At 39.2% G+C, this 211,313-nt stretch overlaps 8 protein-coding genes and 1 non-coding gene across 12 annotated transcripts; 5 read left to right on the forward strand and 4 right to left on the reverse strand.

Annotated features, from left to right (window-relative positions):
* The first annotated feature begins 12,935 nt into the window (after positions 1-12,935).
* Positions 12,936-17,254, forward strand: hsd17b10 (hydroxysteroid (17-beta) dehydrogenase 10). Its single transcript, XM_084720286.1, has 6 exons — positions 12,936-12,997; positions 14,093-14,257; positions 15,920-16,084; positions 16,177-16,305; positions 16,401-16,509; positions 16,698-17,254. The coding sequence occupies exons 1-6, from the start codon at positions 12,974-12,976 to the stop codon at positions 16,886-16,888; spliced, it is 783 nt and encodes a 260-aa protein (XP_084576412.1). The 5' UTR covers positions 12,936-12,973; the 3' UTR covers positions 16,889-17,254.
* Positions 17,255-20,400: 3,146 nt separating this feature from the next.
* ccnt1 (cyclin T1) lies at positions 20,401-29,183 on the forward strand. Of its 2 annotated transcripts, none has more exons than XM_084720288.1 (9): positions 20,401-20,735; positions 21,403-21,484; positions 22,946-23,074; positions 24,165-24,225; positions 24,939-25,000; positions 25,116-25,171; positions 25,370-25,533; positions 25,801-25,871; positions 25,987-29,183. In XM_084720288.1, exons 1-9 carry the CDS (start codon positions 20,563-20,565, stop codon positions 27,271-27,273), a joined length of 2,085 nt encoding a protein of 694 aa, XP_084576414.1. In that variant the 5' UTR covers positions 20,401-20,562; the 3' UTR covers positions 27,274-29,183. The 2 variants fall into 2 exon arrangements, with proteins under 2 accessions (XP_084576414.1, XP_084576415.1); XM_084720289.1 differs by having other exon boundaries at positions 20,403-20,735; positions 24,939-25,001; positions 25,126-25,171.
* A 1,266-nt stretch (positions 29,184-30,449) lies between these two features.
* Positions 30,450-41,862, forward strand: kansl2 (KAT8 regulatory NSL complex subunit 2). The gene is made up of 10 exons (XM_084720290.1): positions 30,450-30,575; positions 33,061-33,314; positions 33,449-33,621; positions 34,472-34,586; positions 35,713-35,876; positions 36,023-36,186; positions 37,365-37,461; positions 38,639-38,892; positions 39,736-39,942; positions 41,381-41,862. The coding sequence occupies exons 2-10, from the start codon at positions 33,064-33,066 to the stop codon at positions 41,468-41,470; spliced, it is 1,515 nt and encodes a 504-aa protein (XP_084576416.1). The 5' UTR covers positions 30,450-30,575; positions 33,061-33,063; the 3' UTR covers positions 41,471-41,862.
* On the forward strand, positions 37,660-37,793 carry LOC146324684 (small nucleolar RNA SNORA2/SNORA34 family). Its single transcript, XR_014771161.1, has one exon. It is a non-coding gene; the product is annotated as a small nucleolar RNA SNORA2/SNORA34 family (small nucleolar RNA).
* Positions 41,863-48,088: 6,226 nt separating the features above from the next.
* nckap5l (NCK-associated protein 5-like) lies at positions 48,089-106,504 on the forward strand. Of its 2 annotated transcripts, XM_084720292.1 has the most exons (14): positions 48,089-48,278; positions 79,207-79,292; positions 86,348-86,488; positions 88,713-88,781; positions 88,897-88,935; positions 89,028-89,147; positions 90,159-90,251; positions 92,842-93,938; positions 94,706-96,469; positions 100,249-100,378; positions 100,599-100,671; positions 102,305-102,583; positions 103,136-103,287; positions 105,284-106,504. In XM_084720292.1, exons 3-14 carry the CDS (start codon positions 86,348-86,350, stop codon positions 105,542-105,544), a joined length of 4,218 nt encoding a protein of 1,405 aa, XP_084576418.1. In that variant the 5' UTR covers positions 48,089-48,278; positions 79,207-79,292; the 3' UTR covers positions 105,545-106,504. The 2 variants fall into 2 exon arrangements, with proteins under 2 accessions (XP_084576418.1, XP_084576417.1); XM_084720291.1 differs by lacking the exons at positions 48,089-48,278; positions 102,305-102,583; positions 103,136-103,287; positions 105,284-106,504 and adding an exon at positions 72,406-72,801 and having other exon boundaries at positions 100,599-100,732.
* A 3,388-nt stretch (positions 106,505-109,892) lies between these two features.
* tmbim6 (transmembrane BAX inhibitor motif containing 6) lies at positions 109,893-119,597 on the reverse strand. Its single transcript, XM_084720293.1, has 9 exons — positions 119,443-119,597; positions 119,248-119,356; positions 117,351-117,471; positions 117,180-117,228; positions 116,860-116,957; positions 115,736-115,815; positions 115,524-115,624; positions 113,981-114,056; positions 109,893-110,867 (listed from the first exon to the last, which is right to left on the reverse strand). Exons 1-9 carry the CDS (start codon positions 119,496-119,498, stop codon positions 110,844-110,846), a joined length of 714 nt encoding a protein of 237 aa, XP_084576419.1. The 5' UTR covers positions 119,499-119,597; the 3' UTR covers positions 109,893-110,843.
* A 3,315-nt stretch (positions 119,598-122,912) lies between these two features.
* ctdsp2 (CTD (carboxy-terminal domain, RNA polymerase II, polypeptide A) small phosphatase 2) lies at positions 122,913-140,345 on the reverse strand. 2 transcript variants are annotated; one of them, XM_084720295.1, is made up of 8 exons: positions 139,649-140,345; positions 138,914-138,956; positions 133,215-133,378; positions 131,811-131,912; positions 129,764-129,820; positions 128,978-129,070; positions 126,163-126,348; positions 122,913-124,613 (listed from the first exon to the last, which is right to left on the reverse strand). In XM_084720295.1, exons 1-8 carry the CDS (start codon positions 139,772-139,774, stop codon positions 124,488-124,490), a joined length of 897 nt encoding a protein of 298 aa, XP_084576421.1. In that variant the 5' UTR covers positions 139,775-140,345; the 3' UTR covers positions 122,913-124,487. The 2 variants fall into 2 exon arrangements, with proteins under 2 accessions (XP_084576421.1, XP_084576420.1); XM_084720294.1 differs by lacking the exon at positions 138,914-138,956 and having other exon boundaries at positions 139,649-140,339.
* A 13,112-nt stretch (positions 140,346-153,457) lies between these two features.
* Positions 153,458-174,395, reverse strand: LOC146324688 (natural resistance-associated macrophage protein 2-like). Its single transcript, XM_084720297.1, has 16 exons — positions 174,365-174,395; positions 173,066-173,167; positions 171,475-171,623; positions 170,034-170,156; positions 165,569-165,688; positions 162,783-162,889; positions 161,458-161,528; positions 161,275-161,342; positions 160,161-160,316; positions 159,919-160,077; positions 159,740-159,826; positions 159,239-159,358; positions 157,604-157,753; positions 156,635-156,708; positions 156,381-156,534; positions 153,458-154,442 (listed from the first exon to the last, which is right to left on the reverse strand). The coding sequence occupies exons 1-16, from the start codon at positions 174,384-174,386 to the stop codon at positions 154,335-154,337; spliced, it is 1,770 nt and encodes a 589-aa protein (XP_084576423.1). The 5' UTR covers positions 174,387-174,395; the 3' UTR covers positions 153,458-154,334.
* Positions 174,396-178,681: 4,286 nt separating this feature from the next.
* On the reverse strand, positions 178,682-201,119 carry marchf9 (membrane-associated ring finger (C3HC4) 9). Its single transcript, XM_084720298.1, has 4 exons — positions 199,310-201,119; positions 185,935-186,090; positions 182,347-182,539; positions 178,682-180,045 (listed from the first exon to the last, which is right to left on the reverse strand). Exons 1-4 carry the CDS (start codon positions 199,649-199,651, stop codon positions 179,714-179,716), a joined length of 1,023 nt encoding a protein of 340 aa, XP_084576424.1. The 5' UTR covers positions 199,652-201,119; the 3' UTR covers positions 178,682-179,713.
* Between the last annotated feature and the right edge of the window lie 10,194 nt (positions 201,120-211,313).

Consider the following 211,313-nt stretch of genomic DNA (forward strand, 5'->3'; position numbering starts at 1 on the left):
CACATGTCAGAGGTGTCAGGTAGGCACGCAAATGACCATCTATACACACACACACACACACACACACACACACACACACACACACACAGATACATAGATGTTAAACCCTGAGTTACACAGTAGCTAGTATGGAAAAAAAAAAGTCAACACAATACATGATGTAGTGTCCCTCTCTTGTCCTTGTCTGTTTTAGTTCGATAGATATTTGATCAGTGATTTTTATGCTTGTTATCCTAACCCCGCCCCCTTCCCCCCTCCGCTATGACACTTTCTCTCACCTCCCCCTCCTCTCTTACACTTCTTTTCTCTGCCCTCCAATCTTTCCTCATAGAGCACGCCACACACATGCACACACACACACACCTTCTCATTTAAAGCAGCCACACACAAACACACTCAATATTTTACACACAGGTTAACCCCACTCCCACCCCCAGAACCCCCGTATTTCAGTTCTTCTCTTTCACTCTTAACCACCTCCCTCTCTGCCTCTCCTCCTTTAGCCCTTAGGACCGTTTCTATTGGCCGTTTTCTCTTTGGGCTGCCCCGCCCCTTAATCAACCCGACTAACAGTAAAGGTTATATTAACGTTGATAATCAGTTTCTGTATGTATCTAGCCAGAGTCTGGAAAAAAAAATCAGAAAAAAAAAAATCAAAACGGTTTTATTCAATTGTGCAAATGTGTTTTTCTTACTATTTTTAATGTTATTACATCTTCTAATCTAATCCTTCTACCATTGCTTCAGTTAGTACTGAAATACGCTTAGCCAACCTAGAGATTTGAACTGTAATGATTGCGATTTTCCTTACCTGTATTTTATATGGCATCTTTAGACCACCGTTTATTATGTACGTAAGTAAATATTGCCCGTTTTTCGAATTGAAAATCGTCGTCTGCACTATGTATTATGATTCTCATAATATCCCGATAACAAGTTTGTGGTCGACTCATTTATTATCAATCTAAGCTGAACTCTGCGCCCTTGCACAAAGCAGCGAAACATCTCTTGTAAACACCTGAGAACCAAAGTACACCTAGCATCCCCCTCGATCCCCTATAAAACCCCTATAGCCCCCAGCCCGAACCCCCCCGACGTCGATGGTTTGCCCCCCTCTCCCCCCCGAGTAACAAGTTTTCTGATGAGTATGATTATATATATTATGACATTACAGCACGTGTGATTTATCTGACAAGTCTGTGAGGTAACGGTGTTTTTTATTTTTATTTTTATTTTTATTTTTTAAGAACACTGTGGTTGTCGTGGAGACGCAGACAGACAGGGAAGATGGAAGGAAGTGTGTTTGTGTGGACATGGAGTGAGCAAGCGAGCGAGTTGGCAGGTTTAGACCAAGTGTTAAGGCATCGTGGGTAAAAATTCACCACTCCCCGTTGCTCGCTCGCACTCCGTTGTAGGTTCTTCGCTGACCGAATTCAGATTCAGTTCTGCACTGATGCACAGAAAGGAACGACACCCGACAAATATGCTTTCAGGCGTGCTGGGGTTTTTGGCGCCCTCTTTTGCATTTTTCTCACATGTAATTAACGTGCTCTCTCAAACTTGCCTTTAACTTCCCAGATTCAGATTGATAGAGCAACTTATTACTATACTGAGTCTCTTCTTAATGTGGGCATGGAGGCTGTTCAGATAGGCTGAATTTTCCTCAAAAACACAAATCTGAGATTCGCTGGCCTCCACGTACGTCATACAGCACCGATTCCAAGAAAGTTGGGACGCTGTGAAAATCTTAAGATCAAGATGCAATGATTTTCAAATCCTTTTCAACCTATCTTTTATTGAATATAGTACAAAGACGAGATATTTGAAGTTCAAACTGATGAACTTTATTGTCTCTTGTGAATATACACTCATTCTGAGTTTGACACCTGCATCACTTTCCTTTACAGCGTCTAAACTTTGTTGGTATCAGGGTTGAAATATGTTGATTGCAAGCAAGAAATAATTGACTTAAAGACTTTACATGACATGAAAGCACTAAGAAATAATTGACTCAAGGAGAGGAAGCTCTTTAGTCGGCTGCATGTCTTATAGAGCTGCAACGATTAGTCGACTAAATGATTAGTTGATTGACAAAAAATAAGTCGAGAAGAATAATCATTTTACTCATTTGCTGGTTCCTGCTTTCGAAATGTAAACGTGTTTTTCTTTGGGTTTTGAACAGTTGGTTGAATAAAACAATTTCAAATAGAGCTGCAACAAATAATCAATTAGTTAAGTATTGAATTAATTGCCAACTTTATAGATAATCAATTTGTTTTAATATTTTTTTTAAGAAAAAGTGTCAAAGGTCTCTGATTCCTGATACTTAAATGTGAATATTATCTGCTTTCATTACAATTTATGACAATGAGGATGTCATCTTTTCACCATTAATCACCAAAATAATTAACAAATTAATCGACAATGAAAATAAAAGTTAGCTGCAGCCATAATTTGGATTTGTCGCACTGCCCTTCAGGAAATTGAGGGCATTTTTCTCTATTTTCTGACACTGTTATTGAATTATCGCTAATGAAAATTATGATTAGTTGATTCCCCAGTGTCTTATGTGACTGTGAATCTATAGGCATTGGTCTGTCTTGTATACAAAACAAGTTATTTAAATGTCACCTTGGGATGCAGAAATGTGATGGAAATCATTGCAGCTCTAAAAGAGTTATTACTGTGGCTTTGTCAGCAAATTACAATTCATATGGTAAAGCATTCTTTCATAATCCTTAAAAAGTACTTTAAGATTAATTTCCAGTTTTTGGAGGAAGGCATAAAAGCAAAAAAAAAAAAATCTCAGCTGAGCCTGTCATGAGGAAAATTCACCCTCTCTGTGACTGATGAAATGATAAGAACCTCCTGGCTCACTGCATACGCGAATGGGAGCGTTTCTGAAGAGCTCGACAATGTAAAGAGAACCAAAAGTCCCGGATTTAAAAATGTACTATGTAGTCTTGTAGACGTTAAACAGTGTTATTGTCTGTCATACAGAATGTGGAAAGGAATCATCAGTTGTGTTGTACCTGTTCTGATCTACTTGCAGGATTCTCACAGCATTTTGTCCAGTTTGAATAAAGGTCCCTATTCTGTCTGTCTCTCTCTACACTGCCACTCCCCCCCTCAAAAGCCCCCCCCCAAGCTCCAGTATAATCCCCCAGCCCCCCATGGTTGAGTCCCAGTGAGGGGCTCAAGTTGATCTTTGTGGGCCATTTCTCGTCAAGTTGGTCAATCGCGCCCTCAGCCACAAGTGTACCAATGCATGTACTTCTGTACCCAGGGCCACCCAAAACTACCTGTGCAGCGAAAAGGGTTAAAATTTATCCATAATATTATTGTTATAGAAATATTATCATCATCATTATTGCTGTTATAATTATGGTTGGTATAATTTGTCATCATTGTTAGCATTATGGAAGCACCAGACTGTTTGTGGAAAGACAAGAAAAAGAAAGCTTTTTTTTTTTTAATTGTCTGGCTGTTGGTGGTCTGATCTCACAGAGGGAGGGGAGGAATGGTTCAGAAAGAGACAAAGATGGCAGTCATGTTTGTACTGGTTGGGAAATGACTTACAGTGCTGAAATAAAATTTATTCTTTTAGTAAAAAAAGTATTTTTTGTGTCCGGTGTCTTGATTTCTAGGTATACCTTTGCTTTTATTTTGAAAAGTAAGTGAATAATTATGAAAGCAGAGCAACGCCACAATAATTTGAATTTCACAAGTAACTAAAAAAAAATAGTTACAAATTTTAATCACTTTTAAATACTTAATGTGGAAACTTAAAAGACAAGATGCCACTCATCTGTCCAATAAATATAAAGCTGCAGCTGCTTAGCTTGGCATAAAGACTGGAAACTGCTAACTTTGCTTTGTTGAAAGGGCTTTTCACACTGGCACATGCAAGAGTGGGCTAACCCTGACTTCAGTGTAGGGCTTGCCAGCGTTCCAAAGTGGGCTAACCCTGACTCTAGCCTAAGCTAGACTCTGACCCTGCTCCAGAGCAGGGTTAGCCCTGTGTTTGTGTGCTTATCCCCTGATAATCAACTAAACCCAGGGCTAAAAGATTGACAGAAGAAAATAATCGGACAGGTTAACGGAAAACACCTATGTGGGTCTAGGGAGGCTTTAACCCAGAGCTAGCGGAAGGACAGTGTGAATTATATAGCCCTGGGCTTTACGTAACCTTGGGTTAACAATGTGTGTGTGTGTGGAAAATGGCTAAGTTATCCCAGGGTTAACTCTTAGTCCAGGTAGCCCAAGGCTAGGAATATGCAGTGTGAAAAGCCCTTGGATGGTAAATTTCACACTGCAAACTCTGGACTACGTCTGCTCCAGAGCAGGGCCAGCAAGCCATAGACTAAAAGTTGGGGTTAGCCCACTTTTGAATAGTCCAGGATTTAGCTTTCTTAGCCCCGAGCCTAGAGCTCTTTTAGCCCGGGGCCAAGGGCTGTGTGAACAGCCATGTGTAGGCCTTTTCACACTGCACTGCTCTAGAAAATCAACTAAACACAGGACTAAGAGGTGTCACTATTAAAGAGTAGTCCTACAGCATTCAAGAGTGTCCACAACAGTTTACCGTTTCAACAGACATTTAACCCAGAAAAAGATTATCAGCCAAGTTAACAGAAAACACCTTTGTGGGTGTACAGATGGCTAACCCAGGGCAAGTAAGAAGTGTGAATAGTATATCTCAGGGTTACGCTTACCTATGGGTTAACAATGTGTGTGTGAAAAGGGGCTTAACTATCCTGGGGTAAACTCTTAGCCCAGGGCTAAGAGCAAGCAGTGTGAAAAGTCCTTATGAGTTGTTGAAAATTGTTTTTAAGTATTTGATACAGTCAAAATGGCGACATCTGCTGGCTAAACCGTTCGTTGTATATTGTGTGCATTAAATCTGAGACCACAATGAAACAATCAGAATCAATGAATATGAGTGTTTTTTACTGATTTTATTATTAGTACATGGTTCAATAAAGCTTATATTATAAGGTAGATTACTTTTAAACAGTCTTCAGCTCTGTTTTTAAACACTGATACAGACTAACAAAAACATATCCCACATTCAAGGTCGTGTCAAGGGAACCTCAGACCCGTGAAAGATCTCGCGAGAGTGAACATTTTAACCCTAACCAAGATCTTTCTCTAATGCTAACCAAGTGTTTTCTGTCCCTCAACTTATTCAGATCTTAACCATGAGGTTGTCACGTTATAAAATATCATTAATTTGTGCAACGTGCACAATAAAGCAATAGATAAAACAATGGGTAAAAATCTCGCGAGAGCTTCGCAAATCAAGGGTTTCCTTCTGCACACAACGTTTCGAAACGTGTGATACATTTAAAATGGCGACATCTGCTGGCCAAACCGTTGGTCCTGTAACTCGATGGAAGAAAAAGTCAGAATATAAGTGGGTTTAATGCTTTTATCACTGTAGTTTTGTTCAGCTGAGCTTGTATTTCAAATCGCACCACGTTTTAAAAGTCTACAACGCTGCTTTAAGACAGACTAACAAGATTATCGATGCAGAGTCAAGGTCGTGTCTAGAAGGGAACCCAGACGCACGACAAATCTCGCGAGATTAAACGTTTTTTTTTTACCCAAACCATGATCTTTCTCCAACCTAAAAAAAAACATTTTCTGTCCCCAGTGCTAGACCGTTCATAACAGCAAGTTTCTCACGTTATAAAACACAGCTACCTTGTGTAACGTGCACAACGATTACAAATCTCGCGAGAATTATGCAAATCAAGGGTTCCCTTCTACACATGACCAGCATTCAAAACTAGCGCGACACCTCTGTGATACGAGCGTGACGTATAGCGGGGCCTCGGTCGGGGGGGTGGTCACGTGATTTTTGGCGTGGTGAAGCGAGGCATCGAAACATCTTGCTGCTGCGATACTTTTGCTTTGAAAGGTCGATACGAGTAGTACGAGCAGTCGGCTTCGACCGTAACATCGGCACCGTCAGCGACGGAGGCGGCCGGGACAGCAGCGGGCTCGTGAGGACTTGCGGGGCCGGAGGATGTGACAGCAGCCGGACTGAGAGGTCGAGAACCGCCAATTCCAGCTAGCTGTCAGCTAGCTTGTTAACACTATTGGCTAGCTGGCTAGCAGACTTCCCAGGCAGGCTGCTGGTGCTGCTGCAGTGAAAAGCTAAATTAACCAACAGCAGCTAGTTTCCGTGCTTTCTCGTATAATAAATATCGTAGTAATGTCAGCAAGCGCTTATTCAGCTAAACTTAGCAGCTAATGATAACTAGCTTGAAAGGCTGAGATGGTACTCAGGTTAGCCTGTTAGCCTTACCTGATTTAGGATACAAGCTATCATCAGGGATCAGTATTTCAAAACCTTGAATTTGGATCAGAATGATCCGGATAGGACTAAATCTCAAATTTTGGTGTTTCAAAACCAGAACACGAGATCCCGATCATACGAAACTGAGATACGGATTTGATAATCAACCCTACCCAGAATCCAGATCAAATGGGTATTTCAAAACTTGAAGATGGGAATTAGATTGTTTTTAATGCTAAAATCAGGATTATCCCTGTCCCACTGGGAAACTGGATTCAGCAGGGACTCGAGGTGGACGTAGAGACATGTAGGGCACATGGGATGTATTTTATCATTCATTTATTAATTTCTTGCATGTTAAAGTAACACAGAGCAAAACAATACCCATTCTAAATATTTTTAATTAAAACACTAAAGAAACTCAAAAATTGGTAGGTGTTAAAACAAGAATTTCACACGTCTTCTACTGAAAGTGCAGTGTGCAACACAATTCTCACCTGCATCGTGCTTTATAATATTACTAAAGGAAGCAAGGTTTCCCACCATGTTGACTGCCCCAAGTAGATGACTTTGACCAACAACTGGCAGCACTGCAACTAATATGACATCCTAATTTGACCGACAGATGGAGGCCGATTCGTAGACTGCAAATCTAGAATTTGCAACCCTGATCTTGTGGTATCTGGATCAGAATGATTCTGTTCTGAAAATTCCTTGGAAAAACCCACAACAAAACCTAAGAGGTCAGTTTTATCTGGGATAGAGAAAAAGGTATTCTAAAGTCTGGATAACTCTGATCTAGATTAAAAGTTTTGAAATACTGACCCCAGTGGATGTTAGTGGGCACTCAGTGTTTGCTGTTTGATATGTGTTTATGTGAACTGTTGCTTTTTATAGTTTTTTTTTTTGTGTGTGTGTGTGTGTTGTTTCTCAGGTGCTCGTTTTTCTCTGGAGATGCTCCTCAAGGACAGGAACCCCCTTGAGAAGTAGGTTCAGGGTTGCCAGGTCTGTGTGTCCTAACCAGCCAAATCCCAGAACTCCAAATACACCCCCTGCCAAACAATAGCAACAACGCTGCTTTTAAAGTCCCAACTGAGTTGTTATTATTGGCAAATATATTGCAGTACAGTGGAAACTATTTATATTGATCTCAGTTACAGTGATATTTATTTTAAAATAACATTAAAATAATTAGTTTAAGTAATAATTGTGAGTGGGCTGAATATATTGTTATACTGTATATTTAACTCATCTGCTAAAGTAACTGCTATTGATGAGCAATTACAATCTAAAAATGTAACATTAACCAAAACTGGAGATCAAATTTGACTAAACATTAAGGTCACAGCTATATACATAGATACTCCTTGTCTCTTCCAGTCTGCTCTGCCTCTGTGTCTGAATGAATTTCTCTACTCTTCCCTTCTTTTCTGTTGTAGCTTCAGATTCTCTTTCTCGTGGTGTTTTGTTAAATGTTCAAACAAATTTGTAGCTAACAGCCTTCCTACTGCACACATTTTCATTCACAGCTGTGAAATGACTCAAAATGAAGCTTCTCTTTCTTTCAGCTGCCGTAATGCATCAGATTGCATGTGCATGACGTGTGTGTTGTTTGAATGCAGAGAACAGACAACAGTAGTGGAGGAGCAAAGAGCCCGTGCGCTAAGATTCGTTCACGACGAACACTGGTGCACAGTCAGTTAGGCTGTTTGATCAGTAGCATGTAGACGAGAGAAACTGAGAATGATCCCCCTTTTTGGTGTTGACCCTATTGGCGCAAGAATCGATCTTCAAAAATGAGTTGTAGCATCGATCAATAATTTGGGATGGCTCCACCCACCTCTGCTGTGTGCACATCGAAATCATGACAGCAAAAACAGCAATTTTCTCTCCACAAGAATTGCAGTCTCCTCAGAGCTTCTGACAACTGCTAGAATTGAGAAATGGAAAAAAATAACTTAGGGCAAGTAGATTTCTGACCCACTTGCCCAACTAGAAACATGGGGAAAAAAATAAATAAAAAAAAAATAACTTTGAACCCTGAGCGGTGAGCTACAGTCAGCTGTATTTTGTATGCAGAACTGCAGTATTGTTTTTAGTGTGTTTGAATTATATGCAGTAAAGTAGTTTAGTTTGTATAGTAATTTGAAGTGTTTGAAACGGGCAAAAAAATTCACCAAATGACAAAGCAAACAATCGCTTGAGTCAGTTCACCAGTAGCAGGTTTGCTAGTGGCCATCCCCACGCTAAACATTAACGAATCGCCTACTGAGTGACTCTCATAAGTAAATTATACCTCTGTGATCGTGAAGAACAGTTCAGTGACACACAAACTAACCTCTTGTTTCTTTTCACTTTCTGCGCCCTCTCTGCTCTTCTCTTCCTCCTTGCCTGAACACTGTGTTTGTGTGTGTGGTGTGTCCCACCTTCATGTGAGTCTGTGCTAATCTGGAGTCAGTTTGATAGGATTTGGTTATAAATAAATTATTTAAATTAAAATATGGGTTTTAGATGATTACTTTCTAGATATTCATGTAATTTGCATGCAAAATAGTTGCACCCAACCAGCGGGAAAAAAAAAAATCTTGGCTTCGGCTGGGTGTCGTGGCTTATGTGAAGTGTTTATTTGTGAGCTATGCTGCAATTTACATTTTCATTAGCTTTCAAATAACAGTATAAATTCTCAGACTAGCCTTCAGTATATAAAGTAGTTAAAAGAGCTCAACCTTAAACATTTGCAGCAATAAGATGTAACAAACACATTAATGCAGCTGAAATATTAATCCAAGAATCAATCACACTAACATATTTCTTTTTTTTTTATTTTACCTTAGTGAGGTTTAGGATGCAGAATGTTTACTTGCAAAGTGTTGATACTGGGTGTGTCACAATTTCAATATTTAATCAAAAATCGACTGAAATGAGCTTTCAGTGTCTATAATTTAATCGAAAGGCAAAATCTGCAATTCTCCCAGTCTTTTATTTCTGAAGTGAATCAAATTGTGACCTTAAAGGTACAGTTCACCCCAAAACAAAAAATGCATATTTTTTTTCCTCTGGCCTGTTGATCCATCTAGATAGTTTTGATGTCTGCCTTCTCTTTAATATAGTGACTAAATGACACTTGGTCAGAAATCATCACCGGGTTATTCAGGATAATTCACAGATCTTGGTGTGTGCAGTTTCATGTATTTTCTTTCTGCAGTAGAATCTACCAGAACTACTTTTGTTTTCCCACCAGAAAGAGAGTAGTTCTGACATGAAACTGCTCACAACGAGGTCTGTGGATTATCTTGACTAACTGGGTCGTTTCCAGGCCAGTGTGTGCAGGGGCAAGTAACAATTCATAAGGGCAAGTAGATTGACTGACTGAAGTGGGGAAAAACGTTCACTGTTCATGTGTGTATTCATGTGTGTATTTCCCAACACTTCCTGGCAACATTGACTCGGCTACACAGCTGTCTGAGGATCACCTTTTCTCTTCTCTCACATCTTATTTTTTCACTGCTGTCCTCGTGAGACGTGTGTCACCAGAAACTTAATACAAACAGGTGAAACGCTGTTGAGGAGCGAGGTTTTAAATGTAGAAGAAGAAGTGGGGGGGGGCTGTGGGATGAGGTAGTAGTTTGTATAGTTTTAGGATCACACCAGATCTGGGAGATAACTATACAGCCTACTGTCTTTCTCACGGCAACCGAACCATCACCTGCATGACGGAGACTGCCAGCCTATCCTACATCTTGTGTTCAGTTGCCACGGTGACTGAAGCCTCTGTTGCCATTGGTGACCAACAGTGCTCCAAAATTACATCATGAACGTTGGATTCATTTTGCTGGTTTTAATCCTCAGTGTTGCCGCCCTGGTGTGTCCCTGACAAACTGGACGCCTGACTCATCAATGATCTAATATCTTTTTTTTTTTAAATTATTATTATTACTTGAGCTTTACTTTTTTTTTGCATAAAATAAACTGATAAATTGTGCATGTTTAAAATTAAGATCCAAACTCAGTGTAGGATGCAACAGATTTAGATGACTTGTGTTTTTACAGTGTGTCAGTGCAGATGTGTGTGTAGCTGTGCTGTGGTGAGGTAGTAAGTTGTGTTGTTGTGGGGTGTGGGATATTGCAGCCCCTATTTTGGAGATACAACTATACAACTTACTGCCTTCCACAGTGTGGCAGCAAAATGCTCTGTGTTCCAGCTTCTGCAGAGTGTGTGCAGACATGTACACCCCTTCCCTTTGAGACGGTCCTCATAAGTGTCGAATAAGATCGTCAACGTTAAGATTTTTTGTGGAATTAGTGTATTGCATGATTAGCTTTTTGTAATATTTGAAACGGTTTATATGTTCTGTTCTATTTAACTAAATCAGAGTTGCAGCGATTATGAAATTCATTGCCAGCTATTTTGATAATTTAATCTGAGAGATTTAAGTTAAAAAAAGAGTCTAAATTATCCAATTTTAGCCTCTTAAATGTGAATATTTTCTGGTTTCTTAAGTCATTTATGATAGTAAACTAAATATCTTTGGGTTGTGGACAAAACAAGACTTTTGAGGACGTCCTCTTCGGCTCAAATCGATTAACTGATTAGTTAATCCTGTCACAATCTGTGTGCTCCAAATCTTTGTACCTTTTTTCCCCCCTAGTCTTTGCAGTAACGATTCTTTTCATGACAAATTAATCTATTGATCATTTTCTCCACTAATTGGTTAGACGTTTAATCCAGAAAATGCTGGAAAAATGTCGATCACTGTTTCCCAAAACTCAAGAAGACGTCCTCAAATGTTTTGTCCAAAACCCAAAAATATTCGGTGTACTGGCAGAGAGGAATGTAAAAGATTATTAAAGATTATTGATTATCAAAATAGTTGCCAATGAATTTAAAAATCGATTAACTGTTGCAGTGTTACGATCAATTATCAGTTTTCTGTTGTGACAACTAATATTTGCTTCAGGTTTTGGACGGCTGGTTTGACCAAAAGATAAACTGCTTCATCAAGACAGTAAATAATTATGAGGAAAATTAATAGCAATAATAATATTGATAATAATGAAGTGCAGCTCTGTATTTCCACCCTCCAGTCACCTTGACACTCGGTGAAGTTTTGCCTGAAATCCTGATTAATTTTTATTGTAATCTGGTGTTGTCATAGACTCTTAATTTGACAGTAAAAATATCAGATTGGATATATTTTAATGCTGTTGTTGCATCCAATTTAAAATAAAATATATATCTCTAACAATTGTAAAAAAAAGTGTCTGTTTTTTACTATATGACAAATTTGGAGATTTATTTTGTAATTGTTCTGTATGTTAGTTAATTTTTTTTTTTTTTTTTATCTGTGTGCCAAACTACAGACCATTTATTTTCTAAACAGTACAAAGACTGATTCACACCTTTAAACTCTGAGTTTCATTGAATAAACTGTCCTTTTAAAACCTCCTGAAGCATCAGTTGGTCACCTGAACTGACCTCGGTGAGCTGCAGAGCTGCTCTGATTGGATGACGCCCCTCATGTATTATTCTGCAAATCAGTAACTGGCCGGAGGGGGGCGTTCCCTGAGACGCACACCGATTGGTCAAATCAGAACGAAGTGGCCTGGACTCGGATGCTGCGACCAAAGAGATTAAAACATGAAAGAGCTCTCACACGGTCTGTATTTCAGAACCTGTGCATCGACCATGTAACAAAGAAAGATTTTACAGCGTTAAACCGCCGTGAAAGGTGTGGTTTGATCAAGGTTTTCTACCCAAATGAAGCAAGTCAGGGTTTAGATTAGATTAAACAGCGCAGAGCAGAATGAATGCACTAAGGCAGTGGTTCAACCAATTTCTTTCATGTCAAAGACCTCCATAATACTTAAGTAATTGCTTCAGAATATTTTTTAGTGTTAGATTTGAAGGTAAAATAAAAAAAAAGGTGTTTAGTTAGTAAAAAATGATTGCAAAGATCCTAGTTTCCCTGTTTACAGATTTTTTAAAAATATCAACACGTTTTATGTCTAGATTGTAAGTAGGCTCAGTATTCTGACATAATGTTATTCAGTCCGTTTCATTTCTCGCTCTTTCTATTCAGAGATGGAGAGATGACATATTTACAGATGTAGGTGTGGTTTGGGATGATGGGAAAGCCTTTTCGTGTATGTACTTGTTAATAAGACTATGTTGATCATTTTGTGTTGTTGGATGATTTATTTCTATAATTTAAGGGTTTAAACCCACTATTAAAATTTTGTATGAAAAAAATAATCTATAAAATTTGTTTAATTATTTGAAAAACAAGGAACCTGATTGATTTACCTTTAAATTCATTTATTATTAATTATAAATTTCTTTATTTCTGTTTGTTTGTTAGCGGCTTTGACACAGTTAATAAACTCAATAAACTCAAACTCGCAAATAACCTCTGTGCATCATTTTGATTTTTTTTTTTCTTGAAACGTCAAGAGGATTTATTCATTTTTTTAAATTCACACAATAGAATTTACAACAGGTTTGCCATTCCAGCATAATACGTAATACATAAATAAAAAATAATGCTTCTCAAAAACATTAGCAAATAAAATTAATAATAATAAAAATAAAGACGTAGAAGAAGACGTCACAGTGACTCATCTGTCAAACAGACGATCTCTGTTGCGACGTCACGGCCGGTCGTCGGATCCAACATGGCGAACATTCGGTGTGTCAAGGTGAGGATCGAGAAATAAAAACCTTTTGGGGCCGCACTCTGCATCACTTACATGATTTACTGTTAGAGATTATGACGCGTTATGACGTGCGCGTCATGCCGTTTGGAGAGTTTTTCGTCCCGTCGGTTTGTTTTTTCTCCGTAGTTCAGAAGTTTCATTGTGCAGCTAACAGTTAACACGCTGAGAACCAGTGAGTCTCCACGCGCACACACACACACACACACACACACAGCGTCCTCAGCACAGTGTTTGCTAACCTCTGGTCTCTCGGTTACACTGGTGACATTGAACACTTCAAGAAAAGAGATTTAGGACAAAAGGATTAGTTCACCAAACCCACTCTTGTGTTTTGTCTCTTATATTTGGTGGCATCTGGCAGATAGTTTTGGTTTTATTCACGCGCTTCTCTAAAATCTTCACTGGAGATCAATGGAAGCTCTGTTGCAGAGCTCTTAGCTTTAAAAAGGCCCTGCAAACTAGAGATGCACCATAAATATTAGGGCTTATAAATGTCGATATCGGCATATGTTAGCTGATTAATATCGGCTATACTGTTGGTTCCCAATCTGGGGTCTGCGCCCCCCATAGTAGGGCGCCAGAAATCACAGACAGACAAAACTGTCTATTCTAAAATCACAAATTCAAGCACTTTTTAAGCATTTTCAAGCTTTTCTAGCACCTTACAGCTGTGGTAAATGACATATATAAATACAAAATGATAATTTCTCCTCCTCATCGCATTAAATCAGATGTTATTGTGCTTTTATCAACCAAAATTAGGTTTTGTGACAGAATTCTACAGATGAGTCACAAAGTGATTCCCACTGGGCTTGAAAGATGACAACAAACGTGTGCAAATACACACTTTTCTTGATTAATTGATTAATAGTTGTTTGCCTATGAAACATATCAAATATGGCAATAATTTTTCATCTAATCAATTAGTTGTTTGGTCCATAAAATAATGAAAATCGATGTTTAATGTTTTATCCATCTTTTCTCAGTGACCCGTGTTTTTTCCTGTGTTTTTACATTCATGTCTTTTCTACCTCCTGTACCTCCCCCCGTCCCTGTCCGTGTGTCCATGGTATGTAGGGTATGGTTGGCCTGGTGACGGGCGGTGCGTCTGGTTTGGGCCGGGCCACCGTGGAGCGTCTGGTGCAGAACGGAGCGTCCGCTGTGATCCTGGACCTGCCCTCCTCCGACGGACCGGCTCTGGCAGCCAGTCTGGGGGACCGTTGCGCCTTCGCTCCCGCAGACGTGAGTCCAAAACCCACCCGACACTGTAGACTTGGACACGTTCACTCACACAAAATCAATATGTGTGTATTTTTCCAAGTGAACAGATGATTCGCTTCAGTTAATGCAGAGATTTCATGCATTATCGGCACCGACAGTTTCTTCACTCTTGTGTGACTTAAAAACTCAGAAGCTGCTGGAGAGCTCCTGTGTTCTGTGAGGTATAATTACTGTTTTTGTCCTGTGTAACTGCAGTTTCTCATCAGGAGAGGCTGTCTGACAGCAACATAAAGCGGTGGACATATTCTAAATATAACCAGTGTTGGGCAAGTTGCTCAAACTAAAAACTTACTTGCACTGTGAGGTCAAATCCATGATCAATAACCGTTCTGCTTCTGTTTCTACCTGTTGAATGTTTTTAGTATCTCGTATTTCGTCAACAGTTTTATATGCGTGTTTTAAGTCTTCCCCTTTACCTTTCTTACCTGTCTTTTTATGTTTTATATTGTATCTTCTAAAGCTTTGGTTCCCAACCTGGGGTCTGGACCCCCTGCGGGAGACGCCAGAAATCACAGAGGGTCCCCCAAGACCTCCTCAAAATCAGATTTGCACATGTTAACAAAAACAACAATTTCAGGGTTTGTGCACCTTTTCCAAAGTCAAATTCAAACACTTTTCAAGCATTTTCAAGTTTTTCCAGCACCTTACAGCTGTGATAAATGACATATTTAAATACAAAATGATAATTTCTCCTCTTCATTGCATTAAATCAGATGTTATTGTTTATGTTTTAATTATGTTTTGCTATAGAATTGTACAGACTGGTGACAAATTTAAAAGAAAATTAAGTTTCATGTTTCAAAATGTGTCTGTAAGTAAATTTGGCTTCCTATAATTAGGGTTGCAACATTTTGTGCATTGTCCTTAACTGATAGTTGATAATGCTAACAACTGAGTAATTGATTAATCATCAATAATTAATAAGATGTAAAACACAGTTTTCTTCTCCTTTTTAGTCATTTTCATTTCTTGTTTTTTCTCTTTTTTCTTGGTTAAATTTCTTAGTTAAGTTCTTATTCTAATTTAAGTTTAATTTTAAGTTTTCTCATCCTTAAATTCTTATTTGGCAATTAACTGATAAATGATTAATTATTAACTTCCCATCTATATATGTGTCTTTGTCCTGTGGGGGCTCAGCTTTCCCTGGGTACAAGTAGGGGGGCTCTAAGGAAAAAAGGTTAGGAACCACTGTTCTAAAGCATTTTAAACATTGTATTTATTGAGGTCTGTACCAAACAAACATGTTTTCTTTCAGGTCATCTCTGCAGAACTACAGCACCTCATTACCTCAGTATAAAGCTGTTTTCTCACACATTTTTAAAAAGTTGCGTTCTGGTTCTGCGATTGAGATATTGCGCTTGGCTATATTGCAGTTTTACTGCAATTGTGATTAATTGTGCAGCCCTAATATGTGGTTATATGAGGTATTTAACAGTGAAGATAATTCCCATGATCCCACACTACTTCATCACCGCATCAAACACCTTGCATATTAAAGTGAAGGATTTAAATACTACATCCACTGCTTGTGTGCAAAATGAACCAAAAGAAATGGTTTCTTCGTTGTATCTTTGGTGCATTTACACATGTATGCGTGGTTTTGTTGGTCTGGTCATTTCCCAGGTGACATCGGAAGCGGACGTGCAGTCGGCGGTGTCTCTGGCCAGAGAGAAGTTTGGGAAGCTGGACCTGGCGGTTAACTGTGCCGGAATCGCCGTCGCTGTCAAAACCTACAACTTTAAGAAGGACGTCCCTCACAGCCTGGAGGACTTCCAGCGTGTCATCAATGTAAGACGGACAGACGGATGCAGACGCACGCAGTAACAGAGAAAGAAATCCCTGTCACGGGTTGGTGACTCTTGTTTGTGTGATTTCTGCAGGTGAACATCGCAGGAACCTTTAATGTGATCCGCCTCGCTGTGGGTGAGATGGGGAAGAACGAGCCTGATGCAGACGGACACAGAGGCTGCATCATTAACACGGCCAGCGTGGCAGCCTTTGACGGACAGGTACATTTGAAACATGCACGAACATAAAAGAAATAACTCAGCGGTCGCACCGTTTCTCACATTTATTCTCCACCCACGTCTTTTTTTTCCTCCAGGTCGGCCAGGCAGCGTATTCGGCTTCTAAAGGCGGCATCGTTGGAATGACCCTCCCCATCGCACGAGATCTGGCACCCATGGGCATCAGGGTCATCACCATAGCACCCGGTTAGTTAAAACAATGTGATATTAAAGGGAAAATTCAACACTTTTTGCATGAATGGCTCAAGATCATTTACATACAAACACGTCACGTCAGAGGCAAATTGTTAATTAATTAATTGCATGAAAAAAAAAAAACACGTCTAGTGTGAAAAGACCTTAAATCTGAATATTTTTTCTGTGTCTTCCTGCAGGTCTGTTCTCCACTCCCCTACTGGCTGGTCTTCCAGAGAAGGTGCGCTCCTTTCTCGCCCGCCAAGTGCCCTTCCCCTCACGCCTGGGAGACCCCGCTGAGTTTGCCCACCTGGTGACATCACTGGCTGAGAACCCCATGATTAACGGAGAGGTCATCAGGCTGGATGGAGCCATTCGCATGCAGCCCTGAGACAGATGTGTGTGTGTGTGTGTTTGTGTGAGCGTGTGTGTGTGTGAGGCACGTTAATAAAAGGCGCTGATCATCTAACTAAGAGAACATTCTTTTTATGTTCATGTCATGAGTGTTCACGTGTGTGTGTGTGTGTGTGTGCGTGCGTGTGTGTGGCTGCCTGCTGTATTTATGTCGTAGAAAGCTGCATACAATAAATGTACACTGTTATGAATCACAAACAATTTTATCAAGTGTGTGTGTGTGAGAAGGAAAATGTAAAAACGAAGCTGTACCTCATGCAGAGCATTGCAGTACTTTATCATCACCACTTTGGTTGTTTTGTAAACTAATCAGGATTATAATAAACTTCAGTCTGATTATCTACTCCATGAGAGTTTTTTTTCTTGAAAGTGAGTGTTTCATGTGCTCAGTCTTTCAAATCATTCTGATTACACAAGTTATATTTTATTAAAATGAAAAAAAAAAGTCCACATACAGTTTTTTTTTTTTTTTTTTGTAAGGTGGGCTCTCTCTTCCAAACCTGCGCTCATATTACTGAGCTGCAAATTTTAATGCTATCTCCTTGTGGCTGAAGGATTGGAATGGTACAGCCCCCGCGTGGTTGCAGATTGAAATGTTTACATGTAGTTCAAACTCACTTCCTGCTTTGCTCTGCGCGTCCTTACCATCGCTAGTTAATAAAATCCACGGAAACATAATTGTAACCCAACCATTGCGTATTGTTAAGCAATTTAAAAAATGCTTTGGTATCCAGAATACCTCCATTTGATCACCTTCAGAAAACAATCACCTTTTTCATCCAACTTTATTGGACAAAGGATTTCAGACCTGCTATGATAAGGGTATACATAGTATTGGGGACATGTATATTGATAAAACCTTTGCCAGCTTTGAACAACTAACCAGGAAATTTGGGCTGACTGGTGGTCACTTTTTTCGGTATTTACAAATCAGGGACTTTGTGCGGAAAAAAATTTCTAACTTCCCGAATATCCCTCCGTTATCCTGCTTGGATTCTTTGTTAGGGGTCAATGTGACAAACAAAGGCAGGGTTTCATTTATATATGCTCAGATTAGGGACAGATATAATCCTTCTATATCCTATATTCGTGAACAATGAGAAAATGATTTAGGGGTCCCACTGTCAGACAAGGAATGGGACATGGCACTTTCTAGGGTTCATTCTTCCTCTTTATGTTCAAGACATGCTTTAATACAGTTTAAAGTTCTACACCGGCTACACTTTTCAAAAGCTAAACTTGCTAAAATATTTTCGAATGTAAGCGATATGTGTGACAGGTGCAAACAGACCCCAGCAACAGTTTGTCACATGCTTTGGTTTTGCCCAAAACTTGCCCCTTTCTGGTCATCCTTTTTCGATACTATTTCAAAAGCATACAGCTGTAATATTATGCCCTCTCCTATTATTGGTATTTTTGGTGTACTCGTAGCTCCACGTGATTTCAGTTTCCCTGTGTACCTGCAGAAGGTTATTGCTTTTTCTTCTCTATTGGCGAGACGTTTAATCTTGTTTAAATGGAAGGATGTTACGCCACCATCACACCATCAGTGGATCGAAGACGTGATGCAGTACGTCAAGTTGGAGAAAATGAGATGCACCCTTTACGGCTCGACCAAAAGATTCTATGAAACCTGGGACCCATTATTAGACTATGTGAATAGCTTATCTGGCTTGGAACAATGAACTCTGGACTGTCCGATCTATGCTTAAATGTACTATGATGCACTAGTTTTGTTTTTGTTTTTTTGTTGTTTCATTTGCTGTCTACCTTCTTGTTGCTTGTTGTCGTTTTGTTTTTGTTTGTTTGTTTGTTTTCTTTTTTCTCTAATGCAAATTTTTTGTCTTGGTTGCTGGCAATTTCCAGTATCCTTTATTTTTTTTGACATATAATTGCAACGTGAGATAACAACATATGTTAATGCCTTAAATGTTAATTGTTAAATGGAAAATCCTTATAAATGTATAAAAAAAACAAAAAAAAAAACAAGCGCACTCCTTTGAGGGTGAGGGAGGGGAGGAAGGAGAGGAGTATTAAAATGAAATCCTGTAAAATGTTCATTTAGAAATTAATTTTAGTTACAAGTTGCTGTTTTTTGATTTTTGTGTTTTAACCTCCTACGACCTGGCGTCCACATATGTGGACCACACATTTTGGATCATCAAGACCACAAAATAATTTTTTCTCTACAAGGGCCTGGTGTCCACATACAAGGACATTATACTGCCACTTAGTGGTGGCAGAAGAGTATAACACACTACAGGTTTGATTCAAGATGGCCGCCAACACACCTGGGAGTTCAGATGGCAACTGTGGCTGTGTGCATGCTGAGCAACACCACTGCTATCGCAGAGGCCTGGGCTCGACTTGACCACAAGTTTGATCTGATGTACGCTAAGCGTGCCTTTGTTCACTGGTATGTGGGTGAGGGTATGGAGGAGGGAGAGTTCTCTGAGGCCAGAGAGGACATGGCAGCTCTGGAGAAGGATTATGAGGAGGTCGGAGTCGACTCCATTGAGGGTGAGGGAGAGGAGGAAGGAGAAGAGTACTGAACAGATGTTTTCCCGTGCATTGATCTGTTTTGTTCTTTCATGGAACTACTGTTACTCTTTAATTCACTCTTATAATATTACTGAACAGCATTTTTAATAGAGCAATGTAAATAGTTTTCTGCAGTTTATCCATTGCACAGAAATGCATGAAAACTCATGGTCATGGAGCTTAAACTCTCATTAAAAGCACACTTGAAACTCCTTGTCCTTGAATTCTTACTTGAGTCTCCCTGTGCTGGCCATTAAGTGCATGTTTTTGAACATGTGGTCATAGGAACCAATGTTTCACCTATTTTTTGTAAAAAAAGAGTAACCCTTTGTGACTAACAACTATAGTATGCTACAGAAATGACTGTATTTTAAGAATTACAAAGAGTCATATCAAATGCTTGTTGCCATTGAATTCCAAACTTAAATTTAAGTGTGCACCAAACTCTGGAGCATAGAATGTTCTATGGTGAAGATAATCTTTTATTAGTCCCATTAACGAGGCAATTTGCAATGTTATAGTGGTGAAATGGATAGCAAAATAGAGCATCATTTGAAAAATGATGCTCTATTTTTTTTGGGGGGGGGGGGGGGGGCAGAAAAAGGAGCATTTGTTTGTGAAAGTTTGAAGCAATAATGTTGAAGAAAATCCACTTACAATTGTCAAAGTAATAGTATAGTAATAGTAGTATGAAGCCCCCAAGGTTTATTGTAGTGACATCTTATAAAACAAACACCAAAAATTCTTAATTGTACCATTTCAGGATGTACAATTGATGAAATATCAAATCAAACATCATACCACATTAAATATCAATTTCAACCACAACAAAGCAATAAAAGAAACACAAAAAACAACATACACAAAAGGATACCATGTTAAAAACAAGAACAAAGCTATTAAACAAATCAATATAAATTCATTATTACAAAACAGTGTATATCTTGTCTGAAAGTTGCACGCACCTTATTAAACGAATGAAATGAAAATGGATTAAATGTGTTTTAGTGACACCTGCTGGTCACCCGCGGAACTACATTGACGTGACCACCCGCTCTGACGTATGTTCCTGTGACGCGCAGAAATTTTAAACTATCGTCCTTCTCAGTGATGGCGGCTTCGTTTCGTTCTCTCTCCGCAAGCTGTAATAACAAATGGTACTACACCCGACAGCAGATCGACAACAGCCCATCTCGGCGAGCTGGACTTGATCCGGACAAGGAGCTGTCCTACAGACAACAGGCGGCCAACCTGCTGCAGGACATGGGACAGCGGCTCAATGTGTATCTTTTGTCGAGGGACGGCTGCGTCTCGGCGAGCCAACAGTAGCCTGTTAGCTAGCTAGCCATGTTTAGCTTCTCATGAAGCCGGTTCGGCCGAGGGCATGGCTGGCGTTTGTTTTTCTGTTTCATTGGAGGGTCTTTTGTTTGATTTAATGTTTCGAATCTGTTTCACGCAGTGGTTTGCGATTTTACCACGTTAATGTTAGCAGGCTAACGGTATCCTAAAGCGGCGCAGTAGCTAGGCTAACCTGAGGCGATGAAGGCCTGTGTGGTCGGCGGGCCTTTAGGACGTTAGCATTAGCTTTCCCCTCTTTCTGGAAATGATAGTGAGGAAAAGGTGAAAAGCAGAACGACCTTATGTAGACTTTGTGTTCTAGTTTGTGTCTGAGTACGTGTTTTACGTATTAAATCTTTAAAGTTATCCCTTGTGTGTGTTATTGTATAATAACTTCTGGCTAACCTCTGACTGATGTGTGAAGCTAGCTGTGGTTTCAACTTTGTTGTTCTGCAACTGATGTGATGATAAGCTGATGTGATATTGAGTTGTGTGTCATCAGGTAAATTAGAGCTCTTTAGTTCGGTTTTTTAACATATAGACCAATGACCCCAGTCATATTCACGATGTACAGTTACTACACGTGTTTTGACCTTAACCATCATTTATCAGGTCCCAGCTCACCATTAATACAGCCATTGTGTACATGCACCGATTCTACATGGTCCAGTCATTCACCAGATTTCACAGAAATGTAAGTATTGTTTGTCATGCTTAAAAATTACGTGGTTTTCCGGATTTCACTGCAGAGTTTCTTACAGATCACATGTGAAACCTGAATATAATTATCTAGATGCGGATTATGTATATACATGGTTTTAAAGTCTAACTGTTAACATGATGCATTCTGACTATTTTTGCAACTTTGATGCCAAATAATTGCCAAAGATTGCAGCTACACACCAAACTTGTCAACACTTTGATATTTTTTAAATATCACATGTAATGTCATAATCTTTGGTAACTGTAATATCAGAGTTAATGAACCTATATAAATAAACGATCTAAGTGCTCATTCAAGACCTCAGTTCATTTCCGTTTTGATTGTCCTGCCTGATATTTGGTTTGCAGTGTAACAAAACCACAGTGTTGTTTAGTGGCTTTTTCTGTGCAAGCACTGTGTGCAGATTGTTGATTAAAAAAGATAAAATATTCTATTTTGTTTGGTCAGGACTTTTTGTTATATCGAAAGATGTATCTAGTGTTGTTGTTTTTGTTTTGTTTTTAATATGTTAATATTATTTCTAAGTTTAAAATTCTGGTATTGTGGAATCTCCTCTGTAGGTCTGACAAATCAACTAACACCAAGCCAGCAAAACCTAGGATAACTTTGCATTTACCCATCATGGTTGTTCATTCCACACTTTTATGTAGAAAGTTGCACAACATTCCCCTGTAAAACATCTCTGCTCAAAGAGGAAATAAACTAATCAGTGCTACTGTACAGGTATTATTTTCTCTTAATGTGTTCCCCCCATATTTTCTGGTGTCTTTTTATAAATAAGAATCAAAAATGAGTTCACAAAAGAATTTTCACAGCATCTGTACATCCTTGTTTATTCACTGTCAGTGGAAACAACAACTAATGCAGCCATAAAGCTATGCTTATGGTTTCCATATGCAAAAAAGATCTATTTACTTCTCTGATGACTACGTTACTGCTTAACTCAAAACTGTTAAGTCAAGCTCAGTGTTTGATTATGTGTGGTCCTATGTGTGTATACAATTCAAAGATATTGCAGCTAATTTAATTGCAGGTGTCTGGATTTGATTCAGCCATAAGACACTTGTTGCAGAGCTTTTTCGCAGGCTGTAATGTACAGGCGTAGAGGCAGCTCTGTGTGTCTGCTTAGTTGCACGTCTTACTTCTTGCCTTGCTTTCGCCAAGGTTAAGGCCTCACACACAGAGGTAAATATTGTGGTTGCTCCATACACCATGAAAAACACTCGGCTTGTATAACAATTTTCTTTTGGGAATTCTAAATCTTGTTTTTGAAAACAATTGGGGCAATAATTTGGAAAATACAAATACCTGGAAATTACTGAAATCAAATTCCATACTTTCTCATACTATGAAGGGACACTGAGTCCCTAATGCAACTTTTGGTTCTTGTGTCAGTCAACTCATGAACTTATTTTCGTTTACCCTCACCAGGTTATTGCTCCTGCCGCACTATTCCTCGCTGCAAAAGTTGAGGAGCAGCCCCGTAAGCTGGAACATGTTATCAAGGTGGCCCATGCATGCCTCAATCCTCAGGAGCCTTCTCCAGATGTACGCAGTGATGTAAGTGTTGACCTGCAGTTGTGCTTCGTCTCCCCCTGCATTTATCCGACAGGGTAGTGATTTCATCTCCGTAATAATAAAGCCCAAAGGGAATTTATAATTTCATCAGTAGAATTCGTGATGATATTTTGTGCTTGTTCAGAAGCATGTTTTTTTTGTTTTTGACACTATCACAATTTCCTTCTCCTAATAACCGCTTCAAAGCTGATGGTTTTACATGTAATGTGTCTTGGTATAAAGTTACACACCCTCTTCTTTATTCTTGCTTTCCAACTTTGAATTTAAACTGGGTATAATTGCTTGATGGTTTTTGTTTGTTTGTTTTTGTTACCTGCTACTTCAGATGTTGGAGCTGCTAGATTAGGGCTGGGCAATATGGCTTGAAAATAATATCAGTTTTTTTAGGCTGTTCTGAGATATATATCTTCAGATACACATTCTCTCTAAAGTAGCGTACCGGAAATAGTACATACAACAACTGCAACATATTACAGATGATCTTACATATGTTGCATTGCTGTATATTAAACTATGTAGCAGTATATGAAGTACTTGCGTTAGCTCAGCCTTAAACATCTACAGCAGTAAAATTCAACATTCTCACTCATGCAGATGTAATATTTATCTAAAAACATCATATGTAATCATAAAGCGCTGACAGGAACCATTTTACAGCACAATTAGTACTTTCAATAAATTTTGCTCTAATATTTACATAGTTTTACCTTAGTAATCATAACTTCTACATGTAGTGGAGTATTTTTAAACACTGAAAACTCATGATAATACAGAAGATATCGCACATTAATTCATACTTGTACATATCAAATATAATTGATATATCGCCCAGTCCTATGCTAGATACACTGGTCGAGAGAGCAAAAGACAAAATGCATCCTGGTATCTGTGTAGGTTTTCAGTCATTCACGTGATGTGAAGTTGAGCAGTTGTAAAAATACGCTATGTGGCTTGAATCATCTCATTACTTCTTATTGAGGCCTCAACAGCTCTGTGTAAAGGTGGGTGTAATATGTCTGACAAAAGGATAGAGGCCTCCCAGTGAGTAACGTGCCTGTCCTCTCAACCTCAGGCCTACCTGCAACAAGCCCAAGACCTGGTCATTCTTGAGAGCATAATACTCCAGACCTTGGGTAAGTTGGGAAGGAAGAGCTGGGTCCCTTGATTTCCCTCCAAAAACACATGTGATCATCAAAGTAGCACTAACTTGTTCTACTTCTGTCCACAGAAAGCCCATACGCGGTTAGCAGCTCTGGAAAAAGACATTTACGCTTCATATTAGCAGCTCTTACCCATTGTTTCCTCTTTTCCAATTATGTCCTTAACTTTTTACATTTCCCTCCTTTTTCTTGGCTTTGTACTTTTTGGCCATTTGATTGAAGACTATGTGATGAATTGCTGCATTATCGTGAACAGTTGCTTTTAGTATGTTCGCTACAACCTGCTTAATCCTTTCCCGTGCTTGAAAGTAGGCAGCTGAAGAAGATGACATTGGCCTGAATTGAAAACACCAAATTGTGTTTTTATTTTTAAACACAATCCTGTGTCATGCCACAAAGCAAGAGTTGGGAAATGGCTTATAATTTAATGTTTTTCATGTCCATCTTTTTATGTTTTCACACCATCCAGGATGTTATTGGAAGACCTCATGCAAAGTGTTATTATGCAACACATAGTTTGTTATAACAGTATTCATTTTCTGGTTTTCAGGGACTTTTCTAAATCTTAACTGCTGAATGGGATAAAATCTTTCACATGGAAGTTGGATTTATGTACTGCATATTATAGTTTGACTTCTGTATTTCATTTATCAAGCCTTGTCTCTTTTTGTCCCTTTTTATTACAGCTTTCGAGATCACCATTGACCATCCGCATACTCATGTTGTCAAGTGCACTCAGCTTGTCAGAGGTGAACACCAACTCTTCTCTTTTGTTAAATTCTGCTTGGATATTTCTTATTGATCATAAGTTTACACATTAATTTGTCAGTTAGCAGGTTTTAAGTGTGTTTTTTTGTTCTATTGTTGTTCCAGCGAGTAAGGATTTGGCTCAAACATCATACTTTATGGCCACCAACAGGTATATTCACAGTTTACTGTACAACATAAACTATTGTTTTTTGTTTTGTTTTTTTAAATATGAGCAGTAACAAAGTGATGCAAAATCTTTTGTTTATAATCCTCAAACTCAATATACTGAATGTCTGCTCTTTCTCCTTCTTTTTCTTTTCTTTTTCTTTTCTTTTTGTTTCTTTCCGGGACATATCCTGCCACGTAGTCTGCACTTGACCACATTCTGCCTGCAGTATAGTCCGCCCGTTGTGGCCTGTGTGTGCATCCACCTTGCCTGCAAATGGTCCAACTGGGAGATCCCGGTGTCTACAGACGGCAAACACTGGTGGGAGTATGTTGATCCCACAGTTACCCTTGAGCTGCTGGATGGTACGTGCTGTAAATGACCTTGCAATTCAGTCCATTCCAAATACAAACAAAAAATGTGTTTGAAAAGGACCTACAACAGGGTGGCTACATGTCCTTAAGAAGTCTCAAAATATCTTGAATTCACATTTACTACTACTACTACTAATCTTTATTCATGTTGCACTTTCAAAACAGTAGTTACAAAGTGCTCCAGCTAATAAAGCAAGTAAATGAAAACAAAAACTCAACAGTAAAAGCAACATATCATTTCCTCACAACTTCTTTCAGAGCTTACGCATGAGTTCCTTCAGATTCTGGAGAAAACTCCCAGCAGGTTGAAACGGATTCGCAACTGGAAGGTACAAAAGTTTGCCACTGCGTCTTTGTGAGCTACAGAACAAAAAGGCGACATCCTGCATTGCGCATTTTTTGCTGACTGGTTTCTCTGTGATCGTCTGTTTTCTTGCTTCCTAGGCTGGAGGTCAGACACCAAAAGCCAAACCAAAAGTCCAGGAGGAAGGTGACCAGAGGGACACCATGATGAGCATGATCTCTATGGCCTCCTCAGAGAGCACTGTTGCTGGCCTGATGAGCCTCTCAGCTCCACCTTCCGCCTCTTCTTCCTCATCCATGGGTGACAAGGACAGGGGTGTGCCTGGCAGCGCTCAGACTTGGAGTGGGAAAGGTCCGGCTGGATCTGAGCAGCAGCAGCAGCCACCTAATGAGGTTCACGCACCAGCTAAGGTGTCCTTGAGTGAGTACCGTGCCAAGAACGCAGACGTCTTGGCTGCCCAGAAGAGGAAACTGGAGAACATGGAGGCCAGTGTGAAGAGGGAGTACGCCAACGCTGCCCAGGCTCTCATTGGTCAGCAACAGAGGAAGGAGAAGCAGCAGCATCATCACCAGCAGTCCAGCTCCTCCTCCTCTGACATGTCCAACCCATCACCCATTATTCTGAAAATCCCACTTGAGAAGGAGAGGCATGACAGGAGCTCTCTGAAAATGCGTTTCCCTCTGGCTGGGGGAGGAAGCAGCGGGCACAGTGGCAGCACCCGAGGACAGGACCAGGACATCAAAGTCAGAATACGAGTGCCTGAGAAGCAAAGGGGGAGTTCAGGAGAGGAGGGCAAGAGCAGGGACAAGCACAGGGAACGGTCAAACCACCACCACCATCATCACCATCACCACCACCATTCCTCCTCTAGCGGTGCCTCGCTCTCCTCTTCACACAAACATTCATCTAGTTCCAGTGGGGCGGTGGGAAGCAGCAAAAAAGTCCCCAGCGACTCTTCTAGAACGAGCTCTTCATCTTCTTCTGCCTCGCGTAAGAGGACGCACTCCCAAGATCCCACAGCAGGCTCTCACCCTGCCTCTAAAGTCAGCAAATCCTCGAGGAATCCCTACCAGCTGCCGTCCCTGTCTTCCTCCTCTGGGCAAACTCTGGGGCACGGTCCGGACATTCTGCCCGCCCTGGGCCTTCCCCACCACCAGGGGAGCTACTCGCACTCCAAAACCGACAAGACGGACACTAATGGGCACGGTGCAGCGGGCGGAGCCCAGTCGAACGAGTACCAGGACACTTTTGAAATGCTGAACTCACTTCTGAGCGCACAGGGGGTCCAGCCATCCCAACCGTCCATGTTTGACTACAGATCCCAGTATGGGGACTACAGGTACAGTGGTGGCTCCAGAGGGAGCAACCCCAGGCCCCCACCTCTGCCTTCAGACCCGCCTCCCCCTCTGCCGCCATTACCCAAATGAGTTCCAGATCAGGGACGCATTATGTACATTTTACTTGACATCACAAACATCCATATTGTTACATTAAGTTTTGTTTTTTTAATGAGATAGTTTCAATTATTAGATGTAGGATTGTATGAGGTACTTATCCACAGTCATTGTGTTAGCTGCAGTCGAAGGAGATCTGCGTATCCCCAAGTTTGGAGTACCAGCACGGAAGCTAAGCAATGTACTGCTTTGGACAAAGTCCAAAAGGTATTTCAGCCACTTAAAAAAAGCTCCACCTTAAAAAAAAAAAATCATCATCTTCAATCAACTGTACTTGCTGCGAGACAGGCTTTATGGATGGGAAACCATTGTTGTTTAAGCAAAATATCGCTCTTGCCAACCAAACTCCATAGGTGAAAACAGTGATTTTACACCTGAGAACTTGGGAGTTGCTGGTCCACCACTGGCTCCATCTGTTAGTTTGTTTGCATTATGTGTGAATCTGCACAGTCCTTTCAAAACACCGAAGTGACATAATAATACAAACTAACAGATTGAAGCAGCAGTAGACCAGCAAGTCCTGTGTTCTGAAAGGTAAAATTACCGATTTCATCTATGGAGTTTGGTTAGTTTGGAGAAAGTGATAAGTGGTTTATATAACAGCATTTTTTCCCATCAGAAAAGGTTGTCTGACAGTAATATAAAGCAGTAAAAATATTCTAAATATAGCACACACTTAAAGGTTCACTTAAAAAAAAAAAAATCAAGTGCCTCGTACAACCTCACATCCAGTGGTCTGAACTATCCCTTCAACTCACCCAGCATTTTTTTTTTCCATATAGGTGTCAGTGTAACAGCAGAGAAATGTGGTGGTGAGATCAATGAGTTTTTAACCCTTTTTCTTTTTACTGTTCACTTGTGGGGCAATAATGAAAGGCTTTAAAAGCTTGCAAAATGTGAGGAAAAAAACTGCAGAAAAGTGTAGATAATATTTTTGGCTCTTCTGTTTAACTCAGATGAAATGTGACGATGGGTCCTGGTGTTTTTACCATCACTGTTTTGGAGGAAGTAATCGTCTTGAAATCATGAGGAAACTAAAAGATTTCCATCACATACCTGTTAGGTCCTCTTACCGACTGTCTTTTTATAATGTTTTTATAGTATGTTATTTATTAATTGAATGCTTTTAAAAAAAAAAAACATAGTCCCCTTTTCTACCTTTTTTAAGGTTTTCCCTCTATGTTCATTTTTGGGCAGAGGGATGTTTCTTCATCAAGACTGTACAGGCTAGTTTGAGAGTGCATGTCTCCAAAGCCATCTTTTCAATATTTTTGTCTTTTTTAAAAATACTTTCTTCTTCGTTTTTTTCTTTTAACAGCCATAACCTAAAAAAAAACTAGGTGAATGCTGCCTGGTGTACTGTTTTATTTCCTGCATTATTTGGTAAACTTGTACAAAGACTGTAAAATGTTCAAAACAAAACATGAAATATTTTTTACATTTTGTTATGAAAATTGCAAAAAAAGATGTAAATTAAGGAAGCTTGTACTTTTTGTTTTTAAAATTTGAGTGTTGCAGTCATTGTTTTAAATGGTTGTAAAATATTCATACTCAGTTCTAATGATTACACTAATGGACAGTTCATACCAAGGATATTCATCTGTGGGTAATCAAAGGGTTCAAAGCAGTCAAACATATCTAACTGATATGGTCACAATGAAGGAATTGCCTACAATTTTTTTTTTATCCTGTGATCTAAGGGTCACCTGTAAATCAGTTTCCTCTGGAGGCTTTTTAAGGCAATCACAGAGAAATGTTAAGTTGATGTACTGAATTTTAATTGTTGAAAAGCGCAGCGCCCACTGTCAGATAAAACCCGATGGTGCTCACTTTGTGGTGACCATATCGAGCACAGTATATAATAAAGTATTCAAAATACACAATATCAGAGTCTAAGTAAACGCCATCTGTCTGGCATCCATCTGTTTGTTATGGTTGTCTTTTATTCATTTATGCATTTCCTTTTGGGGATGCTTTAAATGTGTAAATCACAGTGTACACCTGTTAATCATGCTGGTCTGATCTAATCATGTTGAGGTTATCTTTTGACTCAATAATTTCAAACTACACTGGTTGATATTCAGCTTCAGGTTGTTTAGAATCCATCCACAAGCCATGATTCATTCAAATTGTTTGCATGTGTTCTTGAGTTGTGTAAATCATACGCTGCAAGCAGGTTATCAGCATACCTCCACTACAAGGTCATTAGCATGAAGTATAATACTGGTTAATTGATTTGATTCAATGATGAATTTGTGTTTGAGCAAAATAGAGGAAAAGGTGCCGTTTGTTGGCAAGAGAATCGGGTATCATCTGTACATTTAATTCATACTAAGCTTTATATGGTTTCGATTGTATAGTATTACTGCTCTTTACCTGCTTTCTTTTATCAGTATGTAATCAAAAGCCCAGTTAGGCAGTTCACAGTAATGCAGTACAATAAATCAGCCATACAATTGTAAAATATTTTTGTTCCCTTGATTATATGGAAGATAAGCTGAAAGATTACAGCTCTTTGCTCAGGCAGCAGAGATTTTATTAGTTATTCAACTCATGGTTGTAACAGGGAAACAGTAAATGCACTGAATATTTATCTCAGTAGGTTTGCCTACAATGCAATTGACAAAGTGTTAATGTATAATGGTTAAACTATTAGAATAGATGTCCAATATATCATTGCCATTTAAAAAAAATGTTTTATTTGATCTGGACACATCTTCCAATTTCAGTATTAACTTTATGCTGTGAGAACATACAGAAAAGGACACACATTTCAAAACAAAACCGTATGTGAGAAAAATGGAAGACACTCATGCAACCTAACAATGCAAAATCAACATAGCTACAATAAGTTTCATGTTTTTTCACGTCTTGGTGGTTTTAGTGACACTCAGGTCTGGAAATGAAACGTTTTGGGACTTTTTTTTTTCAGTTAAAAGGTTATATGTGAACACTGTTCTTTTTGATATTATGTGGTTGCTTTATTCTCAATTAAGTCAATAAATATTTTAAGAAAACGTTCATTGCATCACGTTTTTTTTTATTTATGAAGCTCCACTGCTGCAGTATTGTGGGTGTAAAGGAAAATTCAGTTTGGTGCCTATTTGATTGGCAATTAGATTGGCCAATGAAATTCATTGACTCTTGGCCAATCAGAGCTTGGAGTGGGCGGGTTCAGCGCCTGTCTGCAGTGGCTGTGGCAGTTATTGGAGAATGCAGGAAAGTCGACGTAGTGCAACTCGGGAGGTAGACTGGACTGGACGACAGAGGAGGAGGTAAGCAGCACGCAACAAAAAACCAGGATATGTTCATCCTTTGGCACCGAGACGTTTCGATGATATCGAGGAAGACGACCTTGTGTTGCCGTCGGTCAGCAAAACTCGCTTCCTAGCCTCAAATTGTGAAGAGTAGCGGTTAGCTAGTATTAGCAGCTGCTGAACAAAGATGGCGACTCTGTAACTGAAAGAGTGACGCAGTAAAGAGAGGCGGGCTAAAGATCGGCGTGGCGCCTGGTTAGATTCAGTTAAGACAGAGAAATGTACTCCTGCTACATTTGTCGCTATAGTCGATATAGTAAGGACGTTTTCTTCTCTACATTAGTGAGGTTTTAACTGTTTTAAATTCATAACGGTTATATTTGTGCATAATGTGCATTAACTTATAAGAAACTTGATAAGTGTCGAATCTGACAAGCCACCTGACCTGGCACCGCCTCATTTAACGTTATTTAATATGAAGAATAACAACTTTCATCCATATCGGATCAATTGACCTAAATGGGTTGCTCATTAGTGTAGATTCACTCAGTTCTGTATCCATCCTGCATGCACAAAGTCAATATAGCTACATCAACATTTATCACCTTTGGACCCGATGACCAGTTAAAGGGCAAAAGAAGCCACGCGGATCTCTAAAATATGGCCAGATAAATTTAAACTGTTTTTGTATTTATAATGGATGTATCTTTGCATAATGTGTATTAACTCGTAGTAAACTCGCCTAGTCTGACAAGCCACCTGACGTGGCGCCACCTGCTTTAACGTTATGTAATATGAAGAATAACAATTTTCGTCCATACTGGATCAGTTTATCTAAACAGGGTGTAGATTCATATAATTCTGTTTCCATCCTGCATGCATAAAATCAGTGTACATAAACATTTATGACCTTTGGATCTAATGTGTAATTAGATAATACAGAATAAGCCACGTGTATCTCTAAGGGGTCAGTTTCAACTGTTTTTGTATTTATAACGGCTGCATCTGTGCATAATGTATATTAACTTGTAATAAACTCGTCCATTATTGAATCTAACAAGCCATCTGACCTGGCACCACCTGCCTTAAAGTTGTTTCATAGGAATAACAACTGTTGTCCATATTGGATCAACTGAGGTAAACGGGATGCTCATCATTGCAGATTCATATAATTCTTTTTCCATCCTGCATACACAAAATCAAAATACAGAAACATTTGTGCCGTTTGGACCCAATGCACAATTAAAGGGCAAAAGAAGCCACGTGGTTCCCTAAAATATGGGCAGGACAGTTTTAACTTTTTATATTTTATAGCGTTTGGCTCTGTATGTAATGTGTATTCTGATAAACTCAGTCAGTGTTGAATCTGTCAAACCACCTGACCTGGCACCACCTGCTTTAATGCTTTTTAATATAATGAATAACAGCTTTCATCTATATTGGCTCAACTGATGTAAACATGGTGTCTATCATTGTAGATTCATGTAGTTCTGTTTCCATCCTGAATGTATAATTAACACTGCTGAACTTTGGACCCAATGAGCGATTAAATGGCTGTTATTATGACTATTATTGTACCTCCTAGCCTCCACATTCTGTCAGCCAATTGTTCCTTTTGTCTATAAGATACTTGAAAAAAATAATCTAAAAAATATCCCTTGTATTTTCCAGAGCTAACCAATAGGACAAAACCCAAAGATGTAATATTTTTAATACAAGGGCTATATATTACATCTATGTTATATGGATATTATGAGTGCGACTAGATACTCTCAGAGCTTTGATACCGTAATATAACATATAAGTGTTGTCTGTTCCTGGTTTTAAAGGTTGCTTCACAGTAAAGTGATGTAATTTTCCGAACTTACCAGACTGTTCTAGCTGTTTCCTTTACCCACGTAATCATTATGGCCACATTACTGATGATTATTTATTGAAAATGTAATTGTGTTAATATTTTGGGATAGCACCCACAGTCATTCCTACAATCTTGTCAAACATTCATACTAACTAGCCTCTCACCCAAACATCCACCATTTCTGGCTTCAGGAGGTTTTTGGAGTTGATTTGTTAGTCCTCTTGCCTGACCTATTGTCCCCTAGGTAATGGGTTACCGTCTCACACCACATGAGACCAGACAGGTTTTTGGTTACATGTACAAGCTGCCTTGGTGTGTCAAGCCCAGCAATCTCCATCTTCTTTGTAACAAAAGCCATAACCACATTTCAGCAAAATGCAGGTTAGGTTTTAGCATATTGCACCAACAGCACAAGACAGACTGACATTACAAAAAAGATATTCAGGTTACTGTCATACAAGACAGAGAAAAGCAGCAAATCTTCATATTGGGGAAGCTAGAGTAAGAAAGTGTTTTTTTGTTTTTTTTTTTGTTTTTTTTAATGAATAAAATGATAAACCAATCAAAATAGTTTAGTGGGCTATTGTTATATCAGTTAACCAATCAACTAACAAGACAGATTTTTCATCTCTAACTGTTTTGCAGACAATGAACAGGATACGAATCCACGTTTTGCCTTCAAGTCGAAACCGGGTGGCCCAGACACCTCGCCCTCAGGAGCCTCAGGCCTGCTCCTTCACCCAGCGACCATGTTCTCAGCCCCGTCTGGACGGCCTCGAGTTCTGCATCAAACACATTTTGGAGGACAAGAATGCCCCGTACAAGCAGTGCAGCTATGTGTCGGCCAAAAACGGTAAACGCTGCCCCAACGCTTCACCGAAGGTTGAAAGGAAAGATGGGTGAGTGGAAAGTCAAAAGTTGAGACCTCGAAGTTTATTCCCGGGCAGACGGGAGACTAAAACACTAATGCCCTTTTAACAAATACAAACAGTTTTCTGACGTCTCTTCTCCCATGGCTCTTTCTCTTTTTTAGAGTGACATTCTGTGCAGAGCATGCTCGCAGGAATGCCATGGCTCTCCGAGCTCAGATGAGAAAGTCGCTTTCCGGTCCATCCCCAGAGGCACTGTTGTCTCAGCTTAGTGGATACAACCGTGCAGAGACACACGGTGGCGAAGGAGGCCGCTCTGAAGCTAGCCGTATTTTAGGTAAATTTTTTTTTTACACTGGACGATACTCTGGATTTCTTTAAGACAAAGGTGGCAAACACTGCAGAATGTATGGGCCTGTGCAGTGTACACAGTTCTGGCATGCACTTTTAGAACTGAAAAATTCACTATTTCATTTAATGTTAAGATACTTGAGCGCAGATGCAGAAACTGGAGAAAAAAGGACATAAGAGCCCACAGCCTGTTTTTGAAATAAAATCATGAATTTTCCGTAAATATGTTACTAACTTAGTAACTTAGTATTTTTTTGAAGCAATAATTTACGCTAATAAGGACAAGTCAGCACAAAGATATTAAAGGAGAATCTGTAATATATGTACTGTTATAAATCAGGAAATTGCCATGATGTGTCATCTGAGATTGAGGAAACATGCTAAGTAGAAATACTCACTTAACTTGACATGAACCTTAATAATTAATTAATTATCTTGTAGAAGGTGTAAGTGTTTGTTCATATGTTTTTTTAAATGATCTGTTAAGTACTGACACTCAAAAGTGTGTACTGAGATTCACTGTCCAGTCACATTTACTTTTGTGACAATACTTTCATTACAAACTAATTTGTTAACCTGTGTTATTCACTCATTGCCTTCACTCTCGAGTGCTGCACGTAATGTGCGTACGCTTGGTATAAGCACACCAAAGTATTTGCTGAAAAAAGGCACAGTAGATTTGGCACTAAAAAAGCAGTTAACTTTGTCTTTGTCATAATTACAGAGACAGCCCTTTGAGTTAGATAGGAAATGCCCTGATGTGGTAATTTTCTTGAGGTTTATTTTTTATAAGTATGAATATTGTTGTAATGTTTAACTCCACCTTCTCTGGACAGATGAGGACAGTCTGAGTGAGGAGGAGCAGGGTCCCTTGGTACTGGACCAGACATGGAGAGGAGACCCTGACAGTGATGCAGACAGTGTTGACAGTGATCACGAGGATCCTCTGAAGTAAGCTGAATTACCTGACCATTTCATTTTAATGTAAACTCGCATTGTTATGTTACTGGATTCAATCTTACTTTTTAGATGTCTGCTCAGAATGTTTTGTCACAGCATCAGCTATAGCCATGCCATAACTGAAACTACAAACTAGTTCTGAGTATGTGGTGTGGTCCGTGTAGAGAAAGTAACAAAATTGAGTAAAGTCAAAAGTCAGAAAGCAAACTACGAAAAGTGTGCTGTACATGTATGGTACCTTAAAATAAAGGTCCAGTGTGTAAGATTTAGGGGATCTGATTATTATATTTTTATTGGTGTTGGCAACCTCACCACTAGATGCCACTAAATCCTACACGCTGGTCCTTTTAAACTAAAAAAAAACAATCACTGAGGGCAGGTCCTTATTTACTATGATGTTACAGTTACATAGTCTGAATTATTTAAGAGATACAATAATAAACATTACAAGGTGAAGGAAAACAATTGGCATAATTGCATAAACACCAATAATAATAATAAAAAAAACAAGATAAAAGATAAAAAAGCATTTCAAGTGTAACAAGTACAAACACAAGCTGAATGATTTTTGATCATGGTTTTATATTTACTGAGGGTTACCAGAGTATTGATTTTTAGGCTGCTTTGTAAAGAGGTGCAGGTAGTCAAGGCATAGACACTAAAAACAGATCTTCTCAGCTCAGTGAAAACTGGACAGACTTGCAGTGAAAGCCATTCACTGGACTGTTTTTGATATGGTCTGATACAGAGATGATATAAGATGGCAACCTTCCAATAACACTCTTGTAAATAAACAAACACATATGCATACCATGTCTGACAGATAGAGAAGGCCATCCAACTTTTTTTATATATATACAGGATGCAATGCTGAGTGCTGTAAACATCATCAGCAATAAATCCTAGGGCTTAAGAGTGGAGGCAGAGGCATGCCTATAAATCACATCACCATAATCCATAGCAGAGAGAAACGATGTACAGCATTGTCCCACAATGCAGTGTGCAGAGGAAATGCTGCAAAACTGAAAAAAAAAATTAAAAAAACATTAAATCTTCAGGTGAATTTTTTTCTTTCTCTTTGGTATGTAATGTATGTTGTTTTCTTTGTAAATTGCAGACATGCGGGAGTGTACACAGCAGAGGAGGTGGCACTCATCACTCGAGAAAAACTCATTAGGCTCCAGTCCCTCTATATCGACCAGTTCAAACGCCTGCAGCACCTGCTCAAGGAGAAAAAGCGCCGATACCTGCACAACCGCAAAGTGGAGCATGAAACTCTAGGTAAATATTTGACCATCTGATTACTAACTGAACATGTTTTGCTGTGTCTACTTCATACTTCTTTTCCAGAAATCACCCCACACCCTTTCATGTTTATGTGGCTTCAAGCCCTCAGCAGTATCTGTATTTGTTTATGTTGATGTCAGGGAGCAGTCTGCTGACAGGAGCTGAGGGTCTGTCCATGAAGGAGAGGGAGAACCTGAAAAAACTCAAAGCTCTGCGCCGATACCGTCGTCGGTACGGTGTGGAGGCCCTGCTGCACCGTCAGCTGAGGGAGAGGAGGCAGGCTGTGACAGAAGGAGCTCCTCAGGTATGACCCCCAGTCACAGTAAAAATCTGTGTTGCATCCGACATCTTTTTCATTCAGTTTGACTCTTCTTAATTAATGCTTCTTAACAGCCTGAGGCTAAACGGTTTAATAAATGAATCTCTCTGTGCATAATAACCGATATATCCAATCACTGGGCTAATTAGCTTCTCATTTTGGGCTTGAGTGGTGTTTATTTTTTCATACCTTCCTGAAATTTTATTGGGGTATATGGAATTAAAGTGGTATTAATGTAAAAAATGTGAAAAAAGGCTGAACTCGACTCTACAGACTGGCAGCTTCATTGCTCACCTTTTTCTCTGTGCATTCACTGTCACTCTGCCTCTTACCAAAATTACACACTTTATACGCCATACCCCTGTGAACTATCAGTGGTCTGCAGTGTTTGCAGTTTTACTATTGGGACTAAAACCAAAACACTTCTAGGGCAGGGGCATTTTTCTTTTTACTAGTTTGTCCTGTAATTTTAACGCCCAGATGCCATGTTTCTCAGCTCAGCTGTGCAGCCTTGTCCACCAGGAGAGACACTGACCTCTGGTGGTGTGTGCCGTGCAGTACAACACCTACCATACCTACCAAACTACAACACCCTCAATACAGCGTCTCTGTATCAGTTTCACAGAAAGGGGGGGCGTTTGTATTTATGATATTATTAAAAATCATACTGTCTGGATTTCTTAATACCCTGGTAAAGCATAATACCTTTATACCACCCAAGCCTGGTTTATATATATACTCTTTTTTTTTCATATTTATAAATGACCAAAGGGCTGGATTGCGGTTTTTAATGGACTAGACTCAAATCACGGGTCTTCAGTTGAATAGGCCTGCATGAAATGTTGCAGGGAAGTGGTGAGCTGCAGTATACTGATTACTACAGAGAGTGAGGGATAATAACATATTTTCGGTTTGGAGGTTATTCTCAACATATTTGAGTTCAGCAGAATGAAGTTAAGATTTAAAAATCACATGAAGCACATCAGGAAACCCAGAAAATTTCCTTTCATTGTTACAGGCCTTTTCCTCTGACAGTTTTGTGGCATTCAGGAATGATAACAGGATGAGCACAGTTAAAAGAATAAGATTGCATATTAAAGAAATCCTTTTTTGCTGCAGTTTACCGTTTTGACAATATCTAACTCTTCTTTCATCTTTTGCAGCCGCACACAAGAACAGTGTATGAGAAGTGCATTTCCTTTGTGGAGGGAGTCCGATGTACGAACCCCTGCCTGCCTATGACCCGACACTGTGTCTCACGTATCCTCACTGATGTTTCCAGCGTGGGTTTGACCACAGTAGTATGATCTGTTTCCATACAAGAAACCACAGATGTGTTTTCCTGTATGAACTGAAAATGATCGTTAAAACATGGTTTAAATTCATCATATACCACAAACTGACCTTCTCTGGTCATTTCAGCTGTCCTTCATCTGCCTCTTTTGAACCATCTTCATTTTGGCCCCGATCAAGACCAGCAGCTTGAGGTAGCTGCTGGTTTCAAAGGGAGCCTACATAAACTCCTTCCTGTGGTCTGTAGATTTTTCCCAGAGTTATAAAGGGGCTAATCTGTTCAGTTGGAAGGTACAAAATCCCTTCCCACACCTGCCTTCATTTAACCATAATTTCATCTTTTATTTAAGGTACTGTGATACTTTTCAAAAGGATTTACCTCATAGTTTTCTCTATCAGCGATAAAATAGTTTTATTGCAAGTACCCAACTTTGTGATTGAACTTTGTTTCTGATTAGAGATGAAACAGTATGAAATTTCATATCACAACTATAATAACCAAAAAGATCACCGTTATCAGTATTGTTAAAATGTGCTGCAAATGTTCAGAAAACACTAATACACACACTGAAATCATTTTACTAAGTTTTATTTTGAAAACCTCTTCTTGATTTGAAATGGCATCATATCTTTTGATGCCAGTGTTTTTATTAATTTATGCAAAACAAACACATGTTGCTGTTGCGTCTGCTAACGTTTGTTGATGCTGGACGGTGTTTACCGTGAGTTTTTCAAAACGCAGTAATCAAACGTGGTTATAACGACACATAATACAACTGTTGTAACACCAGCATTGCATTGTGAAAAAGCTGACTAACCCTGCAAAGAATTCATTCTCAAACAAAATCACTAACTTGTACAAAACCACTCAGGCATGTCATTAATACAGTCAACATAAGACTGCTTATTCTGTAGTTGCAAAATGCTTGAGAAGTCATTATAACAAGATTATTTCCATTAGAATAACTGTAGTACTTGCAATAATACTAATTTGAGTTTCCCGTTAATCACAATGGCCAGAGGTCAGCCTTTTGATTTTATATTGTTAAGATGGGAGCATTTAGCTTCATCTGTGTGATTGCTGTTGTAATTTCTTTTGTGCGTGGACATCATGTGTCAGCGTCCTTGACAACCAGACATTCAGACATCTACCAGGACAGCAATCAGGTGCTTTTCAAAATGTGTCCGGGCCTGAAAGATGTCCCTTGTGACCGCACCGTGCACATGGGTCAGTCAGACGATCCCCGCTGCCCGCTCCACCTCACCCTGCCTCCCCCCATGTACCAGCCTGAGCAGGAACCTCCACCGCAGGAGCAGCTCACCACCGCGAGCAGAGACATGTATCTGAGTGCAGCAGAGCTTCAGCCCACGGAGAGCCTTCCCCTAGAGTTCAGTGATGTACGTAGAAATGATGTTCCCCTGCCACTCACACCTAATTTATATGCATTGTAACAAAATGTCATGTGCAACACACTGTTAGATGCTCGGTTGCTGGTTTTTTAGGGTGTTTTCACAACATCTGTTGCTTCTTTGGTAAGAGTCAAACTAGGGATGTCCCTGAAACCTTGACGATTTGAGTCATCAGTTCAGAAGTCCCCAAATTTTGCCAGTTGAATCTTTACACTTCTGTTTCTTAGCTGATTCATTCTACATAGAGTAATGTAGGAGCGCTGCAACACTGGCACTGCGCTAAAATGAATTGTGGAGATGTGGCTTTGTGAGACCTAAAGAGGATCGGCAACATGGCAGGCTACAACCTTTACACACGAGTCTCAAAGTGACCACAAAGTACAAAAACAACTGTGAAATGGAAGGACAACGTAAAAACAGAAAGTGGGGCAGGGCAGTGGCTGCTCTGATGCGCTCTTTACTTTCCCTGACCGTGTGAAAATGTCATGTGTTCACGTCAGAGATAATGAAGAAAGGCATTAAAGTATGAGTTGCACTAAAACATTAGATTTACACAGCTCACTATTTTCTGTTCCAGTACTGTTAAATGTTCTGTGAAGAGTAAAGAATGGGTAAAAACAAACGTGACAAAAACTGGATGCTGAAGTAGATGAAGCAGAAAAACCAGAAGCTGCATTGACCTCTGGGAGAACACCAGTTATCCCAAAACAAGAATGTTCCCCCCCAGTGGTATTAATATATATAACATGAATATTCACATAAAGTACTTACTACGTTTCCTGTAAGTTTGAGGATGAGATTTAGATTTTAGAAACATCCTCTGTTATACAGGACCTGGATGTGGAAGGGGACGGTATGCAGGGTCCTCCGTCGCCCCTACAGTTTGACACGGCCCTGGCCCTGGAGGACCAGACCATCAGAGCCATCGCTGAGGCCCCGATGGACATCCTGACCGGAGAAGACCCGGACCAGGTCGACCTGGACGCCTCAGGACAGGAGCTCTCAGAAAGAGATGTGGATGCCATCATGGACGATCAGGTCAGCTCTCACTTTGAGGCTTTCGTCATCTCTTATATCTTGAATCGTTCAGTTGAATGATGGTCCTCAAACACCAACCCTACAGTTTCAGTGTAGGACACATTGTGAGATGGAGTCAAATAAAAACATACTCAAGTCAGATTGTGCAGTGATTGACTGCTGAATGATGATGCTATGATCTAACTAGGAGGAAAAAAACTTTTTTTTTTTGTTTTTTGGACAATAATTCCATTATACTGACTGTTATGGGATCCTTTCCTAACGTGCTTCCCATGTGAATGATGGGAAACAGAATCCTACACAGTCCTTGTTCCTCATCTGAAGTTAATGTGAGACAGTCTTAGTTCAGCAAATCAAGTTGATATCATCCAGGATAATCATGGGGGCTTTAAGTATTAAAAAGGTATTGAATTTTGATTACAAAGTCTTGAGTTTTGCTAACAAAGGTGTTAATAGTTTGTCGTCCTCTCGTAGGATTATGTAAATACCATAACATCATAAATGTCTGTCAAATTCATATTGTTTTGGTGTAATTTATTATCACATTGACATGTTAAATTTGTTTCCATTGAGATTTTATTGAGCTGATATAGTGACTTAACTGTTGATCCCCTAGAAACAACATGTAGTGAAATTTATCATATTAAATTCTAAGCTTGTTCTGAATGTATTCTTTCTCCTATTTTTTAGAGCAGTTGTTTAGTAATGAATAAGAACCTAAATGTGCTGTTTTAAAAATGCCAGAAGAATCCAAAACACAGTTGGCCTAAGCTTTTTCCAGACAATGTGAATGTGAGTATTATGATAAAATGTCCTGGATGTTGCAGCTGCAGTCCAGACAGGCAAAAAAAAATGAATCAACCCTTTGCTAAGCTCCTCCTGCAAACACCAACTGTCTGACTGAGTGACTGTCTCAAAATATGCACTTAATCTGATCACTGTGCTTCCTTTTCCTACATTAATGAGCTTATTTCTGTCATCTGTTGTACACATACACGTTTCATATCTCACCATCCGACCAGTGTTTGCAAGGGTGTAAGCTAAGTTTAGCCTCAGTCTTTTCGTATTAACGTTACATCATATACACAGCTGTGAAGTAACTTTGCATCCCAGTCATATGCAAAGAGTGGATGAGAATTTTGTCAGCATCACAAAGCAATGTCGACTAACTTGCTTAACCAGCTGGGGAAAAAAATTCAAACTGCCTTATGAAAATCAGTGAAACAAGATGTTGCAAAAACAAGCTACTGACAGATGTCAATGAGAAAGCAGTAATTTTTGTTGTGTCCTCATTCTTGTACTGTATGCTGGCATTTCAGCCATGACAGGACACAAATCATCAAAGCATGCTTTGGCTGAAAATTACACCTTTTAGCCAAAACATTTCTTCTCGAGCGGCAGTAAATTCTGTCTCATCATGCTCTGCTCTTTCACGTAGGTGGTGTCAGAGGTTGTGGGAGGTGAAGAAGACACCACTGATAATTCACTCCAGGACATCGACGCCGCCGCAGTCGACGCTCCCAGATGAACAGCCTCTGCGGAATCACCTGAAGAACACGTTTCATCTCCACAAAGACTGATGCAAATCTGACTTTACAGTGGAGGTCACCTTCAGATGACCCACATTTATGGGCCGTTTCCAATAGACCATTAGACTATGAGGCTGTTCAGACCTGTTATTAACATACGTCCTGGGTGATCAATCACAAGCGGACAGCTCTGAGCTCATCAGTTCACACCAGGCATTACAATGTGTCATAAGAGACCACCTGTGACCAGATCTTTCATTTACCTGCCCTGTATGCAAATAAACACCAGGGCTGTTCTGTTACTGGATGTCCACTACTGTCAGTTTGGCTGTTCAGTGCTATTTGTTCCTTTTTTTAGTTCAGGGCCACAATAAACCCCTTTATCAGCCGACATGATCCTCATGTTTTACCTTCACTTTCAGGAGAGGTGCTCTGTGGTGCGCAGGGATTTTATAACTGAACTATGAGCAGGATGCACATTTTGGCCCGATCACAGTGGACTGTCCCACTGTCAGTTCACCAAGTCCATAAGGGATCTCTTGCGGGCTTTTTGAGCACTTTATGCACACTTTCTGTAAGTCCTACAAACTTTGCCTGAGGGAACTACCCACAGTTCATTGCATTGTGACAGGGGAACCACAGAAGCTTAAAAAAAACAATTTGTAACTGATGGTGCTCTACATTAATTTGATTATTCTATATTCCAGTGGTTCCCAAACGTTTTCTGGTATGCCCTTTTTCAGAAGCCACAGAGTTCACGTCACCCCACCCCACAATTATTATCAGTTACTAACAGTGATTGAGGAGGCAACTAGGGCAGCACAGTTAACTAAAATTTCATTTAATCGCAATATGGCTTTCTGTAGTTTTCAGATCACAGGAAGTACAGTATTTGTTGAAGGCAAAATGTATAAAAAAAAGTGAAATGAATGAATATGATGAGGCAGAGACGTCCTGTCCTACACCAATCCTACATAAATAATTTTCATTCAACTTTGTTTCACTGTGTATTTCTCCCCTGGTCATCCAAGCCTCCTCCCCCCTGCAGCGGCTCTGCACCCCCCAGTTTGGGAATCACTGCTAGATGCAGTAAATCACCACCCAAGAATCTCACCTTTTCTTCTTCAACTGAAGTTGTTCCTTAAATCTGTTTATTATTCAACAAGTTGAGTATACACTTTTGAAACATAATGTGTTTTTTCCCCTGAGATATCTGCTTCAATATATATTTTTATGCAATTCTTGAAATATTCTTATTTAATATTCTTCGTATTGTATTTGTGTCACTTTGATGTGGCTCAAAGTTTTGTCCCATTCCTCTGGTGACATCAGCTAAAGCCTCAGGGTTTAGAGGGGGGGGACACTGGAATCAGGAGAAATACAGAATCAGAGGGAGAGAAAGTGTGCAACCTGCTCATAGTTCAGTTATAAAAATCCCAGCACAGAGCAGAGCGTCTCCTGCCTGCTCTTCACAGCAACACGTTTTTTACAATGAAAGAAACAACTTAATGTTTTGCATTTAATGCAGACTTCACAAGAAGGCACAAATTATTAGGAATTTGCAGTAACAGTTTCACTTCCCAGTTCTGTATGCAAATATGTTTTTTTTTTTTAACCAGCAGCTGAGCTGCCGGTGGTGGCCACCATTCAGGGACACAAAGACACAAGTTTTTTTTTTTTTACTTCAGTAAGTCTGGTGATTCTGTGTTTTCTGGTGTGTTGTCAAACATGTTCCTTATCTCTGAAGGTAAAAGAGCACAAACATAATTTACATTACAGTAAACCAAATGATGCTCTTACTGGATGTTGGCCGAGTAGGCGCTGCTTCACTGTGGTCCACGACACGCTGCTGAAAGCAGGTGGTCACACTGGACCCAGAACACCTCAGAACGTGGTCTGAGCCATCGGATCTCAGCGGTTACATTGGTTAAATCTCTGTGTTTACGTCTGTACGACAGCGTGCAGCCTCTTATTGTTCTTTGGCGCCTGTGGGTCACTTCAGGACTGTGACCAGTTCACACTGGAATCTGATACTGGCTGAGGTGACCAGATGAGGATGGGTGAAATTCAGGACAGGAGTTGGTGCCGAGTCTCAAGTAGCAATGATTAAAATGTATAGAAAAAGCAAAGTCCTGAAGGTGGGCCTTGAGAGGTCATGAAAAATTAATAAACAGAACATTTTTAAGTTTAACTTTTATAAGGAAGTTAAGTTTATTTTATCATATTTATTTTGTAAGCCATGGGATTTAAATAACTTGTTATTCTTCGTATTTATCTGACCTAGTTTAGCAGGTGTTGCACCATATTTGGTGACCTGACACATTCACACAGACTCATTCACATCATTGGTACGATTATTCTCATGTTGATCAGAGGTGCGATTAAAGATTTGGATTGGCCTCATATGATTCATCAGACTAACTCTAATAATTTATTATTGTTATTAAGATTAGACTCTGACGATGATATGAATCACTGTCTGTTTACAAGACGCCTACCGTCACACACAGGTGACAGAAGTGTTAGTCATTTTAAGGGGACAGTTCACTCCAGAATCAAAAATTCATATTTTCCTCCTGGCCTGTAGTTCTATTTATCCATGCAGACTGATTTGGTGTGAGTTGCTGAGTTGTGGAGCCCAAATCCGATCAAATGAACAACAGCCAGTTATTCATAATGGCCTCATCAGTGCAATAAACAAGTGAAAACACACCAATAATACTCTGACTTATTTGTAATAAATAAAAGCCTGAATTATAGCCTGCATAATTTATTTGATCAAACTATTTTCACAGATTTAGAGTTGAAAAGAAAAACCAGTTACTGATGTGGACTAATTGATAATTGAATGAAAGGCTTCTCTCCTTTACGGCAGCAGGTTGTTGTGCGAGTTTCCATTATGTTATTAATTATTCATGACGATTAAGTGAAGCAGCGCTCCATGATGCACAACATGTTCAGCTCAGCATTTTTCAATATTACCGTGTCACCATGTCAGGCCTCCTCTGTGTTTTTACCTTCAGGTCTCACAGTCTGAGAGCCAGTCTGAGGGGAATAATGGTGAAAGTGATTTTTGGCACATTAAAATCTCTGGATTCAGAATATATATGATAGCATGATTGCATTAGTCGTAGCTTTATGTGTGCTGTCATGCATTTTACAACTCTAGTCTTGTATAATAGGAGAAATAGGTTTTCAAGTGCCTGGATGGCATTTTTATAACCTGATTTTAGGACCCTAATATTGTCTAGTTAAGAACTGTAGTCATTGCTGAGTTTGCCCTGTGGTGCTTGCTCTGCAGCCATACTGAATTGACGACGACACAGGTGGTGAAAAATACAGATTTTCATAAGTCCTAAATGAATTGACACATAAAAAGCAAATTAAGCCACTTCTTTTATGTAACATTAACACCAGGAGTCATATGGAAATGTCACTGACATGGTACAACCATTCTTTATTAGTGACAAGAACAGGCAAATAACAAATAATAAGGACATGAGTGTAACTTTTGCTTTTTTGTTTTGTAATAGTTTCCAAAAACCAAATGAAACTTTTTTTCTCTTATCATTTGTAAGTGTATTAATTGGATGGGATTAACTGGAAAGAAAGTTATGGCAAAGTCAGAAGTTTTATATTTATCATAATACAACAAGGCAAGATAGTGAGATTTTGACATAATTCCCCTCACCGATTGATTGATTAGATTGGCTGCAGAGATAAAAAAAAAAAAAAAAAAGAAGTAAAAATTATTATTAAATTATATATATGACCTCCTGTCCTGAGCCGTGCACATCCTACGATGCCGGTTTGTAATGTTTCCGGTCAGGATGCTTTTGATTGCTCCTCTGTGGGATTTTTTTTTAAATTTCCTTTAGAAATATATATTTCAGAGGCTTCTTAAGTGGACGTGTGATGTCCATGACAGGTTCTCTGTGATGCTGATTACCAGGAACCTAAAACAAAAGGGTTTTCTCAGTGTCGATGGCTGCAGTCGGCGGTGTACGGCGTGAACAGGAGGGGGCTGAGCACCCTGCCCTGCGAGGAGGTGAGACCACCACTCCAAACTGTCTGCTCCAGAGCAGGATTAGCCCAGAAACTGCTGGGTTTTCCCCTTAAAGTTGTCTAACCGTGGGCCCACAGGAGAAGCAGGATGCAGCTAGTTACTGTGATTAGCTAGCAAAACAGAGGAGAAGCCTGGTGCAGCTACTGAGGGGCTTAGGGGGTGGGGGTTTGGTGTGTGGAGAGGGTGGGGGGAATTTGCATATTCATGATCCATGAATGCTAAATGAAGGCAAGCTGTAGATCTATATGGAGGACATTTTAATAATTTTTTTGAACTTATCTTCTTCTTGCAGAGCAATTTATATTGTTTAAAACATGACTTGAAGTGGACTTTAAAGAGCAGTCAGGTGTTATTGTAGACTGTAAACATCAGGCTTAAACCCAGGGCAGTGAAGCGCAGTGTGAGTCATTTAGCCCTGAGCTTAGTTTAACCCCAGGTCAACAATGTGACAGTGAAAGTGGGCTAAATTATTCCAGGATTAACTCTCAGAAAAAGCAATTTAACAAACCCTCCATGTTTCTCCTTGTGGTGAAAAGGCTTCGGCTCCTGGGACTTCTCAGAGTCTATATAAAGTTATCCTGTGTCTCATACCTATGATTAAATTTTGTAATAATTTATTGTCACTGCCAGCAATATAACACCAACAACTTCTCTAAAAGACATATAGTCTGACCTGTGTTGATTTTCAAAGTGAAAACTCAGAGTCTTAGTTACTTTTATCTATTGATGTTTAATGCATCATCAGCAGAGTTTCTGTTTCTCCAGATCTTCTGTCTGAATTCCTGCAGACTCGTTCTCTGTTCTGCTCTGTGGTCACAGTCACCTCTCAAAACTGGGGCTGCAAATTTTGTGCATTTCCCTTAACTGATAGTTGAAAACACTATCCATTAATCATTTAGAATTTTTAGGATACAAAACGTTTTTTTTTCTCATTTTCAATTTTTTTTTCATCTTTTTTTTTCTCATTTTCAGTTTCCTTATTCAACAAATGGCTCCACCAGACCAAAAAAAAAAGTCAAATAAGTTGCAATTACTGTTATTTCTGGACTATTGGTGAAGTTTTTGTGGCTTCTGAAAGGCACTATGTTAGAAAAGGTTGGGGAATCACTGGTGTAATTCATACTTAAGTACAAGTAAAAGTACAGACTTGAAAAGCTGCTCAGAAAAGTAGTACCTCAAAAAACTCCTTAATTACAGTAATTTGAGTATTTGTAATTAGTTAGTTCCACACCTACATTCCAGTTGGTACAAATGCTTTGTGCTGGCCGTCTCATTGTTTTCCTATAGACAGGGCAGTGGCGCCCGACTAAGCGGCACCGTTACCCTCGGCATGGTGCACCTCTCAGATCTGCCACTGGCCGCTGCAGCTTGTTTGCCGCTGACCTTTCAAAGCACAGCCAATGAGATAACAGCTGTATGTGGCGACGCAGGCTACAGATATGTGGAAGTGACACAAGCAGAGGAGGAGAGACTGATGGTCGAGTCTTGAAGGGAACCCCAGACACAGTAAACGTAAACCCTGGTGAAATGTGAACAGTCAGGTCCGGTTATACATGTATGTATGTTTGTTTTTTTTAATTGGTGCTTTGAGCATCACAAGCTGAGTTCAATCTAGTGCCATTATACTGAAGAGAGGGCAGGCTGGTATCTCCAAAAATCTATAACTCACACCAAAACAATCTAGACGGATAAACAACACTTCAGGCCAGGTGAAAAACAGTTATTTTGAACTTTAATATGTCACACCTGTACTTAAAGTTGTCCACTCGTGATTGGATCACTCAGGACAGATCTTAATACCAGGTGTAAACAGGCCCTACACATTCACTGATACTTCTGTCTGTCATGCGGGTGGATTTATTTGGGTTAAATTGCCTTAAAGGGATAGTTAGCCCAAAAATTAAAATTCAGTCATTATCTACTCACCCTCATGCCGATTGAAGGTCGGGTTTATTTTGTTGGTCCACAAAACACTGCTGGAGTTTCACAGGAAAACAGTGTTGCAGAATCTCCCTTAAAAGTCTCCTAAAGTCCTGACATGATGTTTGCACACCGTCACACCACACACAACCAGTTCAGACAGTGAGCATGTGCACTAAGTAACTTTTTATTTGTCAGAATCTGCTTCACTGTTTTCCTGTGAAACTCCTGAGCTTTGATCGGCATGACGGTGAGCAGATAATGCCTGAATGTTCATTTTCAGGCGAACTATCCCTTTAAAACAGGCAAAAAATAATTCGCATGGGTTTGTTAAATAAAAAGGGACACTCATCTGTCATCATGAAGTAAACTATGGCTGAACTCTCGATCCTGATCTTAATGATCTCCACATCTGAACAGATGCAGAAGTATTTAAAGCGTGCAGGGAATATTTTAAGGCACAGAAAACCGCTGTATTCAGGCAGTTTTTTAAGTATATGGTGAAGTTATGTTTGGCAGCAGCAGCATGGGACAGCCTGTGAAGGAGAGAGAGAGAGAGAGAGAGAGGGAGAGAGAGAGAGAAAAAAAAATTGGGGCGGGTAATGCAATTTCATGCAATGACATCACTTTTCCTCAACCCAAAACAGAGAACACCGAGGCGGCGGAGGAAGAAAGCGGCTGCTGCAGGGAGACGGAGGGAGGACGACACCGCTACAAAATGAGCACAAGATAGACACATTTTAAACACGAAATTAGTAGATTTGTTTCTTTTTCTTCATTCGTCATGGCAGGGCGGCGTCGGCGGCTTCCAGCCAAATGAGGTGAGTTTGGAAAAACGTCGCTGCATGTTGGCTGGGGTCGAGAGATTTGCTGGAATACCGACACACGGAGGGGTTTTGGCATGCTGTTCATTGATTTAACATCACCGCTGAAGTGAAGCTCTGAGCTGGGTTTGAAGGTAAAAACGTGCCCGGATGTGTTTGGCGTGTTATTGGCTGTAAAGGCCGCCGTGTTTTCCATCGTTTTCCATCGTTTGTGGCACAAACGCAAGGGCGTAACAGCTCTGCCCGTGTCGGAGGGGACTCATTTCGGTGCAGGGTTTTTTTAGGGGGTGGGGGGTTGAGGGCCTGTCCCAAGGAAAAAAAAAAGAAAAAGAAAAAAGACAGACAGCGGCATTTTTCTGAGCCCCGGTCTCCTGTAAGCACCAGCAGGTTTGTTGTTTAACTGCGGCGCGTGGTGGATAAAACAGCCCTGTCGCAGTTCGAGCCTCGTTTTCAGGGTCGAAACCTGAAAGGGGAACATGGAAAAGGAACTGACATCTGACTCCTGCCAGCGTTAATAACGGTGCATGTTTGATGTTTGAGCTGGCGGTGATGCAGAGAGGAGAACATGTGTGATCGGTCTCTGCAGACACCGATCCTCTGGGGCTCAGATCACTGTGATAATGCTGCTGAATGAATTAAGGTGTGAATGTGTCTGCAGCAGGGAGGTAGTGTAAATAAATTAATCAGATTTTATCCCTGCATCACTGCTCTGCAGGGTTACCAGCTGGGTTAAAGTCCCCCTTCCACTTAAAAAACATGTTTTGCTCATTTTAGCTCTAAGGCAGAAAGTTTCTCTGAGCTCAGCTTAAATCTGAGTTGAAGTTGTACACGATGATTTTGTGAATCTAAACTAGTTTGGAAGACAATCAGGAGCTGATATGCAGCTTAACTTCCAGTAAACCTAAAGGCATATATGCAACATTAAAAAACAGATAAAGTATAGACATGAGCTGCAATGATTAAAGAGATAGTCCACCTAAATATGATAATTAAGTCAGTATTTACTCACTCTGAATGTTTTCAAACATAAAAATCAAAACCAAAAAAAAAACCATAAAATGCCTCCTTACTGCTCATCTGATGTAATCCAAGTCTTCTAAAGCCCGGACACGCCAAGCTGATTTGAAAGACGTTATTTTCACCACGTTTTTAGTCTGAAGCTTCACTGTAGATCCTCAGCTTGGAGCCACGTTCACATGCACACTGTCTGAACTGGGTGTGTGTGGTGTGACGATGTACAAACGGCATGCTGGGATTTTTGGAAACTTGGATTACACCAGACGAGCAGTATGGAGGCATTTTATTGTTTTTTTTAATGTTTGAAAACTGGTCACCATTCACTTTAACTGTTCAGGAGATTCTGTTTTCCTGTGAAAATCCAGCAGTTTTGTGAACTAAAAAAAAACTAAACCTGACCTTCAATCAGCGTGAGGGAGAGTAGATAATGACAGAATTTACTTTTTTGGGTTATTATCCCTTTAATCGTCAACTGTTTTTATAATCGATCAATTATTTCGTTGTTTTCGCTTCAAGAAAATCAGAGATTTTCAGATCGTCTGGACCAAACAAGTAATCGATTAATCAGCAGAATAACTGGCAGATTAATCGATGATGAAAATAATCGTCAGTTTAGTTGATAATAATGTTGGTAAATGAATTAATATGTTAATATGTCTGTATCAGGGAGGTAGTGAAGGTGGTTTTATGTGATGTGAAGTTAAAGGGTGAAACAAAAAAATTTTTGGTGATTTGGTGAATTTGGTGGCCCAAATGTAAAAACACACTTGTGTTATCCTGTTTCTTTTGTTGCCATTTAGTTTTTACATTGTCCTTCTTTTGTGTTTCTGGTTCGTCTGTAAGGAGTTTGAGGTGGCTCAGTAAACCAGGACTTCAGTAGCCACGACATATCTGTAGATAGCCGACGACGCGTATGGTACTGTTCGCTGTTTTCGTAGAATTTTGAACCGAAAGGAGTCTTGATGTTTGTGTAACGTTGTGTTGGTGAAGACTTTTAGTATGGAGTTAAACTTGGTGGCCATCTACAGGGAATATTTGGTGGCCACAGAGCAACTTTTTGTGGCCATCAGACCACGTTTAATGTCGAACCCTGAGACCTTTACCTTAAAACATGAGCTGCAGAAAAGACAAGTCGCTGGAAATCAGAAATATACTAATTAAGAACAGGAGATGCAACTAATTGGTATTTTTGTTATCGATTAATCTGCCGATTAATTGATTGTTTGATCTATAAAAGAAAATAGTGAAAACTGTATGGCCAAAAACTATTTTCTAAACCTAAGATATTGAAATGACTATCATATCATCAGGATTATTTTAAGTTTTACTAATTACCATCTGATATATTGATTGTTTTATCTGTTTTTTTGTTATATTGTACAATATGACAGGAATGTGATGTAAAAGTGTTAAACAGGCATTTTTCATTTAATCTCGACTTTGGATCGTTGGTGGCTGATTCACTATTATCTGATGAAATCCAGTCCCTGTAATATTAAATAGTATCAGGAAGCAACAGGCACCACAAAGTGAGAGGAAAAGGAAGTGAAAATAGTCAAATAGTCACTAGACAGATTTCTCATCATAATGTGGTGCATGACCATATAACCATAACCAAACTTCCAGAAAATTATTTTGACTTTTCATCCTCTAATGTTACGTGAGATGACACCAGTCAAACTTCTAAAGATTAAAAACAGCGTAGAATTAATTTAAGAAAGTTTACAGATTTGATGTTTAAGTTTTCTGTTATTTTTTTATTTCTTCGGTGCGTGTTAGATGCTTCATGCACGTCACCGTTCATTTCAAGTAAGTCTGTTTCAGTTGCATTTTTCTTTTATTGATATGCCGACTCTTCCTCTTCAGCCGTGGCTAAAATCTTTTTTTGCATTAGACCCTTTTACAGTTTCTAAACAATTAGCACGATGCATGCGCAGCAACAGAAGTATGGCGGACTGCTTTTCAGCGGGCCGCTGTAAACACGAGCAGTTTTGATCACGTCCTCGGCCCAGTCAACATGTTTAACAGTTTGCAGCCAGAGACGCCGCCGATCACGATCCTGTCCGAATTCTGTACAACCTGAGTCAACCGGTGCATGCAACGGCCAGACATTTTGGTGATTTTGGTGCTGGTAAAATGTTTAATTCAACATGTGCAGCTTGATAACTTGTCTGGATGACTGGGGGAGACAAATACTTCTGTTGCAGAATTGCTCGCAGAGAGTTTCTGATTTATTTATTTTTTAAACCGCAAATTTAAAAAAGTGGTCTATCTTGTTGACAGAGTAACATCAAACTAATACAGGGTTTAGGACCACAACTAATGATTTTAGTTGAGAAATCTGTAATATATGTGCAGCAATAAATCATAAAATGACTGTGACATCATCAGAGTTTAAGGAAACATGCTTAGCTGAAATACTCGCTTCTCCAATAACAATACTACAGCCATGGTGTTCCCCTTTTAAATTGGTATTGCAGCCCTTAATGTCTGCTATTGTTTCACTTTAATTAGAGTTCAAATTAATGCTGAAGGTTTGCAGAATGAATAAGTGTCTAATAATCTTTTAGAAGGAGTAGATGTTTATACCGTTTAAAATTGAGCAAAATGTTAATGGAGTTTGGCAGCAGTGAGACAGACAGTCACTGAACTCATCGTCCAGAGTGTGTATTTTCAGAGCAGTGGGCTTTATGATGTTGCGCTTGTCCTGCACTCCTGTGGTGTTTCTGCAGCCTGCCTGCACTTCCTCGAGTCTGGGGGGAAACAACTCAGTTCATCCAAAGATTGTACATTAAATAGGATTTCAACCTATTTAATGTAAAAGTCTCTGGCTCCAGCTCACTATTTGGACTCTTGTACTCATATTTGGATGCGCTACATATCGCTCCTTTAATCATCTGATCTATAAAATGAAAGAAAATATTGAAAAATGTTCAGTCAGTTGACTAATTGACTAATACTTTAAGTTTTAATGAAGTTGCTCTAAAATGTATTTTTCAATCAAAGCAATCGATTGGATCGGCGCCCATTTTGACCAGTGCAGAAACGTCTTCGGAGCAGCGTTGGCAGTGAATACGTGTTATTGGATCATACTTTAACAATGCTCCACTGTGATACCCTCCACATTTTCTGAATGGCAGTCTAGTCACGAGGAGTGGATTGTTTCTTGTTTGTTTTCACATTGTGAAAGATTTTTATTGGCAATAAAACATGTGCCGGTAAGCTTAATAAGTCGTAGGCCTATTTGGAGATTACACGAGATTTAAAACATCTCAGATGAAGCTGTGCAGCTATTACAGAGTCCTTTTGTAGGGAAAAACATCCACGCTTAATGATCTGTGCCTGTTGGTTTGGGGCCAGATATACGCTCATGCTGCTTTCATTGTCTCATCATTTTCTGAACAAAGGCCAAACTTTAGGTCAGAAGAAACGAGGATGGAAGGATTGTTTGAAGCCTTTTGAATTATTGGCTCGCAGAGACGGCCGGCGTTCAGGCTGTAAAATATTTAAGTTTCACTGAAGATCTCCTATGAAATGCTCGATGAATCTTTTAGTGTTTGCAGGCAGCCTTTTTTTCATAATTTTGCTTTGAAAAGATGTGACGTATCTCTCGCGCCCTTTCCAGATTGTCTGTTGATGTAATGTTGCAGCTTGTTGTTTTTGGCAGTTGCAGACAAACACCGTATATCATGTCAGTAATCCCACTGAAACAGTGACCTCATGATGGGAACAAAGTGATGGACTAGTTTCATGAGAAAAGAAGGGAAAAGGTTTGAGACGAGGGGATTTTATCTTGTTTTTAGCATTTTAGTCATTCAGCAGAACTTTGGACGTCCCCTCCAGACTTGTTTTAAAAGAGGACTGCACTGACTTAGCATTGCACTATAACACCGGTGGACTCAGTTTAAAACAAAAAGGCAGATGACATTTTCATCTGGGTTCGAATAGCCAGTGTAGCTATTTGCAGAGTGGTCCACCTGCATGGAAAACTGACAAAGAGGGAAAGAGAGAGAACGCAGTGGTGGTCTAACAAGTAAGAGAGTCTGTAAAGAGAGAGAAAAAGCCTCATTTCCTGTCTGTGTCACGGTTGTTACGTTCTAAGCAAAATAAACTCACCCACATGACTGCACACTGCCACACGCTAATTGATTTGGTCTGAATGCAGCCTCATGCTCGCAGTGGCTAATGTAGCCTCGAGCAGCTAGCTTCAAACTGACAATGACTCAAGCGACTTCACAATTCTTAAGATCGTATTTTAGTCGTTGTTCCTCTTGGACGTATCCAGGATATCTGAATATCCAAACATTTCTTATTTAATTTCATTTTTGGACGAGAGGCTTGTGTTCCTGACAACCTCTCAGCCTCGAGTAGATGCACACTTTCCTTCTGCATGGTGACGCTGTTGGCAGGTTTTATTTCAAACAGAAATAAACTTGTTCTTATATGAAAGTCTGTGGATTAGTTTAAGTTACAAATTCTTGAAAGAAACCTTGGTTTTATTTGTGGTTATTAAATATGAACAAAGACTAAAGTTATTTCTCATTCTCTAAAACCCAAAGACATTCAGTTTAATATGAGAATAAACAAAGAAGAACAGAAAAGCTACATATATTAGAGGCTGAAAATAGCGTCTTCTGTCATTCTGCACGAAAAATTACTTTAACAATTAATTGATAATCAATTCTTTTTTAGCAGTTGCCAGATTTACTCGCCTGACAGGTACGGCTGAAACTAACAGTTATTTCCATAGTCATGTAATTGGTTGATTATTTTCTCAATTAATCAATTAATAGTTGTCTATATGTTGTCTAAATGTTAGAAAATGGTTGAAAATGTTGATCAGTGTTTCCCAAACGTCCTCAAATGTCTTATTCTGCCCACAACCGAAAGAAGTTCAGTTTATTGTCAGAGAGGAGAAAAGAAACCAGAAAATATTCATATTTAAGAAGCTTTTGACTTTTTTTCTTTAAGAATTACTATTATAATCAAAATAGTTGACAGTTAATTTAATAATTGATTAATCATTGCTGCTTTACTGCCTTCTGTGGTTTGGAAATTGCTGGCCATATTGAGAGTTTGATAAAAATTTCAATGAATTGCTCAGACCTACCAGTGAGTCAGACTGGACTTGACACAGTTTCTTCTGGAGGCACAAAAGGCTTTAAATTTTTGCACGTCTGCAGCACGACTTCTCAACAGCTGCAACATATAAAACATATAAACATATAAAATACTCTACTAATATGTTTCTCCACTAAAACAGTTAAAGTTTTAACTCCTGGACACAAGATGTCTCCTGTTTGACTCACACAGTGGCTTTCAGGGGAGCCTTGTTTTGCGTTGCACGCCGCTACTAAGACATGTCACATGCACACACACACATGGAAGTGTGCAGCATCGTGCAATCGCAGGGTTACTGTAAAACACATTCTACTGTTACTACTAGAGACTCTTAATACTGTCAATAATAGAATAGAATAGAATAATCAGAGCAAAAAATCTCATCTCATTCACATCCCTTCAAGAATCACATATCACCTGATAAAACAATAAAGCTAAACTTTGTCTAGTAAACTTGTGGGTTTTTTAAACTACAAGTAAGGAAAATTAAAAAAAAAGAAAATATAAGTAAAGAAAGTCTGTAACACTGTAAATGAACAACGTTTTAGAACTCTACTCTAAATGTCTTGGAATAAACTTTCAGGGGAGCCGAGCTCTGAACTCCGCTCCAAATTCACCGACTTCATTTACAGTCTATCTCAGCGGTCTGCAGCTTTCACTCTCAGAAGAATCGTTTAGGGACAAAAAACCCCAAAAGACTCTGTCTGTAGTCACAATTATTAAGTTCTCTGTTTCTTGGAGACCTTTGTTTTTTTGCACGTGGCGTCCATGGTTAGCTTAGGGTGACGCACGACTAGCAACCAGCAAAATTTCGACAAAAAAGCGTCCATAGACGTAGGCTACGACGCATATTTCAGTTGCTGAAACTTAAAAAAAAAATCAGTGCACAGGCTATACATTTTTACAGTTTGAGAATAAATCAAAATAAAAATGTTAAAACTATATCCGTTATTCCTTTTTATATAATGTTTTGTCAAAGCCACAGAGAGCCACTTCAGAGGGGCTGCAGCAGCTCCAGAGCTACAAGCTGCAGACTCCTGCTCTGTGTGCACTTCAAGTTTCCACATCACACCTGTGTAAATTACAGACCGGACCAGGACTGACTCAGACATAAACATTTTAAAGTCAGATTTAAGGTGAGATCAGAGAAACTTCCTCCCTTTCAGCAGACGGATGTTAAAATAACCTTCTGGTATCAGACTCTGCACGTACATCATTCTGCACACGGAAAACACATTTTTGAGTGGAGTGGAACTTTAAAATCAACCACATGGGCAAACATGCAGCAGGATAAATGTATGGTTTTCCCTGTTGATTGGGTGGAATTGTTGGAATGTTTTCGGTTGATGCATGTAAGTGAAGGAATTTAAACACGAGTCGGGGAGCCTCAGAATAAATGTGTCACGTTTGGAACAATATTTGGTCAAGAACACGAGGACCCGCCGGTGCTGTGAACGTTTCATCCCCGGGAATGACCTCAGAGCTGCAGATAAATGTGGTTCCACTCCGCGCTCGCTAGATCACATTTACGGTCTGCGCGCCCGCGTGTTTGAGCTCGATTGAAGTTTTTGCGAGCGCTCGGTCCCAGTGCAACTTTGAGATTGCATATCCAAGCTGTGCCGCATTACATCATGAAAAGGAGAGCCAGTGACTTATTCGAGTGTAATGGGCAGTATAAGTGCTTGCTCGCTCTGTTCGCCTCTAATTGTTCACAGATGTTCTGCACGCCTTTGTGTCCCACATCTTGTAGCAGGCGGCTCACACAGACGCCACATACGGTGCTCAGACTTTATTATAGAGAGGAAACGTGGCATGGAGTAAGTGTTTAATTTGGCTGTTGGTTCTCCTCGCTGCTTTTGGTTATTAAAATTATTTATTAGGCGTTGCAGCCCTCGAAGAAACATAATAGAGTTGAAATGATAAGTTGAATGTTCAGGCAGAAAATCAGCAACAATTATTAGTATTTACTTACAAGCCTGATGACAAACAGTCGCAGAGGAAGTGAAAGGAGGAAGAGCCTTCGCAGGCAAATTCTTCTGCAGCTCTGTCAACTCAGGAAGTGGATTTTTCTACAGACTGTTCCACATTATGACAACTAACAAATGAAATGCTGAATCAGAGCTGATCAGCAGAAAATAACCAGACAGCTACTTGGATAGTTGGTTGTAATTGGGATAACTGACGACAAGCTTTGCTTTAAAGGGATAGTTTGGACTGTTTGCAGTTTGGTTGTATGAGGTTCTTGTCTATTGTCTTACCGGCAGGAAGGGAAAACAACTAATTAACTAACTCCCAACTAATTCAATTGTCCACAGTTTGTTGGTTACGTCATTGTGTGCTGAACTAAATGTCGTTTTTCTGGAGCTGATGGTAGTAGTGAGTGAGCCATCTTCCCGTTCCTTCCCGTCTCTGCTGAGAGCTGCACATGCGCAATACTGATTACCTGCAGGATTTGTAAGGTGGACCTTGTTTTTCATGGGGGCACACTGGACATGTGAATGATGAGGACTCGGACTCGCCTCAGTAAGAGAGCTTGTTAGCTAGTTTGCAGTTAAAAACCAAGACACCTCTGTCTGTACCTGCATGCAGGAGTCCAGGATCAAGAACAAAAAACATAGCTTGAATGTCAGTGTTTCCCAGACATTAATTAAATAGTTTGTGGCGACCCAACACAATTAAAATACGGGCTGCCACAAATTGATTTTCTGATTTTCTCTCTGTGTTGTGTCTTGGAAGGAACCCTTGATTTCCAACTCTTTCACAAGATTTGTATTAGCTTTGGGCGATATTTTAGAAATTTTCCAACTGACCATCGTCAACTCATCCACTGGCGATTCGTGGTGTCTTCGCCCCCCCCCTTCACTCTGGTTTGGTCATATTAAATCCTTAATTCACTGCATGAAAAGAGTGTAAAGAGTCTAACTGCAGACTGTTTTCCTCTCGCTCTTCATGCAGCGCAGTGCACTCATGGTCCGGCTGTGAGGGTGTGTCCTGTGCCGCTGGATGAGAGTGCAGCGCGGCAGCTGTAACTGACCATTACATTAGTGAAGTAAAATGACAAATATCACCCCAAATATCTGCAAAAAATAAAAATAACTGCCGATGGATTCAGGCCGTCGTTGATGGGCGATACATTCGTCCAATCGCCCAACCCTAATTTTATACCGATCACTCTCGCAATCTTTCACTGTTCTGGGGTTCCTTTCTAGACCCTAATTAATTAGTCATACTTTTTTGATGAATCATTTCGATAATCAATGACCAATTGACTCTGAAAAAAAATCATACTTACACCATTAATGTAACGGCAGTTTCCTGTCAGATGGCGAGGTGGAGTGTTCAGAAGCTACGGCCTTTTTATCAGAGGTATGTTACCATGGTTACCAAGCTCCTTGTGGAGTCATTAAATGGTACAGTTTGTAAATGCGTAGTCGTACCCTTAAAAAAATGTAAATTGTTCATTTTCTTGTGATTTAGTTCTAATTTGAGCCTGAACTGTGTAAGACTTCCTGCTGTGGTCCCATTGTGTTTTCCAATGTCTACATCCCAGCTACAGGCTATCTGTTTCTAAAAAAAAAAAAAAATCAGGTGGAAACGAAGCCCCTCAGATTCAGTTTAGAACAATATTACTTCATGCCAGAAGCACTCAGTGATTCTGACTGTTATGCAAAAACAAAATTAGAATGTTAACTTTTTAAGGACACCAACAGCATGCATGTCCTCCAGATGGTTGAAGAACAGCTTCTAATTTACTTTGGGCATATGATCAACATTTCTGACCATTTTTTGACATTTTATAGACCAAAAAATGAACAGATTAATTGAGAAAATGAGAGAGTAATTGAAAATGAAAGAGTTTGTTGCAGCACTAATTGATTGTCAAAATATTTCCCGATGGTTTCTCTGTTAATCAGTTCTTTCGACTGATTGTTTTCAGCTCCGTGCAGCAGCATCTGCTGTGACACTGACTTTGGCATCTCAAAGGAAAATGTGTCTTTTTATGGAGGAAAAGACCTTACAGACTCTCAAGGTCACAGCGACTGTGAAATATCACTCTGTCAGGTTGTAGTTCACCAGTTTTACAGGGAGGAAAGAGCAGCGGGACAATAATTCAGTCAGTTTGAAGTCTGGTAGGGGTGCGCAGACAGGTCAGAGCCTCCTGCAGTCGGCCTATCTCTACAGTATAACCCCCCCTCCTCCTCGTCTACATAAATGGCCATGCTTTGAAGATAGGCTGGGGCCGGGGACCTCTCCTTATCAGCTATCAGCTCAGGCCTTTATCGCCTCTCTGTCTGATGCATGCAGGTACTGCAGTTACCATGGTTATACACCAAAGGCACTTCTGGAGCCTGCATTAGCATGGCAAAATATTCATCAATTACCCCACAGAGTCAGCGTGATACAACAACAGAGCTCACACACCAGGAGGTAGGACTGACTGAGGGCATCATCATCCTCATCATCATCATCACCATGACTGTTTACACACACACAATGCAGATATTTAGATCAAAGGAATTATCTTCTTCGCTGCTTTGTCTCTCTTGAGCCCAGACATCTCAGCTGTGAGTCTCTGAGTGCTCGTCGCTGAGAATTAGGGCTGCAAGATCTGGTTTAAAAAAAAATTTGTTTTTTTGGTGATTATTTTATGATTCATGACTAGTGGGAATAATCAATTTTGCTGCACAATTTTTCATCCCCAAAAAAACTATTAAATGGATATTTTGGGTTGTTTGAAATTGGGTTGTTTGAGGCACTTATCCAAAGTATCACTGACCCTGAGTTTGGAGAAGCAGCAGGAGGACTGCTGTGGACAGGTTCAGCTGCAAAATGCATTCTAGACACCCCCCCCCCCCCCCCCCCCCACCACCAAAAAAAAAAAATCAACATCAGTTTATGCTATTTTTGGAACAATTTCAGCACTTAACCTTCCCGACAGAAAGCCTTTTCTGATGGGAAACCGCCATTATATGAGCCAAATATCACTCTCTTTTCAAACCAGCCAAACTCCATAGACGAAATCAGTAATTTTACCTCGCAGGACACAGGAGCTGCTGGTCTGCTGCAGCTCGAGCTGTTAGTTTTTGTGGTATTGTTTGACTTTAGCGCTTTAAAGCGCTGCTTTGACATTTCTATTCTGGGCCAGAATGACTGTTTTTGTTTGCTTGTTTCACCTTAATTAAAGTTCAAATTAATGCTGAATGTTCGCTGAATGAGTAAGTGTCTCTTTAAGAGCCGTAAGAAATTATTAATAATCTTTTAGAGGGAGTAGATGTTTATAATGGTTAAATTGAGCAAAATATTAATAGAGTTTGGCAGGCAGTGAGACAGACACTGAACTCCAACTCCAGAGTGTGCCCCTCTCTTCTTCTCCAAATTGACATTAATTAATGGTCAGCTTTATTGACAGTCAATTAATCATTCCAAATTCTCTGATTTTAGCTTCTTCAAGGTGAATATTTTCTGGTTTCTTTAGTCCTCTGTGACAGTAAACTGAATATCTTTGTGTGTTGTGGACAAGACAAGTCATTTTAAGACGTCACAACATGCCATCAACATTTACAATTATTTGATTAACCAAGAAAACACCTGACAGATTAATTAATAATGAAAATAATCATTGCAGCCCTACTATTAAATAATCCAAACTAACCCTTAAAAATCATAATGATGTGACATTTGTTGGGGTCTGCATAAAAAAAACTAAGTTGTCTTACATCTGGAGAACAAGCTCTGTAGTCCAGAGCACCGTGAGATTTGGACATTGGCCAAACTGCGTTTTTGATGATATTTCATTAAATTGTGCAGCCGTAGCGAGAATATCAGCAGAAGAAGCCGCAAATATCTCAGAGCCTCCGCCATGTGTTTTTACGTCGTCACGAAGACGGTGCTGCAGCCTGCTGCGTCTGAAATATGCATGATTGAATGTGTCGGAGGAATCCTGATAGTATGCAAGAGAGCGGAGCGCTTGCGGCGAATGCAGAGGACTCATTCAAAATCCACCCTACAGAGGAATCTGTGGTCATACAAACATTGAATTTGGCCAAACACTGCCTTAGCTGCTGCAGCTGTAACAAACATTCAATTCATCAGTCTGGCCAAAGAAAATATGGCTTGGAATGCAGCTTTAATCAATTCAAGCAAACCGGGTCCCCACCACGTCCTGTTTGGCCAAAAAAGGATTAATTTAAAAGATGAGTTTCTTCAGTTTTCATGCCGACACAATCTATTAGATATTACACTCAGATTTATGCTGTGAGTTATGAGCTGTGATAACTTGGATTAAGACTGTGGAGATAAAGAAAAACAGCGACTGTGGGAGGTTTTGTGCTGTATCCTCTGTGTCGAACAGTCTTCCTCTGTGCACCCCTGCAGTTTATTTTCATTTGTCTTAAAATAAAGTTGTTATTGAGGAGCTTTTTAAGCGCCCTGCACCGTACCCCCACCCCCACCCCTCCAATCCCTAAACCCTCTCCCACAAGGTGCTCAGTGAGCTGCTGGAGCTTCAGTGTTTTCAAATCCTCATGAGCTTCCTGTTTCACAAACCCTCTCCGCCGTCGGCTCGACCCACACGCCTCGAAAAACATCAGCGGCTCTCGCTTCCACGGAGGTTGTGTTTGTCGGCGTGATGGAGAGCAGATTGTTCCGAGGCTCAAACGAGGATCTCCAGATATAACCCTCCATATATTATCTGTGATTCTGTACCATAAATAGGTCTTCCTCTTGGCCAGACCTTGGGAAAAGGAAGTGGATGATGAGTCCTGGTTGACTGTGAGCCGCTGCGGCTGGTGGCCAGATGTGGCCAGATGTGGAGACACTGCCCGTCATCAAACCGCTCACGCTCATCTTACAGCTTCTCCTGTCTGGTGTCGTTCTCTAAATGCCTGGAGCAGAAATATGTCGCATAGTTGAATTTAGTCTGGCTTAGGGATGTTAATTATTGATCAAAAATCAATTAATCACAATAAAAATGTATTAATTGATAGTTCAATGACTGTATAGAAATGTCACTAGAGCCATTTGTTAAATAAGGAAACTTCAACTTAAAATGAAAGCGAGGGGGAAAAACGCGCAGGGCACAACAATAAGAATTTCCTGCTTGCCCAGGGCAAGTAAAATGTTATGTTGGGCTAGTAAAAGAATTAAACTATTAACTATTTTGATAGTTAATTAATTGTTAAACTATTTTTTTCTCTCAAATATTGAGATTCTCTGGTTTTCTCAGTTAATTATCATGTTAAACTAAATATCTTTGGGTTTTAGACAAAACAAGACATGTAAAGATGTCACCTTGGACTTTTTTGACATTTCATAGATGTTGCAGCTTTAGATTAAACATGACAATTAACTTAGGTCTTTGTTGTTTTTTCATAACTGCCAATAAATAAAACAATTTTCAGAGTGGCAAGTTAAAATTGACTTTGGGCAAGTAGGTTTCTGATTCACTTGTTCAACCAGGCAGCGTTGAACTCTGATGTGCCTCTTGTATCTTATGAGTTATTGATGATTAATTGAAAGAAAATGCACAAAATGTTCAACCCTAGTCGGGCTCTTTACAGGACCCCATTTACACCTGGTATTAAATTATGACCTGTATCCAGATAAGGAAAAAAAAACTCATGTTAATGCATTTTATTTTTACTTAGTTGTCATAATGCGATGATTTTGAAATTTCAATCGAGATATGCGATGGAATTAGTGGTGGGTGGTCATTTTTGCATCATAATTTTCATTTTCATCGAAACTATGAAAATCATGATGAAGTGACAGTTGTTGGGGTCCGTCCCATAACAAACATATTGTTTTACGTCTGGAGAACAAGATTTTTAGGACAGGGCATCTCTTTAATACTACAGTACTTCATTATAATGCTGCTTCTTCTCACATTTTTCCTTTATTAAATAATTGCGGTTTTGTTCTGGTTCTGCTATTTGGATACTGCAATTAATTGTGCAGCCGTAAAACTTGACTTGTGTAATGACTGTGTGTCTTTCTATCTCTGCTCCTCTTCGTGATTTTATTGCATACTCAGCTTTTTGTCTGGATAACGACTCCATTTTGTCAGTGAGGTGATTGGTCTGTAGTTGTGTTGTTGACACCCGGTTGCCGTGGTGATCTGCTGCAGTTAAGTGAGCCAGCGTCATACCAGAAAACCTGAGTTGAGTCCAGAGATATCTGGATAATAAGCCACCTTTTGTTTCACAGTGAGCTCAGTCTTGTGCAGCAGCTGCACAGACATATAGACCGTGTGGACATGATGGCTGCCTCTGACCTGGATTAACTCGTCTGGCCTCAGCAGCAGCAGCAGCGTGTCTTGTTCAACTTCCACATATTTTCCAGGCATGTCAGGGTTCAGTAGTTTGGTGTGAATGTGACTCACTGAGGATCAGGTATTGAAGGCGTTTGCTGACACACATGGAAATGTAGTGTGCAGCTGGACAAGATGCAGTTGTTCCTCTGGCAGGCCGTCTGGTTGGCAGGGGACGCCACCTCTCTCTCTGGAGCACTCACACTGGTATGAAACCTGCCTTTATAGGGACCACGACAAATGGTTTTCATTACTGACCGAGCTTTTATGATTGCAGAAATGAACTGGGGAGCATACTTTGAATCTTTTCACATGTGAGCGATTTACTGAGGTCACCACAGCTCTGGAATGAGACACGGACCTCTAAAGTTGTGAACAGAGCTGCAACTAATGATTATTACTGTTATTTTTTAATCATTTGGTCTATAAAATATCAAAATACATAGAAAAATATCTTTCACAGTTTCTGAAAGCTCAAGGTGACCAACAGCTGTTTGGTTTGATATCAGAGAAAGATAAAAGAATCTGTTGAAGTTGGGGGAGGTCATGCATTTCAGAAACATTTTTGGCTGGACCGCAGGGACCAGCCCTATGAGTTGGTGGGCGGTTGAGTCAGTAAGTAAGTATGTAGCTGAGTGATGAAGCTACACCATTGGTCAATCGAGTGTACGACATCGACAACGGCACGTCGCCAGCACACTTGGCTGCGCCCAGTCAGCAGCACACTTCATCTGGAGCTGCAGCTAAAAACACCTCAGTCACCATCACCTAAAAGAGAGAGTTTTGTGTTTTAGACACAATGTGGCTCTTTATAAGCTCTTCACATCAGACATGGCTTGTCAGGACAGAATTTCACGGTGGCCGTGCCCGTTCAGTTCACCCTCATGCCCCTCGCACGACTCATATACCCTGCGGCCACAGCGGGGTCGATGCCCCGCCCTCTCTGAATCATCTGCTGGAAAACCAGCGGACGGTTTTGTTTGATGGCTCCCAGCAGAGAAGACGGGAAAGGCAGCGTGTGAATATGGACAGAGGTGTCGACGTGATATAAACTTTGTTTGATCATGAACCCTGACGTTGCTCTAGAAGTCTGTGCCTGCAGAATGAATGAATCACTATATTCTCAAAACCGCAATGTTGCCAATTTCAATATTCAGTTAGCAGAACCAGAACCAAATTGCAATTTTTTGAAAAAGGAAAAATGTGTGAGAGGATTGTAGTGTTGCACAGATGCCCTGACCTAAAAATCTTGTTCTCCAGATGTAAGAAAACATTTTTGTTTGGTACAGACCCCAACAAATGTCACATCATTGTGATTTATATATATATATATATATATTTTTTTTTTTTTTCAGTAAAAATTAAAATTGTGATGCAAAAATGATCAATCCTGCTTCTCGTGTCACATATCGCAAATGCAATTTCAGTCAAAATAATTGCAATAAGACTTTTTTTTTTTTTTTTACCATATCATGCAGCCCCACTGCAGACTGGAGTCTGTTCAGAGTGCAAACAGGCAGATTTGTGATGTCTCTATGAAACATTTGTATTTCCATGCATGCATCTCCCTGCCTTGTCTCTCTCTATGGAAGCCCATTACTGCCAATGAGATGGAGAAAAAAAAAACATCTTGTAAGTCATTGTAATGAGAAACTTTTGTGAAATAATGAGTTAGAATCTCAACATAATGACCTAAAATGACTAATTGATTATCCAAATAGTTGGCAAATAATTTAATAGTTAATTAATGGTTGATACATTGTTGCAACTGTAAAAAAAAATCTTAATCCAGTGTCAAAATAGTTGACTGTTTTCTCTCAGGTGACTTATCGTCTTGGCTCTGTATGTGGTCGTTTCTGTTGTCGTTGCATACGCTGCACAAGTAGCTCAGCTCACCGAGTCAGACACCGATGACGGCTCGCTGGCTTCAGCTCCCGACTCCCTAACGAGGTCCGACTGAGCCGAGACTTCATGCAAATTAACACGAGAGGGCTCTGCCGTCACCACCGTGGTTTTTACAACCCCAGCTGTAGACCCTGCACATCTCCTCAGGCCTGAGTGTCACGTTTCTTGTCGGTGGATTAGCTCCTCATCCTCGCACGGAGCTGTGCACATTACTGCCCATTAAACTGTCTGCCCCTTAATGGGGGTTTTTACCCCACGAGTCTGATTTACAGCTTCAATTCAGAAGTTCCCTGACAGTTCCCTCGCTTTAGCTGCCATCTGACCAGAAACGGTAATGGTGGACCATCTGCTAACGGATCGCTGCTTTCTCCATCTTTACTACGGCTGCCTGCAACTAATGCCTGTTTTTGTTATCCATTTATCTGACCAGTGTTGGGGCTAGTTACTCAAAAAAGTAATATATTACATATTCCTCTCAAAAATAGTAATGCCTTACTTTACTTTATTACTCCCTGGAGAAAGTAACTAGTTATATTACTAGTTACATTTTTTTACTTAATTACTCTATAATTGCCTGAGATGCATCAGATGAAGGGAGCACAGACAAAGGAGCTATCTTTCGAAAAGACAGCGATTCGACGGTAGAAAGAGGTAACATTTCTTCTACTACATACGAGGCAACAAGCTTATTTATCTCGGATTTTGATGTTGGTAGTACTTTATGTTCAAATGAAAGTTTTTGCTGCTCGTTCATGTCACTCCGTCGCTTCGCAACGAGCTTGATGTGTCTGTGCTGTCGCTCCAGGTGCTTCTTCAAGTTGGAGGTAGAGTTACAAGCGGTGGAGAGCAGCTTTCTCCCCGGGCAGAGTGAGCACTTCACCATCAAGTTATTTTCCTTCCGTTGAACAAATTCAAAATAATGACTGAATCTCCACCCGTCGAAACTCGCTTTTCTGCTGCTGGGAACCTTCCTCTGAAAAAGAGATTGCCGTTGTTGACGCTTCCATTTTTTTCTCATCTGTCTTTGCGGGTGCCGCTCTGCTGCCGGCTGCCGGGTGTCGACCAATCGGTGATGGTAAATGATACCTCGTGCCAAACCCAGACCGATCACTGTTCCGTTCACGCCCCCCTCCCCTCCCCTCCCCTTCTGTTCTCTGTGTTGTGTGTGATGAAGGTGCTACTGGCAAATGTAACGCAAGTAACTAGCTCGGGAAAACTGTAATAATATTACCATTTTCAGACGAGTAATGCCTTACACTACTAGTTACTGAAAAAAGTAATGTTATTACAGTAACGCGTTACACCCAACACTGTATCTGACAGTTGTTTCCCCGATTAATTGATTAGTCTATAAGATATCAGCAGATTTCTCACGGTAAAGTCTTCACATTGCCCGTTTTGTCCAACCGACAATCCAAAACCCAAATATATTCAATTTACTGCAAAATGTGACCAGTAGAATCTTTATATCCTCATCAGAGCGGCAGCAATTATTCAAGTAATCATTTAGTCAATCAAAATTCCCAACTTTTCAAGCAAAGCATTTTCAAGCACAAATGTCAAACATTTGCTGGAAGCAATTTAAAGACGCCACTTTGGAGATTTTTCACATTTTCGTAAGATTTTATAGACTTACATGCAGTTAAGTTTTCAACTATACATCAAAATAAGAGGCGCCTTAAAGAGCAGTTGGAACCAGCACATTATGGTATTTTTTTTTTTCTTAAAATTTTGAAAAAAAAAAGTCAGAACTTGAAGAAAAATGTTTTTCCTAAAACCCAAGAAGAAGTCAGTAAATTGCTGGTTTTGTCTAAAAAGAGATATTGATTCTACTATTTACTACATAAAGGAAAAAAACAGCAAATCCTCATAGTCGAGAAGCTGGAACTTTAACACTTTTGAAAAATAACTTAAACATATTATTCAATTATCAAAAACTTAAGCTCATATAGGAAGATGGCGGCACACGAAAAACTTCATACTCGTCTTATAATTTTTTACACTTTGAATTACTTGTGTTTTGTCGGCTACTTCCTGTATATCACTTAAGCCTTGGTTCCACCGGGCGTCACGTCTGCGGCGCGGTTTTGGTCCGTCCTTCACATGGCTTCATGCCCCACCAGCAGTGTTTGATTTGGTGTCCTTAAATGTCCTGTTTTGCCCACAATCGAGAGATATTCAGTTTACTGTTGGAGAAAAGAAAACCAGTAAAGAAACCAGAAAATATTCACATTTAAGAAGTTGAAATCAGAGATTTTTGACTCAAATCAATTAATCAATTTCAAAATAACTGGCATTTTACTTTTGCATTATTTTTGCGCGACATTTGGGTGGAAAACTGTTTTCCAGAGAAACAGAAAGGTGGTTGTTTTTCTAAAAAAAAAAAAGAAAAGAAGATACTTGATCTGTCTGCAGATATTGCAGTTGTGGTGATTCGTGATACGTGGGAATAATCATTGTTGCATCACAGTTTTTATTTTCACTGAAAAAACTGACGTATCTTTTATTGAAAAATGACTGAAAGCAATTACTCAATTACCAAACTAGTTGGTGATTGATTTTAATGATAAATTAATTCTTGCAGCTCTACAGTAAAGTTCTAAGATTCTAATGTGATTTATTCAAACTGCCTGTTTTCTGACAAACCCAGTGATATTCAGCTCACTCTCATACGTGAAAAAAGGAAAGCATCAAAAACCCAGAGAATATTTGGCCAAAGAATAATTGATTATCAGTCTCCTAGTTGGTTAATTGACTTCTCATTTGAGCTCTAATCTCATTTGTTTGGGTGATGTTGTTGTTTGTTTTCCGGGGTTGAAGGACTTTGTGTAATCAGGACAGGAGAGTGTGAACTGTGTGTTTGATGAGGAGGTGTCGGTCAGCGTGACGACGGTGTGACAGCTCCTGCTTTACATGTTGTTTGCATTGAATTTGAAGTCGGTCACATGTCCTGGTCGAGTGTAAGAAGAACTTCCATTAATACTCAGGCTTTACTGCCTCTTGACGTCGTCGCGCCTCGCTCTCTTTATGTCACTGAGTTTGTCGAGCAGTTAGTGAAGATCCTCACTCGGGGGAAAGTGGATGGCAGAGGGGGGGTGACAATAGGCCTTTTATGTTGAGAGTTATCCTCATTCCCTTGTGTTAGCTCCAGGGGACCATGTGACCGGCTCTCATTCAGGTCATGTCGGCCCGTTCAGCCTTTGACCCTCTTAGGAAGGAAGCGAGTCCCTCAATGTCCCATTCAGTCCATACAGATGTCTGTGTGCGTTAATGTCTGACACAGCAGAGGTATGACAGTCCCCTGACAGGCCTTCATTCACATTTTCTCAACCGATCGGACGAGTTAACTGTTTCTGAGCTGAGCTGCTGCGTGACGAGACAGTTTCCCCCAAAGTGGCCAAGTGCAATATTCAGATCACAGAACCAGAACCAAATCACATTATTTTTTTAAAAAAGTTTGTGAATGATTTTGTTTGTTGCAATGGTATATTTTCCCTGCTAGCTGCCTCAGTGTTGCTCGTGCAGCCGGTGTTTTGTCGGTCTTGGTCGGGCTCGCGCTGAAGTTGCTGCTGCTGAGCCTCCTTTCCTGTCTCTGACTGACGGAGTGGCTTGTTCACGCTGGACGCTTGAGCAGCGCGTGTGCATGTCGTTACCTGCTGGTCCTTGTTTCGGTGGTGAGAGCGGGGGTCTGCAACCTGCAGCTCATTAGCTGCTCTCCAGTGGCTCCCTGTGACTTTGGCAAAAAAATTCTATGGAATTAAATAACTTGCCGAATCTGACAAACTTTCCATTCTCACACTGTATTTATGCAGTTTACAGTGATAACAGTGGCAGTTTTAACATCAACATTGGGAGTAATTGTTGAAACAGAAGTTCTTTGATTCCTCATTTCTAGCTGGCGATGGTGGATTTTGTCGGCTAAAATAATGACTCACAAGGAGATTTCATAAGTGTAGCTGGCTAATGTAAGCTAATGCTAATGCTAACTCGACTTAAATCAACTGAGAAGTCTCCAGCTGATGGTTTAATGTTTCCATCTGACACATTTTAAAACAAGAATACTGTGAAATTGTTTTTGTAAAGTTAGCTAACAGCTGCATACATGATACAACGTTAATGCTAACAGACTGAGGCTAAAGCTAGCTGACACGTCACTGGTTGGATGGTGAAATACAGCAGGTATATCTGCATGATAGATGACAGAAATAGACTCATTAACGTGGGAAAAGGAAGCGCAGGGACTCGATTAGTGCAGCGGACCTTAAGACGGGTCACCCAGCCAGACCAGTCAGATCGCAATCGCGGAAGAGGCTAAGCTAACCCGGCTTAGACCTGAGACAGCGAGCCAGAGTCAGATGCATCATCGTCGGCCCACTTCGATTCTTCATCAGCCCACATCCTCCTCCTCAAACCCCCGCAGAACAAAAGCAGATGCAGTGGGATCTAACAAGTTTGTCTGGAGGTAAAGTTACTGCGACTAGTAAGCTAGTGTTAGTTAGCTGGACATGCTAATGTTCACAGCTTATGTTAGAGCAGATGAAGACAGAGGTTAATCCATTCGCCACACGTGTGCTCTTGTGTTTCATGTTTTTGAGAGACAACGACAAAAAAGACGCCACCATCCAGACTCAGGAAATTCATCTAGTTACGATTGCTAAGCTATGATTGGACAGTTGCTGTTTGAAGGCGGGGCTTAGCGAAGGATCGATTAAAACGCTTGTAAAGTGATTCTTACATTCTCCATCTGTAAAAATATATAATTTTAAATTATTTTGTCAACTAAAATGTGTATCGTAGCTCACATCTATGGTTCATAACATCAAGGTAAATCTCTTGCATATTAGTTCGGTTCAGTTTATTTAATTTATAAAAAGACAGCGTTTGGTGACATCAATCATTTACATGAAATGAAAACATGGTTCCACCAGATTTAGCGAGACACTAATTCTCACAATGACCACCTTTATAGGTGTAAACCTACTTTCCAATAAACCTGATTCTGACTTTCATACTAAAAAGACTTTGATTTTGGAGGGTATCTATTTGATTTGATGAACTCAGGCTGCCGAATCTCAAATGAACTTTAGATAAACTTTGAAATCTTGATATCCAGTGAACAGGAGGAATAATTACAGCATGTAAAACCTGCTTCACTGAACATTTTGGCTCCTGAATAAAGTTTTAAGGCAGAATTATTAACTTGTTTCAAACCCAGTGGTAAATGAAGCAGCTCGTCTCCGTCTCAGCCACTAGGTGGACACAGATTAGAGGCCTGGAGACGAGGACAGACTGGGCAGGACGGCCATATGTGTCACTAATAAGAGGATAAACCCTCACTGGACTCGAGCTCTTTTGATCTGGGTGATTTTTGATGTGAAGCTCAGCGTCTGGTGTGTGTTTTTTTTGTCTTTCTTTGTTGTGGTTAATTCTCGCTGACCTCTGCATTTTTCTTCTTTCAGTCAGGCAGCTCCGAGTTTCCATGTTGGATTTATCAAGTTTCTTTTTGTTGTACTTTTATTTTGAAGCTCTCCGGCTGCAGGCAAACTTAAAATTCGGATGTGAATCTGGGGCATTTGTATACTGGTCAAACTGGCCCGACTGTTTTGGTCAAATCTGAATGACAATGGTTTGAATCAACTGACATTCATGCGAGCACCCTGAGGCGGTAGATTTTGACTATAGGAAGTCTGGTGTGGGGGCAAAGTCGATTCAGGTCAGGCCCCTCGTCTACTCAATTAGGGTCAAATTGAAAAAAGAATCACTCAACTTTTAAATTGGTACATATAGATTTTTTTTAATTATTATTTTTTTAAAGATGTAGTCTCCAGGATGTTTTTTCCTTCCATTATTACTTTATTATATTATCCTCCCACGTTCAAATCATGAAACCCGTGCTGCTGTTGTTGTCGTTGCCTTGGCGCCCAGTCATTTTGTCATCAGACTTGGTTTAGTGTGTCTGGTATGTCTGGGGGGGGTGAATGAGGATGAGGTGGCTTCATTAACAAGAAGAGCGCATGAGTCACACGGGGTGAAAACCTGCAGAGATAAACCACACTGAGACGCTATGCTCGGACATGTTTAAAATAAAATAAAAAAAAAAAGGTTCAATGCTGCTGCTGCTGACCAGTTCAGACACGACACGGACTGTAGAAACACGCTGCGTCTGTAAAACTCACTCAGCAAACGTCACTGGACTGTTCGTGAACGACTGACTGTATCAGAGATGATTCATCTGGAATTATTTTGTCATTGTCAAGGAAAAATGCCAATTATCTGTCAACAGGAATGGTACAAAGACGCAGTGTGAAAACACCCTTAATGCGTTTCTGTTGCGATTGTATATGGAGTATTAGAGCTGCAACTAGTGATAATTTGCATTGTCAGTGAGTCTGCCGACTATTTTCATGATTAATAAATTAAATGTTTAGTCTTTGAAATGTCAAGAAAATTGTGAAAAATGCCCATCACAAATTCAAAAACCCAAAACTTTTAATCTGCTATCATAGACGACAAAGAAAAGAAGGAAATCCTCTCAAAAATAAAAGAAAATATAAGTAAGAAAAAAAGACGAAAACAAGAATAACCAATAAAAGTAACAGCAAACTCAGAATAAACAATTTGAATAAATAGGTCTTGTCCAAAAAGAGGTTGGAAGAAGCAAATACTTATCAAAGTCTACCACCTTTTTTATATTTCATCATTAAACTTTGTTTTTAAATGTTTATTCCAGGTCCCACCCCAGTGTTCAACTAACCATTCAAAACACAGCAAGAGCAACGATACAACATGTAGTAAAATAAAAATAAAAAAGGTTATAAACAAAAATAAAAACTGAAGAAAACAGTGTAACAAAATTAAAAAAATAAATAAATAAATACAACAAAGTGAAACAAAAAAGTAAAAACAAAAAAAAAATCAATAAAAATTGAGTCAATAAAAAACGTAAAAAAATAAAAAAAATAATAAAGCGAATTGAATTTAATAAAATAATAAAAAAAGAAATGGTCGACTAACATAAAACAATTAAAAACAAAAATAAACATGATAACATAAAATAAAAACAAAGATAAAAGAACAGAATGAAACTATAAAAACAAAATAAAACCATAAAACAAAAACAAAAGAGAAAACAAAACAAACAAAAAAAAATGATGACAGACATCATCAACATATAGGTAAACATAAACAAACATCATCATCATCATCATCACTGAGCGTCACATTCTTCCTCCCCTCATCCCTGAACCTGTCAAATACATACTTTTAAAGTACGTGTTCCTCAACTTGAGCTAATTAACTGATTGATCCTGAAAGTAATTGGCAGATAAATCAGAAATTAGCTGCAGCTGCGTTCAGTTTCTCCTGTTGTGATTGACTTTTCTTCCCTGAGCGCGGTCTCACAGGACTCGGTCCAACACTTATCACCAATGACTGAGAAAGACAATCCTCTTAGCACAGAGCCTGTTTTCTTTCTAGGCCACTGAATGGCTGCATGTGTGTGTGTATGTGTGTGTGTGTGTGTGAAGGACTGCTGTCACTTCAGCCCGGCTGTCGGATATCCTCTCTCTGTTACGTTCCTTTGTCCGCCCCGTGGTGGGGTCTCTCTCTTTCTGAAACACAACCCCCCTCTCCACCTCTTTTACGGCCTGAGCCGGCAGCTGCAGGGTTAATGTTTAGCAGCAGCGGCAGCAGCAGCAGAGAGGCAGGAGTTGTAGGAGGAGGAGGAGGAGGAGGAGGAGGAGGGGAGTGGGAGAAGGAGAGCGGCAGAGAGGTGGGGGCTGGTCCACAGCTGTTGTAGTAGGCAGGGTCTATTGGGGTAGGAAGCCTGCCTCACTCGCCCTGGAACAATGGGAGACATGGCAGCCTCTGCAGACAGCACAGGCACACACACACAATGCACATGCCCAAGGACGGGCCTTTTTCTCGCTGTAGCGCTGTAGAGGAAACCGGCTTCCTCCTCGTCACACTCGCAGGGTGACGGCACTCTTCACAGGGAGGAAAATAATCTCCTCTGCAGCCGGAAAACAGAAATGTAAGGTTGTGGCCTTTCTGTCGCTCTCCTCTTTTTTTTTTTTTTTTTGGTTTCTCCTCCTTCTTCTCTTACATTTCATTCTGCTGTGAGGAGACCTTGGATGCTGGCTGGATGACTGAAAAGGCAGCAGGAGTGAGGTGAGCTGACCCAAAATGTGTTCCTGAGGGGGAGGGTTAGTGAATCTGTAAATACTGGTTCAATTTTTACAGCTGACATGGTGTTTTTTTTTTTCTTTTTCCTTTTTTCTGGGCTCCTCGCTGCCTGTTGTGATGCCGTCTCTGTGTCAAAATGTGTGTGACAGTGAGGGGACACATGTTTTGTGAGGTTTTGTGGTGTTGACTTGACATGAATGGACTTGAGGAGACTGTAGGCAGCTCTGATTTGCTCTCTGTGTGTGTGTGTGTGTGTGTGTGTGTGTGTGTGTGTGTGTGTGTGTTTAGGTTAGCAAGGGGCTAGCTTACATTTTAGGGCAGCAGCAGCAACACTGTCGTTTTTATTTTGGCTGAAGCGACACAGAATCACATCGGGCTGCACGACATGGGGAAAAAAAATCATACTGAGATTTTCAGCAAGCCATTCAGTCATTGTTTGTTTTATTTTCATCAAATTGAGATTATTTTGACAGATACTTTGATCGCAATAGAGCTGCAGCTAACTATTCTTTTCATCATCAGTTAATCTGTCGATTATTGTCTCTGTTTGGTCCATAAAATGTCAAAACGTGGTGAAAAATGTACATTACTGGCCAATGTGACGTCCTGAAAATGTGTTGTCTTGTCCACAACCCAAAGATAGTCATTCACTGTCATAGAGGAATAAAGAAACCAGAAAACATTCACATCTGAGAAGCTGGAATCAGAGAATTTGGACTTTTACTGCTAAAAAATGACTCAAAACGATTAATCGATTATCAAAATTGTTGTTGTTTAATTCAGCTGTCGATTAATCAATTAATTGCTGCAGCTCTAGACTGCGATATGATTTGTGATTAGTGGAAATGATGTTATTTGCATCAAAATTCTCATTTTCACTGAAAAAAACTATTGAAATCATGATGATGTGACATTTGTCAGGGTCGGGATGCAATTAACGATTATTTTCACTATTTTCTCGATTAATTGATGAGCTGTTTGGTCCTTAAAATGTCAGAAAATGGTGAAAAATGTCGCTCACGGTTTCCCAAAGCTCAGGAAGACGTTCTCGAATGTTTTACTTTGCCCACAACCCAGAAGATATTCAGTTTACTGTCAGAAAAGAGTAAAGAAACCAGAAAATATTAAGATTTAAGAAGCTGGAATCAGAGATTTTTGACTGAAAGCAATCAGTCGATCAAAATCGTTGGCGTTTTTCTTTTGCATCATTTTGCAAATGTTTGTGCTACATTTGGATGGAAAGCTGTTGTCAAGGGAAACAGAAAGGTGGACTTTTTATCTAAAAAAAAAAAATTTAGAGGATAGTTGATCTGTCTGCAGATATTGCAGTTGTGATGAGTGGGAATGATCATTTTTGCATCACAGTTAGAAAAAACTCATGATTATGTGAAATTTGTTGTGCTGTGTGTCTGTTTTCTTACATCTGGAGAGCAGGATTTGTAGTCCAGAGCATCTCTGCAGCTCTACGCTACTTCATTAAAATGCTGTTTTCTCACACATCCTTCGCTTTATTTTAAAAATCGATTTGGATTTTGCTTTGCCGCGAGAATATTTCGATCAGTTGCGCTCCCGTAGAATCATATAGGATTGTTTCGGTCGCGGCAAACAATGTGTCATAAATCTGCCGAATGTATGCGGCGGTGGAGGACGGCGCTGCTCGTGTTCGAACGTGTGACAAAACACAAACACGGAGTGTGTTGTATCAGAGACGGAGGGCTCGCAGTGCGCGTCTCCTCGCTGGGTGTGGAGGTTGCCTGGCACAGATTTGAGAAGAAGGATCCCTGCGTTCAGTTTGATTGCTCTCAGACATACATGGCGCACATCCAACCTTTCAGGCCTTTTGGGAAGGGAGCTCCCCTCCTCCTCCTCCTCTTCCTCCTCCTCCATCCCCCTCCCCCACCTCCTCTCCTTTCCTCTTTTGCCTCTGCTCCTCATCCCAAATATTGCTCGATTCGTCTCGCTACATATAGCCGAACATCAGACAGGAAACGGCGCAGAGGGACTCCGCCAGCCAGCCTGATTCTGTCTCACCCGCATCTCTCCTCCTCTTTGATATTTATCTGCATCTTTATTAATGATGCAGACAATCATGTGGTAATAGTGCGTCTGCAAAAACAAAAAAACCTCAGACTTTGGCCTACATTTTTTTGGGGGGGATGATTCTTCCCGAGTCTTCCCCAATCTGGTTTAATTCCAGCATGTAAGGATTTAGGTTTTTGTCACATTGTTTACATCTCCCGCCCACACACTTTGCCTACACAGCAAGAACTTCGGTCTGCGCCTCTCCAGATTGGCAGATGGAAAGGGTGGTGTTTGACATATCCTGAGACGGCCTTGCCTTCGCCAAATCCCCAAGAGTGCGACTGACATGATTTAAGAAGCTTTTGTGCATTTCTTCTCTCTGCTTCGGCTCAGTCGCCTTTGAAATTTTCTTCCTTTTTTTTCAGCCTTGCCCTCATTCCATGAATCTCATCTGCAGCATCTCACCGAACCTCTCTGAAAACCTGAGATTGATTCAGCGTTTCATCATTTTTCAGGTATAAAAAAAAAAAAATCAAAGTCCGTCCTCGCTAAATAAATACCGGCGTCGCGCGCTCGTCGAGGTCCCTCGTGCGTTTTATTTCTGAGCTCTCCGTGTGATCTGCCGTCTTTGTGATCTCGCTCCACGACACGGATCACAGATCACGGCCTGTCTTCCTTTCCCAGGACACAGGTGCGGCGAGCAGGACACCGCTCGCACCCGATCATCCGCTCCTGCTCCATTAAAACCCAGATTGAGAGGGCAGATGCTCAACACCTTTAATCCCATTTCAGATTGACAAGATCTAACAGGATCAGGCCCCGTTACCCTATAGACCGCCTTTGGAAATGAAGAGTTAATGCTGCGGCGCCTAAACATATCAGAAGTGATCAGACCAAACGCGGCTGAAGAGACGCTGCGGCAGACGGAGCGTCCCACTTAGGTTTTCGATGAAGCCTCTCTAGAAAGTGAACATAATTAACGGGGGAACTCTGTTAAAGGGATAGTTCAGATTATTTGAGGTGGGGTTGTCTGAGGTTCTTATCAATACTCAGTGTTTAACCTGCAGTAGATGCTGGTCGACATGCTTCACGTTTTCACTCTCCGCCGTATTAAACGATGCTGCAAGGATGTGAAGCTTTAAAGAAAAGAGCTGCATGCCGATTTTTAGGTGTTCATAAGTTTGCTCCTGCTTCAGCTGTTCAGGGGGATATTGGATGGATTCCTGGTTCAGTAAGGTGAAACTGTGAGACGATCAGACTGCGCAATCGTTTGCTTAATATGTCAGAAAACAGGGTCAAAAAGAAGGTTTTTCTTTAGAGTAAATCACACATTTCCTCACTGGCTGAAGAGATTTCTGATATTTTTGAGGAAGATGAGTTGAAATAGCAAACTCGACAGTCATTGTTTCTTTCGTTTTTAAAATATTTAGATTATTTCAGGATTGCAATATGATTCACAAGTCATGGGAATAATAATTTTTGCCACAAACTTAATTTTTCACTGAAAAGATTATTTGAATCATGATGCTGTGACATTTGTTGGAGTGTACACGGAGTTTAAATCACAAGTTTCATCACGATTTGCCTGCTGTGATACAGTTTCTATTTCTATTTAATTCAGGGGTCTGTGATTGATATCAGATATTAATATCATTTGTGCATTTAACACATTTAGATACATTGAAGTCAACTCACAAAAAACGACAAAATTATGATTTAACAACTTAATGACTGAACTCTTCCAGACATTTATGACACAGACTGTGATTTTCAAAATAAAGGTGGATCTTCAAGATGATGATATAGATCAATATTTTTTCTTTGCATCGATAATATTGGATCTTTGAACACTGAATTGATTTTATCCACACAGATCGATGCATCGTTTCACCTCCTAGTCTGCAGTCAGGCTGCAGCTAATGATTATTTTCATTGTTGATTTTTTTAAATTAATAGATTAGTTGTGTTGTGTATAAAATGTCAGAAAATGGTGAAAATAATTGTCTTTTTTGCCTACAACACAAAGATATTCAGTTTACTGTCAGAGAGGAGTAAAGAAACCAGAAAATGTCCACATTTAAGATGCTGAAATTAGGGATTTTTCTACTTTTTTCCTAAAAAAAAAAAAAAGACTCAAACCAATTTTTTGAATATCAAAACAGTTGCTGTTTTCCTTTTGCATAATTTTCCAAACATTTGTGCTACACTTGGATGGAAAGCTGTTGTCCAGGAAACAGAAACGTGGACTTTTTTCTAAAAAAACAAAAGGGAAGATACTCGATCTGTCCACAGATACTGCATTTGTGATGATTCGTGGTTAGTGGGAATGATCGTTTGTGTATCACAGTTTTCAGTTTCACTGAAAAATTCATGTATGTACAGTAATAATTTATCATGCAGCGTGAATGCAATTAGAGGAAAGTTACTTGCTAGATTTAAGGCTAAATGGTCAAATTATATTTTGTTAAAACCGTATTATTTTACAGCAAACTTAACAAGGAGTCGGAGGTCTTTAGTTGCACAGCTGAGAACAAGAATCCTTCCTCTGAACCTTGAAATTGGCTGATTTAAAAAAAAAAAAAAAACTGCCAGAAGGACAGTTGAGAATGAATCACATTCTCTTCTCTATTGTCCTTTTATGGTGAGTTAAGAAAACCTGTATTCAATGTTCAAAACCTGGAAATGCTCTAATGCTTCTTAAGCTCGGAAAACGCAGCAGGTTGGTTTATTTGTTTTGTATTACTTGTAATTTATGTTACTACTCTAGTTTCTTGTAAGCTTGTTTAGGCTGTGCACATTATTTGCACATGACACTGTAATAAAACTCAAAGTAATCAATTGATCAATTATCCATTGCTGTGGACAGGGTCAGCAACAAAACATCAACCAAACTCCATGAGGAAACTCAGTAATTTTACCTCGCAGAACGTGGGAGTTGCTGGGCTACCGCTGCCTTGATCTGCTGGTTTGTTTGTGATATTGTGGTGAATATTTTGTATTATGTGTTTTAAAAGGTTAGTTTGGATTCACCAAAGCTGCGCAGTAACTCAAACAAACTAACAGATTGAGGCAGCAGTAGACAGCAGCTTCTGTGTTCTGCAAGGTAAAATTACTGATTTTCCCTTTGGAGTTTGGTTGATATGGCGAGAGCGATCTTTGGCTACTGTGTTCCGTGTTATTGTGATCAAATTTAAAACTCGATGAGGTAAGACAAAATGATGTGGTCCAGTTGTGTTTTCCAGTTGATAAGTGTCAGTTTCAGGTCACCTGTTTGAACTGCTGTGAACAAGGTCGGCAGCAAAAAGGTATTTTAGCCACTTAACAAAAAGGTCCATGTAAAAAAAAAAAATATCAATGGCTGTTTAAGTCTCTGTTATATTTTGGAAATTTTCAGGGCTTTACTTCACTGTCAGGCAGCTTTTTCTGACAGGAAATCGTTGTTATTTAAGCCAAATATCACTTTCTCCAAAATAACCGAAGTCCATACACAAAATCAGTAATTTTACCTCACAGAACACAGGAGCTGCTGGTCTACCGCTGCCTCAATCTGTAGTTTGTTTGTGTTATTGCGATAACTTTGTGTTATTTTATGGCTTTGATGAATCAGAACTTTTCTTTTAACACATAATAAACTAACAGATCCAAGCATGCGGTAGACCAGCAACCAGTGAAAATACGCTTAAACTGATATTGACTTCTTTAGGTGGACCGTTTTTAAGTGGCTAAAACACCTTTTTATTGCCGACCCTGTCCACAGCAGTACATTGCTTAGCAACCTCACTTCAGATAATCCGAACTGTCCCTTTAACAGGGAGCCCCACATTAGACTGAAAACTGAAATCGCTGTGTGGCACTCAAACGTGTAAAGTCTGCGTGTCCTGCGTTATCAGAAAGACATAAAAGGGGAGTTCTTAAACGCTGTGTCTGCTGAATTATTCATCCATCTTTCTTTCATTACACTTTACAATGACTCAGAGATGAAAGGAAAGACGAGAGGAGGAGAGGCTCAGAGCGAGATAGAGCAGTGGGGGCTTGTGGTCTTGGCATGGCTGGCGTCTGCCGAGCGCTGGTATCTCCCGAGGGCAATGCAGCGCCTTCCTCTCCTCCCGGTTTCCTGTTCACTCACAGATCGGAGGAAAAGCTGCGGCCTTCGCCCGCCACAGCCACGCTGTAACAGAGGTGACATTGGCCTCGAAGCTCCCGACGCCAAACTTTTCAAGATCTCATTACACGAACCGGCAAAATCTTGTGGTCTATGTCTCGTGATTCAGGACAGAGACGTCAGGAGGGTTTTTCCTGCAGTGGAGAAAAGAAGGATGCTGTGAGTTTGTTTATTAAAATGTGTCCTTGTGTTTTTCTGTCGCTCAGCTCCTTGGTTTTGTTGTTGGGAGACAGAGGTGCCTGACAGGAGACGGACTCCTCTTCAAGGATCATAACGAGAGCTGAAACCACAGGTCAGTGTCTTCATTATGACGTCATTTAGAAACAAAATGGGTGCATTTTTTAACATATCAGTTCTCTGAGGCTGCAATTTAAGATTATTTGTAATTCTCGATTAATCTTAGGTTTTTTTTCACCTCACTGATCAGTTATCCAGCATTAACAACAGTCCTAAAACCAAAGATATTCAATATACAAAGACATAAATCAGAGTTAAGCTGCAGACCCTCACATTTAAAAAGCTTGAAGCAGAGTGTTTTTGTGGCATTTTAGCTTGAAAAATGACTGACACAAGTAATTAATTATCAAACTAAGTTTTTTGTTGAACAAGTAACTGATAAATTGAATAATTTAAGCTCTGAATAAGTTGCTTTGTTCGACCAAAGATACATAGATTAAAGGGATAATCACAGTTTTTGAAGTGGGGTTGTATGAGGTACTTTGGCAGCAAAATGTCAGTTCAAATGTAAGCTATATTTAGAATATTTTTACCACTTTACCTAGCTGTCAGGCAGCCTTTTCCATCAGAAAACCACTGTCATATAAATCAAATATCGCTCTCTCCAAAGCAACCAAACTCCATAGACAAAATCAGTGATTTTACCACACGGAATACAGGAGTTGCTGATCTAACGCTGCCTTGATCAGTTAGCTTGTTTGTGTTATTGTGTGACTCTGGTGAATCCAAACTAACCTTTTATAACATAGAAGTCACACAATAACACAAATAAACTAATAGATTGAGGCAGCAATAGAGCAGAAACTTCTGTCCTCTGTGAGGTAAAATTCCTGTTTTTGTCAAAGGACTCTGGTGGCTTTGTAGAGAGCAATGTTTGGCTTATATAACAGCACTTTCCCTTCAATAAAAGCTGTCTGACAGCAAGTTAAAGCATTGAGAATATTCTGAATATAGTGTATACTCACACTGACTGAGGGGACAACTTGCTTGAACCAATAGGATTTCAACCTATTTAATATACAGTCTGTGGCTCCACTTTTCTATTTGGCTTGCAGGGCTCATTTTTGCACATGCAAAGAATGAAGGGTTGACTTGCTTTTGATTTCCTCTGTTTGTCTGCTTGTTTGTCATCAGGCTTGTTGGCAGATTTTATATAAGATAAAAATCACTTTCTGCCTGTAAACGCCCATGAAAAGTTAAACCGAGCTCTGCTGCAGTCGCTGGTGGGTGATTTGGTTTTAAAGGACACCGTGGCTCTGTATTTACAGTAGATGACATGTTAGTTGTCCTCTGGTGTCCAGTTGCAGCTTATTTGTTTGCAGATGAATGCACAGCAGCGTCCCCACAGCTCTCATTCTTCATGTACAGGTATCCATTTGAGTCATTTGAGTAAGAACAAAAAGCACCACATGCTCACTTGGCTCAGAGGCGAACACATGATCCTCTCTGTTTTGTTCAGTGATTTGAACTTTAAGCTGCGAGCGCTCAGCCTCGCTGCACTTTGTTTACACTTGGCAATGTGGCATTTAGTGGCTGAGAAGGGCGGATTTCCAGAAACAAAACAAAAAGCTCTGCGCTGACTTTGACCTCCGCTCCTATCCGTTTGCTTTTGTTTGTCTTCTTTTTTTCCCCCTGTGCAGTATCAGTGACTGCATCACTTCTGTTATCCTCTGCTGTATCTCTTCATTTTTATTCTTCAATGCTAAAGTGCTGCAGGAGTTGGCCATGCATTGCACAAACACTCAGCAACTCCTCCATCACTTCTAACATGAATACCCCTGATGAAAATGGCGAGCTGAGCATTTTCAGTTCTGTCTCTGCTTTTGTCAAACACCAGAGAGTACGCAGTATAAAGTTTTGTTTGTCTCATAACTGATCGTAAATGTCACCTGATAACTTGTTTGTGTTTGGACATAAAATCAGCAGATTGCAACTTGCAGTCCTTCAGGGATGCATTTGCTTTTGTCCTTTATGTTGTTGTTGTTGTCGTCACCACTGCGCTGGATTGTGAGATATTAATGCTAGTACTGGAAACGGTATGCATCTCATGTACTGTTGGTTTTGGACATTTAGCGTAAGAAATAGCGTGTTGGCAGCCAAGGGTCAACAATTCTACATTTCCCATAATGCATCAATTCTTTCCAACTCTGCACCCACAGTTAACACAGACTTTTGGTTAAAAATCTTAAGACTCAAGTCAGAGCAGAAATAAGCCTGATGACATCACCATGACATCATCAGTGTTATTTTGTCAAACCCCCAAAGAGACATAATACAACAGTACATCTTCATGTCCTCTTTAAAGGCATAATATGAAACATTTCCTAAAAAATAATATGAAGATTTATATAAACATAATCCCTTTCTGTCATCACCGGTGGCGTCTCTGCACACTGTCTGTATTACCGTATTTTCTCTGTTATTTTGCTGAGCTCAGGATGTTTCACCAACCGAAACGTCGGTATTTGACGCCCTGGCATCTTTCTTGGAGAAATCCTGCTGATTCTAGCATTAATACTGTATGACTGCAGTCTGTCAGATGTACTAAAATAACTAAAATGTGTGTGTTGTGTGTCTGAGGACGGTCTCTCTAATCAGACCAGTGAGATGTAAATAAAAGCAGAGCCCACGTCGTCTTTATCGAGTGAGACTGAGATTCATTCATCACAGTCTCTCGGTCCTGTCAGAGTAAACAGACGAGGTCATTTGTGTTTTTATGATGGATTGCTCGTAGTAAAGACAACAGATGTCCTCTGAATGTCTCATCGTTTCATAGTGGACAGATAAAGAAACAATTACACTGCTGGCAGTGGCTGAATGTGATGCATAATTATATAACATTTCCATGTTAAGATGTCCAAAAACGACCAGCACTATGTTATGTATTTTGTTGTGTAACTGCATTATCAGATGTTTCCAAACATGTTCAAACTCAGAGAAGTCTGTAATTTAATCATTATCATCATCATCATTATTTATTTCTTCAATTGACGGAATTTATCATCAACACTGACTGGACATCCACGTGAAAAGCGGCGAATGTTCCCTTTAAGTGAAGCCTGTCGCTGCCTCCAGCAGTCAGCGGTGCAGTGTGCAGAGCAGCAACATTAGCTCTCTTTGCATTCCCCTCGCGGCTTCTCTCTGACGGCTCCAGCGGCTGTAAGTCTGCCAGCAGAGCTCTGTGGAAGGAGCTCCCTGGCACCGCGGCCCCGCCGGGACACGTCGACCCCCTCCTCTGCCCCGTCAATGAGCCTCTGTCTCTGTGCAGCGTCTCCAGCCACTCACAGGCTCCGAAACCACCACCATCATGACAATAATGCAGTTTACAAAGGAAGCTGTCTCCTCTCCTCTCCTCTCCTCTCCTCTCCTCTCCTCTCCTCTCCTCTCCTCTCCTCTCCTCTCCTCTCCTCCCACCTCTCAACAAGGTAATTTAAAGTGCTATATATCAGCAATTTAAAAAAAAAGAATTTCTCTCTGCAGTAGAATCTACCAACAGTTTTCTACTAGAAAGCAGATGTCTCTACAGCTGATATCTCCAAAACTCTGCAACTCACACCAAAAAAATCTAGAGTGATAAGTAGCAGTAAAGGGCTGAGGAAAAAAAACTATGTATTTTGAATTTTGGGTGAACTGTCCCTTTAAAGATCAGTTCTTTGACACACAGGAAGTGAGTGCAAAGATCTCAGAAGTGGAGTGATTTGTGATTAATAATGACTGAACCCGTTCACCTTCTTTCACCAGCTGATCGGCTCTTTGATCGGTCGTCAATAGGACTTCAGGCCCATTGGATTCTGGGTAAATGGGACACAACTGGTTTTAAGAGATGCTTCCTTTCTAGTGGCATTTTCAGCGGAGGCCTGTGACGTGAGCTCCACACATCAAAAGAAACCACAGCGGCGGTGGCAGAACCACATTTTCATGTTATATTTAGACGCACTTTTGTTGTCTTTCGGTCCACGCTGTAATTTCCATGCGAATGCAAACACAGAGGAGAGACGTGCGCTTGTTTCTCAGCGCCCGCCGCCTGGAGCTTTAATGTGCATTAGTGAAGAGAAAAGCTGGTATTTATAACCACTCTGTATCCAAGGTCAAACGAATGGCTAATATCTGCTTCCGTTCTTAGATGGGCTGCATTGATCAGCCCTCCATTATACGTGCAGGTTCGGCCGCGTTCAGTCAATCGCGGCTCAATAAGCTCCCTACACTCTGACTGAGGCTGCTCAGGTTTGTCGGTCGGGCTTCGCAGCCGCGCGCAGGCTGTGATGTTCAATAATCTTCCTGTAAACGCTTTGCAAACAGCTCCAGTTACACAAGGCCTGGCAGCTCTCGACTGATTTCTGATGAAACTATTGGAAGCTATCGATCACTTCCCAGTAGTGACTTTTATATGTGTGTGTGTGTGTGTGTGTGTGTGTGTGTGTGTGTGTGTGTGTGTGTGTGTGTGTGTGTTCAGCACATATTGATACAAGAGCCAATACAGAAACCTGAGCATCTGTAACAACGACAGCATGAGGCATTTTGTGACACTCAGGCTGCAACTAACGATTAATTTTATTTTTACTTAAAAAGATGATTATTTTATCGATTAATTGATTGATCTTTCGGTCTATGAAACATCAAACTTTTAGTGTTCTTTCGATTATCCTGGCAATTAATCAAGTAATTGGATAATAAATATTGCATGCTCTGCAATTTTTTCCATTAAATTTATATGAAAAAGTATTGAAGTATTGAATATCCAGCCCAGCTGACAGCCCTGACTGATCACCGGCTGTTCAGCGTCATATGTCTGATTCTGTACCGGTCAGATCCACACACATGCTCAGCACGATGGTCACGTCATGCGTGCAGCGACACAGACCGTAACGTCACAGCCACAACAGCGCTGATCACAGCCACATGCATGAAGTTGGTGTTAGCGATGGATAAAGAGACAATAAGCTTTCAGCTCTTCAGGCTAACGTTAGCCAGCTGCAGGCTGCTGTTCTCAGACTGACAGTTAAACTCTCACCTCCTGTTTTCTCATTCAGACGTGTTTAACTTCTGCTTCTGTTTCTTCTCACTGCAAACGGTTGCATCTCGTCTGTCTCTGGGTCGTTAACGTCTGCGTCCACGAGATTACGTGAAATGACGTTCCCTCTGAGATCTCACAAGATCGCGTTCCTTCTAGTACATAATCTTCATAGGCCTGGCTGTAACCTGAAGCACTGTTGGAGAAAAAGTTATTTAATAGTCAGTGTTTTATTATGAGCGTCCAGTTTGATTTTACATGAAAGAAAAGTTACAAAAAAGTTTGTGTATTCTGTCAGTTACAGTTCTTAAAAGGACAGAAAATCAGAATCTGCAGGTCAGCAGGACTGCAACGAAACGATTATTTTCATAGTCTATTAATCAGTGGATTCATTTCTTGTTTAATTGGTTAGTAGTTGTTTGTTTTAAAATGTCACATTTGTGAAAAATGTCTATCATTGTTTCCCAAAGCCTAAGAAGACGTCCTGAAAGGTGTTCAATTTATTGCCACAAAGGATTTAAAAAACAACAATTTTTTTTTCTTAAAATTACTCTAAAAATTACTCCAACTGATAAATTAATTATCAAAATAGTTGCTGATTCATTTATTAATCGATTAATCGTTGCAGCTGTACAGGTCAGACCCACAAAAAGTTGGAATCGGGCAAGAAGTGCATCTCTACTCTACTGCTTGAATGCTTGTGTATGCATTTACAGACACGCACACACACACACACACACACACACACACACACACACACACACAGCGGTTTGTTTGTGTGTCACCTGTCCAAGTCAGTCAAACAGTAATCTGTGCCAGTTCCTGATTGGCCCGCAGCCACAGAATCAGGCTCGTCTCATCCGCTCTAACGACTCCTTAAGATGTGACAGTTGGATCTGGGTCCACGTCGACACACCTACTTCCCCTCGCAGCCCTTCAACACACACACACACACACACACACACACACACACACACCTGGAGTCATGCCTACTAGACTGGTCCTCGTCCATATGTCCTGCAGCGTAGCGTGCTCACAGACTCGGGCAGCCTGTGCGCTCAGCGTGGTGCTGAGGTTTGATCTGCAGAGGAATATGGACACAAAAGCTTCTCATTTTCCTCAGGCCGTGATGCATCCGACACGGTGCAGGTCGGACGGATTCATGTGTTCGTTCAGTCGTCCTCAGTCTTCAGCAGGTGAAACTCGTCTCAGTCCTGACGATGCCCACGTTCGTGTTGAGACTCTGAAGTGGTGTTGAAGCTAAATGTTGTGTCTGTCAGATAAACGAGGATAAACAGAGCGTAATGTGGTAATAATGTTAACGTCAGCGGAGGAGATGAGAGCAGCGTCTGATGTGAAGCAGACCTCAGTTAAACTGTTTGTTGTGGTTTGTTTAAAGAACCAGACGCGAGGCGTTCACTGCAGCAGGACACTTCAGATTCAGATCAGCTGGACCTGAGAGACAGAAAAGTAATCATCAACAATTTTGATCATCAAACCCATATGACACTCATCAAAGCAATGAGCTTTACTTGAGCTTCACGCATCACGTTTTTATTTTGTTGAGTTTTTTAATTGATTAATGGAGAAAATACTCAACAGATGAATCTAAAATAAAAATGATCGTTAGTTTCAATCAAATATAAAATGAGCTTCACCTCAAACAAACTACATCAGTAACATCTTGCTTTTACATGAATGCATGAGTCATTTAAATGTAATGATATAAAATATAAATATATAACAGTCACAGGGGACATTTAAATGCATTAAATACCTTAATACTTCATGCACACTTTCCTGGTTCATTGCAGGACTTTTACTTTTTAAAGCAGTATTTAAAATGTGGAATAAGTGTTTTTACTCAAAGATCTGAATACAGCGCTGCAGATCCATTCATACAAGCAGGATGCTAGTTTGTGACTGTAGTTGCAACACAGAGCAGCAAAACTAAAAACCTTTCAGGAAGAAATAAGAAATAAAGGACACACTCATCATGTATTTTCCTCCGAGAGCGGCTGGTGTTTGTCGTGTCGCGTCAGGAGCTGCAGAGACGACATGTGACGCCGACAGTTTCAGTGTCTCCCTCTGTGTTTCAGATGAGAACAATGTCTGATGAGACAGAACAGAGAATGTGTGACGAGGACTTCGGTTCAGACGAGGAGGGCGAGGAGGGAGACGTGGAGTCCTACCTGGAGGACAACAGCAGTGAGCTCATGGACCGGCTGAGAGAGCTGGAGGTGAGTGAACAGACGCACAAAACACACTCTGCAGTCACACGTTAAATCTGAAGCACGTTCCTGATTTTAAAACTGGTTAATGAGGTGTGGTTCTTGTGAGACAATGATGGTCAAAATCTGGTAACTCTGTCCCTCCCATCGTCTTTGTCAGTCAAAACTACTGGAAACATAAAGTTTATACAAAAAAAATTCCAAAATTATCCTTTTTTTATACAGATGTATAATTTATGTATTTATAAATCTGCACAATATATGATGAAAAAAATCGTATTGTGGTTATTTCAACAGATGATTCATAATAAGTAGAAATGATAATTTTTGGATCCTATTTAAATTTTCACTGAAAAAAAAAACAATTAATTTTGATGATATGACATTTGTTGAGGTCTGTACCAAACAAACATGTTTTCTTACATCGATTCGTAGGCCAGGACGTCTCTGCAGAACTACACTGCTTTATTATAATCCTGTTTTATCACACATTTTATCTTTATCTTTTATTTTATTTTAAACATGCAGCTTTTGATTAATTGTGCAGCCTTAATCTCTTTTACATGTTCTTATTTATACCGACTCAAACCATCTCTCCCCCCCAAACATCCTCAGAACAATCAAAATAATAAAAAATCTAGAAATCTAAAATGTAAGAAAGTAAACCAGAATAACAGAACTGTTAAGGGAAACAATCATTTGTTCATATAAAAATAAAATATTCAGGGCTCATATAAAGTCTTGAAATTCTGGAAAATGATTTTAACCATTTTCAAGGTTAGAAATATGCTTGAATTTGAATATGCACTCGATTTTCGTGTTTCATCGACACAGTCACTCATGTAAACCAAAAATCTTTATATTAAGGTTTAACTTGATATTTAAAATGATCCAGTCGTCATATTTGTCATCCAGAGTTTGATTTAACTCTTCTGCTGATCCTTCACTCTTAAACAATAATGATGATCAAAACACACAGTCAGCTGGTAAAACATAAAGATAATATACACTGATCGCTGACAGAGTAAAGGAATTTGTAATTACATTTATTTATAGTGGCAGTTCAGATGTGATGATGATGGTTTTGAGTGTTTGGAAAGTTTTTGTTCAGGTACCTTGAAAGTGCTTGAATTTTACTGTAAGACCCTGATATGTCAGAGGTTCTTCATTTTTTTTAATAAGCCAGTTATCCCTTACAAGATAGACAATTCAATACCACTCTAATGTTTGTACTGAAAATTTGAAGCTACAGCCAGGAGCGACTTAGTGTAGCTTAGCATTACTGGGAAGTGTCCACCAAAAAATTTTTTCCTGAGGCCAGCATATGTTTTTTGAATTTTTTAGCACTGTGAGCGCTGCATATTTACTACAGGGGTGGAACAGGAGTGGATCTTCACTCCTTTTCAAAATTCCCGGTAAACAACAGCAACCTGCAACCTGCACGCTGAAAACGGCAAATTAGCACCTGGGATGCTAACGGTTCAAATATAAACGAGCTCACAGCCTTTTCTTTTGCAGTGATGTTGTGGTTTTAATACCAGAGTTCTCCTCCTAATGTTCTAATGTTCCACCAAAATAAGTTCCCCCCTCGGCATAATTTTGCAGCATCACCGTCGCTGCATCCTGGGCTTAGTGTTGGTGATTGCTTTAAAGAAATGCAAACGAGGCAGGGTGTTTTTTCATCCGATAGCAGAGTGTTCACGTGTGGAGTCAGACCTCTCTCCATCGCTGAGCTCTGTGGACGAGAGACGTCTAGTTTGTCCAAAGGTGACAGAATCCACCTGCCTACACCTCTAGATCTCACTGATAAACATGTTGTGTCTTTGTGGTTTCATCTGTGCAAAAACCAAAGTGTAAAAAACAACAATATGCCGTTTTACAGCGGGGTTATGAGCCAGACTATTTATTGACCAGGACCAGTAACTTCCTGAAGTCTCTGCTGGTTGCCTAGCAACTGGCCAAAAAGCGGAACTACTCCTTTAAGGCTTAAGGTTCTTCTTGTCAGATGATCGTAAAAACATGTGAGTTGTGATTTGGAATGGAACCTTTTCTTTTTTTGTGCCTGATTTAATTGAATCGTGATGTTAAATTTAAGAAGTTGCGCTGTGTGTTTCACCCGTGCAGCTCTGTTTTTTTTGGCGTCTCATGGGACGACACAAGATATTACGTAACTGAGTAACGACTGTGTGTTTTTCAGCGACATGTTTTAATGTTATTTTTCTTCCCCTCACAGGCAGAAAACTCTGCTCTGATGCTGGCCAATGAGAGTCAGAGAGAAGCTTATGAGAGATGCTTGGATGAGGTGAGTTCATGCTGCAGAATATAAATAAATTTAGAAACCAGGAATAATTATAAATTCTGCTCAGTCGAGTCTTTCTACAAATGTCAACTCGGTGTGTAACACGTTCTGTTCTCAGGTGGCCAACCACGTGGTCCAGGCTCTGCTGAATCAAAAGGTGCTTCATGCAGCCACATTTATCTATCAGCTGTCATTGATAATTTATAGATTCTATCAGTTGTCTCACTGCTGCTGTGTGTGGTCGAACAGGATCTGAGAGAGGAGTGCATCAAGCTGAAGATGTTGGTGTTTGACCTGGAGAGACAGAACAGAGCGCTCTGTGAGCTTTTTCAGCAGAAACTGCCCAACCACCCCACTGCTCACTACCAGGTAAACTCCTCCGTCAGTGTCTTCAGGTCCTGTACCTGCTGCGAATAAAACAAACCAATAAAAACAATTTGCATTATGTTCTGTTTAAAAATAAAAAGTTTTCGTATCGGTGCATATTGGACGACAAATAAGGCAATATGGCCAATAATATTGGTTGACTGACATATTAGTAGGGCTCTTTACAGAATGCCCCATTTAGAGTCTTATATTACATATTTGATCATTATTAATGTGTGGAGCTCATTTTAACTACTTTAAAGGGATAATTCCAATTATTTGAGGTGGGGTTGAGATGACTACACTTATAAGCTAAATTTCGCTTTCTGCAAACCAGCCAGATTCCTTTGACAAAATCAGTAATTTTACATCACAAAATGTTTCTGGTCTATTGTTGCCTTCATCTGTTAGTTTGTTTGTGTTATTGTGTGATTTTGGTGGTTTCCTGTTGGAAAAATCTGTCTGACAGCAAGATAATGTAGTGATAATATTCTAAATATGTCATATACTCAAATGAGTGATTTTTTTCTTTAGGTGGGCCTAAAAAAGCCAAACCCAAACCTAAACATGATAAAAGATATATTTTGCTGCTGACCCTGTCCATAGCAGGACATTGCGTAGCTTCCTACACCAGTACTCCTGCTGCTTCTCTAAACTGGTCGACCACCATCTACTGTCTACACTGTATCAGAACTCTTCCTTTAACTACCATACAGTAGCATAAAATAGAAATACTCGAGTAAATTAAAAGTACCTCAGAATACATCCGCTTCAGTCAAGTACTTAAGTAAATGTCTTTGATTCTCAGGACCAGACGGAACTGCTGATTTCTTTTTCTCTTCAGCCTCATTCTTTCAGACGCTGGCGAGCCAGTAATGGATCTCAGCCTTTTCACTTGTGCTCTATATTGTTCCAGCAGATGCCAGGACAATATAGCTGCTGCTTGTCTGTGTGTACAATAGCCTGTAGTGTATACAGTGTCATCATAATTGCCTCATGAATCTCCTGTTACAGGTCCAGGCGGGACCACTCCCAGAATACAATGCACAGCTGCACAATGACTCTGCCAAACAGGTGGAGCCTGCACAGACTGAAGCACAAGCCAAGGTGAGTTTCACCAAACATGTTGCACCGATTCAGAGTTAATTAATCTAAGATTAGGGCTAGTCAGAGTTTAGCACAAAGCAGAGCGCTGTTACACGAGACAAATCTTAGTAAATCACAGTTTAGTGATCTAAACCAAGATTGAATACAGTTTCAGCAATATAAAAATGCTTTCTTACCCAAGTTAAAATAAATAAAATAATAAAAAATAGTAAATTCAAGTGTTGTCAGGACTTACTAAGTACATAGTAAGGAGAAAACTGTTAACTTTTAGCCGCTCCATGTTCCTCAGCAAAATGTTACTCTGTTTGTCAGCAGAAAAAAAGTTAAACTAGAATTAATGAATGTTTGCTAGGTTAGCAAAATGTCACACAGTTTTCTAGCTAACTAAAAAGTTAACAAATGTTGCATTTTTTGCCAGCTTGCTTAAAAGTAAAAATAGAATTATAGAGTGTTTGCTAGCTAGCTAAAAAGTTAAGACAATGTTGTGCTGGTTCCTAGCTAGCTAAAAGCTAACAGAGCGTTGCATTGTCTGCTAGCTAGATAAACAGTTATCAAAATGCTGTATTGTTTGCTAACTAGCAAAAAACGTAACAAAACATTGCATTGTTTACTAGCTAGCTAAAAGCTAACAGAGCGTTGCATTGTCTGTTACCTAGATAAACAGTTAACAAAATGTTACAATATTTGCTAGCTTAAAAGCTAACAAAACATAACATTGTTTGTCATCTAGCTAAACATAATGTTGCATTGTTTGCTAGCTAGCTCAAAGATTAGTCAGCTTAGTTAGCCTACTCATGATGGCTCATCAGAGAAACTCTAATTGCTCCTCCTTTGAGAAAAAGCTGTTGGCTAAATGATCTCTTCTGGCACTCGAGGAAGGCGGACGCTTTTTCTCTCGCTCCCTCCCTGCCCTTATCTGCCCTGCTGTTGCTCTCTGTCCTGTGCTGTCTCTGTCTAAACTTTCTCGGAGCCTCTCTCTGTATTTTCCTCCAAAACCAAAATGATGGATCTGGTCAGCTGGTCTCTCAATGCAATCGACCAAATGTTCTCCACAATGAAGATGGGTAAAGGAGAACCCGCCTGCCCCGACGGAACGTTCGCAGACGGTTACATGATGGACTCCCGGGAGAAGTGGAGGATCGTGTGTCTGTCGGTCCTTTCCGTGGAGGATGTTGAAGACGCATACATAATTGGATTTATGATTTCAGGCTTTCTGCTGATTGGTCTTAGCAGCTTCCTGACTTATTGCAAAAATAGGAAGACGCGGGCGGAAATTGACAAGCTGCTCGCCTTGAACGAGGGAATGTGCAGGGCTGCCAGCACTCAGACTCAAGCGATTTGTGAGCTTAGTCACAAACTGGATGCGTTTCCTGAGCTCCTTCGCGAGATGGGTACCAACTTGGAGAAGCTGTCAGCTCGGCTCGGCTGAATCTGGCCACCAATTCGGACATATTGAAGGAAGCCACCGGGAGACTCAGAGAGACTCAAGGGCAGACAGGAAAATTCCAGCGTCGGCCCGTCCCACTCTCCTGGATGTTTCTGCAGACAAGATGCTCCGACCCCCACCTCCTTCTGGGACATTCACCCTTACCCTTAACTCAACGCCTTCCTTGGCCCCTCACCCCCTCCCTCCCCCATGCGGCGTAGTAGGCGAAGGTTGAGGGCAGCGCTCTGTGTAAGAGCTGCAGCCCTCCCGGGGCGACTGCGCTGTGACCCCCCCCCCCCGATTTCCTTCCCCCACACCCACATGTGCAGGTGTCCGAGTCCTGTTATAATGTCTTAACTGTTGCTTGTGCTGAGGTGTTTTTTTATTCCAAATCTCACACTGTGTCCCCCCTCAACAGGTGCATAGTTTGGGATTTGCCTTTTTTTTTCCCTCTTCCTCCTTTCCCGTTTTCATTTGTTTTTCATCCAAGTAAGCGGAGCGCCGGGATCGTCTGCATCGTGGTCCTCCTGTCCCTGTCCTCCCATGTCAATTATTCGTACAGTCTTTGTGCTTCTGTGTCCTCTGGGACGGGTTGTAACCAAAGGTCATTTCGTTGCACTTGTGTAATGACAAATGAAGGTTTCAACTGTAATGAAAAAACAGAAGAGACATTAATCAGTAATTTAACTGGGTCGAGTCTGTGCCTTAACTTTCTCCACAGAACTTGATTGTTTTTCTTAATCTGTCTCAAAAAAGCTGCTATTTCAAAAGTTTGAAGTTAAAAGTTTAAGTTTGATCACATTTTAAATTGGAGTTTAAAGTTTTGATGCAACAGAATTAATCTTAAATTCTAAACTAGTGTGGTGCAACATAATTTAAAGCTAAACCAATCAGGTTTAAAAATAAAGACTTGTTGTTGCATCTGAGCCTGAGAGTGAAACAGTGGGATTATATCATAGCCTCTGAATTAGACTGAAACCGCCACCTGTGTGTGACGTTAAACCTGCTCTGACATTTTTCAACTATTGTGCTTTAAAAAGACGTCTGTCGCTAATCTGCGCTGCACTGGTTTCCTGCACGCACGCGCTCTAAAGGTCTTGATGAAATGAATTGTTTGGTTGTGAATTGTCTTCTGATACAGATCTCTTTTCTTTCTACCCGAAGGGAAACGGCTACCGCACACAACATGCCTCCCCTGGGCCCCGTGGCCCCGCCGCCTCCATGGAGGCCCTGTCTCCCTTCTTCAAGAAGAAAGCACACATCCTGGAGGTCCTTCGCAAGATGGAGGAGACGGACCCCCTGAAGTTCCACCCGTCCACCGCGAGCTTGTCTTTCTGCGACTACAGCCAGGTGCTCATGTCGACGGAGGCCGTTCTGGCCACCGCGGACCCCCTCCCCCCCCTGCAGTGCAAGTCCCACCACACACACTGCCACTGCTCCTGCTCCGACGCTGACACACACCAGCACGTCAACGGCGACGGGGCGGTGAAGTGTGAGGGGGGGAACACCTGCTGTTTACACTGCAAGAGGAGCCCGGACAGTCCTCCGAAGCCATGCAACCACGTCTGTAGTCCGTCGAAAGCCTCCGCCACCCAGAGCCATGTAGTTCCTACAGCTGCTATGAGTGAATGTCACAGTAAGAGCAGAACGGCCGAGTCTGTTCCCTCGTCTAAACAATGCACCAAGAATGAAGCCCACCAGCAACCAGCGGGCGCCGCCGCCCACTCCTCCATCACAGACGCAGGTGATCAGGAGGCGATGGGAGCGGAGCAGGAGCAGGACGGCTCTGAGAGTCGCCTGAGCGCTGCAGAAGAGCTCACTGGTTTCCTGCCCAGCTCTGCGGAGGACGGCACACAGATCTCCCACTGTGACATGGAGGGGAGTGACGGCGTTCACAACGGCTTAGCGCTCCCCTCCATCAACAACGCCATGTCCAATGACCCCTCAGCCGTCCCCGATAAAGACAGCACAGATCAGGAGGCGAGAGCCAGCGCCTCCGTCAGCCCGAGCGCCTCCTGCCTCAGCGACGTCAAAGCCGCCGCCATCAACTCCCCGTCCAAACTGCTCAAGTTCTTGAAGATTCCCTCGATAGGCGAGAAGTCTCAGGCCTCGACCTCCGCCGTCCGTCTGAGCCCCCAGCTCACCCGCAGCTCCAGGATCCCCTGTCGCACCAACAACTACGAGGTCTATCACTCTCCTGTCCCCACGCGCAGAGCCACCACCACGGAGAGGTGCAGGCAGCCGCCGCCGCCGCCCTCCAGGTACGGATGCACCCGATGCATGAATACGTTATTCAGGAAAGCACAAATGATGTGATGGAAGCAGATATTTCTTTGATCTGAAGTTGCTGCTTATTCTGAAAAAGTAGGGATGTACAAAATGGATTTTCTTCAGCTGATAACCAATAATTTCCAGTATTTGTATTTTTAAAAGGTCATATAACCTGTAGTTTATGCAAACTTGAGGGTAAGAAAGGCTCAGATGTAGTGAGCAAAGATGGATGATTCAATATTCCACAGCTTGGATTGAACCAAATCTAACTGACATCACCATGACAACAAAAACAAAGGACAGTTCTGACTCTTCAAAAAAAAACCCTCACAAACATTCTTTGCTTTTTATATTTTTTATTTTGCCTCGAAATTCAAATTAAATTATTTGACAATAGTAAATTACTGGCCCTGATATTTATTTAGACAGTTCTGTGATTAACTCAGCAGAGCTAAAATTAAGGTTTTACCTTAATCAATCACTGATTTAAAGCATCGAGTAAGGACTGCAGTCCAAATAGGGAGTGTGAGCTGTAGACTGTATGTTGTAATCCTATTAAATACACAGTCTATTGATGACATGACTCTGATCCAATCAGATACCGTTTTCCTCCCCGTCTTAAACAGCTAAGTTATTAATAATAGTGCAATAATAATAGTTATTTTCAAACATTTTAAACTAAAATAATACAGATATTTTTGTTGGTTTAACAGATACAGATACAAATAATCAGGTCTCTGTGCTCCTCTTCCTCCAGGTCCGAGTCCTATCCGGCGACACACTCTGCCCCGACTTCGCCTCCGCAGCCAGAAGACGTCTGCTTGCCGCCCGCTAAGGAAATAAGCTACAGCAGCCTTTCTGCACCTAAAGCTGGCTCTAAGATGGCCGCCCCCTCCTCCTCACCCAAAGTATCTCAGAGGGTCCCTCATTACGAGAATGTCTGTAACATGTCGACCACCTCCAGAGAGGAGGAGCCAGCGCAGGGCCTCGAGAAAAGAACCACGCTCCCGTCCCAAACCAAGGCCAACGGCGGCGAGAGGAAGCTCGTTAAATCGCTACCAGAAAGTGTCCTCAACCCGCCTCCTCAGAGGAAGCAGTCGTCCTCGTCCACGTCGGAGTCCACGTCCGACGACGAGGAGGACTCGGACAGCCCGGTGTGGGTGAACCATCACAGCCTGCCCAACTCCGCCCTCGGCAAAGCTCAGAGCAGAGTGAACTACTCGCAAACCAGAGAGAAGCAGGAGGCCGACGTCACTGTGCAGAGCTCCGAGGTCACGCAGCCGCCGCCGCCTCCAACCAGGAGGAGCGACTCCTCCTCCATCCCGAAGAGGCCTGTGGCAGCGGTGGCGGCAGCGGGGGCGAGATCCCAGGCTGATTCCAGTCACCACGCTTTCAAAGACAGGCTGGCTGCGCTGGGGAAACTGAGGAGCTCCGAGGATTTACAGGTCGGTCTCAGGCCGGTCGAGGCTGTGAGTGAAGGTACCTACGCCGAGGAGAGGAGTAAGACGGCGGAGAGGCCGGTGGAGCTCCACAAAGAGGAGCAGAGACATTCAAAATACACAGACTCTCTGGATGGGAAACCGAAAAGTAGCGGTAGCGGTTTGAAGTATCCGGGGTCGTCTCAGCTCTACGACCAGGCGGTAAAATCTCAGCCTTCAAAACAAGAACTGTGCGTCACTAAGGCTGAAGGCTCCAAGAGCAAAATCGGTCTGCCGTCTCCCAACGCCGACGCTCCGCAGGTTCTACGCAACAACATCAAGTGTCCTGGCTCCCTGAATCTGGCCTACAACCTTAAACCAGGTGTCGGTCCTCACAGTAGCAACAGCCCCAACAAAATCCCCCCGAAGTCGCCGTCCAAACCCTGCCAGGGCCCGTCCGTCCACAGAGGGGGGAAGCCCTCAGACGCCCCGCGCTACTCGTCCAAATCAGAGGAGAGGACCAAGATCAGCGGGAAGGGGAAGAAGAATCCGATGTACGGAGACAGCCTGCCGCCTCCTCCGCCCAGACCTCCGACGTCCGAGGGGGAGAAGCCGCTGCAGCCGGCGCCCAGCCCGCAGTCGGCCATCGAGCAGAAGGTGATGAAGGGCATCGAGGAGAACGTGCTGAAGCTGCAGGAGCAGGACCGCGGAGGCCAGAGCGGCGAGGTGAAGCAGAAAGCCTCCAACGGCATCGCCAGCTGGTTCGGCCTGAAAAAGAGCAAGCTGCCCGCGCTGAGCCGCAAGACGGACGCCGCCAAGGCGAAGGACGAGAAGAAGGAGTGGAAGATCAACATCCCGTCGGTGGGCAGGGACTCCGTGAAGATGGCCAGCAGGTGTAAAGAAGGCGTGGAGGGTCTGAACATCTCGACTCTGATGGAGAAGGCGGAGGGGCTGAGGAGGGCCCTGGAGGAGGAGCGGGCGTACGTGGAGAGGTCGGGGAGGGGTCACTCCTGCGAGGTGGTGATGGACCAGGCTCAGGGACAGCTGGCGGTCATGTACAGAGGAGCGCGCTCAGACAACTTCATGCAGCAGCTGCTCAACAGGTGAGAATTCAACAAGGACCAGTGAAGTCTAACGCTGCTATAATAACAAATCACAGCTTTAAAGGGACAGTTCACCCCAAAATTACTTAATAAACTTAAACTTGAGGAGTTTTAACTTTTAAAATAGCTGCAAAACAATCATGTTCCTTGAGGAAAGTTAAGGGTTACAGAGTCAACCCAGCTAAGTTTTATGACTTGTCTCTTTTTCTTTCACTCACAGTTTATAATTCAGCCAACAAGTTTTTCTCGGTGGGCTAAATAACAATACAGTGTTGTGTTAAGGGTTCAGTTCACTCAAAATAAAATGCATTTTCCTCTGTCCTGTAGTGCTGTTTATCCATCTAGATAGTTTTGGTGTGAGTGAGTGAGATATCGACCGTAGAGACGTCTGACTTCTCTACAATATAATGGGACTAAATGGCAGCTTGTGATGCTCAAAGCACCAAAAATACATTTGAGAAGCTCAACAGAAATGTCTTTTTCTGGAAATCATGACCTGGTTACCGAAGGTAATCCACAGACCTTTTTGTGAAAAGTTTCATGAAGGAACTACTTTCTTTCTAGTAGGAAATAAAGAAGTTCCAGAGGACTCTTCTGCAGAAAGAAAACAGTTCTTAGATAAAACGGCTCACAAGGTCTGTGGTTTATCTTTCAGATGAATATTTGGGGCACTTTGAGCTCCACATATCGAGCACAACAACTCAACTCCCAAAGGTTAAATGAGAAGATCAGCGCCACTCTCATATCGATACTGTAATAGTTTAAGTAGCTGTTTAAGCAAAAATGTCCAAACTTCACTGGTTTCAGCTTCTCAGTTAAGAAAAATTGGATTCATTTGTCTTCTGTGACTGTAAATTGAATATTTGGGGGATTTTGAACTAATTGTGCAGCTCTAATTGACAGCAACTTTTCATCATGGGGAAACTTTCAACAGGTCGTTGTGATCATGAAAAAGAGACAGTGGAGCAATTTTTTAATGAATGCAGAAAATAAAAATATACATGAGACAAGAAAGTATCGGATGATTATGAAAAACAGGGTGAGCAGAGGCCAGGCGTAAAAATAGAACAGTCGAGTGTGGAGGAAAGAAAATTTGTTTAAATTTTAAAGAGCGACCGAACCGGTTAGATGACTTTAGAAGAAAAGGACTCTGAGGAAGATTAAATAAAGAAGGAGGCAGAAGTGCAAAGTCATGGAGGGAAACTGCTGTAAAGACATAAAGAAGAAGAAGAAGACAGACCTGCTGAGCTAATGTGGCTCTGTTATTATTTATTGTTTTGTTTATTTGATAGGAACACAGAATACATAAACCAGCTGAAAACAACAGTCTGATGCAGAGATCATGATGTTTACAGTGGATGCTAATTTGTAGGACTCGTTCCTAGAAGGACTTTTATGAAAAATTGATTAAAACATTGAAGGTAAACTGAGGACAGCAAGACAGAATAAAGCAAACACATTTAAAAACTATGAGTGCAGGGTTTTATTCCACACAGCAGGTTTGTTGAAACGTCTGAGCTGTCAGTTCTGAAAAGAGAGAGAACTTAAACTCTGCTTCAGTTACCGTTACGTCTGAGCGATTTTGAAAAGATATCAAACTGTGATGATTTTTTACCGATCTTGCATTTGTGACATGATTTGTAATATTAGAGGGAATTCTGATTTTTCATCATTATTCTTATATTAAAGGTCTGATTTTTGTAGAAATCTGTACCAAACGATGTAGAACTGCAAAGATTCATTGATTAGTTGTCAACCGTTAAATTACTTGGAAACTATTTTGATAATTGATTAAGCAGTGTGGACCACAGAGTTTTATCAAATATTGAACCTCCTGAGATTTGAAAATTGCAGTAGACCCTGTAACTATTTAATTTTTCAGCCCTAGTTACCATGGTAACTGATTAGGGCTGAACAATTACGTGAAATTTCATCGAAATCGCAGTATGGCCTGCGGCAATTTTCAAATCGCAGGAGACACAATGTGGGTTAAATGTGTGTAAAACCGACTCATCATATCTTTAGACTTACAGACAAAAACATCTTTGTTTGGTACAAATCCTTGAAGAAAATCACATCCTAATATGTTTTAAATGAAAATGAGAATAATGATATAAAAATTAGCATTCTCTCTAATATCGCAAATCATATCTCAGTTGCAATATCAGTCAAAATAATCACACTCAGACGTTATTTGAAAACAGTTCAGGCCTGTAAGTGTAACCTGCTCCGTGGTGAATTTTCAGTAACAAACCCTGAGTTTGTCTCCGTCTCCTTCCTCTCACAGAGTCAGACAGTCGGTTTCATTTCCTCGTTCATCCAGTCTGTATCAAAGTGCATTAATGAGACGAGATCCACCGTGTGTCAGAGTCAAACTCCTGGTTGGATCTGAGTTTGTTACTCAGGACTCGGTGCTGTCAGTCATTTCTGTCAGCTCAGATTAAAACCTGTGAGTGGAGGTTCTGTTTTTTTAGTGACAGCTGTAAGTTCGTTAGAGCAGGTCCATTAAAACGTTTATTAAAACATTTATAAATCAAATAAAGTTGGTATGAAGCTGCAGCAGAATCAATGATTGATGATTTCTATCAGTGATGATGTGACTGTTTGCACTGATGGAACATAATTCTTATAATATGGGAGATTATATGTTAATATTTCTGAGTGAGATCGTGATGCTGCTGCAGATAGTTTGAAATTTATGTTTTGTGTTTAATTGGCTGCGTATAGTCTGAATATGTTTTCACAGCATTTCAGTAGGGCTGCACAATTAATCGAAATTTTATCTAAATCACAGTATGGCTCTCTGCAATTTTGAAAATCACAGAAGGCGCAGCATTTGTTCAAGACAAGATGTGTCTTTTAAATGAATGAATGTGTTGAAGCAGAGACGTCACATCAGAAACTACAGACTTAAGAAAACATCTTTGGTTCAGAGTCCCGCAAAAAAATTCAATGTTTTTCAATCAAAACAAAAATAATGATGTAAAAATGATCATCACCTCTAATATTGCCAATCATATCGTAAGATCAGTCAAAATAACTGCAATTAGATATTTTTTTCTAAATTGTTCAGCTCTGCATTTCAGTGAAAATGTTGAAATTAGACACATTTCTTAAAGTAGCTGAAATAAAACCTCTGAAATCTGCTGAGCCAAAGATCCAAAAAATTAAAACTCTGCTGTATTTTAACCTTCACACAGACTGTGAGCTCACAATCATGTTTAAGTCTCTGATCTGAATATTTTGTAAATAAACTGGTGTTTTGTCCTCATTAAAATAAATATGCAAGTCAAGCTGCTCCAACAAATCGCCCCGAGTGGGATTAATAAAGTTGTGTTCAATAAATATTCATTAATTCACTCAACCTTTATCTTAACTTAGAAACACAGCGAGGTAGAGACCTCATTAAAACAATAAAATAAAAGCTCCTAATCACAGAAAACACCAAAGAGAAACTTACAGAAAAGTAAAAAAACAATAAAAGCCACAATAGAATTTTAATAAGAAATAAAAACAGTTAAAATGTTAAAAAATTTCAATTTGGGCGTATGAATCAGCTAAAATAGGAAAACCTGCAAGTAAAATGTGACACAGAAATTTAAATATATTTAAAATGTAAAATGGCAAATTTATGAGCAGCCATCTTTGAATTAAGTGCGTTTCCCAAAATGTTGAACTGTTCCTTTAAATGGGGAAATCCTCGATGAAGGAAAATGCACGAACACTAACTTCTCCTGGACGTCTTAACTGAAACTTAACTTTGTGTTTGATGAATGCAGAGTGGACGGGAAGGACATGATCAGCGTGCCGCAGCGCCGGCTCTCCTTCGACTGTAAGACGTCCAAGCCGGTGTTCAGTCAGCAGAGTGACATCATCAGTCACACGACCAGTCGAGACGACATGGAGAAGGTTTGTTTGTTTCCCAGCAGTCAGACAAAATAAAGTCGCCGGGAGGAAAAACACGACTCGCTTTCCTTTGGCTCTCAGGTTTCAGCTGCGCATCAGTAAAATTTGTTCTCCATCAGATCGACTTTCGGGCCTAAACTTGGCTCCTAATTTGTTGGTTTCCTGCGTGCCGATGCGAAGCGCTGACTCTCCTCCGTCTGCCTCTGTTGTCCTTTTCATGCAGGGATCAGACAGAATCGGAAAGATCACATCAGATGAAAACCTCGCCGACTCAGTCCACTCTCAGCACTTCGCAGGTAAGAAGAAACATCACACGTATTTTAAAGGCTTATGAGATCAAACCAGACTTGTGTGGAAATAGTCATGTGTCTAATTTAAACATAGATCTCAGCAACATGTTGTTAACACTGCAGGAGTCAACATGGTTAATATGAAGCTGCAGCATGAAAGGTGAGGGTTAAACTCTAAATGCACTGAAAGCCTCTGATGCACCTGTTGTCTTAAATGTCCGATGGCGCTCTAAAAGCATCTTGAGGCAGCGTGTCAAACTGCCCCGACGCCTCTACTCTGACCTCGATTCAAATTTGCAGCGTCAACTGAGGACCAAGGTTTGTTTTTTTTTTTCTGCAGCCACACGAACTGTCTAGAGAGCTAAGAGGACTAAAAAACAAAAAGTCACGGACAGGAGAAGTGGGTGCTGACAGAGCTGCAGAGCAAACTTTGTGATCATAAATATTGATGTTAGGGTGCAGATCTGTGGTTTATCAGCGAAGTCTGAAGTCTCTGTTAACAGTTAGAAACAGACAGATCCGTGTTATTTTCGCTTGTTTCGTCAGTGAAACGTCCGTCACCGTGCTGATAAACTATGATGCAGTGTCCAGACGCCGTCTTTACCTCGGTGTGTGTCAGTGTTCATGTTTGCTGTCTGCTGCAGTGTAAAACATGTTCGTAGCAACAAGATGAAGATCGTTGCTGCCAAATACAGAAACCAGGAAGATTGTGCATCATCTGATCACTGACCTGAAAAAAGGCACATTAGGACAATAATTTACTAAATAACAATAATAATACCTTTTACCAAAATACTGCTGGTTCTGTTAACGTTTCATGTTTGATGCCTGCAGCCATAAAATTCATTTGATTTCCATCACTTGAGGCGTGTCAGTTATCGCTTGTATTTCTATTTTAGGTACTTTTTCTACTCCAGAACATTTTAGAGGCAAATATTGAACATCGTGCTTTGTTTCACAACTGTAATTACCACTTAGTTTTTTTAGCTCATATTCTAAAATAATATGATTAACTACTCAGTATTTTAAGTATTCTATATATAATATTATATATAAAGACACTGATCTTTATATCGCCTCCTCAGACTGCAACATTTTTACAAACCTTCATCAAACAACATTTCTAATCCGAGAAGTTGCTGTAAGTGAATATATATTGTAGTTGATATGCTGTGATGTAAATATCTACGTAGAGATTAAAGTGAATCTTCAGGGTGATTTTATTTTATTCAACTCATTTTCATCTAAAGCATCTTTTTATGGAAATTTAAGGGTAACCTTTGCCTAAGTGGTTTAATGCATCTGAGAGGACTTCTTTCTACCAAATCTGCAACAATCCACGAGGGTTTGACTGAAATATATCATTTGCATATCGAAGGAAAATAAATTAGCTGCCACCTTTATTTGCATATCAAAGGGAAGTAAACAAGGCCACGCCCCCGAGGAAATCAAATCAGAGGCTGCAGAAAAAGATCAAATAAATAATGAAGGAATAAGGAATTCATTAATTTGCACATTTTCTTAATTCTTTTCTGCCTTTTTGTTTATTTATTTGTTTCCTGAATTATGCGAGCGTGTCATTTGTTCCTTCATGCATCAGTCGCTCACTGGTTCTCCATCTGTTCTCCTTCCTCTGCAGGTTCTGGTGCTTCCACGTACACCCTGGACAGCGGCATCGGTACGTTCCCCCTGCCTGACTGCAGCAGCGGCGCAGCAGGACGGGGCCTGTCCAAGACGAGGGCCGGGGCCGAGCACCACTCCTCCGGCTCCCCGGGGAGGGCCGGGCGCCGGGCCCGCACCCTGGAGCGGGAGCTGACGTCGCAGGAGGAGTGTTACGCGCCGCACAAACAGCTGATTCCCACCATTCAGTACGGCTCCATGCTGGAGGGGAGGAGCTCCGCCAGCGTCATCCGTGAAGGTAACGACACACTGACACGTCATAGTTAGAGGTCACCGAGTTCCTTCATGTTGTACCAGGCGTGAATCATAAAAGTAGATGAAGACCATGAATCTCTGCATCAAATCACATGATAATCTAACTAATAATTGTCAAGATATTCAACGCAAAACCTTGACATGTCAACCTCATGGTGGCGCTAGAGGAAAAGTCAGAATCACCAAAGTTGTTAGGATTCAGCGTCAGGGGAACTTAAATTTCTGCACAAAAATTTATGGCAATTCATCTAATAATTGTTGAGATATTTCCGCCTGGACATCATGGTGGATTAACACTGACATGAGATGAGAGTGACGTCACAGTGACCGGTACGTTATTCAGTAAAAAAGAAGCAGAAGCAGATTTTTATTTCTGTATTTTTATTTTTTCCCGTTGTATTTCATGGTTATTAGAATGGAAACAACTGTGAAATCAAACCAAACATGAAAGTTCCCTATAGTAAATTAAAAAAATCCCCCAAATGAGAAAATCCACCGGTGGTGCTGAAAACATGTCTTATCACTGTGTCTGCAGACAAAGAGGCTCATGGAGGGAACATGTTCTCCCCTCGCTCGAAGACTTGGACCTTCCCCAACCTGAAGACTCCGGCAGGACCTGCAGAGGTTTACCTGGCAGTGGAGGAGGAAGAGGAGGAGGCGGTCTCCTTCGGATCACCATTCAGAGGGGTGAGGATAGTCGTTGAATCCAGGATTTAGCCGCTTCAAATCAAGCTAAATTAATTAATGAGTTATTTTTGTGGCTGTTACGCTCAAACCTGCAGGGAGAGTGGAGGTGAAGATGTTGTGATAAACTTAGAGATGGTTAAAGACATTAAGAGATGATGTTGTATGAGGTATTTATCCATAGTCAGTGTTTTATCTGCAGTAGATGGTGAACTGCACAACCCCAGTTTGTAGAAGCAGCAGGAGGACCAGTGTTGTCATGTTTTAGCCTCCTAAAATCATTATTGAGTTTACATTATATTTAGAATATTTTCACAGCTTTAACTCTCCATTGGACAGATTTTTACTTGCTGTTGCATAATCCAAATATCACCCTCTGAAAACCAACCAAACTCCTTTGGCAGAATCAGTAATTTTCTTTCTCAGAACATTTGTTGTTGGTCCACTGCTGTGTCGATCTCTTTGTTAGGTGAACCACAACTCACCCTTTAAACACTGACATCATACAGTGACACAAACAAACAGATTCTGTGAAGTAAAATCACTGTTTTTGCCAAAGGAGTTTGGTTGTTTAGCAGAGAGTGATATTTGGCTTGTATAACAGCCGTTTCCTGTCAGAAAAGGGTGTTTGACAGCAAGCGAAAGTGGTGAAAATATTCTAAATAAAGTGTTAAGCGTACACTTAAACTGATGTTGACCCTACATTGCTTAGCTTCCTACACCGGTGCTCCTTACTGCTTCTCTAAACTGGAGGTGTGTCGATCACCATCCTCTGCAGGGAACACGACAACTATGGATGAGTGCCTCATACAACCACACTTCAATTCATTAATCATTAAATTAGTAAAGTCTATTTTGCGGCGATCATGCTCAGATCTTCAGGGGAGATGAAGCTCAACATAACACAAAATTTAAAAATGGCTTCATTTAACAATTTGGAAAATTAGTTTTCTTACAAGTCATTTTTTTTTATACAGCCCAATATCATAAATCGCTCTATGATTGTCACACTCCATTCTTAGACCCTCATAAAGGAAAAACTCCCTGTAAAAGAACGATTTAAAGGAACAGTTCATCCAAAAATCAAAAATCCAGATTTCTCTTCTGGCCTGTAGCTGCAGAGTTCTGCCTTCCACGATATAATGAGACTATATGGAAAAATTAATTTCAAAAATTCAAAACAAGTGTCTCCTTCCAGGATTCATGACCTGGTTACACAAGATGATCTACAAATCCTGTTGTGAGCAGTTTCATGTAGGAACTACTTTCTTTCTACTAGAGAAAACATAGTTCCAACAACAAACTGCTCACAACAAGGTCTGTGGATCATCTTAAGAAACCAGGACATGATTTTTGGAGAATGACATTGCTTTAGAGTTTTTCAAATGTCTATTTTTGGTGCTCTGAGCACCACAGGCCATCTAGTCCCATTATATTGGAGAGAAAGCAGACCTCTGCACAGCAGATATCTCCAAAATCTGCAACTCACACAATACAGGCCCCAGGAAAAATATGGAATTTTGATTCTGAGGTGAACTGTCTCTTTAAAAATATGGAAGAAACCTCAGGAAGAGAAACACAGGAAGGATTCCTCCTCCAGGACAGACAGACCTGCTGTAGATGAAATCAGAATAACAATATTATTGTCGTAACTTTGCAAGTCATTCTTTGTTTTCTCTCCAAATTAATGTGTTCTGCGTTTTCCTGTTGAAAACCTGGTGGGCAGGATTGTGCAGAAAAGAATTATCTGGGTCACTTACAGACTGAAAATACTTTGCAGGCAGTAAAGTAGAGATACATTTTTAAATCTGCACTCACATCTTACATAATGTAAAAACACTGTAGCGCATTCTCCCTTTAGAAATTATTAATTAGCTGAATATTAAAGATTCACAATGTGGTGATTTCTCTAACCCACTTTGGTTTTTTTTGCACCTGAAGCGTTACATAAGATGAAACGTGTGACCTAAAATGTTTCCCACCTCTCTGCATCATTCAGGGCATGAAGGCCGGCGGCCCCTCCTCCAGCCGGGTGGTCGACCCGGGCAGCCTGCCAGTCCCCGCGCAGACGGGGATGAGCCGCAGGGGGAAGACTCGCACTCCCAGCGTCCCCGAGATGAGCCGGGAGGCGGGGCTGGAGCTGCTCAGGGAGCGTCCGGAGGAAGCCCTCTCCCCGAGCCGCCCTCAGGTCCTGGAGACCCCCGAGTCGCTCAGCGATTCTCTGTACGACAGTCTGTCGTCCTGCGGCAGCCAAGGATGATCCGGCCAAGGACGGACGGAGGGAGGAAGGACGGAGACAGACAATGAGAGCCAGCACCGCTCTGATCGCGTGTCCTGGCTGTACTGTGATGCTGCTGCTGACCCGCCGCCGCCACCTTTGAGGAAAAGAAACTGTGCCGCGTTGATGTCCTGATGACGCCGTCTCATCAGCTGATTCTTTGTTGCAACTGGAACGATAGATCGATAGACTTCTCCTCAGGATTTTCAATAAACATGAAGCCAAAAGCCACCCAAATAATCTAGGTTGTTCACTTTTTTCACAATCAGACTTGACTGTGGACACTTCTCTTTGATTCATGTGTACAGGACTACAAAACGCATGGCTAAGCTAATGATTAGCACAAACGTTGTCACTCCTGGTAGTTGTTCAGCAACTTGTCTTTTGTTTTTCTCATCCCGGTAGACGGATCTTTGAAGCGCTGATCAGTTCTGTACTGTATCAATACGTCCGTTCTGTTCGACATCATTTCAACACAATGTATTTGGAGGGAAGAAAACAAAACAAAACATGGAGCTCCTAAAAAAAATGAATGTTCATGTCTGTGATTCTTTATCGCTAAAACTCATCATGCATCACGATTTTAAATGTATAAACGATTTTTATTGATCATGTTGATATTGTTTTACGACCGAGGAAGGTTGTCAGAATATGTCTGTTTTAAATCATAATACATTTAAAGGTAATATATACCAGCAATAATAACATAGATAAGAGAAATGGCTACACTATTCAATGAATATGTATTTCTATTATTTATTTATTTTAAATGTACATCATCTTTTTTTTTGTAATCTTTCTGTGAAAATTGCCGTCTCCTCGCTTAGTAGATTATGTTCATATGTATTTCAACATCTCTGTTGCTGTTCGTTCCCTAGCCAATAGAGGTCCTATGTACCTACTGCCGTTTTTTCAACTTTCTAATTAAAATGTTTTGATTTAGTTCTCTGTGTGAACACGTCATTTTGGACGGTGGCATCAATTACAGACGATAGAGTTACATAAATGCTGTGACTTCTTCTTCCACTTCTGTAACGCTGAATGATGGAATTTAAAGGGACAGGTCACCCCACAATCAAAAATACATACATTTCCTCTTACCTGCAGTGGCATTTATCCATCTAGATTGTTTTGGAGATATCAGCTGTACAGACGTCTGCCTTCTCTCCAGTATGATGGAACTAAATGGCACTCAGCCCCTGGTGCTCAAAGGAAAGAGCAAAAAATACAGAACTAAACAGTAATGTCTCTCTCTCTTCAGAAATCATGACCCAGTTACTCAAAATAATCCACACATCTCGATGTGAGCAGTTTCATGAAGGAACTAATTGTTACCACTTCACAATAAGACAACCCTTATAAAGGCTTTATAATAGGTAATTACTAGGTTGTAAAAACTATAAATCATTAATATAAGTTATAAGTTTTCATACAGCGATATGGGCTATTAAGAAGCACAGTGGTGTAATTATGGGAAGAAGACTGGATTTATATCATGGATTGATTATTTATAGATTAGGGGTAGAGCTAGACAAGCTCGTTGCTTCTTGCTTCCCTTTCAGACATCAAATTATTAGTTTTAAGTTAATTTATGTTTCTCATTGTAAGTCTGCCCATTATTTATTCATTTGGTTTTTTTTCCAACATATATTTTACTTTTTTAAATGTTCAAAATGAATAAGAATCAAATAATAATTTATAGAGCACTTTTCAAAATCCATGTTGCAAATTAAAAAGGGACAAGTCGGACAAATAATACCACTACTTTCATTCTAGAGTCGAATCTCCTGTGTTGTGGACTCACTCGCTCTTAGAAGGTTCCCTGGGTCTCTTTTTCCCAGGGTCACAGCTTATCTAGCAGACAAACTGTCTTCACGCTTTATAGCAGGTCAAAATACATGAGCAAGGCCGACGGATATGTTGAGTTACAGCAAAGAGGTGCACGGCTTCTTGTTTTTCACTTATGTCCAATAGAATTTGTGCGCACATATAGACACATCAGGTCCATACAAGGTAATGAGCAGGATTCCAGGGCATGTCGAGAGATAGTTAAATATCTTCACATGAGAAGTAACCTTCAGAATTGGGTTGGCAGTCACAATAATCGAGCTTCATTAAATACTCCTCTGTAAGTCATCTGGGACTCCTGAACTCTTCTTCAGTGTCTGAGTGAAACATTCTTCAGAATTTCCACTACATGCTGGAACTACTTTCTTTGTACTAGAAAGAAAATAGTTCCTACATGAAACGGCTCACAATAAGGTCTGTGGATTATCTTGATTTACTGGGTCACAATTTTTTGGTGAGAGAGAGTTTTTAATTTTTCAAATGTATTTTTGGTCCCATTTAGTCCCATTATATTAAAGAGAAGGCCGACAACTCTACATCCAAAATCTCCCAAACTCTGCAACTCACACTAAAACTATCAAAGATGATACAGAGAACTAAAGGCCAGAGGAAAAATATGTATTTTATTTTGGGTAAACTGTACCTTTAAGATTTCATTGTTTGCTAGATAACAAAAGTCAGTTAGCCTACTCATGACGGCTGAGCAGAGAAGCTCTAATTTCTACTTTGAGATGCCTGAATTATAAACTGGAGTTAAAGAAAAAAAAAGGCACATGAAACTCAGTTAAGTTTGTCTCTTAACTTTCTTCAAGGAAAGTAATTGTTTTGCTCAATTCATCTTAAAAGGCAGTGAAGTTAAAACTCCTTAAGTTTAAATTTAGTACAGGATCATATGTTAAATTAAAGTTGGACTTTTAGAACAAAAATGAAACTGAGGTTTAAATCTTTGTTAATATAAAGCTAGTTTTAATGTTTGGTGCAACAATTTAAAATTAAACCATGACTTAATCTGGTTTAAAAAGCCTAAAAGTACTTAAATGACACTTTTTGGGCTGCAACTCATAATTTTTTTTTCATTCTCAACTAATCCTGATTATGTTTTCTGTAAATAGTTAAATCTCAAACAGCTAATTTTTAGCCAATCAAAAGTCCAAAACCTGAACATATTCATATGGCAGAGAGTGAGAGGAAGAATGACGCACGTACCTCAGCAGTGTTGTGGACATCAGTGGAGGGATCAGTGAGGTTAGACTGGTGTCTGACAGGCTCAGGAGAGTCTAGAGATCAAAACAACATCACAATCAACACCACAACATGCATCATTAACTCCAACATGAGGCAGACGATGATGTATGGATCAGAGAGAACAACAAAACACACAACAAACAGGCTGCAAACACTCATCAACAGCTGCCTCAGGAGAATACTAAACATCTGGTGGAGAGACAGAGTAAGTAACCCGTGGAAAAGAACCAAACTGGGATCACAGTGACTCAGAAATGTGGAGACGTGTGGAGTTGAATTGCCACAAACATCACCTTCAGGAGAAGAGGTCGACTCAGGAACAGCTGAAGAAGAGGTGTCCAGGCAGAACGGTGTGGGAGTTTGCTCGGCTGGACAGAAGCACCAACAGAGTGAGGAGGACGAGATTTGTCAGCCGACATGGTTGAGACTCATCTGATAGCAATATTCAAGGAGTTTGTCAGGGGTCCTTGGAGTCGACTGCTCTGCATGTTTTAGATGTTTCTCTGCTCCAACACACCTGATTCAAATGTGAAGCTCATCAAGCCTCTGCAGAATCCTGGTAATGACCTGGTCATTTGAATCAGGTGTGTTGGAGCAGGGAAACATCTAAAACACGGAGGGCAGTCCAGACCTGTCTCCATTGAAAATGTTGGTGCATTATGAAGCACAAAATACGACAACAGCACCTTGAGTCGTGTATCAAGCAAGAATGAGAAAGAATTTCACTTTCAAAACTTCAACAATTAGTGTCCTCATGGTTACTTACCAAAATAAAAACAAAAACAATATTTCTCACACATTTGTGTGACACAAAACAAATTTTAAACTGATTTTCTGGGTTTATTTCATGATAGGGACTTGGTTACTGTACATTATCCTGCTTGTTACATGGTTATGCACCATAAAATATCAATAATTTGACACAAAATATTAATATTAATTTTAAAATGATTTTAGTGATTTAACAATGAATGTATTGCTCCTCCAGAGTCTATGATCAGAACTGTGTCCATAGCAACAGTCTGTTGTACAGAAACAACAGACTTAGAATGCTGTAACTGACCAATCAGAATTGAATTTTCAACAAAGCCATGTAATAAACAATGATAAGTTTGTACATCATAATAATGTATAAAACATCTTGTTATATAGCAATAAACTTTTCACAGTATATCAATACGCTGCTGTACAGTCAGAGGATTTCCTACACAGCTGGAGTGACATCAGACGAGATCACTTTGTTTCAATACGTTCAACACATTTATTTGAGCAAATGTATCAAATTATTAGCTTCAATTTTACATCAATAAAATAAATTTTTCACAGTATACACTTTCAAAAAATCGTAAGGTTAACATCATCATCATTTGGCAAACTAATTTCTAGACAACAGATATTTAGAGAGAATTTACACGGGGGAGAGGTCTGAATAACTCGCCTGTCTTTGTGATCCAAGTTGAAAATATGGACAGATGGCACCGACCCCTCCGGCCAGAAGTCCAAAATCCTGACCACCAAGTGGCCACAAACCGGTCTGAATTAGTGAAGATCATCTCGAGCCTGACAGGCTCTCGTGGTTAGTGTCAGTATTACCAGGCTTCACTCAAAATCTTGGTCACAAAACAAAATTTGTGGGAATGAAACAATTACAGGGACATTTTTCAGAGGGGGAGGAATCTGTTGTCAAAATCCTGGGACACCACATCCTGTGACACTCCACTAAAGAGAACTGAGGAAAACTATAAATAAGCAAATCAACGACTGAAATTACATAACTTCAAATAAAACAAAGATCTGTCTCAGAAGCTCACATGACCCACTAAAAAAGGAGCCTATCATGTCTTTAATTTATGGCACTAAATGACAGTAAAGTGAAAATCTTCTGCTCAGCTCCTGGGAATCTTCACAGGGCAACGCTGCCCTCTACAGGCCAAGCATGTTCACTGCAGCATTAGTCTATTCTCCATTCACAGCCATAGTGGGACTAGCATTAGTTTACCATAAACTTACATTCAACCCTTGTTGTAAGTTTAAAAAATAAATCAACAGAAATTTGCAATAATATAATAAGACCACAGAGGAGTTAATTCAATAAATGAAGACAGAAAGTGAGTGAAAGCACCAAGTGCGTTGCAAGTTGTGCCTTGTCTGACAGATTGATTTTAATTTTTAGCCACTCAAACCTTCTTTACTTCTTCTCCTTCTTCTTGTCCTGAAAAACAGACAAATAATCAGAATTATCACTCTTATCCGTTAAATGTTAAGAAATTCAATGAAATGAAATTCAAATATTTTCTCATGTTACTCCAGTGGTATCAAGTCATGCAGACAGATGTGGTTTAAAAGTATGTGCTGACAGTTATGATTTCCCTTTTCCAACACAGTTCAAAAGCAAAGCTGCAACAATTAACTGATTGCTAAATAACTTAAAATAATTGCCAGCTGTGCAATTATCAGGTGTATTATTATTATTATTATTATTATTATTATTATTATTATTATTCTATGCAACATAAATATTATTTTTGTGCAATGACTGTCTGCTTATACTGTATATACTGTTCCTATTTTTGTATTTCTCTTGTTTACACTGTTCATATTTTATATTTTTCCTCTTGCTATATTTATTATATTTAATTTTTAAATTCTTATTGATGCTTCTTTATATTTTTGCTCCACTTTGCTGCTGTAACACTGAAAACCTCCCTGTTGTGGGGCGACTACAGGAATATCTTATTTGGATTATTGATTTATTTTTATTTTTTTAAGCATGTCCAAATTCTCTGATTTCAGCTCCTCAAATATGAATATTTTACGGTTTCTTTTGTCCTTTGTGACAGTAAACTGAGTGTCTTTTGATTATGGACAAAACAAGACATTTGAGGACGTCTTTAGCTTTAAAAAACAGTTTTGTTTTGTTTTTTTTAAAACCATTTCTGACATTTTAGAGAACAAACCACTTATTGATTTATCAATCAACAGATTAATTGCAAATAATTGTTCATTGCAGTCCTACTGGATTGTGATATAAATTTACAATATTTTCTGTAAACCTATTGTCCAAACATTTAATTCTGACAACATGAAAATCAACGTTAACTCCCTCTCATACTCAGTAAATAAGAGATATTCTGTATTTTATTAGACTGGGCTCTCAGTCAGAAGTTAATAAACTTAATGACACTTTCTTCAATACGTCAAAAGGATTATGTTTTTTTAGTGAGCAGTGCTGTGGATTATATCACAGTTTTAAGTCATACAGCTGAATTGATTTAAATATGCACTTGGCTTTGATGTAATAATAATGATAACTATAATATACAATATATTTATACTGTAATACAGTAGAGTATAGCATTAAAAGTATTATTGTTATAAAGTGTATTTTTTCTAGAATTTCTAATTATACATAGTATATTATAATACTCTACTGCACTCTCTAGTGTCGTTCGATGTCCCTCCCACAGCACTATCTGATTGGTTAGATGTCACCAGTAACAGCCAATCAACACTGAAGGCTGTTTCACAGACAGAGAAGATGACAGCAGAAAGCACCAAACTTACAACAAACATCATAAACTTATGATCCATTTCCATGATGAGAGAATGATCTGTTTCACTGTTTCACTGCTGAAAATACACAAAATCTCTTTGAACTTTGCATCTGGATTTAGAGAATCATTACTTTGAAAAGTAACAGTGACATTTAAACTGTATTTCACACTATGATGGTTGAATTTAGTCGGCGGTTTCACATGCGAGCCGAACCGTGGCGGCCGATCTGTACGGACCAATGACGATCTGTCACACAGTTACATATTTGACAGAGTGACAGTTGTTTTAAATTTCTGTTTTGTTTTGTGTGTTCCCTTTTCTTTTCAGTGGATTTTTGTTACGTTCCTCACGTGTGTGTGATTTTTGGTTTCTTTTTTGTTAGGATATTTCCACTTATGTTGTCTGTTGACTTATTAAATATGAGAATATTAGTTTGTTAATACTGATGCATTAATATGTAAGCAGCATTTTACTGTTACAGGCGGGTGATTCATCTTCTTTATGTGGAGTTTTTAGTTTAACTCAGTGGTTGTCAGCCCCCCTTCAGAGAGTCACAAGATAAATCCGAGGGGTTGTGAGAAGATTAATGGGAGTGGAAAAAAAGAAAAAACTAAAGTTCTCCTACACAAACCTGAATTCATCTTTGTTTTTTGTGAAACACTGCATACATTTTCCCCTTTAAGACTTGACATTTAACTAAAACTTTAAGAGAAGTTTAGAGGGGAAATGTCTCTTTAATGGAAGTGATACAAACCCAAAAATAACTTGAAGAGGAGCCTCGGCCACACGCTGATATATTTTAAGACGTCTCAAGCCAAAATGTTGGGAGCCACAAATTTAATCTTTAATAAAACATTGTATTTTAGAGTGTTAGTGGATTTTTTTTAAATGGAAAATCTGAAGCTAACTATTAACTATATCTGTAAATAAATGTGGTGGAGTAGAAGTAGAGAGTAGGTCAGATATCTGTTGATCATGTTGCTGCTGAGTCATTCAAATATCTTTTGTTTCTCAATGTTCTGTGCACCACAAACTGAATTCCCCTCGCCACCATTGTGCTGGGGTGGTGGCACAAGTCTCAGATATCTCAAAACCTCAGAAAATGAAACCAAAAGTATCTGCATGACTACATTCTGCTGAAGCTAAGTGAAAAAATATGTTGTTTTTTGTGATTTGTTCGAGCCAACGGTTTCAAAATGACATTTAAACAACTCTCTCCTGCAGGAATATCAAGTGTTGCATCCTATATTTTGTTATTGTCAAAAAATCCCATGAATCTCACAAAACCAGCCACGTGTTTGTCTGTGTCTCTCACCCCACAACAACTGGTTCCTACTGAGGACATAAATCTTTAAAAACAGCTCACAAATATATACTTTCACTTTTTAAAAGCACCACTCTGACTCTGTAAATTTTAAACAAATATCATTTAAGACAGGAGTAAATGTTGCATTGTTTGGATCCATTTCCAGTCGTGGATTTGGTGAACTGGTGAGTATCTCCAGCAGCAGGACGACGTATGTGGAATCAACTCAAAATAAACTACAGCGTCGATGTTCATCATGATGAAGAACGTGTCACTCAGTGAGACAGTGTGGCTCATTTATGTGTTTTTCATAGTTTACGGACAATAATGGTGCTCTGTGGTACAGGACTAATTATAATTGGTTTTGTTTTTTTCATTAGATTAGTTGACAATAAGAAAAATACAGAATATGAGCAGACTTCTGTGTTAACTTTTAGAAGAGAAGAACTGAATACACTCTGTACCTTATCGTTCATGGCAAGGATGACCATCAGTTTCCTGAAGATGGTGATGAAATCAAGGAACAAGTCGACACAGTGCCTTCAAAAGAAAAGTGAGTGAAGTTTGTTTTAGAATTGTTGCGTGTGAGTTTAGGAAGCAAAACAAAACCATACCAAAACCAAAACAAATACATTTAATTAAGGCTGAAATTAATCTTTGAGAAACTCAAGTAACTTGATTACTAAAAATCATCACTGCAAATTCTTTGCACGTGACAGAGACATGATTTGATGGAACAGATTTAAAATGGAGGCACAGAGAGAAAACAGTGAGGGGTGTAGAGAAGAGACAGACAGAGAAAATGACAGAAAGTGTCCAAAGTTTGGGATCATTTCAAGCTCAACCAAAAGTGAAAGTCTACAACAACACAAAAGGGCTGGGCCGATGGACAATGCCATCGTTCATCACAGACGGTTGACAGTCGTTGACCAACAGGTCCTCTGTCATCTGAACATCGTGATTTAAAAGCCCTCCGTGTTTCAGGTGTTGTGTCCCCTCAGAGTTTCCATAACGCAGGAGTTTTTGGGGAGGTTCTGTTTATACATGTGAGAGAAGATAAAAAGAAGCTGTTGCCGCTGCGTTCATCATTTTCTTATTAAACCTGCCCAGTTAAACGAACCAAAGATGCTCAGTTATGTTTGTGGTAGTGATTTTTGCTATTGGAAGAAGTTAGCCGTCAGGGCATTCTGCCAGAAAGCCTCTCTTTGTTAGTTTTAGGGGGGAAAAAAACACCATGATTTGTGTTAAAGTGGCAAGATTTTTTCACTCTCCCTACAACGACGTAAATGCTTCAGCGTCTCGGCAGAAGAAAGCTTCCAGTCTACAGAGCAGATCAGACGCAAATTAGTGTCATTAGCATTTCACATAAATCACTGGGACTGCTAGTTGACATGAAGGAAAGTTTAAAAAATAGATGTTAATTATGCTATAGGTAATGGCTTGTGAAGAAAATAAATCAATATGGTGGCTAATTACAAAGTCCATGTGTTATCTAAGTTTTGCTCAAGATAACCACAGAAAATAAAATTCTGCAGTCTATTTGTGAAAGCCAGAGCTTCACTCATGTTACGATGAAAGTGTCACACACAGAGCGGCTTCTCTCATGTGCAGAAAATACCCAGGAAAGAAAAATATCAGGAGATGTAAGTAGCAACTACAGCCTAAAATTTACCATTACAATACAACAGCTATATTCACAAGGTTTTATTGCAATTTTGTGGGAGAAATATATAAGATCCTGGTGTATAATAATCTGTAGAATACTTTGTTATCAAAAATAATAATTTTATTTCATTAATTTGGTTGCTAAAGTTAGCCATTCATCATCTGAGCTTCTATAGCACCTCTGAAAATCTCCTTTGAACAAGCCTTTCGATATTTTCAGGAGGTGATGCTGAGCTGTAAACCTCACTGTTGGCTGCTGTATTTGCATGTTGTTTGGTTATGAGCTGTGAGCCGACAGATAAGAGCTCAGGTGGGGTTTGCTCACAGAATAAAAGTCCTCACCAGACATAGTCCTTGTCTCCGTTCTCTGCTTTCTCAATGATGAGCTGAGTGTCGAACAGGACGAAGCCGCACATGATGAGCAGCCCGAGGTACATGTGAGCCTGTCAGAACAGATACGCAAAAGATTATCACACTGAAATGATTTACGCAGCACATTATGAGACACAGCTGAGCAAATGTTTAGTGAGGAACGGTGCCACTTGTCCAGCTACCTTAAACAGCATCACAGATCCAAAGAACATGTTCATCAGAGACATGAGGAACAGCAGGGAGAGGCCTGACATCAGTGTGCCTGAGAGGAAAAATTAGTTCGGTTTAAGGAAACAATCTGTTTGGTTCATTAAACCATGTTTTATTTTATTGTGTTTGTGTTGTAGGTTATTTTATTTGAACCTGATACCAAATTTGACACAGAAAACAGATAAACGCTGGTGTTAAATCATCTTCTGACTTTCTTAGCGTTTTAAGCAAGGTAAAGACATTTCCTTTTACAGACTGCATACATTAATTCCTACCTTTATTTCACATGTTTACATGTTTTTATTCCTAGTATCATCCAAATTTTATTTCTTAAGGATTTCCTTAGATTTTAACTCTCATTTTTCAACTTCAATTGTTATGTGAGTATTGATTTTTTTTTTTTCTTGTCTTTTTTCCCCTCTTGTGCACTTTGAGCTGCATTCTGTTATAAAAAGTAATATATAAATAAAGTTTATTATTATTATTAATAATATTATTTCATCTCACATGGACTATTGCAACGTGCAATAACTTGGAGTCAGACTTCTCTGTCACACTTTCAGTTGGTGCAAAGATTCGGCAGCACGTCTGCTAACAAAATCTAGAAAATCATGCCTTAATATGCCAATTTTTAATGCTGTTGCACTGGTTGTCATAAAATTTAGACTGGAATACAAGATTTTACTTTTGTTTTTAAAGATTTCCATGTGCAAGCTCCAGCTCAACTGAGAGACCTGTCCACCTAGAACACTGCAATCATCAGATAAGCTGTTGTTGTCCATCCCTCAGAGTCGTTTGAGGCGTAAATGTTTAGTTTGTTTTCCTCTTTTTCACATTCAATCTGCCCCAAACATTGAATGTTTCAAATTCAGGCTAAAACGCACTTGATTTCTCTGGCTTTCTTATACATTCTATATATGCCAATATCTGTCTTCGTGTATTCTTTGTTATTGTGTTTTTTTTTTGTTACTGTGTAAAGCATTTTGGTCAACTGCAGGTTGTTTAAACTGTGCTATAAATAAACTAACTTGATTATATTAATAAAAGGTTGAGAAGAGAAGTGCACAGTGTCACAGCGTTAATAAACTGCCTTTACCTCCAAGGAACAGGTATGTCCTGCGTTTGGCGTAGAGAGCGCTGAGAGTGAAGCAGATGAAAATCACTGAGGTTCCCATGAAAGCCGTTACAATGATGCTGAGGGGAAACAAACCACAAAAAACGGTAAGTTGTCAATAAATCTAAACTTTCAATGAGGCGTGTACAGATCCACAGACAGATGGCTATCAATCGTCACACAATACTCTTCTCACTGCCATTTTAAAATCAATGCTTCATGGTTACAAAGTTTAACTCCTATCCAGCTGTCTGTTAGCTGCTTATTCTCAGATGTTTAACACTGAGTAACCTTTTGCATACCTCGGATTGACAGCGATGACAAAGTCCAGTGTGGGGCCAAGGCCAACACCTGGGGAGGAAGGCAAACACCAGATTTAGACTCTGACATGACTTTAAGTGAACAAAGACAGCTCTGATCACATGCACAGAAATAATCATACTTGCGATGTGCCCACAACATCGTCACTTTACCTGTGAGGAAGGCAAATCCAGCGAGGATAGCCAGCCTCTTCTTCTCCGTCTCAGGGTTGTGTGGCGTCATGGCGAGCCAAAACATCAACCCAAGGGAGCCGAGCACAGACAGTATGCCGCCCTGAGAGCAAGGGCAAGAGGTAAAGACGGGGCATAAGAACTGTGACTATCATACTAATGCTGCACTTGACAGATACTGATATTTTCATGTAGTTCAAAATTGTACATATATTCCATCTTCGTTTTAGTCCAGTTATCCAGGTTGAGTAAAGTGCTCAGAGTAAAAACAGTTTCTCCAGCTGCTCTCAGCTTCTTCCTGTAAAGTGAGTAATTACACTACAGTGTGCAATGTAATGTTCCTCTTGTTAAAATGTATTTTATAAAATTTGTATCAAAAAAGTATTGTTTAGAAACAGATATGGAAGCCAAGGTATCATTAGTGGTAGAGAATGTTTTTTAGCAATACCCTGCCCCACCTATTACCATTTTAAAAAATATGTTTGAGCAAAACACTGTTATGTAATATGTGAATTAATAAAAAGGTATCAACCAGAACTACTTTGGTCTGCCATGTTTCTGCATTTATGATGTCAACGACTCAGCAGGTCCTGAATCAAACTGTTGTTCTGACTTGAGGGGATGTTCAGGTGAATTTTCCCAGGAACTATTTTTTCTGATTATCTGACAGCACATGAATGCAGAATAAACACTCATTTATTGCGTTGAGTTCTGTAACATCCCAATCCTGTCTGAAGCTTGAGCACAGAGTTCTTTCTAACATAATTTTCATACGTTTTCCTCCTTTTAAAAAGTGACAGTTTATCACAGCAGCAGGTTGAATAAGATGAGATTAACCTTTAATATTTCTGAATCAGCCTGATCCTCATAAAATGTTAAGACAAAAAAATATCTTCCAGGTGAATCAAGTTCTGTCTTATCTTGAACGTTTTATCGTACAGTGATTTTGATTTAAAGCACAGACCTGTACTTTGACCTGTGGTACTTGTAACATGTTAAATGTCCCAGCAGAGCATATGAACACTGTTTTGGGCATTTGAAGCTCAACAGTTGGTGATTTTGTTGAGGGTTTTTTTTTTTTACACCTTTTGTGGCACTTTTTTACCAAACTTTTTCCAAATCTGATAATCCATGTTGAGGCCATGGAAAGAAGAATTTCATCATCAGCCTTTCATCCATAATACATTCAGTAGTCTTCTACAATTGTAGACTGCACAGTGACAACGGGGATAGCCGGTAGTAACAATGATCTCAAGGTCCAGGTGCAGGATATCCAGCACATGCAGTGTGTTTAACTCAGTGCAACTGTCTTCCACAGGCACAAACACACACTGTTATCACATGAAACATGGATAGAAGTGAATACGAAACAAAGCATAGTCTCAGTGGCTGAGTGGTGACAATGCTCCCTGTAAATAACCAAGGAATTTAAACTTCACAAAAGACAATGATTTCAGGGTTTCCCCCATCTGGTCTAAAACAAAGACTACCACCGGTAAAATCATGACACAAATAAATACTCTTGAGGTGGTTATTGTTTAACTCATCTACTGACTAAAAGAATCATGGAAATGGATGCATTACAATTTGGGCAGCTTGCAACCACTGATGGATAAACACTGAACTTGGATAAAGCTGGGCTTTAAAAGAAGTCATCCACAAAGTTGCCAACATTGCATCATTTTACCACTGCAATAAGTTATATTTTTCCACCTTAAATTGTTTCAGCCAACAGGCTAACTTAATGTAACTTAATGTGCAAATTAAGTTAAATTAGGTAGGATAAGGGTCTCTTGTCTGTGCTTTGCATAAGGGAACCATTTGCATTGATGTAAGGATCAACCTGGACAGATATGTTCAGTTGTATTCTGAGTTTTACCTGAAAGAGGCGTGTGACGACATGGACATAGGAGCCAGCTGCAGCCACAAACATACAAACTGCCAGGCTGGAGTACACATTCTTCAAGTGCACCTGGGTGGAATGAGATCTACAAAAAAAGATTACAGTGAGCAGGGCAGGACAATGGAAACTTGAGTCATGACTGATACACCTATCTTCTGCATGCTTACGTACATCTGGGAGAACTTGAAGAGGGCATCAAAGTTGATGTTGCGGTCAAACACGTTCATGGTGGAACCAAGCAGCCAGATCAGAAGAGATTCTTGAATTGACAATTTCTACTCTGAAAAGACATAAACAGGATTATAATATGATTCCACTTTAACGGTCAGAATCAAAACTATTTAATAACCACCTATTTTTAGCTGCCATTATCTGCATTCTCAGGTACAGGAGCAACCATTTGTGATTGGATGGCAGTGGAAAGCAGCTGAGTACATTTGCCCAAGTAGTCTACTTAAATACAATTTTGAAATACTTAATAAGCATTTCTACTGAACACAACTTTACACTTCTACTCTTCATTTTGGAGAGAACTACAGCACTTTTTTACACCACGCTAAGGCTGAACAATTTAAACAATTTATTTAAATACTATCAAAGTCTCAATATGAGTGTAATATCTAAATCACAGGAGCTGCCATGTTTTGATAAAAGTACATGTCACAGCATATCATTACAAATTAAGGATTGTGGTGCTGGTCTTCAAGTCATATCTTCCAGATGAATGGGAACGTGTTTGTTTGGTATAGATCCCAGCAAAAATCACATTGTTTTTATTTTTATCATTATTATTTTATTTTTTTTGGTTTATTTGTTTTTCCGGTGAACATGAAACACATAAGTTACAATTCCCACTAAAATCTTGATGCAATGTCTGTCTAAATAATCATAAGTTGTTGTTTTTTTTGCTTAAAGTTAAGCCCTATACCATAACTATTTCTTATTTTCTAATCTGGATTCACCAGTAGCACAGGTACAAACACTTGTTAATGATCAGTAGTAGAAAGCAACTAAGTACATTTACTCTAGTACTCTATTTGAAAACGGTTTTGAGGTACCTTTCTTGAGTATTTTTATTAAATACGTTTGTATTCTACACTTCAGATGAGGCACCTCTTACCCAACTCCATTTATTTACACAGTAACAGTTACTTTGCAGATTAAGTTTTTAAGTTTTATTTAAGTTTTCTACATACAAGCCAATGATCAGTCAATAAAATATGATATTCCGTTGTAGACTGCACTACCTAACAGTATGGCATCAACAATCCAATACTTTAATAAAATATCTTATCTTGCATATCTTTACTTTATATTCTTTCTATAATGTTTTTATATTTACGTAACTAGAATTCGAATAGTGGAGTTTTACTTGAAATGTTTTGGTAAAGTGGTATCGATACTTCTACTAAAGTAAGTAATCTGAGTAACGTTACTGCTTCCAATACTCACGATACACACGTCGCAGACCATTAGTGCGTAGTTCTAAATTACACAACAGGTTAGGACGATGTTAAGCCTTGAGTGCCATAACGAGCACCAAATCATGCTTAGCAAGCTAACAAGCCCCTGATAACATGCTATCAATATCGTGTTAACGTATAGTTGTTACCTAGCTGGCAACAAAATCGAAACTCATTCGCTGAATTCATAAATAAATATGTTGCTTAAAATAGGAAAGAGAAGTCCAGCAACGGTGAGACGGCCAAACACTGTGTTTGACGCATGTGACTATCATATTAACAGCTAACGCTGCTAACCAGTAACGTTACAACGAGCAGCCTGGCTAACTGTAAGCTAACGTTTGCTCGTCTGTCAGCACAATTCGACGTCTCGTTCATTCTTAGTAGATAAAGACGTAAATGTTACAGCTAACATTAATACTAAGGTTCACCGAGGACATACGCACTAACATAAGTACCTACCTCTCAGCTTTCCTAGCCTTCTCGTTAGCTTTCTGTTTCACAGCCTTTCTTCTTCCTGCTTTACTTTTTTTTAAATAACAAAACAGTACGTGTCAGTCAGCACACATGATGTCACCATGGAAACGCCCAGAAATTTGTAGTCCCTACTCTATAAGGTAAAATGTGTCGATTGTCCGCGAAGCCAATGAACATAAATAAAGCTCGTTAATTTTCTAATTATTTTACGTCGAAACGAATTTGTTATTGTTTACAGGGAGCCATCATCACGGAAACGTTACATTAAAAAGCACTTCCTGGTGGTGTCACCGAGTAATGTCCCCGGTACACCTAAAATGGCCGCCTCAAAATCTAGTGTCGTGTCTAGAAGGCAACCACAGGTCCGCGAAAGCTGTCGCGAGAGTGAAAATATTAACCTTAATTTTTTGTCTTACCCTATCTCTAACCAAGGGATTTCTGCCCCAGATTTTAACCACAGCTTTGTCACATTATAAAATGTAATGAGTTTTTACAAAGTGCCCGATTAAGAAACAACACATACAGATCTCGCGAGAGTTTCGTAAATCAAGAGTTCCCTTGTAGACACGACCTAGCTGCACCATTATCAAAGAACATACATTCGCAAAACAATATTTTTGCTACCCTGTTCGTCTTAGCGTGCGAAGTTTGGTTAGGACTGTTCCTATGTTCACGAAACAGAACCCCAACTATCCTTACCACAACATGTTTCTGCTTAAAGTGGAATGAATACAAGGCTGATGCAAATTTATACGTAGGAGTGTAAAGGAGTCAGTCATTATGACGCATTGTGCAACAGCACTTAACCTGTTTGGAACGGGCGATACTTTCATAGAAATAACACGTTTTATATAAACATTTCCTTTTATGTGGACTTGTAACGTTGCTTATGAAAATAAATGTATGATAAATCAGTGCCTGTTAGCACACAGATAGTGGTGGAAAGTATCCTTGAGTAAAAGAAGCAAGACCACAATGTAAATATACTCTTAAAACTTATATATATGCTATAATATATAGTATATTTGTCACTGTCACATTTAATTACACCTACAATAATAACTTCATTGAACTACGTTATTAGTTGTAGAGTTGCTGACCCTTACCAGTATTATCTTTGCTCTTTCTTAAAAATGTTAATCTTAAGTGTAAATAAATATAGCTGTCAGATAAATGTAATTTGAGTAAAAAGTATAATAGCTCCCTCTAAAATGTAATGGAGAAGTATATAAAGTGGTGTAAAATGTAAGTATTCAAATTAAATACAGTAGTTAAGTAAATACCACCACTATATTTATGTAAAATATATTTTGAAGAGACAGAAATTTAGATATGTGGAATTAAAAAAAGAAATAACTAAACTTTGTCCTGCATTATGACTTTTAAACTAAAAAGATTTAATGGTTTAAAAAGAAACTTAATGGTTGTATAAGCAGACAAACAGGAAAAATAATTTTATACATTTATACAATGAAGAGACGTGTCCTTTAGTATCACACTGGAGAAAAACACACACACAAAAAAACAGTACAATATAACCAACTTTTATTTTAAAATAAAACTTGGTAGCACCGTATCTTTTAGAGTTTTGGTCAGATCAGGTAGACAAATTTTTGATTCTTTTTTTTTTCTGATACACAAAGACAAATTGTGACTGTCTAAACAAATACTTTTGGTCATCACAACTGGTACAAATTCATTGTTAACATGCAGGCAATAATTGCATCAGACATTAAAACATCATAGAAAAACCATATTACCCAGGAAACAAAACCCCCTAAAAAATATCTGTTGTACTGAGATTAAAATGGAAAAAAGTTTTCTTGCTTGATTGAATCTTGGATTTTATTACATGTATTTGATTATTTGATTTGTTTTGAATTATCCATGGACTTTTGACAGCAAAGTGGATGTTATTTAGGCACAGATAAAACAGTTAAACGCAAGGCCAGCCTCAAAGTAGGCAAATGGATTACGATACAAAATGTTAAGCATCAAGAAGAACTGGACAATACAAGTTTTTGGCCAATAAATATAGAAAAAAAAAAAAAAAACGCTCACACATGCTTAAAAAACATCAAATTTGATATTTTCAAGTGTTGCACTGCAAGTACCAGAGCCACGTGGCATTACACTTGCTCTTGACAGTGTTTTCTCACGCTCAGCATGACACATCAGACTGTGTAGACCTACAAATCTCTTTTCAGGCAGAACACCATTCTCTGTCCGAATTTCAAAAGGCACAGTTTTGATTTTTGTTTTTTTTTTTTTTACTTTCAGCACTGTCAATAAAAAAACAAGTGCAAGTTGTTTGTCATATAGTAATAAAAGAAAAAGAAAAAAAAAAACATAGTAACAAATGAACTATTATTAAACCTTGACTGAAAACTGTGGTATTTATGGTCGTCCTATGTGCCAACATACTCCAGTGTGTCTGCTTTCAACGGACCATCGAACACAAGATTTCACCCTGTTTACTTAACTTATAACCAATATATCAAATATCAATCTGACCATTAATGATGTATATTTGTATGTTTTGTAGAAATTATTTTTTTCATATAGTACAAATAAGTAAAATACACTTTTGTTTTGCTGCTCATTTACAGGTAAGTAAGGCTACAGTAATGTTTGAATGCAATTATTGACTGGCTACTCAGGAGGTACTGTCCATGTCACTACAGAACTGGGTTGCATAGTAGAACCGTGTTCACCGTTTAAAAAATAGATTTCCTTATAAAACAACCTATAAAAAGAAATCAATAAATGTATAAAATCTGTCGGAAATTTCAAAAAAGAGCTGATGGTTTTTTTCGTTGTTGTTGTTCCTTAAAAGGCACAATAATAATAAAAAAAAAAAAAGAAAAATCACAATGTCCAAAAGTCAAGTCAGGGCAGGCAGGCTTCTGCTTTGGCAAAAGAACCACTTTAATATTCATACTAACTGGAGTGATTGTGATGGGACTGCTTTGGTTGTTCTTTCCCGCTCTTTCCAATAGTGGTTGTCAATAATATCAGCGCTGAGGTTCAGAGGAAAAGGCCTCAGATTGCAATCTATAGTTTCACTGAAGACAAACACGTTGTGTTTCTCCGGCTTGGTGTTTCCTTGACCCTGTGATAATACGATTTTCTAAGCAGAGGGTTTTGTGCGGCGGCTAAAGAGAGCAGCCTCTGAAAACTGGAGGATCTGTTCTGGATATACGGTTCTATTGTAGCTGAAGAGGTTTTAGAGCTGGAGCTTCGACAGGACAGCAGCTGAGCAGGTCCACTGAGAGCTTAATGTCCACGGAGCTGGTCCAGCCGGGTGTAAACATTATCAGCTTGACTAAGTTCTTCAAACACAGGCAGAAGGTTGAGCAGCTCGGCGTCGTCCACGTCGTCGAACCATGACGCCACGGGAACCTGACGAAAACAAACGGTCACTCACAAACTGCACCTTACATCAAAATATATAAATAAATAAATAATGGTTTAAACTGGACGACAGGTCAGTCTGTCTACTGGCCTTTTTACTGGGAACTGTGCAACTGTCTGTTCAGTTGATTTTGATTTTGTGAATCTGGATTTTTCTTCTGTTTCCCCAGAGACTACAGTAGCACTTTAATAATGTAATAATTTGCTTTATTTACTTTTATTTGCTCCTATATGTTGCACTGGAAGATGTACACTTTCTAATATCGTGGTGTCTTGTAAAAAACTAACTAACTAACTAACTAACTAACTAACTAACTAACTGACTGACTGACTGACTGACTGACTGACTGACTGACTGACTAACCTACTAACTAAATGGCTAACTAACTTAATAATTAAGTAACTGACTACCTAACCTAGTAATTAACTGATTAACTTACTAACTCAATGACTAACAGATAAACTAACTAGTTGATTAACTAACTAAATGACTGAATTACCAAACAACTAACAGTCAAACAGACAAACTAACTAGCTGTCTAACTGACTAATAATTGACTTACTAACTAAACGACGAGAGATTAACAAAATAGCTGACTAAATGACTATCTAACTTTTTAACTTACTATCTCAATGACTGACAGATTAACTAACTAGTTGACTAATTTACTAACTAACCAACTGACTAACTAACTAACTAACTAACTAACTAACTAACTAACTAACTAACTAACTAACTAACTAACCACACAGTTGGTCAGTTGTGTTCATACAGTTCTGATCCTCGGTGCAGTTTGTATTTAAATGAATATAAATTTAACCAGATGAAACAAGTTAAGTGTTCGTCTCTATGAATCAGGAGAAAAACTGAAACAATTAATCAACGACAGGAAATTAATCTCCAACTATTCTGATTATCGATAAATTGTTTTAGTCAAACACCAGAAATTCTCTGGTTTCCGCTTTGCTGCTTTTCTTTGTCATATATGAGAGTAAACTTGATATCAGATGGGTTTTGGACTATTTTTCACTGATTTGTGCCAAATTTCAACTGCAGATCGCAGATTTATCAAAAAAAAAAAAAACATTAGTTGCAGCTCTAATCAGGACAGAATAATGAAAACATCTCTCAGAACCTCAAGGACTAAAATCTGCTCATTTTAGTAATTCACCAACTACTTCAACTCTATTAGATAATTTGTTTTCATTTTGTGTTATTTATCATTTCGTTTGTCAGACCTCCTTCTCATCAAGCTCTGAGAAAAAAGGATCGAGGCTTTAGTAGGAACAAGTTGTACTTTTAATTTCCTCCCAGTGTCCAGGTCTCTGTGAGTTTGAGAAGAAGGCAGAAGTATTATTCTGATTCTTGTCTTTTTAATCTATTTTAGCTAGTTTTTTTTTTTTTCTATTTTGTTTATTTCACTCTATTATCATCTACTAAGAAGTCTGACCTGCACTAACTCGTCTGAAAGATGTAAAGAAAGTTTGATTCATCAAAGCCGTCTTCAGCAGCTGACGGAGGCGGATCAGAACTCACAGCATTATTAGGGTGGAAGATGTAGGAGGCAGGAGAATTATCCAGGATGAGGGTTTTGTGGAGGTCTCTGCCCAGGCGGCTCAAATCTTTGACATAGCAGCCCTGGTGGAATACGCAAGATTCCCGGAACAACCGGGTCCGGAATACACCACACTGATCCAGCAGGTCCGTCACGGGGTCCGCGTACTGATGGAGGGGAGGAGGAGGAGGAGGAGGAGGAGGAGGAAGGGGGGAGAAGCAGGGTGAGGTTGGACTAATGAAGCACTTTCACTCCTAATGGTGGAAAACTCACTCTAACAGCAAATCAGCATCACACGTCCTAAATGTACTCATCTGCGTTGGTTTGGACCGGATGTTTGTGTTCTCATGTTCTCAGTGTCTGCAGCCTTTATGATCAAAACAGACATTTTTGCCCCAAAACAAAAGTTTAAGAAAAGTTTTCTGACCTATAATCTTTAGTTGAGAGGATTTAATTTTCTTCTTTAGATAAACTTGAATCTTTGAGTTTTAGAAACAAAAAAACTGATCACAGTGAGCCGTGAAACTGATTTATCCTTATTTTGGTGCCTCAGAAGGAATTTTAATGTTCTTGTAACAAAGATTCAAACTTATGTAAAGAAGAAAAATAAATTATCTGAACAAAAGTTTAGTAGTAAAACCTTTTTAAAACTTATGAGTTTGAGTTGGGCTCAAAACTCAAAAATCTATTGCACATTTGAGTTTCCTCAAATTTTTTGCTAAAACAAAATTAAAATGTTAAAAAAAAAAAAAAAAACTATTCAATTCCATATCTTTTTTTTTTTTTGCCAAAGCCAGTGGAGAGGAGCTGAAGGTCCACATCTGGCTCCGGAGCCGCAGGTTGCAGACCCTTGTACTAACAAGTCAAACCAAGGAAACTAACAAAGACAGAAGGGATTCTACTGATGTTTATGGGAGATCAACCAGGAAATAAACAGATGTGCACATTCTGAAATATGACTCAGTTATTAATCTCTGAAGTGTCTCCTTTCATTTTTTTAGAAGCATTTCTGCATCAAAGGTCATGAAATGCAGATATACGTTGGGTTTTAATGTTCTTCTCGGATCTTCCTCTCCAGCTGTTCGATCTCTAAGAAGAGCAGGTGATTTTAACATCCTTTTATTCCAAAGTGAAAGTTTATATCTCTGTACTCTCCAGATTTTAACACCTCAAGGTCTCAATCAAGAGAACGAGAGAAAACATTTCAGTGTCATGATGATATATAAATGTGTTACAGACACTGACAGACATATTTGTAAAAATGCTGGTTTTATTAATACAGAAGGTGTATTTTTACTCTGTTGTGATGTGATCCTGTGAACCTTTACAGGGTTAAATATAAGGTCTGTATGTGATTTTAAGATTTTGCCTTTCTTCACTTTTATTCCTCTTATCTATCATGATAAAAAAAAATTTATTGTATTTTATTTCTATGTTATTTCTTGACTTATGATGCTTTTTGAATGTTTTTGTGCAGTTTGAAGACTCAAAAACACCTGCTGTCAAATCTGAGCGGTTTCCATTGTTCAAGCTTTCTGTTTTTCATGAACCTTTTGTGGAGTAAATCCGCAGGTGTCACCTTTTTTTTTTTCTTTTAGTGTGTTTTCTCCCGAAGGTTTCAACAGAACTGGGACCAAAGTCTGGCACCAAGCAGAGCGTAGAATGATCTGTAGTTCTGTTTTTTTTTTTTTTTCAGTTTCCTTGAGTCAAACTTGTGGTTTACTAAACTGAGCTGCACCAGTAAAACTTAAGGAAGTGACTGTAGCATCCCAAGATCTAACATGACTGCAAAAGATGGCGGTTTTATACTGTTTGATTCATATATGCAGAAGAAATGTGTGTTAGTCGTATTCATGCATATAGAATGAGGAGGAAACTTCAGTGGAGCTATTGAGTCATTATTAGCATAAAATTTGGTCATTTTAAGTCAATTATTTTTGTGTTTTTGTGAATTTAAAATCTTCCAAGTTTACATGATTGTCAAAATTAATTTTTATTAGAACCCGACTGATATAACGATATCAACCAATCACAGCTATACTGGTCTATGTTAGTTCAGTCAGATAAGTAGCAGACTGGCGGCGTCACGATTCTCCAAATCCATGATTCGATTTGACTTCTGATTCTAAGGTCATGGTTCAATTTGACTTTTTTGTTTAAAACCTATTTTTTTATTTTATACTGATGGTTATGCCAGTGTGAGACTATCAGGTTTTGATTTGTAAAGATCAACAGATTATTGATTTTACACGCCAACAACTGACATTCATTCATTCTCAAATTCTTCTTTAAAAAGATAAATGTCTGTACAGTATCAATTGTGACGCCACAGTCAGTAAACTTCGCTGTGTTGACTTTGTAGTGTTGAGTTTTTCTTCAGACATGCGCCGGAAAAAAAAATTCAATCAAATTTTAATTTAATATTGAAATTCTGACAGTCCCAAATAAGGAACAGTACTAGGAAGTTACAGAATGATATAAAAACTAAAAACCTGCCCTTTAATTAGGCCTAAAACTCCACTTACTAATAACTTACATTATAATGAGGCCAAGATGATGGCCTCCAGATGAGCACAGAAACAAACTAAAGCTTTAAAGGTGAGGAGGAGATTCACTAAGGCGACTAACAGCGAGTTAAGCAGCCGCTATCACAGCAAAAAGGAGAACTACAAGGTGAGAGAAGGCAGAACAGCATCTGATAGATCAGAAATGACATCAAACATCAAACAAGAGACGCTGAATAAAATATGAAGATCTATTTCAGGATCTGTTTCAGGATCTGATGATGTGAAGTACCTTAGCGAGACTGGCCGTAAACAGCACACATTCAAACAACTCTCCCATTCTCTGCAGGAACTCGTCCACGTACGGCCTCTTCAGCACATACACCTGCAAAAAAAACAAACAAACACACACACACACACACACACACACACACACACACACACACAGAGTCAGGAAGTAGTCCGACCCGCAGGACTGTCATTTAAACGTCTGTATATTTGTACCATCAACTTGTTATTACTTCCATCCGTTTGCTGCTAATGGCCAGTTCCTGAAACAAGTAATCAAGAATAGGCCGTGCCAGTGTTAACCAGCCTATCCTGGATTACTTGAACCAGGCAGAGGCCCACAGAGGACCGCGTCCCAGCACATGGGGTCCCAGGAATCACATTTCTCAGTTAATTACATTTCCACATGTCCAATAACGAGAGAGGCTCTGCGCCCAAGTTGAGCAAGACGGTCCAGTGCACCGTGCAAGTCGAGCATGTTTTCAGCATCTTCGCAGAGGCGGTAAAACGTTCTGTATCACTTATTAATGAGGTTTTAGACGCGCGGAGCAGAAATGACTCATTTTCATGCTGATGCATCCACTTTCACATGCGACTCCCTGTTCAACATCTGGTCAGTAGAGGGCTCCGTGCGCCCGTCAGAGCACAAACCTGGCTGATCAGTTACAAGACCCATCCCTTTTCAGCTCAGCAACCGCTGCAAACACATCAACATACATACACAAACACAGCCCCCTCCCCTCCACACACACACACACACACACACACACACACACACAGAGTAGTTTACCTGGTGTGTGGTCCCCTCTATCTCCACAGGCACGATGAAGTCTGCATTACTAATAGGCTGGAGGGAGAACACAGAGGGAGATGGTTGGCATGCTCATTCACATGAGCCGCGCGGTGTACATTCACATGGCATTACATAACAAGTGAACAGTGAACACTTAGAACCAGACTGCACACTGCTGCCATAAATCACAGCGCGTAGAGCCTACACAAACACAATGTAATCTACGTGATGTTCCTCGGACACATGGGGCGGCTTTAGAGAAAGAAACGCTAATACAGATTATTAAACTATCACGACGCGCCGCTGCTACGAGCTGCCGGCGTGTTCATATACAATCTGAATAAACATGTGGCCATTTAAAGCTGCAACTAACAATTATTCTCCAGGGCTCGACAATGAGGCTCACCCTCTCGCCTGCGGTGAGTGAAATGCCAAATCTGGCAACTCCCTTGTCTAAACAGGCATGTTGTAAATCGATTAACCTGATTGTTAATGTAATGTTTCATGCAAAAATGGCAGGAAATGCCGTTTCCAGCCTCTCAAATAGACAGATTTCCCAATTTTCTTCATTTATTATCGCATTGAACTGAATATTTTTGTGTTTTAGACAGACAAAATGAGACATTTAAAGACCTTGGGCTGTGATCGAACATTTTTCATTATTTTCTGACACTGCAGCCTTGGATTAAACATGACAATTAACTTTAGTCTTTGTTGTGATTTCATAACTGCCAATTACCTGACCAGGCAAAACATATTAATGTTTTCATTTCTGATTAATCTGTTGGTCATTTTCTCAGGTAATTGATTAGTTGATTGGTCTATGAATTATGAAAAATCTAAATTTTTACCATTTTCTGACTTTTTTCTGGATAAAAAATACTCAACAGATTAATAAACAATAAAAAATAGTCATTAGTTGCAGCCCTAGTTGTAACATCAAATAAGAGCAGTAATGATTAGTTCATTAATTGATTAGTTGTCAAATTTTAAATTAATCATAAATTATTTTGTCATAGAGAAGTAAAGAAACTATTCACAGAAAACATTCACATTTGAGAAGCTGGAATCAGAGAATTTTGATTTGGATTTTTTTATCTTAAAAAATTACTCAAGACGGTTAATCGATTTGGAGCTTCAACAATTAGTTGATGCTAACTTTTAAATTCATCACCAACGATTCACTGATCACTGCTTACTGAGTAATTTTTAAGAAAAAAAGGTCAAATTCTCTGATTTCAGCTTCTTAAATGTGAATATGTTCTGGTTTCTTTACACTTCTCTGACGGTAAACTGAATATTTTTGAGTTTTGGACAAAAAAAAGACACTTGACGACGTCATCTTGGAGCATTTTTCTGACATTTCTGAATCAAACAACAAATCGATTAATCGAGAAAATGATCAATAGGTTTATCAACAGTTGAAACTATCAGTGTTGTAGCCCTAATCAATTATCAAAATAGTGGCTGATTAATTTAATAGTTCAAACTAATCGATTGATCAACTAATCATCTATAATCATTAACTTGAGGGCTGCAACTAACAGTTATCTTCACTGATTATTTTCTCAGTTCATTGATTAGTTGTTTGGTGCATAAAGTGTCAGTTTCTCAAATCAATAAAGCTGTAGCAATTAGCTGATTTATTGATTAATTGATGATTGATAATCGTTTTGAGTGATTTTCTAAGAAAAAATGTCAAAATTGTCTGATTTCAGCTTTTCATGTGTGAGTATTTTTGACATTAATCAACATTTTTCACTGTTTTCTGAAATTTTATGGACCAAACAAGTAATCATTTAATCAGGGAAATAATCCACAGTTTAATTGCTGATGAAAATAATAATAATCGACAGTAAGTAATAGTCATAAACTGATTGTTGCAGCTCTGTAATCATTTCCTTGATGTTAGCTCTGGTGAATGAGAGGAAGCTGTCACTCTGACTGACGTAACGTCACAAGTTTCAGGATCAAACAACAACAATAAACACACTACAGTGAGGCGAACGCTCTCACTGGCATGAGGACAAACAGGTTCTGGTACCTTGAATGAGCTGTGCACCAGGGTCTCATCCAGGTCTATGACCACACAGATCTTCCCTTGGTCCTGGGCGTTCACCTCAGGCAGGAGGTTGGGCTCATGTTGCTGAGGAGGAGACAGATAAAGACTTGTCTTAATGGTACAGTCCAACACACCTCTATCATTTATCTTGCCTGTGCTTCGTTCATAGCTCAGGAGCATGATTAGTCTCGAAAGCGCGTTCGATTTCACCTCTGGGAAATTATCTCAGAGTGAGTTTTGGAGGGGCGTGTGCCGTATGTGTAGATGAGCTTCACTGTTTACTGTAGCGGCTTCTGTCTCCTTAGGATTCGCATATTTATTCGTTCATAAAGCATCTTTACACCAGCAGGGAGAACACATTACCTTCATATGATCTCATTTTTAGATATCCAGTTTTCCCCCTTTATTAATTTTGTTTCACTCCAGCCTCTTTCTCAGCGCAAACTGACATTAATTATTAATATATTACATAACGTACACAGCTTATCCACTGAAGAAGGCAATTTAAGACTGAGAAACACAATATCCACGAGCAACAACATGCGCCTTTCATCAGCTAAACAATAAACCTAACGCAACAGAACCCCGTCGACGCAAACAAACGTTTAATTCAGTTTTTATTTCAGCGGGAGCCTGTCAGACAATAAGCAGGGCCCTGCAGATTCTGCTTCCTGTTTGCTCCTGACGCTGGAGGACACTCCTCAATGTGAACAAACATGGCATCTCATTAAAATGCCCCTTACATGGTACTGAAGCTCTAATCACTATGACAGCGTTCACCAGCGTGGCCGGCCGTGTGCAGCAGGCGCTCAAGGCTTTATTTTTTTTTTTTCCCCCCTTCTTTTCCTCCACCTCAGCAATTACAAGGCACACAATACGCCATTCTCCGGTCGCTCGCGCCGTCTGCCTAAAGGATTGATAGTCGCTCTGTCGTTCTTATCTCCCGTTGGGGATCAAGTGTGAACATCAAAGTGGCTCCATATCCGCAGACAGTTGCGGTGAGCTTTCAAGATGTTCGGAGCAGGTGCAGTGGTGGTTTTAGTGCGCAGTTGTAGAGAAAATAATGCTTGAAGACAATAATAAGCACAATTTTACAACCGAGTGTTTAGTTTATTCCTGCAGATGGCTGAACTGTTCAAACACCTCCTCTTTTATGGCTGCAGAGTGTGTGCGTGTGTGTGTGCGTGTGTAATTGCGTGTTTGTGTGTGTGTGTGTGCGTGTGTGTGTGTGTGTGTGTGTGTGCGTGCGTGTGTGTGTGTGTGCGTGTGTGTGGGCGCGACGAGGAAGTAAAATCTTAAATAAACAAAAATAAAGGCAGGACTGGAGTGAGGTCCTTGAATTGTTTTCAGTGGTGTGAAATGTTGCTGGAATGAGAATAGTGTTACCTTGACAACCGTCCCATTTTCCTGTGACTCCAGCAAGGCCTGCTGGGAAGGTGGCGGTAGTGGCGACGGTGGTTTGGGGCCATCCTGAGCTTGGAGGCAACAGAAGAGCGCTTTGAAGATGTTACAACTCCGGGGCTGTTTCAGGGCAGACCGGCTCACCTGGCCTGTTCAGCACAGAGAAAGAGACACTTTCATGAGTCAAACTGCTTGTTGTCGACATGGAAACACGAAGCGGGGCCTTGAATCACACGCCGACAACTCACGTCACACGTAGAGCTGCGAGCGATTAGTCGATTCGTGAGGACCGATCGATCGTTCAAGTCATTTTTCAAGCAAAAATGTCAGTTTTGTTAGTTTCAGCTTCCTAAATGTAAGAAAATGCTGCTTTTCTTGGTCATTTATGATAAAATGAAGACTCAGGGTTTGACATTAAATATGTCAATATATATTAATCGATTATTAAATTATCGCCAACCATGATAATTGATTACTCGTTTGAGTGATTTTTTAAGAAGAAATGTTAAAATTCTCTGACTCCTGCTTCTTAAATGGTAATATTTTCTGGTTTCTTTAGTCTTCTGTATCAATAATTTGAAAATCTATAGTTTGTGGACAAAACAAGACATTTGAGGACATCATCTTGGGCTTTGGGAAACACTGATCAACAACAATTATTAACTAATTAATCAAGAAAAGAATCGACTGATTAATTAAATATGAAAATAATCAGTTGCAGGTCTACTCCAACTTTACAGTTAATAATAGTTCATAACAGGACTGCACAATTAATCACAATATTACTGAAATCACAATATGGCCAAGTGCAAAATCCAAATCACAGAACCAAAACACAATTTTTTGAGGAAAAATGTAGAAAATAGTATTAAAATAAAATACTGTAGTGCTGCAGAGACGACATGAACTAAAATTCTTGTTCAACTATTGCAATCGCAATTTCAGTCAAAATAATCACAATATGACTTTTTTTAAGCATACTGTGCAGCCCTAGATAATAATAAGAAGATTTTTTACTAATAAATTGCTCTTCTTGATATTAAAAGACACTTTACGCAGGTTAGAGGATAGAAGAAGCAAACATCCAGCTTCCTTCATGCCTTTTAGTTCAAGATTCTCTAAAAACAGCAAACATTACTCGTCCTCAGCCAGTTATAGACGGAGTGTCGGAGCCGCTGAAGTTTAGGTTTACTGAGCCGACTCAAACTGCTAACATGATCCTCACAGAAAAAAACAAAACAACAACAAAAACCGAGGAGCGAGTTTAAGTGGCGAGAATCTAAGGAGGTAACATGCTGCAGCGTGTCGTCAGTTTCATCAGTTAACTGAGAACCTCACAGTTCGTGGGAAAAGTGTCACAAATGTCAAGAGATGCAACAATTATTTGACTACTGACCAATTATTAAATTTATCGCCAACTATTTTGATGATCGATTTATCATTTCGAGTCATTTTTATGAGAAGAAAAATCTGAATTCACTGATTTCAGCTTCTCACATGTGAATATTTTCTGTTTCCTCTACTTCAGTAAACTGAACATATTTGGGTTGTAGACAAAACAAGACGTTTCAGGAACTCGCTCAGGTTCTGGAAAAAACAGTGACCAAACATTTTCAGCATGTTCTGACATTTTATGGACCAAACAATTAATCAATTCATTAAGGAAATGATCGACAGATTGATCGATAATGGAAATAATCATTAGTTGCAGCTATATCGGTGTCACAGTTAAGGAAGGCTGTGTTAAGTTGTATTAAACTGCCTATTCTGTATTCTTTTTATGTAAATTTGCATTTGGGCCACTAAACATTTACTTTGGCCACCAAATTTATGAGTTTAGTGGCTCGTGAGGCCAGTGCTTAAAAATATCAGTGTCCATCCCTGAGAGGTTTTGGGTTTTGGACCGTTTGTTGGACAAAAGACACAATCTGAAGCCGTCTGTTTGGTCTGTAAAATGTCAGCAAACCCTCAAATGTCTCGTTTAGTCCACAACTCAAAAACATACAGTTTAATATTAGAAACCAGCAAATAAAACAGAAAATGTTCACATTTGAGAAGCTAGAATCAGAGAATTCTGACTTCTTTTTCTTAAAAAAAAATTACTCAAACTGATTAATCACTTATCAAAATTATTGCTGATTAATTTAACTAACTGTTAAATCATTGCAGCTCTGCATTTAGCACTTCTTTGAAATTTTACAAAGAATTTATAAAGGATTAATTGATATTAAAATAATAATTAGCTGCAGCCTTGGTCCGATACATATAATATAATCTTTTTTATTCAACACACAACACAAATCTTGATACAGAAATGAAAATAAAATATTAAAACTGATCACATATATTGGTTTATAAAGGTAATTCCGTATAATTAGGTATGAGCTGCCTGTAACATATAGAGTGATTCTCTCCTCTGCTAAAGGCACCATCCATCTGTCCACAGGGATGGCACAGCCCGCACATGAAATCTGTTTTTAATGCCTCTGCCTCTGCCTCTGCCTGTGCCGCTGCTGCTGCTGCTGCTGCTGCTGCTGCTGGAAATGGCTGGTACATGTTATATAATCACAGAGGGCGGGAAAACCCACACTTTTCAGCAGTACCTTCAACAGAAAACACAGACAGAAAACATTCCAACCATTTTAAACTCCAAGACATCTCAGGGCTGCCTGGAGCTACAGCCAGAGCAGACAGACAGGCAGGCAGACAGACAGGCAGGCAGACAGACAGGCAGTGAGCTGGACATGCAGTCACACCTCAGCGCTCTGTGCAGGTCTTTGATCGGCCTCTGAAACCATGAGTGTCCCAGCCCCATACGAGACTTGTGCCGTGGTGAAAGAAAGAAAGAAAGAAAGGAAAGGGAGGAAAACATTCCTGCGAGTCTCCTCCGGTGTGTTTCGTGTGAGGACTTGCAAACAGATGCAGACATTTATGGCCATCAATACGGTGCCACCATCACAGAACGTAAACACGCTTCACGGGAAAGAGGAACTGTTGATCAACAGCCAGAAGTGTGCCAGCCAACTGTACGGTCAGGGGTTTATACTTTTTTTTTCTCTTTTTCTTTTTCACACTGACCCTCTGAAGAAGACGCGATGCAGACAACACCGGTTACACAACAGCATGTTTAAGAAACAAAAGGACACATCAAGATGTCCTTCATTTACTCCAGGAGACTTTTCTTTCTGAAAATATTAAGATACAATAATCAATACAACCCACGTGACCCGTGAATCCCGTCAGTGTAAGTCAGCCTATTGATTTCCCACAGGAAGGCAGCATCGGCCATGTATGACATAACACATACATTAGATCAGTCCTGCATGTGGAAGACAGCAGAGGATTAATCCTGCACACAAATCCTGGATGTAACAGATCACCAGGGCTGCAACTCATGGTTATTTTCATTGTTGAATATTTTCCAGATTAATCCATTAGTTGTTTGATCTATAAAATGGTAGAAAACGGCAGAAAATGTTGACCGGTGTTTCCTGTTTTGCCCACAACTCAAAAATATTCAGAAAATTACGGGTTTTATTTCAGATTTCTATTTAATATGTTGTGATTGGCTGCTACCTTGGCCAGGTCTCTCTTGTTAAAGAGATTTTGAATCTCAATGGGACATCCTGGTTAAATAAAGGTAAAATAAAATAAAAAATATCCATATTTGTTCAACTAGCTGGGATCAGAGATTTTAGATCATTGCAGCCCTAAATATATCGTTCTGCAACAATTATTTGATTTATCAAGTAGTTGTCAACAGTTTTGATACTCAATTAAACATTTTGAGTCACTTTTTAAAGAAAAAATGGCCAAATTCTCTGATTTCAGCTTCTCAAATGTGAATACTTCCTGGTTTATTTCCTCTTCTGTAACAATAAACTGTTTATTTTGTAGTTGTGGACAAAACCAGACATTTGATTGACATTTTCCAACATTTTCTGACAATTTATAGACCAAACAACTAATCTAGTTGCTAAAAAAATGTGAATACTTTCTCATTTCTTTAGTCCTGTCTGAGATATAAAAACAAAAAGAATATGTCAATCACTGTTCTCTAAAGTCCAAGATGACGTCCTCAAATGTCTTGGTTTGTCCACACCCCAAAAATATTCAGTTTATTGTCACAGAGGAGTAAAGAAACCAGAAAATATTCACATTTAAGAAGCTGAAATCACAGTTTGGACTTTTTTCTTAAATAATCATAACTGATTGATTGATCAATCGTAGCCCTAAATATATCTCTAGAACTACAATGATTATTCAATTTATTGATTTGTTTAATCAACCGCAACAATTTTAATAACTGATTAATCTTTCTGAGTCATGTTTAAGGGAAAAAAAGTCCCAATTCTCTGATTTCAGCTTCTCAAATGTAAATATTTTCTGATTTATTTGCTCGTCTAAACTGAATATTTTAGTGTTGAGGACAAAACAAGACATTTGTGGACATCATCTTGGGGGTTTTAGAAACACTGAAAGACACTTTTCACCTTTTTCTGACATTTTATGGATCAAAAAAAGGATGTTTTCTGATTCACTTAGTCCTCTGTGACAGTAAACAAAACCAGACATTTCAGAACGTCATCTTGTTTGTTTGATTGTTTTAATTGTTAGTAGCAGCCTGAGATTAATTGATTAGTTGTCATTTGTTAAATTAATTGCAATTCTGATGTCTGATTGATCATTTGAGACATTTTTTAAAAGGAAACAATTGTCCAAATCCTCTGATTTCATCTTCTCAAATGTGAATATTTTCTGATTTTCTGATGACTGTTAACTGATTATCTTTCTGTTCTGGCAAAATAAGACATTTGAAGGCATCAGAAACATGGAACAAAATTTATCACCATTTTCTTACAATTTATAAAACAAAACACTAATCAGTTCATCAAAAAAAAACTATGAATATTTTCTGATTTCTTTCATCCTCTTTAACAGTAAATTTGATATTTTTTTATTTGTGGACAAAACAAGATGGAAGATACTGATTTTTCACCATTTTATGGACCAAATAACTAAACTGTTAATCAAGAAAATGATCGGCAGGTTAAAGTGACACATAGAGCCACACAGAGATGGTTTTCATCATCATTTAACCCTCTGAATCTAACAAAACATACAAGGTAAAAAAAAAATACACTGAATTATTTTCTGCACCCAAAACATGACCTGAGTCCAAACGCACCGCATCAGTACCTGCAATAATACAATATGCAGGATATTAACAGCCAAGTAGTGAAGCAGAATCAATGAGCAAAGCCTCTTTCAAGCCCAAGGAGAGCGTGCAAACAACGAAATCTTTGAAACGGCGCTACAATGGGCGTGTGCAGAGAGGGGTGTGTTTGTGCATTCCGCTGTCAACACCGCGGCACCTGGTATTTCTATACACCCCCACCTCCTGTTAATCCACAGCCACTCCGGACCCCTTTACACCCCCCAGCCTGTGATATGCATCATGATTTAGCACCGAACCCGGAGCCGTTTGTCCGTCTCATCAAATAACAGCAAAGAAAGGAGCAGTGCAGCCTTTAATGGCACTGCTGCGCACTCATCTGTGACCACTGACCACCTCCACAAACGTGATCAAAACACTATGGATTATAGATTATAACGCACACCGCCCGGTTCCCACTGTACCGTAGTGGCTGCCTGTGGTGACAGACGAGCTCCTCATGCTGTACCTGGTAGTAGTAGGATATGGGATGGTGCCAAACAAGCTGGAACCTGATCGACATAAATACACGGCAGCGAGCTCGCTTTGGAGACCGCTGAGAAGAACCGAGCGATAATCTCAACAACACATGTTAAGAAGCGACACAGATTTGCACAATAAAAGCAGCCGCTGCGAAATAAAAGAGACAAAAACAGGATCAACAATAGCTTTAAGCTCTGGACGGCGGTGCGTAATGGAGACTGTGAACTTATACTTGACCTTATATTCAAAACATAAGCACAACTCAGCTGTGGTGAAGCGGACAGAATAATATTTCCTCTGATATAAAAGCAGAGCAGGCTGTTTTTCAGTTTTATTGTAACAGTTGTGTGTGTGTGTGTGTGTGTGTGTGTGTTTTTAAGATCTGCAGGTGATCTCTGGAGGAAAACAAGTAAGGGTGCAGCTTCTGAGCGAAAAATCTTTAGCAGACGAGCACATTATGATTTTGTGACACCACAGGGACGCGTTTGATCCGATTAGATCTAAATATTACGCATTTTCTTGGCAGATGTAAAGAAAAAAAAAAGGGGGGGCAATGCGCCTCAACCCGCGCGTCCGCAGCGCTCAACTGTCAAATGGGCGCACTACAGGCTTTCCTAATAACACACTCATAAATATTCAGAAAATAATCAAATAATTCCGCATCAGATGAGGCAGGTACGATAATACTTGAGATACACGCGCAGCAGAGGGTTCTCCTCACCTGTTTTCGGTGACACTTGAACGTCTTCTTTCTGCACTTGGGTGATAACAGAACTTTCCATCTGACAATCACGGAGCCCTCAAAATCCTCAAATCCTGTCCCCGAGCACTGATGGGCATCCCTCATTGGCCTCTATTGACAAGTGGACTCAATTATTCACCGAGCTAACTTGTCATCCGCCTCAGTTACAATCCTCGATGAGAGTGGGATTTATCTTGTTCCTGGGTTTCTTTCTTTATTCCCCCGCCGCTCTTCTTCTTCTTCTTCTTCTTCTTCTCCTCTCGGAGGTCCGCCTGGGGAGGGGGGGCAAGGCACTTGGAATATGTTTTTTTGGAGGCTATTTGAGACCCTGTCAGCTCCGTCGTCTCGGGTTTACCGCTACTATTACGGGTAATCTCGCCGAGCAGCCCCCCTCTCTGCCGTCGCTGCGAAGTCTTCACTCTTGCACCAACAACATGGAGAATCCAGGCGAGAGAAGGAAAACAACCGAGGAAATGGGGCAAGGGAGGCCGGTTTCAAGCCCCCCCTTACTACAGATAAACAACATCGCCGGAAAGGCCCGAGAGAGCGACGAAAAACACCGAGAATCGGTCGCTACAGCCCGTTTCCACACAAAAAAACGGATTCCAGTTCGCATTTAGACGTAAAATATGAGTTTTGTTGTTATCCGAGGCTTTGTTTTTCTACGGTTGGGACTCCGCGGGCGCCTTGAAACCGTCCCTGCCCCCTGATTGGACGCCCGGGAGGAGGGGGGCGTGACCAAGGCATTCCTCCCCAGTCCTGCACGCTCCGCACCGAACACATTCCAGCGCTGCACTCACACAAATGAGATCACATTGTTTGTAAATTATCAAAAAATAAACAAACAAATGCAAATTTCTGCAATTTAATTAACATATAAATGAAGCTAGACAGCGAGTTATGCATTCTATCTCTTAAACTGGACGCTAGGACGTCATTTTGTAGTTTAATACCTTTGTTTTCTTTTCTTTCTTTATATTTTTTTTCTACAGAGACCGGGGGCAAATATAACATTTTTTACATTTTCATTCATAACTCACAGATTACTTGAAATACGCTAGTCATCTTTTGATATTAGAAACATAAATGTGCACTAATTAATAATTCAATTGATATATTTTCACTAATAAGGACAAGACTATAATATTCAAATTAATGCAAAGAGTCAGAATTACAGTCACCCCCTTGAAGGAGACAATGAAAAACTGAAAAATAAGTGACATTAATCCACTGTATTTCAAATAAAAGTGCACCTCAAAGTAATCACATTACTGTTGTATGTAATCTTGTTAAGTTTTTTCTGTATGTTTCAGATTTTGTTAGATGTCAGGCATTGTATGCATCACACCAAAGATTTGTTTCTATGTTTTGCAGAAATATATTCTAGAGTTAACTAGATTTTAATTCTTTGAATTTAGTTTGAAGTAATTTTCTATTTAAATTGAGTGAAATATATTTATTTTTTTGACAACGCAGACAAACAAGGTGCTTACATTGAATCATATTCCCCTAATCTTATGGCCATGATAAAATCTCATATGCTAGCTAGCCACACCCATATTAGCATAGTTTGTTCATGTTAATTTTTAATCAATAACCTAGAGATAAAAATTAATCTAGACATCGTGGAGAAAAATAAATACTGAGTATCCAAAAAGTAACTTTTGTACCTCAATTTTTGCTCCTCGGAGAGAATACCACTGAGCATGTGCAGAGTACATGTCATCACACTAGCTTGTTGCTGATTGGAGGAATTGAGGGTCACAATTGGCCCTTGTTACACTTGCCCCTAGTCTCCCCTATATTTATTAATTTGTTTACAATCTGCATTTTTTGTGCTTTCAACTGATATTTAACTTTAAAATATATACCAGATGAGTTCTAGATGAAAATATTATTAATTATAAGCCAAAATAATGCAGTTATTTAAAATAGTCTTTTCCTGTAATGTTTGATATTTACATTATTGTCCAGATTATCTCTGTTTTACGTTCTTCTCTTAAAATGGGGTCAGTGTTTATTTTACAGGCCCCCGAAGTTCACCTTTTTTATGTGTGAATCGCAACATAAAGTCTTAATATGGTAACCAACAACAGTGCAGACTCGTATTCAGCTAAACAAATCATATTAAAATATAAATGCAGTCAACTTGCAGTATCTGTATAGTGGTATCAATGTTTCTAATACTCATAATGAAACTGTAAATATAGTTTTACGTTACCTGTAATGGATGAAACAGTCTAGTCTGGGCTTTTCTTCAGCCCCACTGTCTCCACTTCTCCATGTCAGAGGAGGTTTGTTGACTCTGTGCAGGACTAACATGGTAACTGTCCCTCAGTAGTACTTTTTATATGAGGGTAACAGAGGGCAGAGTGAAACCAATGACCCAAGCTCCTTTCATTTTCTCTCTCCCTCTGCTTCCCTTTACTGACACAACAACGGTAAACTGAAACTAACTTGTTTTGCCTGAAAACCTCTGTGGGATTTCACTGAGTTGTGGAAATCACTGAACATTTGTCTGTGATGCAGTAATTTCACCATGACACTGCTTCTCATAAACACCTACAGGATGTACAAGGATCATATCAGCTCTGTTAAGACTTATTTCGGTCTAAATCCAGTCATTACTTACAAAATAACCCACATAAACAGTTGCCATTTCTTTTGTTTTGAATTAAAATAAGTTTTACTCAGCTGTAGACAAATCCAGAGTATTTTATAATAATTTTTCACTTTCCTTCATGTGGTGATTTTCTGAGCAACCAGAACTAAAACCGGAGGAGGCAGAAGTACAAACATCCTGTAATGAAGTAAAAGTAGGTTACAGATATTTGTGTAACAAAGGACTCTGGCTCAAATAAAAGTACAAATTCAACTTCAGTACTGCAATAAAAGTGAAAAAGTTCAGGCTCTGAATGTAAACAAAGTAAAAATGAGAAAAGTCGCCCTCTGATGGACGTTTTTACTGGCTGGTTCTGTACAAAGTTAACTGAACCCCTCCTTCTCTCCCTCTGTCTGTTTCATCTTGTTACATCTTGTATGAAGTTTTTCGTATTGATTTTCATATCTGTTTTTGTCTTGCTATGTCTTTTGCGTTGTTTTTAGTTGTTACATCTTTTATATATATATATTTATCTTGATATGTCGTTTATGTAGTTTTTAGCATGATGTCTTTTTGTCTTGTTAGTTTTTCATCTTGTTTCGTATTTTAAATAATTTTTCATCTATCTTTTACATTGTTTTTCACCTTGTTGTGTCTTTGTACATTGTATTTAGTTCTGTTACACCTTTTATGTCGTTTTTCATCTTCTATCTCTTTTATGTTGTCTTTCATCTAGTTATGTATTTTACTTTATTTTTTGTCTTGTTACATCTTTTTCATCGTGTTAGTTTTTCATCTAGTGACATCTTTTCATCTTGTTATGTCTGTGTGAAATTGTCTTGTGAAATCACTCTTGATTTTCCCAACAAAACCTTAAAAATGAAACTGACAAGCCTGTTTTGAAAATCCAAGGAGTAGAAAGTACAGATATTTGTCTTTAAGTGTAGGGAGTAAAAGTAAAAAGTTGTCAGAAAAGGAAATACTCAAGTAAAGTACACAGATACCTGGAAAAGTATTTTTTAAAAGTATTTCTACTTAGTTACTTCCCACCTCTGACTAAAAGACATCTATTTTAACCTTGTTCCCATAAACAGAAGTGTGTTTGACATCTTGTTAGGCGATGTGGTCGACTGAGGGGTCCTCAGATATTTATATTTACAGCACAGAGCCTCTGCAGCGCCTGAGAGTGAAGAAACCTCGGAGAAAATCACTGTGATCGTCTTGCTGCAACGTACGCTGAGCAATTGTGAGGTCAAATTTAGCAACAGCAGAGTTTTGCTAGATTTAAAGGGACAGTTCACCCCAAAATCAAAAATACACATTTCTCCTCCGGCCTGTAGTGCTTTTTATTTGTCTAGATTTTCTTGTTGTAAGTTGCAGAAGTTTGGAGATTTCAGCTGTACAAATGTCTGACTTCTTTACAATACAACAGGACTAGATGACACTGGGATTGTGGTGCTAAAAGCATTTAAAAACCCCTAAAATCATGACCCAGCAACTCAAGACAATCCACAGACCTTGTCGTGAGCAGCATCATGTAGGAACTACTTTGTTTATGCGGCAGCATCTACTAGAACTACTTTAGAATCTACTGGAACTACTTTCTTTTCTTTCTTAGTCTTCTTTTATCAGTACAAATGACAGAGGCAAACAATATTCTCCGTCACCCCTCCCTGCTGTCCCAGACTCTTTCCAATAGCACAAAAACAAAACACTAACTAACCAACAAAAGATTAATGCATGACATGAACACAAAAAAACACAAAAGTACTGAAATAAATACAAACAAACAAACAAACAAAAAAGGAAACATTACATGAAAATTATTAGAGTAGGCAGTACTCTCAATGTCATTCTTGTCTCTATGGTGATTATATACAACTTTCTCTGAGGAAGTATGACATGTTCGCCTTACATCAGGGTATTTCTAATGCTTGCATTTTTGAGGAATGTAATAAAAGGTTTCACTTCACTTTTTTTCCCCCACTTTTTGTCTGTTTTTCAATATGTTACAAGTTACTTTCTCTTTTGTCTGTTCTTTGATACTTGATCTATTTGTTTTCTTCCAATAAACAGCAATAAGCTGTTTGGCTTCGAAGATGCACACGTCTATAAGAATGTATTATTTCTTCATTCTTTCTTTCTTTAGTTTTATGTTTGAGGGGTACAAATCAAGATGAAAATCTTAAGGGGAAACTCTACAGAGGGAATTCTGTTTACCACGTTTTACGTCTTTCGAAAAGTCCACCGACCTACTTCTTTCTAACAGAAAGAAAGTAGTTCCTACATGAAACTGCTCACAACAAGGTCTGTGCATTACCTTGAGTAACTGAAAGAGAAACTGTTTTTTGGCACTTTGACCACCATTTAGTCCCTTTACATTTTAATTTTGGGTTGAACTGTCCCTTTAAGAACCAATATGAATGATGTAGAGAACACAAACAGAAGATAGATCCATCCATAAAACTGATTATCTGGTGAAAACAGACAGAGACACTAAAATAAACGTGTTAATAAAGGAATAAGTGCAGAGCTGAAATAAGTCAGTCCACCCGTTCCAAACGCATGTGGGCCCATTACACCACGAGCTCAGCCAGTGCCCACAGCCGCCACAACGCAAGACATAAACAAGAATGTTAGCATTCCTGGTGTCGGACATTTTAAGGCAGCACTGACAGATCTGTGTAAAAATATATACAAAATAAGTATGGACCGCACAGCTGGAAAATGTCGTGTGGTTTACAGCTGATGCCACTGTTTACTAAATCATCTTGAAATTCGTTATCTTTGTCTGCTCTCTCTGCCCTCTTCTTCTTCTTCTTCTTCTCCTGGTGGTAACATTGAATGTGCATTCCTCTGAGAAGACAGACAGACAGACAGACAGACAGACAGACAGACAGACAGAGGGGCCAACTGGTGTTGAGGCCCTCTGTGAGTGCTGCAGTTGAACCTCTGGAAAAAATCTGTCCAAAACATGTGACTTCAAACTTCAGATACAAGTTAAAGCTGCGTGCGTCTCTCATCAGACGACCAAACTGATGCAGAAGAGAAATAAATCAGAGGTGAAGCACATTTCAAACCAAAGATTTATCATCGTTAAATCACAGAGAGTGAAAGGAAAAGATATGAAAACAAGACACAATGCAAACAAATGTGATTATTCTTAAATAATCCTGACAGACACTTCCTGTAATACCATGTTCTGGTTTATTGTGTTTGTTTACAATTCAATGACACGTGAAATTATTTTTATATCAGATTAAATCAGTCAGGTCTGGTCAGCTCAAAACAATATGCTGCTCTGTGATATTTTTAACAAATGCATAAAGGATATCTTATGCAAAAGTAAATCAGTGACAAAGGCTACATTCACACTGCAAGCTCCAGTGCTCTGATTTATCACTTAGATCTGATTTTGTTTTGTTTTGTTTTGTTTTGTTTGGGTGTTTGCATTATTTTTTAAATGTGGCACAATTCCAGTGAACTGTTCAGAGTCCTGAAACGACCCACGAGTGCAAAAGAACAATAGCAAAGACGTCACACGCGGTAAGGCAGTGAACACGGAGGCCATTAAAGTCAGCGTTTATGAGTTGAGGTCTGATTTATAAGTTGATGTGCAGCAGAAGCCAGTAAATTCATGAGCAGGTGAGAACGAGGAGACAGAAACACAAAATTTTAATTATGGGTTTTTGTGGCGAAACGGCTGCTTACATCTGTCTGGAGGTGTGTGTGGGATCGTGACGTGATTTAATCCAAGATTTCAGGATTTTCAGCAGCTACTTTTAACTTCATTTGACAGGTGAGTGAGTGACGTAAAAGTCGCATGAATTGACCCTTCTGAAGTCCCGCCCCTTTTTGGAACCTTGGCCCATTTCCTCCTTTCCTGTTTCCTGTATTTATCTGCTACCTTGTTCAGGTTGTAAACAAGAAAAAAATACCTTGATGGTTAAAAGATGTTGGTAGAGGACCTGTAAAAGCGACATTTTTATATAGATAGGATAAAAAGATGAGAATGGGTCAGAAGAATAATTTGTTATTAATATTAAGAAGATCAAACAGTCTGTAAGGATGACATGTTGATAATCCAATCAGAGCAACTGACATGTAAAAATAGATCAATAATACTCATACATAGTCAACAAAAATGAACAGGACAATTTTAATAACTAAAAGCAGGAATTAACGCCTACACAACTGATTTGATCAGAATATTTTCACAAATTCACATTTGTTCAAATGATCTGTTCCTACAACAGTCAGTGTTTGGGACAACTACTTGTAATTAGGGACGATCCCCAAATTTTTCAGGCCATCTGGTCACCCTAAACATACAGTCACATCTTAAGTTAGCTAATGTTAGCAAAAAGCTGGCTAATTAGCTAGCTAATTTAGGCTTACTTCAAGTGACAACTAGATGGTTATTTAGCGTTTTGTTCTGCAGCAAAATGCAAATGCAAAAAGCTAGCCATTTATATGTGACAACTAATGTTAACAAAACACTACCTAGCTAGCTAGCTAGCTAATGTAGGCCAACATCACTACTTAGCTATCTAGTTAGCTAGCATTTTGCTAACATTAGCTAAAGATGTGACTATATGTTGCTTTTACAAGTGACCCAGCAACATCTTTTAACTATCTTCAAAATTTAGTTGTCTTTTCAACACAGACGAGCCGAACACGGAACACGTCTGAGAACAGGAAACAGGAAATAAGAAAGTTGACCGAGGTTCCACCGGGTACCAACAGAAGTCAACAGCAAGAAACAAATATTTTTTTTGGTCGTTTGAATTGTGTCACTAATGACCAGGGTTGGGAGGGTTACTTTAGAAATGTACTCTGATTACGTATTAAAACATGCAATTCAAGTATCATAATTTTAAAGTAATGTAACTTGATTACTTTTTTGTCCTTTTGGATTACCTCAGTACCAAACAGTGTCATTGTTTGGCCTAATATGATGATTTAGATTACTAACGATAGTTACATTTAAATGCACTTTACACTCAAACTTCAAGTAACTGACATAAAGTGATTCAGGTCTGAAGCTTCTGTTTTTACATTATCATCTACAGTCCCACGATATTATTCAGTAGTCATATCGACAGGTTAGCTAACTGTTAACTAACACTTTCCGTGTTGCTAACATTAGCAGTGGTTCTGACCTGTACATGTTATTTTCAGTTAGCTGGTGAGGTTCTGGATGATGACAGTATTTGCTGTAGGCAGCTGAAGGAAGAACTGTCACTGTACTGTGATGTTGTTCCTCTTTTCTAAATTTAAAGACAAAATAATGTCGAAATTTCCACCCCGTGAAGCATTTTGTCACTCGAAGCCATGACAATAAACTGACTGTCAGATCAGCTGGTTTCACTGAGACCAGTGTGGTTGTGTACTGTGTGCACTCTGCACATGGTAGTTTATTATTCTTTATTTTAAATGAACTTTCAAATTATAATTCTGCTAATTAATCCCCATTGTCACTAAACTGTAACTATAATCAGATTGGGTTTTTTTTTCTGTAACTGTAATGGAATAGTTACCTTGTTTTTGTATCTCGATTACATAATCCTGTTACATGTAGTCAGGCTTCAAAATGTATCAGTATTAGTGATTACCGTGATATTTAAAATATATATATATATAAATATGTAAATAATACAGCATGTCTTGCACTTTTTATACCATTTTGCAGCGTTATGGTCACAGACTCTCTCTTCACCTTCCTACACTCGTTCTTTGTGTGATTCATTTGCCAGAAAAAAAAAAGACAAAACACGAGGTAAAGAGGTAATGATTTTTCTATAAATATCATTATAACATATTGTTATTGTGAATTCTTTTAGCCACGATAATCATGTAGTAAAACTCTGATAGTGTGACAGCTCTAACAGTATAGTACAATGAGCAGTTTCACACAAAATTAAACTACGACAAACTTATGACAAATTGCTACTTTCTTGTCTTGCAAAATCATATTTTAAATTGACAATCGACACGTGTTATTAATGGCACAATTCAAATGGGAACAACAACATTTGTGTCTCTCGCCGTGGACCATCTCTCCAAAATAAGGTCACATGGGGCACAAGCAAGGGGTGGGACTCTGCCTCTCTCTTGGAACAAAATGGGGCGGGGCTTAGGAAAGTTCATTCTGTCTGTTCACACTGAGTTTACATTTAAAAAAAAATCTGATTCAGAACCAGAAATGAACGTGGCTGAAATCAGAATTAAAAAAAAAAAAAAAAGCTCTGTGGCTGGTTTTACACAAACAGAAGACTTCGACTGTGGCAGATAGTTATAAACCTCAGACAGACGTCTAAAGTCATCTGCTGCACAAAACACTTAAGTTCTTGGCATCTTAAGAGGGACTTTGGCACAATGAATTGTGGGTAAATTAAGACTTTTGTCAAAATTAAAAAAAAAGGTCAACAAAGTGACTGCATCCAGCTGCTCAGCTCTGTTTAAAATATGTGTCTTTAGAAGGAATTCAACAGTTGCAAGAACATTTTACTTGGAAAGTTTAGTGACAAATGAAACAAAACAAAATAATTGTGATATGGATAAAACTGCAGTGCTGGTAAACAGAAATAATCCCACAGCTGAGAGGAGCAGATGTTCAAAAAAAATTTAAAAATATGGTGCAAGATGCAAAGAAATGATTGTTCTCTCCAAAACAATGAGCAAACAATTATGAGCCATGATTTCCTGTGTTTTTTGTTGTTGTTGGGTGCTACTGATCAGCTGCTGGCATTGATTGTTACCGTGGTAACATGGGGGAGGTTTTTTTTTGTGAAATGGTCTAATTTGGAACAGACTGATCTATGAAAAATAAGACAAGTCTGACGATACAGACGAGTCCAGGGGTCTGCAACCTGCGGCTCTTCAGCTCCTCTCCACTGACTTTGACAAAAAAATTAAATGGAAATGAACATTTTTTTCTTTAACATTTTCATTTTAATTTATCATTGTTGCAGATCTATGAAAACTATGAAAAGTTTTGAGCCTAAGTCAAACTCAAGTTTTGAAAAAGTTTTACCAACTACTGGTCTTTTTTTTTTATTTATTCTTTTTGAGTTTTAGAAACCTCCCAAAAATGTTTTTAAACAATTCAAGTGATTCAAGTGAAGATGAATGATGGATACAATTTTAATATTTTCAATTAAAACTATTTAATTTTCAGGCACCAAAATAATCAGGTTCACTGCGACCAAATTTTGAAATACAATTTTTTGGGGTTTCTAAAACTCAAAGATCCTTGAAGATTTATTTATTATTTTAGATTATTTTTTAAATATTTTATTTTTATTTTAGATTATTTTAATTATTTTGATTATTTTAGATTTATTTATCATTAATTTAGATATATTTATTTTATCCTCAAAGATCTGGTTATTATTTTAGATTTTTTTAAAATATTATTTTATTTAATTTTAGATTATTTTTATTATTTAGATTTTCTTTTAGATTTATTATTATTTTAGATATATTTATTTTATCCTCAAAGATTTATCTGAAGAAGAAAAGTAAATTATCTCAACTAAAGATTATAGGTCAGCAAAACTTTATAAAGTTTATTTCAAAATAAAAGTTTGAGTTGGGCTCAAACCTCAAATCTATTGCAGGACGTTGCCTTGAAATTTTGAGTCGTCTCTGCTATTTTTTTTTTTTTTTTTTTTTTTTACAGTGTATAGTGATTCTTACATTTGCCAAAAAAAAAAAAAAGTCTGCTTGAGTCTCCATAAACTCAATATGGATGCCAAATCAATAAAAAGTCTTCATTTAATAGTTTTTATTTTTGTTGGCTGAAAATGGATCGTAAAGGTTTCAGACCCCTGGACTAGTTTAAAAAAATTCAAATTCCATGTCACTTGTGCTGTTCACATTGTCGAGAAAGAAAACTTAAAAAAAAAATCAGATTTGGGTGACTTCCTCCTGCAGTGTGAATGTAACAAAAACACAAACAAACACAAATAAAAACACTGTTAAATAGATCAGACACTGACCTCCAACAGCAGATTCAGAAATATTCTGTACAACACGTCATTAAATTATACTGCAGAGTAAGAATTTGTTGTAATGGCAACAAACATTAACCTCTTACACACAAACAAAGACACACACTCAGAGTCAGTCAGTCCATCAGGCGTTGTGTGTTTCTATTTCTACTTTTCACACCTGGGAGTCCACAGCCTCATCAGCTACATCCCATCATGCTGATGACAAACTGGCTGTTGAAATGCGCTCGCAGCATCTGAGCCTCATGTAAGGGCTGGGACTGGAGGGTCTACAATCATGTGATTTGCTGGAAGACCCCCCCACCCCACCACCACCTCTCTCCCTCCCCTCCCCTCCCCTCCCGGCTCGCAGGCCTGCCCCTGAGTGGCCTCTGCTAGGCTATGTTTCCAGGAAAGGGGCCTACTGGACAGGCTGTGAGGCCTAGGCAGGGAGACATTGGCTCATTGAGAAAAACAAAAACAGAGAGGGGCGGTGGGAAGACTCTCCCCTCTTACATAACTCTCCCTCCATGACAGGGAGAGAGAGAGAGAAAAAAAAAGTTCCCTGCCACAATGCAAAGAAAAACCTGTCCATCCGCCTCTCCTCGCCTCGCAGAAAGGCTGAAGCACTTCAGGACTGGAATTCGAGCAACACTGAAACCAGCAGTGCTCGCTTGCAGTTACACAATAGTTGCAACTCTTGAGACACACCACCACCACCACCACCGCCGCCGCCGCCGCCGCCACAGGCCCGTCAGCCACATGTGAGCATACGTACACACTCAGATACTTCAGTCAGCTGCTGCTCAGCCTGTTTCAAACGACGACGGCGTTTCTGTGCAGCCGTAACAACGCATAAAACATGATGTAACACACTGTGGCATTTAAACGTGTTGTGCTGTGTTGCTCTGGTGGTGAGACGTTTACTGTATCTGAGGAGTTTCCTCTGTGGGCTGCGCTGCCTCCCTGTGGCCTTAAGAGGAACTGCAGCGAGAGAGAGAGCGGATAACCTGCAAAAACAGGCCTCAGAGGGAGAGCTGGGTAATATTTAAATATATCATATCGATATCATGACATGAGACGAGATATCTTAGATTTTAGATATCATTATATACTCTGATATGTCATTAAGTGTTGTCTTTTCCTGGTTTTAAAGGCTGCATGAAAGTAAAAGTGATGTAATTTTATAAATTCATTAATAAATTACTGATGATTATTTATCAAAAATTACTGTGTTACTGTTTTGGAGTTGACATCTATATTTAATAAAAAATGTAATCAATAAGAGGTTGGCCCGTTATAAGGTTTTTTCAGACTCAAACTTCCAGATTTTAGATATCGTTATATCATGATGTGTCTAAAGTGTTGTCTTTCCTGGGTTTAAAGGTTGCATTACAGTAAAGTGAAGTAATTTTTCCAAACATACCAGACTATTATTTACATTTAGCCACTAACTTATTATACACACAAATAAACATCAATTTATTTATCAGAAATCTCATTGTGTTTGTGAAGCACCTGCAGTCATCCCTCAACAATTCTTGAGAATTGGGACAAATTTGTCCCAACAAAGAAAAACTTTAAAAATTATTAATACAAACACTCGTCTTCACTAAGAATTTTCGTATATTATTGTATAAATATAAGCATCTTCTAAAATGTTTTGGTTTGCTTTAATTATTTTTTTCTTTAATCTCTAAACTTGCTCTTTGTCAGAAAACACTCTTGTCCCAGACAAGAATTCACAGCATCACACAATTTAAAAAAGCACCTTCAAAATCAAAAACTAACAATATCTACTGATAACACAGGTGTAAAAATGTGCTATTATATCATCTTTGTTTTAAAAATGATTTTTCATGAAAATGTGTCCTAGATTTCCATCAACTCTGTCACGTATTCACAAAACATGATTTAATCAAGTATAAAAAGGGTTAACTATATCCTAAGGACCCCTGTCTCACTTCCTGGTTTAAAATAGAGCTCAAACACTGGTAAACTTTCTATTTTTTCAGACAAATTCATTAAATAATATTTCTATCAGATGTGTCTCAACCATAAGATGTCGACTCTTTAGCCCTTCTAAATCAAAGATAAATAAGAATCATGGTTTAAAAATGTGTATTTTGATTAACATTTAGAGAACTCACTACGACCCTGCTGTGAAATGAAAAATATTAACATTTTGTCGACTCTGTAAGACGTCAGCTCCGTTAGATCTTCCACCTCACAGAGCCGACGTCTACATTTAATTAAAAATTTAACGTTTAATAACTGAGAGTTTGATGTTTTAAAATATATTCACCCATTTTTTAAAGTTGCTGAGAGTCCTCTTCTTCTTCTGTCAGGGTTCCTGCACATTTTTTTCATTTCAAAATTACAAACTTTTCCAGACTGCTCAGTAGATTTTTCTTTTCTGAATCTTCAGCCAATTAGACTTTTTATTTGGGATTATCAAACCTGCCCGTGAAAAAAAGTTGCATTCACCCACAGCGACTGTTGTGTGGGGTCAAACTCCCCCAGAGAAACGTTTTGGCCGTAAAATCCCAAATTTGGTGACATTTTAATGTCACTCCTCCGTCACATCCATGGATCCTAATTATTGACTGTGAACATGCAGTGTGTACAATTATTGTAAAGCAGAATCGTCTTCTTGTGTGTTTCAGCGCGCACAGTCTGTAATAAGGTAAAACCTTGACTCTTCCTTCTGACTAAGAATCATTAAAATGTGATTAAGAACATCTGACATCAGTTTGCAGAATTGGTAAACTGGTTGAAAAATACAAAAGTGTAATTTTAAACTGTAAAATGACAGTGTGAGGCTGAAGCAGAACCGGCATGTTACTCACATGATAATCGCCTGTTACTTTAACATTTCCTGCACTCAATCAGTTTATTTCCAGAAATCCTGAATATTATGTTTTTGAAAACAGAATAGGGGCAATAGTGCCGCAACACAAACATTTTTCATGTTCTCTTTTCTTTTTTCCAAACTTAGCAGGACCTGGAAAAACCAAATTGCTTACTTTCCACACTTTACTGTGTAGGAACCCTGTTCTGCAGAGGTTTAAAGGCACTCAGCTTCTAATATTTGTATATTGTTAGTGGATTTAAACGTGAATTCATCTGGATTATCTTTTGGAGATTTTCTGTAAATCCAGTTAAAAGTTGAGACACATTTGGACAGCATACTGTGTAATATTCTGCCTCATCTCAGCTGCTGGAAACGCACCTGAGACATTTATGTCCACCTGAGTTCAAGGTTCAAATGTCAAGAAAAAACAGAAAAAAAGATCTTGGCTGTCTAGACTTTACAAAAACTGTGCAGGTTCTTTTGTTAAAGCTTTCACACCAACATGAAACCCACCCTGTTCCAGTTAAAGCAGGTAACTTTGAACCATTCTGAGCATTTCAAGCAAAAAGAAACCCGAAAAGCTGGAAATGGAACCAAAACACAGCAGGTTTTCACTGGGAACCAAAACAGGCGTGTCAGGTCATGTTCTACAGGTTGTGGCGTGTCGTGCAGCGCCCTCTGTTGGTGACATCCTTCATTACAGTGGTTCCTCTCAAAAACTGGTGGAAAATTTGGGCCGGTTCACCAGAAAACACCGAGGTTCTGAGGATCAGTTCAAGAACCAGGTGGAAAACGACCCTGAGAACAAACTTCTTGCTTTCTGAAGTGAGATGAAGACCGTTTGGTGCCAACAACGGAGCATAAAACGAGCAGAAAAGGACATTTAAATCGTTAATCGCAATTATTTGCATGATCACCAACTAACATTTGATAACTGTGACATCCATAGAAACAGATATTAAATTGGATTCTTTGTGGTTTTAAAAAAAGTTTTAAGTCTAACTTGGTTTCCCTGCAGGAACACTGACTGTTTTTGTGTCAGTCTGTGAAATTCACTTATAAAAACTTCATTCACGCCTGTAAACCTCTCAGCAGAGTTAACCTCTTGTTCTGTATAATGAGCACGTTAAATAAAAAACAAAAAATAAAAAGGTCAGTCAGGCTTCTCACAGCTGCACCTCTGAAATGAAACGCTCACTCGGACACACGTCTGATTCAGGTGTCAAACTCCGGCTGCGGCTCGATCAGGACGGTCGTGTCGTTCCCTCTCCTGGTGGACGGATCCAGGCAGGAAACTCCCAGAGCGATCAGACACAACCACGCCTGCAGCACAGACACACACAGACGCACAGATTAACAGTCAGTCTATTGATTTCTGTATCAGACGACGATCACATATTCACCGATAAACTTTCTACTCAGCAACGCTGTCAAGGTCAAAGCCATATTTTGAGGAGATTTTCACTCTTTAATTATTCTGCTATTAAACCTTGTAACGGTCCAACCTCCTCTGTCTTTAAATGTTGACGTCAGCTCTGTCGAATCTGCTCAGAAACATTTAACTATAAAAGTGAAGGGGACAGAAATTACTAGTGAGCAGAGAAAAATATATTATAAAAGGTGTCCACGTTTCTCTAAAATAAAATGGTGCTATGAGTTGCAGAGTTTTGGAGAAACCAGCTGTAGAGATGTCTGTCCTCTCTCAAATATAACAGGACTAAATGGCGCTCAGATTGTGGTGCTCAAAGAACGGTCCCTTTAATGTACAATCCCTGATATCAATAAATTTAACAAACTTAACCATTTAATTTTAATCGAGCATCGTAAAAATGGGTTGGCATCTCTGGTTCTGTTTGGTGCTGCCTGGTTTTATTCATATCTACAAAACAGGACTTTTAGTTTTGTTATTAGTTGTTGCAGATCTTCTGTAGAACCTTTGTGTCATGGGGAACCTCAGGGGTCCGTCCTCGGCCCCCCAGCTTTTCTCCATCTCCAGCTGACAGAAATCTTGAGGATCAGTATTAATAATCTAAATTTCAATCATCTTGTGAAAACAGTCAGTCAATAATTACAGGAATTTATGTACATAAATGAGATATATTATATATAAGTATGTTATTATTATTATCAATCAACGTAAACCAATAATCTATATGTTCCCGTTACTTTAGAAATAGCCACTTATAGTTACATACTGTCGGGTCGCCTTACGGAGATCATCATCCTGCGCCGTCTACGGCAGCGCAGAGCGGACAAACTGTCTTGGGAAGGCCATGGCGACCTTACGTAGACGCCGCAGCATAAACACGGAAGTAGACGGGGAGGATAGACGCGGGTGATTGCTGGCAGACCATTTAGCGTTGTGAACCTTGACTGGCACAGTTTTGACAAATGGAGGATCATACAAACACTGTACCAGAACAAAAAGCAGCGGACAGTGAATCCCCGTCATCCAAGAAGCAGAGACGCGAAGAAAGTAAACGCAAACATGACAGGAAACGGCAAAAACACGAATCAACATCGGCATAGTGTTTACACGATGGAAACCGCTGATGGAGGACAAACGTTTTCACAGTGACGCCGAGGTTGCCTGTTTTCTGCTGGACAGGTAATTCATCCTACACACATAATTGTAGTTTGTTGTGAGAAAGCTTTCGCTCGCCATTTTGTCCGTTGATGGCCACCGTACTCATGGTGAGAGAGGGGTGGTGTCGGGGTAAATCCTCTTAGTTGCAATCTAAGGTTTGAACGTTAGATGCCACTGGAAATCACACACTTCTCCTTTAAGGCGCGGACGGGACTGGATCTTGAGTATATCAGCGACTGGTCAACTCATGTTGAGCCTGAGATTCTCCAGTTGGTCCATTTTAGAGATCCCAAGATCCAGATTAACCAAAGAACTACAGGGCTTTTACTATCAGGACCCCGATGCTCTGGAACGACCTGCTGGAGGAGATCATGCACGCCACATCTTTGTCCTTTTTTTAAATCTCTTTTTAAATTCCTTGCTGTGCATGTATATATTTAATTAGATTCTGTTTTTATTCTGCTGTTGTGAAGCATTTTGTAACCATGTTTTGAAAGGTGTTATACAAGTAAAATTCAGTATTGTGCTTATTATTATTAGATATTATTAATATTATTCTATTAACTGCCTGTGGATTTGAAGGAGTTCGTGGAGGACATTTCATGTTTTTCATGTTCACAGTGGAACAAAGTTGAACCACAGTAGAATCTGTGCTGCGGCGTGATGTTACCTACCAAATATCCCACAAATGACAGGTATGCTATCGAGAGGAACGCCGCCAGCACGTAGAGCCACACGCTGTGCAGCGCCGACACGTAGACCACGACGAAGTACATGTTGATGGCACACACGATCAGGATGACCAGCCCTCCTCCGATCTTAAACAGTCTGCAGGAGGAAAAAAAAAAGAGAGAATTAAGTTTGTTTAAAGGAGCAAATATTCTGGATTATCAAAAGTCTCAGTGTCTTATGATCCAGTTTAACTTACAGCCCATTAGCAAACTCATCCATCAAAGACGGCAAACTGGTGAAAGTGAGGATGGGAATGAGGGCAAACGGCAACTGTGACGGAGAGGAAAAAGATTAAAGATGTGTTTTTACTGCAATGCAGTTTATAAAATTTACTGAGATACCAGATATGAGAAGATATTTCAAATCCAGGCAGAAAAGATAATTCTTCCTCTGTACACAAAGTATTTGTTAAAATATAAAAGTTTAAAAGGTAAATAGTTTGTTCAGACTACCATAGGATAAAAGAAGGACTAGAGAATATTTTTTATATTACATTAATATCAAGATATTAGATTAGATATCATCCCAAAGGTTAAATACCGTTATATGTCATAAATGTTCTATTTTCCTGATTTTAAACCTGACATGAGAGTTAAGTGAAGTAATTTTCTGAACGCTGTTCTATTATTTGCCTTTTCCTATTTAGTCATTAAATCCACAATTACAGGTTTATTTATCAAAAATCTAAATGTGTTAATATTCCTACAATATTATTTCATTAAAAATACTGTGACTTTGCGCAGCCTCACATGATCATTTATGGTGTTTAATTTAGAGAAAATGCGTACATCGAGATATATATCATGGAATAACCTAAAAATATAATTTTTATGCATTATGTATTATTTAAAAGCCATGTCACCCTGAAAAGAAGCTGTTTGAAGACGTCACTTTGTGTTCTGGGAAACTGTGATGAGCATTTTACAGTTTTTAGACATTTTATTAATTGTGAAAATAATCCTCAGATTAATCAATAATGATTGGGCCTCTATATTAATGTGCTCCTTTTGTCCTGCAGGATATAAGAATGAATTGAAAAACCCTCCACAGTCGAGGTGCAGTAATATAAAGGTGATTTAAGAGGTGATAAAACAGGCAGAGGAGGAGAGATGTCAGCGAACGGTCGGATGGAGCCGCAGTGAACCGTCTGTCGCCGCCGCCTGACCTGCATGCTCTGCAGCACGTTGAGGAAGTCGTTCATGCCTGTCAGGTGCTGGATGTCCTGGAAGATGGCGACCAGCAGGGTGGGAGTGATGGCGAGGGAGCGGGTCAACAACACTCGCGCAAAACGCGACCAGCGCAGGTTCAGGAAACCCTGAGGGCGGGAGAACACGTCAGTCTGTGACAAGGACGCCGCACGTCTTCAGTGAAGCAAAGAGCTGCATGTAATGACCTCGCTCACATACAGGAAATAAAACCTGATTCTACTCAGAATATTTTAGTGTAAAACTCATGATGTGTGATTGTGATGAAGGTGAAGAACATGGATCACAGTCAGCAGTGAAATTTAACTAAAATAAAATTAAAATACATTTATTCAAATACTGTACTTAAAGGTAGAAGCAGTAGGAAAGATGGCAGGACATTAAATACAAACATTTTTAGATGGTAAAATGTCCTGAGCACAAAACAAATAATGAAAAAAAGGGAATTATAGGCAGAGCGCTGCAGATAAAGACACCAGCAAACACCTCCAGTGGGTGTGAGAAGAAAATGTTGCATATTACACCTTTAAGTACAAATCTGAAGTACTTGTACTTTACTGGAGTCTATTCTTTATATAAAAATATATAAATATTATATAAACTCTTTACTTTACCACATTTATCTGACAGCTTTAGTTACAGCTGCACTTTTTTTTTCATGTAAATTAAACTACGCAACAATTTAAACAAGTGTAGCTGAAAACAATTAGTTAATAATTAAAAATATTTTCTGGTTCCAGTTTCTCAGATGTGAAAATGTTCTGCTTTTCCTTCAAATAATTTTAATAATTGTAATAATTTTGAGGTTTGGACTGTCGACAAACCAAACAAACATCAGTGACGGCATTTCTCACTATTGTCAGAATTTTTACAAACCAAAAAATAAATTGATTTAACTAGAAAATAATCAGCAGATTAAGTAATAATTGTTTATTGATGTTTGTTTTGTTTTTTTTGCTTTTTATACATGGTTGAGTCCAGTGTTTGTTTGTTTGGTTCTGCTGTTTTGTTTGTCAGTGTGAAAAATTACAAATAGTTAATTCAACTTAAAGTAGTTAATTGTTATTTTACTTTTAACAAAACCGTCAAATAATGTTTATATGTTCTTTATAAACTCTTTATTTAGCAACTGTAAAGTTTTCTGAGCATCATCTGTATCTTTATAATAGACATCCAAATAATGTTTATAGATGCACTTCACAGGATTTATTACCCATTTACAAAATTTTTCAAACATAAGTTGCAACAGATCGGATTCTCGTTGAAATCAGATGAAACAATTTTCTTCATGCAGACTGAAGAGTCTGTAGTGAACTGCATTAATGAGCTGAAAAGAAGCTAGAGAAGAATTTTATGTAGATAATTGTGTTTTTGATGTTATATTTTGTGGTTGAAACAGCAGATCTTTTGTTCACAGTGGCCGCCAAAATCAACACAACAAACAAAAGCTCCTTTTCGTAGCTTTAAGTAAAGGATCTGAATACGTCCTTGACCTCTGCTGACATTTCCACTGTTTGTCTAAGTGGCGTGCGTGTGTGTGTGTGTGTTTTGTGTGTGTGTTTTGTTCACGGCTGAGTCCTCCTTCCTCCACTGACCTCCATGACAAACTGACCGGAGTACGTCCCCGTCATGGTGGAGCTCTGTCCGGCTGCGAGGATCCCCACAGCCCAGATGTAGAGAGCCGCAGGGCCGAAGAAGCAGCCCAGAACCACACCCTGCAACGCAGAGGGACTGTTGAGTACAGGCCTCAAAACATAGTTTAAACAATTATCCCTGTTTCATACAATCCAATATATCACATTTAAAGAGTAACCAAACCTCCAAACCACTTTTTTTCAGTTAGCAGGGTTGACTGATTGATGACATTTTAGTACAAAGTATTTGGATTCTGCGTATTGTTTTACAAACATACATCATGACGCCCTCTACTGGTTGAAACCCGGCTAATTTGGCTGATGTGGAGGCAGGTGATGTTCGGTGGTAGCTTTTGTCACCGATCAGAGAAAGTGCAGCCAAAATTTCCCCACACTAACACCATTTAATCCTTAAATGGGCAAGTACATATAAAAAAATAAAATAAAATAAAATAAACGTACCCCTCTGTAAATGTCCACCTGCAGAGTTTCATTGTCCACAGGGAACAGATCTGAATGAGGACTTCCTGTTTGATTGCAGACAGTGTGCTAAAAGAAAAACACATCTGTAGCACAGCAGCCAAAGACTAAAACACCCACTTCTGTTGTTAAGTTAAAAGAGCATCTGCAGAGATACTCACCACCTCTTTGTTCGTGCGTCCGTAGAAAGCCTCGGCGAAAACAGACACCACAAACACGTTGATGAGGAAAGAGACAAACAGGGCGATGGTCGCCTCGATGAAGAAGTACTTGTTGGCTTCTTTCACTTCCTTCTTGTTCGAGCGATCGACTTCTCGAGACTGAGAGAACATTCAGACGTTCAGTGATCACACAGCTGATTAAAAACGGGAGGAGTGTCGTATCTGTCGGCAGGTGTTCGCACCTTGACGAGAGCAGAGTGGAGGTAAATGTTGTGAGGCATGATGACGGCTCCCACGATGCCGACGGCCTGACCCAGCTGAACGGGCCCGCAGCCCGCACAGTACGGCACGAACATCCCCTTCAGCACCTCGCCTTGGTCTGGACTCACCGTCACATACTGACAGAGAGGACGCAGGGGACACAGTTATGATGCAGAAACAACACAACGCAGGACAAAATAAACCCAAAACAACACAAGAAAACCACAGGTGGGAAGTAACTAAGTACACATACTTAGTTACTGTACTTCAGTTGTTGTCAGGCATCTGTACTTCACTTGAGTACTGATTTTTCTGACAACTTTTTACTTGTACTTCCCACATTTTAACATAAATATTTTCAAAAATCATTTGATACCTAGATGCATTTGAGAGGAATTATTGATTATTTTTATTTTGCTCAACATCAAGACTGATTTCAACCTAAATAGATGGAACAATAACAAAGATAAAGACGAGCTGTTGGTGTATCCATCCTAACCCTATCATGCTCAAACAGATGTAAATATGAAAACAATGTAGAAGATGAAAAACAACATGAAGGATGTAACAAGATGACAAAAACACAAGACAAAAAAGACGCAACGAGACAAAAAATTACGTGAAAGACACAACAAGATGAAAAAACATAAGACAAAAAATAACAAAAGACATAACAAGACGAAAAAGAGTAATGAGACAAGAAAAACATAAGACGAAAAACAATATAAAAGACGTACCAAAACAAAAAAGTTGTAAAAACACACACACACAAAAAAACTTGGTCTGTTAAGAAGGAGTTTGGAAGAGGCGAAAGTATTTGTGCAAACTGAAATAGCTGCTAATGAACAAATGCAAAGATATTCTCATTATTTTGTCTCTCTTGAAATGCAAACTGAAAAAAACAAACAAACAATTATCTCCTCTTCTCTTCTCATTTCTTTTTTCTTTGACTTGGCCCTCGATACCCTGATACTCTTCTGTACTGAATTAATCAACACCGGTGACGGTTAAGTTAAAGATGAATAAGGAAGGACGGAGGGAGAAACCCGTTTTACACTCAGTCACTCATGTACAAAGAAATGTAAATGTTTGTACCTCGTATCCAAAAGTGAGGGCCATGATGGTGATGAGCAAACCGAAGAAGGCTTCCAGCTTCCTCAGACCTGCAGAGAAACAAACAAGGATGCTTCATTTATTTATTTATTTATTGTCGTTTTAGTGACAGATTTCACCGTAATTTGAAGATGATGTAAAACTCCCGAGGAGAAGACAACCTACCGTACTTGTCTAAGAAGAGGAAGACAAACGTGTCGATGATGGTGATGAGGACGCCGCCCCACAGGGGGATCCTGTCAGGAGAGAGACACACACACACACACACACACACACACACACACACACACACACACACACACAGAATCAACACCACAGAAGTAAAGTGTCGATTTTAAAGCACTGATCATCAAACTGTTACAAATTAAACTGCAGCTGACAGAAAATTAATTGGTAACTACTTTGATAATGGTTTGATCATTTTTCTTGTGAAACGTTTCGTGTTTCCAGCTTCACAAATGTGACGATTTGCTGCATTTCCTTTGAATTATTTTAATATATTTGTAATAATGCTGAGGTTTTCACAAACCAAACAATCGCTAAATTAAAGTGAAAATTCATCACTTTTCATGCAGTGTTGATGGTAAAATCTCAACACATTGACACAATTGAGTTCTTCTGCTCCAAAATTTGTTCTTCTTCCTGCATCCAGTGATGTCACAGTGATGTCACAGAGTATTTCAGCTTGGATTTCTAGTCTCCAGGTAGTCAGGGGGCCATGCTAGATGAGTAGTTTTTGTCACCTAACAATATGATTTGGCCGACAAACTAACAGCTAGAGGCTAGCGTGGTGCTAACGTGGCAACATGGGCATGAATGAAATGCATTCTGGGACATGTAGGCACTGCCGGCACAGCTGAGCAGGAGAACTCAGCTTTTTTTTTTTTTTGTGAAAAAACACTGAGGAATTTATTGCTTCAACTGACTAAATTTATCTTCAACAACCTGACTGAACAGCTACATGAAAACTGGTGAATTTTCCCTTTAATAAAAAAAATAATCAGCAAATTAATTCATAATGAAAAAATCATTAATTGCAGCCCAATAAAAAAAATGTTCAAATGAACTACAGCAGTAAAATCCTGTTTTCTTTTTTTTTACATTAAAGCATGATTCATTATCATACAGTTATATCATATATAGAAGAGATAACAGTTGCAGTATTTTCACCTTTAACACTTAAAAGTACATTTTCCTGATTGCACTTAACTACTTTTACTTTTATACTTTTAAAGTTACTAGAAGGAACTTTCATATTTTGCTGATTTTGGAGTCCCCTGTGGAAAAAAGTTAATGTTTCCACCTTAATATCCGTTTCATATCCTAGTAAAAAACTTCCTGTAGCGGCTTTAAGTAATATTTTCAATGCAGGACACTCACTTATTAACAGAGTATTTTTACAGTGTAGTATAAGTGAACGATCTAAATATTTTCTCCACCACTGTCCAGCATGAATTAAATTAAACGTATGTCGTGTCTGTTCACTCCACCTGCCAGACGAGAGCAGGTTGAAGGCGATGGCACAGCCGATGACCTCCTGCATGTCTGAGCCGATGATCGCCAACTCCACCATCAACCACAGGATGATACGAGGCACCTGGACGCACGACACACGTGTTAACGGTCACACATACACACACATAAAAAATTACAACATGATGCTGCATTATGGAAGTAAAGGTGAACGATGATCATTTGTATTTTAAAAGCAAACAAACATGTATTTAGAAATAACAGGATTTAAAAAGCACTGTGGTTGAATTTGCCTCTTTGTAATTTGCAGAGGGAAGAGGTGGGAGTAAGTCACACGTGTGCAAGTCTCAAGTCTTAAGTCTTAACCTTCAAGTCCCAAGTTACTAACCATAACCCTAACCTCCCGTAGGCAGGCACCAGAAATCACAGGGGGTCGCCAAGACTTTGTCTCTGCTCTTAAATCCTCAAAATCAGATTTGCACATCATGTCAACTAGAATCACAACTTGAGGAGGGAAAAAGTTTGGGAATCACTGCAGTAAAGCACCAAAGTCACACAATAACACAAACAAACTAACAGATGAAGGCAGTGACAGACCAGAAACTCCTGTGTTTTGTGAGGTAAAATTACTAATTTTACCTTTGAAGTTTGGCTGGTTTGCAGAGAGTCATATTCGGCTTGTTTAACAGCAGTTTCCCACCAGAAAAGTCTGTCTGACAGCAAAGTAAAGTGGTGAAAATATTCTAAATACACTGATATTGATTTGTTTAGGTGCCTAAAATACATGTTGCTGCTGATCCTGTCCACAGCAGAACATTCCTACACCAGTTCTCCTGCTGCTTCTCCAAACTAGGTGCGCGTCGACTGCCATCTACCGCAGGTGACTGACTGTTGATAAATAACTCATTAAATCCCTCTTGAAAAAATACTAACTATCCCTTTAATGGACTGTTACATTCATGCATCTCCCTGCAGATTTCTCTCACACACATCGCAGCCTCTTTAAATGTGTCGAGCAGAAACAGACTCATTAAAGAGAACAAAAAGAAAGAGAACTAAAGTACAAAAACTGTGCATTTAAACAGATTTTCTCACAGTTGTTAATTATTCTCACAGCTCACAGTTACATTTTTGGATCATATAATCTGAGGATTACAGCGACTGTAACAACAGAGCTCAGTGCTCGTTATGCAACGAGGCAGTTACAGTGAACCGGGACCGCTCCTGCTCACAACCTCTGGATTAGATCATTTCTCCACTGCAGCTCAAACAAACTTACTGGAACTCTGTTATTTGGGAAGAGAGAGTGACAGTGTCAGCAGGTGCTGTAGATCACTGGTTCCCAACCTGGGGTCTGGGCCCTCCTTACGGAGGCGCCAGAAATCACAGGAGGTCCCCAAGACTTCGTCTGTTCTGAGGTCCTCAAAATCAGATTTGCACGTCAGCTGAAATCACAATTTCCTACACCTTTTCCAGAGTCAAATCCAAGCCCTTTTCAAGCATTTTCAAGCTTGACCTGCACCTCTTCATTGCATTAAATCAAATGTTACTGTGCGCTTATCGACCAAAATTATGTTTTATGATATAATTCTACAGACGGGTGACACATCACTTTGTGCACTTTCCTTAACCAATAGTTGAAAATAGGGATGTTCCCGGTGACTAATTTCCCTGTCCATTAAATGTAAATTTTAATTGACTAGTCAGCTAGTTTAACAGTAAGAAAACACTCAGAAAGCAGCTAAAACTGAACACAATTTATTAACTGATAATGTTAAATACTGTCCAAAAAAATACTGTGTATATTACAAGCCATTTGAAGCCGTTAATCACAGTCTACAATCACCAAATTGTATTTTAAATGATGCGTGTGGCACTGTGCAATAAAAACATTACACATCAACCTAAAAAACATGACAACAACTCACTAAAAGTTTCCCCTTTTCAGACCAAAATCGCGTGGGACTAAACAACATCCTTTACCTGGAGCTGACGTTAGCTGCCAGCCTGCTACACAGTGTGACTAACACTTGCAGGTTAATGTCCGTGTCCGTGCTGAATGTGGTCACATGTTGCTCTAGTCGAGTGATAGCAGTTTATTCTGTCACAGCCTACATTTAACCTTATTTTTTTATTTTCTATATCAAAGCACTGCCTAATTTTATGAGCTGTCAACTGTCCGACTTTGCTGATAACAACATCTGGCGTTCGGAGGGCCACCGGGGCGAGAGGGGCTGCTGTCTGATGCGGCTGCAGCCGTGACTAGTGGCAGGCGGCTGCATAACACCTTAGAGGAAACACTTAACATTAATTGGCATTGTGCATGAATAAAATATTGATAAACAGTTTAACCGACTAGTATTTCTGTTCCCAACTAGCGAAAGTGGTCATTTTTAATCGTGCAGTCGACTAATTGCGCACATCCACAATTAAAAATGTTAGTAATTGATTATTTATCAGGCAGCAATTTATTATTAAAGTAATGTGATTACAATTTCAAGTAGTTTCAAGAATTTTATCCAAAATCAAAGTACTTTTCAAACCTTGAAAACATTAACATTCAAGTGTTTTCAAGGAAGTACAAACCGGCAATTTATACAAAAGTCTGTAAACAAAACTATTTCAAAAGAAACATTTCTATGCTCTCAGTTAAAAATAGGTTACTTTGTAGATTTAGTCCTCGAGCTCTCCAGAAAGGAGACATTTAAAGGTTCTAAGAATGGAAACAACTTAAGACATGTTTATTTTGCTGCGGATTATTCATGCAAAAGTGACGTCATCAGCAGCAGAGATGATCTCTCACCGTGTGGTACTGGCGGTTGCAGACTTCAGCCAGGTGCATCCCGGTGACCACGCCCAGCCGAGCCGCCAGCCGCTGCAGCAGCAGACCGATGATGGTGGCTCCCAGCAGCACCCAGAGCAACTGACGAGGACAACAACAGACAGAGGCATCATCTGCCTTATTATGAGCTCAAATGAGAGACGAATCATTCTTTAAACTTGTGAAAAAACTGGCTGAGATAATAAATTCAAGTCTGTGAATCAAGAAGAATCAAGAATCAAGGTCATTTATTATCACTGCACAGCAAATGGTGGTTCAACTAAATTACAACACAACAAAATGGGATTTTTGATAAATAAATATCAGTAATGTGCATAAAATGAATAAGTGAGTAAGGATAAATAATAGAACAGCGAGAACAGTCTGGTAAGGTGCAGTTTTGTTGTTTGCAAACTCAAAAGTGGGTGAAGAAGAAGAGATGTCGACAGATCTGCACAAAAACTACCTGGACACAAATCGTCTTCACACAAAAACTGTGATTTAAAAATGAAACGGCTTATTGAGTGTTTGTGAAAACCTGACCGTTGATATAATTTGTGCAAAATGTTCTTTACACGTTCCCAAACTTTTTGCTGTAAACACAAATCTCCTCCTCACATTCACCAACATGAATATTTCACACAGAGATTCTTCGCAGGTTCACAAAGGGCGACTTACAATCACAGACGCTGCTTTTGTTTGTGATCATTTCACAAACTCAAACTCTTCCAGGACCTGTACTGAAGCCAAACCATCTGCATCCACTTCCACTTTTGCAACATACTTCTTAGTTTGTTTTTTTTTATGGAAAATCTAAAAATGAAAAAAGGAAGTGTAGTTTTGCTCTTATATCATGCTGCCAGGGAGGTTAGGCTTTCACCCACGTGTGTCTCCCTGTTTGTCTGTTGAGCTGGAGGACGCATCAATATCATATTTATATCTCAACAGAAAACATTGTGTGGTGCAGTTTTCTTCTGTTAAACTCTAAAGTGAGAATCTTAATTTTTCAGCAGGATGTGTAACTCAAAAACTCAAAAAGACTGACAACGTTGGATTGATAATCAGAGCCCTATCTAACGCTGATCTAAATTGCAAGTTGAAAGTGCAACGTGCAATGGATTTAATTCATTCAAGATGTGTCTAAATCCGTCTTTGCAGCAGCAACGTACGGACATCCTGCCCTGTCCCACAGTGGGATACACCTATCAGCTGTGCACAAGTGTCCTGATGAATTCATGGGTGAGCACCAGGAGCACAAAGAGAAAAAAATCTGTAAGCGAGGAGACACATCTCCTGTTTCAAGAAGTGAAAGCATGAAGGCGCTCAATAATTTGAGAGAGCACCAAAGCAGCTTCAAGTGTAAATAGTTTATTTACTTTAATGTCTGCACAAAGTAATACAATAAATGAACTGTAAACGTGATGCAGATATCTAACTGGTCATGTTTTACACTGAAGCACCTTGAATTCTCTTGTATTTTGTAATTCATTATTGTCATTATTTTGCAGGTCTGCTGGCTGAGGAGTCAGAGAGAGATGGTGCGATCGAGGCGAGCCGACCCAGACTGGCCATGAAGCTGCATCTCAATCCAGCTGAACACCCACCTGATCCAGATCATCCAGATTTTAGTTTGAAAATATCAAACAAATATGAAAATTATCGGGATGCCCCAGATGAGTCTAGGAGCAGTTTGTGGGGTTTAAGATCGGATCTGTAAACCTGTCACATTGCCAGATAATCTGGGCCGAACATCGGTACTGACCGAGGTACATCTCACATTTCCTCTCAAGTTCTCAGGAGGACTGAATCTGAGCAAAATTAGTCCAAATGCCTGCAGTGTGGAACCAGCATCAGGATATTCTTTAGGTAGGATGTTCTGTAAAAGCTAAAAAGTCCTACTCTAATATAGGACAGGAGATGCAGTTAATGCAACATGTTTCTGTAATACCAAAAATCTGTAATGGAGACAACTGAGCAAATTACTGCAGCCGTCAGTTGGCAGAAAGGGCTGCAGTATAACCCTAAAGGGCAATTGTGAACAGATAAGTTTTTTTTTACCACTGACAGGCTCAGATTGTTATTGTAAGTGTTTGACAACATTTTAGAAAGGATCCCTAAAGAGATGGAACTTTTTGTTGAAGAGTTTTCTCTTTAAACAACAACAGTTGTTTCTCTTACCAAAGCCACCAGACTCCATTTAAAAAAACAGTAATTTTATCATTGTAAAAACACTCGACAGAAATTTAATAAAAGTCACCAAAAACTTAATTTGTCTTTCCACTGTTCCAACAGTCACCATCTGTGTTTCTTGGCCAGAAATAAATCCTTAATATCACTGTGTTAGATGTGAAAATATTCTGGCTCTCTGGTTTCTCTTCCCTGCTTCTCTGAGATTTTGACCTTCTTCTCACTCCTCTCCTCATATTTTCACATCTAACGCAGTGAATACAGGGTTTATTTCAATCAAACCAGCATCGGTGATTGTTGGAGCGACGGAGAGAAGAACAAAGACGTTCTTGGTGAGTTTCATTTTGTTTTTGTCAAGTTTGAATGAGGTGCGTTTTACCAAGATAAAATTACTGTTTCAGTAAATGGAGTCTGGTGTGTTTGGTGAGAATGATAAATTGTCTGTCTCTGGTCAAACAAAAAGGATTTCACTCTTTAAAGGTATAATTAGTAGGATGTGTATGAACTGTTGTAAACGCACCAGAAAGATAACAGGACATCAAACACCAATGATTTGGGCTGGTTGGAAAAGTAAGGAAACACATGCAGAGAGCTGCAGGTTCTCTGCAGACTCAGACACCATCACACACTTCTACAGGATCAGACAGGGATTATTTTTATATGAGAAAGTGTTGCATGTTATACCTTTAACAAAAAGTTTCTGTCGCTGCAGGAATTCTACCCATAGTGTTATCAGACACTTAGAACAACAATCTGAGCCTGTCAGTGGGACTTTTAGTGGACGTACTGGACCGTCATCATGGAAAAATCAGGCTCCAGGTGGAAAAATACCGACCTTACCCTTTAATGCTCAGGGCTCTGTTACTCTCTGTTAATGAATATTCACTCAACTTCTCATTCACTTCATTTAAAGCATTTAAAGAATTCAAGACTGTGTTTCCGTTTTCCAGATCAGAGTTCACCTTTGTTAAACTTTGACTTGCAGCACCTGCAGTAACTGCAGATTTACTACAAAACAAACAGCAGAGTGAGATGGAAGTGGCACAGCTGGAAGTGGGTGCAAGCCGGAGATTATGCAAGTGTATAATTTTTCAGATATTGCAACTTTTACTTTACTTTTTTTTTTCTTTTCTTTGTCTCATATGATCATAAACTGAATCTCTTGGTTCTGGACAAAACAATCAATTTGAAACACAAAACACTGCAGTTTTATTAAGTATGGCACTAACAAAAGAAAAAGAAGCTATACTCCAAAGAGAAGTCTGTACTCATCTTTGAGTTGTGGCTCAGGGAACTGAGCAATGTGTTACACCTGGAACAATTCAGATATGATTTAAACAAAAGGCCGATGTTGTTTGTAAAACTTTGGCAGTCGATTAAAAACTTTATGGGTAATGTCAGGCAATCTTGATATTCACCAAGAAGCCTTATTGTATAGAAACACTTTATTTTTTCTTTTCTTTCTATTGCGCTCCGCGTGCCTCGACTATCCTGAGCTGTTTGTCATGTGTTATCTGATGCAACGCCATATCTGACATCTGAAGTTCAAAGCATTTTTCATAAGAGAAAGCCAAGTCTTTTTCATTCTACAAGGAATTAGCTTCCCCAACTGAAGAGATAGCCGACTGTTTTCTTTTTTGCCTTGTGGTTTGTTCTCTTTTCCTGTTTTTTTAATTTAACAGTTTGTCTGGCATAATGAGAAATTGTTTTAGACCACTAAGTACATTGAGTCAGTGCTGTTATTATAAGAGCATTATCATTCTCAGTTTTAAATCAACGTATAGACGAATCCGGCGAAGAACCAGAAGTTAACAAGCCGACATTGCTGCGGTGGCGTCTCCCTACAGTATGAGTGTGAGTGAATGACAGCCGTCACAGGAAGTTTAGAATTTTCTGCTTTTACACTCATTTTTTTATGTAACATTACTTTTGACAACAATGTCTAGGAAGTTGGGAAGAAGCTGCGCAGTTCAGCTGCTCCAAAAGTTCGGACATGACGTGCCACTGCAGCAATGGCGGCGCCGCAAGTTGGCGGAACACACAAACTGATCCCCGGATTTGTCTATAATTACTTGACAACTTCATGAGAGGAATGTTTGTCACATGGATTTATTTGAACAACAAACTGTTAAAGCAAATTAATGTACGACCTGGCTGTGAAAACTAAAATAAACAGTCAGTTTGAAGGAAAACTGACGTTGTGGACCAAACAATCAATTAATTAAATGAGAAAGTGATCAATAATGAAAATAATCATTACCTTAAAGCCAGCTTTAGCACCAGACTGCAGGTCAGACTCGATGTTACCTGGGTCCAGGTAGGCGATGCTCATGAGAAAGCCCGGCCCGGTGAAGGCCCACAGCTTACGGAGACTGATCCCCCGCTACAGAAGAGACAAACACGAGCTGTAAGACTCATGATGTCACACTTCACAGACTGTTACTGCTGCTGATGGTCACCAGTTCAACAAAAGACAAAACAGTAATATCTGTGTAATATATAATTTTATATCAAAATGTTGATTAACAAAAAAGTTGGGACGTAAATAAAAACAGAATTCAATGATTTGCAAAACCTTTTACACCTATATTCAATTGAATACAGTACAAAAACAAGATATTTAATGTTCAAACGGAGAAATGTTATTGTTTGTTTGCAAATATAGGCTCATTCTGTGGAAAATAGTGTTGCAGAATCTCCCAAGCAATGTAAGTGAATGGTGACGATTTCAAATGTAATGAAATAACGGACAAAATCCAAGTGTAATCCAAGTCTCCTAAAGTTAAAAACTGGTCACCATTCACTTCCACTCTGCAACACTGTTTTCCTGTGAAACTCCAGCAGTGTTTTGTGGACTAAAAAAACTAAACCTGACCTTCAATCAGTATGAGGGTAATTAAATAAATACTGAATTTTCATTTTTAGGTGAACTATCCCTTTACCTCTGTACAAATACGATGTGCAGGCCAGGACATTTCTGCAGCACGATGATATTTAATTTAAAATGGTAGTTTGAGACACATTTTGCATTTAATGCATATTGCGCGTCCTGCAATATTGTGATTTTGATAAAAAATTTCGATTAATTGTTCATCCCTACTGCAAAGCCACGTTGTTGGAACACGTGCACACTGTGTCTTGGCATCGTCTCGCTGAAATAAGCAGGGATGTCTCTAAAAAAAGACGTCGTCTTGATGGCAGCATATGTCGCCCCAAAACCTGCATGCACCTTCCAGCATTAATGGGACCTTCACAGTCTTTTGCAGCTCCTGTCCCAACTTTATGAAACAAGTTGAAGTTTTTGCAAAATCATTCATCCTGATTTTATTTATGTTTTACACAATTCTGCAACTTTTGTAGAATTGGGGTTGTATATCATGATATAGTAAAAAAGTTAAACTGTTTATTAATGAAATGACCAGACAAGAATTAAACGAATGTGTTTATTCAGCTTCCTCGCAAGAGTTAGATGAAAGGACTGATACCTCTCTCTGTCTGTATGATAAATAAAAGAATGGCTTAGCTTAGCATTAAGACTACACACAGAAGGAAGCAGCTTTGAGAAGCTATAGTGTAAATAAACAGTGTGAAAGAACCTCTGACACGTTCATACCGTCTGATCTTGGTCTGCAGGATATCATCATACTTTCAGTAAAGTTTTATCCATATGAGACACTTCTTCTCTTGGACTGACAGATTACCTCACTGTCCTCCTCGGGAACCGGGATCCTCTGATCAAAGTAGGTGCTGGAAACAGGATCATTCTCCTGTTTCTGGAGGAAGACGGAGGGGGCGGAGACTCTGTGAGTGTGTGTGGTCTGGATCACTGCCCTGTCCTCCACCACGTCACCTGCTGAAACACAACGCAAACAAGGTGACTGTTTTTAGAAACGACTACAACTATTGACATCAGGAACAAATCATACACCGCAGCAAACACACACACACACACACAGTCCGCAGTAAAATACTGAGAGTAACACACACTGACAGGTAAACATCTGATGACAACAGCTGCATTATAAAGAGAAAGTTAGTGTTCATCAGCAGAACAGAGTGACGATTGGAAAGAATTGTTTTCACATTCAAATCTGATAAATATAATAATTAAAATGTGTGTCTCATGTGCAAGAAAACCTCCTGTCTGAGATGTTGAAATTATTTTTCCCGCACACTTAAACTGACCTGTAAATAGATGCTAAAATCTTGATGTTTAGCAGGTAATCATCTTAGTTTAGTATGACAGTGTATTAGGTCCACTGTAGGTATAAAAAAAAACCTCAGAATTTCCAAGATTAAAGGAGCAATATGTGACTACTGTTGTCCAAATAACAAGTTGGAACGATAGGCTGTGTATTAAATAGGTTTAATCCTTTTTTATTTACAGTCTGTGGTCAGAGTGAGTTGTTTCTCATATAATTCTGAAAATATGCTGTTGTAGTTTAGCCTGGTAACATGCTAAAATTAGCTAATTATCACTTAATATAATGTGTTTGAAGTGTTTGTTGTCTATAAGTTTTTTAGGTGGGATCTAATTAAGTACATTTACTCAAGTACTGCACTTAAGGACAATTTTCAGGTACTTGTACTTTACTTCGGTATGTTAATTCTAAATACTCCACTACATTTTTAAAGCAAATATTCTACTTTTTTATTCTGACTCACAAATTTATGTGAAAAAATGAGTATTATCTGAGATTATAAAGTAATACATTTACAGTGTTTTGTCAAAAAAACACATCACTTCACTTTGCAAAGCTGAATCAACCTGATCTCAGCACAGACACCGCCGCTTGTCGTGTATTATGACTGCAGTAGATCTAAAATCTTGGAAAGTCTGAGTGTGTTCCTGGGATTTTTTTTATTATGTATTATTTTTTATTGTAATCAAACCTATTAGCCTGCTAACATTTCATAATTAGCACTAAATACAAAGTACAGCTGAGGCGTAGTTTTGCAGGTATTTGACATAAACTAAAATATTGCTAATGACGGCTCCAGAGTTTAAAAAAAAATCACATTAACGTCATCAGGATTCATCCTCTGCCACACCGCTAGCAAGATTATACTCCAAATATATCGAGTGACTGTGTTTCATAGACAGAGAGATATAGAAAATCAGCAGTTTGTCCTGGTTTAAGAGAAACAGAAGAGCAAAGGTAACAAGATTTGTCTTGATAACCAGTTTGCACAGATAAGGGTTCGACACAGCGTGACGGAACGAAGGACTTCTTCGTGCAGCTCATAAAACCGTGATGAGGCCCAACAAAACCAAAAAACTGTCTGAAAAGCAAACATCCCCACCTCGTTCTCCAGTTTGTTGTGGCTCCTGATCTGTGGGAACGCTGGGAGGCAGAGAGGAGATGTGGATGTTCTCAGGAGGGGGGTCTCTGACTGGAAGTAAACAGGTAATTAAACTGGGATTACAGTCATTTATATGATCACAGTGCTCACAGAACTAAATCCTCCACACACAGAAAACCATGAGAAAAAAAATAGCACAGATAATCAGCATGTCGTTGGGTCCCCACTCAACCCCTGCATACAAAAACAAATCACCTAGTACGGATATCGAGGTATTCGGTAACAAAAATATCATGATATTTGATTTTATCCATATTACCCAGCCCTGCTGTTCTCATACCACATAACTGGACTTTGAGTTTAGTGACTCTGCAAAACTCCATTAACATTTTGCTCAATTTAACACATATATCAAGAAATCACGGCACCGCGGGCCACCTGGATGACAGCTCAGAATTTGTTTTTTAAACTTTTGGGATTAAAAAACAAATTTATTATAAGTATAACAAAATAAATATTAAAAGTAAAAGTACTAAGTGTGACTGTTATACTCTTGCATATCATATCATCATATCATTAGATTATAAAACATCTTATTTTAACTCTTCAAATTTTGTATGTTCAGTATGAACTCTGTGACTGTAAACCCCCTTTAAAAACCAGCTGAGTTACTCTGAGCATCAAAATGCACTTGAAGTACCAAAACTTTAAACTACACACTACGCAGAATGACCCTGTTCAGAATAACGTTTATTATACTTTTGAATTTTAATCATTGATGCATTAATATGCACATTGCTTTCATGTTAAAGCTGGTGAGAGTGAGGCTTATTTTTCACTTTATATACTGCTGGACAGCTTGTAGGTCAATAAATGACTTCATTCATAATAATACACAATAATTTATTTCTTACCTACATATATACACACACATATACATATATATATATATATATATATATATATGTCTATATATATATATATATATATATATATATATATATATATATACATATATATATACATACACATATACATATATATTTATTTATATATATAAAGTAAAAATTGTAAAAAAGTACAATCTGTCTCTCTGAATTGTAGTATAAAGTAGCAGAAAATGGTAAGTAAAATTCTATTCAAGAGCAGTACTTGAGTAAATGTACTTAGTTACTTTCCGCCACTGGTTAATGTTATAAGTATGTCAGGTGACACATGAGGAAACACGTAAGGGAACATTTGATATTAGGACTGTAAAGATTTACAGTCAGATAAACGAGGACTCACCTGAGCGCAGGAAAGAAAACATCTTGTTCTTCTTCTCTGGTGGTAAAATTCGTCTCTTCAAACCGTGTAAAACTTCTGAAACGTGACACTTAAAGCAGCTGCAGACCTGTGAACTACATTCCGGTGGTATGATTCATTTTGCCTCCCTGTTGTTTCCTGTTTGTAAAGTTTATGGAGAGCAGGAACATCCGGCAGGTTGGACATCGTCCCCCGACTGAAGACTCACCGGACAGGTGAGGGAGGAGGGGGGAGGAGGAGGAGGACAGCCTACCTGAGGAGGACAAAGTCACAAACGCCGACAATGTTCAACAAGTGAACCCGTTGTTCACGCTCACGTGCACTTGTTTCTCCTGTTTCTGTCACGTGACGTGACCCGGTTTACACAGTGAAACGCGTCTGAGGAGGAAACAAGACGTGAATAAAGACACTTTGACACAAAAAAGTGCTTCCTGTAGATATCCATTAGAACTACAGACTAAAAACTACATTTTTCTGTCTGAGCAGAACAAACCGACAACAAAACGTTTAAAATGTGTAAATATATACATTGAAGTAAAAAGAGCACTGTTGCACAATTAAACTTACTCAAATTAAAGATAAATAAATAAAACAAATTTGAGTGCTGTCAGGACCTGCGAGTGGGAGAATCCATTAACTAAGTTGTTTGCTAGCTAGCTAAAAATTAACAAAAGGTTACTTTATTTGCTAGCTAGATGAAAAGTTAATAAACATTCCATTATATGGTACGTAGGATAAAAAAATTTAACAAAACATCACATTATTAGCTAGTTAGCTAAAAAGGTAACAAAACATACATTATTTGCTAACTAGATAAAAAGTTAAAACACTACATTATTTACTAGCTAGCTATAAAATTAACAAAATGTTATAATATTGCTAGCTAGACCTAAGCTGAACTTTAAATCTGTCCTTTTAATTTCTTTGATAAACTTGATTTTGCTCAGTTCATCTTGAAAAGGATGCCATTTTAAAACATATCAAGTTTAAAGTTAATCCTGCATCACAGCTTAAATTGGAGTTTTGGTGCAAGTAAAATAAATTTAATGTATATTTAAAGACTAAGCTGAGGTTCTAGGAGATGATTATGCTACATTTTTCTGAATTTTAAGCTAGTTTATAAGTTTAGTGCAACATAATTTAAAGTTTAACCATGATTTAACTGGGATATTGAAAAAGGGATTGATAGTTTTTTATCTATCTGTGGCAAGACCATTTACACATAAATATATTATTTGATTTTATTTTTTTTTTATATTGTTGAGTATCAAATTTCTCCTACCTTATATCCTATTAAAGGCTAATATAGATATATATAATATATAGAGCTATATTTGCTTTACAGGTTTTGCAATATCCTGCAATATCCAAAATTAAGATAAATTACAAATTTTCTATAGATATCACAACATCTATGGTGAATTCTTTCAGCCACAATTATCTTGTAGTGAAACTCTGATATTGTGACCTCCCTAATTTGCTTTTAATATAAAATCAGATATTTATTTGGCAAAATTCTTTGACAATTTAATCCGTAATCAGGACTACATGGGGTGAAGATACTATTGTTTTGTTCCCTCTGTATGGTCAGAGAGGAGAGATGATAAGAAATACATGAAATATTAAAAAACTCACCAGACATCATTTTGACGCTGCCTCCTGTTGCAGGTGGGCATGTGAGAGATAAAATGGTTTCATATTGAGGTGAAGAGAGCAGAAGCGGCCACCGGGGGGCGACAGATACTGACACACACACACACACACACACACACACACACACACACACAGTCAGGTTTGAAATCAACACCAATACAAACCAAACGCAGCATCTGACCAGTGGTTCCCAGTGACAAACTCTTCATCATCCTCCTCTTCCTCCTCCTCCTGACTCAGTCAGACATTTTGACTTGTCATGGCAGGAAAAGCACAAGTGTTAATGACATTAAGGACGGCTGTGACAGAATGAGCAATACGACAACTCTGAAACTGAAGCAGCTAAATGGAATTCAGCCATCATTACTTTTATTATTTATGCATTTTTGGACCGTGGGACGTAAAAAGAAGCCTGCTGTCATCACTGTGATGTGCACCAGAGGTTGACCCTCACTGTCAGTCAGGACACTTTTTCTTCAGCCAGCATGGCTCTCAGAAGTGTGAAGTAACTAAGTACAAATACTATATTACTGTACTTAGTAGATTTTTTCAGGTATCTGTACTTTATTTGAGTTTTTATTTCTCTGACAATATTTTACTTTTACTCCCTATATTTTAACACAAATGTCTTTACTTTCTACTTCTTACGTTTTCTAAACAGGCTTGTTAGTTTAGTTTTAATGCACTGGAGGGGAATTATTGATTATTTTTATTTTGCATCATTGCACGCCGCCTTCACGGCATCAAGACTGATTTCAACTTAACTGGATGAGACAATAACACACAGAAAAGACAATTCCTTGGTGTGTCCATCAGAGCTTCACGCACAACAGACATAACAGGACAAAAAAGATGTAACAAAAATGAAAAGATGTAACAAGACGAAAAAACATAAAATATGCAAAAGACATAATAAGACATACAAAGACATAACAAAATTAAAAAATATGTTACAAGACAAAAAAGTCATAATGAGGTGGAAGTATGTGACAAGATGAAGCAAACAAGGGGAGACTCAGCCTTGGAGAAAAGGTGAAGTTCAGTTGTCTTTACACAGAAGCTGTCAGTAGAAATGTCTTTTAGAGGACAACTTTTTACTTCTATACTTTGAGGACATCTCAGAGCCTGAACTTTTCACTTCTACTGCAGTAAAGAAGTTGAATCAGTACTTCTACTTCCTTTTCTTTACACAACTATCTGTACTTCTACTTGAGTACAGAATGTGTGTACTGTCACCACCTCTGATGACTCTGTGAATGACACTGGATGGATTTCAGTTCAAGTTTGGAGGCCGCAGACGCTCATAATTCCTCCTAAAGCCCTGACATGCCAAGTTGACTTGACAGACATCATTTGCACCATGTTTTTAGCCTGAATCTTCGCTGTAGATCTTTAGCTTGGAGCCACGTTCATGTGCATGCGCACACCATCTGAACTGGGTGTGTGAGGTATGACGGACAGCATGTCGGGGCTTTAGGAGACTTGGATTACACCAGACAAGCAGTATGGAGGCAGTTAATGTTTTTCGTTTAGTTTTTTTTTTTCTGTTTGAAACACTGGTTGGGCAAATATAGGCCTCAAAACATATATAGTATATCTGTGAATGATTATACCTTATTACATTTGGTAAATATTCAGTTCTGATTGGTCACTTATAACATTCTAAGGTCCGTTATTTCAGTATAACAGACTGTTGCTATGAAGAGCAGACCATTGCTATGGACATAGTTCTGATCACAGACTCCAGAGGAGTAATAAGATGATTTTTAAATCCCTAAAATCATTTTAAAATTAATATTTTCTGTTAATTTGTTGTTGTTTTTTTTTGTTTGTTTTTTTGGTAGGTAACCATGTAATAAGCAGGATAATGTACAGTGAGCAGGTCATTATTGTGAAATAAACCCCAGCAGGTTGATGCAGGACCCCGATGCGACCCCTGAAAGGGTTTATTTCATAATGAGCTGCTAACTGTATGTCCATTATCCCGCTTATTACATGGTTACTTACAAAATAAATAAATAAATAAATAAATAAATAAAAAATTTGGCAGACATTTGTGTCACACAAAACATTAATTGAAATTATTTTATGACTTTATTTCACAATACTGACCTGCTCACTGTACATTATCATGCTTGTTACATGTTTTTTATGAACAAAAAAAAAAGCCAATAATTTGGCACAAATATTAATTTTAAAATGATTTAGTGATTTAACAATGATTTTATTGCTCCTCCAAAGTCTATTATCAGAACTGAGTCTATAGCAACGGTCTGTTATACAGAAATAACAGACCTTAGAATGCTGTAATTGACCAATCAGAATCGAGAATTTAACAAAGTCATTTAAAATAATGCCAATAATAACCTTCTCACTGTACATTATTCCTTATCTATACCCCATCTATGGTATTTTTCATCAGGATCGTATAAAATCATAATTTAAAATATATTTTAAAAAAAGCCCCTCAAAATATAATAAACATGAACAAATAACAACACTGACATCACAGTCTACCAGTCTTTGTCTGCGTACGGCGCCATGTTTGACTGAAGTCACATGACCTGAGTTCTGCCTCTGAAGTGGGCGGATACAGAAACCGTTCAGCTCCACGTGGGGTTAAAGAAGAGACCGAGCGAGACTGAGTAGTAAGAGATCGTCTGATCCCCATTTTTAATCCAATAGTTTACTTATTATCAAATCTGAATCAGCACACAGCAGCAACAATCTGTATTTTAGCTGAAATAGCTGTAACACACTGCCATTTGTCATGTCGACAAAAAGTTGGTGCAATGAAATCAGATGTTTTTAAAGTGTTTATTTTGGCAAGCACCATTCGAAATAGAGCAAATTTGTCATGTGCTTATGTTATGTGATGAAGAATAAAATTATATACCCATGCAAAATTCCCTGTGAAATGTACATACGTATCTTTATTGCAGAAAGGTTAAGTGTCACTGAAATCTTATTGTTTTCTCTTTTTTTCTGTCTTTTTTTCTTTTCTTTTTTTTTTTTTTAAACTTACTTGTAATGACTTATTGTTCAGCTGTCACCTCTGTGTTTCCCCCTTTGTGTTTGTTTGTTTCAGTTTTCGGTCTATTTACCAGCATCGGTTTAGCTTTTGTAGAAATTTTTAAGATCATTATACATAGTCGTCTGGAAATGCTTGGCATGTATGGAGTTACATGATTTCCTCTAAAATCATACATCCGTACAAAATCAAAGTGAGTAAAAAAGAAACCCAAAAGAAAAGAAAAAAAGAAAGAAAGAGATACAAATCAAACCAAGAGGATCAAACCAAAGAAAAATGTCTCTGTGCATCCTGATATTGGAACTGGAAAAAACGTCTCATCTCGGATTAGGTTATAAAGCCTGTTTACACTTTTTTCCCCTCACAGTTCATGTTTGATGTCTTTTAATGTTTTTCGTCCTTATTTTCAGTTCTTTAATTATTGAAAAGGAGCATCTGGCTTCCTTTTGTTGTACGAAACAAGAGGAGAAATCCTCGAGTGTGCGCTCGCTCGCTCGCTCGCTGTCTGTCCGTCCGTCGCTTGGCTCCTCGCGGGCTCCCGTCGCCCACATGAGTCTGTAGTGTTTGATATCAGGTCCGTTAAGTCCGTCCTCTCATTTACATCTGGACACAAAGACGAGGTCTATCCCGCATCAGGCGTGTCCCACTCATACGGTGGTCACCCTCATCACCACCTCCCGGTTGGCGGCGGCGCTGATCCGCGGGTCATTGGGCCGCAGTTGGCTGAGGATGTGCAAGATGGTGTATCCACAGTGGTGGTTCAGAATAGTTCTTAACCTCCTGCTCTGTCGCCCGCCGCTGCTGCTCGCCAGACCGTGAGGGTTGCTGCGAGAGCCACGGGCGCCCGACTTGCTGCTCGAGCTCACCGGGTCGCCCAAGTCCTTTGATTTCTCATAGTTCAGAACTTTCCACTGCTGATTGACAGCCTGCCATCGTTTGAAGATTCGATACACCGACGATCCCTCGTGGATGATGAGGCCTGAGCAGAGAAGAAGAAGAGAAAAAGGAAGAGGCGGGTGAAGGACAGTGCATGAAAGCAAATGAATCGACTCTTAGCTAAGTTACTTCCTTAGTTACTGTTGCTACACCTGTCAAGCTTTCCATTCTTATACTGGCAGATTTAACATCAAAATTGTGAGTAATTGTTGAAACATGAGGTCTTTGAGAAGTAAACAAAAGCAGATTCTCATTTCTAACTGACGACGGTGGATTTTGTCGCGTAAAATATTGACTCACAAGCAGATTTCATAAACGTAGCTAGCTGATGTGAGCTAATGCTAACTCGACATAAGTCGGCTGAGAAGTTTCCAGCTGACGTTTTAATGTTTCCATCTGACACGTTTTAAAACAAGAACCCTGTGAAAGTGAATATGTAAAGTTAGCTAGTTAGCTGCATACATAACATTAATGCTAACAGACTGAGGCTAAAGCTAGCTTACATCTCAGCAAACATTGGTCAGATGGTGAAATACAGCAGGTATATCTACATGAGAGATGACAGAAATACACTCATTAATGTGGGAAAAGGAAGCGCAGGGACTCGATTAGTGCAGCGGACCTTGAGACGGGTCGCCCAGACGGCGATTACAGAACACACCTGGCATAAAAGCTAAGCTAACCCGGCTTAGACCTGAGACAGCGAGCCAGAGAGAGATGCACCATCGTCGACCGACTTTAATTCTTCATCAGCCCACATCCTCCCCCTCAAACCCCCACAGAACAAATGCAGATGCACTTGAGGAGGTTCTATCGGACAGTTGGAACAGACAGATATCTGATGCCATCTGTTCTCAGCGCTGTCGTACACGGGAAACTCACAATTACACAAGAAGAAGAGTCAACCAGGTTCCTGCTTGAGAACAGGATCTCTTGTTCTCCCAGACTTTGCCTTCAGTGTAGCTGTCATCTCGTACCTTTGCACCATCTGCTTCTTTAGTTTGTGTTTAATTCTGTAAGACCTGAAGAACCGACAGAACGTGAACTGAAGATGTGTTTTTATCACCGTGTTAGTTTGTTCTTGTAGAATGTGATCTATGTTTATTTCATATATTGTTGTTCTGTTTCCAGGTTCTCTTCTTTGTTCTATAATACATCCAGTCTGTCACATAAATGTTCTATTACATCCACGTTCTAAAACAACTCAGTTAGAACCATATTTGCCAACACTGAGACTTTAAAAGTTCACATTCAGAAAAAGGTGCAAACTAGAAACATAAGTTCTTCAGCTTGTCCCCATAGGAGAACCCTTTTTGCTTTGTGGTAGAACCTTTTCTAATGGTTCCAGTGGGAACCCTTTCAGAGAGTTCTACCTAGTACCCAACATAAAAAGGGTCATATCTAGAATCATCTATTAAAGGTTCTACCTTGAACCCCCTATGAGAGGTTTTACATTAATGGTGTAACCCTCCTGGAGTGTTCTATCAAGAACCATTTCACCCCATATGGGGGTTCTATTGAGAACTTTTTTATATTCCAATTCCAACCATTTATCTAGAATCCACAGGGGGGTTCTAGCAAAACCCCCTTTTTATTCCAAGGGTTTTATCTAGAGCCTACTCTGGATTCTATCAAAAACCCTTTTAAATTACAAGGGTTTTATCTAGAACCTACTCGGGGTCTGCCGAGAACCCTTTTATATCTCAAGGCCTTCAAGTAGAACCCATGTGGGGAATTCTATTGAGAACTCGTTTTTATTTCAAGGGTTTTATCTAGAGCACACCTGGGGGTTCTATTGAGAACCTTTTTATATCTCAAGGGTTTTATCTGGAGCCCACATGGGGGGGTTCCTATCAAGAACTCTTTTATATCGTAAGTGTTTCATATAGAACCCACATGGGGGGTTCTACCAAGAACTCGTTTATATTCCAAATGTTTTATCTAGAACTCATCCAGGGGGTTCTACTGAGAACGAGATTCTTTAAAGGTCAACAAAATGCAAATGACGTCTATGAAAGTCAATTTTTGTTGTTTTTCTTTTTGACATGTTGTAGGTGGAGGTTGGTGTGTGTGTGTGTAACTGAATTGTTGTCTAAGTAGAAACAGTAGAGTCGTAGGACTTAAACACGCCGTACAGAGAAAGAAACCAGTTGATTATGAAAAAGGGGAAAAAAGTAAGAAAACTTGTCATAAACTGGGAGAAATGTGTGAAAACTGTGACCCCAGGAAGAATCTGGACTGTGCAATAAAAACAGGCGTTAAGACAGTGTGTACGTCTGTAACTGCCTTCATGTGATGTCATGTTTGTACATTCTGGCGTCCATGTAGCCCTCGTGTCCTTTACCTATGCAGACGATGTCCATGAAGCCGTACATGCCGTAGCAGATTTGGAAGAGCAGGTCCTGACGTTGCCACTTGGCCGAGGGGCTGAGGGAGGACCAGATGAGCCAGGAGATGCTGGCGATGAGGAAAAGGGAACCCAGAATAATGGCCGCTATCTGCACCTTCTCTATCACCGTCAGAGAGATGGCCTGCCACTGGAAAACAAGAACAGCACCTGAATCAGAGCTGGAAGACGCGCTCACATCCGTCACTGAGGTACAACTGTCAGTACAACAAACGTAAACTCTGTTACAAACAACCTGCAGTCAGAATCCTGCAGGAAGGTTTTCTTTGCATTCTACACATTTTAACCAGGGCATCGTTTTTCCAGCACAAACTCTGCTACAAACTCATTTTGTTATTTAACAAAGTGCAGTAATAATAATACTAATAATAAAAATACTACTACTACTACTACTACTACTACTACTACTAATAATAATAATAATAATAATAATATAGCACCTTTTAAAGTGCTTTGACAAACAAAGCAAGACAGAGAGTTGGAATGGAAGAAATATAAGACCAGAAGCTAAACAATGAGGCCAAACAAGACCAAATGAAGATAAAGTTAAAACAAAGAAGACAGAAAAGATGCTAATAAAAAACAGGATGCATTATATAACAATATAAATAAAAAGTAATAAAAACAATAAAATTAGGAATAAAATAAAATGAAATAAAATAAAATGGCATTTAAAAAGAGCAACAAAGCAATAAAAAATAGAAAAGATAAGTATAAAGTTGTCAGTAACCCACAAGAAAAAGGACACAGCTGCCTATAAAAATGTACAAATCTTTAGTGCTACTCACAGAATATTATTATGTAACGGTTCAAGGTTGTAAAAAATATTTTTCAATAATAAATCCAAGTAAAATACAGTCTATTTGCATGTAATTTCATTTAAAATGCCGTTGAAAATCACTGAAAATATTTACTGATTGGAGCTTAAGAGATGAAAAATCTGACCATGTTAAATTGTTTTCATTTCACATCATAGTCGTAGTGAGCAGCCATTTTGTTTTTAAAGTGTCTCAGAGTTTCTTAATGTGAATCAAAACACACATTTTTAAACCATAATTCTTATTTAGTTTTGATTTAGAAGGACTTCAGAGTCGACATGTTATGATTGAGACATCTGATATAAATATTATTTAATGAATTTGAAAAGTTTACAGATGTTTGAGCAGTTTTCCCGCCTTTTTTAAAACCAGGAAGTGAGACGGGGGTCCTTCAGGTATAGCTGACCCTTTTTCTGCCTGATTAAATCATGTTTTTGAGAAAAAAATCTGATGACTGACAGAAATCCGGGACACAACTTTAAAGGGCAATTTTAAAACAAAGATTATTACAATAGCATATTTTTATAACTGTGTCATCGGTAGGCATTGTTATGTTTTAGATTTTTAAGGCTTTTAACATAATTTTAAATTGTTTAATTGTTTAAGAGTGTTTTATGGCACAGAGGAAGTTTAGAAATTAATAAAAAATAAAGCAAACCAAAACATTGCATAAGTTACACATATTTCATTGATATAAATCCTTAAATAATAAAATTTCACAAAAAAATTCCAAATTAGAGAAGTTTTTTCTTTTGGTAGGACATGATTTGTCCAAATTCTTAAGAATGGGTGATAAAATGGAATGTAAGTACCTTTGCTACTTCTTCCTTTCTACCACATTATGTCTCATCAGAGAGAGACATCAACACAAGTACATGATGAATACACACATTGACAAATATGTCCGACAAACACACACACACACACACACACACACACACACATACATACATGGCATCCTCTCAATAGATTTTAGATTTTGGCTGCCTCTGAGAAGGGGGGCAGAAGGACAGTGACGCAGAGGGAAAATGTGTCAGCACAATATGGCTAACAGTCCTCACACCACAGCGACGGCCAAAAATTTGTTCTAGGAAAGAGTGTCGGGTCTCATGCTGCAGCGTCTGTATGTCTGCATGTATATGTTATCATGAAACGTCTCTGTCAGCAGCGTGCAACGAGATCTCCCCCGTCTGATTCACTCATGAATTTTAAAAAAACTACACCTCACGGAGCATGACAGCGTCCGTGTTTACCTGCATGTCGAGGAGGACTTTACATATTCACATACTGTCTCTGTCTTGTTTACGAGATGTTTATCCAAAAACCCTGAATCCCAGTCAGAAAGACTGTTGGACGTGGTCTGTGAGGGAAATTGATGAGGCGGCCGAGCCAAAGCAAACTGAAGTGAGCCATGCAGTGCTGGCTGGTTTGTAAGTTGAATCCCGTGTGCAGATTGAGTCAGACTGAGCGGGCACGGTATCAGTGCTGGAGTGGCTCTCAGTTCAAATTCTGCAAATCAAGACGGGAGTTTAAAGCCTTGTTTTCTCCAAATTTAGAAAATAAACCTTTTTTCAGTTTGTTGTGTAATATACTTACTGTAATAAATCATAAAATGACCATATGTCATCAGAAATCAAGGAAAAATGTTACATAGAAACACTCGCTTCTCAGATAACAACACCACAGCTGCGGTGCCCTCTTAAATTTCAGAATTACTGTTTTTTTATGGCTGTTTTATACTAAATAGAGTTGAAATTAATGCTGAATGTTCGTTGAATGAGTAAGTGTCTGTTTATGAGTCATAATAAATCAGTAATAATCTTTTAGAAGGAGGTAGATATTATTAACGGTAAAATTGAGTAAAATGTTAATGGAGTTTTGCAGGCAGTGAGACAGACAGTCACTAAACTCCAGAGTGTGTATTTTCAGAGCAGTGGGCTTCTGTTTCAGGATCACAGGCTTAAGTTTACACTGACAGACAACTGACAGAGTTTTAAACAGTTGGTCAGCTTACAGTGTTATTGTTGGGCACGACTTGTGCTCCTCCTTCAGACGTGCACACAGTCTGAACTGGGTGTGTGTGGTGTGATGGTGTGCAAACGGCATCTCAGGATTTAAGGAGATTTGGATTACACCAGACAAGCGGTATGGAGGCATTTTACTCCTTTATTTTATTTTTTTTTACGTTTGAAAACTGGTCACCATTCACTTCCAATGTCTGGGAGATTCTGCAACACTGTTTTCCTGTGAAACTGGAGCAGAGTTTTGCAGAATAACAAAATAAATCTGACCCTCAATCAGCATGAGGATAAGTAGATAATGGCTGAATTTACATTTTTGGGTGAACTATCCCTTTAATGTGGATGTTGCATTTTACTACTGTAGATGTAGTTTAATCTACAGCAAAGCATCATGGTCTTTAATAGTGTTTCCCAAACTTTTTTCCCTGGGGACTCAGTTTTTTGAAATGACAAACTATCGCGACCCAATCAGCCTTATCAATAAATTTTGCAGTAGTTAATTTGTGCATAAAATAAAGTCCCTCGGTCTATAAGATCATCATATGTTTGCACTGTCTGAGAATTTACAGTAAGTCATTCAAGAGAAATTGTGTATCAAGATATATTGCAGAATAGCCTAAAAATGTGTTAACTCCTGGTTGGTGCAGTTGTTGTGTTATTTTGCTTCAGGTTCCTCTTCATGTTACCTGCAGGGGGTTCTTGGTGCTGATGGCCAGGACCTGGTACTTGAAGTAGCAGAGCTCACAGCTCCAGGATCCTCTCTCGCTGATCCAGCGGATGAGGCAGGGCTGATGGGTGCAGCGCACAGAGCCGTCACAGCGGCAGGGGCTCAACAGCTCACCCTGCAGGACACGCAAGGAAAACACAACATCATCCGTTAAAGAGGAAACAAATATTATTCAAATATCATCAAACAGTGTATTCAGATCTAATTTCTGTTATCCAATACTGCTTTAGAGACAGGGTCAAGTGACTGTGTTTGTTCTAAGGGACTGTATGTAAATGATCAGTCTGTTCCCAATGAGTCAAATACAGCAGCTCAGTCAGCGTCCCTCTGAGTCAAACTCTGATTCTGTAGGAACTGCTGGAGAATTATATTCTGATTTGAATAGTGAGAAAATCCACACATATAAGAAGTGAGCAGCTGTGAGCAGGAACTACTTTCATGTAGGAACTACTTTCTTTCTGTTAGAAAGAACATGAAACTGCTCACAACAAGGTCTGTGGATTATCTTGAGTAACAGGGTCATGAGTTTTGGAAAGAGACACTGGTTTTGAAATTTTCAAATGAAAACTTTTTTGGTGCTTTGAGGACCGAAAGCAGAGTGTCGTCTAGTCCCATTATATTAGAGAGAAGGCAGACATCTTGATTTTTGAGTGAACTGTCCCTTTAAACACCACGTTAGTCCTGGTTTTAAATCCACGGTGATAGTTTGTTTAACTGTGGAAGAACATGAGACTGACTGTGTGAGTTTAAATCAGCTGAAAATGAAGGGAAAGGTCATTCAGTAACATCACAAACTGTAAACAGAAACAAAGACGCAAACTAGAACCATAAAGGGTTCTTGGACTAGTCCTCATAGGAGAACCATTTTTGGTTCCAAGTCGAACCTTTATAAAAAGGCTTGAGCCCTTTCAGAGAGTTCTATGTACAAACCAACATAAAGGGTTATATCTAGAACCATCTGTGACAGGTTGCACCAAGAATCACCTACGGGAGGTTCTACAGAGAACCCTTATTTGGTATAATGGTTCTATCAAGAATCTTTCCACCTTCTAAGGGTGCCAAGAAAAAACATTTTTTTTTCTAGAACACACTGTATTCTATACAGAGCCTTTTTATATTCAAGGGTTATGTTTAGACCACACTCAAGGGTTCTACAGAGAAGGGTTTTATCTAGAATCCTCCAAGAGGGTTCCACAGAGAACCTTTTTATATTCCCAGGGTTTTATGTACAACACTCAGGGGGTTCTATGAAGACCCTTTTTGTACATCAAGGGTTGCATGTGTAGAAGAAACCCAAGGTGGTCTACCGAGAACCTTATTATATTCCAAGGGTTTTATCTACAACAGACTCAGGGGTTCTACTGTGGACCTTTTTATATCCCAAGTGTTTATCTAGAACACAGTAAGGGGTTTCTACAGTAAACCGCCTTATACTCCAAGTATTTCATCTAGAACATACCCAGGGGTTCTCCTGAGAGCCTTCTCATATTCCATGGGTTTTATCAATAACAACCCGAGGGTGCTCTACTGAGAACCTTTTGATATTACAGGGGTTTTATCTAGAACACACTCAGGGGGTTCTACAGTGAACCTTCTGATATTCAAGGGTTTTATATTCCACAGAGAACATTTTTATATTCTAATGATTTTATCTAGAACTCACCCAGCGGGTTCTACCTAGAACTATTTCATATAATGGTATGGATAGCTTCAAGGTTTTAAACAATTCACGAAGAACTCTTTTTAATGGAATGGAACCCTTACAAAGAACCCTTGACAATCCCTTTTTCAAAAAAAGGTTCCTCAGAAGCAAATGGTTCTGGGTAGAACCTCAGCCCTTCAGGAGGAACTCTTTTTGAATCCTTATTTCTAGTTCGAGTGTAATAAATCTCACAAGCTGAAATAAAATATGAAAATATGTGACGTTCTCCTGATAAATTCAGCCCGTCCCCTCCTCGTGGTTCTCCTGGTTGTGTCTTTTGGAACAGATCCACTGTCTCTTCAGCACCGCAGCAGAACCTGAAGCCTGTTGGCATGTTCTCCACATTAAGGATGAGCACATTCAGGCCGTCGCCGCCGCTCAGTGTCAAACATCCATTTTGTCAGAAGCCTTAACATTTGATGGCATGTTTCACATCAGACGTCTGCAACGTTCTCATTTAATGAAAAGATTTAAAAAAAACAAACTGTCCAAGTCTGCATGTCCCCTGACTGAAAGCTTTTAAACCCACAGTGTTCTGGAGGAACATCAGTGTTAATCACTGGTAGATCAATGAAGGGGCGCAGCGTGATGCAGGGGCATGTTGGCACTCTGCAACACCAGCAGCAGGGAGAGGCGGAGCTTCAAGGGCAGGCAGGTGAAGGAGACACGAGCTGCTGAAGCCTGATGGCGACTCACAAAACCTCCTCATTACAAACTTAACATCTCTCAGCCAATCAAACAAACCAAACATACATATTGACTGTCAGGTGGTCAGGTAGTTCACTTCAGCCGAGTTAAATCAACACGTTCTCATTCCAAGCGTTCATTCATGAAAATGAAAAGTTTCACGTGTTGGTTTCAGAGATCCATTAAGACAAGTTTATGGTTTTAACGGCGTCAGCAGTGGAATTAAAAGACCTGCTAAAGCAAAGAAATGGAAAAACTATTGCTGTTAATGGCGTGTTACCTGACGGTTGGACTGTCACTGAAATAAAGAAGAAACGTCTCGATATGAAAATGGCTTCAAAGATAAGAAGAAGAAAAAAGGCCTCGCCACAACAGGGGGGGGAAAGATGACTGCAGGGAGGAGGAGGAGGGTCGGGGGGAAGTTTCTATCACGGAGATAGACAACAGAATAAGTGAGGATGGACAGAGACTCCATAAACCTGCACGTTAAGATACACGGCCAATATACCTGACAGCAGGTAATAATTGATCCTTAAATAAATGATGATATGCTTTATATGTCAATTTACAATTATATTATGATTTGAAATTCAGTCAAACAGGATAATGTCGACATCACTATGAAGTGGAATTTATTTTTCAAACTTATAATGTCTTCAAACGAATGAAATATTCAGTCATTATTGAAAAAATTCAGTTTGGATAACAGCAGACTGAGTGCACATGACTACGACAGGTCTGAACCTCATAAATTGTGTTTGCATCTGAAAGAAAATTCCAAATATCAGAAAATGTGAAGTGAATGTGACAAGTTCTCCTAAATCAGTCGTGCACACCACTTAAGAACAAATCTGTTCATATGAGTGCCTCTTGCATGAGGCCCAATGTTGCCTCAGTGTAAAACTGACAATAATAAGCGACGTTGAGTCCTTCACTGTAAGTTGATCAGCTGTTTATTACCATGTTTATTATCATTTGTCAATGTAAAGTTAAACCTGTTATCCTGAAAACAAAAGCTCACTGCTCTGAAAATACACTCTGGAGTTTAAATTAAGCGACTGCCTGCCAAACTTCATTAACATTTTGCTCAATTTAACCGTTACACACGTCTACTCCTTCTACAAGATTAATAACGATTCCTTATGACTCATAAACAGACACTTTCTCATTCTGCGAACATTCGGCATGAATTTGAACTCTAATTTAAGCGAAACAGGCAAACAAAAACAGATATTCCAGCCTGGAATAGAAATTTCAAAGGAGGACTCAGTGGCTTTAAAGTTATCAGAGAAGTGACAACTTAACATGTTTCCTTAATTTCTGATGACAAATCATGGTCATTTTATTGTTTATTGCAGTAAATATATTACAGATTTCTCCTTTAAGTCTTGTTTTTTTTCTTTGTAGTGATTTATGAAATAATGGAAATCAAGTTTAATAATAAAATAGTGATTAAAATCAGCCGATGTCTATTTTTTTGGTTTTGTGTGGAAATTTCTAAATTAACTGACTCATTAAAATCATTTTACAAACGGTGACTCAGACGTGTGAATCAGAGTACGTTTTACAGTAACTTGCCAGAGAATTACTATCTAATCAATACAGGTTTTATGCAGCAGAAAACTGCGTTGATACAAATAATAATGCCTCACTTTTTTTTTTTTCCTGTCCGTCTGCACTCTGTCGTTCCCCATCTGGCTCGTTTGACCTTCCCACTTATAATAAAAGACTTCGAGTGTCCCACCGCATAAAAAATCGGGTTTGGCAGATGAGCCACATGCCACTCATAAACTTTAAAATAACTTGCCTGCTGACATTATAAAGATAACACGGAGAAGGTCAGACGTATATGAGAAACTAAATAAAAACCATATGAAAGCAAACATTTCTAAAATGTCAAGCCGTCGTGGAGACGTGTGTGTGTGTGTGTGTTAAGATGGAAAATGTTCATGCTCGAGTGTGAATGTTAATGTCATGATCAAGTAGAACAAAATAAAAACAAAGACCTTTAAAAGCTGTAATTATGATTTTAAACCATCACCTCCAACAGAAGCTGTTTAAGCAGAAAACGTGAAGCCTGCAGTGACCAGTAATTTTGTTTAAAATTATAACACGTCTCATCTAAATCTAACATCAAGAGGAGATTTCTTTGGAGCTGCTCCATTAATGATGAATAAGAGACACCATATTTGAGAATCACACAGCACCCAAAGGGATTTTCTCTGCATATGTGTCCAAATATCACTATTATGCCATTAATTTATATGTAATGTTATTTATTTGCGTCCTGAATTTATCTCAAAATCAGGCTCAAGATCCAAACTCAAATATTGATCGTGATGCTCAAGATCACAGGACGAACATGAGTGAATTCAACAAACTGAAGACATTTTTTTTTAATGCAGGAGTCCAATAATGACGGAATTTGTCATCACTTTCAGGTGAAAACTTTCCATCTCCAAAAAACCTTCGGGAAATCAACCTGGATCTGAGCTCGATGCAGCGGAAAATGTTCTGAGGTTCTGAGAGAACCATCAAGAAAAAGACAGTAACACAAGTAATGAGCAGGGGTGGAAGTAACTAATTACAAATGCTCAAGTTATTGTAATCAAGTAGTTTTTTGGTATTGGGTATTTGTACTTTTATGAAAATAGTTTTAAGTCTGTACTTTTACTCATACTCGAGTATTTATTACACTGTGTAATCTACTTTGTTACTTTCAAAATCATAATTGAGTACAATTTAAAATTAATAATAGGTCTTTTCATTTGTATTTTGTAGCCAGTCAGGCTCGGTGCTTGTACTTTTATGTGTGGATTTTCAAGTCTGTACTTTTACTCATACTTAAGTATGCATTACAACATGTAATCTACTTAGTTACTTTTAAAATCATAGTTGAGTACTGAGTATGATTTGTGATCTGATCTGATCTGATCTGATCACAAATGGACCAATGAAAACAAAGATACTTAATCAATAGTCTGGCAGTAAAAATGGCAGTAGTTACACCTCATTTGACGTTGTTTTGTCCAATGGAGCCATTTGCTGAAAAAGGAAACTGAAGCTTAAAGTGAGTAAAAATGATAAAAACAACAAAATAAAAATTAAAAAAACAGAAAAAAATAGACAATAATTGGCAAAACCAGTCTGTAGAGCAGAACAGAGAATGCATTAAAGATCAATGGATAAAAAGTAACTTATACTTTGAGTAATTTTTGAGACAAATACTTCAGTATATTTCTAACACCAATAACAATATTTCAGAAATGTAACAGTACTTGTACTTGAGTACAGATTTTCAGTATTGCTGTATAATTTTTCTTAATGGCTGCCACCAGGTCAGATTCTCCTAAAAATCAAATTAAATGAGTCTGTGTTTATATTTACAGTTGGTAGCACATCAGAAAGGAAGTAAGAGGAGATTTTTTACTTAGACAATTTGATTTTTTGACTTCGGATTTTGTTCTTACAGTGAAAGAAACTAGTGCAGTCCACTGATCCCACCCGTCCGCTCCACCCAGCATTTCTACCATCAGCCTGCAGACTCACAGAGAGTCCCAGCAGCCATAAGGAACGGTTACAGTAAATCCTTTATTCTATCCTTATTAATCACTTGTTTAAATCAGCTCCTTGGAACTGCACCCATTTTAATATTTTCATGTGCATGTATTTATTTATTACTGCTGTGTCTGTGTGTGTGTGTGTGTGTGTGTGTGTGTGTATACTGCTCTCTATATATGGTTGTGATGTCATTTTATCACTGCCTCTCAGTCACTTTCAGACTTATCTCCTCAAGATTTTATTTGTTGAATGTGGAATTATGTATTGACTGTTTTATGTGAATTTAACGGACACTATTCATCTCGATCTGTGTCGGACACCAACCTGTGGACAATACATCCTTGAAGGCCACGTTGGATGTTTGGGAGAAATTTGACTTTATCGGACTGTGAGAATGACGCTGTCAGTGGCTTTACTGCTTGTAAAAATTGCCAAAAAGTATTAGCATTTGCTAGCAGCATGCTAGGCTCATTGTCACTATGGAAACACATTGACGGTTGGAGGAGCACAGGTGCTGCGCCAGCTGAGAACCAGGCTTGGGGAGTAATGGATTACATGATTGCATGATTACATGATCTGAATACCAAAAAAAAAGGTAACAGTATTCCACTACAGTTACAGAAAAAAGATGTAATCAGATTACAGATAAACCGAATACAAATGAGGATTATTAGTAGGATTACAATTTTAAATTAAAATAAAGAACATTATACTACCATGCACAGTGCACACACAGCTGCCAATTCATTATCATGGCCGCTAGTGAAACAATGCTTAACTGGATGGACAATCAATCAATCAAACAATCAATCAATCAATCAATCAACTGTGCACAACAATGGAAGGCACAGCTGGGCAAACTAATAACCCTACATAAACAAACAAAACACTCAGAGCTGCAACGATTGATCTATTATTAATCATTCTGACTCATTTTTTAATAAGAAATAATCAAAAGTCTGATTTCAGCTTCTTAGCTGTGAATATTTCCTGGTTTCTTTTCTCCTCTCTGGCAGTGAACTGAATGTTTTTGAGTTGTGGATGAAACAAAACATTTGAGGACATCGTCTTCAGCTTTGATCAACATTTGTTACTATTTTCTGATTTTTTTTTAATGGACCAAATAACTAATTGATTAGTGGAGAAAATGATCGACAGATTAATCAATAATGAAAATAATCATTACAGGGAAGACTTGGAAAAACAGGTCCAATATTGTGATACTTGGATTACATTACTGACTACATTTTTTAATTAGTAATTTATCAGAATATATTTTCAGAGTAACCCTCCCAACCCTGGCGATCAGGATGCTAACTTCTGTTAGCACTCCAATGGGAATTTCCATTATATGCTAGCACTGAGCTAACGGACCAAGCTAGTTATTTATATACATTAAAAAATCTACTCAGGAATCAGTACTTAAATTGATTAGACAGTATCATGTTATGTTGTCCCTATTCTTATTGTCATGTTTACATTTCTATTTCTGCTTTGCTCTTCATGTTTTAATGGCTACCTCATTGTTTTGGGTTTGTGTCGCCACATTGCCTCCTGGGTATCTGGCTCTTTTGCTCCGTCGTTCAAAACACTGTAAACTGTATTCAAGAGGTGCTACATAAATAAATGTATTATTCTTATTCTTATTTTTTAAAAAGAGAATTGATCATCTTTGTCTGTAAGCAGAATATTTGATTACTATTTAAAAATATATTTAAACAGCATTTTATAGGAATGATTCTCTGCCAAGCTTTTTGATCCAGTTGATCACTGTCACTGTGATCAATATAATCGTCTTCCTCTGTATCAGTCTGTGAAAACACAGATGGTACTTGTCAGTAGAATTAATTCATGGTTGGTTTTTGTTGACTTTTAATCAGATTTGTTGACAATACGAGAAATATACTTATCCTTGAAAAACAATCAGCAGCTCACCAGCAAACATAAAGGCTGCCCACTGCACAAACACACACACACACACACACACACACACACACACACACACACACACACACACACACACACACACACACACACAGACGCAGACACACTCCTCCTGCCTGGCTGGCTGGCTGATCTGGCGTGGGCTCGTCCCTCAAGGCCACTTCACAGAGCATGAAGGTGTTAATTTGGTGTGTCACTTCTCTGACTAAGAAAATGGTGTTCCTCCTCTGTAGCTGTAACCTTTAGACAAAAAAAATAAATAAATAAATAAAAATTCGGCGTGGAAGTGCCCCCTGAGCTCCAGACTGTGTGTCACTGTGGAAACACGCTGTCGGGCACTGCATGTGAAAAGGGCAGGCAGGGGTGATCACCGCCACCTCCACTACCGCTTCCTGCAACGTGAATTTCCATGCAAACCCGACAGCGCGGCCCGGCCCCTCCGGCAGTTCTCTGGCACGACTGCGGCGTCAAGTGGAATCAGAAGCCTGGCTACTGTACGGCGCCGCACACTGACGCCTTTGACAGACAGTTAATAAGGACTCATACTCAATGCAGCCCACAGAGCAAGGTGATTATGTCTGTAGGTAATTGCCCCGCTGACAGCGACATGATCCCGGCCCCTGTTGCGACCCGCTTGAATAATGAAATAACAATAAAATGGCAAACGTGAGCTCCCTCCACCCTGCGCCCAAGGAGGCACGAGCCACTTTTGCTGGAGAACTGAGTGCTGTGGAGGCAAAAAAAAAAAGACAGAGCTGATGTAGTAGTGTAGTCTCAGGGTTTTCCCTCAGTGCTTTGTTTGCTTGCTCTTTGTCTGTAGCTAAAAGAGGCAGCTCAGAGCCATGTTGCACGATGAGTCACCTTGCCGGAGAGCCCAAGCGCCTGAAACATCAACCTTTTTTATTAAAGGAACATGTTTGAGTGGGCAAAGACAGCAACCTGGGGTTGATCCCTGTCTGTAACATCAAACGACTCCAAAACAAGCCTGAAGTGGATTTATACTCTCCAGTTTACTATGTCTCACAATAAAAAAACTCTAAGGCAGATGTCATAAATTAGCACATGGGCTGTAATAACACTATACGCCTATCTTAGGGAAGTGACTAAATGGTAATATCCATCTGTGCTCCTACAGGATTTACAGTGTTTCTAATTATCTCAGACTTCAGGACTACCTGCTGAGCCAGGCGGCACAGGTTTCTGCACATCTGGCGAGATCAACATTTGGCCACAGACCAAAGAAAGATGCACTACTTTTTGTTTTGTTTGGGCCACGGAGAAAAAAATAAATAAAATCAAGCAACGGACGGAGAGAAAAAACAGAAATTAATAATAAAAATAATTTAAAAAAGGATGACAAATTAGTTTAATGTGTCATTTATCGTCACCATTGTCTGCGATCGTCACAGGATCAATAGTTGATCATCCTGTTCTGTGACACATGCAGACGGGGGATAGTTGATTTACATTTACAAAATGATTGTGACTCATGCATATTCAGTCCCTCTCACTCTGTTTGTCATCCTGCAGACCTAATTGGCTAACTTTCTTTGTTGCTATGCTGGCCGGATTTCAGATGTGTGGGAACTGCTGCCTTTCCACCACTGATTAGCTTAGCTATGAAAACAGTGTTATTTAGATAACACTGAGCAATCATCTTTTCAGAGAGAGAAAAGGACAATATTTGCCTCTAAATCGAGGGTGTGAGGACAGAAGGTGTCCCATGCTGTAAAGCCGTGTGAGGCCAACTTGTGATTTGTGATGTTGGGCTGTAAAAATACGGTTGTTTACCGTTTGGATTTTAACTATTCTGATTCTGCTTATTGATTCTTTGAGAGACCTCCTGCCTTCTTCACCGCAAATTTAAATGCTAATCATCCACAGACACATGTTGTCTGAGCTAAGCTAACGTTAGCTGGATAGCCATAATTACAGTGGTCTCTTTTCTAGTTTATTTAGACTACTTTACTCCAAAAAATAGAGGAGAATGCCATCCTTGTAAAGCATTTTGTAGCATATTGTTGAATAAATTCAGGCAATTATTTATTCATTGTTGAGAACTGGGACACAGCTGTATTTTGAGGGGGTTTGATTTTTACTCTTCAGTTATGCTGGAAAATATATTTTAAAATATCAAACTTGGATATTAAACCTTGTAACAAGCCAACCTCCTGGTGATTAAATTTCTTAAATTAAATGTAGTTGTCTTACAGTGTTAATGTTAAATTTTTAAATTTCACAGCATAGTTTCACAGCAGTCATTTTCTTTTTTAAAGTTGCTCAGAGTTCTCTAATTGCTAATCAAAACATATTTTAAAATCATAATTCTTATTTATTTGACATCTTATGGTTGAGGCACATGTGATAGCAATGTTAGTTTTAAAAAATTTGTCAAAAAATAGAAAGTTTACAAGTGCTTGAGCAGTTTTCCCATCTTTTTTGAGCCAGGAAGTGAGACAGGGGTCCTTAGAGTGTAGCTAACCCTTTTTATACCTGATTAAATAATTTATTTGTTAAAATTTGAAAGATGATTATAATATCATATTTTTACACCTGTTATCAGTAAGTATTGTTAGTTTTACATTTTGAAGGCTTTTAAAAAGTTAACGTGACATTCCAAACAAACATTCCATATATTCATATATATAAATCCTTAAAGAACACATTTTCACTAAAAGTGTTGGTATGAATAATTCTTGAATATTTTGGGGTTTGCTGAGGCTACCTTACTGTAACGATAGAGAAGTATCCTGTCTTAAAGTCTTTGTTAGCATAGCATTTGCTAAATTGAAGTGATTTTTCATGAGACTCACACAGTTCCTCGGTCCTGCCCTGTTTGGAACCACGGTCAACATTACTAAACTAGCATTTTGCTAATATTAGCTAACTTAAGCTGTGACTATATACAGTACATGTGTCTTTTGCAGGTCCCAGTAATATTTTTTAACCATCTTCAATTTATTTCTTCCTTTTCTTTTCAACATAGACGAACTTAGCACGGAGCATCTAAGTATGGACAGCAAGAAAGGAAAAAGTTGGCTGAGGAACCAAGTTTGCTGAACTGTTAAGGGAGCACAGAGCAAAAAGGGGAGGGACTTAGGAAGGGTCAATGTGTGCTTTTCACCTGAATGTCAAGCAACTTTGCTACGGATAAGGAGATTAAAATCTCAATATATCAATTCTGTGGCTAGGGATCTGTCAATAAACACAACAACAAAACATGTAGTTTGAATACGTGTAGCATGGGATCATGGGAGTTGTTATCTTCACTGTTCAAACAACCACCATTGCCGATAAAAATCTATCTGACATGACATGCTATTAATATTAAAGTTTTTTTTTAATGTTTCACACTCACTGACTTCTGTCCTTGCTATCTGATGTATATGACATGTATATGACCGTCCTACGATTTCCGGAAAATAGCAACTAGCAACTAGCAACTAGCAAGCAACAGCTAAAAGAAAATGCGCCGTTACCTTGAATAAATAACACATTTCTAAGTAAGTAACTACGCAACTCAAGAAAATATATATGTGTCTAATGTTTTTAGACCTTTAGGTCAATATATGGAAGGTGTTAATTTGCAATACATGGTCTAATTTGAAACCCTGAGCTAAGCTAATGTTAGCTGGATAACTGTAATGATGATGGTCTCTTTTCAGGTTTCTAAAATATTTGGCCGTTTAGTTAGGTCACTTTACTGTAATGAGAGAGAGTGTCCCTTCTATGTGTTTGTTAGCATAACATTTGCTAAATTAAGGTGATTATCACACAATTTATGCTTTCCACCTGCTAATCAATGAACTTAGAAATGGCTGAGCAGGTTAAACGGATGCAGAATATTTAAAATTCTACTATGGGTCTCTCTCATGTTAAAACAATAACAAAAGACATCATTTGATGTCATTGTGAAGTAGCATGGGATCATGTGAGGTATTATCATCCTCATCAGTCCTCAAATCAACTAGCAACTAGCTAGTAATGGCTAACAAGAAAGGCACCATAACTGTGAATAAATTACTTAAAACTCAACAAAAATATATGATATCTAGCGTTTTTGGATATTTCAGTGCAGAAATGTTACATATTATAGCTTTAACTGAGAATAATGCTCAACTCATGACTTAATAAAACAAATGCATTCACCTCACATGACTACAGGCCAGACATGTAGCCAGGTCTATATATGGAAGGTGTTAATTTGCAACACACGGTTTAATTTGAAACAGCTAAGCTAATGTTAGCTAAGTTACCATAACAGTGGTCTCTTTTCTGGTTTCTTGACTATTTTGGGTTTTACTTATGCTACTTTATTGTAATGATAGTCCTTGTTAAGTGTTTGTTAGCATAGCATTTGCTAACAATTTAGGTGATTGTTACAAAATACACAATTTGTGTTTTTTACCTGCAAATCAAACAACTTAGCAACAGATGCGCAGTATTTAAAAATACTACTACGGGTCTCTCTCACATTAAAACAGAAACAAAAGATGTAGTTTGATGAGGTTGGGAAGCACCACAGGATCATGGAACTTGTTATCTTCCTGAATCGATCAGATGTATATGTAGCCTGTGTTTTCCCACAAGTTGTAGCAACTAGCTAGCAACGGCTAGCAAGAAATGCACCCTTACCTTGAATAAATTACATCTGTGTGTTTGAACATTGTTGGGAAATTTAGTTCTGATGTACATACACAGCTTGACAAAATATGTAACATGCCTAGTGTTGTTTTGGATATTTAAATGCAGGAATGTTGTATATTATAGCTTTAACTGAGAATAATGCTAGACTCATGACAAATAAGTCAAATGCATTCAACTTACATGTCTATAGGGGCAGAGCTCAAGTGAAATTTGTGCAAGAATCGATAAACAGAATCAAAATGTTGTAATTTTGGAATCTACTCTTATTTGTAATCAGTTCCTGATGCTCAACCGTGCATATAAATAACAGATCTATCTATTTTTACATGATTAGGCTTCAGCCTAGATTGTTTTGTTTTTTTCAAAGGAGGCAGCTGAGGGGAAGGTGGGTGGGAGAAAGAAAGAGAGAGAAGAGAGAGCGAGAGAGAGGATGTAGGACAGGATGGTTGTAGTAGCTCCACTGAATCAGAGAAACCCTTTGTGATTTGCTGTATAAGAAAAAAAAACAAAAAACAAAATGGCAGATTAATATAGTGTGATTGTTTAACTTCCTAAAAATCCTGCTGACCTGGAACAATTCATGCATGGTGAAATGGCTCCACAGCAGCACCACAAAGGCTCCGTGCAGCAGCAGCAGCAGCAGCAGCAGCACATTTAAAAGCAGAAACGTGAAACAAACAGGCTGTCTGTCTGTCTGTCTGTCTGTCTGTCTGTCTGACTGTCTGTCTGTCTGAGCGTTAATAGGAACCATTCTGTTTTTTTTTTGTTTTTTTTTAAATCTCTTTATGTCTACCTGCTCTGGGCCCTGGAAGCAGATCCGACACTGGGGGGTCCGCAGGCTGCTGGCGGTGCTGGCCAGAGACACGGCGTCCAGGCCCACTTGCAGCTTGGGCTCCTTGTCCTCAAACGCCAGGCTCCGGGGCCGCGGGTCGCTGCCGTAGTACTCCTCTTCGTCGTCCCGGGAATGGCAGTCGACGAACGGCGGCCAGCCGCAGCCGCCCATCCCCAGTCCTCGCATGGTGGTGGTGGTGGTGGACCGTCTATCTGTGTCTGAGCCGGACTGTCTCGAATCGGATCGCATAAACACCAGGACTTTCAGTTCATTAAAAAACATGCGGATCCGATACTTGAACATGTTTGGCTACATACAGAATCCGCCAGACTGGAATAAAAAAATGTTTTTGTCTTATTGTTATTATTCTTATAATTATTATTGTTATTATTATTCATACACCCGATGTGTTCATTCTTATTGTAGTATTTTCAATTAAATACCACAACCAGCCTTTTAATTGTGAATCCAGGGAAATAAAGGCTCTCGCCCCACTGATGGCATGTGTGTCTAAGCCAATGCGGATGAAAGATTTTCCCTTTCAGCTGGCCGACACACTCTTTCAATATTCATTACTCAAACAACTCAGCAAACGCTTGTCTTGTCTAGAAGATGCATCTCCCACCGTCCGCACCCCAAGTCACAAAACATCACGCTTTTTTCTTATTCTTATATATGTATTTTTCTTCTCCTCGGTCCATTTTTGCTTTCAAATATACAGACGACCCCCCCTTTTTTCCCCCCAAGATGCTTGCAGCTAAAAAAAAATAAAAAATAAAAAATAGCCTACATGTTTTTGCTACCCAAAGCAGAAGACTGAGAGAGAGTGGTGGACGAGAGGAAGGGAGAGCAACACCGAGCCAGGAAACAGGAGATGGGATGTAAAACACAACGACATGCCATCCATACAGTCACATCTGGGACTCTTGTCAAGAATCATAATCCAAAAAAAACAGGGGGAAAAAGGATGAAATGGAAGGATGTGATTAGAATATGTCTCTTATATTTTTGTCTTTATTGTCCCTCACTGTAGCATCCCAAGCGTCAGATCCATTTTTTTCTCCTCCTCCTCTCCTCCTCTCTTTTTCTATTTCATCTCCTCTTTGTAAAGCCTCCGGTTGATCCGCGAAGAATCCGCTCCGCTCGCCCCGACAATCCACGTCGAGATCACAAACACAATCCCGTTTTTCATTTGCATTTTATTTTTCTCAGGCGCCTATACTAGCTGCTGGGAACACGGCAACACAAAAACACCCGAAAGCCCCATGTTTCCCAGCTCCTTCGCTCGATGTCCATCAGCATTTTCGTTGCGAGCCAAAATACGGTGCGCCGAAATGTCAAAGCGAGGCGGAATAATAAAGGCACCCTGCGATTTCTCTAATTAGACAGAAAGAAAAAAAAAAAAAAATAACGAGGAAGACGCATGGAGATGTCTTCGCTTCCGAGAGCAATTACACAGCAGTAATGGCATTGATTATTGGATCAGATAGATGGTGGTGATGATACTGCTGGCGCTGATTTTCCTCCTCGAAATGGTCGGCTTGGAGATTGAACCAACGCAGCAGCTACTTCCGGAATAGGGAGAAGAAGAAGCAGCAGAAGCAGGAGAAGAAGAAGAAACAACCCTGACTGTCATCCTGTAAACAAGTCGCTATTTTTTTTTTCCCCCCCCCTCTAGTCATCCATCCGTCTCCGATGGGTGATGGTCCTCTTCCCCCGTGCTCCCAGCAGCCGGGCAGGGACGGAGCTCTGGCTGCTTTATTATTGACCAGCCGCCGCTGTCCAGGGTGCTGAGCTCCCCTCTGCTGACGTGAGCGCTGCGGCCACATGCACGAGGAGCCCGCCAAGTACGAACAGGACGAGTCAAAACACACAAACTTACTTCAGACAAGACAAAAAGAGTCTAAGATCAAAATGATCCCAATACGATGTTACAGAAGCAAATCCCGAGTAATTTTCAGGAAACATGTTACATCTAAGGATAGGAGATCCGGAATACTCAATTCATCAACTTTTATGAGAAAAAAAAAACACCTTTCTCATCGTGCCACTACGAACAACTTTATAACCGTTTACTGAAACATATATTGAAACAGATGCAACATGACTGTAGAATAATCTAAATATTATTCAGCTATTTTATCAATGCTGTGAAAACGAGTAGTGTTACGGATTGAACAAGTTAGCTAACAGTACTGTTAACTAGATACAGCTAACCGGTGCTGGGAAGTAATATATTACAACTAGTAATGCAATTACTTTTGATAAGTAAGTAAAGTAATATAACTTTAATGGAATGATGACTAAAAAGTGACTTATTACATTTCTTTTGTAACTTGTCCAACACTGTAGCTTATACCACTGTTAAACAGTCAGTAAGTTAATGGGAATGTGAAAGAGTAGTTTGACGGTTATCCTAAAGTGTCCTGAGGGGAGATTATTTACCATTTGAGGATAATTTCATATTATACACATATATCCAGCATATACACATTTCCTATCAGGATAGTCCCTTGACTTGGAACTGATCATTTTATGGTTTAAAGTAGAAGTGTGTGATTTCCAGTGGCATCTAGCGTTCAAACCTTAGATTGCAACTAAGAGGACACCGCCTCTCTCACCAAGAGTACGGTGGCCGTCAGCGGACAAAATGGCGAGCGAAAGCTTTCTCACAACAAACTACAATTATGTGTGTAGGATGAATTACCTGTCCAGCAGAAAACAGGCAACCTCGGCGTCACTGTGAAAATGTTTGTCCTCCATCAGCGGTTTCCATCGTGTAAACACTATGCCGATGTTGATTCGTGTTTTTGCCGTTTCCGGTCATGTTTGCGTTTACTTTCTTCGCGTCTCTGCTTCTTGGATGACGGGGATTCACTGTCCGCTGCTTTTTGTTCTGGTACAGTGTTTGTATGATCCTCCATTTGTCAAAACTGTGCCAGTCAAGGTTCACAACGCTAAATGGTCTGCCAGCAATCACCCGCGTCTATCCTCCCCGTCTACTTCCGTGTTTACGCTGCGGCGTCTACGTAAGGTCGCCATGGCCTTCCCAAGACAGTTTGTCCGCTCTGCGCTGCCGTAGACGGCGCAGGATGATGATCTCCGTAAATCGACCCGACCGTATGTAATTATAAATGGCTATTTCTAAAGTAACGGGAACATATAGATTATTGGTTTACGTTGATTGATAATAATAAATAACATACTTATATATAATATATCTCATTTATGTACATAAATTCCTGTAATTATTACACACTGGTCCTTTAAGATAGGACGAGTGAAATATATATATATATATATATATATATATATATATATATATATATATATATATATATATGTATATATTTGACTATTACACACTGGTCCTTTAAGATAGGACGAGTCAAATATATATATATTTGACTCGTCCTATCTTAAAGGACCAGTGTGTAATAATTACAGGAATTTATGTACATAAATGAGATATATTATATATAAGTATGTTATATTTATATATACACATGATTTATAACCTGGATTAAAGCATTGTGACATTTCATTTCAGTGTCACCTGTCTTTTTTTTTTTGCCTGATATCTACATTTCATTGCTCTGTCTTTTATTTGTCTGTTATTGATAAGCTATTTGTGATGTCTGCTTTGAAAGGTGTAAAATAAATAAAAGTACTTACTACTTACCAAACCCAGTGACACTTTATCATACAGCCCACAATCTGCAGTGTAACTGTGTTGAATGAATTCCATTCCATTAAGATACTTACTGGTTCTTGTTGCTACTTAAATGTAAATGCAGAGGAAGAAAACAAGACTGTGGGGAACAGGGGAGCAACAATTGGCCATTTAAGAGGAAAGGATGAATAAATTCCAATATATTTATTTTGTAAATACTCAGTACCCCCACAGTTTTAGTAGCACATTATAACTGTGCATAATTACTGTAAAGGTTTTGCAAAATATCAGACTTTTGTTTTCTGATGCTTTTTCACTTCTCTTTTACTTTAGTTGTTACTCCCTTATTCCCTTTGGTTTTGTTGGTGTTTGATTCATATAATGGAATTACACAGCAAATTGCAGGCTGTATTACAAAGCGTTTAAATTCAATGAATCCTGCCTTCATGCAGGTTATAATGATGTTAAGAGAGGTGTGGATTCAACTATATGATAGTTTTGGAGGCTGCAGTTTGTGGTGCTGTTTGTGTGTTTCTTTTTACTGACCACAGTTTTTATTTTTTATTTTTTGTCTGTATGCAGACATTCCTGCTCTTTATAGCCTATAGCGTCACCAAACATTATTTTAATGGGAAGGATTGGCCTATCAACTGGATGCATTGAAAGTTGGAGTGCGCACTGCATGCAGTTACAAACTGTAAATTTGCAACTAAACTTTATTTATAAAGCACCTTTCAAATCACAGTTAGAAGGTGCTGCACAGTGCAAACATTGAAGGAAAAATTAGAGCCGCATGATTTGGTAAAAAAGCCATAATGCTATTATTTTGACTGAAATTACAATATGATTAGAGGAAACGATCAGTTTTGCATCACAGTTTTAATCTGCAGATCAAGATTTGTAGGTCAGATCTTCCCTGCAGCTCTATGGTACTTTATTATAATGCTGTTTTCTTACACATTTGTCCTTTTTCAAAAAATTGTGACTTGGTTCTGGTTCTGGGATTTGGAAATTGCACTTGTCCATATTGCGATTCTATTGCAATTGCAATTAATTTTTCAGCCCTAGGAAAAATAATAATAAAACAACAATAAAAAAAATACCACAAACACACGTTACGAGAGAAAATACTTACAAAATAGTGACAAGAAACAACAAGACAACAGCAACAATAGATTAAAAAAACAGCAAAACTACCACATTCTACAGAATAAAGCAGCCTACTTACAAAATAATAGCAAAACACCAAAAAAGGCAATTTGAAAAAAGACTGTATATTTATAATTTGGACCATAGAACCTCTAGACTTTTTATATGATAATAATAATTTATTTTATAATAATTTATAATATCACAAGTAATCACAGTTTCTTGTCTTGTCAGCACTGATCTTAGGTAGATGTTAGAGGTCAGCAGGTACATAGATGTGTTACTCTTGTGGAAACGTGCTGATAACTTTGTTTATCGTGTATTTCTTACAGTAAATTGTATTGTGCAGCCTGCACTTTAAATGTTATTTACTGCGTCTACTTGTTATGTGCAGGACTACAGATGAAAATCAGTGTCTGGTGCAACCATGTTTTCATTTGTTGTAAATGATCACTGCACACTGTCCTTTTTAAATCAAACCAACCAAACTAAACTAAATTTTAACCATTTATTGAGTGACTGGAGACGGGATGGTCTTTACTGGGATCCTACTATCGAAGAAACAGGTCATATACAACCACATTCTCCTCATATTAAACAGTTTGTCTTTACTTACATGTTTAGCTTCATCTCACAGATAAGTAACTCCAACACAGTGCATGGTGAGCTTCAAACAATTTGGTGTACTCAGGTAGGTAAATCAAACAGCCCCCAGAACATGATGGTCTGTTAGAAAGTCAAATATACACATTAACTTTATATCATGTCATTGCTCAAAGTATAGAAACAAGAAGCTCAAACAAACTGACTGGAGTGGCAGCAGGGACACAGACTCCCACGTGTTTCATAACCTCCTCCTTCTCTAAACTCCGCCCCTGTGTTCTGACAGGTGAATGTCTCCACCCAATCCAGGGCCCTGGACTCCGAAGCAGGTATCAAGGTGTCTTTAAGTGATGTGGCTCGACTAAACCAAACAAAGGCGACCAATGAGAAGCAGTCACATGAAGCTGGTTATCAACTCAGTCAGTCAACCCGGGGTTTCCCAATGTAGACATGAGCACACTCTCATAAACGGGGCGAGGTTTGCTAACGAGGGTTGGGTTCAGGTTTTAGTTAGCTGCCTACAATATTTCACCTCAGCTAAAATTCTAGCTGGCTACAGTATTTTGACTAAGATAAAATTTTACCCAGCTACCTGCAGTATTTCATCTAAGCTAAGATAAAAATTTTTGTTCTCTTAATTCTTATTTTAATTTTGATACATTTGATGAGCAAGTATTTGTAATTTGTAATAAGATACTTTTTGTGTCCATCTCTGCGCCGCTGCTGCTGAAGTATCAGGGTCTGGGTTGGAGAACCCCTCGTCCTTCAGCCATTACTCGACACCGTTCTGACACTATGGTTCCTGTAATACAGACGGCAGAGCAGCCAAAACCTCTCGTCAAACTTGTACGTGCGCGCCACAGGCGTCGCCATGTCAGATTTTGAAGCTGTAAACAGCAGAGGAGGGAAAACTGTCTCAGTGGCGTTTATCAGGGCGTCGAGAGACGAGGTAATTAGGGACCCATCAGAGGCACCGGTCCAGAGGTCACTTTAATCTGCAGTTTAGTGAGAAGAAGCTGCTTTATTACCTCTCTGTCTCTATTTCTCACAGTCCGCCGTCTCCTCCAGAGCAACACTTCCCACAAAATCCCCTGTCACATCGATCCTGATTGATTTTTCACACTCTGCTTGTTACAGATATGGATTTATTTTGAGCATAACACTTGATTTGAGATGCAGTGCCATACGTTGGCTATCATGCACCATTCTCTTATATATAAATATATATAAACATATAATATTGTATGTATGGGCTGAGCTCAGTCGTATTGATCAAACTGGGGTCATGAGAGCAGCCTAATTGTTTGTGAATAGGTTTTGACCATCATGTCAGCAGGACAATAAATTTAACCTGCAATGAGAATTAATGACATAAAAAAAAAAAAAAACGCTGCAACCGAATTTATCTTTTAACACTAATAAGCATGATTTGACCAACATACATTAACACTGGTACCTACTTTAGGAATAATCTGCTCTGCAAGTGTAGGTAGGCTATATGATAGCATGATGGTACATTGTGTAGGAGGGTTATTTTATGATGATTCTGTGTGGGGAGAGGGTTGGTGGTAAATGCTAATGAGGTGATCGTTTTTTTTGTTTTTGTTTTTTTTTAAGTCTGTATGTATGCTAATGGTGTCTGCATCCTAAAGACTGAACATCCTGCTTTGTTTTCCCAAGATTTATAAGAGGAAGATTTCACGTCTGCTCACCAGGAAGTCATATTTCTGTTTAATGTTCTGTAAATCCTCACCTCATCCTGTCGCCTTCTCCTCTCGTTTCTTTTAACTTATGCTAAAACCCTTTTCCTCATTTGTTTTATCATCTGCTGGTTCCCTTTATGACGCATCCCCTCAGCATGATCGGATGAGCTCAGATATCCCTCATCAGCACTACCAGTCATCCTCTAAATGTGATCTTTTGAATGGATTGAAACCAGGATCTTACTGAACTCTATAAATTATATAAAAGTGAACACTATAACAATTAATACAGTTTAATAAAATTCTCAATATGTAGGTTATGTTGAAGAGGCAGACTTTGAACATTTAAACTGTTTATATGTTAGCCTAGCCTACTTTTAGCTGCAGTATTTCAATTATTTATCAATTAATTTTAGAATTTCAATTGTTTATTTGAATTGTCTATTACTTTAAAATATGTGAACTGCACATCACTTTTTCAACCAAGTTAAAATTTCAATGGTTTAACCATTACTTAAAGATAACATTTTAACTAGCGTTTTACAGTATTTCCCCTAAGCTACCTGTTGTACATCAACTAAGCTAACATTTTACATAGCTACTTACAACATTTTAAGGAAGTGTTGAATATTGAGGTGAGAGGAAAAAGTCAAAAACACCGCCGATGTTCTTTCAATGAATTTATTGAACAAGCATCAGAAACAACTGTCTGCAGTACAGTGGGGAATCTTCAGTCCAATGATGTCCACAGCTGTAAAGAGGAACCCCTGGATAAAAAGTCACAAAGATTCCCAAACCATGGAGATCTGTCTACGGTTTTTAAAGCATTTGTGACAATAAGGCGTTCCCAACCTCATTATTATCCAATAAACATAATTAATATCCAATAAGACTACACAAAGACTATGTGGGACATGAGCTCATCCCATGTCCTCCTGCAATGTAAACATTTCAGACCCTTAAAAGGAGACAGAAGGTACATTGTTTAGATTTCACCTTCTTAAATCTCTACATATCTCCCAACATGGATCGATGCAAAGAACTGTACCTTCATGATACCCAAAAAGGGAAATACATGGCTCTGAGGCCACCGAGGACAAAGAAATGCTGAATTATTAGAGAAGGTTAGAGATTGTATGATCTGTAGGCCCATTCTACACATGAACTCAACCATCTTACCAGTAAAATATACCTCAGAAGCTAAAAGTGTAGCTAACTAACTACAATATTTCACCTAAGCCTAGCCACCTACGTACAGTGTTTCAACTGTTTAAGCTAAAATTTTAACCACCTACTCAAAATACTATTGACTATACTAAATGACTATTTAAGCAAAAACAAACAAACAAACAAAAAAATGCCACATGTTAGTGTTTCAGTTGTTGAAGCTAAAACTTTAACCACCTACTTACAACCACCACCCAAACAGTTAAAGTCACAGAGACTTTTTTGACTGGGTGGCCCGAGTGGGCACTGACTTATATTTATTTATTTAAATTAACTCCATAAGATTGAACATTTGACGGAGATGACTGGGTTTTTTTTTTCATTTCACATCATCAGTGAGCAGCCATTTTGTAAAACAAAGACGATTATAATATTACATTTTTACAAATATGTGATCAGTAGGTATTGTTAGTTTTATATTTCGAAGGCTTCTGAACATTTTTTAATTGTTTGAAGCTGTGAATTTTTGTCTGCGACAAAGGTGTTTTCTGACACAACGCAAGTTAAGAAATTTTAAAATAAAAGTAGATCAAGAGATTTCATAAGTTATATATATTTCATACATGTATAAAATAAATATAATACAATATTTTCCTCTTGAGGTAAATAAAATACCACATAAACACAACATATATGTGTCACACATTTTTCATTATAAAATAGTAGGAATATTTACTTCCTGGTGTGTTTCTTTCCTCAGATGCATTACAAAAAAAAAGAGACCAAACTTTATTAAACTTTGCTGGTTAATTATTAGTCTTTCTGATTGGAGATTCAAATGAGGTAATGTCCGTCATTAATTTTAACAATTCAGCAAATTTAGACTTTTTCTGACTCTCACAATGAAAAAAAAAGATCCTTGACCAGCCAGTGAAAGTCCAAATTCTTGTTTACAAATAGCAGAGACATGTGACACGTTTAAGTCACGTGGAAGTAGTGGTGTGAAAAAATTAAGTGCCATTTTGAAGTAAAGCACCACTTTCAGACTCGAGTGCTCTGATTAACTCTCTACAGAACCTGCGCTGCCCTTCAATCTGACGACTAACAACATGCATCCCTGCTCTGTTTCATTATTGATAGGCCATATTGACCTGTTTGTCTCCCTTCACTGATGAGAATGATTCGCCTTCCTGTTTGTCCTCGCTGAGCTGTGAGAAGAATCTTGATCCACGTTCATACAGACCCATTAAAACCACACCGGTTTGTCCTCCACGGTCCAGTTCAGACCAGTTCCCTCATGTGTCTGAGGAGACTCACACTGCTGATGTAGGAGGCGTTATGGAAAACACATTTTCTGTTTGAGAACTGATGATCAGCACAAATGGAAGCAATCAGCGGAGGAAAGTAATTAAACACATTTAAGTACAGCATTTAAAGGAGAAATCTGTGATATATTCACTGTAATAAACAACGCTACAGCTGTTCTCCTTTGAAATGTTTATTCTGGACCTTAACATGTGTTTTTGTTTGCCTGTTTAACGTCAGTCAGAGTTCAAACTAATGCTGAATGGTCGCTAAATGAATAAATGTCTGTTTCTGAGTTATAATATTACTATAAATAATCTTTTGGAAGGAGCAGATATTTATATGTGTTAAATTGAGGAAAATGTTAATAGGGTTTGGCAGACAGTGAGACTGGAACTCCAGAGTGTGTATTTTCACAGCAGTGGGCTTTTGTTTTTAGAACAACAGGCTAAAGTTTACAGTATATAAATACATTTTTATAGACAATTGACAGTTATAAGCAGCTGATCTCATCGTGGCTTGTTTTTGTCAATTTATATATTGATAATCGTGCAAGATAATTGAACAGAGAATAGTCACAGATTTTTAATATAACGGAGTATTTTTATAGTTAAGTGTTGGTACTTTTACTTCATCTTTTACTGAACACTTCTTTCACTACTTGAAATGGGACTATTATAAGAAACTTGAATTATTTGTCCCCTCTGGCCTGGACGTCTCCTCGTCCTGCCCCTTGCTGACATCTATACATAGTCGTGCCTATAGGAGCGTCTCCATTCATCATGGCGCTGTGATATAACGGACCAAATGTTTTAAGATCCTGCCTTCGTTCGAGTCCATGCTATATCTGTAAGAGGACAGATGGCCGTCCCTGTTGGTGCGATTCTCCACAGCTTCTCCGAGCTTAATACACCCGGCATATGGACGAGCATCACAGGGAGGGGACTGGCACCGGGCCCTCAGGAGAACACGCTGACAGGATGGGGGGATGCAGCTTCCAAAATATTGGTCCCCAGCCACACTCTCACAAAGGCGGGTTCCAAAATGGGTTCCTCCTGAGGGGGTGAGGTTCTACCCAGAACTATGAGCTTCTGAAGAACCATTTTTTAAAGAAAGGGTCCTTTGTAAGACTCAGGGAACATTTTCATCCAACGAACTGTTTTTGGAAGAACAAGTTCTTCATGGATCGTTGAAATCTTTAACTAACTCTGGAATTTCAGATAAAACCCACCAACCGTGGGTTGGTTAAACATAAAACCCCTGGAATATAGAACTCAGCAGAACCTCCTGGGTGGGTTCCATATAAAACCCTTGGATTATAGAAGGGTTCGTGCGAGAACCCCCTGGGTGTGTTTTAGACAAATCTCTTGGAATATAAAGGAGTTCTCTGTAGAACACCCTGGGTGGGTTCTAGATAAAGCCCCTGGAATATAATATGGTTCTTGGTATAACCTCCTGTGTGGGTTCTTGTTAGCATCTTTACAAGGTGGAAGGATTCTGAGTAGAACCCCCTGAGATGGTTGAGGGTGGAACCATTACACCACAGAAGCGTTCTCCTTTAGAACCTCCGATAGGGGGTTCCGGGTGAAATTTTTTGCAGATGGCTTTAGGTACAACCCTTTATGTTGGCTTCTAGGTAGAACCATCTGAAAGGGTTCCAAGTGGAACCTTAAAGACTCTTTTCCACCACATTAACTCTGGTTATTGTTCCAGTTCTGCTCAAGATCCTTGGAACCTTGGTGATATCTAGTGAACTAGTCTTCATTTCCACCAGTTTTGAGTGGAACCGTGATTAATAAAGGGTGCTGCAGCGACCTGTAGAACATGACACACTCACTTTCGTTCCAAAGGAAAACCTGCTATTTTTTGGTTCCAGCTGGGAACCAACTTTTCACCAGTTCGTGTGGTGGAAATGCTCAGAACTATTCAAAATTAGGTTCTTGAACTGGAAAAGGCCCTAAAAGGTTTTTCCAGGAACCAAAAAGGGGTTCTCCTCTGGGGACGAGCCGAAGAACCCGTCGTGGTTCTCCGCGGCCTCTTTATTTGCAAGAGTGCAGCGGAAACACTGAAGACCTAAAGCCCTTAGCAGGCACATTTCACTTGCATAAATGTTCCTGCGTCTCAGGAAAGTGAGCCTGCAGGTGTTCCCCGGCAGGGTTCTCCGACGCCACAGATTAGGTCACGCCTTTTCTCGAAGGGGTGTGTGTGGGGGGGGTAGGCGTAACCACGGTGACAGTCTGCCATGGGCCATTAGGACGAGGGCAGAGGAGCAGTTTATCCTCATTTAGGACAACCTTGATTCAAAGGTATCAGGATAATTTCCTCATCTGTGTGTGTGTGTGTTCTCTCTGTTCTCCGATCTGAG

This window comes from Lutjanus erythropterus, chromosome 6 (genome assembly GCF_056507025.1).
Source record: "Lutjanus erythropterus isolate fLutEry1 chromosome 6, fLutEry1.hap2, whole genome shotgun sequence".
In the NCBI taxonomy this organism is placed as follows: domain Eukaryota; kingdom Metazoa; phylum Chordata; class Actinopteri; order Lutjaniformes; family Lutjanidae; genus Lutjanus; species Lutjanus erythropterus.

Bases quoted from the DNA above. Each gene is read 5' to 3' on its own strand.
- hsd17b10 (XM_084720286.1), top strand. From the start codon at position 12,974: ATGGCGAACATTCGGTGTGTCAAG. The intron at 14,258-15,919 runs GTGAGTCCAAAA...GTCATTTCCCAG, and splicing joins GCGCCTTCGCTCCCGCAGAC to GTGACATCGGAAGCGGACGT. The intron at 16,085-16,176 runs GTAAGACGGACA...TGATTTCTGCAG, and splicing joins ACTTCCAGCGTGTCATCAAT to GTGAACATCGCAGGAACCTT.
- ccnt1 (XM_084720288.1), top strand. From the start codon at position 20,563: ATGGCGGCTTCGTTTCGTTCTCTCTCCGCAAGCTGTAATAACAAATGG. The intron at 23,075-24,164 runs GTAAGTGTTGAC...TCTCAACCTCAG, and splicing joins CTCCAGATGTACGCAGTGAT to GCCTACCTGCAACAAGCCCA. The intron at 24,226-24,938 runs GTAAGTTGGGAA...TTTTTATTACAG, and splicing joins CATAATACTCCAGACCTTGG to CTTTCGAGATCACCATTGAC.
- kansl2 (XM_084720290.1), top strand. From the start codon at position 33,064: ATGAACAGGATACGAATCCACGTTTTGCCTTCAAGTCGAAACCGGGTG. The intron at 33,622-34,471 runs GTAAATTTTTTT...TTCTCTGGACAG, and splicing joins TGAAGCTAGCCGTATTTTAG to ATGAGGACAGTCTGAGTGAG. The intron at 38,893-39,735 runs GTACGTAGAAAT...TCTGTTATACAG, and splicing joins TTCCCCTAGAGTTCAGTGAT to GACCTGGATGTGGAAGGGGA.
- nckap5l (XM_084720292.1), top strand. From the start codon at position 86,348: ATGAGAACAATGTCTGATGAGACAGAACAGAGAATGTGTGACGAGGAC. The intron at 88,782-88,896 runs GTGAGTTCATGC...TTCTGTTCTCAG, and splicing joins ATGAGAGATGCTTGGATGAG to GTGGCCAACCACGTGGTCCA. The intron at 100,379-100,598 runs GTTTGTTTGTTT...CTTTTCATGCAG, and splicing joins GTCGAGACGACATGGAGAAG to GGATCAGACAGAATCGGAAA.
- tmbim6 (XM_084720293.1), bottom strand. From the start codon at position 119,498: ATGAACGTGTTTGACCGCAACATCAACTTTGATGCCCTCTTCAAGTTC. The intron at 119,357-119,442 runs GTACGTAAGCAT...CTTTTTTTGTAG, and splicing joins CTCTTCAAGTTCTCCCAGAT to ATCTCATTCCACCCAGGTGC. The intron at 114,057-115,523 runs GTGAGGACTTTT...TTTCTTTTGAAG, and splicing joins GGAGACAAGGACTATGTCTG to GCACTGTGTCGACTTGTTCC.
- ctdsp2 (XM_084720295.1), bottom strand. From the start codon at position 139,774: ATGAGGGATGCCCATCAGTGCTCGGGGACAGGATTTGAGGATTTTGAG. The intron at 129,821-131,810 runs GTACCAGAACCT...TTCTCCCTCCAG, and splicing joins TGGTGCACAGCTCATTCAAG to CCTATTAGTAATGCAGACTT. The intron at 129,071-129,763 runs GTAAACTACTCT...TTTTTTTTGCAG, and splicing joins TAGAGGGGACCACACACCAG to GTGTATGTGCTGAAGAGGCC.
- LOC146324688 (XM_084720297.1), bottom strand. From the start codon at position 174,386: ATGTTTTCTTTCCTGCGCTCAG. The intron at 173,168-174,364 runs GTGAGTCCTCGT...GTTTACTTCCAG, and splicing joins GTTTTCTTTCCTGCGCTCAG to TCAGAGACCCCCCTCCTGAG. The intron at 162,890-165,568 runs GTGAGAGATCAT...TCGTGCGTCCAG, and splicing joins GCAACCGCCAGTACCACACG to GTGCCTCGTATCATCCTGTG.
- marchf9 (XM_084720298.1), bottom strand. From the start codon at position 199,651: ATGTTCAAGTATCGGATCCGCATGTTTTTTAATGAACTGAAAGTCCTG. The intron at 182,540-185,934 runs GTAACATGAAGA...CTTGTTTTCCAG, and splicing joins GCACCAAGAACCCCCTGCAG to TGGCAGGCCATCTCTCTGAC. The intron at 180,046-182,346 runs GTAAAGGACACG...TTCTCTGCTCAG, and splicing joins CATGGACATCGTCTGCATAG to GCCTCATCATCCACGAGGGA.